This window comes from Myxocyprinus asiaticus, chromosome 19, assembly GCF_019703515.2.
Source record: "Myxocyprinus asiaticus isolate MX2 ecotype Aquarium Trade chromosome 19, UBuf_Myxa_2, whole genome shotgun sequence".
NCBI classification, from domain to species: Eukaryota; Metazoa; Chordata; class Actinopteri; order Cypriniformes; family Catostomidae; genus Myxocyprinus; species Myxocyprinus asiaticus.
In genome coordinates, this window is record NC_059362.1 from 4,001,598 (window position 1) to 4,289,955 (window position 288,358).

Sequence of the window (288,358 nt, forward strand, 5' to 3'; positions counted from 1 at the left end):
GTAGGATCTTTCAATACAAGTGAATGGTGGCCAGACATTTGAAGCTCCAAAAACCACATAAGGCAGCATAAAAGTAACCCATAAGACTCCAGTGGTTTAATATATGTCTTCTGAAGAGATGAAATCACTTTGGGTGAGAAACAGATCAATACTTAAATCCTTTTTTACTATAAATCTCCACTTTCACTTTCAAAATGTGAAAAAAAAGGACTTAAATATTTGTCGGTTTTCACCCACGCCTATCATGTCGCTTCTGAAGACAGTGTTACATCGCTCCCCATCTAGGGTTATGGACGAGAAACAAAGAAAACAAAAATGAAGAGAGAAGGGATGTTCCCCAGCACAAAACAATCAAAATTGTTAGAAAAAATAGTATATTTTTATTAACGAAAAAGTAGTTAATTAAGTTACCTGTTAATTAAATAACCTGAGTGAAAAGAAACAAATTAACAACATAAAACTTCCCTAGCTCCCTCTGTAGGCATAAACAGGAGAGAACCAAGATTACAACAAAACAGGCACCCGAGGTCACGTGACACCATGCAATCTTCGGACATGTAAACGGCAAGCTCTGCGCACTTTGCTATTTTTTTATACTTTTAATTATATAAACCAGTGAGATTTTATACACCCTGATCCATAACAGTTCTAGGAAGACAACATGTCAAAGAATTCAAAATCCTCAGGCTCTGGAGACATAAAAAGACACTTATGTGCTCAAGCTGATGCCCCTCCGGAGGCCTTGGACCAGGGAGTCAATTTGGCCGGAGAGGTGAAAGAGATTCGGCGTGAATTGCTGAACGTGTTGGCAATGCTGACGAAGGTCGTTGCTGACTTGGAGGATCTTGCTGCAATATGTCGATCGATCACTGCCATGGAGACAAGAGTGGCGGATGTCGAGAAACGGATCGATTATCTGGATTCATCGGAGAGGGAATTAGCTGCTAATCTGCCAGCGATCAAAGCAGACTTGGAGTGTGCCTGGGAAAAGATGGAGGATATGGAAAATCGTAGTCAGTGGAACAGCACCCTAATTGTTGGAATTCCTGAGTGAGCAGAGGGTCAGAATAAGAGCGGGCCTGACTCAATGAACATTCACCTGACTGTCTGAGGAAACTGGGCACCTTTTTTGTTTCTTTTTGTGCTGTGCCTAGCGGCTAGAGTTTGTTTTGTGAAGTAACTCCTTCGGGACAGTGTTGTGGATGAATCTGCACATTCTTTGTACTTATGCCTCCTATTGGTTGGAGTTTGTTTTGTGGAGTATTTCTTGCAGGACATTGGAGTGATTGGGTCATCTGTTGCACTCACATAACAGTTGAATGGGCCAGCTCACTGAACATTCGTTTGACTGCCCGAGGAAACAGAACGGTTTTTTTTTGTTTGGTTTTTTTGTGCTGGTTCTGCTAGCGGCTGAAGCATGTTTTGTGGAGGAACACACCTTTGGGACAGTTATGTGGATGAATCTACACGTTCTTTGTGTTTATCCCGCCTATTGGCTGGAGTTTGTTTAATAGATTTCCTTCTGTTATGTAATTCTGTCTCACAAAATTTGTATAGAAACACTGGACCGGTGAGATTTGATATACCCTGCATATCTGTTCTTTGAAGTCAACATGGCAAAGAATTCAAAATCCTCGGGCTCTGGAGATATTAAAAGACACTTACGTGCTCAAGCTGAAACCTCAGACAGGCCCGCAGACCAGGGACTCGGTTTGGATGGTGCGGAGGGAGAAATTCAGTGGCAACTGGCGAGCATATCGGTGATGCTGACGAAAGTTGTGGCCGACTTGGAGGATCTTGCTGTAATACATTGATCGATTACGGCGATGGAGGCGAAATTCTCTGAGTTGGTTACAAGATTGTCGGAGGTCGAGAAACGGATTGATTAGCTGCTAATCCGATTGATTTGGAACGTATTTTGGAAAAACTGGAAGACCTTGAGAATCAGAGCCGGCGAAACAACGTCCGAATTGTTGGAATTCCTGAGCATGAAGAAGGCTGAGATATGATGAAATTCCTAGATATGTTCTTTCCAAGTCTGCTTGACATAACAGGCCATAAGCTGGAAATTGAGCGAGCTCACAGAGTTCCGGCTCGCAGATCCGCTGAGGGAGACAGGCCCCGATCAATTCTGGCCAAATTCCTGAGATCATCTGATAAAGATCTCGTGTTGCGCGAGGCGAGAGGCAAAGGAAAGCTTTCTTGGAAGAATCACAGCATTTTCTTGTTCCCAGACTTTGCAAATTTGACAAGAGAGAAACGTGATCGATTCAAGGAATGCAAGAAACTCTTACATCAACGTAAGATCGCTTTTGCATTGATGTTTCCGGCCAAACTGAGAATAGATACTAAGGATGACCTCAAAATATTTATGTGCCCAAAGCAAACACTGTCTATCATAGAGACAATGGGGTGAGTAAGCCATTTGGTGATTTTCATGTGGCCCCCGAGTGGATTGACTTGCTAAATATACACTCGACTGTCTGAGGAGACTGGGTGCCATTTTGTTTCTGTTTGTGTTGGTTCCGCCTAGCGACTGGAGGTTGTTTCGTATAGTAACACTCCTTAAAGAATCTCTTGCATCGAAAGAGGATTGCTTTTGCACTGTTGTTTTCAGCCAAATTGAGAATGGATACTAAGGATGGCCACAAAATATTTTTATTATTTTTTTTTTTTAGCTTGTTGTCATTGCAGGCAATCTCAACACTTTGCATTGCAGGGAAGACATCCTCCTCCCTCATGTGGTGCCCTTCCTGCAGGCTCATCCTGACATGACCCTCCAGCATGACAATGCCACCAGCCATACTGCTCGTTCTGTGTGTGATTTCCTGCAAGACAGGAATGTCAGTGTTCTGCCATGGCCAGTGAAGAGCCCAGATTTCAGTCCCATTGAGCACATCTAGAACCTGTTGGATCGGAGGGTTAGGGCTAGGGCCATTCCCCCCAGAAATGTCTGGGAAATTGCAAGTGCCTTGGTGGAAGAGTGGGGTAACATCTCCACCATTTAGGAAGCCAAGGTGGAGCCTACGGATGGTTTGGAGGCCAAGGCGGAGCTGATGGACAATTCAGAGGCCAAGGCGGAGCTGATGGATGATTCCAAGGCTAAGGCAGAGCTGTAAGATGGTCCGAAGCCCAGGGCAGAGCTGGATGGTCCATAGGCCAGGTCGGAGCTGATAGATGGTCCAGAGGCCTGGGCGGAGTTGGTGGAATATCCATGGTCCAGGACAGAGCTAGAGGACTGTCCAGAGGCCTGGACGGAACAGGCTGAGGATCAGGTGACCAGGACGAAACTGGCGGAGGATCAGGAGGTCAGGACGGAACTGGCGGACATCCAGGATACCTTGATGATGTCAGCTGATCCTCAAAAGGCCATAGTGTCAAGGGTGAAGCCGTTTGAGGCTGAGACTCAGGTAGGGACTCCATAGGCTGAGACTCATGCAGAGCATAGAAAATGAACACTCAGGTGAAGGTTCAGAAGGCGAGGATTCAGGCAAGGGCTCAGAAGGCTCAGGCAAAGGGTCAGGGGGTGGAGCCGCAGGATGTGGAGGCCCAGGGGGCGGAGCCACTGAAGATAGAGACTCCGAGGACAGAGCTGCCAGGGATGGAGTCTCAGGAGATGGAGCTGCAGGAGGCATGGACTCAGGGGGCAGAGCCGCAGGAGGCGGAAGCCCAAGAGGCTGAGCCACAGGAAGTTCAGGGGCAGTGCCATAGGAGGCTCAAGAGTCAGAATAGCTGGAAGTTCAGGGGGCGGTGTCACAGGAGGCGGAGCTACAGGGGGCTCAGGAGGCGTAGCAGGCAGAGCTGCTGGATGAGGAGTGGAAGGAGCCACTGGAGGAGGAGCGGAAGGGGACGCTGAAGTCTCAGGAGGAGGAGCGGACAAAGCCACTGGAGGAGGAGCGGGCAGAGCCACAGGAGGAAGAGCAGGCAGAGCCGCAGGAGGAGGAGCGAGCAGAGCCACAGGAGGAGGAGCCGGCAGAGCCGCAGGAGGAGGAGTGGGAAGCAGAAGGACCTCCATCGAGGGGGTCTCCAGAACCACCAGCATTAGGAGCAGAAGGTCAGCCCTTATGATTTCAGCGATAAAATCCTGAAGAGGCAGATGATCACAGTCTAAAGGGACCAGCTTCCTCACAGGGTCATTAAATCCAAACCAGAACGTGGTTCTGAGGGATCTCTCATGCCAGTTCAATTGAGCGGCCAGTTTCCAAAAAATGAAGCAGTACTCCGCTGCAGGAGTGGACCCTTGGAAAATGTTCTCAATCTGTTCTGCTGGATCCATAATGTAAGGTCGGTTCTTCTGTCAGGGTTTTGTGAAGGGAAGAGGCAAGAGAATGAGGATCCAAATGCAGAACTTTGCTGGCTAATCACACACTACATACAAACAAGAACCGACACAGGAACAAAGAACAAGAGGGTATATACACATATGGGCCAACAAGGAGATGAGGAACACCTGGGATACAATTAGGACAATGAACAGGAAGACAAACACCACAGAAGATATACATTTCAAACTAAGTGGGAGTGAGTTCAATGTGTGACAACAGCAGGTCTATATAATCTAGGAACAGAAATTATTTCAACCCTGCTTTTACATACCCACTTGTAATTTAAGTAATGCCTCATAAACTGGTTCAGGTGTGTTTGGTTAGGGTTTGAGCTGAACTCTGCATTACAGCTGTGCAACAGCATTTAAAACAAAACAAAAAGTCAGGTCAAAGTCATCCCAAGTCAATCAAGTATTGTTTATTGCAAATATCAAATTGATCTGTCTTAATATTATCATTTTTACATTTTCTTCTAAGACTATGTGGATACTTACCCAAAGTTGCTGGAAAATGTGGCTGTTAATCCAGGTCCTTACCAGGAGGAAAGAGACAGGATTGAAGTGCCAGAGGACATCTATTCTGTGATTGAGGGACCTGGGGGGATTCCAGAAAGCAGGTTATGCCTCCTACTGTTGGATTGTGGTACCATTCATATTACACAACTGTCTGTCTTGTCAAGGAAGTCATAGGGTTTTCAAATTACACGAGGAATTGGCGACAGGGGTGAACACATTACAAAACTTTTCACTATTGATGAATCCCCGACGACTCTGCCTGGACTCCAAATTACGTTTCACAACAAAGTACATGCGAGAAGTGATACGAGATACGAAAACAAATGCATGATCATTTGTTATGCATTTCAGTATATGATGTGTATGTTTACACAATGTGTAAAGGCATCATATATTATATTGTTTACAATATGAAAAAGTACCTCCTACTGAAAAATCTACCTATTTGCTTACCTGACTGTCCAAGGGAATTGGCAATTTCTCTCCAACTCTTCTCATACTCCACCCGGTTGCGGTACAGTTCAGAAGAAACATCAAATAGGCACTGGTGCTCCTGCCGATGTTCCACTAATTTTTCCTCCATTTCTTCGGTCCAATGAGACTTTCTTGATATCGCAGCCATGCAAGTTGATGTTCTGTTGCAGGTACATCAGGACTCCTCCCACTGAAACTTCCCGTGCACCGTTTCTTGCTCTCTCATTGGCTGTAGGTCAACGCTGCAGTTGAATTCAGTCAAAACACATTTCACATTGTGCGATTTGGAATCGCAGACAGGTCCAGATATTTAACATGCTAGATATCTCGCTGACATCGGCGACGTGTCGGCGCTTCTCTCAGATCGCGTCTTTGATAATTCATACATTGCATTCGTCGCTCACGGTAGCGAGCTCTGATTTGCCTATGATTTCGGGCTTTTGTCGGCGATCTCCACAAAACTGTTGGCGAGTGAAAATCGGGCCTAAAATCGTGTAGTGTAAACTCTGCATTAAGCGACTTACCCAGGTAAGTTTACTCAACTTTCGGTTACAAAAACTGAGGTAACTTTCAGGGTATGTTAGTAGCCATAGCAACCTACTTTCTGAACATAACCTGCTCCGGAGTAGATTATGTTCCAGAGGTAGTTTATTTCAGGTAGATGTCAGCAAGTTTCAGAGGTTGTCCGCACATGATAGTGACACAGTGGGTGTGGAAACTCAGATTACGATTATACTTTTAAAGCATTATTATGGTAAAATGCAATCTTTACTTTTTCTCACAAATCTTCTTCTCTCCGGCATTTCCAGTCTCACACACTGCAGATTTGCTTTCAAAAGTGAACAAATTGTGGACATTGTGCTTTTTCTTTTAATAAAAAGTTTTTAATACTGTAATATTTTTAACTTAGAACACTTTGGAAAGGCCTCCACACACTTCACTGTAAAGAGAGAACTTTATGTATTTATATTTAGCCTTTCTAATAAATAATTTTATTTCATGATATTAATTTAATGAACATATCTATAAATATATATATATATATATATATATATTAAAAAAAAATATTATAGCATCCACATTCTTTTTACAGTTCCTTCAGTCAGTGAATATTAATGTTATTTATAACATTACATTCCATAGTATCAATATGCAGGTAATGTCTGCCAATTCAAAGCTTAAGCATTTAATCACTCATTCTTCTTCTACACTAACTAGAGAATATGTGATCATGTCATAGACCACAGATATAGCATAGAGGTTAGAGATTCGATGTCTTATCACTTTAATTCATGTACTGTACATATAAATGCACACATTTCCAGACTCGTTCATTGTACTCTATTATCTGATAATATAAATGAGACATGCTGTCATTTAGAGTAACCCACATTGCCCTCCTTTAACTGGTGGTCAAGTGATTCAATGAAAAGATGTCTTACTTATGTTCAGCCACGTTTAATTATTTTATTTATACTTTTACAAAATTACACTAGTGAGCTCTTTGAGGGGTTATCTTAAAGCCAACAACCCTTATAAAATTGAGAGTTCATGGCAAATTTGCCACTGATGATTTTCTCATGCAAATGAGTTTGCGGCAAACTTGCGGAAAATTGTCCATAGTTGCCAAAGGTTCGCCGGAGGTTAACCACTACCGGCAAAGAGCTGCAAACTTCTGGCAAACATTTGTGGAATTACCACCCTCACTTTTGTGTGTCGATTTTGCCTGTAAAGTAATTTGTTTTTTTGTTTTTTTATGTATAGACACAAAACATGAGCAAATGACTATCATTCATGTACTCATGCTTCTTTGGATTTTTCTGGAGGATTGGTGCTGTGGTACTGAAGCAGTACTGCATCCTCTAATTGCAGCACCCAGGGATTTAGGCACACCGCTTCAAACCCTAGGAGTTGCGTCATGTAATTAGGCATAGGGTTTTCACATTTGTTCATTACCTTTGCAAATGCAGAAAAAACAGATCCTATATATGCAACAACAAGGTATACTCCTATTTAGAGCTAACAATTTCTAACCTTAAATCAGTGTTAATCTTATGAGTGATTTTGCCTGAAAGCTTTACATTTTCTCTGACGTACAGGGTTCGTACAGAGTCTTGAACATTTGGAAAATGCTTGATTTTCACAGTTAGGTTTTCAATGTTTTACATATGGTTGAATTTTGATTATATTCCTTGAAAATGCTTATATTTTCCTTATACTGAACCATCATCATCGGATTGTGACATATTGAATTGTTCAAATTATCTCAGTTTGACTCTCAGAAATTAGCAGAAATCAGGTGTTCGTCACCTCAAGCCGACGTCTGTTCACTGGACAACTGCACCAAGACAGCCTCCACTCTGTGGGTGTTTCTCAATGTGTGTTCTTATGTGTTCTTACATTCTCATGGACTTGTTCGACATCATCATCCACTGCCAAAGTTAAATTCCAATCCTCAAGAACACAAGTACCATGAATGTATAAAATTACCCGGATGTGTTCTTGATCAGGCCGAATATCGAGGATGCATCGGATGGTGACTTTTGGGCAAGAATCCAGCACTATGGTGGCAGACAAGGACATTTATCATTGTGTTTTACCTCATGAGTTTCCCACTGTAAGCTTGCAAAAGTCTGACGGCTCGTGAGAGTCGTTATACTCCATCAACGTTTGTTGTTTTGTTGGACATCTTTATAATATAGTAATAAACACATGGAGGAAACAAGTGTTTACAGACTTTATTATTTTAACATGTCATCAGTCCTGGAAAATCTCACTGGTGTGATTAAAATAATGCTGTCACTGCTGTGATGTACTTCTCTTACTGGGTTCAAATGTATTTTGACGGTTAATTGCGCAACAGCAAGATCGCAGCACATCTCAAAGCTTGCAGTAGATGTGTTCTATGTCCTCCTGTCCTTCCACATGCTTTCTTATAAGGTAACTTGGCAAGACTGATCTTCATAAGAATGCAAGTCCATTCTCTGCATTCTTAGAATTGAAAAACACCCTGACTGAAAGCCGTGAAGAGGGAATTAGCTGCTGGTCACACCTACCAATGATGTGGCCAATGGCAGTAAGAAGGTGTTTAGAAGCCGGTAAGAAAGTTCAGGCGAGCTGTTACAAACCAACCACTGTAGCAAACTCAAAAACACTTCCTTTTCGACCAGATTTGGTTCTAAATGAAGTCACACCGTTCTTTCCAGTGTATATCGGGCCTTAAAAAGAATATTTAAAAGACATGGTACAATTACAAAATGTTCTTGGTGAGTAAATTATCCTTTATTAACACATTAAATTTTCAAGCATAGCACAGAGCACAGTGTGATTAAAACTCACACATTAAGCATACAATATAAAGGTGATGTAAAGGAGGCAACCTAAATAGCATATAACCCCCCATCTGGCCCTGCGATTTCTAATTTCTTTCTGCATCTGGCCCCCCAAAAGAAAACGTTTGGACACCCTCTCCTAAATTCACAACTGCATGAAAATGTCATTACTCACTGTCTGACAACAACCATTAGACTCAAATAGCTCTGAATTTTAATGGAATTTTACAGTTTATTTATTTTTCAAATATTATGTGATGTTTACAATTATGAATATTTTATCATTTTAAAACATTAAAATATTTCAGCACAATTACACTGAGTAACAGAATATTATATAGATACATATAGTGTTTATTATCACAGAAAACCATAAAAACATAAAAAATTTTGTCAGTCCCCTGACCTGATATTCTCACTCATATAAGGCCATATTTTTGGAAACCTGGAGAGTTCTTATCAGAATTTTTTTTTTTTTTTTTTTTTTTTAATTTGCCATTTAGAACTCCTTAAGATACTTCTGTGAATTAAACCTGTATTCCCTACAATGTTATACATAATGAACACACTGAACTGAGCTGTTGTCAAGACAACGTTTTTCGAATAAGGCTGAGAAAAGTTGTCAAAAGTGTACCCCAATTCACTAAACAGATGTTTTGTTATACAGTAAGTCTCTGGTTAAGGTCATACAGATGGAAAATATTTCATCAAGCAAGCTTGTGGTAACATGCAGCTTACAGTGCATCCGGAAAGTATTCACAGCGCTTCACTTTTTCCACATTTTGTTATGTTACAGCCTTATTCCAAAATTGATTAAATTCATTATTTTCCTCAAAATTCAACAAACAATTCCCCATAATGACAACGTGAAAGAAGTTTGTTTGAAATCTTTGCTAATTTATTAAAAATAAAAAAGGAAAAAAAAAAAAAAAAAAAAAAAAAAGAATTTACATGTACATAAGTATTCACAGCCTTTGCTCAATACTTTGTTGAAGCACCTTTGGCACCAATTACAGCCTCAAGTCTTTTTGAGTATGATGCTACAAGCTTGGCACACCTATTTTTGGGCAGTTTCTCCCATTCTTCTTTGCAGGACCTCTCAAGCTCCATCAGGTTGGATGGGGAGCGTCAGTGCACAGCCATTTTCAGATCTCTCCAGAGATGTTCAATCGGGTTCAAGTCTGGGCTCTGGCTGGGCCACTCAAGGACATTCACAGAGTTGTCCCGGAGCCACTCCTTTGTTATCTTGGCTGTGTGCTTAGGGTTGTTGTCCTGTTGGAAGATGAATCTTCACCCCAGTCTGAGGTCCAGAGCGCTCTGGAGCAGGTTTTCATCAAGGATGTCTCTGTACATTGCTGCATTCATCTTTCCCTCGATCCTGACTAGTCTCCCAGTTCCTGCTGCTGAAAAACATCCCCACAGCATGGTGCTGCCACCACCATGCTTCACTGTAGGGATGGTATTGGCCAGGTGATGAGCGGTGCCTGGTTTCCTCCAGGCATGACGCTGGCTATTCAGGCCAAAGTGTTCAATCTTTGTTTCTCATGGTCTGAGAGTCCTTCAGGTGCCTTTTGGCAAACTGCATGCGGGCTGTCATGTGCCTTTTACTGAGGAGTGGCTTCCATCTGGACACTCTACCATACAGGCCTGATTGGTGGAGTGCTGCAGAGATGGTTGTTCTTCTGGAAGGTTCTCCTCTCTCCACAGAGAAACGCTGGAGCTCTGTCAGAGTGACCATCGGGTTCTTGGTCACCTCCCTGACTAAGGCCCTTCTCCCCCGATCGCTCAGTTTGGCCGGGCAGCCAGCTCTAGGAAGAGTCCTGGTGGTTCCAAACTTCTTCCATTTACGGATGATGGAGGCCACTGTGCTCATTGGGACCTTCAATTCTGCAGAAATTTTTCTGTACCCTTCCCCAGATCTGTGCCTCGATACAATCCTGTCTCGGAGGTCTACAGACAATTCCTTGGACTTCATGACTTGGTTTGTGCTCTGACATGCACTGTTAACTGTGGGACCTTATATAGACAGGTGTGTGCCTTTCCAAATCATGTCCAATCAACTGAATTTACCACAGGTGGACTCCAATCAAGTTGTAGAAACATCTCAAGGATGATCAGTGGAAACAGGATGCACCTGAGCTTAATTTTGAGTGTCATGGCAAAGGCTGTGAATACTTATGTACATGTGATTTTTTTTTTTTTTTTCGTTTTTTTATTAGCAAAGATTTCAAACAAACTTCTTTCACATTGTCATTATGGGGTATTGTTTGTAGAATGTTTGAGGAAAATAATGAATTTAATCCATTTTGGAATAAGGCTGTAACATAACAAAATGTGGAAAAAGTGAAGCGCTGTGAATACTTTCCGGATGCACTGTATATCTGGCTGAATCCAAATTTTAATATACTAGTCAGTAAAAAAGTACATAATTGTAAGTATATCGTAAGCCAGTACGCCAATTGGGTGTGGGTATTATTAGCACAAAAACCCTACAGGTGCAAATCCCCCGAAAATGATACACCATTCAGGAACCTTTCTCAGTATTTTCAATACACTCTGATTTGGGAGGCACATACATATACGGACAGAGCATGAATTGGAATTAAGCCCAAGACATTTGTCTCATTCTGTATTCAAGGGGAAATGTAGTTATCAATGGTAAGAAGATTTACCATCAGTCAAAAGAATAGAAACACTCATGTTTCCACTACATACACCACATGTTGAAGCACACTGATCATGGCCTAAAAAAGGGTTGGATGTCTGTTCTGACAGGGTCACAGAGAGCAGGGGAAAAAAAGCTAAATGTAAATAATAAAATGCAACTAATCGTATAATGCTGCGTAGTTACGAAGATAGCAAAATAAATAGGCTTAAAGGAATGTTCTAGGTTCAATAAAAGTTAAGCTCAATCGACAGCATTTGTGGCATGTTTTTGTTGACTTGCACCTTGTTTATTTAAAGAAAAAAAAGGGGTTGGGGGGGGGGGGTATAGGGGATATCATTTCAAAAGTATAGCAACAAGATGTAAACATTATATGTGTTAACATAATTTTAATGTGATAAAATCCTTTACTGACCCTGTCAGTGAGAAGTTAAATTAGAAATTTGCTGCTATAATGACGTACCCTTAAGCAATTTTATCACACGAAAATAATTTAGAACAGAGATTTTATCACACTTAAATTATGCTAGTATGCATAATGTTTACATCTTGTGGCTAATAAATATGATCTGTGCTGACAACAATTTGTTTGTGTGTGGTGGAGTAGTTATTGGTTATTAGCTATTGCTTATTTTTGGGACTGTGCAGTTGGTGGTATAAATAAATTGCGATAAACTATTTTAGTACTGTGTTAGGTCGCCACTTGATGTCCATTGTAAATACAGTTTCCAGTTGAGAACCACCGATGTAGCTGCTTGGAGGGTTGACTGGCAGGTGGATGTCGTGCTACAGATACATGCCATTAATGAGATAATCAGACTCTTCTGTGGTGAGAGGCAGTGCTTTTTTCAGTCTGCGACGTACAAGCCAAAGCCTGCACACCACCATTAGCAAGAGCAGAGTGCTGATGATCAGACCCAGAGTTAGAGGTAAGATTGCACCTACACACACAAACACATTGAATATAATTGAGTATATATATATATACACACATGTACACTTCCATTTAAATATCTGAACATACCTACCGGTACTAATTTTTTACAATTACTATTTTCCACATTTTAGAATAATAGTGAAGCCCATACAGAAATCTGATATATGGCCATATCTGAACATATACTGTATATAAAATTATAGTTCATATATTTGAGCATATATATATATATATATATATATATATATATATATATATATATATATATATATATATATATATATATATTTAAGCAAGAGTGTGATATGGCCCTACATCAGCACTGCTGTGATTCGGCTGCAGGCACAAGGCCGCAGGCCGAGTGCCGTAGGTAATCATAGCAGTGCTGATTTAAAGCCATATAGCACGATTGCGAGTGTGATATTGCTTATATACAACAGTTCAATGAACAAGTAAATTAAAAAGGAAAAACTGAGTATGGTCATAAAAACGCATTTGTGCATGGAACTACTTTCTTATGCGATGGATCAGAATCTGCCAATGCTGGTTCAAAACAAATGATGTGTCCAAGCCTTCGTTAGTAATTAAAAAAAATGTCACTTCAGAAATAGTATCACGGCTTGTGCCGTTTCTAACAAGATATTGTGTGTGTGTGTGTGTGTGTGTGTGTGTGTGTGAGAGAGAGAGAGCATGTGCGATCACCTGTTGCCACTCCCAAGCAGAGATCCTGTCAGCTTTCTGAAGATCAGCTTTCACAGTGGAAAAATAGCCATCCAGGTGGGGGTATTTCTCCCTATTTCGCGGTAGCCGGTGCGCATTCACTATAGAAACCGCAGTCTCCTCCGCCATTTTAAACAGCACGTCTTCTCCAATGTGGAAAGTCCGGTAAGAGGTAAGTGCCTCGAGTTTGTGTAATTAATCAGTCTGTTGTGTCTGTCAGCTGTGATGAGCCGTAATGCTGTAGTTGTTCGTTTAAAGCCGTTTAAAACTATTTCCTAGCTTTAGTAGTGTAGTAGTGATATGACCGATCACGTAGAGCTGTTGTATTTAAACACTGACTGACGCGGATTCACTTCACTTCATCAACTGGCTCATATTACACACAAAAATGATAATTTGCCACCACCTGCTGGCTAACATATGCAATGTAAAAAAAAAAATTACATGTAAAGAGACACATATACAGTAGCTCTTAACACATCTGCACTGCTCTTACACTTAAGTTTAGAACGGCATGAACACAAGCGGAGTGATACAAACAGTCCGAGTGCTGATGGTGTGAGACCATCAGTACTCGTGGAACGTCTCATCCAATCAGATTCGAGGACCGGAACTAACTTTTGCATATCTATATACATATATACATACAAATATATATATTCAAATTCCACTAGTTTCTATTTCTTTTATATCTGTAAAAACATATTTCATATATGTGTTTTACAGATTGCCATCAGTGTTAATCTCAACTAAATTACTGACAAAAATGATATGCATCATGACGATAATTAAATTATTTTAATTAAATTAAAACATGCTTAATAATTCTGCTAGATATTAACAGTGCACAAACAGAAGAAGAAACATCTAGAAAAAACCGATTCATAGAATTAAATAATCCAGCATTTCCCCGCTTGAGCTGGGTTAACTGAAAGAGTTGAACTCCGGCAAAAAAATGACCACACTCAAACACATCTTATTACAGGAACTCAGTTTTTTTCAGCAAGGACAGTTGTGCTTTGTTGTATTTTTTGTGTGTGATAAATGTTTAAATTAAAAATCATTTATACATTTTATATAAATGTTTCAATATTTGGTTATATTTTGGTCTGTTACAGTTTTGAATGCTTTTGACATTTTGCATATTATCATCAAAAATGTTACTTTCAATTACTGAAATTATATGCTATTTTAGTCACAGTAAAACTGACTAAAATGAATGAATATGACATGAAAAAATATTAACTAAGTTTAAAAGACATTTTTGTCAAAAGATTAATACTATGACCAAAAATATATATATATATATATAAAAAAAAATCTTTATGTAAATCTTTATGTAAGATGTCTTAAGCATTTGATACAATGTACTTATAATGTACATACACTACTGGTCAAAAGTTTTGAAACACTTACTCATTCTTTATTATAATTTTTGAATAATAGTAAAGTCATTAAAACTATGGAATAACATAAATGGAACTATGGGAATAATGTTGTGACTAAACAAAATCCAAAATAAATCAAAACTGTGTTATATTTTAGCATCTTCAAAGTAGTCACCCTTTGCCTAGAATTTGCAGACATGTACTCTTGACATTTTCTCAACCAACTTCTTGAGGTATCACCCTGGGATGCTTTTTAAACAGTATTTAAGGAGTTCCCATCTATGTTGGGCACTTATTGGCTGCTTTTCTTTATTATTTGGTCCAAATCATCAATTTCAAAAAATATATTTTTTATTTTTTTATTTTAGTTTTATAATGAAATAAATTAATATGGTGGCACAATATATTATATTTTTGTCTATAAAACTAATTTCAAACATTTAAGCATACACCTTCAGATCAAAAGATTTTTAAGATCATGAGAAACATTTCAGTCAAGTGTTTCAAAACTTTTGACCGGTAGTGTACATGTTGTTGCATTGTACTTTAAAAGTAGCTGCATTTAATTACATCTGTAGTGACACTGTTAACCTTATCCCTAAACCTAACCCTACCCCAACCCTTACCCTAAACCCTAGGCCTACTCCTAACCCTAACCGTACCTCAACCTCAGTAGCAGCAAATGTGAATCTTATAAGAATGTTGCAGAACAATAACACATCTACACAATAAGTACATTGTATTGTATGTATTTTAATGTTAGTACATAGTAGTTAAAGACACCTAATATAAAGTGGGACCAAAATTTTTTTTACAATAGTTGCCATGTATCAGATTTCTGTATGGGTCCTCAAAAACTTTTTTTAAATTTTTTTTTTAAATAACACTTAGACAAAATTAATTTTAGCATAGCTTGTAGATCAAAAGTCAAGTGTGTCCAAACCTTAGGTAGTGTATGTGATGTTTGTTAGTGATCTGTACGGACCTGACTCGGGGGGCGGGTGTCCTTCCAGCAAGTGATGTGCTTTAGATGGCAGTGAATTCTGTGAGTCTATGAGAGGATACTGCATTTTTTCCTTGTAGACAGCATCAAAGGGAGCTGCACATAGAAAAATTGTTTAATAGTTTAAATGTTTTACATTGCTACAGTCATTGAATTTCTTCAACAGTAGCATTTGCTCAAACACATTAAAGAGACTGACTAAAACACATTCAGAAGGGTCATAATACAAGTTTTGAGACATTAACAGATTTGTAGGTGTATGTAAGTCTATGTACATGAAAATTCAGATCAATCTTGGAATTTGGTCATATTTTGGCATCATGTAATGTTCACCCAATTGAGCCAATATTCTGGTTTCTAGAAATAAGACAGCTGGCATTTGCCTGTATTAATTAGAAATCTGTATCATGTAAACACTTTTTGGAAACATTCATTACTCATTTATATCTGCGCATGTCCAAACAGAATTATAAGTGCTACAAAAGGCATTTGTGAAAAGTCAAGCAACTGAAGAACCATGTTTGGAGTGAGGAGGAGACAGATTCTTTTTTTTACAAAGATTGAAAGAAATTAACATAAACAAATATATAGGCATCACTGTAAAGGTAATTTTACATGGTACACAATAAGTGGCAAGCTTTACTTGCAATCTACAAACTATAGTGTACAGACATTTTCCATACACAAGAGAGGCGGTGAGAAAAGTGCCAGCAGTAGCACAACGATGCCCGCAACCGCTTCAGCTCAACGGTAAAGTGTGAAAACGTATCTCTGAATGAGACGATTATTGTTCCATTAATGTGTTTTTTTTCTCCATAAAATAGTTTAACCACAAAAAGAACTCTTAAAATAAATGTGATTAGTGGGCAGACATTTGCTTTGTCTAAAATTGCTCAATATGTACTGTTTTGTGAATGCCACATACAGTGCAAGTAGTACACTATGGATGGAAGAAGGTGCAATTTCAGACTGATTTCAAACCAAATGCCAGTTGAATAAAGTCATAACATCATCAGTTAATGATAAGATAAAATATTTTTATCTTGCATGGTGCGTGCGGCAAGCAGTTGTGCATGTCAAAGTGCCAGAATTCTCATGAATGAGCTTGATATGCTGTAGCGGTCTCAGTGCTGACAAGATTGTCAATATGAATGAGAATGAATGATTTTACAGAATTACTAAAAAATGAATTGAAATCTTAGATCTAGTTGTCGAACGATATGGGTTTTTTAATGGCCGATATCCAGAGAGCAGGGTGGCCGATAGGCCAATACAGTGCCGATATATCAAACAATACACACAGTAGTCCCACAACCATGGATGGCATGTGCGCATTTGTAATTGCATTCTCTCACAAAAGACAGAATCAAACCAACTGTGCATACAGTGCATCCGGAAAGTATTCACAGCGCTTCACTTTTTCCACATTTTGTTATGTTACAGCCTTATTCCAAAATGGATTAAAATTCATTATTTTCCTCAAATTCTACAAACAGTACCCCATAATGACAACGTGAAAGAAGTTTTTTTGAAATCTTTGCTAATTTATTAAAAATAAAAAACTAAAAAAATCACATGTACATAAGTATTATCCAGCCAATAGGCAGAATAAACACAAAGAACATGTAGATTCATTCACAAAACTGTCTCGAAGGTATGTTCCTCCACAAAACAAATTCCAGCCACTAGCGGGACCAGCACACACAAAAAATAAAAAAATAAAGCCATTCGGTTTCCTCGGACAGTCAAACAAATGTTCAGTGAGCCGGCTGTTTCATGAGTGCGGGAGATGACCTAATCATTCCAATGTCCTGCAAAAAATTCTCCACGAAACAAACTCCATCCAATAGGAGGCATAAGCACAAAGAACAAGCAGATTCATCCACAATTGTCCCGAAGGAGTGTTATTCCACAAAACAAACTTCAGCCGCTAGGCGGAACCAGCACAAAAAGAAAAACAAAAGGCGCCCAGCTTCCTCGGACGGTCAAGTGTATGTTCAGCGAGACAAGCCACTTGGAGGCACGTGAGAAACACACCATGACTTCCTCAGTCCATTGATTTTATGAAGGACATCGCTTGTAAACAAAAAAGGTGCCGATTCCTCAGACAGTCAAGTGTATGTTCAACGAGACAAGCTCACTTGGGGGCCATATGAAAATCACCAAATGGTTTACTCACCCCATTGTCTCTATTTAAGACAATGCTTGATGTGGGCATGTAAATATTTTTTTTATTCTCAATTTGGCCTGAAACATCAGAGCAAAAGCGATCTTCCATTGATGTAAGAGTTTCTTGCATTCCTTGAATCGATCATGTTTCTCTCGTCAAATTTGCAAAATCTGGGAACAAGAAAACGCTGTGATTCTTCCAAGTAAGCTTTCCTTTGCTCCTCGCCTCGTACAACATGAGATCTTTATCAGATGATCTCAGAAATTTGGCCAGAATTGATCGTGGCCTATCTCCCTCAGCCGATCTCCGAGCCGGGACTCTGTGAGCTCGTTCGATTTCCAGCATATGGCCTGTTATGTCGAGCAGACTCAAAAGAGCTCGTCTAGGAATTTCACCATATCTCTGCCTTTTTCATGCTCAGGAACTCCAACAATTCGGATGTTGTTTCGCCAATTACAATTCTCCAAATCCTCCAACTTTCCCAAACGCGTTCCAAGTCTATCTTCACTTCAAAGAACAGATATGTAGCAGGGTGTATCGAATCTCACCAGTTTATGACATAAAAATAATTAAAAACTAGCAAAGTGAGGTCACGTGACACAATGCGAGGAGCAGACATGTAAACGGCGAGCTCTGCGCACTTTGCTATTTTTTAAAATTATTTTCATGTTATAATCCAATGAGATTCGATACACCCAGCTACATATTTGTTCTTTGAAGTAAACATGGCAAAGAAGTCAAAATCCTCAGGCTCTGGAGATATTAAAAGACGTGCTCAAGCTGAAACCTCTGACGGGCGTGCAGACCAGGAACTCAGTTTGAACGGTGCGGCGGGAGAAATCCAGCATCAACTGTCCAACATGTCTGTGATGCTGACAAAGGTTGTTGCTGACTTGGAGGATCTTGCTATAATGTGTCGATCGATTACGGCAATGGAAACAAAAATTCTCGGAGTTGGTTACAAGAGTGGCAAATGTTGAGAAACGGATCAATTATCTGGAGTCATCAGAAAGGGAGTTATCCGCTAATCCGCTAGTGACCAAAATAGACATGGAAAGCATTTTGGAAAAACTGGAAGATTTGGAAAATAGGAGCCGACGAAATAACATATGGATTATTGGAATTCCTGAGCATGGAGAAGGCAGAGATATGGTGAAATTCCTAGACGAGCTCTTCCCGAGTCTGCTTGACATAACAGGCCAAAAGATGGAAATTGAGCGAGCTCACAGGGTCCTGGCTTGCAGATCTGCTGAGGGAGACAGGCCCCGATCAATTCTGGCCAAATTTCTGAGATCATCCGATACAGATCTTGTGTTACGCCAGGCGAGGAGCAAAGGAAAGCTTTCGTGGAAGAATCACAATATTTTCTTGTTCCCGGACTTTGCATATACGACAAGAGAGAAATGAAATCGATTCAAGGAATGTAAGAAACTCTTACATCAACGGTAGATCACTTTTGCACTGATGTTTCCGGCCAAACTGAGAATAGATACTAAGGATTGCCACAAAGTATTTATATGTCCCAAGCAAGCACTGTCCTTCATAGAAACAATGGGTGAGTAAGCCATTTGGTGTTTCTCATGTAGCTCCAGAGTGGATTAACTCGCTGTACTTGCTCTTGGCTGTCTGAGGAAGCTGGACGCCATTTTTGTTTCTGTTTGTGTTGGTTCCACCTAGCAGATTGAGTTTGTTTTGTGGAATAACACTCCTTCAAGAAACTTTTGCATGGACAGAAGATCGTTTTACACTGAAGTTCTCGGCCAGATTGAGATGGATACTAAGGATGGCCGCAAAATATCTACATGCCCACACAAAGGATGTCTTTATAAAGTTGACTAAGTCATGGTGTATTTTTTATGCGGCCTCCGAATGAATTTGACTCGCTCAATACACTCTTGACCATCCGAGGAACCGGGATGCCTGTTTTGTTTCTTTTTGTGTTGTTCTGCCTAGTGGCTGGAGTTCCTTTTGTGGAATAACACTGCTTCAGGACAGTTGTGGATGAATCTGTTCGTTCTTTGTGCTTATGCCTCCTGTTGGCTGAAGTTTGTTTTTGTGGAGTATTTTTGCAGGACACTGGAATGATTACGTCATCTGCTGCAATCATAAACAGACGGCCCACTGAACACTTGTTTGTCTGTCCGAGGAAACTGAACGGCTTTATATCGGATGGAATTTGTTTTGTGGAGGAACACACCTTCGAGACATTTCTGTGAATGTATCGACACATTCTTTGTGTTTATTCTGTCAATTGGCTAGGGTTTGTTTTACTAATTATTTTCTGTTATGTACTTTTGCCTCACAAAATTTGTGCAGAAGCTTGAGCAATCCGATGGCAAAGTTGTCATAGGGGCTCTCGTAGGCATACATGGACCTTTTGAGTTTAGAGGGTTTGACGCCAGTTGGCACTGTCGTGCGCGGGGTTAATGCGCACATTTTTATTTTTTCTGTTTGTTTGGTTCTGGGGGAAGTTCGGGGTTTGATTGTTGCACTAATGTTAGAATGTGGTCTGTATAATCTTGTTTTTGACACACATTTTATTTTTTCTATTATATCAAAATGTCAAATGTTAATATGAGAGGCTTATCTTTCTCCACGTGAAATGTGAATGGGTTGGGGCACCCCATAAAAAGAAGGAAGGTTATTTCTTAAGCATAAGAAATGTGATATAGTGTTTCTTCAAGAAACACATCTTTCCCCGCAGGAAGCTGAAAAATTTGGGACGATATGGGGTGGGCATGTTTTCTTTAGTGCTGGCTCAAGTAAGAGCAGGGGAGTCATTACATTGATAAGTAAACATCTACAATTAAAATCTCTCAAACAGATTAAAGATAAATTATGGAGAATCATTATTGTTTTAGCAAAAATTCAGGGGCAAAGGTTGGTTTTGGCTAATATTTACACGTCTACACATTGATGATCAGGGCTTTTTTATAGATCTTGAAGGGATGTTGCAAGCCGCTGGCATCCCTCATGATATAATATTGAGAGGAGACTTTAATCTTTTGATGGACTCAGTCCTTGATCATAGTGAAGCAAAAGTGTGTAAGCCCCCTAGAGCAACATTGACGCTTCACAGGATGTGTACAAATCTTGGTCTTGCAGATATTTGGCGACTTTTGAACCCATCTGGTAGGGGCTACAAATTGTTTTCATCAGTCCATAAGATTTATTCTAGAATAGATTTTTTTTTTTTATATATCCAAGTCCCTCATTTCATCTGTTGTGAATTGCTCAATTGGAAACATCTTAGTCTCAGATCACACCCTGGTGAGTTAGAGATGTTGCCACATACGGAAAGAAAGAAATCATATATAATACTATTTTGTCACAGAAAGTGGAGTTTTGGTTATTCAGGCCAAGACAGTCATATCTGTCGTGGGACAAAGCAGGTAAGCGTTTGGCAGAGAGAGTATTTTTCTACCATTCCCTCAGTGAAATCTGCTGGTGGTGAAATTTTTACCTTGGCCAATGATTTTAATAATGCCTTTAAAGAATACTATCTTGATCTTTATAGTTCCACATCTTCGTCTACTGATGAGGATATTAGAAACTTTGTGGAACCATTAGAACTCCCTAAATTGACGACTGAGCAAAAAAATTCTCTCAATTTTGAGATAACCTTGGAGGAGCTTGACGGGGTAATTAAGGCCTTGCCTACAGGCAAGGCTCCAGGGCCAGATGGTTTTGCCGCTGAATTTTTTAGATCTTATGCTACAGAATTGGCTCCACTTTTGTTAGAAGTTTATACAGAAACATTAAAGAATGGAAAGCTTCCCCCAACCATGACACAAGCCTGGATCAATCTGATTCTTAAAAAAGGAAAAAGATCCAAGCGAGTGTAAAAGTTACCATCCAATTTCCCTGATCAAGACAGATTGTAAAAATTTTGGCAAAAATTTTGGCTAACCGATTAAGTAAAGTTATGACACCTCTTATTCATATAGATCAGGTGGGGTTTATTCAGGGCTGTAGCTCTTCTGATAACATTAGGTGTTTCATCAATATCATGTGGTCAGTAGCGAATGATCAGTCTCCGGTCGCTGCCATCTCACTTGACACTGAAAAAGCATTTGATATGGTAGAATGGGATTATCTTTTTAAGATTTTGGAAATGTATGGGTTCGGGAGTACATTTATTGGTTGGATTAAGTTACTTTACAGACACCCTGTTGCAGCAAATGGAACAAACAAATGGATTAATTTCAGATGATTTTACTCTGGATGGGGCACTCGGCAGGGTTGCCCTGTTTCCCCATTATTGTTCTGTCTTGCCCTGGTATCATTAGCAGCCGCGATAAGAAAGGAGGATGATTTTCCTGGGGTGATGGCGGGAGGTGTGGCGCATAAGCTTCTGCTTTACGCAGATGATATTTTATTATTTGTCTCTGACACTACTAAATCTATGCCTTGCCTCCATAGAATTATTAATTCCTTTTCCAAGTTCTCAGGATACAGTCAGTTGGTCTAAATTCGAAGCTTTGGCTCTGACAGCGTACTGTCCAGTAACGGCCTTCCAGCTGGGCGCCTTCCAGTGGCCAAAACAGGGCATTAAGTATTTGGGTATTTTATTCCCAACAAATTTGTCTTATTTAGTTAGAGTTAATGTTGACCCTTTAATAAAAAGGTTTGAGCGATGTGGGCAGGTGGGCTTATAATTACATTTATCGCTGATTGGGAAGGTTAATGTTTTTAAAATTAATTGTTTTCTAAAATTCATCTACCTGCTACAGTCACTCCTTATAGATGTCCCCCTCTCTTATTTCAAGCAATTTGATAGCATAGCGAAGTCCTTCATTTGGAATGGTAAACGTCCCAGGCTACATTTCAACAAATTACATAGGCCGATTGACAAAGGTGGGCTAGGCCTACACAAGATTTAGTTTTATTATTATGCATTCAGTCTCAGGCATTTGGCTCACTGGTCACTTCCACCTGAAAGAGCCGCTCCCTGGTTTTCTGTTAAACACAAAGTCCTTGCCCCTATTTTGCCATTGCAAAGCCTTTCTATCAAACTAACCAGAGAAGTTAAGTCACACCCCGTTATCTCACATTTGCACGTGATTTGGACAAGAATGGCCAGAGTATTTAATTCGGACATTTATTTAAATGTTGCCTCAAGCATATGGCTGAACCCCAAATTATGTATCAACAGGTCCCCTTTCTGTTGGTCAGAGTGGATTGTGAGGGGGGTTACTACACTCGGCGACCTGTATGAGTGGAGATTTGAGATCTTTTGAGAATTTGGGTCATCATTTTGGGATTCCCAGATCTCAGTTTTATAGGTATTTACAGCTGCGCCACATGCTCTGTACTGTTTTTAGGAGTAGCACACACCCCCCTAAAGCAGCAGATACTTTGGGAGAGGTGATTACTGCTTTTGGAAAAGGTATCAGGGTATTACTCCCTGCTAATTCAGAGTCTGGGGGATGGAGCTTTAACTTCTATCAAGAGATTATGGGAGAAAGATTTGAACTTGGTATTGGAGGAAGGAGTGTGGACTAGGATTCTAAAAAATGTCAAGTCTGCATCTAGAGATGCAAGGGTTCGCCTTATGCAATTTAAGATTGTACATAGATTTTATTGGACCCCCTCTAGATTATATAGGCTTGGTCTTAAAGACACACCCACCTGCTGGCGATGCCAATCAGAAGTTGGAGACACAACCCATGTCTTTTGGGGATGTGTTAAGATCCAAGATTTTTGGTTAAAGGTTCAGAATTATTTGTGTGACGTTTTGGGCACTCAAATTTGACTTTGCCCCAGACTTTGTATTTTGGGTGATGGGGCAGTTATAAATTTGGGGGACAAATATACTAAAAATTGGGTTCTGACTAACATGATGTTTGGCAGACAAATTATTTTAAGGGGATGGAAGTTGGACAGAGTGCCACCATTTCCGGAGTGGCGTGCGGAGATGGGGAGGGTGGTGGCTTTTGAGGAGATGACTGGTAGAAGGCTGGGGTTGGGGAACTTGTTTTTCAGGAAGTGGGGTAGGTATTTGGCGGTTTTGCGAGACTCTCGGGGAAGGGATGAGGAGAGTGAAGTTTAGTTTAATTATGCATGTTTATATTTTATTTTTAATTTTTTTGTGTGTGTATTACCACAGGGGTGTTCTTTGGGGTTGGGTGGGGCTGGTGTTTGGGGAGGGATATTAGTGAGGGTTAAAAGTTAAATGTTGATTCGGTGTGTATGTGTTGTGTTTTTCCTCTGTTGTGTTATTTTCTTTGAATCAACAAAAAATGTTAATTACAAAAACAAACAAAACGTTGCTTCCGTGCCAAAAAAAAACAAAAAAAAAACTAGCAAAGTGCGCAGAGCTCGCCGTTTACACGTCCGCACCTCGCATGGCATCACGTGGCTCAAAAATAACATGTTTTAAAACCTGTGTGGTTTTTGTGTTATTCTTCTTTCAAAAGGGAAATTTTACTTAATTCACAGTAAGATAAGATTGATATCGAAGATCAGTCATAAAGTCAGCATAATTAGACAAAGTAGTATAATGAACAAAAATTGATTTTATCCTATTATCCTACCTCTTCAAGTCATACAATGTTGAATGTAATATGCTGCTTTAAAAACGTATAAAACACAGGGCATATTGTGTTTGTGTAATGATGTTCACCCAAAAATGATTGAGTTAATGATGAGAGAATTGTAATTTTTTGGTTAACTATACCTTTAAGTTCTCTTTCCTCCTCTCTGCAGCCTAAAACTTGTCTGTGCTTTATATAGGTGGAATATCATTTCTGCGCCACTAGTATCTCTAAATGCAATGGTAAAAATAATTACTGACCGAGATTAGAATCTCATACTACCCATTCTACTCTTACTGCTTCTGTCATATCTATTTATGGCTGAAATAGTCAGATTAGCATGGTAGTATGCCATTCTGAACACATGTAATGCTTTCAAACAGTATCCTGAACACTTCCCCTGTCTTCCATTGGTTGGTTAGTAGTCCAGCCCCAACTCATTGACTCATAACTCGCCCCATTGGTCGAGTTAATGTTGCTGTGTCGGGCTTGTTGTTTTGAAAGCACCATGGTCACAGTATTACACTTTTAGGTGAAATCAACCTACAAATGGCTTACTTGTAGATTTTGAATATTAAGATGAAATTTATTTTAGCATCTATGAGTCAATCTATCATCCTGGCTAACAAAATGTTTTTGAAAATGTTAACAACATTATTCTCTATTAACAATATTTAATAACAATAAAATAGTTTTTAATAGAGTTTATGAAACTGAAAATGTCTGAATTTCCCTCCTGAGATCAATAAAGTTCAATCCTATTATAAACCAATACGTTGGAAACGTTAAGAGATATTATTGTACATACATGTGTATGTTTTCATGCTGGGTGATGGAGTTGCAGAGATCTGCTGTTTTGTTACTGCTGAAAGATAGAAACAGAATCACCTTTAGTGTCACAGAATTCTCAATTGTATAAATTACATTAACAAATAGTATTTTTATTTTAATAATAAAATGCAAATATTATAAAATGTATTAACCAGGGCTATCAATCGCATAAAATTTTCATTCAATTAATTAAATGACATGCCGATTAATTAATCGCATATCAATATTTGCTGAGAAAGGAACATTTTTGTGGCCCACATGATACTGTCTTAATAAGAATGAATTTTAAGGTGTCAATTTTCTAGAGCATTTACAATAATTCTCAGTATCGCTCAATTGCTGTATAGTTATAAAGTATGTAAAGCATTAATTCTGATTATAAGCTACTTTACGTTACATGAGTGCTGCATCAGTCTGCAGGGGTTAGTGTTTGAGTCGGAGTCAGTTTACATTGAATAACGGCGTTGTGACCTCTTTTCCCAAATGCTCCATTAGACTTGCATTACTAACCTAAACAAAACCTTTAAAGAGGGTAATCAAGATAGTAATTATTTCTAATTAAAGTACTTTAGGAGAAAATATACTGTTTTGAGGGTATCTCTGGTGTGTGTGGGTGGGTTTGGGTGGTTTACGAGGACATTTTTTTAGGTTACAAATGGGTAATTAAAAAGGTATTATGCTATAAATGTGGTTTATGAGGACATTTCTAGTGTCCCCATAATTCAAATCACTTAAAAAAAACATACTAAACAATGTTTTATTGAAAATGTAAAAATGCATAAAGTTTTTTGTGAGGGTTAGGTTTAGGGGTAGGGTTAGGGGATAGAATTTATAGTTTGTACAGTATAAAAATCATTGTGTCTATGGAGGGTCCTCATAAGGACAGCCGCACCAACATGTGTGTGTGTGTGTTTAATGATCTTTGACAATGACAACAGAACCATATCTGACAACAGATCATATCTGCTTTCTATTTATGGTAATGTTGACATTTCACAAAATCTACATTTTTGTAATTTAAAGTGTGGGACATTTTGCTGCAGTATATGGCCTGTTTGTTTGCATGGAGTGCAACAAAATATGGATCTTTGAACAACAACAACAAAAACATTTATGATCAATCTGTATATATAACATTTTGTTTTCTACTTTTCAAAGAACCACACTTTTACAAGAATTAAGTTATATACTGTTTCTATATATAATGTGTTTTATTTTATTCTTGTTTATTGCATGTTTCCATAATGTATAAAAATAGCAGGTTTAGCTAATTCACCTCTTTACTATTAAAAAGTACCTAAAATTGTTTTAAAAAAAAAAAAACAGTGCGGCCCTCAAAGCTAAAGGGATCTTCATTTTTGGCATCCAGGCTTTCCAAAGTTAAGTAACCGTGGATAGGACAATACAAAAACTGGCTTTAGAAGTCAACACATTGTTTGTTTTATCCCCGTATTATTGAACAAGCCTTCAGTCGACAGCAATCCATTTTGTAATTGAGTTTGCCAATCTGTTCTGTTCTCGTAAAATGCATTCTTGCGTTCCGTCTGCACTTTATTTAATTGATGGTTTAAGTACATGTGTGTCAGATCGATGATTCTGGACTATTTTGCACTTGTTTTCAGCATTTTAAGGATGATGTGTCACGTTATAAGTAGTTGAAACTCTAAAAATGGCGTCTGGAGATCACTGCATTCTGTTGTGCTTCATTCAGCTGTCAAGAACGCATCCTGTATGAGCGGCTCTCATTCTGTAGCTGCACTGCTTGTAAGGTTTGTTGAGGCGTGCTGATTGACTTCTTATATTATTAATCCCACTTAAATGATCATGTTAAATAGACATCCCTATGATTAATATATTTTATATGTATATTATATTATATTTATAATTTTATATTTAACATTTATCATTTATGTTTTTTGTAACATTTGTTTAATATTTAATATTTATAGCATTTATTTATTGATACATTGATAGATTTGTAATAATTATTATATCAATGCTATAATCATTTCTAAATATAATTATTAAAAGTGCATTTAGTAATTTTTTTATGTCGTCTTGGACTTGACACTGACACCTAACTTAATTAACATAATCCAGGGGTGTCAAACATACTGCCCGTGGGCCGAACCCGGCCCACCATGGAGTCATCTCCGGCCCGCGATCTGATTTGCGGAAAAAATAAATAAGTAATGTTTGAAAACATTCAAGTTGAATTAGCCTGTAACATGGGTAAGATGTATTCATACTATTATTTTATTAGCAACAGCAGAACAGATAAACATTTAAATTTGTGGTGTTGCATGTAGCTATGATATAGCTTGCATGATCAGTGGAATTTCATTCAATTACGCGGGACATTCAGCGCTCGCAGTCACGCGTATCAGCGAACGCCACACATGTCTGAGGCTGACACCAGTTCCATGGCCACACATTCCCACAGTGAAGTTTATCTCATGGAAATAATAACAACATTGACAGGTCCAAGGATAAATATTAGATGTAATAACTGTTGCATTGTTTCCGTCCCATTTAACTTTTAATTGTAAGCAGGTTTCAGTTTCTTGGCATTTATGTTCAGTTTCAGATGGTTTATTGAGGCTAAAGCTCCAGCCAAAGAGCGAGCAGTTCTCTCTTTTTCTTGTAAATATTATTGCTTGATTCCCTTCAACTAATTGCGTGTGTATTTGTGATGTAACCTCTGGTTAATGAAATTAGTCAATTCTGTGATTTTCCTTTTGTTCAGAGTAAAATAAGCACCCAAAAACCTGTCAAATGTGGATATTTTATCTGCAGTGGTGGGATATTTCTGTGGCGAGTGATTTATAAAAGCCTTGGAGTGACATGTGACAAGAAATGCTGTCAGACACAAAGACGCGTGTTTGAAGAAACACACTTGATTATATTTTGAAGAACAGATGAAAGAAAAGCCGTTGATTCACTGTGTATTCAGAGGCGCTCTGCCGCCCATAAGCGCAGCGCTTCTCATGGAACACGCTCATGCTGAATGCTCACTGTTTCTGCAATCTGAAAATAGTTTGAAACTGTAAGAACAGTTTCGTCCATGAGAACGCTGCAAATGATCTTTGAAGTTTAGTTTGCTTGATTTCCACGGAGCAGTTCACGTTTACACACGTTGTGAATACAACATTGCTTAATTCCAAATATTTGTGGCTGAATACATTATCATACAAAGCAAATGACATGCAGCGACATTAATGAATTGTCATGTGTGTCATCATAATTCACTACAGCCTCAGAAGTGGTGTTTTATATACCTTTATGAATAACCAAAGTGGCTGGTGAATAAAATCAAAGTGGCTGGTGAAATTGGTCATTCACAGCCACTGTGGCTGGTGGGCAAATTTTTTTTTAACTTTTTACCCCAGTGTTAGCTATGAAAACAGCATCTTTCTCTTTTCCTGCTCCAATTTTCCTTTGCTCCACCACGGCACTACTAGCGTCACTAGAGAAATGATATTTTACCCAAGTTATGAGATTGCAGTCTGAATAACATAAAAAAGTGTGCACCGTTAAATAACACCAAAACAGTGCACCTTTCTGTTGTATTCGCTGGCTGTACCCAACACGAAATGACTCTTATGAGCCGGTACTTTTAAAACAGTGATTCACCAGCTCACGAGTTCTCATTTTGAATCAGTTTGATGAATCCTTCAGTGAATGAACTTGCTGAATTACTCGGAGGGACTGAATGAATATGTGATTTTCTCAGTCATGTTGAAATGTTTTGTATACGAAGTTGATAAAATAGGATTATATACGATACAATTTTGTTAAAGATAATTAATCATTTTAATACATAATTTTAAAAGTTATTTAAACAAAGTTAAAGAATATATATATATATATATACATACATACATACATACATACACATACACACACAAGAGTATATATATAATTTATAAATATAAACTTCGGCCCCCAAGCAATGTCGCTTGGTCCAATCAGGCCCGTGACCCAAAATTAGTTTGACACCCCTGACTTTATCCATGAATGAAAGTGTATGATACAGGTACATGAGATTATAGGGTGGTTTCTGACATTATACTCAGTAATATTTGTCTGGACATGTGATTCTAACATGGCAGCGCCCATTAGGAGACCTTCTCCATGTAGAATAAAACAGCTTTTATAAGGATACTGATATGATTTCAGTTTTCATATCACGTGAGTGGTCACGATTTTATACATAAGTTACAAAATTACAGTTTTTTTTTTTTTTAAAGGAAATTCTGGGTACACTTTTAATAATAATTAAATAAAATAAATGGTGAAAACAAATTTAATGGTAATGAGTCTCACCTGGAGTCTGGATGCATTCATTCACACAATCAGATTTCTGCAGGAAGTTGTTGTGGTTTCCCTTGCAGCCGCCATACAGGAAGTGTAGGCACTCTCCTGCTGCAGAATCATAATACCAGCGTGGGAAAACACCTTTACAAGGGCCGACCATTGGAGGAGCTGCACAGAGATCTTAGAGAGAGAGAGTTTCTAAATAGTATCAAGTATCTAGACAAAGAGAGGCTTTGTTAATAACAGCTATAAGAAGAGAATAGAGGGACACAGTAGAGGAATTCATGCTGAGGTGAACTCATGATGAAACAAAGCATTATCTGTATGTTTTTGAGCAGCTCGTATGCTGCCTGTGTCTTCAAATGTTGCCCTGGTTAACTGTTTTAGGCATTTGTGAATGTTCTGTGTAGTAATGTACATTTAAATTTTAAAGGAATTCTTTGATTCACCCAAAAATGAAATAATAGTATTAATAAAACAATTATTCAACATTTACCCTCATGTCATTACAAACCTGGGACCCACTTTATAATAGGTGGCCTTAACTTCTATATACTTAACCATTTGATTCAATGTACTTATGATGTTGCATTGTAATTACATTTTAAAGTGCTTGCATTTAATTACATTTGTAGTTACACTGTTAACATTACCCCTAACCCAACCCTTACCCAAAACCTAACCCCTAATCCTAACCGTACCCTTACTCATAAACCTACCTGTACCTCAACCTCAGTAGCAGCAAATGTGGACATTTTGCAGAACAACATGTAGTTACACAGTAAATACATAGTCTTGTATATATTTAATGTTAGTACAAGGTAGTTAAGGCCACCTAATTTAAAGTGTGACCCAAACCTGTATTGCTTTCTTCTGTTGAACACAGAAGTTTAGCAGAATGTTCACGCTGTTTTTTTTCATACAATAAAAGAAAATGGGGACTTAGGCTGTCGAAATCCAGAAATGACAAAAGAACACATGAAATGTATAATAAAAGTAGCCTATATGACTCATGTGCTATATTTCAAGTCTTCTGAAGCAAGCTTTAAGGAAGACTGAAATTTAGGTTTTTATTCACCAAAAATGCATATTCAAAGTGATGCCTCTTGTGACAGGTAATGACAACACGCAAGTATTCAGTTTCTTTGACGTCAAACCTGATACAACGCATCTGCACACAGCATCTTGGAAAAACCCGAATGAGATAAAAAAAATAATTAGAATATAATCAAATGAAACTTCACCCACATCTCCCTACCCACTGTCTTTTTATTTTCAGCTGTTTTTATTTTTTATTTTTTCCTTTGCAAATTAGCGCAAATATGCGTAAAACGGGAGCGAGCCGTTTCTGTTGAAAGAGAAGAGCAAGGTAATGGGTAGAAGGAGACAAAAATAATAAGAAAATAAAATAAAACCTCACTCACATCTCCCTACCTGCTGTTTTTTATTATTATCAGATGTTTGCAGCTGGTGCCAATAAAGAAAAAAAACGGGCAACAGCTGTTCTTTCATGTTTTTTTTACATGTATCAAGAATAAACTGCGCGGGTTTGTGAATGAATTTCGTTATCTTAATTTTAAGATGCAGTTTTGCCGATCTGTATGAAATGAGACAATACTATGGGCAGTTGTAACGGACATTTTTTAACGTGCGGATTTAAAGGGAAATAAGCGTACTCTCAGAAAATTGAAAAAGCAAATGCATGAACATGAACAGCAGGGACACCGAAATGAGTAGCAGGCACACTAGAAGCTCAGTTACAGGTACTGCACTAAAATAACTTTAAAGCGGTTTTCTTTCTCGTCTTTTACTATTTTGCACTTTATTATCATTCAGTAAAACAGACGTAATGATTGATGTATGTCCTCATGAAATCAGAGACTCTCTCCTCGAAATCCGAACACCAAAAGAGATGACCAGGTGTAACAGTGATGTCTCGCCTGTACATTTGTAATCAGATCACCCAAAACTCATCTTAATACCAGGTGTACACATGGTCTCAGTCGGGGACTAATGGTCTTGTAGTTGATACACTACAGACCTTTAGTATTCGCACCAGCACGACGAAAAACCAGACTGTGTGTCGCAGGATGCTGACTGCAAGTCGTGTAGTGTACACTTGGCTTTATACACAGATGCGACTTATTTGTGTTTTATTTTTCCCCCAATAACACTGTTTTGACCAGGGGCAGCTTATGTTCAGCTGCGACTTCATTTCCAGAATTAAACAATATGTATTTCATGTCTTACCTTGGTTGCCTATTCCATAATGTTGGTGTTGTTCAGGTTTATGAGGGATATCAGATATTTGTATTTCTGTGGGCTTCTGGGCTGCTGCTTCAGTTTGTATATCTGGTCTATGTTTAGAGGGGGGGCTGGACATATGACCAGTATCAGCTACAAAAGAGACAACACAGAACACATTTCTATTATCCATTTAGGTAAAACATTTCCAGTAAGGGTTGGGCAGTTTTATCAAAATCTTATATCACAACAGCTTCTGGGGATGTACCCTCAAAGACACACCCACTGTACCCTTTACATGTCAGTTGGAATGTATTTGCACCTTATCTGTCCCTAAAGGGTACATATTATTACCTTAAAGGGGTCATGTCATGCATTTTCTTTTACTTTATTATTTTCCTAAAGGTTCACTTAAAATGTAAGTAAAGGTTTCTTTTTAATCACAAAAAACATAGTATACTATGACCTTTTCCCGACCTATCTCTTGCCCTCTGTCTGAAACGCATTTTTTTTTTTTGTGCTACATCTGTCAGGATCCTGTCACCTTTATCAGTCAGGTTTATTGTGGTGACTGGATGCTGACATGTATGTTCTATGTCTCTGTGTGAGCGCACGGCTTTGGTTGTTTTCCTGGCCGTCTGCTCTTCTGTCTAGTCTGTGTGTCTAATGTTCAGAGCATGGTGTCTGGATCCTGACTCTTCGGTCTGGTTCGGTCTTGTTTCTGAGTCGAGATCCAGACACTCATGCTCCATGTCTTGTCTTTTTGTTTGAGCACATGGCTAATGATGGCTTCATTGCCATGTGTTCTTTCGGTCCAGTCTGTTGTGTTTGTTGTAAGCACATGGTTCTTGTTTAGTTGTTTGCCATGTGCTCTTCTATCTCTCATCCTGACCCCGCCCCCTTGTTACCTCATTTTTAGTTCATTTGCTTCACCTGCTTTCCTGATTTCCCTCCTTGTTTTCTTTCCTATTTAACCCCATTGTGTTTTTTGTCTTGTGCCAGTTTGTTGTGGTTTATCACCCTGTTAGGTTCTCCTGTGTCAGTTCCTGTCCTGTCCTGCCCTGTGTGTCTGTTCCAGCCCGGAGCATTGAACCCAGTCTGTCCTGTAGCATTCTACTCTGGACCTTGAAGTTTTTGGGGTTGTTTCTGTTTATTATTTTTGTTTTGTTTTTTATTAAATAAAGCCCATCATCTCACCTCTCTATGAGTCCTCGCCCTCTCTTCAATCAAACCTTGACAATAAAGACTTCAATATGCTGTTATGACTGGCTAACATATTTGTGGAGTAAACGCCCCCTGCCATAACACATGTGGAACAGTTTTTTTCCCAGAATGTAAGCATGAAAACATGCAAGCGAAAGCTTATCCAGGCAATCAATGATAGCTATACAGTATGTCCCAAATTATGTGAAGCACGCAAACTATTACAGTTGTTCCGACTGAAGTAACAATCGAAAACAGAACAAAGTCAACATACTGTTGCTCCCCAATACTTAGAATACTAGGCAAAGCTGGCAGCAGTGAAAATAGCCCCATCTCTGATTTAATTAAGGATTTGCATGTTTACAAAATACCAACAATTAAAAATAACTTGACATTGCATCTTTTAAAAGCAGTGCGAGATCCAGGATAACGGTCAAAACCATTTGTCCAGTGCACGTTTATGTAGAAAAACATTTAAATCCAGATAGGCAAATGAAGGTGTCCTGTGGAAGTCGACTTTGAATGAATCTCCCATGACAGGCCATCTCTTTCCTCTTCACCTGTGTGACTGACTGAGCACCAGTGGGCAGGGACAAGGGTGCAATAATGAAAAATTGGCGTTGATATCTTGCTGAAGAGGTGTTGCATATGCAGATGTATTTGGTATTTGTGATGTCACAAGTTCCACGAATTCCAAACGAGCTGTTTTTGCAGCTTGGTTTAAATAAATTCTAGTTTTATATTGAGGAAGTTTTCAGTTCTGAAATTTACAGTATGTTTTTATAGTACAATGAACACTTATATGTTAAAAGATCAAGGAAAATTTGATTCATCATGTCATGACCCCTTTAAAACAATAGTAATAGTTACTATTACTAACAATAGTTACTCACCTGCATTACTGTTGTTTCCAATAGTTGGCACTGCTCCATCTTTCAATACAAGTTTCTTTGCAAAGTCTGAATCATAGTAGTTCTCAAAAGAATACTTAGACGTGTTCAGGGACACCTAACGTTAGGATCCTTCGGAAGGCCATGCAAAGATGCAGTTTTTCCACAACCAGGAACACAACAACATCGGGGGACCTTACTTGACATCCTAATCTTTTTGTTGGTTAAAAGCAAACTACAGTAACAATACCACCACATTCAGTGTTTGTGTACCTCAGCCAGAGCGTGTTTTTACTGTATTTCCTGTATGTTGAGGAGGCAGGTCTATTCAAATGCACTGTGATGCCAATAAATGCTCTTTTTGGACTGGAAAATAAGTGACCTTCATTTACATTTACGGCGACCATGCGGAGGGAGACGATGTGCGAATAAGCGTCTGCCAGTGGGAGGTCGGTAATCACTTGACTGTCGGGACTCCCGCTCAGTTAATGGCTCCAGTAGCGGAAAAAAGGATCCAACATAACAGAAAAAAATAAAATAAATAAATAATAAAAAAAATAAAAATATCGCTCTGTTGCCGAGGCAGGCTCTTGTGTTTTCCTCAAGTGACCAGTGAGCTGCTTCTGTAACTGAATACTGATGAGATGTCAAGCTGATCTCAACATCTTCATCACACTCAGCTGCATATCATCACAAATGCTGATTGTAATCCATAGTGATTCTGTCACTTTTTTCACTGCGTTTTTCCCTACAAAATTGACTAATGATATCAGAAAGCGGATGCACAACAGTAATTTCTTTACTCATTGAAAGCTGCATGTGGACATACGCATTCTATGGCAAGCCTCGATAAATTCACAACCAAACACTTTCAAAAGGTAAGGTTTCTCCATGAATTGCTTCCTAAATCACTATTACAATTGTTTATGCTCACACAGTACTACTGTTGTTATTTTGGCGAGCTCTACTTGACGTGGAATCAGAGAGAGAGAGAGTTGCAGTGAGTTGGTATGTTTGTCACCCCTCTACCATTTTGTATCGGCAAGTGTGTCATACCTCCGACTGAAGAGAGCGAGATCTCAGCAAAACAGTCTAACTGTGTGACACCCTCGGCCAAAACGAGTTGTTTTGAGTCTGCTAGTGTGACGATGGCTTTATAAGTCAAAATGTAAAAGAAAATTAGATTTCTCATGACATGACCCTTTTAGGAGTAAAGAGGGTACAGGAGGAATACCATTGAGGGTAGTGTCCGAGTGACAAGCTGTTGTACCCAAAAGGTATAATTTTTGCTAATATTTTTTCTGACAGTGTAGTTTCAATTTTAAAATAGTTCAAATAGTGCAAAGGCTTTTGATAAGATGGTAGGAGAGTGGTTTGGCTCACAGTTTTGGCAGAAGTCTTCATCAGATCGGTCAGGGCAGTGTTGCTTTCCATCACAGGCATAACCAATATCAATACAACAGCCATCATCACACATGAACTGATACCGAGAACAGTGACCTGTACACACTGAGAATACACATGCCCACACACATGCACACAAACACACACACACACACACACACACACACACACACAGGTCTGTACATATACAAGTTTAAGTTTATAGCTGTATTACAGTAATCCCCATGGGGTCATTAAATGGGCAAAATTTGATCTGTAGTAAGTCAGTCTACCCACTGGGAGCCTTCTACAACCTTAACTCCAACTTGAGTGGCTTAGAATGGGACAAAATAATTTTGATGAATTTTAGTGATTTTTTTTCTCACTCACTAGGAGCCTACTACAACCTTTGGAATGTGAAATATAATTATGGTGAATCTTAGTGATTTTTTTTATTGTTTTTTATTTATTTATTTTTTATAATTGAATATTGTTTACATATATTTAGTCATATTGGGAAAATAAGACCTGTAGTAAGTCGTGCACCCCACTAGGAGCCTACTACAACCTTTGGTATGTGGAAATATGATTTTGGTGAATTTTAGTAATTTTTTTCTTAAATAATTGAATACTGTTTACATGTAATTAGACATACTGGGAAAATAAGACCTGTAGTAAGTCATGCTTCTCACGGGGAAACTATTACAACCTTTGCAATAAGAAAACAACTTAAAAGTTTAAGTGATGTTTTTCTAAAATAGTTGAATACTGTATCCGTATAATTTGACATATTGGGGAAATATGGCATATAGTAAATCAGTCTATCCCAGGGGCATGCCGTCCATATAAGCAGGGTAAGCAGTGCTTACCTAACAGAAGAGTGAAAAGTAAAATGACACTATGAAATATTTAAATATAATTGTTAATATAAATGACTGTTTTCATTCAAATTCATCATCTTTCATCTCAGTTGAGCAGCACAAACAGTTATTCATTTATTCGCTTTGGCACCACCCTCAGGTATAAGCACTTTATGTTATGCTTTCTCTGACTTCGATTCAAAGTATTGTTTACCGCCCTTTCATTCAACATTATACATTAAGTTTTTAAATCGAGAAAGAGAAGCTATCGAAACTTCAACAAGCGGGAGACTTTTACAATAAAGTGACGGAGATGTTCATTCGTAAGGATAGACGCATGGATTTTGTGTTCAAGTGAAGGTAAGTTAATGTATTTATTAAAAATCTGTGTTATTGATACTAGGTCATTGTTTCTGGTTAGTCTGAGGCTATGAAGTGGTGATCTGGCAATCATGTCCTTCTCGTGTTATGCTCTGTCTGTTTCATAGTTCTAATGTTAAGGCGCAGTGTCTGTTTAAAAATTATATTAAGGGATGACTGCAGTGTTTACATTACATTTGCCTTGTGCATTCAGGTTAAGATTGTTGTCTTTGGTGGTCAGATTGGTTAATTGCTGCTGTCCATTCCAGTGTTTCTGAACTGTGGGAAGAGTGACATAGTGAAACTAGTAACTTGCAATCTTTTCTTTTTCTTTTTGTTGTATGTCAAAACAAGCTCTTCTGGCATTGTATGATTTAATGGACATAAACATGCTCAGCTCAATATATGACAATCTTTTATTTGTGTGATATGAGCAATATTACTGTCCTGAATTAAAACAGTTTGGTCATGAAGTTTGCCACTGTGACATAATTGTTTCCATTGACTGGTGGGATCTAAGGCAACAATTTACATCTATAACATTTCCTCAACATTACAGTCACCCGTATAATGTGTTCTGGGCACAGCGTTTAATAATGTGTATTAAAAATATTTGATGCTTGCCCAGTCTCAAAGTCCATGGCACGTGCCTGGTCTATCCACTGGTAGCCTACTACAACCTTCAGAATCGTACAATTTATTTTCACAGTTTTTTAGCATGTTTTAGCACAGTGGGTGGAATTTTCAGACGGTCCCTTACATATGCCAGGCAATGACAGCTCATTCGAGCATTTGCAGGTTTTATTCTGTAGCTACAACAAACGTTGACAGTTTTAAGTAAAATGTTTTATACCATGTATGGTTATATACTCTCTAACTTAATTGTGCTAATGATATATTTGTTAGATTGTTGCACTGAAAGAATGTGACACGATGAGAAATGCCACTGCAAATGTAAAAATAAAGTCGCAATTACATTATATAAACCCGCTATTGTGTCATAAAAACTCACAATTGCAAGGTCTTATTTTGCAATTGAGAGAAATAAAGTCACAATTCCGAGTTTTTATCATGCAGTTGCGAGTTTATATCACATAAATGCGAGCAAAAAGAGTCACAATTGTGAGATAAAAAGTCAGAATTACCTCTTATTTTTTTATTATGTGGTGGGATCAGTCTTCCATAGTCTTGAGAGGTTTACAATTATTGTTAAAAAAAAATTCTATGGAGAAAATGAATAGGATTTTTACTTTTGGGACCCAACTGTTGAGCTCCCTTATACAGGGCTTCCATAAATTGTTCTGACAATTCACCCACTAGTCGATTTTGAAAATGTAGTCTCGCACATCCCTAACATGCAAATAATTGTTTACCTTCTGCATTTGGTGCGGGTGCGAGCACACTGACGGACACGTTATCAGAGCTTTTCTGTCCAGCTGTGTCAGTGACAGTCATCTGAAAGGTGTAAACTCCTTCTCTGAGACCACTGAGTTTCAGCAGGCCCTGGTGAGTCACCTGCAGAACACATCAGACCACATAATCAATACAAGCGAACGTCCACCTCACATTATACAGTTGTGCTCAAAAGTTTGCATACCCTGGCAGAAATTGTGAAATTTTGGCATTGATTTTGAAAATATGACTGATCATGCAAAAAATGTCTTAGGAGGATTCATTCAGCTGGTTTGTTTCTGTGTGTCTCCCTCGTGTTGTTGCTGGTGCGGAGTTAATCATGCGGCAGCTTTGCTCAACAACGCTCATTACCAGCCGCTGCTTGATTAGCTCGGCACCTGCACACTATCTTCTCTCTCCCTTATAAGCAGCCCTTTTGTGCGAGTTCAGTATCGGATCATTCTCTTGTTGTGTGCTTTGTTACTCGTGTTCTCACGCTGTTCTCTGTATTTTTTAGTCTGGATATTTTTGCCTATTTTCCTGTGCTCCAGCCATTACCATCAGCTCCATTCACCAGGATTTCTCACCTCTGTTTCTCTTTGCTCCAGTCATTGTCATCGCACACCCTGGAATATACATTACCTCTACTCTCTCCCCGCTGCAGCTGCCACCGTCAGAGTCCTCCACTTTCATCTTCTTCCACCTCGTCTCTGGACTGTTCCATTATTTGTGCTACTTCATATTTTTTCATCATATACCTGAACTTTTCACTCATTAAATATTGTTATATTTGTACTCCTTGTCCTATTTATATCACAACATAACGATCCGATCAAGATGGACACAGCAGGACTCGCTCAGATACAACAATATCTTACCAACCAGGAATCATGCATCACCCAACAGGAGGAACTGGCTAAAACCACCAGGACGGCCATCGAGGCTCTGGCGTCGTGATTCATCAAGCTCTCATCTATCATCCAACAGAGTCCAGCATCCAGTGAGTCCCCTGCACCAACACCGCCACCACCAACATCTATAGAACCAGCGATGCCGCCCACGCTTCGATCTGAACCTCGCATCAACCCACCAGCGAGCTATTTGGGTGAGCCGAACTACTGCAGAGCATTTCTGTCTCAGTGTTCTCTATCTTTTGCTTTACAGCAATCTGCTTTTCCTACTGAACTTTCCGAGGTGGCTTATGTCATCTCATTATTGTCGGGCCGAGCATGCCTTTGGGGTATGGCGGTGTGGGTTCAGAAACATCCTTGTTGTTCCTCGTTCCAGTCATTCCATCCAGTGAGCTACTGAAGGTCTTCGACCATTCAGCGCACGGCAGAGAGGCTGCCCGAGTATTAGTGGAACTACGACAAGGTACTTTGTCTGTCTCTGATTACTCAGAGTTTTGCACGTTGGTAGCCAGCTGTAACTGGAAGAGGAGGCGCAGTAGGACCTATTCCTGCATGGGTTGGCTGATCGCATCAAGGATGAGATTTATGCTCTGGACTTACCCAAGACCTTCGATGAGTTGGTCGACCTCGCCATTCGAGTGGACTCACGTCTTCAACGTCACTCACGCTTGGCACTAGCTTCTCGCCAGGAGCACACTCCCAGCGTCTCTCCGCCACCTAGGAGTTCCTGTCTTCAGGGTGCGATCAGCCAGTCATCAGAAGGAGAACCCATGCGGGTGGGCAGAGCTCGGTTGACCGGGGAGGAGAGGGATCGATGACGCACTCATGGTCTCTGCTTGTATTGTGGATCTGCTGGTCATATGTTACATTTCTGCCCGTTAAAAGACAGAGCCCACCAGTAGTCCAGAGGTTACTGGTGGGTGGATCTTCTCTACGTAAACCCTCTTCATCTACTCTCCTCCCGGTATGGCTGCAGTGGGAAACCCTTCATCATTCCTGTCACACCCTGGTAGACTCCAGAGCAGAATCTAATCTCATTGATGCATCCCTGGTCAAATCCCTCAAGATTCCTACCTCCACACTCGAGCACAAGATTCCGGTTAATACCCTCTGTAACGCAACTCACCAAAATCACCCAGGTCACCACCACCATCAGACTCATCATTCCGGTAACAACACTGAACTCACCTCTTTCTATGTCACTGACTCTCCCCTGGCTCCAGTCGTCTTAGGTCACTCCTGGTTATCCTCACACAATCCCCACATTGACTGGTCCAGAAACAAAATATTGGCTTGGAGCACTCATTTTGCTTGTCTTTTGTCTACTCCTTCCCCTGTGTCTTGTTCTGTGTTGCAGGATGAGCCGGTGGATGTTTCCCATGTTCCTGTGGAGTACCATGATCTGAGAGAGGTGTTCAGTAAGTCCCGTTCTGCTTCTCTTCCTCCACATTGTCCTTACGATTGCGCTATTGAGCTTAAGTCAGGTATGTGTCCCCCTAAGGGTGGTTTATACTCGCTCTCAGCTCCTGAGAGGGAGGCCATGGAGAAGTACATTTCCGATTCTCTGGCAGCTAAGATCATTAGGCCCTCTTCTTCCACTGCTGGCGCGGGGTTCTTTTTCATGGATAAGAAGGATGGTTCCCTTCGTCCCTGTATTGACTATCGTAAGCTGAACAACATCACGGTGAAGAACACTTACACTTTGCCGTTGATGTCTTCGGCGTTCAAGCGTCTGTAGGGAGCCAACTTTTTCACGAAATTGGATCTCCGTAACACCTATCATTTGGTCCACATATGGGAGGGTGATGAGTGGAAGACTGCTTTCAACACCCCTAGGGGGCATTTTGAATACTTGGTTATGCCTTTTGGTCTAGCCAATGCCCCCGCAGTCTTCCAGGCTCTCGTTAATGATGTGCTGAGAGATATGCTTGATCAGTTTATTTTTGTCTACCTGGCAGACATTTTGATTTTTTCCCATTCTTAAGGCTACCAACCACCTTTGTTTTCAACACTGGAACCCGAAGTCGTGGTCCCCTCCGCACATGCGTTCATCCAGAGGTGTCGTTGCACTTGGATCAGAGCCAGACGGACTCTCATCCAGGTGGGACGACGCACTAAGGCCCAAGCCAATCGCCACCAGTCTAAGCCTCCCGTGTACGTTGCAGGTCAAAAAGTGTGGCTTTCTTCTAAGGATATTCCTGAGTTCAGTTTCTAATAAACTCGGTCCCAAATTTATTGGACCTTTTTCTGTTACCAAAATCATTAGCAGTTCGTCTCAAATTACCCCCAATGTACAAAAGGATTCACCCCACTTTCCACGTTTCCAAAATTAAACCGGTCATTCATTCTCCCATTAATCCGCCTGCCCCAGTTCCCCCACTGACGCGCCTCATAGACGGGGAACCCGCTTATTCGATCAAGCGTATTCTGGATTCTAGACGGAGGGAGCGCGGTTTCCAGTACCTGATGGATTGGGAAGGTTACGGTCCAGAGGAGAGGAGGTCGGTCCTGGCCTGGGACATACTTGACCATTCTCTCATTGACAGCTTCCATAAGCAGCAGGTCACCCGTCCTGAGCACGCCGAGAGGCTGTATCACGCTGTTCTCTGTATTATTTTGTCTGGATATTTTTGCCTATTTTCCTGTGCTCCAGCCATTACCATCAGTTCCATTCACCAGGATTTCTCACCTCTGTTTCTCTCTGCTTCAGTCGTCACCATCTCACACCCTGGAATATACATTACCTCTACTCTCAGGTACCTCTACGCTGCAGCTGCCGCCGTCAGAGTGCTCCAACTTCATCTTCTTCCACCTTGTTTCTGGACTGTTCCGTTGTTTGTGCTACTTCATATTTTTTCATCATATACCAGAACTTTTCACTCATTAAATATTGTTATATATTTACTCCTGTGTCTGGGTCCTATTTTAATCATGACAAAAAAAAAACTGTCTTTTAAGGATAGTGATCATATGAAGCCATTTATTATCACATTGTTGTTTGGCTCCTTTTTAAAATCATAATGATAATAGAAATCACCCAAATGGCCCTGATCAAAAGTTTACATACCCTTGAATGTTTGGCCTTGTTACAGACACACAAGGTGACACACACAGGTTTAAATGGCAATTAAAGGTTAATTTCCCACACCTGTGGCTTTTTAAATTGCAATTAGTGTCTGTGTATAAATAGTCAATGAATTTGTTAACTCTCACGTGGATGCACTGAGTAGGCTAGATACTGAGCCATAGGGAGCAGAAAAGAACTGTCAAAAGACCTGTGTAACAAGGTAATGGAACTTTATAAAGATGGAAAAGGATATAAAAAGATATCCAAAGCCTTGAATATGCCAGTCAGTACTGTTCAATCACTTATTAAAAAGTGTAAAATTTGGGGATCTCTTGATACCAAGCTGTGGTATGGCGGAGGGCGGGATTTAGGCCCTATTTAGGCTGATTAAGCCTGAGAGAGATAAGGCCGACCGGAGATGGCAGTGCGAGAGAGAAAGAGTTACCGTCAGCTGTCTGACACCTACGTGTGTGTTTGTCTTTTTGGTTCAGTTTATCATTAAACCTTTATTTATATTGTAAAGCCGGTTCTCGCCTCCTCCTTTCCTTTGATGTGTTACACTGGTGCCGAAATCCGGGAAGGGGGTGGGATTCGCCGTAGTAGAGTCCTCCCCACTACCATCCATCCCAGGGGTGAAGGAGACCCCTGCCAGCTACTGAAATGTGGCGGGGCGTTCCGTCCATCAGGAGACGGAGGACTGCCTCTGATCCACCCGGGGAGGCACGGCTGTCGTCCACTAGAGGGTGGAGGAGTGGCCGAGAACCAGGTTATGGCGTATCGGAGAACTGGCGAGTATGTTTTTTATTTCTCTCTCTCTCTACTCTCCCACTGCCGCTCCACATTGGCCTTTCCCTCTCTTTTTAAATATTAGTGTTAATTTGTTACCATCGCCGTAATGGCGTACAAGTACCGCATTTTTTTGTTGTTGTTTCCCTGCCCTTGTCCCGTCCCAGATCTAGGAATGCGGAGATGACCTGCCGGCAGACGGGGCGGAAGGCACGTCCCCCCCAGGGAAAGTGGGTGGGATGTACGTCATGCCGGGGGCTCCCCGGCCTGAAACAACGAGGGATGAATGTGGCAGGGCGGAGGGCGGGGCCGGGTCGTGATTCCGCACACCCGGCCCCTAATTAGGCTGATTAAGCCTGAGAGGGATGAGGCCGACCGGAGACGGCAGTGTGACAGAGAGAGTGTTATGGACAGCTGTCCGATACCTACGTGTGTGTTTGTCTTTTTGGTTCAGTTTATCATTAAACCTTTATTTATACTGTAAAGCCAGTTCTCGCCTCCTCCTTTCCTTTGATGTGTTACACAAGCCCAGGTCAATTAGACCAAGAAAGATTTCAGCCACAACTGCCAGAAGAATTGTTCGGGATACAAAGAAAAACCAACAGGTAACCTCAGGAGAAATACAAGCTGCTCTGGAAAAAGATGGTGTGGTTGTTTCAAGAGGCACAATACGACGATACTTGAACAAAATTAGCTGCATGGGTGAGATGCCAGAAAGAAGCCTTTACTGTGCCAATGCCACAAAAAATCCCGGTTGCAATATGCCCGACAACACCTTGACACGCCTCACAGCTTCTGGCACACTGTAATTTGGAGTGACGAGACCAAAATAGAGCTTTATGGTCACAACCATAAGCGCTATGTTTGGAGAGGGGTCAACAAGGCCTACAGTGAAAAGAATACCATCCCCACTGTGAAGCATAGTGGTGGCTCACTGATGTTTTGTGGGTGTGTGAGCTCTAAAGGCACGGGGAATCTTGTGAAAATTGATGGCAAGATGAATGCAGCATGTTATCAGAAAATACTGGCAGACAATTTGCATTCTTCTGCATGAAAGCTGTGCATGGGACGCTCTTGGACTTTCCAGCACAACAGTGACCCTAAGCACAAGGCCAAGTTGACCCTCCAGTGGTTACAGCAGAAAAAGGTGAAGGTTCTGGAGTGGTCACAGTCTCCTGACCTTAATATCATCGAGTCACTCTGGGGAGATCTCAAACGTGCGGTTCATGCAAGACGACCAAAGACTTTGCATGACCTGGAGGCATTTTGCCAAGACGAATGGGCAGCTATACCACCTGCAAGAATTTGGGGCCTCATAGACAACTATTACAAAAGACTGCATGCTGTCATTGATGTTAAAGGGGGAAATACACAGTATTAAGAACTAAGGGTATGCAGACTTTTGAACAGGGGTCATTTCATTTTTTTTCTTTGTTGCCATGTTTTGTTTTATGATTGTGCCATTCTGTTATAACATACAGTTGAATATGAATCCCATAAGAAATAAAAGAAATGTGTTTAGCCTGCTCACTCATGTTTTCTTTAAAAATGGTACATATATTACCAATTCTCCAAGGGTATGCAAACTTGAGCACAACTGTATTTAAAAATCTATTCTGTACTTAGCATCTGAGGAGGAGTGAAAAGGTCCACATTAAATGGTTAAGTACATGTTTGTACCACTGTCCATCTCATGTGTAACAAGTAACAACACCTCAGAAATTAAATGTGTATGAATTGTAAAGTTTCCATTGTCAAGAGTAATTTCAGTCATTCAAATCAAATCAGATCAAATCACTTTATTGTCACACAGCCATATACACAAGTGCAATGGTGTGTGAAATTCTTGGGTGCAGTTCCGATCAACATAGCAGTCCTGACAGTGATGAGACATATACCAATTTACAATAACATCAAATTAACACAACACAATTTAAACATCTGTTATACACATAATTACACTCAACAATATACAAATAATAACATACACTGTACAGTATACAATACGCTGTTTTTTTTTTTGTTTTTTTTTTGTTTTTTTTACTATATAGATACACATTATTCAATAAAAATTAAAAATTAAAATATATAAAAATAGTATATATATATATATATATATATATATATATATATATATATATATATATATATATATATATATATATATAGAATGTACAGTATTGTACTGTATTGACATTCAGGCTGTCGGTTGATAGTCAGTTGTTAAGAGAGAACATAATATAATAATAATAATATAATTTATAACAGTCCGGTGTGAGATATAAGAGTAAGGGTAATAAAGTGCAGTGCTGATGTATTTTGATCGTGGGAGATCAAGAGTTCAGAAGTCTGATTGCTTGGGGGAAGAAGCTATCATGGAGTCAGCTGGTGCGGGTCCAGATGCTGCGATACCACCTACCTGATGGTAGCAGTGAGAACAGCCCATGGCTCGGGTGGCTGGAGTCTCTGATGATCCTCCGAGCTTTTTTCACACACCGCCTTGTATATATTTCCTGGAAGGAGGGAAGCTCACCTCCGATGATGTGTCTGGCAGTTCGCACCACCCTTTGCAGTGCTTTGCGGTTGTGGGCAGTGCTATTGCTGTACCAGGCAGAGATACAGCCAGTCAGGATGCTCTCCACAGTGCAGGTGTAGAACCGTGTGAGGATGTGGCGGTTCATTCCAAACTTCCTCAGCCGTCTCAGGAAGAAGAGGCGCTGATGAGCCTTCTTCACAACGACTTCAGTGTGGACGGACCATGTGAGTTCCTCAGTGATGTGGACACCCAGGAACTTGAAGCTGCTGACTCTCTCCACTGGTGCTCCATTGATGGTGATGGGACTGTGTTCTCTGTCTTTTCTTCTGAAGTCCACCACAAGCTCCTTTGTCTTACTGACGTTGAGGGAGAGGTTGTGCTCCTGACACCAGTGTGTCAGAGTGTGCACCTCCTCTCTGTAGGTTGTTTCATCATTGTCAGTGATCAGACCTACCACCGTCGTGTCATCAGCAAACTTAATGATGGCATTGGAGCTATGTGTTGCCACACAGTCATGTGTGTACAAGGAATACAGTAGTGGGCTGAGAACACAGCCCTGCGGAGCTCCAGTGTTGAGGGTTAGTGATAAGGAGATGTTGCTGCCTATTCTAACCACCTGGCGTCTGCTTGACAGGAAGTCCAGGATCCAGCTGCACAGCGAGCTGTTTAAGCCCAGAGCCCGGAGTTTCTCATCTAGCTTGGAGGGCACTATGGTGTTAAATGCTGAGCTGTAGTCTACAAACAGCATTCTCACATAAGTGTTCTTTTTTTCCAGGTGGGAGAGAGCAGTGTGTAGTGTAGATGCAATGGCATCATCAGTGGAGCGGTTGTATCGCGGTTGCATTCTCTGTATCGCTGAATCGCTGTACAGTTTGACAGATGTAACAATTAATTAAATGACAAACATAGATGCCAGAAATACACTGATGAGGCATGGACTCTACAAGACCCCTGAAGGTCCTGTGGTCTCTGGCACCAAGACATTAGCAGCAGATCCTTCAAGTCCTTTTCACACAGGAAAAAACGGGGCCCATCAGACCAGGCGACCTATTCCACTGCTATAAAGTTCAGTTCCGACGCTTGTGTGCCTACTGTAGGTGCTTTCGATAGTGGACAGGGGTCATCATGAGCACTCTGACCGGTCTGCAGCTATGCAGCCCCATACGCAGCAGGGTGCGATGCACTGTGTGTTGTGAGACGTTCCTCCTGTAACAATCATTACAATTTTCGGTGACTTGTGCCACAGTAGACCTTCTGTTGGTTCAAACCAGATGGGCCCTCACGCATAGATGATCCTCAGGTGCCCAATACCCTGTCGCCGGTTTGTGGTTTGTCTCTCCTCGGACTACTGTCGGTAGGTACTCACCACTGCTGACCGGGAGCACCCCACAAGCCTTGCCGTTTCAGAGATGCTCTGACCCAGTCGTCTGGCCATTACAATTTAGCCCTTGTCAAAGTCGCTCAGGTCTTTACTCCTGCCCATTTCTCCTGCATTCAACACGTTGACAACAAGAAATGATTGTTCACTTACCATCTAATCTACCCAGACCTTGATATGTGGCCTTATTAGGAGATGATCAACGTGTGAGTGGTCATAATGTTTTTGCTCATCAGTGTAGATTCAAACAACAAAAACAGACACAAATCTGATGCTTGGGAACTCAAGTTATCTTGATAAAACAAGTTATATTGACTTTTGCTTGAGTTATGTCAATAAGACAAGACAGAAAATAATAACAAGCCATGTCCTCTGTGGAATTTCAGATGTTTGGAAACAATAGGCCTAATTCATTAAAGACAAATCATGTTCGTGAAATTAGAGGTCAACCGACATATCGGTTTTACTGATTAATTGGTGCCATTGCCCTTAAATTAAATCTTAATTTTTCCCTGGTATTATTGGGATTTTGGTTGCACAATAAACGGCATCTAGGATTTTACTAATTTTAGACTCCTGTCTGAGCCCGTCACAGTAAGGAAAGACTAAAATTTGTTTAACATTTAACAATAAATTGATTTTTAAAAACTATCGGCCGGTTAATCAGTTATCACTTTTCCACCACCTTAGTTATCAGCATCAGCAAAATCCAATATCGATCAATCTCTGTGTGAAATTGTTTGTAAAACCATTGCTTACACAAATTCCTTATGTAGACAGTTTGTTGATTATAATGGAAGTGTTCTAATTTTACCATGTCTTTTTCCTACCTTTGAGATAAAAATGTAAGCTTACACTGTATTTCTAGAGCTGAAGTGTGAAACTTTAGTGCCACTAGTGGCAACAAACTCACGCCATTGGTCGAGCCAACATTTCAACAAACTTTTCAGAAGAAGATAGGAAAAAACGAAACTTAGATGAAGCATTTGTTCAATCAATCTCCAATCACCATCACTGTCTCCTGCCTCTGCCTCTCATAACAATGTTACCTTATAAGATATTTAGAACAGAGACTACTAAAGGTGTACCTTCATGTTAACTGAGGGGTCTCCTTTAACCAGAGTCCATTCATAATGTGTGATGTCATGATCATCAGTGCTATCTCTACCGTCTAGCACCGCCCAGTCCGTCGGCAGCTGAACCACCAAGTCCTGTCCCGCGTCACTGCGAGGTGGCTCATCCAAACCTGAAAAAACCCAAACACCCGAAGTGTCAAGATTAACAGTTACTGTGACAAACCAAATTGCCAACAATGTTTTGTTTTTTTCTCTCCAATTTGGAATGCCCAATTCCCAGTGCACTGTAAGTCCTTGTGGTGGCGTAGTGACTTGCCTCAATCCGGGTGGCGGGGGATGAATCTCAGTTGCCTCCGCGTCTGAGACTGTCAATCCGCACATCTTATCACATGGCTTGTTGAGCACATTACCGTGGAGACCTAGCACGTGTGGAGGCTCACGCTATTCTCCGCGGCATCCACGCACAACTCACCACCCACCCCACCGAGAGCAAGAACCACATTACAGCGACAACGAGGAGGTTAACCCAATGTGACTCTACCCACCCTAGCAACCAGGCCAATTGGTTGCTTAGGAAGCCTGACTGGAGTCACTCAACATGCCCTGGATTTGAACTTGCGACTCCAGGTGTGGTAGTCAGCGTCTTTACTTGCTGAGCTACCCAGGCCCCCAGTTGCCAACATTGTTAAAAACTGTGATTTTGTTCTATATACAACAGTCTTATTTACATTAGAGCTGGGCCTCAGTATATTCACAATAATTTTGCTGGCAATATAAAATTCAGCAACTTTGTGAATTATTGCGATGATGTTAATACACTTCTTACTTTGCATTTAGTTTTCCTTAAGATCTTGTCACTAGACTAGTTTCACAATCCTTCCTTGCCTCCACTCACAAGTATGAACCTTAGAAGGTGCTTTAAGTGATGTTCTGGAGCTTTCACAATATTTAGTCGTTACATGATCCCTATTATCAAAATCTCGCCCTCCAAAAACACACACACACACAGAGATACTTGGAGACTGTTGTAATAGAGAGCAACTCAATGACACAGGTGAGAAAAATAAAGTAAATAAGCTTTTTTTTAATGTCAGCAAACCCAAGCAGTTACACTGACCTTGTACAGGTACTAGGTCTAGGATGATGATTCTCAAAAGCAACAGTGGCAAAATAGCATTCTCACGCAACAAACTGACAACTATCAAACTGACACTCTTAGCTTCCTGCTGCCCATACGTGGGCTGCCCTGTGAATGTGCTGAATGATTGACAGGCAAAAAGTGCTTCAAAATCTTGATTGGCTAAACAAAGAATCTGGCTGCGGGTCGCCATTTTTCCCACAGCTGTTAAAAGACCCTTACGAAAAATCGAGAGTTCATGGAAAATTTGCCTCAAACTTGCCGCAAATTCGCCATTGGTCATTTTCACATGTAAATGAGCTTTGCGGCAAACTTGCAGAAAATTGTCCACTGTTGCCAAAGGTTTGCCAGAGGTTCACCACTGCTGGTGAAGAGCTGCAAATTTCTGGCAAATACTTGAGGCGAATCAAAAGCTCATTTGCAAGTGAAAAAAAACTAACGGCAAATTTGCGGCTAGTTTAGATTTTTTGTAAGGGGAGCCTTACGCTGTCACAGAGACAAATGTGATGTTTTTTGCCATCTATTTCAGTGATCAGACATGTGATTGGCAAAGGGAAAAAAAAGCGGGAAAATGTACAGAGCAAAGAATGTGGCAGAGCGAACAACTTGTCTAGACTTGTCCAACATTTTCTATTGTCTGGACTCTATCTGCCGGGAATAATGATTATGCATATAAAAGGTTTGATATATGGGGCACTGAGTGCTTCATATGAGAAGTTAAATTTCACATTTTCACTGCAAATATCACATGTGGAACATTTGAATTGCCCCTTAACTATAGCGATTTTTAACCTGTAAGGAACTGTGACAATGGTTTAAACCAATTTTATATCATATCATTTATAAGCTTTTATTTCTCTGGATTAATTAATAAACCTGACTTACTTGAATAAAGTGATGACGGCGAAATTCAGTAGCCCCCGTCTTGTGCATTCTCAACTCTAAAGTATGTGCATGACACAGCAGCAGTAGTGGCTCCACCCGAGGGAAGGTTGAATGACATTTGTTTGGGTGAAAAGTGCTTACAGAGAATGCACAAAATGCACAGCTGATCGAGAATTCACATGGGTCATATTTTTAGGTCGGAAAAAATTGAGTTCCAGGTTAATCCAGAAAAACATATCCCTGAGTGATATCTAACAGGTAATAAAGCACAACAGTCTGGTTCTGGGAGTAAAAATTGTATTAATTTCTTCAATAGACAAATTGTTTTATAATGATAACTTATAAACCCTTAAAGATAGACCTACTGTGAGCTTCGAGGTTTTTCATCAATTGTACATGCGCAAGTCGAAGGACAAGTGGGACCATGGTCTTTGTGGTATTGGCAGTGGTTGAGGCAACTCCGTGGGCAGTTCTCTGGGGGTCTTGGATTGGGCACACACCTGACAAGACTTTACATAGTTAGTTACATAATGAATCAGAGTTGGCCACCAGAAGGAATTACGCACCAGGGTAACAGTTCTTTGGATGCCGGATGTCCAGTGCTCAAGGAAGTGTGGACCCATTGGATAGTCCACTGACGTAGAGCTTGGGGTACGTAGTGCTTGGTCGGGGGGCAGTTAGGAGGTGACTGTTCATTCTGTTGTGCTCGTTGTATCTCCTCCGTGATGTCCCAACTAATCGGTGCTATGATGACAGATGGTGGCAGAATAGACCCAGGGTGAGGTTGGAGGTAGGGTGGATCATGTCTGCGTGAAAGTGCATCTGCCTTGCTGTTCTTGCTGCCAGGGCGTTAAGTGACAGTAAAATTGAATCTGGTGAAAAACAATGACCATCGGGCTTGACTTGGGTTCAATCTCTTGGCTGCCTTGATATATTCAAGATTTTTGTGATTGGTGATAACCTGGAAAGGGTGGACTACCCCCTCTAACTAGTGACGCCATTCTTCGAGGGCTGCTTTCATGGAAAGTAATTCCTTATTTTCAACATCATAGTTGTGTTCTGCAGAGAAAAAGGCACATGGGTAAAGCTTGCCTGGTGTTCCGTGACGTTGTGACAGGACCGCTCCAATCCCGCAATCTGAAGCGTCTACCTCAACGACGAAGGGAAGATTGAGGTCAGGATGATTCAGTATTGGAGCGGTCGTGAAGCTTGACTTGAGGGAGATGAAGGCCTGGTATGCGGCATCGTTCCAAGGCAATTTGTTGGGCTTTCCCTTGAGCAACAACGTGAGTGGGGCTGCAATGATGCTGTAATTCCTGATGAAACGGCGATAGACGTTGGAGAAGCCCAGAAACCGCTGTAGTTCCTTGATTTTTGAAGGTTGAGGCCATTCGGTGACTGCTGTTATCTTAGAGACATCCATTTCTACACCTTGATGGCTGATATTGTAGCCTAGGAAAGTGGTATAGGAGGTATGGAACTCACATTTTTCTGCCTTGACAAATAGTTGGTGTTCCTGGAGACATGATAGAACTGTCTTGATCTGCTGGATATGTTGTTCCATGTCTTGTGAGTAGATGAGGATGTCATCAATGTTAGCCACCACACAATGATTCAGTAAGTCTCTGAATATCTTGTTGAGAAAGACTGGAAAACTGAGGGGGGTGTTAGCAAGTCCATACGGCATGACCAAATATTCATAGTGCCCCCTGGTGGTGAAGAAAGCAGTTTTCCACTCATCCCCTTCTCGGATCCTGACAAGGTTATAAGCACTTCTCAGATCAAGTTTGGTATTCATCTTTGCCTCACGGAGTTGTTCAAGGGCTGAGGGGATAAGTGGTAATGGGTAACGGTACTTTATCAGAATGAATATATATTTATCAGAATTATATGCTTACACATACAAGGAATTTGTCTTGGTGACAGGAGCTTCCAGTACACAACAATATAAAAACAGCAACAAGATTTTTAAAAAATAATTAAAATTTAATAAAAAATAAATAAATATTGAAAAGAAAAAAGTATATATAGAATACACGATAGACAATGTATATACACACACACACACACACACACACACACACACACACATACATACATACATACATACACACACATATACAAATATATGAATATATATACACATACATATACATACATACATAAACACACATACACATACGTAGTGCAAATCTAAATACAAATCGGTTATGTACAGTGCAAGGGAATGTAATGGCAGAAGAGGTAGGATGTGTTGGATAATATAAAAAGACTAAGCTGTGTATTGCACATTAATTATTGCTCAAAGGGGCAGTTTTAACTGTTCATGAGATGGATAGCCTGGGGGAAAAAACTGTTCCTGTGCCTGACGGTTCTGGTGCTCAGAGCTCTGAAGCATCGGCCAAAAGGCAACAGTTCAAAAAGGAAGTGGGCAGGATGAGTGGGGTCCAGAGTGATTTTTCCAGCCTTTTTCCTCACTCTGGAAGTTTATAGTTCTTGAAGGGGTGGCAGGGGGCAACCAATAATCCTCTCAGCAGTCCGAACCTCCTTTATAGTCTTCTGATGTCCGATTTCGTAGCTGAACCAAACCAGACAGTTATTGAAGTGCAGAGGACAGACTCAATGACCGCTGAGTAGAACTGTATCAGCAGTGCCTGTGGCAGGTTGAACTTCCTCAACAGGTGAAGGAAGTACAACCTCTGCTGGGCCTTTTTTGCAATGGAGTCAATGTTCTAAGACATGCAGGTGAAACGCCATCTGGGCCCTGTGCTTTCCTTATCCTTTGTTTCCAAAAGACGCGGCTCACATCATCTTCACAGATCTTAAGTACAGGTTGAGTAGCAGGAGGGGGGAGGAGGGGGGTTGCAGGAGGTGTTGGTGTTTGTGTGAAGTGAAGGTCAGAGTGGGTGTGGGGTGTGAGATTGGGCCTTTCAAATCTACAGTAGAACACATTCAGGTCGTCAGCCAGTTGTTGGTCCACCACAGGGTTGGGGGTAGGAGTCTTGTAATTCGTAAGTTGTTTCATGCCACTCCACACTGATGCAGGGTCATTAGCTGAAAAATTGTTTTTCAGCTTCTCAGAGTATCTTCTTTTAGCCACTCTGATTCCCTTATTCAGTGTGTTCCTGGCCTGATTGTACCAGACTTTATCCCCAACTCTGTAAGCATCCTCTTTGGTCTGACGAAGCTGCCTGAGTTCTACTGTAAACCATGGTTTGTTGTTGTTAAATGTTAAATAAGTCCTAGTAGGAATGCACATACCCTCACAGAAACGGATATATGATGTAACAGTATCTGTGAGCTCGTCCAGGTCTGTGGCTGCAGCTTCAAAAACACTCCAATCAGTGCAGTCAAAGCAGGCTTGTAGTTCCAGCTCTGCTTCGTTGGTCCATCACTTTACAGTCCTTACTACAGGCTTAGCAGATTTTAATTTCTGTCTGTAGGTTGGAAGAAGATGAACCAGACAGTGACAGAGTTCAGGCTTCGATAGTCGATACAGGGACGTAGACCTCCATCCTTCTTCTCTACGAAAAAGAACCCTGCAGCAGCTGGGGAGGTAGAGGGACGGATGTAACCAGAGGCAAGGGCTTCCTCAATGTAATTCTCCATGGCGAGGGTCTCAGGGCGTGACAATGCATATTCCTTGCTTCTCGGTGGGGCTGTATTGGACAAAAGTTCAATGGTGCAGTCCCATGGACGATGAGGAGGAAGTTGTGTAGCTTTGATTTTGCTAAACACCTCACTGAACTCTGCATACTCCTTGGGGATCGTGGGCTCCTTCTGTGATTCTGGGCTCTCAATACTGGTGATAAGACAAGGCATGAAAACAGAAACATGGAGACAATGTTTGTGACAAAAACTTGACCATTGCGTGAGCTCACCTTGGTTCCAAGATACCAATGGGTCATGGATGGCCAGCCAGGGATGACCCAGGATAAGAGCATGCTTGGGTGAGTTGATGACATATAGTGAGATTTTTTCTACATGAAAAAGTCCAACCTTGATGGTTATCGGAACAGTCTGTTGGGTTATGCCAGTACCAATAGAAGTGTTGTAAACAGTGGTGATGTTAATCGTTGGGGAGCATTGAATGGTGGGTATGTTGAGTTCTTGTACAATCTCCTGATTAATGAAATTTACAGCAGCACCAGAATCCACTAAAGCTGTAAAACATGATCACCAATGGAGACCTCTACAGGTAACAGAAAATTATGTGAAACGTGTAATACAGTGTTCATTGTACTCACATTTTGCCTTGACTTAGAAGAACTTGATTTCTTGTATGGGCATGCAGCATTGAGATGACCTGGTGAGCCACAATAAAAGCAAAGGTTTTTGTTGTGTCGATGTCGATGTCGACGTTCCTCCATGGAAACGTGAGCATAAGCAACTTGCATGGGTTCAGGTGATACAGTGGATGCCTGGGCCTGTACTGAGACTGTAGAATTTGAGGCGAAGTGAAACTGAGGCTGTGAAGCATTTTGAAGCAGGTTATCCATCTTGATGGCCATGGTTATATATTCAGAAAGGGTAGTACCTTCACCCTTACAGGCCAGCTCCATCCTGAGTTTTAGGTTAAGCCCCTCACGGAAAACAGAATTCAGAGTGACATCATTCCATCCACTCTGAGCCACTAGTGTCCTGAAAAGAACTGCATAATCCGCTGCTGATCGATGACCCTGGCGTAGATGAAGCAGCTGAACAGAGATACCTTGGCTGCCCGCTGGATATTCGAAGACTTCGTGGATTTGTTGAACGAAGTAATAAAATGAAACCTGGATTTTAGGATCTTTATCCCAAACAGCGGCGGCCCAATCGAGAGCTTTGCCGGTAAGCAGTGACATCATAAAAGCAAATTTTCTGGCGTCTTGATCAAATGATTCAGGTTGATTTGAGAAATATACTTTGCACTGTCATAAAAAAACCCCGGCATTTTTCAGCAGAACCATCAAACTTATCAGGTAGAGCAAAGCTTAACGGTTTAGCATGGGGAGCTGGTAGTGAATGAATGTATTGTCTCAAACATTCATTGGCAGCTCGTAGGTTGTTCAGCTGGTCTTGGTAACCCCTTAATACCTCGCACTGGTGCGCGAATGCGGCCTGGAGCTGTGAAACTTCCGCTGGATCCATGTTAGGTGAAGTATTCTGTAACGAACTGGCCATTGAGACGGTGTTAGGATCTATGTGCAGGAAGTTTATTAAAGTACACAAGCAAACAATCCAAATCGGCAGGCAAATAGAGGTAGTTGTTAAGCATGCGGTATAATCCAATAAACCAAAAAGACAGTCCAACAAGGCAAACAAAACAAAGGGGTATCCAAAAGGCAGTAAATCCAGGAGAACAGGCAATGGTCATAACAAGACAACAATCAGCAATGGCAATGGAAAAACGCTTGGTGAGGCAGGGTAAACTGGCAATACTTCGCAAAGTCAAAATGGAACAGCATGGTATTTATATAGTTTAAACAAGAAGTCACCAAAGAAGAAACGGTACAGAGTTAGTATTCGGGAGAGGGCTCCCTATGGTGGTTGGTAGGAGGGGTAACAACCTCGGATGTTACAAGTAGTGCTGATCTCAATTAATCGCATATTTTGAAAGTGCTGAAATTTGACTATATATTCTTTTCCTGTCAAAATGCATTTATTTCCTTCTTAGAAAACAAAACAATATGTAACAATATAATGCTTTATTGGCATTTTCCAAACAAAGCCTTCCACAGTATAAAGATAGAAATGAACTAATATAGCACCAAATCAAGTAACATTAAACACTTCCCAAAGTCTAAGTGGGAGTTTGACTAATTGAAATAATTTGCATTACAAAAACTGCATTTTCATTGCAATGGGCATTAAATCTCTTAAACTTTAATCCTCCACATCCACAATATTAATCAACTCTATTAACTTTGCAACAGCAGTCGTGGAGCCGCATTCATGATTCGCGTCAAGGTGTCAACGCTGCTTTGAACGCCATATGAAAACCGCATGCAAAAGTCTTAGTCCGTTTTTTTGCCGATAGTTCAGACTTCACGTGCTTCTGTGGTAATTAAATTGCACCTTACAAAGACTGAAAAGTACTTGATTTGTGGGTCAGTGACAAATCAGGGTTGGCAAGATGAGCAATTCAAAAATCTTTTAAAAATTTTTTTAAAAGCATGCATACAGTGCATCCGGAAAGTATTCACAGCGCTTTACTTTTTCCACATTTTGTTATGTTACAGCCTTATTCCAAAATGGATTAAATTCATTATTTTCCTCAAAATTGAACAAACTTCTTTCACGTTGTCATTATGGGGTATTGTTTGTAGAATTCTAAGGAAAATAATGAATTTAATCCATTTTGGAATAAGGCTGTAACATAACAAAATGTGGAAAAAGTGAAGCGCTGCGAATACTTTCCGGATGCACTGTAAGGTTTGTTCAAATGTACATTTTGTATTTGTGTTGGTTTCATGTAATTTGAAATGACATTTGCACCATTTTTTACAAAAGGTAACACTGAATGCACCTGAAAATGTCAAGTGGTGTAACCACAAAAGAATGAGAAATATTACACATTTTATCCACCTAGAGTGTAAGTGTACTCATCAAAATAATTGCATCATTTTAAAATATCATATGAAAATAGATTTTATTAGGATTATCTCTAAATTTTAACTGTATGCGTTTTTGCAATATCGAGCGAGGCTGAAAGCACCTGTTTTCTAAATAATCTTTGACAAATTATGTAAAAATACAAAATAAACATATTATTACACTGCAATAGAAGAGTACATTTTATTCCACATTCATTTTCCTGTATATTATCATATTACACCACCTGACCATATTGCTTCTACAGTCAGAGGCCATTGTTTGTTGAAGAAATTGACACTGAAAATCAAGCATGACAGTCAACAAGGTGAAGTAAACTTGGAGTTTTATTTTATTTCAATGAATGAAAAATTTCTGACAACAAATCAGAGTAAAAAAGTGTTTTCAAAAATTGTGTGTGTGTGTGAGAGAGAGAGGGGGAATCATGTGTGATTAGGGCTGTGCGTATGCTTTGAAGTTTCCAGTCCTCCATCGTTAGTTTTGAATGACGTGAGTTTAAAGATTCTGGCTCAAAGATAATGTGCAGCACATCGGACTCATAATAGAATAGAAGGTCAGGTTGATGAGGCCAGGTGAAGACATTCTTCCCACCCAGCTGTTGCATGCAATTCTATTTGTGTGCACAAAACTTATTTTTTCCATGGTAAGGGTGACCTTTGCATGGAAGTGCCCTCTATTATATTGTATTAATTGTGAAATTGCAGAAATTCAGTGAATTGTATTTTATAGATGTACATTTTTATCTTTGAGTAACATTTCTCCTATCACTGAATTGTTGGAGTTTGAGGTATTTTAAAGCTGCTGTTCATGTTCAACAGGAGGTGTCAAATGAGTATTTACTTAATGTAATATTTATGTAAATGTTGTGTAATATTTACTTTAACTTTAATCAGCATCATAAACTACTGATATTTGTCAAAATTGGCCTCTAACAGACAGGCTTGTAATAGGAGTCACATGGTGTAACTGGTTACACCATTTGACATTTCAATTTAAAATCTAATTTGACAGGCATTATCATGGACACAAGCACATGGCCTTGGTGTGAATATTTCAAACATAATTTTTAAAGTAAATAGCCTACTCATTTTTTAAATTATAATGAATGATCAATGTTTTACTGGGGTCATACCATTTGACACAAGCATACCTGACCATACCCTAAACATATCAAACTATCTCGAATATTTTAAAGAGAGTTACAAATCTTTTTATGCAGCAGTTAGGGTCATCAGGGGTCTTTCTCTGTGATATCATTTCCTGTCAAAGGGTCTTCTTGCACATAACAAAATGGCTCCTTGAATGGTGGTTACCAACTTGACGCTTCAGGAAATTGACTTGACTGACAGGATCCCCCAAATTAATTGTAATTTTCAGAACAATGGTGTTCCATTACTTTTATTTACTATTAAATAGTTCTAATGTAAGATTATGCCAAACTAGTTGATAGGGTGTTTTATAGAGAATTTCAAGTTTAATTATTTGGTACAAGGTTTTTACATTTACACCACATTGACATTTTTGCCATCATCCCCCAAATACTGTATTCTCTCAAAATTGATCCAAACCAGAACTTTTAGACTAGGTCCACAATAAAAGAATGTATGCTAGCAATCTGTACATTTATTTTCAAATTTTAACCCTTTTAAATTTAACTAAACCATATGGACACAAAAAGACTTCCGTCACGTCATTGACCCTTCTGTCACAAGTCCCATCTGGGCTTGTTTTGTACAAATAGCATTAAGAGGTCCTTTCTCCATCATTTCATCACTGACACGGCTGTTGTGTGTTTTTGGTGTGTGTGTCAGTGTAATGAATCCAGGCGGACACATCACAAAGGTTCCGCCCAGCTCCGACCAGTGTATATGCTGGTCTATGCTGTATTAATCGTAAATGCGTTAATCGTGACTAAGAAAAATGAACGCGCTAATCTTTTTTAGTAATCGCATACGTTAACACATATGAAAGCTCTAATATATATATATATTTTTTTGCAGTAAACTTAAAATATAATGTTTCTATACTAATAATCAACAACCTAAAATCTGTTTTATATACTTCCATAGTTTTTTATTCAATAATGTCATTTGCAATGCTTCATGGAAATGTAATTTGTATCCTCATGAAAGACGGTAAGTACACAGTCTTGTACCTTTGTCTTTTTTCCAATTTTCAAATACTTTTTTGAGGATCATACAATGGGTAATAGTAACAAAAAGGATGCTTAGAATTGCGATGCTACCAATACCTCACAATGAGTAAAATGACTGATTAATCCTTCTATACAGGTGTAAAGGTATGTATCTTACTTTCTGCCAATTTTGTGAAAATGAAAACCCCATTAACCATTTCATTTTCACAAAGTGTCTGCAAAGTATATGCCAAAATGTTTTATAAAATTAATGATTACATTTTCAATTTAATAGTGACAATGCATTATCTCTGTCAAAACTAAAATGCAATTGATGATTTGACATTCCATTTTCACAGCAATCTTGAGGCAAAACTGCCAATATTAAAATTAAAAGGCAAATGTGAAAAATAAATTGTAAGTTAATTTTTTCCAAAGCATTTTCCTAATGTAAATGGCAGGGGTGGGTTACAATTTTCGAGGCCCCAAGCAACGTCCAGCTGGGGGCCCTCATTTCGGTGTACAACCGGGGTAAATTACAGTGTTTAAATAATAATTTTAAAATAATTTCTAACAGCAATTATAGCCATTATATTGATGTAGCCAATTACATTCAAAATGTTTAATTTAATAAAAATCTAGATAAAAATAATGAATGCATGTTTTCCAGTTTTTCCAGTAAATGAACACAAGGAAAAATTGTATTTAATTTAGAATATAATAAATATCATTTATAGGGCTGGGTATTGATACAGATTTTCCGATTCGATTCAATTCTGATTCACAAGCTCTCGATTTGATTCAATTCTATTCTGATTTCGATTCGATATCGATTCATATGGGTATATTTCAATTACAATAATAACTGCCATTTTGTTGACATGTGAAAGAAATTTTTCTCTGCTAATGGTGTTAATTACAGTATACAGGGACCTTCTAACTTGGTGCATTATGAAGTTATTCATTTTAGAAATGTTATTTCATCACTAGTTTTTAATAATTTTGGTCACATTAAAAAAAATACACAAATTCCATGTATTCCATAAATAAATATGATTTCTTAATCTAATATATGATAAATTGCACATATTATATTGTAGATATAATTTGTTACATGTTTATTGTTTACTTGCATAATTTGTTCAATTTGCATAATCTAAGCATCTGAAACCTCTTGAATTCAACACTGAATTTTACTTAAAGATACGTGAATTCAATTTACATTTAATTAACACCTTATTTCTATAAGACTAATTTATATTCTTATAAAATAGACTGTTCCCATGAGTAGAGCACTTTACTGCGTTTGGACTGTGCTAGTGAAAATATCTGATTCCCACTCCATACCAGATATAATTTTTCTTTCATCAGGCTCCTAATGATTTTAGGTTAAGTAATCTTTAGGAATATCTGAAGGCAAACAATACCAGGGGATAGTGTGTAATTTAAAAAAAACATAATTTTTTTATTTAACGTGTTGTCTCTTTTCCTCGTCAGTGCTGAATAGAATATCAGGGCTGTGCAGCTGTTTGAGATGTGTAACTTCCTCAATAGCGCTATTAATTTTCTAATGGTCTTTGAAGTCTGCACCATGATATCAAGGTAAGCCTTATGATCATCAAGGGAAGTCGCTGCGATATCAAGTGATCAGTTCTGCACTATCCCATCTCCAGAATTACACTAGTCTAGAATAGAGCAAAGCGCATCACTTACATAAGCTTCTGTAATTTCTCGCGCCACACTCACCTGAAAACCAGGCTTCAATTGCACCACGCGAATGCATTTAAAGCGTATCAAGTGGTGGATGCCAGCTTCGAAATTTGGTCGCATATGCATGTCCTTTACTCGAATCGATCTTAGAATATAAGAATTCATACCGGGATCATTGAAATAAAGATCCCGATGCATCGGGAAATCTATATTTTTACTCACCCCTAATAATGTAAATGCTCCAAAAGCAATGGTTATCTAAACTGGCGGCCAAAAGTTTGGAATAATGTACAGATTTTGCTGTTTCGGAAGGAAATTTTTACTTTAATTCACCAAAGTCGCATTCAACTGATTACAAATTATGGTCTGGACATTACTAATGTAAAAACAGCACCATCACTATTTGAAAAAAGTAGTTTTTGATCAAATCTAGACAGGCATCATTTCCAGCAGCCATCACTCCAACACCTTATCCTTGAGCAAACATGAACCCATTGAGCTTTTGTGGGATCAGCTAGACTGTAAGGTGCGTGAGAAGTGCCCGACAAGACAGCCACATCTATGGCAAGTGCTACAGGAAGCGTGGGGTAAAATGTTACCTGAGTATCTGGACAAACTGACAGCTAGAATGCCAAGGATCTGCAAAGCTGTCATTGCTGCACATGGAGGATTTTTTGATGAGAACTCTTTGAAGTAGTTTAAGAATTTTTTTTTCAAATTGTAATAGTCATTTTTCACGTTATTAATGTCCTGACTATGCATTGTGATCAGTTGAATGCCACTTTGGTGAATAAAAGTATCAATTTCTTTCCATAAGAGCAAAATCTGTATATTCTTCCAACTTTTGGCCGCCAGTATACATATATTTTTACTAAACATTTCTGCAAACATTCATTCAACTTCACTCACTTATATTTTGGAACCCAGATGAATATTAAGCTTATTATTATAATATGATACTGAATTATTATTATTTTGAGGATTTGTTTTATACAATAGTAATATATTTCCATCATATTTACTTCACCTTCACCTGGAGCTTTTATTGTGACAGAACAATATAGTGCACTGCAGTGTCCAACTCTATTTGACAGTTTACAATCTTCCTCATTACAAATCTGTAGGGATGTCATAAAATATTGATATATACAGTGCATTCAGAAAGTATTCAGACCCTTTCATTTTTTTCACATTTTATTATGTTGCAGCCTTATGCTAAAATGCTTTTAAAAAATTCACATCAATCTACACTCCATACCCCACAATGACAAAGCAAAAACCAGATTTTTGATAACTTTGCAAATTTATTAAAAAGAAAAAACTGAAATATCAAATATTAGTATTCAGACCTTTTGCTATGACACTTGAAATTTAGCTCAGGTGCATCCCATTTCTCTGGATCATCTTTGAGATGTTTCTACACTTTGATTGGAGTCCACCTGTGGCAAATGTAATTTATTGGACATGATTTGGAAAGGCATACACCTGTCTATATAAGGTCTCACAGCTGTAAATGCATATCAGAGCAAAAGCCATGAGGTCAAATGAACTGCCAGCAAAGCTCAGAGACAGGATTGTGTCGAGGCACAGATCTGGGGAAGGCTACAAAAAAATTCGGCTACACTGAAGTTTCCCAAGAGCACAGTGGCCATAATTCTTAAATGGAAGAAGTTTAGAACAACCAGGACTCTTCCTAAAGCTGGCCGCCCGGCCAAACTGAGCAATCGGGGGAGAAGGGCCTTGGTAATCGGGGGAGAAGGGCCTTGGTAAGAGAGGTGACCAAGAACCCGATAGTCACTCTGGTTACGCTCCAGAGATCATGTGTGGAGATGGGAGAAACTTGAAGAAGGACAACCATCACTGGAACACTCCACCGATCTGGGCTTTATGGCAGAGTGGCCAGATGTGAGCCTCTTCTTAGTGCAAGACACATAAAAAAGCACCTAAAGGAGTCTCAGACTGTGAGAAACAAGATTCTCTGGTCTGATGAAACGAAGATTGAACTGTTTGGCCTCAATTTCAAGCATCACGTCTGGAGGAAACCAGGCACCGCTCATCACTTGCGCAATACCATCCCAATGGTGAAGCATGGTAGTGGTAGCATCATGCTGTGTTTTCAGCGCCAGGGACTGGGGGACTGGTCAGGACTGAAGGAAAGCTGAACACAGAAAAAAACAGAGATATCCTTAATGAAAACCTGGTCCAGAGCAGAACAGGACCTCAGACTGGACCGAAGGTTCACCTCCAAACAGGACAATGACCCTAAGCACACAGCCAAAACAACGCAAGAGTGGCTTAGGGACAACTCTGTGAATGTCCTTGAGTGGCCCAGTCAGAGTCCGGACTTGAACCCAATCGAACATCTTTGGAGAGACCTGAAAATGGTTGTCCACCGATGTTCCCCATCAAACGTGACAGAGCTTGAGGGGATCTGCAGAGAAGAATGGCAGAAAATCCCCAAATCCAGGTGCGCAAAGCATGTCGCATCATACTCAAAAAGACCTGAGGCTGTAATCACTGCCAAAGGTGTTTCAAATAAGTACTGAGTTAAGGGTCTGAATACTTATGTCAATGTGATATTTAAGTTTTTGATTTTCAATAAATTTACAAAGTTATCAAAAATCTGGTTTTTGCTTTGTGGGGTGTGGTGTGTAGATTGATGTGAAAAAATAAATAATTTAAAGCATTTTAGCATAAGGCAGCAACATAACAAAATGTGTAAAAAAATTAAGGGGTCTGAATACTTACTGAATGCACTGTAGATTATTCATCGGCATGATATTTTATCAATATATTTTTGAGGCTTCGATATATTAAAATTAGCCGACAATGCAATTAGAAATCCCAATTATCGTGCTTTCAAATTCACTCAGTTGGCCTCTGTTTAACAGTCTGGTGTAATAGCATTGAGAGAACACAAGAGAACGATATACCATTTACCGAAGCCGGCCGCGGTCACGATCACACACACACAAACATACACACACAGGCCGAGCTGAAGCGGCGCAGATGGCAGTCCAAATTTACAAAGATTTTTGTCCTTCTTCAAGAATGAACAAAGTGACTTGATGAGTTTGCAGGTTAGTGAAACTTGTGTAACTGCGCAAACTGAACGATTAGAAATGGCGATGTTTATTATGCAATTTCTGTGTATGTAGCCATAAATAGGTCTTTCATTCAAGCTGTCAAACCACAAAATGACATACCTGTAACTGAAAATACATTGTGTAGGCTCTATGAAAGATACTTATACACAATATATCATCCAGTGATGGCTAGAGTAAATAATCTTTGTGCTTTGAAAATGATTTGGGTCTAATTTAATGGAAAATTAAGAGAGTTGCACTCCGTGGCACTTCAGGATGTTGACGCTGAGTGTTGGCGGTGTGTTCGTACATTTTGTAGAAAATAAATAATTGTTTCTAAATTTAGAAGGCACTATGTTGTCCGCCAGACGCGTCCGGTGTACGACCCCCTCACACTTTACCAAAGTTGTACTGAGAAATATGTTTAAAAAGACAAAGACTATTATGCAACGAGCAGCCCTATCTATATCTGGAAAACAAAATCCTGATATATATCGATAATCATCGGGGAAATATTCAGATTATTAATCCGTGAAAAAGGCATCAATCCCAAGCCTACAAATCTGGTGAAAACACCGCCTACATTTCTATAATACTGAGTCACTTTTTTAGATTTGTATAATAACTTTAAGCGACTTCAAATGGAATTTTGCAACTGTTTGCACCTGCAGCACTTTGGCTTCACAATGCACATGAACTGTTCTGAGACGACTGAAAGCAGTCTATCCACGCATGAACATATAGCAACACATCACCCATCACCCCTAGAGCATTTTGCTTAGCTTTCCGACAACACACAACCTACGGCCCCTTTGCACTTATCACCTGCTCCTCACTCTTTTTCGGCTGGACTCTGGAACTGCCAGTCAGCTGTGAACAAAGCTGACTTAATTCCAGCTTCACCACGCAGTCAGACCTCAGCAGCCTTGCTCTGACAGAGACATGGATACACCCATAGGATACAACAACACCCTCTGCCCTCTCCAACAACTTCTCCTTCTCTCACACCACCTCGCTGGCAGCAGTTGTCTACGCCTCTTTTTTTACTGATAAGTTTACAGTTATCAGCAGTACGTTCTCAGCAAAACCCCTCTCAAACACCCGTCCCCTCTATGCAGCTATTCTCTCTCTATGTTCTCTCCTCTAACCAACACTGAACCAACCACCCCACCACCTGCCCCCTTGACCCTATTCCTTCCCACCTTCTCCAAGCCATCTCTACATCCATCCTAGCTGCACTCACACACATAATTAACATATCTCTACTTACAGGCACTTTTCCCACCACATTTAAGCAAGCTCGATTAACTCCACTGCTTAAAAAACCTGGGCTTAACCCCACACAAGTAGAAAATTACAGAACGGTTTCTCTCCACACATTCATGGCGAAAACACTTGATAGGGTAGTTTTCAATCAGATCTCTGCCTTTCTCTCACGAAACAAGCTGCTAAACGACAATCAGTCAGGCTTCAAAAGCGGATATTCCATCGAGACTGCCCTGCTGTCTGTCACCGAATCACTGAGACAGGCGAGAGCTGTTTCCAGAGCATCTGTCCTTATTCTGCTCTACCTATCTGCAGCCTTAGACACAACCATCAGATCTTCCTGTCCACCCTCTCTACTCTGGGCATCACAGGAACTGTGCTTAGCTGGTTCAAGTCCTATCTCTCAGGTACAGTAGATCTTTCAAGGTAGAGATGGAGTGTCCGAGTCACATCAGCTACTTACTGGGTAGGGGTGTAACGATTCATCGATCCAATAACCAACCAATGTTATCGATACAACGCGTACATATCAATATAGACATTTTTTTAAGATGTACCTTTATTTTAAAACACTCATGTCAGGGGGCCTGGGTAGCTCAGTGGTAAAATACGCTGGCTACCACCCGTAGAGTTCGCTAGCTCGAATCCCAGGGCATGCTGAGTGACTCCAGCCAGGTCTCCTAAGCAACCAAATTGGCCCGGTTGCTAGGGAGGGTAGAGTCACATGGGGTAAACTCCTCGTGGTCGCTGTAATGTGGTTCGTTCTCCGTAGGGCGCGTGGTGAGTTGAGTGTGGTTGCCGCGGTGGATGGCGTGAAGCCTCCACACGCACTATGTCTCTGTGGCAACGCGCTCAACAAGCCACGTGATAAGATGCGTGGGTTGATGGTCTCAGACGTGGAGGCAACTGGGATTCGTCCTCTGCCACCTGGACTGAGGGGACTTAAAAGCACATTGGGAATTGGGCATTCCAAACTGGGAGAAAATGTCATGTCAGCCACGTCCGTATGCATTTCTGTCAGGGGATGAAGTAAACTTATAACATTCATTTCACTTTATTAGCACTAAATACGCTTTTCATGTGGAACAAGGATGTGCGCAGGGTCTGTGAAGCCAAATTGCTCTCTGCTGCCCGTGCACGCACTTCAAACGGGCTTCCCGCGAAATGCCTGCTCCATTGACAGGATCCTTGCGAGCGCATCAACTGGGCGCTCCTTAAAATGCGAGCTCTCCTGACAAACGCAGAGCGGCTCACATGCGCGATTAATTCGGGCTTCCATCGATATCTTTGTGCATGCCACCCATTTGAATTTTACATGATAATTTGCTATTTTAAAGTACCATAGAGCAGTTCAACCATCATGTGAAACATCTTGAAAACGCCAACATTCTGAACAGCACTAATGAGGGAAAGAGAAATCACCTGCTCAGCACCAGCATCGGTTATAAGACTTTACAAATCTACAGATCAACACCCTTACTAACATTTATCCCAATTAACTGTAACAGAATTTTTCATTACAACTGTAGAAGTTGTAGCCAAGAAAACCGTGGATAGAACGAATAGTTGGAAACAAGTCATGGGTATGTAAGTACTTTGAATTGGATTAAACTGAAAAATAAAACTGTAATCAAATGATTGATGATCACTTGTGTGTTACGTTATTTTTTATATTATTATCTGTATAATTTTTTTAAGTATCTTATTTTGTTGTGGATGTCCCAGTGTGGATACTAAATTTGCACTTTTCAGAAAGCTCAATCAAATATTCAAATTATATTTTGGTTGCATTTGTGGGCAAAAAAATTTTTTTAATTTATTTATTGTGTAAAATAGGCACATAATACTGGAATATCGATCGCAGGGCCCTGAATCAAATCAAATCATAATCGTATCACGGCAGACTTTAAGGTATCGGCAAATATCGGATCGCAGGCCAAGAGAATCTATACAAGATCGTATCCTGATGAAACATCCGATTTACACCCCTATTACTGGGGGTACCTCAGGGCTCAGTGCTTGACCCACTTCTCTTCTCTACATTTACAACATCACTGGGGCCCTTTATTCAAGCATACAGGTTTTCTTACCACTGCTACGCCAATGACACGCAGCTCTACTTGTTTTTCTAGACTGACGACCCCACAGTGACTGCTCAGATCTCTACCTGCTTGGCAGACATCTTGGCCTGGATGAAGGAACACTACCTTCAACTCAACCTAGAGAAGACAGAGATCCTCGTCTTTCCAGCCAACCTTGCTGTTGAGCACAATATCACCATTTAGCTGGGTTCTTCTTCAACAACACCATCCAAAACGGTCAGAAATCTAAGGGTAACCAAACACAACCAACTCAATTTCACAGACCACATCTCAAAGACCATGTAGATTTGCACTCTACAACATCAGGATATTACCCTGGATTTTATGTAGGTTGCATTGTAGTGATAGCATGGAATTCAAAAGAGTTTGCAGGTAAAACCTTCCTCTCTGATTATGCCACACAACTCCTTGTTCAGTCTCTTGTTATATCTAGACTGGATTACCGTAATGCTGTTTTAGTCGGCCTTCCTGTATGAATAATTATGCCTCTGCAAATGATCCAGAATGCAGCAGCACAGCTGGTCTTCAACAAACCCAAGAAAGTGCATGTTTCACCCCTCCTTGTCTCTCTACACTGACTGCCAGTTGCTGCACGTATCAAGTTCAAGGCTCTGATGCTGGCATACAGAACAGTCACAGGGTCTGTTCCAGCTTACCTATAAGCCTGTGTTCTGCAAATGAGTGGTGCCTTGTTGTACCAACACAAAGAGGCGCCAAATCACTCTCCTGGACTTTCAGCTTCACTGTACCTCAATGGTGGAATGACCTTCCCAACTCCATCCATGAAGCAGACTCCATCTCTGTCTCAAAAAATGGCTAGACACAACTTTTTCATGAGCACTTGACCATGCACTCAGGAAAAAAAAAGAAAAAAAAAATCTTCGCAGGCATCCTCGCACCTATGGGACGCGTCATAAACTAGGCAAGCCTGGATCGAGCGGATTACACTAAACTGCGCAGCACAGACCACGAAGATTGAATTAAACGGAAAATTGGAAGCACAATGAAGAATGTCAAGCATCTCATAAGGCCAGAGAGCCATGATATTCTAAACAGCACTGATGAAGAAAAGACTAAAACATAATGTGTGCCATTACTGTAGCAAAATTAACTGTATTAACTGATTTGACAGAAATGTTTTAGATTAATTAAAACTATAAAACAGGAAGGAGAATTATTATAACAAAGGCATAACAAAAGGCTTCAGTTTGTTTTATATAGACAATACTGACACTGATCTACTCAATGACAATCTATCCACGGTCTTACCTAACCTAACCTAATTCTTAGAAAGGAAAATCTAAAATCAAGTGCATTAAATGAATAATTAACTAAGCTATCACTTTTCCTCCAGTATAAAAAACCTGTTCTATTCTAATACCCTCTGACTATAGGGGGGAAATCTTTTTTCTTTGCCTTAAGATATTCCAAGAAATAACTTAAATCAACATTTAAATCATAAAAAAACAACATTTCCATTAGAAGCACAGTCCCAACTCATTAAAATGACATGATCAAACATTCTAATATGTTAATTAAATGCTTTAAGCTATTTTAATAAACTAATTAAACTTAAAATGTGTTTTTAACTGTCTATTATTAAATGTGCAATCTTGCTTATGTTTACATTTATTAATAATTATATTATGATAACTTTTGGGGGGGGGGGGTTGCAAAGTTGTCAGGGAGCTCAAAATCCTAACCATACCCATACCTTACAGCACCTTTAAGACTTAAAGATTTAAAATTCAGTAGCAATAATGGCATTAGAATTCATTCATCTATTATTATTTCTGTGATTCAGTTCAAACTGTCCATTTCAATGAATCAATTCAAGATTCAATGGTTTGTTTGTCATCATGGAATTCCCTGCATGGCATTTTTTATTAATTTAAATGTTTATTCGGTATTTTAGATAAATATTGCTGTTTATTAGGCCTACTAAATATTGACATATTGATGTATATAAATTTTGATCAACATTGTGTATTGCTACTGTCATTCTGAATCGGGGAAACCCACCCTGCATTAAGGAGTCCTCCTGATCCATCCCATATGAAGGTCCTCTGGCTGATGTGTTGGGCTGGTCAGTTGACGCAGGGCTCCGGGTGGGCTCATGCGGTCTAGAGCTGTCGTTCGCCCAACTGTAGGAGCTGAATCCCGGCTGGAAGGAGAACGAGCACACATTTCTGCCCCGGTACGTGCAGTTAAATAAATAGCAGCGTAAACTCTCGTCCGGCTGCTTGAGGTCTTCCTGGATGATGGCGGTCGTGCAGTGCGGATGAGAGCAGCAGACGTGTACGCAGTCCCTCCAGCTAAACACCCGCTGCGGGGCGGACAGGAAGGCGGCGCCCTGCTCGATGGACGCGCTCGCCCGGATGATGCGCTCCTCCACCGACCTGAACCCGCTCACACAGCTATCTCCATACTCCTCATCCTCTCTCGAGTCCGACTCATCCTGCTGTAACTGCTTGCGGAATTCCTCCAGAAGTTCCTCCACGCCGGATATTTTGGATTTGAGATCAGCTGTTTGAGAGGATCGCGTCATCACCGTGCTCATCATCCAGAGAAGAAGAGAACAGATGAGCGCTCGCTGGACATGATGATGCGCCGAAAGAAACATAACGGCGCTTTGAACGTCCCTATTCAACGATGGAAACAATGCCTCGCGCTTTCTCACATCGTATTTGAAACTCTAAGGATTATTTTTTTATATAAGAATGCCAGTGTTTGAATATTTTAGAAGAGGACAAAGCACCTGCACGCACCTGCCGTTTTCACGGGTATCTGAACGGAAATCAATGGAGCGGCTGATGCAGCTTTTGACTGCAATGAAACGTTATCCCTGCAGGGGTCACAATGAAATGTTATCCCTGCAGGGGGCGCTCTGTGGCTCAGCAATCCCAATTGCATTTGAGCCATCTCAGGACGCTATATCAGACGAAAAAAGTCTCGTCTGTGCATTAATGTTGCACTCAGAATTATTATTATTTTGTTTTTTGTTTTGTTTATGTCCTCTTGGACTTACACCGAAACCTAGGGGCACGCAGTATCATTCAAACGCAGTGGTTTTTAGTTACTGATGCCCGGTGCTGGGCAGATTACTTGTGAATTGTAATCAGGTACTGATTACAAATTTCATGGCAAAAATGCAATCAGTAAAGTAATCTCATAGATTAAAATTTTGGGGTAATCTAGTTTGATTACTTTTGAATTATTTCCAACCTAATTCTATTTATTTAATGTCACATGCACTTAGTAGGATTACCTTGTATCATTTTAACATTAAAGTACAAAGAGAAAGAAAATGTATTCCATTTTTTATTACAAACAAAAAGAGCTCCATATGACATTTTTAAAAAGTGCATTAAACATTACATGAATGAACATGTATGCTGATTTAGACTGAAAAATGCAAAAGATTGAAAAAAAAAGAATGATGAGGGTGATCAATAAATTATTGTTATTAAAAGTTTTGATTCCATATATATATATATATATATATATAACAGAATATTTGGAATCACATTATATTATTTACAACCCTTCATTCCCGAACATTAACCACCCCACCCCACCACCCAACACAAACAGATACCCCAGTGGTCAAATACAATTGACAAAGACACACAAACAAACAATAAAACAGAAGAAAATATTTAGAAATACATTTAAAAAAAAAGTATATGTTCAAAAACAAAAAGGCTACAACATACACATTTAAAACAACACGTCTCCCTCCACTGCCCCTCCCCGAGAGCCCTCAAAAAAGACCAAATAGCTGCCCCACCTCCTGATGAACATATCCATGTTGCCTAGCCTTCTATATGACAACTCTTCCCAAACTGCCACCCTGCCCATTTCCTCGCACCACTCACGAAACGAGGGGGCTCCAGCTGACTTCCGTCCTCTAAGGATAACCCGTCTGCCCACTATAACACCGGCCAGGATCCAATTCTTCATGTACTTATCTCCTACATCAATGACCACCCCGTCACCCAAAATACAGAGCCTGGGGCAAAAGGAGATCCGAGTACCCAATACGTCGGCCATACAATTCTGGACCCTCAACCAGAACTCCTGTATCTTACGACACCCCCAAAAAACATGGGTGGTGTCTCCATCTTCTAAATAGCATCGCCAGCAGGTGGGTGTGTCCTTAAGACCAAGCCTATACAATTTAGAAGGGGTCCAATAAAATCTATGTCGAATCTTAAATTGCATAAGGCGCACCCTTGCATCTCTAGATGCAGACTTGACGTTCTTAAGAATCCTAGCCCACACTCCCTCCTCCAAAAACAAATTTAAATCTTCCTCCCATAATCTTTTAAAGCTCCGTCCCCCAGACTCTGAATTAGCAGGGAGTAATACACTGACCTTTTCCAAAAGCAGTAATCACCACTCCCAGAGTATTTGCCGCACTAGGGGGGTACGTGCCACTCCCAAAGAAGTGCAGAGTAGGTGGCGCAGCTGTAAATATTTATAAAATTGAGATCTGGGAATCCCAAAATTTTGAACCAAATTTTCAAAAAGTCTCAATACTCCACTCTCATACAGGTCACCGAGTGTAGTAACCCCCCCTCACAATCCAATCTGACCAACAGAAAGGGGACTTATTAATGCATAGTTTAGTGTTCTGCCATATGCTCGAGGCGACGTTTAAATAAATATCCGAACACTCTGGACACTTTTGTCCATATTGAGTGTAAATGCAAAATAACGGGGTGTGACTTAACTTCTCCAATTAATTTGATCGAAAGGCTATGCAGAGGCGAGATAGGGGCAAGCTTCCTTTTCAATACAAAACCAGAGAGGGGGTCATCTATAGGGAGAGATTGTAACAGGTAGTTGAGTTTTGGTATACAATTCATTTTAATTACATTAACCTTCCCAATCATCGATAAGTGTAATGAAGCCCACCTGTCCACATCATTCGAAAAACCTTTTTATTAAGGGATCAAAATTAACCTTACAAAATTCCTTACAAAAGCATTCTAAAGTGCTAATTTGGTACTCAAAAATGTTTTCTTATTATTAGAACAATTGAAAATGGTTGCGCTACCATGCAGAAATCACAATACAGAGGGGGTTTTCCCCATTTGCTGAGGTATTGAGTTCTTAGTTGCTTTACACTTGCAAGTCAGATTTTGGTTTTAAAAATAGGCAAAAAGAAACACATATCTCCTGAAATTCTATTTTCTCCTAAAGTCTATTGTTTTAGATAGATGAAGGCTATTCCATGCATTACCGTTTTGAAAAGATAATCTCTAACCAGGATAGAGAGGAAGTGGATGGTCAGATGCACAACAAAAAGACAAGTAAATCACAGTCTCTAGACTGAGAAACAGACTCCTCACAGGTCCTAAAATAACAGCTTCTGTATGCCAAAGACCTGCATTGCTGCAAGAGGATTCTTGGACAAACAGAAAATTTTAAGAATACAACATTTATTTAAATAGAAATAGCCATTTGTAACATTCTAAATGTCTCTAAATCGTCTCTAAATTACATAATGTCCATTGTGACTGAAACACTTTCCTATTTCAGGTTTATTCTCATTCACATATGTTCTAGTATTTTGGCTATTAAGTTAACATATTGTACAACATTAATATAATGTAATATCATAGAGGAGGGAATTTATCCTCTATGATATTGCAGCAATTATCCAGATATATAATGAGATTATTAAGCAAACTGTTATCAACTCCTACATGCCAACTGAATAAAATAAGGCAAAAATAAACATTTCACACAGTTTAATGAGAGATATGATTGATTAAAACACTAAAAGTGGTCATTCTGTATATGTATTATTGTATTACAGTTGTAACTAGAGAAGTAAAGTTCGTCAGGACAAACTTTAGGTTGGCTTGAAAAAGCCTAGTCCGAAAGTTTATTGATATATAGAATGCTAGACAGCTAGCATGTTTTAACACTTTGCTAGACATTGCTAGCATATTTTAGCATGCTGCTAGCATGTTGCTTTGCTAGGCTAGGCTTTTGCATTTGGTTACTAGGCAGTTACCAGGGTGATACTAGCAAGGCTCCTTGCTAGCCTGAGTCATATGACACATCCCGGAAGTCTCTACAGTGTTCTGGTGCAGAGATATGTTTTTGCTACATGGTTGCTAGGTTAACCCCACCTGGTTGCTAGGCAGTTAACAGGGAGATACTCAAAAGGTTCCTTGCTACCCTGAGTCAAATGACCCATCCTGAAAGTTTCTATGATGTTCTGGTGCTGAGATATGTGTTTTGCTACTTGGTTGCAAGGGTGACCCCATTTGGTTGCTAGGCACTTACCAGGGTGATACTTAAAATGCTCCTTGCTAGATTTGTGCCAAACGAGCCAAACAGCAAATTTCTATGATGTTCTGGTGCAGAGATATGTGTTTTGCTAATTGGTTGCTATGGTAACCCCATCTGGTTGCTAGGCAGTTAAAAAGGTGATACTCAAAAGGCTCCTTGCCGGGTGAGTCACGAAACGCCATGCGAGGAGCAGACATGTAAATGGTGAGCTCTGCGCACTTTGCTAGTTTTTAATTATTTTTATGTCATGTGAGATTCGATTCATCCTGGTACATAGCTGCTCTTTGAAGTCAACATGACAAAGAATTAAAAATCCTCAGGCTCTGGAGATATTAAAAGACACTTATGTGCTCAAGCTGAAACCTCCGACAGGCCCGCAGACCAGAAATTCAGAGCATGTCTGTGATGCTGACAAAGGTTGTTGATGACTTAAGAGGAGCTTGCTGTAATACGTCGATCAATTACTGCGATGGAAACGAAATTCTCTTTGTTGGTTACAAGAATCGGGGACGTCGAGAGACAGATCGATTATCTGGAGTCATCAGAGAGGGAATTAGCTGCTAATCTGCTAGTCACCAAAGTAGATTTGGAACGCGTTTTGGAAAAACTAGAGGATTTGGAGAATCGTAGTCAGCGAAACAACATCCGAATTGTTGGAATTCCTGAGCATGAAGAAGGCAGCGATATGGTGAAATTCCTAGATGAGCTCTTTCCGAGTCTGCTCGACATAACAGGCCATAAGCTGGAAATCGAGCGAGCTCACAGGGTCCTGGCTCGGAGATCCATGGAGGGAGACAGGCCCTGAACAATTCTGACTAAATTTCTGAGATCATCTGATAAAGATCTTGTGTTATGCGAGGTGAGGAGTAAAGGAAGGCTTTCTTGGAAGAACCACAGCATTTTCTTGTTCCCAGACTTTGCGAATTCGAAAAGAGAGAAACGTGATCGATTCAAGGAATGCAAGAAACTCTTACATTAATGGAAGGTTGCTTTTGCACTGATGTTTCCGGCCAAGCTGAGAATAGATACTAAGGATGGACGTAGAGAATTTACATGCCCACAGCAAGCATTGACCTTCATAAAGTCAATGGAGTGATTAAGCCATTTGGTGATTTTCATGTTGCCGCCTAGTGGACCTGTCTCACTGAACATTCACTTGACTGTCTGAGGAAACTGAGCGCCTTTTTCATTTCATTTTGTGTTGGTTCTGCCTAGTGGCTGGAGTTTGTTTAGTGTAAAATCATTTCTTCGGGACAGTTGTGGATAAATCTGCTCATTCTTGGTGCTTATGCCTCCTATCGTCTGGAATTTATTTTGTGGAATATTTCTTGCAGGACATTGAATTGATTAGGGCATGTGTTGCACTCGTGTAACGACCGAATGGACCAGCTCACTGAACATTCGTTTGACTACCCGAGGAACTGAATGGCCCCCCTTTGTTTTTCTTTTTTTTTTTTTTTTTTTGTGCCGGTTCCGCTAGCAGCTGGAGTTTGTTTTGTGGAGGAACACAGCTTCAGGGCAATCTGCACGTTATTTGTGTTTTTTCCGCTTATTGGCTGGAGTTTGTTTGATAGAATATATTCTGTTTGTAATTTTGTCTCACAAAATTTGTACAGAAGCACCAGACTCCGATGACAAAGTTGTCGCAGGGACTCTTGTATGCGTAAATGAACTGTTTGGAGGGATGGACGCCAGTTGGTGCTGCTGTGCATGGGGTTAATGCGCATATTTTTCTTTTTTCTGTTTGTTTGGTTCTGGGGGAAGTTTGGGGTTTGATTGTTGCTCTAATGTTGGAATGTGGTCATTATAATTTAATTTTTGTTATACAATCTATTTTTTCTAATATGTCAAAATGTTAAATGTTAATATGAGTGGATTGTCTCTCTCCACATGGAATGTTAATGGATTGGGGCACCCCATAAAAAGAAGGAATGTTATTTCTTTTGTTAAACATAGGAAATATGATATAGTGTTTCTACAAGAAACAAATCTTTCCCCGTAGGAAGCTGAAAAATTTGAGAAGATATGGCGTGGAAAAAAATAGATTTGCCATGAAGCCGATACAAGAGCCAATACATGAGCAAAAGTTCTCATGTCCATTTTAAATGAATTAATGAATTAATAAAAAACTCTTCAACCATTTGTTTGTGTCATCATGGAAGTCCCATTTATTTTATTTATTAAATGTTTTTTTTACATGTTTTAGATAAATATTGCTGTTTATTAGGCCTACTATATATTGTTATATTGATGTATATAAATACAAATTATATTATTGTGTTCATTTAGTGAAAAAGAGTGTGGGAAAACATTCCTGAAGGCAACCATACTATGGCCAGGCATGTCTAATGAATATTAATTAAAAAGTGATTCTTGCATTGCTTGGAAACTTCTGGAGCCTTCACTAATGTAATATTCATGAGCCAGGTTTTACTCCACCTACTGTACATCTGCATACAGTGGCCCATAGATATACATACATAGATGCTTTATTCAGCTGGTTCAGACAGTCAACCATGCTGCCCATCTTGGAATGGTCAACAATGTAAGTCAATGGAGGATGCCTCAGGACACTGTATAAACTGCTTTTGTGTGGAAATAGTTAATCATATAATAAACTGACTGCCTGTGTGCTAATATTCAATATGTTTGGCATGATATATTCATTTGTTGAGAAATTTAATTGGAATTTGCTAAAAATAAAACAAATAAAAAAATAATTGGTTTTAGAGATCACAGGAATTTTGCATTAAGTAAGTTTTATTTACCATACTAACAATTTTAAAACTCTGAAAGCATTTTCTGTGGTTCTGTGTTTCTACAGTAATTCTCAGAAATCAAAAGACTGGCTAACTTAATGTAAATTATGAATACTGTACTATCATTAATATGTGTAATACTTAAGCTCATTTTATGGTAGGCCTAATATAGGTTAACATGTAAATTATAAACTATAAATTGCAATGTAATTATTTATCTCGTTTTAATGAATAACTTAATTTAATAGTTTAATATCCCAGGTTATGTTTATAATATACTGTATATAGATAGACTTTATGAATTTACTACTGATGTTTTATGATTTAATAGCAGTTAATTCTGGTCCTTGAATATGATCGGACGAGAGATGTTCCAAGAGTGCTGATAAAGGAGTCATAACAGCATTAGGATGTTTTACTGTTTGTATCACTCCGCTTGAGTTCATGACATTCTAAACCAGAGTAATGAAAGATATTTAGATTAATCCCTGTGAAATGACAAATTTATGTCAAAAGTTGGCAACAACTGGCCATCTTTTGTGTTATGAGTGAGTGTCCAGAGGGAGAGAGAGAGTTTGCATTGTCTGTCAACAGTAGATTCTGAATCCTTGGCATAAGAAAGTAGTTCCACACACAAGAGGGTTTTAGTTTTTCCTTATTGATTTAGTTGTCTGTTGAACTGTTGCATAAAAACAATATCACACTCCCAATTGTGCTGTTTTGTTTGTATATCACCACGGCTGTGATTATCTCTGGCCTCGTGCTGATATACGGCCACAACAGCACTCTTGCTTGTCTAGTATTGCTTTAATATATGATTTGATTAACAAATAAATAATGGGTGTTTTGAAGATTAATTTTTGGTTAACCTATCCATCCCGTCAAGTTTATGATCACTAGACCCACCTCTTGTATTAAAGCTTCAAGATTAATTTTACCAATACTCTCTTTAATTTTGACTTTTTATATAATCTTCAATATTGTCCTATGTTTATACATCTAAATCTTGTGAAAATTGGCTGGAAAAGACTCTAGACTGTTGTAGCCTGCATCTGTCAATTCACACTTATTGTTTATGGACTTCTCACTTGACCGTTCCAACATGGTGGACTCGCTGATGTGTCCATAGTAACAGCTGCTAATGGAGTGCAACAGAGCACGCCCACTTTTTCAGTCATCTGGGTTCCGGAAATATTTTTCCCATTCCTTTTTCCATAGGCTTTTCATAAAATCCTCCATAAAAGAGTTGTAAGCCATGAACCAAACCAACAAGCTCTGAGGTGTATCACATCATCACAAACTTTGTTTTAAGGCAAAAAAGTACAAAAAGAAAAAAGTACAAGACAGTGTACTTACGTCTTTCACGAGTGCACGAACTACAATTAAGCATTGCGAATCATGTAACTGAATAAAAACGATGGGAATATATAAAACTATTGATTTTAGTTTGTTGAATATAAGTATAGAAACAATTTATTTTAAGTTGACTGCAAAATATTTCAACATGTACAAATAAATAAGTAATTTAAAGGTGAAGAGTCCGACGTGGTTGCGTCAGGGGTAGTCACTCCTTGGCTCATTTCGTGGGCTATGTTGGCTTTTTCTGCTGGACCATGGGTAATGTAGTTGTTTACCAGTAATTTAGCTATCAACTTGATAGCTAAATTAAACAATGAAGTTGAAATAACGCAGACTGATGGCTTCAACAGAAGCACCATCGGTGAACAACCTTGTAGCTCATGGTACAGTAGGTCTGTCTTTAAAGGTTTGTAAGTTATCGTTGAAAATCAATTTGTCTATGGAAAAAAATTTATGGGATTGTTATTTACAGATCCAGACTGCTGCACTCTATCCACAGTTTTCCTGAGCAACCACTGGACGGCGCCATGATAATTCTAATTGCCTGGTTTCTGTTTCTGGTCTCAAGAAGCAATGTAAAATTAACTGAAAGAGTGATCCAGATGGAGAACAACAACCATTTAAGTGTTATTTGGAGTAAAAATTAATTTCACGCTCAACTTGTGCAGTTGTTGGCTGTCATAACAACTCAAAGTATACTGAACAAAGATATAAATGCAACATGCAACAATTTCAAAGATTTTACTGAGTTACAGGTCATTTATGGAAATCAGTCAATTGAAATAAATTAATTAGGCCCTAATCTAATCTAATCAATGCGTATGGAAAATCTTTTATTTCAGCTCATGAAACATGGGACCAACACTTTACATTTTGCGTTTATATTTTTGTTCAGTGTTAATGATATGTAACAATTTTTTTATTTTTTTTGTCAATTTATACTAATGTAATACTTTATCCATTAAGAATATACACAGATGCTGGTGAAAACACATGACACCGGGTATTTAAAGGGGTCATGAAATGAAGAATCAAATTTTCCTTAATATTTAGACATATAAGAGGTAACTGTACTTTAAAACATACTGTAAATTTCACCTGAAATGTCTCGGTTTGAAATCTGTCTGTTTGTGACGTCACAAACATTGCTCGCTTACATTTACACATCCCACAACATGCATCATTGCATCCTTGGCCCCGCCCACTGGCGCGCAGTTGGAGAGAGTAGGCCTTGAGTGGCTAGCTATTCCTGAACATCAAAGGGGACCCATCTGGACTATTTTGAATTATTTTGTATATTAACATGAACTGCACAGACTCTTCGACCACTGCTATGTATCTTGCCGCTTTTAAAAGACACGGTGTCAAGTTACAACTCTGAAAAGGAGATGCAATTCTCTTTCATTCAGCTGCTCTGCCTCTTGCCGTTTTGAGCATAGATGTGTGCTCAACATCTGTGCTATTTTAAATTGTTAGTGTATGTAAACATAAACTAGATGTATGTCTTTGACCGTTTCGATGTGTGCATGGTGCGCCTACAGTATGTGTGTGCGTCATTTCACAGTGCTTTGGACTATGTGTGTGCATTTTTTTTTTTCGGTTTGTGTCAGCATTGATTGTTATAATTTGATTCAAGCTTTGCAAAGGAACTGTTATTGAAGAATGGGGCAGTTAAAAACACTTGGACCTGATCAAAAATGTAAGTAAACTGTTTCATTCATGAATATTTCAAATGTCATGACTGTTTGATTTTTTTATGGTGCTGAGTGATAACAGTTGTGCTTGAGATTAACAGTTTATATATATATATATATATATATATATATATATATATATATATATATATATATATATATGCAATGTGTGTGTTATGTGTAAACCCTGAAATTTTGTTTTATAATGTTGAGGGGCTTGTTCATTCTCTTCCGATTGAGTTTAAAAACTGGCTGAATTTGAGGGGCTGCATGATGTTAGCCAATCAGAACAGTGGGCGTTTACACTGAAGTTTTAAGGAGGCGCTTAGGCCAAAACCGAGCGTGTGCAAAATTATCTTATATTACTAAATTATGACTGATTTGGTGCAACAACAACAAAAACTTTTATAACACTGTCAGTGGACCTCAGGGAATATTATAAAATTAGCATTTCATGACCCCTTTAAAACTTCCAGATTCAGGAAAAAGGTGGATTAATTATTTTTTTTTTAAATAAATGGAACTGCTGCTAATGAGTTATCTACATATGTTTGCCTATGCAGCGGCCAACTGGGCGAACGTCACGTCAGTTATTAATATTCATAAGCAAAGCCCTTACCATAGTAGGTAGTTGTAAATTCGCTTCCTGCAAGGCAGTGTGTTACAATGTCACCCCACCACGTGATCGTGAGTTGTGTGTGTTAAAGATAATAATAGAAATAGGGCAGGGTCTAGTAGAAGAACGCGTTGCAGCCGAGAGCGATTTCACAACTTAAGTATGACATAAACACGATGACATGAACAAGAACGCCAGGACTGAAATTAGGTGCTTGATGTGTCGCGGTGAAACGGCGTCGCAGATGCACATGGAGTTTCGCGATCAACTGAACTGCGCTGCGTTCACTTCGCAAACTAAAAGCGCTCCGATATATGCGCGCAAGTTCTAAGCAAACGCGTCAAAACAAAGATTAATTTATTTGAGTTCGCTTTCGTTTCTTCGAGTCGTGACCAGTATGGTTGTCAACAGGAGTTCGTAATCTCTGCAATTATATAATGTGTTTTTTTCTCTCGCCCGGACCCACATGCTGCTTGGCGGATTTTAAGAGTTTCACTTGAAATTGAAACAATAATCGGTTTTGTTGTAGGTTGTCGGCGCTGATGACATCACGCCACTTTGTATTTGTTTTTCGGATGCCACTAGTTTAGCAAGCGGGAATGTCAGCGATGAAGTGTGCGGATTGAGTAGCTGTCACTGAACTCAAACTTTTGTCAAATGAATTCAGATCTGGAGGGTATTTCTTTTTCCGTTCCGTCGCTCGGCCTGGACATGATGGGAAACAATAGTGGAGAATGCAGCGCCGGTATGACTTCTAGTTCCGGGACCTTTTGGCAGGACCAGTCCGTCTGTAAGAGTGCCAGTCACGGGTTGATCAGTAGCCCGGCCGACACCTTGCTGACCACGGGCAAATGTAAGAACAGGGCCGTAACAGTGGCCTATGTGAGGAATGCCGAGATGAGCCAGCCTCTGAGCCCGGAGAACATGGCATTACAGTGTTTGAAGGATGCTTGTGACATGTTGGCCTGTAAACTAGAGATAGTCCACTTTGGGAACCTGGACTTTGGTGAAATGTCAGTCCTTGATCACTTTTACAATGCAGGTAAGACTATGGAGGTGTGACATGTTGTGCTTATCAAACGTTAGTGGAACAAGTTCACCTGTTGTTACTCTGCAGTGACACCTGTGTGAACTTAGCTTTTTACATCCACTAAAAATCACATTGACACAAGTTGATTAAAGGTCACTGAGAAAAAGTGGGTTCTGCGAAAAGCTCTAGAAGCATTTGTTTGTAGATAAGAAACCCATGACATTTTAGCCAGTGTGTGGCTTAAGTGTCCAGATATTTCGGGGGTCACAGTATCAGATGTGTTTTGTACATTTGGGTTTTTCCCACTGTGGTATCTTTTTCCAGCTCTCACCTTTTCCAGGGAAATTCTTGGAATAAAGTGCTATGTGATGGTATCAAGGGCGTAGATTTGGCTTGAACATTGGGCATTTACATGTTTCCATTGATCATGGTATAAATACTGGGGGGTTGTACTTGCTTGTTTTGATTATTGGGGGGGTCATCGCACCCCCCCCCCCACCCCACCGGAATCTATGCCCCTGTCGCTCGCCACATACACACAAGCCAGGGTGGAGTGGAAGTTCTTTAACCTCTTTTCTACGATGATTGACTATCATCTTCAGATGCCTTATTATGAGTAAAATTTGACTCCAAAATCCTAAGAAAAACCTATGTGTCTTTTTTTCTTCTTCTTGGATACGTGATGAGGCTTTATTTTCTTTATGCAAAATAGCATTTCTTTTTGTTTTTATTTTGGGGTCAGATTGATGATTCTCATGAAACCTGTTGAGAAAATGTCCTATTTAACTCCAAAATCAAAAGGAACAGATAGGACATTTTATTTTGAATATAAAAATCATGTCATTGTGACACAATTTTCATAACATTTTACCTACCAATTCTCATTACCACAATGCAAAAAATAAAAGATGACGATATTCTCATTACTACAGTGTAAATATACAGTATACTGAATATTATTCGTGTTATTGTTCTATTGCGCAGGGTTAGTGGCTCATTCATACAAATTCTTCCTCATGATCATGATTTAAAGCTCGAGTACACTTCCTAGTGCTTGACTCATGCGCAGAGCGCTAGATGGCACTGGGAAGTGTAATCGAGCTTGAAATCATGATATGGATTACTTTTATGCTGTCTTTATGTGCTTTTTGGAGCTTCAAAGGTTTGTTCACCATTCACTTGCATTGTATGGACCTACAGAGCTGAAATATTCTTCTAAATATCTTCGTTCATGTTCAGCTGAATAAAGACAGTCATACACATCTGGGATGGCATGGGGCTGAGTAACTGGTGAGAGAATTTTCATTTTCATTTTCATTTTTGGGTGGACTATCCCTTTAAGTGCCCTGAAAGTAATGTCACATTACAAAAATCTTAATGGTCCTAAATATAGACTTCAGCCCCAATAACAAAAACAAGCAAGTACAACCTCATGCTTCACAAGCCAAATCTACGCCCTTGCAGTATGTACATGCTCAACGTTGTTTGGGTATAGAACAGACAAAGCTCCATTTTTACAATATGCAAACAATATTTTATGAATTCTGGATGTTCTCAAGCTAACATTTTGCATGTATACATTTGGCAGATGCTTTTATCCACACATGACAAGCAACTTGAAGATTGTTTTTTGGTCAGTGTAGTTTTAAACATAACCCAGACTGGATCGGTTTGGTTTGATGCATCAACAGGAACTTTATTTGTTAAAGGGAAATTTTCAAAAGGAAGGCAAATGGTGGTGACGTCACCTTTTTCCATTTTTTATTTTGCATCGGCAGAACTTTCACCTAGTTAATGGGACTTTAAAGGTACAAATAAAATTAAAATGATAAAATAATTTGAAATTAATGCACACATCCAAAGCAGATAACATCAAGTGGAAACCCAACAACATATCAAAATTGTTTATAGCATAAAATTGAAATGTAATGGTTTCATGGTCTCGACAGCAAGTAATTCACTTTAAAAAACACGTGGCACAAATCATGTTTATCCTCAATGCAAGTAAACCTGTATTTAATGGTTCTTGGCCATTTTTTCTTTTACCTTGTGTAGTTTTGTTCATGGTTTTCGAGGATGAGGACATGTAATGCAATCTCTGACAGATGAACAAGTTCAAATATTGTAGAGTTTGATTGGACAAATAGTCATTGACTTCAACAACACAACATATGAGAAGCATTTTCTGCCTCCTTATAAAAGTTGTTAAACTGATTTATTTTGGTATCCTAACTAAGCACAATTTGTTTAGGTCATTTTATTATTTTCATTTAATATTGTTTTTTTGGAACAGACTTGCGACCCAGCTAAGAACCACTGGTTTAGAATACTAAACATCTCTTCAATGGGAATATTGATGAAAATGTTAATTGACGAATGGGCATTTGAATTTGCCAACAATAATTAAGCAGAGATGAAAAAGACGCATCATAATGATAATTAAACGATTTTAATCAAAACATACTGTTGATGAAAATATGATGCGAAACAATACTGCAAGTTCCTTGGATAAGGAAATCCATAATAATATGAGTTAAAAGGAACACATTTTCCATTAATTAAGGGGTACTTGAGAGTTACTGATGGCTTGATTTGAAGAATCTAGATATATATATATATATATATATATATATATATATATATTCTTAAATCCCGAAATCTATATTTTACTCGCATATTCGACCAAATTTCATGCTGTGCATTAGCCACTGGCTGGTAAATGTTGAAATTTCACTCAGCAGTGATTGAGTAGTATATTGGTGAAGAAGTTCAGCAACTGAGCCTTTCACTGCGTGTTGGTAGTAAAAGTTTGGTTTGACTCGTTCCATGTAATGTGTGTCCAAAGATGAGATACACACAATCCATTTGTCATTAAATAATGTCTCATTTAAATTCCTCTCTGTTCTTTACAATCTGTTGTTGACTAAAAACAACAAAAAATAATGCAGTTAATAAGTCAATAGACTCTAAATGCACTTAATGGAAACACTTCTGTGAGACGCTGAACTGCCATTTATTTTTAAGAAACAGTAATGTTTTATCACATGTTATACAAATCTCTGAAAACTTGTAATTATGACAAATTAGGCATGTGAAGAATAAACATGTAACTGTATGTGTATATATTAGAGCTGTCAGAATTAACGCATGCAATGAATTAAAGTTTAACGTGTACATTTTTCTTAATTGCGATTAATATATTTACCGTTAATACAGCATAAACCAGCATAAACAATTGTTGGGAGGGTGGAACATTTGTAATGTGTCCACCTGGAGTCATTACACTGATGCACACAACACAAACGCATACATAACGTGTTAAAGCAAAAAAAATTTAGCGCCATTAACGCGTAATATGACCCTTTGAATAAACCGTAGCTCATGAGAAGCGAGTCAATTCACGCAAACGCGCTAAAGTCACATGCATTGACTGTTGGGAAAACGGATGGTGGGAGACATTATGCTGATACCTGCGGCAAGCATTTAATTAATGTAGCACAGCAATAGAACATGCCCGCAAAGCACAGTTTGAGCTCGGAGCTTTGTAACATGTTTGCAGCAGCAAGACAGCTGCCATTTGAGCACCTGCCTTAAACTGCAAGGTGCGGTACAAAAGTTGCGAGGCACGGTGTGAGCGCAAAGTGAAAGTGTGAGCGTGAGACGATCGTCTGTGTTCTGCGACTGCTACCAGGTCCTTGAATAATTTATAACTTGCCAGTTAAGGCAGCTGGTGGAGTTTCTGGTGCCACCCTAGGAAGTTGGTGCCCTACACAGACTGCGTAATATGCACATAGGGAGTGGCGGTACTGATTACCGGCTAACGAAAACCCTGCTGCTGTCTCCAAGGTTCTGTCACAGTGTCTCTGTTTGATATTGCACTAGCCAATGCAGAAGTTGAGAACATTGCTGGAACCCTGCAGGTAATCTACACGTCAGACCCATTTAATCCCACCGGTTACAATTGTAAAAAAAGAGTTTTTGATGTATTTTGCACAGAGTTGTCAATTGTAAATGACAGTGCAGTGCATGAGTGGTACAAATAGTCACATGACCAGAGCTATTTAATTCCACTGCGCTCCTGGAAAGATTATGTCTGTCAAAACCCCATAAAAAGAAGCAAATAAATCCTGTCATAATACACTTACAACTACCATATTTTGTACATAATTTGAATTGTGTTGTGTTAATCGCGATTAACTACAAAAAAAATTATGCGATTAATCACCATTAAATTTTTTAATACTTTGACAGCACTAGAATGGATCACTTAATGCTGTTGTATGTACAAAACAAGCCCAAGTATTTCTAGCCTATGTAAGGCACATTTTAATTACCACAGAAGCACGTCAAGTCTTAACTATCACCAAACGCAGAATGAGACGTTTTTGTCTGCAAGCGCTTTTCTTGTGGAGTTCAAAGCGACACTGGTGTTGATGCTCTGACGCGAATCATGAAAGCAGCTTCACGATTGCTGTAACAAAGCGAATAGCCACAGTCTCCTGGCAGATTAATTTTGTGGAAGATGAGAGTTTAAGAGATTTAATACCCATTGCAGTGAATACTCAACCCATGTGGGGACTAGTTCTCAAATCAAGTCAAATTCCCACTTAGACTTTGTATAACATTTAATGTTACTTGAATTGGTTATATTTTAGTGCATTTCTTTCTTTATACTGTGGAAGGCTTTGTTTGGAAAATGTTAATAAAGCATTATATTGTAACATATTGTTTAGCTTTCTGTCCGAAGATGGAAATAAATGCATTTTGACAGGAAAAGGAGTATACAGTATATAGTGTCAAATTTCAACATTTTTAAAATCTGCGATTAATCGCAAGTAACTACAAATAATTGTGCGATTTAATTATGATTAAAAAAATGTATCCACTGACAGCACTACTGTGTGTATGTGTGTGTGTGTGTGTGTGTGTGTGTGTGTGTGTGTGTGTGTGTGTATATATATATATATATATATATATATATATATATATATATATATATATATATATATATATTAGGGCTGTTTATTTAACAGGCTAATTTATTGTGATTAATTATATGATAAAAATGCAATTAAACATGCCCCCCATCCTTACGTAATTCCGTAATAAAAATGTTTCTACCATTGTAGTATCCAGTTGCAGCTCCACAGCACCTGCAGTTTCAGGGCAGAACTGTTAGGGCTGCAGTCTCTGGGCAGAAGTTGGGGCAGAGCTGAAGTATTACGTTAGGGTTAGGTAGACGGCATTCTTTTTATTATGTCTTTACTGCCAAACAAACATCTTTTTTTTTGTTGTTGTTGAAAAAATGACTTTGTTGTTATCACTGCATATTATAATATTTAAAGGTGCTGTAAGCGATTTTAGCCATTCTACTTCCACGAGACTGAGCTGTTGGATTAGCCATGCCCCCTCTTTCCAAAACCCCAAACTCCAAAGATAACAAATTAGCTTTACTGAGGCCGACATCATGCAGAAACGGTTTTTAAAAACAACAGCAGCAAAATAGCGCCCTCAACTGACAACTGTTAAGAACAACATGACATAAAAATGGCAGTAAGCCTCAATAATTCACTGAAACTACAAAACAATGAGAGTGTGCATAATGATTGACAGGTCGAAAGTGTCATACACCGTGGCCCGCGGACACATTTTGTTTGCTGTTTACAGAGTCTACAGCTGTCACAGAGACCGGTGAGATATCTTACGACACTTATTTCATGAATATCTTTCAGGGAGTAGGACATTTTTTTGCATACCTTTCCACTAAAAAAATCGCTTATAGCACATTTAATAGAGTATATTGCATTCCTGCCATTGTTATTGAATCCTCATTTTATTTAACAGTTTTATTGTAATCTGCTATTTTACCAACGTTTACTTGCATTGTCCAGTGAGGCTGAAAAATGTAATATAAAAATACTTAAGGGTCTTCCATTAAACTCATATCAGCCATATCACGTGCCTTACCTCTTAAATTTAGGCTATTTTTATGGGTACACCCTGCCCAGAGACTGCTTTTAAACATTAATATGTGGTGTATAAAACACTTGAATAATCATGTTACAAGATATACAAAAGGGTTCCAGTAAATCCAGGGTTTTTGTAAAATGTGTTTTATATTGCAATTGAATAAAATTCTAACATGAAAATAGCATGTCATAGCTCCGCCCACACTCCCGCCCTGAGACTGCTGTCCTGGAGCTTCTGCCCTGAAACTGCTGGTGCTGCGAGGCTGCAGCTGGGTATATCTCAGCTGTAAAGAAAACGCGGCTTGTGAAACCAACCTAAGAGCAGGCAGCACAGTCTTTGACAGATGAAGCATTTAATGACCACTGAAAGTGACTGATGACATTACAATGACATCAGGATGTAATTGAATGACTTATAATTATTTTTAGGCTAATATTGTTGTCTTTATGTAAAGTCATGCACAGCAGTTAACAAAATGATAGCTATGATTTGTTGTCATTTGTGGGAAAAATGCTTGAGATGCTTGAACACTGCCGGATTCTTAGTAAATATGTACACATGCAAATTTTAATAAAAGTATAATTAGATTTGGATCAGTTGTGAATGACTGGGTGCTTTATCGGTTGTTTAATGACTCACTCAAAACACAAAAAGATGTTCATTTGTTACCATCTACTGGTTAAGGTGTCTACAAAAATGGTCACTGAACGAATCAGTGAACAAATCTGAATGACAGACAGAGAAACCCCATCTAGAGTTAATTCACTCCAATAAATAAATGTGACATATATTATAATAGGTTTTTGTGGTGTTATAGTTTAATATAACTTTAAACTTTAGAAGTTGTGAAATGATTGATTCATGTTCTTTAATTTTGTTAATAAATGGAGAAAAAAAAGGAATGATTTGGACAGATGAAACTTACTGCCAATAAATAGACAGTTATAATAATATATGGTTTAATATATTCTTCAAGTGGTTGCTTTTATTTGTATAACTTTATAAATGTTTATTAAATAAAATGACTATTCTAAATTAATATTAGCTGGCTTGCTTAATTTAAAAACAGTTTAAAAAAACAAAGCACCATCTATAGAACAGAGTGAAATACATTAAATGTGCACATGCGATTTGGTCCACAGAAACTTGCCTTTATGATTATTTGTTAAGTTTACTTGTCCAAGCATGTTTTGCATGATTCAAGCATTTTAAAAAGGTTTAAACAGTATAAGTAGAGGGTGAGTAGGAGGGTTGGACTGTGGAATTTTATCTGTTTAGTCTTTTAAAGGAATGAGGGCAGAAAAAAATTGTCTGTTTGCAAGGTAGTGTTCAGTCCCCTCATGTGCAAGAAAGTGCATCATGGTTATCTTTAGCAGGGGTTGCTTATCAGATGAACATGTCCTTTTGTTATTTGTATGAGGAAAGTTGTGCAGTGACACACAGCGGGACCCATTTTGTGTTGTGCTGGTTGGTTGAGCAGTTTGTGTTGTCGCCATTTCACTAGCCAACTCGAAACAACTCTATTTTGGCTTGATTTTGATTTTGCGTCCAGTTAATGAAGCAAGACTGGAGGTGTGGGTTAGAGCTACTTTGACTTATAAAAAGCAATCATACATTTAGAGTTTGCTGTTCACAAGAAGAATCTTCTGATGTAGACCATGCCATGCAAAAAAAACCAAAAAAAGATATCACAGAAGACCTACAATCAAGAATTGCTGCTTTGCATAAAGCTGTAAAAGGTTACAAAGTTATCTCTAAGAGCTTAGATATTCATCTGTCCACAGTTAGACAAATTGTCTATAAATGGAGACGATTTAGTACTGTGGCTACTCTCCCTAGAAGTGACCATCCAGACAAGATGACTCAAAGCTGTAGTGAGAATCACACTGGCACCAATTGAAATGAACTGGGCATCACACAAGACGCCGAAGTATGTGGTAATTTTTATCACACTTCACTTAAGGTGTGTGTGTGATTATTAATATCAGATGGCCCCTCTCTCCATCCTCGGGGTTCCAGCTAAGGAGTTTCACCTTAACAGTAAAATAAATATGTAAATTGGAGGGAGTTGGTCATCTGATTAATCTGAAGGATTCGTAAAATTTGGCCTAACCCTTTAGAGACCTGTATCATCAATGCAAGGAACACACAGTTGTAATAAAATGAGTTTTATAAAAAAAAAAAAACTACAAAATGGTACTAATATGCTAAAATATAAAAGAAATGAATTGGTAAATAAAGTGCATATGATGGAAAGATGGAATTGGTTGAATTGAATGTAGCAATGGTAAAGTATGGCTATTAACTTATGGAAAGGTAAATTGCTGTTTCTCTGTTAATTAATAAGGTGAAAAACTAATTTCCGTTTAAACAAATAACAAAGATTATTTGCAAGACATTTGATATACAGGTTATGCAATCTAAAGAACATTAGAAAATCATAAACTGATGGTATACACTAATGCCGAAAAAAAAGAACCTCAGGAAAGAGGTTTAGTAGTGATATTTCTGCAGTGTTGGGGAAGCTACTTTGAAACTGTAGTTTTACAAGCTACTCATAATTTTAAGTAGTTAAGCTACAGTCAGGCTACTCTTTTGAAAAAGTAGTTAGCTACACAAGTTACTATCAAAAAGTAGCGAGCTACATTGATTTTTTTTTTAATGTTACTATCAAACCAATAATATTGATAACAAAATTTACACTAATGACATTTATTAATTAACGTATTAATTAAATACATTTAATGTGTTTAAAAATTTAATGAATAGTAACATTAATACAGTTAATAATGGCCATAAAATAAAATACAACAGTATAAAATAAAAACAAAAAAGATCAGACGCCATTCAAAAAATCATTTTTAAACTATACTTCACACTTTTCAGTCCTGCTGTTGCCTGGTGTAGATCCAATTTTTATGACAAACTCTCCTTGGGCTGGCAGTTTTATGTTCTTGTCACATAATATTTAGTGTGGACAATATGTGAATAAAAACTCAGGGCTTGTTTCTCCCCTCACCTGGGTTCATGCTCATTGTATTTTCTGACTTTTTTGCCATTGACATGCAAGTGCCAGCTTTACAGGTCACATACAGAGGTTGCTCTATAAATATTTGTTCACTTTTTTCAGGTCCAAAAAAAGTGGACGGATGGTCATCCTAGATCAGGGGTCGGGAAACTATGGGTCGCGAGCCACAAGTGGCTCTTTGTTAAAAAGCCGGGTGTCTCACCATTCATCAACATATGATCGTTTAAAACTTTCCAGCAGAAAGTGTGTGTGCGATTACAAAGCTTGAAGTCAGTGACACTTTTTTGATTTCCTTTCTCTCTAATTTGTCGTACAGCCTACTCCTGGCGAACAAGTTTTGAAATGAACACCCGCCAAATGTGGATTTTTCATGCAGAGTATTTTGCTGATGTACCAGCCACTGTGGAAGGCGACCTGTAAGACTTCTCGGAGTGATATATTACAAGAAATTAGACACAAAGACGTGCATTTGATGAAACATGATTATATTTTGAAGAACAGATGAAAGAAAAGCCGCCGATGAGCATCTGATTTTATATGTGCGCAGTGAGCTCCACTGTTCACGAGTGCATTGAAAGCGCTTCTCCAAGACACGCACATGCATAGAGTTCTGGGCCTCCTTTCCCAATAACTATTGATCTTAGCTGTTAAGAGCATTTTCTACGAGCGATTTTATGAACGCTCGTTATTTTTTTTGTGCAACCAGGTTGTGAAACTAGCACCTCCACCCGCAAATTGCGACGAGGCTCAATCCAGTTCGCAAACTCCTCGTCCAAATGTATTTCATGCGCGGGTAATTTTGCTCATCTACCCACAACAAGTGGATGACCTGTAAGACGTCTTGGAGTGACTCATGACAAGAAATACTGTTAGTCAAAAAGACGCACTTGAAGAAACTTTAGAAACACTTTATTATATTTTTAAGAACAGACAAAAGAAAAGTCGTCAGTGCTTGTGTCTGATTTGCTGTTTGTTCAGAGGCGTGCAACGGGACCCTGTCTCGTGGAGCAAGTGCATGTAAAGAGTTATCACTCCTTTTTCTCTGTTTCATTCGACTGAAAACTGTTTGCAAGAATACTGTAATCTATGAGAATGCTGCAAATGATCTCCGATCATCTCGTGAGTTTTGCTTTATTTCCACAGAGCAGTTTGCTCTTACGCATTGTGAACCCAACTCTGCAGGGCCAGTAATGTATACAGGTATCTTTGTATTAAAGAAATAAAGACGAAAGTGATTAAATCAAAGTAATACAAGACACGTTCACCTTGAACCTAAAATGTTGTTCTATTTTCTTTTCTTTAGGCAGCATAAACTGTATTACCAAAACGCAATACAAACACATTCGATAGGAACACACATTTGGCAGCATGTTTTGGGAACACAAGGGAATTTTTTAGGCTTATTTATTATGATGATGATTATAATTATCTTTACATTTATAATTGTCTTTAGTTCTTAATTTGCACGTGTTGCCACATACTGATACTTGCGTGATGGCAAATGGGGTCGTTGGAGAAGGTAAATGTTTGGATTTGGGGAGGTGGTTATAAGATTTTTTAATCACTTTGTTATTTTAATTGCTTTTTTCGTTTCGTTTAAAGTGCAGTTTGAATTTAGAAATGTCTTAAGTTTTTCGTGTTTCAATAAATTAATGAAATTTTCAAAGCAAAATCAATAAAGCAAAAATATTCACAGACTTTGGGGTTGACCATGTAATCGGATATCATGATATTTTAAATGCAGTTATTATTAAAATATTTTTTACATATCACTCAGCCCAAAAGCGAAGTAAAATTTTTCATGAACAATTGTAAAATGAAGTAATTTTATGCAGACCCGCACAAATGCGTGTACTCAATTCCATATTGCAACATGTTACCTATTCATTTTTGCATATTCGTTTATTTTTGAGTAGTCTATGGGCAATATAAACATTTTATTTTATTGAAAAACAAAAACATGTTTTTGAAAATAGTAAATTATTCGTTTGTGGTACGGCTCTTTCGAAAAAATGCATCAACCAAAAATTACAAAATTGGCTCCTTAGTGAAAAAAGTTTAAAAATTGTTGCATAATAATACATAACATAAATGATTTCTTTTACCAATCATTGTATTTATTTTACATGAAAATAATAGTTAATTAAATGCTAAGAAATTGAGAAATCAAATAGTTCTGCATGCTAGTAATTATTATTATAATATATGCTGTATATTTATAAATATTATAATAATAATTCACTCACTGCTCCCTATAACGCACAGATGATAAGCGAAATAAACATATTTAGAACAGAAACAAAATCCCTCAAAAGGTAATAACTTTTTGAATTATTTTATTTAAAATAGTAAAGGTTAATATGCTGTTGAGTGATCTATTAAAAACAAAGTGTCTGAAACATTCTTTGTTACATAGAAGAATAAAATGGTGTTCTTTTATCATTTTCAGTTTTACCTGCCCCTGTACGTCTTGTAAAGGTAAACAAACTGTGGTTGCTCGCTTTACATAACCATCAGACAATCTCTTCTTATCCAAGTGAGCTGTAATAAGCTCTCAGTAGATGATGGTAATTCACTATTTTTGTTCTGCCATTACAAAAGAAGATGACGACGCTGCCTGATTCTGATCAGCAGACAGAAATATGCTGCCAGATGTCAGACGTTTTGCCGGTAAAAGTTTGGCTTCTACGCAATAAGGAAGGCTATTAGTTATAATCTGACCAACATGATGTAGCTTGGACACGCTACACCGCTACTTGCTGGAAAAAGCAGTTCGCTACTGGAAAAGCTAGTCTGTTTTAAAAGCAACTGTCAAACTTCTGAAAAATGTAGTTAAATTAGTAGCGTTGCTACATGTAGTTAGCTACTCCCCAACACTGTATTTACGTTCTTCTTGATCGATCGATGAGTTCGGTGAAGGCGATGTCTTCCACTGGGGCTCGGGGCCACGTTACAGTGGGGAAGGAGCTGGATTCCATTTCAACAGCCTTGGACACGAAGGAGCTGAGGAATGTTGATCTGGTAGCACCGAGAGGATTCTTGCAATCAGGAACATGCAGATATACAGCCCTTATGTCGGTGCAAGATTCATCATCTGGAACACGCAGATGCACGAACCTTGCTCATCAGAGCTAAACCTTGTCGCAGTTGTTATCTCCCTGGTATAGGGATTCCGAACTTGGCGTTGCAACAGTCTCTTGTAGTGAGACTCAGTACATGGTCGATCTTCTTCTGTCTCTCAGATGGACACTAAGAACTTGGGTGATCTGTTAACCCCTCTCTCTCTGTGAAGCAGAGACTTAGCACATTGGATGGTTTGTATTCTGTTACATCTACCACTCAGGCCAGAGATTCAGAATGTTCATTATTCTGTTATTGCTCCTGAACTCAAACAGCTGGGAACTCAGAACGTTGATTATTGTTCTGTTATTGCCTCTCTCTCGTAGAGTGAGACAAGAACAAAGGTGTTTTAGAAGTGTATCCTGTTAATGACCCTCTGGGCAGGGACTCAGGACAAAGGTGTGGTCATCTGGAGGATGGTTTTATACCTTCCTGATGATAAGGAGATTTCAGTTTGGTGCTTCTTGTTTCAGGGTTATGATTGGCTGCTGACACCAGAGGGGGCCCACACAGTGTGGCTCACCCTCTCTTATCTATGTGGAACATTTGCATATTTTAATGTACGTAGTTAGAACATCTATGCATTGTTCCTTTACCAAACTTCTTTAAAAATACTCTTGGCATTTTTCTGAAGATATAGAGACCAAACATAATATTGAAAGATTACATATTACGCATGCATTAATTTATACCACCTTAGCTCAGTTTGAGTGAACTATTGTGCTAATTGAACAACTGCAATTTACATAAACAGTTTTGTGAACAAACATGGAGTGGATGTGTTTCAGTTGGTATTCATGTTAGGAGTGAAAATTTTGTTTCAACTTTTGCCACATGGTAAGTTAATGCTGCTTCGAGAGGTCTTGACGAATATTTATGGTCTTTATCTCAACTCTGGTCTTAGGGCAAATTTTAGGATGGGGGGTTTGAGAGGTTGCTAAGAAACCACTCATGGATCAATGAGAAGTATTTTCCAACGTGTTGGAAGGCCTTCCTGCCTTGTGAGGGGTGTCTGGCAGTTTTCCGAGCATCTTATTTGATGGCCGTGCTTGACATTTATTTGTGTTGGTCCTGCCATAATCCAATCAAAATGGAGCCACTCTTCTTTGCCTTGACAGTTAGGGAGGGACTCTGCCATAAACTGGCTCATGGAATGTCATCTGGTCCAATTGTTTGCCACAAAGGGCACACTGCAGAATGCTTAATGAGTAAAAAAAAAAAAAAAAAGAACCTTAGAGTGACAACTAAAGACTTGAAGGAATCATTGGAACTGGTTAACATCTCTTTTCATGAATCTAATTTATGGAAAACATTAAACAGCCATGGTGTCCATGGCAGGACACCACGAAGGAAGCCGCTGCTTTCCAACAAAAACATTGCTGCGTGCCTTAAGTTTGCCAAAGACCACCCTGCTACTGGGAAAATGTTTTGTGGACTGATGAAACTATGGTTTCATTGATTGTGAAGAAAACACAGCACTACGTATGGTGTAAAAAGGGCACTGTATACCAACATGAAAACATCTTTACAATGGTGAAGTAAAGTGGAGGGAGCATCATGATTTGGGACTGCTTTGCTGCTTCTGGGCCTGGACCGCTTGCTATCATTGAGGGGAAAGATGAATTTCCAAGTTTATCAAGATATCCTACAGGATAATGTCAGGGTGGCTGTGCGCCAGCTGATGCTCAGTATAAGTTGAGTGATGCAGCAGGACACTACAGAATGGCTTCAAAAAAAGAAAATCCACATTTGGAGTGGCCCAGACAAAGCCCAGGGCATCACCCAATAGAGATGCTGTGGAATGAATCAAGAGAGCCATTCACACCAGACATCCTAAGAATATGGCTGAGCTGAAGCAGTTCTGTAAGGAAGAATGGTCCAAAATTCCTTCTGAACGTTGTGCAGGTCTAATCCGCAGCTAACGGAAACGCTTGGTTGAGGTTATTGCTGTCAAAGGACGATCGACCAGATATTAAATCCAAGGGTTCACTTGCTTCTTCCACAGCACTGTGTATGTTTAATGGGATGTGTTCAATAAAGACATGAAAGATTATAATTGTTTGTGTGTTGTTAGCTTAAGCACATTGTGTTTGTCTATACTTGTGACTTTAATGAAGATGAGATCACATTTTATGACCAATTAATGCAGAAAAGCAGCTAATTCTAAAGGTTTCTCATACTTGCCATTCTTGATAATTTTTAAAGTCATTATTAATCATGCTTTCTGTAGAAAATACTATAAATGTTTATTTCAAATTTGTGAAACCAACAAGGACTCAAAGATTAAATTTCTACGAACTTGACAAATGTTTTAAACTAGATTTTTTTTTTTTAGATTTCTCATTTTATCGCCTTTTATGACCCTTAAGTTAATTGTGTTTTATACCAGCGGTTCTCAACTGGTGGGTCACAGGCAGCAGAAATGCATACAAAATGCTAAATGCAACTAACAAAACACAACTAACCATATAATTGTGGACAGCTAGAATAGCACAATAAAAGTGGCACATATTGCCAATGTGCATTTAAAAGCATTATGAGAGAGGCTAGTTCACTCATGAGCTTACCTCATGCATGTGCAATAAACATCAAGCTTTTCACTGAAAAATGACTTGTTTTTTTACTTAAACGCATTCCCTGGAATATGATGCACAAGTCGCATGGACTACTATTATTATACTTTTGGTTTCTTTTTTATCTACTGCCATTGTATTCAAAAGACAGATGGTGATATTCATTAAAACAGCTGTTCTACTTGAGATAAAAGGCATATGGCACAATATTTATTTTTTGGGCAATCTATTTTAAAAGCCTAAAAAAATATATAGCAAAATTACTTTGATCTCAGTAATTGAAAGCATGTTCATCATAGAAGAGGTGTATTCAAGTAATTGTGGGAATTGCATTTGTAATGTATTTTTAAATAATTTAATAGTTTTGAACAAAAAAGTGAGTGTCACGTAATTTTTCAACTGTTACTGTATTAGTTATTTAAATATTGATAATTTAGTTGTGGGTCTGTAATAGTTTTGACTATACAGTATATAGTATGACTAGGCAGGGCATAATATAAAACGTAAAAGATCTTAAACTGCAAGGAAGATTCTGTTTCAGGAAGCACATAATTTGCCCTTTTTATCTTGACCCATTCGCCCATCACCAGTGTTAGACAAGCAAGTGTTCACATACTGTTGGCCATTTAGCGTTAAAGCCCAGACACAAAAAGTGATGCAACAAGGCAATATAATTTTTTCATGGACGTCCTGACAGATTTTCACACCAAAAATATTCACACTGAGTGCGATTCATATTTTTGCGAGTATCTGTTTGCATACCGAACACATGTTAAACTCATTGTTCTTAGAAACCAGAAGCTGTCAGCCAGACACATGACCCAAAAGCTCATCATGTGTTATTGTGTCATTTCATCACAGTGCATATTTCAAATCTTGTTGCACCAAAAGTTCCATGTGAATACAAGGTCATGGGTTTCATTCCCAGGGAACACAGAAATATTATCGAATGCAGTTTTCTTTCCTGTGCAGAGGTATTTCTCAAAACAGCATGTTTGGTTGGGGAATATTTTTTAAATAGCTATTACAGGGATTTTCCTCGCTCAAAAAGAGGCATCAAAATGATACATCAAATGAGGCATCAAAATGATACCATCTTGATCAGGTGCACACATACACTTGTACCATGCCTTCCACTGACTGAAGCAAACACTTACAAGCAACATATTTTAGGTGTTCTAATAATTAGATGATTGAAGAAAATGACAATTATCAACTTATAGCATATTTAATTAAAAAAGCTAACCTGTTCAACATTAAATTAATTAAATACAACATAACAGCTAATGTGTTCATTTATAGTTAACAAACTGCAAACTTGATTAACTTCTTAAACTGATAATAAGATCATCTCTGATCTCAGGTATGTGGGTGGGTATGGTGGGAAGGGAAGACGTGTAAAGACCATTTGGACACTGTTTTACAGCTTGGATTGGACTGATCGCTTTGACAGGTCTTGATTTACCATGTGCACAACTGAAACAGTGCTGGATCTTATTACTTGTTACTTATTCTATGTAATTCTGTTTCTGGTTTATTGTGGCATTTACAAATGTAAGTAGTTCTTAGGTTCAGTAAAACCCTCAGATCACTTGTTTGTAGAGTTTTTTGGACTTTTGATAAAAAAGGATACTTTGGTTCCAAATGCCACAACTTGCTTTGAGATAACAATACAACATTTTTCCCAGATACAGTTGACATGATTGTAGTCATCATGTCAAGCATGAATAATTAACAAAACAAATAAATAAACTGCATCACTTTCTCAGCAGTGTTGTAACATAAGAGCCTCCAAACATGAGACGTACATGTTTGTATTTTGGAGAAAATCAAGATTATGCGTGGATAGTAATTTTTAAGTCACAGAAATAAGGCCATGAAACACATAATAGATTTTGTAGACTCCAGTTTTCGCTCACAAAATTAACTTTGAGACACCTTTTGTGTTAGGCTGTATAACACCGTATAAGAAATCATATAGTTGGTGCCTTAATGTGTCCCTTTTGCAAAATCCTGATTTCCAACAAATGTTAAAGACTGAAATCAGTGTTTATATGGAGACCAACTGGTCCTTAGTATCCTCTGTGGGCGTGGCTTGGGAGGCACTTAAGGCGGTTCTTAGGGGTTGGATCATACAGTATGCCTCATTCATCAAAAAATCCGAAGCACGGGAACTCGTAGAGTTGGAAGGGAATATTAAAAGTGCCAAGGCAGAGCTGAAGTGCTGAATGTCGTCCGATGGCCTCAGAGAATTAACCCGATTGAAATACAGATATAAAACTATTTTGTCGTGGAAGGTGGAGTTTTGGCTATTCAGGGCAAGACAGTCATACTTTGAGTCGTGGAACAAAGCAGGGAAGCTTTTTTTGGCTAGATATATAAAGCAGAGAGAGTCTTTTTCTACCATTCCCTCAGTGAAATCTGCTGGGGGTAAAATATTTACCTCGGCCATTGATATTAATAATGCTTTTAAAAAATTATATCTTGATCTCTGTAGTTCAACGTCTTCGTCCACTGATTTTTTGTGAAACCATTAGAACTTCCTAAACTGATGTCTGAGCAATTCAATTCTCTTGATTCTGAGATAACCTTGGAGGAGCTTGGCGAGGTAATTAAGGCTCCAGGGTCAGACGGCTTTGCCGCTGATGCTACAGAAATTACTTATGCTACAGAACTGGCTCCACTTTTGCTAGAAGTTTATACGGAATCATTAAAGTAACTTAATCCATCCAATAAAAGTATTCCCAAACCCGTACATTTCCATAATCTTAAAGTTAATCCCATTCTACCATATCAAATGCCTTTTCAGCATCAAGTGAGATGGCAGCAACCGGAGTTTGATCTGATTCTGATTCTGAATGGAAAGCTTCCGCCAACCATGACACAAGCCTGGATCAGTTTGATTCTTAAAAACGATAAAGATGCAAGCATTCTGAAAGATCCAAGAGTGTAAGATTTACCGTTCAATTTACCAGTTCCAGCTAGATGTTAAAATATTGTTCAAAATTTTGGCTAACCAATTAAGTAAAGTTATGACACCTCTTATAGATCAGGTAGGGTTTATTCGGGGCCGTAGCTCTTCTGATAACATTAGGCGTTTCATCAATATCATGTGGTCAGTGATGAATGATCAGACTCCGGTCGTTGCCATCTCACTTGACGCCCAAAAGGCATTTGATATGGTAGAATGGGATTATCTTTTTAAGATTTTGGAAATGTATGGGTTCGGGAATACTTTTATTGGATGGATTAAGTTACTTTATAGACACCCTGTAGCAGCAGTACAAACAAATGGATTAATTTCAGATTATTTTACTCTGGATAGGGGCACCTGGCAGGGTTGCCCTCTTTCCCTATTATTGTTCTGTCTGGCCTTGGAACCATTAGCAGCCATGATAAGAAAGGAGGATGATTTTCCAGGGGTGATGGCGGGGAGGTGTGGCGCATAAACTTTTGCTTTTTTATTATTTTATTATTAATATTTTATTATTCGTCTCCGACCACAGTAGGTCTATTCCTTGCCTCCACAGAATTATTATTTCCTTTTCTAAGTTCTCAGGATACAGAGTCAGTTGGTCTAAATCCAAAGCTTTGGCTCTGACAGCATACTGCCCAGTAATGTCTTTTCAGCCGGGTGCCTTCCAGTGGCCCAAACAGGGCATTAAGTATTTGGGTATTTTATTCCCAGCAAATTTATGTGATTTAGTTAGTTAATTTTGACCCTTTAATAAAATGGTTTTCGAGCGATGTGGGCAGGTGTGCTTCATTACATTTATCTATGATTGGGAAGGTTAATGTTATTAAAATTAATTGTATTCCAAAATTCAACTACCTGCTACAATCTCTCCCTATAGATGTCCGCCTCTCTTATTTCAAGCAATTTGATAGTATAGTTCCTTCATTTAGAATGGTAAACTTCCCAGATTACACTTCAGTAAATTGCATAGGCCAATTGACAAAGGTGGGATAGGCCTACCCAATATTGTGTTTTATTATTATGTATTCGGTCTCAGACATTTGGCTCATTGGTCGCTTCCACCTGAGAGAGCCCCTCCCTGGTTTTGTATTGAACAGGAAGTTCTTTCCCCTGCTTCGCCATTGCAAAGTCTTTCTATCCAACTAATCGGAGAAGTTAAGTTACACCCCGTTATCTCGCATTTGCACTCAGAATTTAATTCAGACATGTATTTAAATGAAGCCTCAAGGATATGGCAGAACCCAAAATTATGTATTAATAAGTCCCCTTTCTGCTGGACAGAGTGGATTGAGAGGGAGGTTCCTAATATATATATATATAATTATAATTATTTTTTTTGTGTGTGTATACTCGTGTGACCACAGGGATGTTTGTTGAGGGTCAGGGTGGGGTTGGGAATTGGGAGGTGGAGGGGTAATAATGGGGGTTAAATATTGATTATGTGAATATACACTACCGGTCAAAAGTTTTAAAACACTTACTCGTTCTTTATTATAATTTTTTTTCTTTCACATTTTGATATTCTTTCTTTCACAAGTCATCAAAACTATGGAATAACATAAATAGAAAAATGGGAATTATGTTATGACTAAACAAAATCCAAAATAAATCAAATATTTTAGCGTCTTCAAAGTAGTCACCCTTTGCCTAGAATTTGCAGACATGTACTGGCAATGGTGGCAAAATTATATTTTTGTCTGCAAAACTAATTTCAAACATTTTAAGCATACGCCTTAAGATCAAAAGATTTTTAAGATCATGAGAAACATTTCAGTCAAGTGTTTCAAAACTTCTGACCGGTAGTGTGTTTTGCTTTTCTTTGTCAATTTTGTGAATCAATAAAAAGTGTTAATCAAAAAAACAAAATGCTATTTTGAACAATCGTCTAATCTAAAGCATTGCCATCACAACTGCATTATGTCTTGCATATTTTTCCAGCAACTTTTAATGACGAACTGAACTTGATTGTCATCTAATTTTAGCGTCACAATGCAATTTACATTTTCTGAAGCTCAGCAAATGTGATCCGAGGTAAAGAGTGTTAGATTTGGGGGCCTGGGTAGCTCAGTGGTAAAGACGCTGGCTACCACCCCTGGAGTTCGCTAGTTCACTAGTTTGAATCCCAGAGCATGCTGAGTGACTCCAGGTCTCCTAAGCAACCAAATTGGCCCGGTTGCTAGGGAGCTTAGAGTCACATGGGGTAACCTCCTTGTGATCACTATAATGTGGTTCGTTCTCGGTGGGGCGCGTGGTGAGTTGAGTGTGGTTGTCACGGTGGATGGCGTGAAGCCTCCACACGCGCTATGTCTCCGTGGCAAAGCGCTCAACAAGCCACATGTTAAGATGCGCGGGTTGACGATCTCAGATGCGGAGGCAACTGGGATTCGTCCTCCACCACCCGGACTGAGGCGCATCACTACGCGACCACGAGGACTTAGAGCGCATTGGGAATTGGGCATTCCAAATTGAAAAAAAAAAAAAAAAAGAGTGTTAGATTTAAAATATTTAAAAGTTTTAAAATGTTCAAAAGCTAGTTTTCTGAAAGTGAACTCCGCATTGGACAGATAGTTGTGATAGTTTATAGTCTAAAGTGTAGAACATTCTGAGAATTCACTTTTTTCGTCTACAAAACAGGGTAAGGCTAATTTAAGTTTGTGTAAAGAAAAGGCAATTATATAGGCCTTAGGAATATATGATTATTTTCCACCCTGCCTCTGGCCCTTTGAATGAAATGCTCGGTTTTGGTCAAAGTGTCTACTTAAAACTTAAATATTAACACTATCTGTTATAATTGGTTAACATCGTGCAGCTCCTCAAAATCAGCCATATTTGAAACTCAATCGGAAGATAATGAACAAACTCCACAACATTAGAAAACTGCATTTTAGGGTTTACACATAAAGCACATACAACACATTGCATCTGAATATTTTAAACTGTTCATCTCAAGCACAACTGTTAAAACTCCATAGCACCATAAACTATCAAACAGTCATGATATTTGAAATATTCATGAATGAAACTGTTTTGCATTGGGTCCAATAGTGTTTTTAACCACCCCATCCTTCAATAACAGTTGCTTTGCAAAGCTTAAATTGTATTACGACTGGTTCACAAACAATCCACCCTGATATGAGCCAAAAAAACATGCAGTCCATGCTGAAATATGATGAAGACACATCCACATGACGCACACACATAGTCCAAAGCACAGTGTGAACTATATGCACACATGTAGCATCACATCGCTGGAAATATATCTAAATGGTCAAAGAGGTCCATCTAGCACATGTTTTCATACACCAACAATTAAAAATAGTGCAGATGGGCGAAAGATTGTCCATGACACGTTTGTGCTCAAAACAACAAGAGGAAGAGCAGCTGAATGACAGAGAGTGGATTCTCCTCTTTAGAGTTGGAACTTGACACTGCATCTTTTAAAAGCGGCCTGAGATATGTATCAAGCAGTCAAAGATGTCTGTCTAGAGCATGAAAATAGATGGGTCCCCTTTGGTGTTCAGGAATAGTTAGGCCACAGTAGGCCTTGCTTGTCATTCTCTCTCAGTTTATGAACTGAAGCACCAGTGGGCAGGGCCAAGGGTATGTTGATGTAAAAGTAGGTGTTGATGTTTTTGAGCTGTAGAGGCGGTCATGAATTAATGTACCCCTCGGGACATAGGGTAGTCGCAGAAGAAGAGAACGAGGTGTTTTTGCAGCTTGGTTTCAATAAATGCTTTTATTGCATTGGGGATTAAGTTTTGAGTTCTGAAATTTACAGTATGTTTTTTTATAGTAGAAAGACCTCTTATATGTCCAAATATCAATGAAAATTGGATTCCTCATGACATGACCCCTTTGACATTCTCTTCCCTTGTGTGCAAGACATTTATATAGTACCTGTTAACATCTCAAAAAATGTGTTGTAGTGTTTCATGACCCTTTAAATGCTTTACCATCACCCCGTGCTGTGTGAATATGTGCATTATTTGAGAGAAGTGTTGAACTGAGGTTGGCTAATGTGCTAAAGCTAGTGGCAACACATCGTGTAAGTTTAAAATGTCACTTATGTGAACTTGTTCATTTACGTGAACCGCCTGAAAGAACCCACTCGCTAAAATGAATCAGACTTAATATAAGGGAATTGTTTATTTTAACACGTTCATTTACCTGAATTTTCTGAAAGAACCAATTCACTAAACTCTCGCCATTGGTTAAGCCAGTGTTGTTGTGACGGACTGGTTGGGATGCACAAAAAAAAAAAAAAAAAAAAAAAAAAAAAAGAGTTAAATTGAATTTTTACTATTTACGTTGTCGTTTACGAATGATTATTTGGGTGATTGAATCAGTAGTTGGTTCTGCTTTTGTTTCATTAATAAGACACATTAAACTAACTGTATCAGCCTCATTTTTTCATTCTTGTCAAAATAAACATAGCATCTTCCCTGACTAAGATCCATTGAGATTCATTTGAACAACCATAAGCACAAATCTCCTGTTCAAACAAGATGTTCATACACCTGTGTCTGTTTCTTTTTTGTAAGCTCAAAGAACAGCTGTGAAGTGCTGTGATACATGCATGCAAACAGAGGAAGTGACTTCCTGGTGATATTTACTGTAAATGCAGCACTTGAGATGTAGAGCTCTGCTGTAGGGACTGACCCGATAGAAGCACACAAACACATGACACAATCTGTCATTACACTTCACGTGACAAAATCTGTCATTAATACACTTCTTAAAGTCTGTCTGTCTGTCTGTCTGTCTATCATCAAAAACATTAAGTTAAGTTCTGGATTTTCCCTCTCTATAGTTTAGTATCTCATCTGCTGTCTCTCTTTTTACAGATATTGCCGTGGTTGATATGACGGATGTGTTTCGGCAGCCTTCTCTCTTCTATCACCTGGGTGTGAGAGAGAGTTTCTGTATGGTCAACAACATTATCCTGTACTGTGATCTCAACTCAGACTCGCAGCAGTCTCTACAGGTCAGGATGGCTCAAGTCTGTTAGTGTCACCAAATTCAACAGTGAAATGTGCATCAAATTTCAAATAAATACATCATTTGTTACTTTTATTGCATGGTTACATTAATGGACACACCAAATCATTTCTAATTTGATAGTTTTTATATATATATATATATACAGTCTTCATATATATATATATATATATATATATATATATATATATATATATATATATATATATACACATACATACACACTGTCAGCCAAAAGTTTGGAATAATGTACAGATTTTGCTCTTATGGAAAGAAATTGTTACTTTTATTCACCAAAGTGGCATTCAATGATCACAATGTATAATCAGGACATTAATAATGTGAAAAATTACTATTACAATTTGAAAAAAAAACTACTTCAAAGAGTTCTCATCAAAAAATCTTCCATGTGAAGCAATGACAGCTTTGCAGATCCTTGGCATTCTAGCTGTCAGTTTGTCCAGATACTCAGGTGACATTTCACCCCACGCTTCCTGTAGCACTTGACATAGATGTGGCCGTCTTGTCGGGCACTTCTCACGCATCTTACAGTCTAAGTAATCCCACAAAAGCTCAGTGGGGTTAAGATCCATAACACTCAGGGGGCCTGGGTAGCTCAGTGGTAAAATGGTAGCTTGCTAGTTCGAATCCCAGGGCATGCTGAGTGACACCAGCCAGGTCTCCTAAGCAACCAAATTGGCCCGGTTGCTAGGGAGGGTAGAGTCACATAGGGGTAACCTCCTCGTGGTCGCTATAATGTGGTTCGTTCTCGGTGGGGCGCATGGTGAGTTGAGCGTGGTTGCCGCGGTGGATGGCGTGAAGCCTCCACACGCGCTATGTCTCTGTGGCAATGCGCTCAACAAGCCACGTGATAAGATGCGCGGGTTGATGGTCTCAGACGCGGAGGCAACTGGGATTCATCCTCCGCCACCCGGACTGAGGCGAATCACTACGCGACCACAAGGACTTAAAGGCACATTGGGAATTGGCCATTTCAAATAGGGAGAAAAAAAAGAAGAAGATCCATAACACTCTTTTCCAATTATCTGTTTGTCTAATGTCTGATTCTTTGCCCACTCTAACCTTTTCTTTTTGTTTTTCTGTTTCAAAAGTGGCTTTTTCTTTGCAATTCTTCCCATAAGGCCTGCACCACTGAGTCTTCTCTTTACTGATGTACATGAAACTGGTGTTGAGCAGGTAGAATTCAATGAAGCTGTCAGATGAGGAAATGTGAGGCGTCTATTTCTCAAACTAGAGACTCTGATGTACTTATCCTCTTTGTAGTTGTATCTAGGCCTTCCACATCTCTTTCTGTCCTTGTTAGAGCCAGTTGCCTTTTGTCTTTGAAGACTGTAGTGTACACCTTTGTATGAAATCTTTCATTTTTTTTTTCATTTTTTTTTTTGGCAATTTCAAGCATTGTATAGCCTTCATTCCTCAAAACAATGATTGACTGACGAGTTTCTAGAGAAAGCTGTTTCTTTTTTGCCATTTTTGACCTAATATTGACCTTAAGACATGCCATTCTTTTGCATACTGTGGCAACTCAAAAACAAACACAAAGACAATGTTAAGCTTAATTTAACAAACCAAATAGCTTTCAGCAGTGTTTTATGTAATGGCAAGTGATTTTCTAGTACCAAATTAGTAATTTAGCATGATTACTCAAGGATAAGGTGTTGGAGTGATGACTGCTGGAAATGGGGTCTGTCTAGATTTGATCAAAAATGACTTTTTTCAAATAGTGATGGTGCTGTTTTTTACATCAGTAATGTCCTGACTATACTTTGTGATCAGTTGAATGCCACTTTGGTGAATTAAAGTACCAATTTCCTTCTGAAACAGCAAAATCTGTACATTATTCCAAACTTATGTGTGTGTGTCTATATATGTATATATATATATATATATATATATGTATGTATGTATGTATGTATGTGTGTGTGTGTGTGTGTGTGTGTGTATATATATATATATATATATATATATATATATATATATATATATATATATATATATATATATTAGCGCTGTCAGTCGATTACGATTTTTAATTGCAATTAATCACAGATTTTGAAAGATATTTGGAATTTTGACACTATATATATTTCTTTTCCAGTCAAAATGCATTTATTTGCATCTTAGGAAAGAAAACAAAACCTTATGGAATATTAGAAAGTATAAAGATAGAAATGCAGTAAAATAGCACCAATTCAAGTAACATTAAATGTTTCCCAGAGTCTAATTGGGAGTTTGACTAATTGAAAGAGCTAGTCTCACCATACAGTAGGTTGCATTTTCATTGCAATGGACATTAAATCTCTTAAACTCCCATCCTCCACAATATTAATCTGCCGGTAGACTGTGGCTATCCGCTTTGTTACAGCAATCGTGAATCCATTGCAAACAGGTCTACCTCTGCCTCCCCGAACCAGTTCCATATCATCAGTACTGTCTGAGGATGAAGCCTCCTTTCCCCCTCTATAACACCCTAATGTGAAAGAAAATCTGCACTGTGGTTCAGGTGACCAGGGATGTGCGTTGCACGTATGTCGACAGGAGATGTTTCTCGCACCAGAGGAGGATCTGGTGCACTAAGTTCAACATTGGACGCGACCAAACTCCCCCCTGGTGGTTTATTTATGCATCAACCAACATGTTGTCAGATCAGATCAGGACATGAAATCCCTGGACGACCGGCCAGATGGCTTTCAAAGCTAGAAAGACTGCAAGGAGCTCTAGACAATTTATGTGCCAGGTGTTTTGTGCATCTGTCCAGATACCAAACGCCAGACGTCCGTCGCAGAGGGCTCCCAAGCCCCTGTTAGAGATGTCTGTCTTGACTACTTTGCATCTGGTTACTTCACCGAGAGCTACGCCAATCTGATTGAATGTTGGCAAGTGGTTAATGCGGCCAGACAGTGGCGTGATACCACAAGACGTATGCGACTGTGTCGCCATGCATGACAAGGCACCCTCAATATGAGCCAGCATTGAAGAGGTCACATATGTAGTAACTCCAGTGGGGTGAAGGCTGCTGCAACCGCCATGAAGCCCAGGGCCTGTTGAAAAAGCTTCAGCGGAAAAGCCTTCCCCAGCTCGAAGGTCTTTAAAAACCGGAGAATGGATTGGGTGCGATCCTCGGTCAGGAACGCTAACATAGTGAACAAGATGAGTCTCATTCCTAAGAATGACGACTGGCAACAGGGCATCAGTACGCTCTTCGACTAGCTGACTTAAGTCCCAAACACTCCAAATGTGCAAGCAACAGGTCCCTGTGTTTGCAAGCTTGTTCCTCTGACTGGGCTAAAAGCAACCAGTCATGGAGGTAGTTCAAGATGTGAATGCCATTTTGTTTTAATGGGGCAAGCACCGCATTGACACATTTCGTAAATGTGCAAGGAGCTAGGGATAAGCCGAAGGGTAGGATTTTGAACCGGTAAGCAGTCCCCTTGAATCTCAAGAATGGCCTGTGGCAATGGGCTATGAGAACATGAAAATATGCATCTTTCAGGTCGATCGACACAAACCATTCCAGAGGACGTACGTGAGACAAAATCTGTCTCTTGAGTAACCATCTTGAACAGATACTTCATGAGTGTCCGATTCAAGGGTCTCAAATCCAGAAAGGGGTGCAGCGCACCATCCTTTTTGGTGACTGGGAAGTAGTGGCTGTAAAATCTGCTCTGAGCATCATCCGCCGGTACCATCTCTAGCGTGTCTTTCGTGAGGAGCCTTAATACTGCTGTGACAGCTTTTGGAGTTTCTGGAACCTTTTTTTTTTTAAAGGCACTCATGGCATTACCAAACAGGCCCTGTGAGACATTTGTGCGTCCATAAACCCAGCTCTGTCTTTGTCACGTATCTCTGTCAAGTTAAGCCATAGATGATGCAAGAGTACGCGATCGCCATTTCTTGGTGAGCTGTTTATGCAGCTCAGGGAAGAACGGTGGCAGGAGGCGGAGTCCCATCGGCATGGTTAAAACCAAATTATCAAGTCAAGAATGCTCGGGCGCAATCGGGAGTGAGCCACTCTAATTAGAGCTTCTCGATTGCCTGAGAAAGAACCTGTAACAGCTCAGTTTCAGAGACTAACAGACAGGTTTTCATCTCCTCGGCGAGAAATACCGGTGAGCTTATCGACCGACTGAGTTCAGGCCTCACCTTCTGACACTGCAATGGACATATCGTAGCTGTCTTCGGTATAACCGAATTGAACCATATAAACTTTATTGTGTATAAAAATGCTAAAAACGAAAGTATTTTAGAATGATAGCACTTCCAGTTCATTCATCACACTTGAAATGGTAGATCAAACACATAGTGTTTTGTGCATACATAACATTTGCAAACTGTGTACAGTATACATACAGCATACAGAAACATGAAGAAGTATTACTATTTTGGTAGTGTGATGTTCCAAACATAGCCACACACACAATTAAGAAAGCACTCTTGGAATGAAATACTAACATATTACTTGAAGAATAATTTCTTTTTTTACGAATTTCAAGTGAAAAAGCAAGCAGTATTCCAAAATAAACGTGCATATTTTCTTGGAAATAAGTCTTTTTTTTTTTTTTCTTTACAACAATATGACTAGTATACAGTTAAGAAAAAGTGCCATACACAGGATCCCCTCAGATTTTTATATAGGTATTATAATAAACACATTGATTCAGTAATGGTAAAAACTCCAATCAACAGAATGAATGTACATTATGAATATTTTGTATGTTTTACAAAAAATATCACAAATATAAGTTCTTTGGTTTGTTTTTAGATGGAACTTTTTGCAGTTGACATTCTGATATTTCTCTCTTGCAGGAGGTGATATGTCAAAAGAATATGGTAAGTGGCCCATTTTTTTCTCTCTCGCTTTCCATATTAGCATCTGTCTAATGTGGCTAGCTTCTACCAAGTGACAGATGAATTTGTGCCAAAATACCAAGTTTGACTGAACGCACAGCCTTTGCATCGTAAGAGATGGAAGTCTTTTATGCTCCATTTAAAAGTTGATAAGTCTATTTATTTTGCTATCGTAACTATGCACAATTATATAGCTAGTTATATATTATTATTTGCATTTAGCATTGTTTTTCCCTGTGGTTTGCGACCCTATCAGAACAGACCTGCAACCCATATTTGGACCATTGATTTATTACTGTTCAAAAACTGTATAGGTTGTTAATAACTATACCTTTTACTTTATTTTATCCTGGTTTCCGCCATTTAAACAGCCATGAAAGCTGGCATGGCGTTAAATCACAAACGAGTAAATACTTCACTGTTTATGTTCACTGCGAATATTTGCTCCACAGCTAACGTTTTTCTCTCTTAAATGTCTCTTTTTCTAGACATGTGCAGCTAACTACACGTTTATCACGTACATGGTGACTCCTCAGAATAAGGTGTACTGTTGTGAGAGCAGTTTGATGAAGGGATTGAGTGAACTCATGCAGCCCAGCTTTGAAGCTCTGCTGGGGCCCATCTGTATGCCACTGCTGGACAGACTCACTCAACTGCTTACCGGCTGCAAGGCCAACACCTGGTAAGGCAACACCTGAGATAACCTGTGTCTCCTCACTTCTCTTTTTTTTTTGTCTCAAACTTAACCCTTGTGCACTGTTCGTAGACTTGACACTTGTAGTGTTCGAGGTCAAATTTTACCGAAAACAATAAATGTGTATTTTTTGTATTTGTTAAATTCGATAAAATAAAAATACTAAAGTTGTGCATTTTTGGGGTGGGGTGGGGGTATTTTATGCTATTTAGATCTTATCTACTTTTAAATTTCTCAATTACACCATTAATTTGTAAATGCAAATAATAAAATTTATGGTAATTTCACAAGAGTAAAAACCTACACTTCTAAACACAAAGAAAATATGAGAATGTGTCGTGTATTAGGGGCAGATTAATTCCATCTGGTGCATAAAGGAATTACATGACTTGAAATCATGTAATGACAAAAATAAGCAGTAAATGTGAGTGTGTACGTGTGTGCGAGTGCATGTGTTCTGCATTGTGGATGTGTTATAGTCTCACCCATTCATTCCTCTGTATGTGTTTGTGAGCAAGCAAGCGCATGTGTTCTGCATTGTGGATGAGTTATAGTCTCACCCCTTCATTTCTGTTTGTGTGTGTTCTGCATTGTGACAGAATTACTGATTTTATTTTACAAATTTACCCAAAAAATGGATATGTGTTAAAGTCTCTCCCATTAATCTCTCCATGGCAAGTAGAATTTGACGACAAACAACACAAGTGTTGCTTTTTATTGTCACGTGGCATAAACTCATTGAGTCCAGTTTTTTTGTGTTCAGATGGTAATGGTAGGAAAAGTAACCAAGCCTCGAGCCACTCAGATGAAGTATACAATTTTTATTAAAGCAAAATTGATTTCGGTCAAAAATGACCGAAGAGTGCACAAGGGTTAAAGGAGTAGTTCATCCAAAAGACGATAATTCTGCCATTTTTTTTAATCACCCTCATATTGTTCCAAACCTGTATGCAGCTTTTTTTCCTCACACCAACAGTTCATAGTGAGCTTGTCTGTCAAGTTCCAGAAAGAACAAAAAACAACACCATAAATGGGTCATTCCTACAATTTGGGGAAATGTTTTTGAAACTTTTATAAGTATCTTTACAATTTTCAACATTAAAGGAACATGTTTTTTTTGTTGTTGTTTTTTTTGTTGTTTTTTTGTGATTAACATTTTTATTGATTCATCTATTAAAAAGGAACAGCAAAACATATATATACACAGAATCAATATTTAACCCTAACTACCCCCCCCCCCCAATACCTCACCTGACCCCCATCAACACCCCGGTGGTCACATAATTACAGACACACAACAAATAAACAAAAAAGTATATAAATAAATAAATAAAAATAAAATAAATAATTAACTAATCACACATATCCCCTACACCTCTCTCCACTGTCCCTCCCCGAGAGCCCTCCAAAAAAGACAGATATTTGCCCCATTTCTCCCCAAACAGTTCTAGACTCCCCAGTCTTCTGGATATCCCCTCCTCAAGAGCTGCCACTCTGGCAACCTCTGAACACCACTCCTGAAATGGGGGCACTTCAGCCGACTTCCAACTCCTTAAAATAATCTGTCTGGCAATCATAATACTAGTTAGGACCCAGTTTTTCACATGTTTATTCTCCAAATTAATGACTGCCCCATCTCCTAAGATACACAGTCTGGGGCAGAATAAAATCTGAGAGGCCAAAACCTTGCACATAAAACTCTGAATCCTCAACCAGAACTCTTGAATCTTAACACATCCCCAAAAGACATGGGTTGTGTCTCCATCTTCTGATTGACATCACCAGCAGGTGGGTGTGTCTTTAAGACCAAGCCTATGCAATCTAGAAGGGGTCCAATAGATTCTGTGTAAAATCTTAAATTGCATAAGGCGAACCCTTGCATCTCTAGATGCAGATTTGACATTTTTTAGAATCCTTGCCCACACTCCCTCCTCCAATACCAAGTTTAGATCTTTCTCCAATAATCTCTTAAGAGAAGCTGAAGTTCCGTCCCCCAGACTCTGAATTAACAGGGAGTAAAACACTGATGCCTCATGACCTTTTCCAAAAGCAGTAATCACCACTCCCAGAGTATCTGCCACTTTGGGGGGGTGTAAACCACTCCCAAAAACAGTACAAAGCAGGTGGCGCAACTGTAAATACTTATAGAACTGATATCTGTGAATCCCAAAAAGTTGAACCAAATTTTGAAAGGATCTCAGCACTCCAGTCTCATATAGGTCACCGAGTGTAGTAACCCCCCTCACAATCCACTCTGACCAGCAAAAAGGGGACTTGTTAATGCATAATTTTGGGTTCAGCCATATGCTCGAGGCAACATTTAAATAAATGTCCGAATTAAACACTCTGGATACTTTTGTCGGTACCGAGTTCAAGTGCGAGATAACGGGATGCAACTTCTCTGATTAATTTAATAGAAAGGCTCCGCAATGGTGAAATAGGGGCAAGAATTTCCTGTTCTATACAGAACCAGGGAGGGGCTCTCTCAGGTGGAAGTGATCAATGAGCCAAATGTCTGAGACCAAATACATAATAATAAAATAAAATCTTGGGTAAGCCTAGCCCACCTTTGTCAATTGGCCTATGTAACTTATTGAAATGTAATTTGGGACGCTTACCATTCCAAATGAAGGACTTCGCTATGCTATCAAATTGCTTGAAATAAGAGAGGGGGACATCTATAGGGAGAGACTGCAGCAAGTAATTGAATTTTGGAATACAATTAATTTTAATAACATTAACTTTCCCGGTCATAGATAAATGCTATGAAGCCCACCTGCCCACATCGCTTGAAAACCATTTTATTAAGGGGTCGAAATTAACTCTAACTAAATCACACAATTTTGCTGGGAATAAAATGCCCTAATACTTAATGCCCTGTTTGGGCCACTGGAAAGCGCCCGGCTGGAAAGCCGTTTCTGGGCAGTACGCTGTCAAAGCCAAAGCTTCAGATTTAGACCAATTGACTTTGTATCCTGAAAACTTAGAAAAGGAATTAATAATTCTGTGGAGGCAAGGCATAGATCTAATAGGGTCAGAGAAGAAGAATAAAATATAATCTGCATAAAGCGAAAGCTTATGCACAACACCTTCCGACACCACCCCTGGAAAATCCTCCTCCTTTCTTATCGCAGCTGCTAATGGTTCCAGGGCAAGACAGAACAATAATGGGGAAGAGGGCAACCCTGCCGAGTGCCCCTATTCAAAGTAAAATAATCTGAAATTAATCCATTTGATTGTACCGTCGCCACTGGGTGTCTATAAAGTAACTTAACCAACCAATAAATGTACTCCCGAACCCATATATTTCCAAAATCTTAAAAAGATAATCCCATTCTACCATATCAAACGCCTTTTCGGCTTCAAGTGAGATGGCAGCGACCGGAGTCTGATCATTCGCCACTGACCACATAATGAGACGCCTAATCTTGTCAGAAGAGCTGCGGCCTCTAATAAACCCCACCTGATCTATATGTATAAGAGATGTCTTTACTTAATCGATTAGCCAACATTTTTGACAATATTTTTACATCTAGCTGGATCAGGGAAATTGGACGGTAACTCTTACACTCGCTTGGATCTTTGTCCTTTTTAAGAATCAGACTGATCCGAGCTTGCGTCATGGTTGGCGGAAGCTTTCCGTTCTTTAATGATTCAGTATAAACTTCGAACAAAACTGGAGCCAATTCTGTAGCATAAGATCTAAAAAATTCAGTGGCAGAACTATCTGGCCCTGGAGCTTTGCCTGAAGGCAAGGCCTTAATTACCTCGTCAAGCTCCTCCAAGGTTATCTCAGATTAAAGAGAAGTTCTTTGCTCAGTTGTCCATTTAGGGAGTTCTATTGGTTCCACAAATGTTCTAATGTATTCATCAGTAGACGAAGATGTGGAATTATAGAGATCAAGATAGAGCTCTTTAAAAGCATTATTAATATCAATGGAGGTAAAAATTTCACCACCAGCAGATTACACTGAGGGAATGGTAGAAAAAGACACTCTGCTTTAAATACAGTTGTGCTCAAAAGTTCGCATACCCTGGCAGAAATTGTGAAATTTTGGCATTGATTTTGAAAATATGACTGATCATGCCTTTTATAGTCTTTTATTTCTTTTATTTAAGGATGGATAGTGATCATATAAAGCCATTTATTATCACATAGTTGTTTGGCTCCTTTTTAAATCAAAATGATTACAGAAATCACCCAAATGGCCCTGATCAAAAGTTTACATTCCCTTGAATATTTGGCCTTGTTACAGATACACAAGGTGACACACACAGGTTTAAATGACAATTAAAGGTTAATTTCCCACACCTGTGGCTTTTTAAATTGGAATTAGTGTCTGTGTATAAATTGTCAATGAGTTTGTTAGCTCTCACGTGGATGCACTGAGCAGGCTAGATACTGAGCCATGGGGAGCAGAAAAGAACGGTCAAAAGACCTGCGTAACAAGGTAATGGAACTTTATAAAGATGGAAAAGGATATAAAAAGATATCCAAAGCCAGTCAGTACTGTTCAATCATTTATTAAGAAGTGGAAAATTCGGGGATCTCTTGATACCAAGCCAAGGTCAGGTAGACCAAGAAAGATTTCAGCCACAACTGCCAGAAGAATTGTACGGGATACAAAGAAAAACCCACAGGTAACCTCAGGAGAAATACAGGCTGCTCTGGAAAAAGATGGTGTGGTTGTTTCAAGGAGCACAATATGACGAATCTTGAACAGAAATGAGCTGCATGGTCGAGTTGCCAGAAAGAAGCCTTTACTGCGCCAATTCCACAAAAATTGGTTACAACATGCCTGACAACACCTTGACACGCCTCACAGCTTCTGGCACACTGTAATTTGGAGTGAAGAGACCAAAATAGAGCTTTATGGTCACAACCATAAGTGCTATGTTTGGAGAGGGGTCAACAAGGCCTATAGTGAAAAGAATACTATCCCCACTGTGAAGCATGGTGGTGGCTCACTGATGTTTTGGGGGTGTGTGAGCTCTAAAGGCACGGGGAATCTTGTGAAAATTTATGGCAAGATGAATGCAGCATGTTATCAGAAGATACTGGCAGACAATTTGCATTCTTCTGCACGAAAGCTGCGCATGGGACGCTCTTGGACTTTCCATCATGACAATGACCCTAAGCACAAGGCCAAGTTGACACTCCAGTGGTTACAGCAGAAAAAGGTGAAGGTTCTGGAGTGGCCATCACAGTCTCCTGATCTTAATATCATCGAGCCACTCTGGGGAGATCTCAAATGTGCGGTTCATGCAAGACGACCAAAGACTTTGCATAACCTGGAGGCATTTTGCCAAGACGAATGGGCAGCTATACCACCTGCAAGAATTTGGGGCCTCATAGACAACTATTACAAAAGACTGCACGCTGTCATTGATGCTAAATGGGGCAATACACAGTATTAAGAACTAAGGGTATGCAGACTTTTGAACAGGGGTCATTTCATTTTTTTCTTTGTTGCCATGTTTTGTTTTATGATTGTGCCATTCTGTTATAACCTACAGTTGAATATGAATCCCATAAGAAATAAAAGAAATGTGTTTTGCCTGCTCACTCATATTTTCTTTAAAAATGGTACATATATTACCAATTCTCCAAGGGTATGCAAACTTTTGAGCACAACTGTATGTGTATGTATGTATGGAGACATCATGATTAAATTCAACAAAATGATCTGTGACAGGATAATTTAGATCTTTTCTCCTGATCGAACTCTTACGTTCACTAATTCGTTGTTTTAACTGATGTGATGTTTTTCCCCACGTTTCCAAGACCACAAGGGCAACGAATCAAATACACAACATGGGTAGAGGAACAGTTGATAACAGAGTTTATTGAATACCTTTTACCAGCTCACGGATGACAAAAAAAGGATGATATAAAAATATTTAATAATAATCAAAATAAATAATCTGTATTGGAAAATGGTCTTTTCTCTTTGTCTTGTGTTTGTTTAGCCAGTACTTCCATGAGACTGTTCTGAATGAGATTCGTAAAGCAAGGGAGCTTTACACGGGAGCTGAGCTTGCGGCGGAACTCAGACGCATCCAACAGCGACTCGACAATGTTGAGTGTCTGTCAGCTGATGTCGTCATAAACCTCCTCCTGTCATACAGAGATATTCAGGTGAATGCATCGTACAGTCTTCAACTGTTATTCATAATGATGGCAGAAATAGTTGTAATAATATAGCCGCAAGTGGCAATCATCAGGATCAAAGCACGTATGGCCAGGACATGGACAGAATAACTAAACTGGACATAATGGATCCTGTGGATAAAATTTCTTTCAAAAGATTATCACAATTGCAAAATTAGAATTTAATTGGAATGACAACAGAATGACAATAAGAAGTAGAAGGACATGTGACCAAATTGAAGTCCACACAACCAAATGAATTGGGGACACTGATGGATTCAGAAGAAACAGAATTTTTTTTCTAGCCCTTGCAGTTTGGAAGTTATTAGCAAAAATGCAAACAAGCTAATTATAGTGCCACCTTGTGGCCGATTATCACCTAATTTGGTATACATCACCGTCAATTTCATAACGATCGGCCATTCGCAACGCAGGTTATTAGCTACTGAAAATTGATTGGCTGCTGGTGGCCATTTTTGTTGATTTGTTGAATCGTATTTGTAAGGATATGTTAGCACGTGACCCAAAGATGATGCATGCCAAATTTCAACTTTTTCACTCAAACGGTTGCAGAGTTCGGAATTTTTAGCTGTAGCGTGTCAAAAATCTGTGAAAAATCACTCTTGAAGTCTTGGGGTTTTGATCCCAGAAGATAGACTTTATTATCAGAGATAAAAAAGCTGAGTTGCTCCCAACACAACTCCAGAAAATGGGTTTGCCCCCGCTTAAATTCATATGATCTTCCAAGGAGTGGCTAATATATTCCATGTGTGTCACTGGACACCACTGTGGAGAGACTTGACCATATTTTTTTTTTAGTTAACACAGGAGAATCGGTTTACCATATGCGAGGGGACCCACATTCCACAGACACAGCAAGTCTCATGCTTGACCACCAGAAACAATTGTAAAATAAAATGGCTATATTAACATTGATTATACTTGATTAATTTAGACTCAACTTTATAAAAATATTCCACATTATCCCTCCTCTGGGACTTACATAAGTCCCACCTTCACTGTCTTTATCCAGAGTGCAGTTTCATAATTCAGTTGCCTCAGTCATGCTATCTAGTGACTAAGTAAAGTCACACAGCTTCATTACCAATGACCAGATTATGCAACCGCACTCCAGAGGAGATTGCAGAACCTATTCAAGTTTGATTAAGAACAGAGTAAAAAGATTCTGTCTCCTTATACCTTCATTCAATAAATAAAACATATAATCATGTTATAAGCTTGAGCGTGCAATTGGTTCAGCCTTGCCTGTGGTTGTCACAGTAATGTAGAGTATATCAAACATAAAACAAAATATTCATCATAATATTAAGAGTTCTTTTTTTGTAGTGTAGATATCTTCAACCCAGATACTTTGCGCATCATAGAGGGTCACCTCCGGGGAGAGGTTAGGCTAGCACTTTCATCCCGGGGCATGGCTCATCATGCATTTCATCATATATATTCTTTGGAGGAATCAATTTCCTCTCAATTTGGTCTTTCTGTCCATCCAGGGTAGTTGTCATTGCATTGGACCATTCACATTGATCAATGTCATCTGCTTCACTGTTGCTCGGATCAAGAATGATTTTACCAATGGACAGAATATTATTCCTCCCACAAGGATTGTTGTTTCAATCATTATACCAATTTTAGCCAAACATGCACCCCATTTTTTTAAACAATTCTATTTAAATTTATAAACAAACAAGACAAGCACTGTTAATCTTTATTCACCACCATGTTTTCTTTTTCCATTCTTCATTAAAATGTACATGAGTTCAATAAAAGCATAAGTAAACATTTTCCAATCTTAATTCTCATCATACCAATATTCCCAGGTTTGTTTAATACTTCTTTAAATAGTCAGGCACTCCTTTGTTTGCAACGATTCTCAAAACTTTACCCCCAAAATCTATAATTAATCTTCTACACAGGGTATGATCCCCTGATGGCACAGTGACAGAATGCTTGGTATTTAACACTGTGATAAGTTGTTTTTGTAAAGCGGTTATTGAAATACAGTCGGGTTGAGTGGAACTTTCAGGCAGGTTTCTTCTAGACCTCCCTTTTGATGCTTCTGACATAAAAGCATCCATCCACTTCCTTAAACCCATCTCACCCCTTTTTGGGCAGGCTTTCAGGGCAGTGATGCCCTGCCTTAGGTTGCTCCTCCTCCTTTCCATTGGAGAGTCTTACCCGTCATTGGGTCATCACCTCTTGCCACTGGTCTCGATACCGCTCAGTCCTATTAGCCAATCCTTAACAATTTGGTATCAGTAAACAGATATTTTCTTTTCTTTTAGTATCTCCTGAGAACCGCCACAGCCAATGGAACCATCTACAACTGCTTAAATATGGAGACAGTTCAAAACATGGTTAAATTCACAAAGCATTATTCAAAATTCAACAATCTATTAAAATTGTAAAATGCTGCAATTGAACTCATTTACAGAACATTAATTTCCATTCAGGTTGTATTTCTGCTCCTTTAGCAAACATCACAAAAGACCATGTATCATGGTTGGGACTAACATCAGAACAAAACAAAATAAAGTGTAGCCTCTGTCAAGCTTCTTGGAAGCTTAATTTAAAAACATCACCTTAATTCAATAATAGTCTTTGAACCTACATTTATTCTTTCAGATGAACGTTCAACTGAATTTCTTGTCTAAAGTATAAACACTTAACTTCAAATTGCCCTCTGAATATATAAAATCTTTAATCATGATGAGGAAAGCTGTTTGAACCTCTCCTTCATATCACTGTATCTAACATTATTGTCAAGTCACATCATTGTCCATATAAAAGAAAAGAAAATCAAAAGAAAATAAAACAATTTAGAGATGTGCCTTTAGCACACTTCAAAAACTTAAACTGAGAGTGAGAGAGAGGGCGGGGGAGGAATTAAGAGGAGGACATTCCACTCCTCCACACTGTTTCTAATCTTGTTACAGTTATTCCTTTTTTTTTTATTTTAGAATCTCACAATAATATATTTAAGTTACTCTTCAACAGTGAAAATAGTGATAATTATAATAATTCATTATATTAACTACTTTCAAACTTTCCCCTCTTAAACCATCTTCAAGAAAACCTCTTCCAGAACTTTCAATTTACTCGTCCCTACTTTCTTTTGTCCATTCAAACAACATACATCAAAAACTGTAGAAACTTTCGGTATTCAGAATCTAGGTATTACCTCTCTTGTTAGAAATTTGATTACTGTTCCTGACCGCTGATCAGCTGATAGTACTACTTCCAGCCATCTGTTAAATCTGCATATCACCACAAGCGTATAATGCTTTCCATGTACTTTATTTACCATGCCCACATAACATTGTTTTGAGCACAGACTTCACATGTGGACAAATACTCATCAACTTTCGCTTGCAAAAATGGAGACCAAAATCCCTAATATCCCTGTTGTTTAATTCTCCTTATCACTTTGCATCTGTAATAAGAACATTGAAAAACGTAGCTGATGCAACAATCTGTCTTTCATGAGAACGCCATATACCTTGTGATCCCTAAACCAAGAACCATCAAATCTTTAATAAAACACAAACTTGACCTTTCTTTTTCGACATTTTCTTTTCATTCAATACAACTTACTTTAGCCTTCTGTTCAAGCCTTCTGTTCAAGCAGAGCTTTAAATTTACAACACCTATCTTTTAGTCCTGTCATCTTATTACTAATATAATCCCCTTAAAATGTTTTTTTTTTTATGTCAATTAACTCTCTTATGATTACTTTCTCACTTTTTTTACTCTTTCTCAGGAGAAGGAACTTTCATTCTATCTAATGAAGCAACACAAATCACCTTTTTAAACAAACAGAAAAATACTTAAAAATTTTAAACAAAATATAGTAGTAAAGTGGCACAATGGAATTTCAGACAAATCTCGTTTTGAAATATTTGATCAATATCATACACTACGTCCTTTTAATTTTTCATGTCTCTTATTTTTTTTATATTCTACTGTTTTAGCATCATTTAACAATAAGTTTAAAAAAAAAAAAACAATTTCAGTATTTCTTGACAAATGATTCAGTTAAATAGCAAAACCAAAATTCACATGCCTCTAAAGTGATACTTTCATGGATTAATCTCAAAATAGAAATAGTTTACTAGAAAAAGACACTCAATCAACTCTTTGTAGCACCCAATAACCTTTTTCTTTAAAGTAAGGGTAGTCTCTGGAAAATTTGGGGGGTAACTAATCCAATAGGTAACTCTAACTTTGCCATCAAGTTTGTAATATTTAACCTTCACATAAATGAATCAGCGGTTAGATGCTGGATTTTAATTTAGACCCTCAGAACACTTTAGACGTGGGTATTGAACCCATGGATGGCAGTCAGCATTCATATAATACTGAAATCAACTTATCCAGAGAAATTTGAATCCACATTTGAAATGTCAAATCAGTAATGATTACCAGCAGTCATGAGAGCAGGACCAATCAGATAAAAGCCCACATCATTCTCAGTCTTTTTTCTCTGGACTACCTCCTGCAATATTAGCAGCCTCAATTAATCATCTGGCCCAGCCATCTGCAGTGGTGAGAGACTTGTTCCAGAATGAGTTAGTGAAACAACATACACATAGTGATGACAAAAGAAAGGGTAAAACATACTTAGTATCAAAGACACACACAGAATAGACGCATGAATATGAAGTTATTTATGATGTTCAATTTAATCTTAATGTTTCTCCATGGGTTTCACTTACTACCAATTACCAATTTTTCTTTAGCATTATCAATATTTTTACAGTCAAATACATCAGTTATTTCTTAAATCTTCAAATCAGAATTTCTAGCACAAATAACATTTTCCATTTTATGTACTTCCAAAAGAAGGAAACTTCTATTTTGTTAGATATCAGAGAATCTGAGCAAAACTGTTTACAACGTTTTCTTAGCTCTGCCTCCTTATTGGAGGTTGAGACTTTATTTTCTGTTTTATCTGGCATGATTGGTCACATAAAAACCCCAAGGAAAAAGCATCACAATGTTGGTAAGGTTGTCACACATAAAGATCATAAGAACAGATATTAAGAGCACAACTTTTCCAACAAATTGAAAAAACAGAGAACATGAAATGATCCAAATCTTTCTTAAATTTCTTTCCTTTAATTCTAGTCTCAAAGGCAGCTCTCAGTGTACCCATGATCAACCAATGCTACACTGTTTATATAAAACAAGAAAATAATTTAAAAAAATCTAATCTTAATTAAAACAATCTGCTATCTATCTTTTCTAAATTCGGGGCGCCCCTGTCTGAGTGGAGACACAGAGAGAAACGAGTTCTCCCAATAAAAGTCTGCAGGCGCCATCCCTACAGAGTAAGGGTCATAGGTCTCTGTTTATTCAGGGCACTAACAGCATCTCACTCAGTCTGTCCACCATACAGTCCCTAACAAAATAATAAACTACCTATCTTAGTTTTGTTGGTTGATCAAGCTTACACCGATAAAGTTGCAACTCACATGTAAATTTGTTCTCCAGACATATTTAAACACATAGAAAATCAAGAACAAAACAAATAATCATGGGTTCTTACATTTAGATATCAAGACTTTATATTGTTTAATTGAATATTGTTAAAAATGTTATTCTCTCATAAACTGGACCAGACAGAACATAAAACAGACACATGAATGTGAAGTTTTCACATTTATGGTTTACTTTTCATACTCAAGTTACAAAATATAATTTTCTTATTAGTCAGTTTCACCCTTCTTTTTAATTTCTCTTCCCCATTTTCTTGACATCTTATCATTTCCATTTGCTTAACCGTGGCTTTGATAACTAGTGATCTCAATGAAGGAAGTACACAAAACCATAGCCCTCCTAGCATTATTGCAATTCCCAAAAACATGCCCAATTTACATAATGCATCTCTCCCTAACAAATTAACAGGAGTCTGATTTGATACCAGGTAGGTATGGATGCACTTTTGTTTTTAGTTTGTAGCCTTTTTCTCTTCCCTGTGCCCACCTTCCTCCATCAAATGATGACTCCTTTTCACTTTTTCTTACCTTGCTGTCCAATAGTCTACTTCTGTTTCTTACCAATTTATCTGTCTCATATAAATTTTTCTGTTTCTCTAGTTTTTTTCTATCCTTTCCCTTCTTTGGTCCCAGCCTTGTTTGTCTTTCTTTTCTAACTCCACATGACCCACCATCTGCATTTCTCCTAAAACTTCTACAGTTCCCTTGAGAATTAGGAACTGACCTTCTGAGGGCACATATGGAGGTGATTTAGCAAGGACCTCTTTTTCTTACTTATCTCTTTTTCTGCATCCTTCAGTATTTTTCTTGCCTGTCTTATATTTTTCAGAGAATTTTCTCCTTTCAGTGCTAGCACTACTCTCTCTTTCTTCCCCTTTTTGTTTCTCTCTTTTTACTTTTTTACTCTTATCTTTAGTTTTATCATTTTTATCAAAGTTTCCATTTCCTTGCACAATGCTACATCAATTGTCCCTTCCTTTGGCCATTTTATCATCATATCTTTGTTCTCTTTTGCCATTTGCTTGAGAGCTTATCTGTAAGTTCTCTGCACAATGGATATTTTAATCCATAATTTGTCCACAGGAGTGGTTGCCATGATTTTTCCTATAATACTACAAACGCTATCTTTAGGAAAAATGTATAAATGTATTAATAATTGTAAAACAAAATGGATTTTTGATCAGTTTTTATTTGTTCAAATAATATGATCTTCCAAAGGAAATTCAATTATTTTCATTTATTTATAAACCAATTTACATGCACTTTAATAATTATTATGCCACATACATGTACAAATTTCCTATGTTGTCAATTTACTTTTAGGATCACTCTGCATCCAAATAGTGCCAAATCACAATAACAGCTGCTTTTTCTTAGATTAGCTGAATCTTTATTTCTTTCACCTTCACTTTTTTAATACATTCTCATTTCTTTGAGATTTTATCAATCGTTTATTTACACAGTGAATTTCTAGATTTTAGTATTTCCACTGGAGTGTTCGCCATAATTATACCTTATGTAATATAACAACACTTATCTTAAATACAGTATTTGTTTAAAATTCAATTACTTAGTTGACTTTAGGTTATTGCAATACACTGGACTCAAAGCTTTATTGTTTGTCCAGATAATGTGATTTCCCAAATGGAATTCAATCACTTTATAGTTCTTTATAATGTCAATATTCTTACCTGTCACTGTGATATGAACTTTAACTCTAAGCACAGTTATACCACTTGAATGTATAAATTATCTGTATGAAGTCAAATACATTTCTATGCTACAGCCTAGTTTAGGAGGTATGATCTGGCACACGTCCAACAACAGCTGCACTCTCTCAGTTTAGTTAATCTTACATCAGGCTTCCTTCATGGCATGAAAAGAACAGCCCAAGACTAAATTTTGTCCAGCCAGCTAAGAATTAACTTTTTGCTTTCATGCACATTTTTGTTTTTGTTTTTGTTTTTTTTGTTGTCTTACTGTTTTTATTATTTTTCCTATTGTCAGTTTATACTGTATTATATTTACCCTTCTATATATATATATATATATATATATATATATATATATATATATATATATATATATATATATATATATATATATTTTTCTTTTTTTTTCTTTTTTTTTTATCATTGGTTTTAACTCCACTATACAACCAGAATAATTTTTAAGTGCCCTCTTTGCCTCTAATCATCAGATCTCTTCTGCCTCATATATTAATGGAAGGTTGAAAATAGACCTAAATAGATTTTCATTGCTGTAAATTGCATAAATACTCCTCATTAGTTATGCAGCAAAGGCTGAGTCTCTCTATCTGGATCACAAATTCTACAATTTGAAGAATGGCCAAACAACCTACAAAGCCAATATCTTTTACATTTTTTAGTTTTCTCTGTTAACAAAGGAAATTCCTTTCCAAATTTTCACAAGAGACAGGCTTTCATTCCCAACATCCATTCAACATATAAAAGACAAACCTTCTTTTAATAAAACCTTTTTATTAGACAACATTTACTCAATTCATCATATCCCTTTCATTTTTATTTTTATTTTTAGGGCTCATATTTCATTCAAATTCACACTTGTCTTCTTATTTATAGGACTCATATAACATACAGTCTGTGTTCCTTTTATTTTAAGGACACATCATACATTCCAGTCCCTCTACTGGGCTCATATTTGTATTCAGTCATACACTTCCATGCGCAATCGCACTTCAGTCACACTTCACATACTTTCAAACACAGACACAAACACTCTCACAGACACAGAAACTTTCACACTTTTTACAAACACAAGGCCTTTATAAACAGTGAGCTCTCAAAAAATACTATAAAATTCTAAAACGCAACTATTCTACCACCTCTCAGGTGATCTACCAAACAGCCCTTCTCGCCGATTCACTTCCTCGACACGATGAAAAGCGTATTTAGTAGGATTTTTTCCTACCCTTTTGGCCTCTGTGATTCACTTCTTCAATACAACAGAGAGGTATCCACAGGACTTTTACACATACACTTTTCCTATTCTACACTCCCTGTCAGTCTGCTCTCACTGATACACTTCCTCAACACAGTGAAAAGCAATGCCCTGCAGCATTTTGCCTACCTGTCTTCTTTAAACTTTATCTGCTTTCATTTACTGTTATTCATCTAGGCTCTCTTCACAGTAAAAACAGATCATTACATGCAATTATTTCTTCTGGAATCAAAAAACCTTTTAGTCTTTTTATTCTTTAAATTTGGTGAAGCTTTTTGAGTGTCCTTACCACCACGGCAAACTCTGGCAAGCAACACAAACTAATTATAAGCAAAGAATGCTTACCTTTCAGGGGGCCACCTATTTTGTGTTGTTTGTCAAGCCAGCCCACTGTGGAAGACCCTCTTCTGCTCCTTTCCTGTCCCATCTGGGGTGCCAATTTGTCGTGGCTTCTGCCACCTCTGTGAAACATCACCCTTGAAGTCTTGGGGTTTTGATCCCAGAAGATAGACTTTATTTTCAGAGATAAAAAGCAGAGTTGCTCCAAGCACAACTCCAGAAAATGGGTTTGCCCCCGATTAAATTCATATGATCTACCAAGGAGTGGCTAATATATTCCATGTGTGTCACTGGACACCACTGTGGAGAGACTTCACCATATTTTCTTTAGCGTTAACACAGGAGAATCAGTTTACCATATGCGAGGGTACCCACATTCCACAGACACAGCAAGTCTCATGCTTGACCACCAGAAACAATTGTAGAATAAAATGGCTATATTAACATTGATTATACTTGATTAATTTATACTCAACTTTATAAAAATATTCTACAAGCGCCCCCAATTGGTGAAATTGGACAAAACTTTGCATGCATCCTCAATGTTCTGATATCAAAGTATTCCAAGTTTCGTAAAGTTTGGACTTTGCGTTCAGAAGATATAGGCAATTGAGTAAATTAGGGCCACACCCAAATAATTAATTAACTTCTATCTTCAAAACGATTTGACGGATAAAAAAAAACAAAAAAAATAAATAAATTGTCAGAACGGTCAGTAGATGATACATGCAAAATTTCGAGCAAATCGGACAAACAGCCTAAGAAGCATTTTATTGGTGCCAGTTTCCACAATTAAGGTACAAAATTGGGCATGTTATTTTTTTCTGCAAAGTATTAGTGAAAGGAAGTGGTTAATTTTTATAAAATCATGTTTATCCACTTCAGGAGGTCAAACAACACATTATATGAGCTGTTTTTAATTTATTTTATATTTATTTATGAGATGTGCCATTTTTCAACCATGTTGAATAAATTTGGGATATATTTGGGTCTAAATACATTTTACAACCCTGATTTGTGTGATTTCATTATTTTCTAGCAATAAACACTCAATAAACATAAAAATTGAATAAACTTATTGATAAAATCCTATGTTGAAGGTTTCTAATAACATAAAGGTATGTCATAGTGGGTAACAGGGTTGCGTGCAAAATGTGGGACACAATTAAAGGTGCTGTAAGTGATTTTTATTTATTTATTTATTATATCCCCAATTTGGAATGCCCAATTCCCACTACTTAGTAGGTCCTCGTGGTGGTGCGGTAACTCACCTCAATCCGGGTGGTGGAGGACAAGTCTCAGTTGCCTCCACTTCTGAGACATTCAATCCATGCATCTTATCACGTGGTTCATAGTGCATCATACCGCGGAGACTCACAGCATGTGGAGGCTCATGCTACTCTCCGTGATCCACGCACAACTTACCACCCGCCCCATTGAGAGCAAGAACCACTAATAGCGACTACGAGGAGGTTACCCAATGTGACTCTACCCTCCCTAGCAACCGGGCCAATTTGGTTGCTTAGGAGACCTGGCTGGAGTCACTCAGCACGCCCTGGATTCGAACTTGCGACTCCAGGGGTGGTAGTCAGTGTCAATACTCGCTGAATTAGCCATGCCCCCTCATTCCAAAACCCCGCCCTCCAAAGATCATTTTGAGACCAAAACTGAGCAAAAGAGCAGCATTGTTTGTTCTTGTGGCTGTCAAATTCAACAGTGGCACAATAGCACCCTCAGCTGACAAACATTATGAATCATAGCTTCAATGATCCGCTTCAAATACAACACTGAGAATGAGCAAAAGATTTGACAAGTGAAAAGCGTCAATGTCCGCGGTGTGCGGACACATTTTTGTTTGCTGTTTACAAAGTCTACAGCTGTCACAGAGACTGGTGAGATATCTCAGGACCATTATTTACACATTGTGTATAAGACCAGGCATTCGATCAAATACTAGGGCGTCAATCCATTAAAATTTGTGATTCAATGAAATACATGATGATTACTCAATCAAATTCATCTCATTTCAGTATTTGCTGAGAAAGCCCTCAAGTAAAGATTATTATGAATATATTATTTTAAATAATTATAAATATACAATATATAATAAATACATTAATTCAGATCATTATTGTGGCAGACGAGTAATGCATTGATTAGACAATACAAAAAATGGCTCACTGGTTTTCAGCTCTGTCCGGCTAACTTTGACACACCTGGGCAGTCACAATTTAGTTTTTCATTATCATTCTCCACTGTTTTTCTGAGCCAAACAGCTGTTTTTGCTACTGTATCTTTAAAGAAATAGTTCTCACCCTTATGTCGTTCCAAACCTGTATAACTTTCTCTTATGCTTAACACAAAAGGAGATGTTTTAAAGGAATAGTTCCCACACAAATGATTATTCTCTCATTGTTTACCGTTATGCCATCTTAAACTCGAAAGAATTTCTTCGGCGGATCACAAACGAAGATATTTTGATGGACGTGTGTTGTGTTTTTCATGACTGGTTCTGGGTGAGAAACATATCAAAATTAAAGTACTTATTCACTATAAATCTCTCCTTGGTGCATACATGTGAAGCTTGTTTACACGATTGACACATAAGCAGAGTGTGTGTGCAGCTTTATTTACATTTATAAAATTTTATTTATGAGCTCAACAGTCCACTTTAGGAAAAAATAAATGACAAAAGTCTGAAGAATTGTTTATGTTGCTGTTGTTACTGACATACTGTGCAGCTGTTTGTGATTCTTAAGAGTATGTCATGAATATTTTAGTGCTTTCATTTGAATGAGGCATTAAGCAGTTATACATTTTACATGCAGCAATCATTAAATTGCATGTGCAATTGTTTTGTTATTTACAAATTGTTTAGAGTAAAATGTACTACATGCACTCTTACTACAGAATTATTCATTCAAAGATTTTCTCTTGTATAATTTTGTCAGCATGTAATTATGAAGCGGATATAAAACAAGCCGATTGTCTGCACTCAGTTTACATTCTGAATTGTTTTACGTTCATCAAGAACCACAATAATAACATATTTAGCACTTTATGATATATTATAATGTCTATTAGAGTTATGTAAATTGTGTTTGTTTTTGCTTATTTGTGGGTCTGTAGGATTATGAATCGATTGTGAAGTTAGTTGAAACACTGGAAAAACTGCCGACCTTTGACCCTGTAGCACATCCTCATATAAAGTTCCACTACGCCTTTGCCCTCAACAGGTGAGACCGAACATCTTACACCGTGTCCTTACCAGGTTTGAAGTGAGTTTCAAGGCACAACGTGGCAAGTTTCAGTGCCACATAATTTGTCTGACCATATATATATATATATATAACTCTATATATAATGTTACATGTTTATTGTTTACATGCATAATTTGTACTATTTACAAGTATACCTTACACTGATGTGTAACACATGCTAAAACTGTACTGTCTCTTTAAGAAAAGCAGTAGTTCAGTGAGCGTCTCACAAAAGTGTTTTGGTTGAGTGCACATTAACAGGAGTGGAGTCGCATGGCTTCCTCTTTATTAGAATTAAATGTTTCTTTTTTGTTTTGTTTTTGATCCACAACTGACTGTAAAGAACAGAAAGCATATTATTATAAGAGACATTATTCACTGGCAGATGGATTGCGTGGATCTCATCTTTGGACACACATTACACAGAATGAGTCAAACTTTTACTCTAAACATGCAGTGAAAGGATTTCTGCCCTGGACTTCTGTGCCACTATACTACTCATTCGATATGACATTGTTCAAATGAAGATATTAACCCAGCCCTAGTTCTAGTTGCTTTGCATAAAGCTGGAAAGGGTTACAAAGTTATATTGAAGAGCTTAGATATTCATCTGTGCACAGTTAGACAAATTGTCTACAAATGGAGATGATTTAGTACTGTGGCTACTCACCCTAGAAGTGGCCGTCCAGCCAAGATGACACAAAGGGCACACCACAGAATGCTCAACGAGGTAAAAAAGGAAACTACAGTGACAGCTAAAGACTTGAAATAATCATTGGAACTGGTTAACATCTCTGTTCATGAGTCTACTATACAAAAAACATGAAACAGCCATGGTGTCCATGGCAGGACACCATGAAGTAAGTCGTTGCTTTCCAATAAAATCATTGTTGCACACCTGAAGTTTGCCAAAGACCACTATAACTATGTTTCCATCCAAGGATTTTTTGCGAAAAAAGTTTTAGCGCATCAAAATAAAGCTGGTGCTAAAATTTCACAAGTGTCGACATAATGTTTTTTCGTTTAACTCTTGCACATAAACTCTATGTCGATACTTAAATGTTTGGAAACACTTTTTGTTGAGAAAATTGGCATTAACGTAAAAATTTAGTGTCACATGACAGAGTTTACCCCAATCGTTAGCCTGTGTTAATCTTGACGACAGTATACATCCTTGAAAGCCAATTTATTGTACGTGATTATGAATTGATCTTAACAGCATATAGATCCGATGCTGCAAACATGACACTTCCAGGAGTGCCAACACAAATATCTCGTATCGTGCACATCGACAAGTGCACGGAGAACAAATGAATGGCCACTCTTTGCGATTAATTTAATCCATTTGTTTATTTATTAAAGTTGCTTTTCCACACCATTCAAAATAATAGACGGCAGTCACGGAATTAGCCCACAATACAAAAAACTTATAATTTCTGTGCACAAAGATGTTTTAAATAAAAAATAAATGCACAATACTAGGAGAAAAACATCAGTGTGCTTTTTTTGGAACACTAACATGGCCCAATTCTATAAAATTATTGTTTATTTTACTTTTGAAAAAATGCCAGCAAAATTCCCTGTATGAAATTAAATAAATTACCAAACGAAGAAAGCATTAAATTAAAAAAATAAATTACCAAATGAAAAAAGATATATTTTTAGACCTATATATGCCTTTTCTTTACACAAACTTAAATTAGCTTTACCCTGTTCTGTTGACAAAAAAAAATCGGCTGAATTACATTATCAGAATGTTCTAGACTTTTTTCAAGAACTATCAGAACTACTTGTCCAATGCTGAGTTCACTTTCAGAAAACTAGCTTTTGAACATTTTAAAACTTTTAAATATTTTAAATCTAACCCTCTTTACCTCGGATCACATTTGCTGAGCTTCTTCAGAAAATGTAAATTGCATTATGACACTAAAATTAATTTTAGATGACAATCAAGTTCAGTTGGTCATTAAAAGTTGCTGGACAAATATGCGGGACATAATGCAGTTGTGATGGCCATGCTTTAGATGATTGTTCAAAATAGCATATTGAATATCAGGAATGTATTATATGTAAGCCCTGATATTACACCGCATCAATTTTTCTTTAATAGTTGTGCACACAGCATATACACATGGATGGATGGTCCTTATACTAAGACCGAAAGTTTCCCCCACTACTTGGTGCAGGTTGCCAGCTTGAACAGGGCCATGACGATTCGCTTTCGGGTCGGAACCGGTGTCAACCTACGATAGGCGCAACAATAATATAGACTGTAATATAGCCGCAGGACCAATATTACAGTCCTATCAGAAGGGCAACAGCTCCCTTTTGATTGCAATTCCTCCTCTTCTGATTGCTTTTATTTGTGAAATTAAAATGACAGTTAGCTGGCTAATTTCAATGAATTGTCTCAATACTCTCCCCATTTTACTAAAACTTCGGAGGAAAAAAATTAGGGACATCTGGGAGGCGAATTAGCGATAAACACACTGTATGGAATTTTCCTGTATGGAAAAGGCTTACGGGCAGATTTCTTTTCCGATAAACCAAAACTTATGCGACAAAGTGTTCTAGGCATGACGTCATCACGCACACCAATTTTATTGATAAAAGGCCATTTAAATGGTAACGGGCAGAAGGCGGCAAATTTCGCAAATTTTTTTTACGCATTTTCACTTTGTCGATAACAATTGGATGGAAACTAGGCTAATGACACTCCTCAACGCTAATGGGAAAATGTTTTGTGGACTGATGAAACTAAGGTTGAATTGTTTGAACACGCAGCACTACGTATGGTGTAAAAATGGCACCACATGCCAACATGAAAACATCATCCCAACAGTGAAGTACGGTGAAGGGAGCATCATGATTTGGGGCTGCTTCGGGGCCTGGACCACTTGACATCATCGAGAGAAAAATGAATTCCCAAGTTTATCAAGATATCCTACCGGATAATATCAGGGTTGCTGTGTGCCAGCTGATGCTCAGTAGAAGTTGTGTGATGCAGCAGGACAATGACCCTAAATATCAAAGTAAATCCACTACAGAATGGCTTCAAAAAAAGAAAATCCACCTTTTGGAGTGACCCAGTCAGAACCCAGATCTTAACCCAATAGAGATGCTGTAGAATGACCTCAAGAGAGCCGTTCATACAAGACATCCTAAGAATGTTTAATGGGACATGTTCAATAAAGACATAGCTTAAAGGAATAGTTCACAATTCTCTCATCATTTACTCACCCTCATGCCATCCCAGATGTGTATGACTTTCTTTCTTCTGGAGAACACAAATTAAGATTTTTAGAAGAATATTTCAGCTCTGTAGGTCCATAAAATTCAAGTGAACAGGTGCCAAAATTTTGCTGCTCCAGAAATCACATAAAGTCAGCATAAAAGTAATCCATATGACTCCAGTGGTTAAATCCATATCTTCAGAAGTGATATGATAGGTGTGGGTGAGAAACATATCAATATTTAAGTCAATTTATCAATATTTAATTTATTTGCTTGAAATTATTCTCCCTGCCCAGTACGGGGCATATGCATGATGAATGTGAATCACCAAAAACAAGATGAAGAATGTGAAAATGAATGTTAAAGTGGAGATTGACTGAACGGGGGGAGAATTTATAGTAAAAATTGACAAAAATATTGATCTGTTTCTCACCCTCACCTATCAAATTGCTTCTTTGACATTGATTTAACCACTGGAGTCATATTGATTACCTTTATGCTGGCCTATGTGATTTTTGGAGTTTCAAAATTTTGGCACCCATTCACTTGCATTGTATAGAACAAAAGAGCTGAAAAAATCTTCATTTGTGTTCTGCTGAAGAAAGAAAGTCAAACACATTCGGGATGGCATAAGGGTGAGTAAATGATGAGAGAATTTTCATTTTGGGGTGGACTATACCTTTAAGCACATTGTGTTTGTCTATACTTGTGACTTTGGTGAAGATGAGGTCAAATTTTATAACCAAATAATGCAGAAAACCAGCTAATTCCAAAGGGTTTACATATGTTTTCTTGTCACTGTACTTTTCTGACCCAGATTAATGACATTGGTTGAGCCAATCTTGCTATGTCTGACTAGTCGGGATGCACAAACAAAAAGAGTAATGTTTTGATAGTGCCACAGAGTCACAGTGTTCACACTTTTTGGGGAAATCAACCAACGAATTGCTTGCTTATACTTGACACTGCATATTAAGCTGGGATAGGAGAATGTATTTTATCATTAAAAAAAATGACACACTTTACCTCTAACATGTACATTAACATTTGTCTCTGTTTTGGTCTGTCACTGCAGGAGAAATCTCCCAGGAGACAGGCAAAAAGCTCTGGACATCATGTTGCCATTGGTGAATTCAGATGAACAGGTGGCATCTGATATTTATTGTCTGGTGGGCCGAATCTATAAGGACATATTCCTGGACTCTCATTTCACCGACACAGACAGCAGAGATCAGGGCATACACTGGTGAGAGAACATGAGGGAAAATCTCACCAAACATGCCCAGCTCATAAAAAATATTTTGCATAAAGAAAAACCTAACAAATTTCTTTTGGTGAAATGTTTTGCTTGAAGAATGTGTTTGTGCATTCTGTCTGCAGGTTCAGGAAAGGTTTTGAATCGGAGCCCACGCTACACTCTGGAATAAACTATGCTGTGCTGTTATTGGCTGCAGGGCAACAGTTTGAATCCTCCTTTGAGCTGCGTAAAGTAGGTGCGTTTGATTTTTCATTTTTGGCCAAGCTATAATAATTTTTGGGTGACTAAAGACAACATGAAACGGCATTCTTAACCCATTTTACGTCCATAATGTGACATATTTCCAAGTAAAATTCAAAACTTTATTTTATCCATTGCTAATTGATTGGATTGTGAAAACTGGCCATACAAGAATGTAGCCAGACCAGTTATATGTGATATTACATTATTACGTGGCTGTCTGCGGCACTTGATTGGTAAATCGTGCTATCTAGCCGTCTGATACTTCAAAATCAGAATTGTCATACAGGGTTGACGAGTCATTTTTCATACTTCTTTCATACTTATAATCTCCTAAGTAAGATTATAAAATAATTCAAACTTAGATCAATGTTTCACATCAATTTTTTGATGTATTTGGCAAGTAGTCTTACAATAAGTCAGATAATGAGCAGTCAGTAGGTCATTTTTGCAATAAAAAACACCAACAGAATGCAAACAGAAGGTGGAATTCATCTGTTTCAAGAGACTTTTTCCACTTCTTACATAATAGCGTAATGTCAAAGCAAATCTATATTTCATGTCATTTTATGCATTTAATCGGTAGGTAGCCATTTAATAAGTGGGATAATGTACAGTCAGCCGGCCACTATCCGCTCCGCTTCGTGTTTGCAGTAACGACAGTCTGACTGTATATTAGACAGTATAACGGTTTTACAGATTAATCGGTACCGATAGTTGTTTTTTTGGAAGTATCGTTTATTTTGATTAATTTCTGTTTTGTTTTTGTGATTAACAATTTGGTGATTTGGTCGTGCTGACAATAAACGTCTGTCTCGTTCTATTATGTGCTGCACACGCTTGCGCTACTACTGCCATCAACACAAATAAATAATTTAGAGCATTCTTGACGATGAGTTCAGTGAGACAGCCTCAAGCCGTTGTGTCGCATCCACGGACGCGCCCAGCATAGGATTATCTGCCTTTTCTGCCACCTTTGTTGTTGTTATTGGCAAAATCCACTATCGATCATCCTCAAATATTATCCCTTACTTAACATTAAGTGGAGTTAAATTCCTGTGGTTACTATTTTGGATATATTTTAGAAATGCTGAATTACCTAGGACAGTAACCTAAAACAATGACTACATTTCCATTTGACTGTTGGTTAACATCCTTGCTGGCCTAGGTGATGTCAGCCAAAAATGAATTTATTATTTTGATGAAAGATTACGACACATTCTTTTTTCCTTACAATAATGTGCAATGATGAAACATTCACAATAAGATTACAAACATGTATTAACAAAGTAAGTAGGATCTGTTTTGATTTCATGTCTACTTTAAAGCCATTTCCTTTAAGTCTCTTTAAATGCCGTTCAAATATCTTCAATTGCATGTGTTGTGTAGGTGTAAAGTTAAGCAGTCTGTTGGGGAAGAAGGGCAGTCTGGATAAGCTCCAGAGTTATTGGGATGTGGGCTTCTTTCTTGGTGCAAGTATTCTCGCTTGTGACAACACACGCGTCATCCAGGCCTCTGAAAAACTCTTCAAAATTAAAGCTCCCATCTGGTATGTGCACACATTCATGTTTTACACACATCAATTATAAGAACATGCTACAAATGTACAGTTTATAAGTGTTGTGTTTGCTAACCCTAAGTATTAATTGAATAGTTCACCAAAAAGTCTCATTCGTCCTTGTGTACAATAATAAAAAACAAAAGGCTAAAGAATGGTTCTATGAACAATTTACACAGAAATTTGTTATGCCCGTGTTTTAAGACCATTGGTTCTCGATTGTCATGTGACGTATTAAAATGTGGCAAGTTTCAACAACACAACTGCAACTGAGATTGGATCGCTACAGCGTGGGGAAGATTATCAGTAAGCAATTGAAATTGGAAGGGGAAGAAATCGCATAGACTTGCAAAGAAAAGGGGCCACCCATATCTAGAGACCAAAATATAGCAGAATGTCATCACAGAATAACGTTGGAGTGCACTAAGTTCATTGAAGTGTTTATGTTGTATATTTCAGGTATCTGCGCTCACTGGTGGAAACCATCCTGATCTATAAGCACTTTAGGAAACCCAGCACAGATTCACAGGCCCCTAAACAAGAGCTGGTGGACTTCTGGATGGACTTCATGGTTGAAGCCACCAAAAAAGACGTGACATCAGTCCGATTCCCTGTATGAACACTTTTCACCACACACAAACACACACACTCACGCGCTTCGACTCAAAACCAAGTGAGCTGACTACCTAGACCTTAGATAATTTGTTCTCTGAAGAATTTAATGAGAAATGTTCATAAATCTGAGCATAGTTTGAGGCATTAGTGAGATCCAGGTCCTGATTGGCCATTGGGAGCATTAGGAGAAATCCTAGTGGCCTGGCTGTCTTGTGACTGATTTGGTCTGCCGTTTTCATTATTATTTTATTTAGAGCTGTGAATCCATTACATTTTTTAAAACTAATTAATCGCACAGTTTTCTGTGATTAATCGCGATTAATCAGGGTACATTGTACATTACAGCAAACATTTTAAAAATACAATCATAAATATATTTACTTTATACTTTGTCTCAAAGAACAAGCAAGAAACTGGATAGTCATAATATATTTTAATTATTTAACCCTTCCATGGTTTTATGGGTCAGTTTGACCCTTTTGCATTTTTAACACTGATTTACATCAACTTATCTTTAAGTTTTCGGCCAGAAACTTCATGACATCCTCCACAGAGGTGATCTGAACCTGGCAATGTCATTTATTTTTATTTCATGTATTTATAAACAAAGCTACAAAAAAATACAAAAAATAAAAAATACCCTACTTTGTATCACAGGATCAAATTGACCATTTTTTTATCTTCAGTTTCAAAAGCTTGTAATAAATGCTGTTCGCTCTCTCTTTCTTTACTTTTGGTCTTAAATCGTTCCTCTAGGTGGCAGAGACACTAGAGTTTTTTTTTTTCTCTTTTACCTTCTATCACAATATACAGATCTGAAAGGCAGGGGTAACACAACTTCAAAAATCTTGTTAAAAAAGCTTGTGAAAAGTCTCTGTTTGCTTGATCTCCCTTCTTTTAGTCTTAGATCATTCCACTAGATGGCAGCAAACACTAGAGAAAATATTTTTTTCTCTATCAACTTCTATCACACTATACAGATCTGAAAGGTTGGGGGTTCGAATGTGGTTTGTGACTCCACCCATAGACATCCAGCCTTTTTTAGAAGTCTCACCATAAAATGCTTGAAAAGTTCCAAATGTTATTATAAGTACACTCATACTCAGAATTTTACACACACACACCCCTCCACAATGCACAACACATAAGTACATGCACACAGACACCCACAAACACTCACTGACAACAGACACAAATGCAAACACAAGATTTTTTTTTTATATTAATTTGTTCAAAAGATATTTGACTGTTAATTCAGTGTTCATTATATGTTTATTAAATTTTCGACATGTTCAAATGAGATATAATAAACATATAAACACCTTTAAAAAAAACAGGATAAATATGCAAATTAAATTTCTTAGTTATTGGATTATTTTGTTCAAATAACCATCAAAAGAACTTCAAAGTGAAATTGTGAATAAAAAAAAAAGTGAATAAAATTTTTTTTCGTCTGCTCCGATCACTGCTTCTGCAAGCCCCAAATAGCCACAAACTCTATATCAACTCTTACCTTAGGTTGTTTTCTACAAAATTAGTCTATTTTTACTTGTCTCTAAGCTTGTCTGGGTACATAATCCACTATTATGTCTCAAATGTCCAGAAAAAAAAGCAGTTCAGCAAAAAAAGTATAATAAACAAATCATCGTTTGAATGTTGCTGACTATTGAAAGGTTATACATCTTTGCAAACCTGAGGTTCTTAGCATTCAAATGACACCAAGATCACGTGTAGTCCATTCAGAGGCCGTGATATTCCACATGGGGTAAGGACGGGGCTTCCCAAAAAAGACTGGATATCTATGGGTGGAGTCACAAACCATGTTGGGGCGCCCCCTGCTTTTCAGATCTGTATGTTGTAGTAGAAGGTGAAAGAGAAAAAAAATTCTAGTGTTTACTGTCACTTAGAGAAACGATTTAAGACAAAAAGTAGAGAGAGAGAGCAAACAGAGCCTTTATTACAAGCTTTTGAAATTGAAGATTAAAAATGGGTCAATTTGACCCTGTAGGTTCATAGTAGGGACTTTATTGTTAAGACCATGGAAGGGTTAAATATGTACATATTAAAATGTTTTTTTTTTGCAGATAGAGTTAATTAGACATATTTTTACAAGTATAAGGTATATGCAGAGGCAGTCTGGCCGTCGGGAGCACCGGGCATTTTCCCTGTGGGCCGCTGGGTAATTTGGGCCGGCCAGTAGCTGCGCAAGTACCAGCCCGTCATATGTGCGGTCGCCCTGGGCTCCAACATGCCCACGCGGACCCCATTACAGAGTGAATATTCAACAAACTCTGTAAGGAAAAGCCAATACAGTGGCTTTTATTTTGAAAAACTGAAATTACCTTTATTTTTAAATTATTTACACATCGCAGCGCATTTCCGTATGTGCGCATTCACTCCGTACCTCACGTGGACCTCATTATTTCACATACTAATCGCAATAATGGTGACAACCAAAGACAACATATTAATTATAAGATGAGCTCTGAATAATCACAAAATGACAAATAACTGCAAGTTACAACAAATACAATAACAGCAGCATATATAAAATCTGCAAACAGTAAAGCTATGAGCAGTACATAGTCATTTGCATAATTTATTCATACCACAGGGAGCTGAAGTGCGGTTGCTGAATAATGCTCACACCTGATAAAAATGCAGAAAATAAGTCATGAAAAATATTACTTTGTGGCTGTTTGAGTCTTTGAGGCTTACTTTGTTTAAAGGATAGCAGAAACAGCACTTGTCAAAGCATTGGGCTTTTCAATGTTTCTCAAGAATAATCTGGGGAAGGAATTAAAACACCGCAGATATAAAGATGCAACAAACTCACTTAGAGTGAAAATATGAGCAATTAATCTGCAAAATTCTACACTTTAAGAGGTATGTTTATTTTGTTACATATATTTTTATATATTTTGTAATATTTATATATGTACATATTCTGGCCAACTTTTTCATTTATTTTATTTTATTTTTGTAAGCATAGTTATGTGAATAATTGACATGAAGTTTTAAGCATTGTCATCAGTGTGCTGCTGTGTAGTCTTGCTTAGCGAGACCTTTAACCTTTAAGTCTATTGCAGCTAACACTGGCAAAGAACTGCCCACTTAGGCAGGAAAAGCCATCTAACTGACATGTAAAGCGACCAGTCACAGTCGGGTTTGTCATTATGTGATGTTTAGAGCGGGGTTATCGGAAACGGCTCATAACATAATAAAAGACCAGCGTGGGAAAATAATTTATATAATGGCGCGCAAGTCTCCGCAAGCGATTGCACAGAAAACACACAGGAAAATAGCAGAAAATGTGTAACAAGTGTAAGTACAGCACAGAACCTCATTACAGAGTATTTCACAGACATAACTAAGTAAACAAAGCGAAATATGCAGCTCTACTCATGGATATCCGCTTTACTTTCTGCTGTGTGCCTCAAGTTGATGTGACTAACCTGGCAAACTTGGGTAAATTCTGTGATTATTTAGTCCTCAAAATCGCTCATTGTACCAACATGAAACCTTGTGAACTCGACTCGTGCTTCCACCCAGACCAGCGCAAACTAGGCTCTCGGAAATCCTGTAGAAGTCAGCCAATCAGATTTGGTCTGACTGAACTGAGAAAGCGTTTCCAATTTTGTGTGCTATGAGCATCAGACGGTTAGTACACAGACTGTGGGCGTGCCGTCTATAGCTGAGACTACCTGCTGTGTGACATTTTCATCATCTAACTATTTTAAACAACATTTTATGATCTTGTGTAGCTAATATATATATATACAGGTGCATCTCAATAAATTAGAATGTCGTGGAAAAGTTCATTTATTTCAGTAATTCAACTCAAATTGTGAAACTCGTGTATTAAATAAATTCAATGCACACAGACTGAAGTAGTTTAAGTCTTTGGTTCTTTTAATTGTGATGATTTTGGCTCACATTTAACAAAAACCCACCAATTCACTATCTCAAAAAATTAGAATATTTTGACATGCCAATCAGCTAATCAATTCAAAACACCTGCAAAGGTTTCCTGAGCCTTCAAAATGGTCTCTCAGTTTGGTTCACTAGGCTACACAATCATGGGGAAGACTGCTGATCTGACAGTTGTCCAGAAGACAATCATTGACACCCTTCACAAGGAGGGTAAGCCACAAACATTCATTGCCAAAGAAGCTGGCTGTTCACAGAGTGCTGTATCCTAGCATGTTAACAGAAAGTTAAGTGGAAGGAAATAGTGTGGAAGAAAAAGATGCACAACCAACCGAGAGAACCGCAGCCTTACGATTGTCAAGCAAAATCGATTCAAGAATTTGGGTGAACTTCACAAGGAATGGACTGAGGCTGGGGTCAAGGCATCAAGAGCCACCACACACAGACATGTCAAGGAATTTGGCTACAGTTGTCGTATTCCTCTTGTTAAGCCACTCCTGAACCACAGACAACGTCAGAGGCGTCTTACCTGGGCTAAGGAGAAGAAGAACTGGACTGTTGCCCAGTGTTCCAAAGTCCTCTTTTCAGATGAGAGCAAGTTTTGTATTTCATTTGGAAACCAAGGTCCTAGAGTCTGGAGGAAGGGTGGAGAAGCTCATAGCCCAAGTTGCTTGAAGTCCAGTGTTAAGTTTCCACAGTCTGTGATGATTTGGGGTGCAATGTCATCTGCTGGTGTTAGTCCATTGTGTTTTTTGAAAACCAAAGTCACTGCACCCGTTTACCAAGAAATTTTGGAGCACTTCATGCTTCCTTCTGCTGACCAGCTTTTTAAAGATGCTGATTTCATTTTCCAGCAGGATTTGGCACCTGCCCACACTGCCAAAAGCACCAAAAGTTGGTTAAATGACCATGGTGTTGGTGTGCTTGACTGGCCAGCAAACTCACCAGACCTGAACCCCATAGAGAATCTATGGGGTATTGTCAAGAGGAAAATGAGAAACAAGAGACCAAAAAATGCAGATGAGCTGAAGGCCACTGTCAAAGAAACCTGGGCTTCCATACCACCTCAGCAGTGCCACAAACTGATCACCTCCATGCCACGCCGAATTGAGGCAGTAATTAAAGCAAAAGGAGCCCCTACCAAGTATTGAGTACATATACAGTAAATGAACATACTTTCCAGAAGGCCAACAATTCACTAAAAATGTTTTTTTTTATTGGTCTTATGATGTATTCTAATTTTTTGAGATAGTGAATTGGTGGGTTTTTGTTAAATGTGAGCCAAAATCATCACAATTAAAAGAGCCAAAGACTTAAACTACTTCAGTCTGTGTGCATTGAGTTTATTTAATACACGAGTTTCACAATTTGAGTTGAATTACTGAAATAAATAAACTTTTCCACGACATTCTAATTTATTGAGATGCACCTGTGTATACTTATACAGTATAACATATTATTAATCTACTTGTTGTTTCCACAACCTCATATTAACTAAGACAATAGTTTATTTGCACTTCTGCAAAATAATTGAAAGGTGATTAAGATCTTTAAAAACGGAAGAAATGCTGACTTGTCACAGCACCTTAAATACACACTTTCCCTTGTACTTTCATGTACATTTTAACCTAACATCTGGATGTTGGGAAAAAAGTTTTCGGACATGTTATTTGTCTGAGCTATAAAGTGCTTTCTCTAAAAAATCCACTCATCACATTTACAGTGATTTCATATGTTTTAAAGTTATGACAATTTTTGCACTGTAGGGCCGTTGTCATCCCTTACAAAAACCGAGAGATCAGTGCAAATTTGCTGCAAACTTTCGTCAAATTGTCCATTGTTGCCAAAGGTTTGCTGGAGGTTCACCACTACCGGTGAAGGGCTGCAAACCTCTGGCTAACATTTGCGGTGAATCACAAGCTCATTTGCAAAAATTTTATTGAGCCGGAAAATGAAATCATTGAGCATGTGTGTTATGGTGTGGTGTGTTGCAGGTTGGGTTTGGTGGGCCGCACTGGGCCAGAAAGTCCAGGGCCAATTTTTAGTCTCAGTCCGCTCCTGGGTATATGGATAACATGCTATCAAATCAGTGGACATGCTGTAAAAAAGTTGGGCAAAATCTTCTGCCGTTTTCCAGCAGACTTTTTTAAGATCAAATGGGCAGATTCAATTCATATCACGCTTTACTGGCAAGAAATCTTGCACGCATATCTAGTGCATTATTAGACATTATGGATACAGATGTAAAATAAATTTAATGCTGAAGTTTAATTTGCTGAAGTTTAAAATCTCAAAACTTTTATTTTCTCTGGCTGCTGTTCAGTCTCTGTCGGGCACACGCTGGGTCTCTCTTGTGGTTAAAATATGGTTCTTAAATATAATGTAAATTATGCTCTTTTTTTATTATTTTTTTTAGATACATTATAGGTTGTTGTTTCAAAATTGGTTATGGGTTATGGGGTGGCCTTGGTGAGTGTGAGACCAGCCTGAAATTTTGCCCCAATCTGGCCTGGTGAGATCTCTTCTAAATCTCTATAGAAGACACATGTAAGAATACTAGGGTGTGATTCTCAATAGAAACATCTGAAAAGCAGGAGAGTTCAGCCAAAGTTTCCATTTGCTCTCCATTTAATATTGTTGCTGTCTAGGAGAAACACTTCAGATTTTAAATAGATCTCATTTGCTGTGGTGTGCAGTCCATAAACCTTCTCTAGGATGCTGTTTGTAGACAGCTGCTCATGTAGACATGTCAACTATATAGGTTTATACACAGCCCGAGACCATTTATTTATTTTATATGCACTTACTGTTGTCATTAATGGATACTTTTGACATGTGTGCAGGTGTTGATACTGGAGCCCACTAAAGTGTACCAGCCATCTTACCTCTCAATAAACAATGATGTGGAGGAGAACACATTGTCTATCTGGCACGTGACCCCTGATGATAATGTAATCAATCATTTATTTTCTGTTTACTCATTCATTCATTCATTCATTCATTCATTCACTTTCTTCATTGGTTTGTTTACTTATTCATTTAAAATCAATATGGGTTTAAAAAATATATTTTACAAATGTGACTATAAACCTTAAACATTACGTTAATTATGTTAACCCCTTTACTGTGCAGAGTGGGGCCAGGAGTGTGTAGTATATGTATGCTTAAAATGTAAAAGTCCCCAGAAATATAAGTCATATGTGGTATCATTTAAAAAAGCCTTAAAATCTGAATGTTTCACAGAACGTCACTTTTGCATGTATATTAAATATAATGATGTATAAATAGTGTGTAGTGTTAATAAATAGACAAGTCAAATGAAAGCTCTTGTTCTCAGGAATGTGACTACTTTATTTTGTTGCCATAGTACCATAGTTCAAATGATTATTAAAAGAATCACTAACTGAAATAGGATTTCTTTAAGACAACAAAGACAAACATCTGATTTCACGGCTTCTGTAACCCTCAAGTAGCCACAAACTCTATATCAGCTCTTACCTTAGGCTGTTTTATTAAAAATAAGCCATTTTCTAGCTTGCTTGGGTAAATAATTCAGTGTTATATCTCAGATGTCCAGAAGAAAAATGCAGTCCAGCAGAAAAAGCATGATGAGTAAATCATCTGCAAAATATGTTGTCGACTGTTGATGATGAAATCTTTTAATACATCATCGCAAAACTGAGGATCTAAGCTTTCCAACGACACCTAGATTAAGTTTCTAGTCAATTCAGAGGCAGAGATACATGTTGTAAAATGAGAACAATATATTCTCTAATCATTTACTCATCTGTCTTCTGCTGAACACAAATAAAGATTTTTAGAAAAATATCTCAGCTCTGTAGGTCCAAACAATGCAAGTGAATAATGGCCAGAACTTTGAAGGTCGAAGCAATATGATAGGTGTGGATGAGAAAAAAGCCATTTTTTACTATAAATCTCCACTTTAGCATTCTTCTTTTGTTTTTGTCGATTCACAGTCTTTGTGCATTTCGCCACCTACTGGGCAGGGAGGAGAATTTATAGTAAAAAAGGACTTAAATATTGATCTGCTTCTCACCCACACCTATCATATCACTTCTGAAAATATGGATTTAACCACCGGAGTAATATGGATTATTTTATGCTGCCTTTATGTGCTTTTTTGACCTTCAAAGTTCTGGCCACCATTCATTTGCATTGTATGGGCCAACAGAGCTGAGATATTCTTATAAAAAATGATGTTTTTGTTCATCAGAAAAAAGAATGGATGGCATGAGAGTGAGTAAATGATTAGAGAATTTTCATTTTTGGGTGAACTATCCCTGTAACGGTTTTCTGAGCTACAAATGTTTAATGTATCAGTTTTACTGGAGGTTTTTAAAGGTAGCAAGGAAGTGTAAGTGCTGAATGATGTCACACTGTGTCTCTCTCTGTGTCTCAGAATAAGGGGATTCATGAGTGGAACTTCAGTGCAGCATCAGTGCGAGGTGTGAGGTAAATACCGTCTACTCTAAAAAAAAATAAAATAAATAAAAAAAAACAACCTTTAATTGAGTAATAAGGCACAAGAATCTGTGCTGCATTGTGAATATAGTCACAGCTAAAGGCCTTTTTTAGGCCTGACACACAGCAGAGCATATCCTCATGTGCCTTATTTCTAGGGGTGTGACGAGATCTTGTGATATTAAAACGTGATGATATTTCTTGTTGAGGTCAAAAGCTGTCTCACGATATCAGCATGACGGAGTGTGAGGGTGAAATTAGCATAGAAGTTGCCCCCGCCAACTTTAAATAGTTTGTGTGGCAGCATTTTAGATACCCGGTGGAAACAATAAACGGCGACAGAGTGACAGACAAGACGCGAACAAAGGCTGTGTCTCATTTGGAAGGCTGCGTCCTCCGGAGGTCTCATTTATTGGCCGCATACGTCATCGAGACTGTCTCGTTTCATTTTTTTCACGTATGAGGTATGAGGCCGACAAATGTGACCTCCGGAGGACGCAGCCTTCCAAAACGAGACACAGCCAGTATGTAAGCACTGTAAGAAAATAGTGCCGTACACCGCGGCTAACACAAGCACTATGCAAAGACACCAACAGAACGACTGCAGCTCTTAACTAAAATCAACCAGGTCTGAAGTTTAGTCACAACATAATTCCCATAGTTCCATTTATGTTATTCCATAGTTTTGATGACTTTACTGTTATTCTAAAATGTGAAAAAAAATTATAATAAAGAATGAGTAAGTGTTTCAAAACTTTTGACCGGTAGTGTAGTGTTAAAATATCGTCTCGTTCTCGTGAACCCAGTATCGTGTATCGTCTCGTCTCGTGAGCTAAGTGTATTGTCACACCCTTTCTTATTTCTTTAAAAAAAACTATTTAAAATAAATGAAATGGCATCCTTCCACTAGAAAATACAGTCCCTGACATGTAAACTGAGGTTCAGCAGATGTTTTGCCTCATAGCTGCTACTACATCATGGATTTTGCACAGCTGAAATGGCTTATTGACCAATCAACTATAGCCTAAGCCTTTATATCCTTCAACAGCCTCTGTCTTAGCCTTAAGTTTCAGAATATTTTTAATAATGTATGATCACTTGATCACAATGATGAAGCATTTAAGATGAAAGATTGAGTGTTTTTGACGGCTGTGTTTTTTTCAACACATGCAGCATCTCTAAGTTTGATGAGCGCAGCAGTTTTCTGTATGTGGTGAACAACTCTGAAGACTTCCAGATCTATTTCTGCACAGAGATGCACTGCAAGAGGTGTGTGTGTGTGTGTGTGTGTGTGTGTTTGTAAATAATACATTTTTTCCACATTTTGTTCATTCTTCCTTATAATGAAATAGGGCTTGGTAAAAATATAGTTTTTCAGATGAATTGTGATTTTCATTTGAACAATCCAATTACGAGTCTTAAAATCTCAAGATCAATCTTTTACTCTATGGGCAACCCTCACTAAATCACTCACATATGCAACCAAATGTCACGCCGTGCAACAAAAAATACTTGTGATTGGCCACTGGCTGATAAATGTTCAGATTTCAGCAGTGATTGAGTACTACTGTGGTAAAGAAGTTCCGAGATCCTTTCACTGCGTGTTGAGAGTAAAAGTTTGGTTTGAATCGTTCTGTGTAATGTGTGTCCAAAGATGAAATCCACACAATCTGTTTGTCTCTTTTAATATCCTTTCTTTTTATTTTACAGTCAGTTGTTGATGAAAAAAAAAAAAAAAACATTTTAGACTTTATTCTAATAACGCATAGCACTGACGTGGCAAAGAAGCCATTGGACTCCACTCTTGTTAATGTGCGCTCAACCAAAACACTTCTGTGAGACGCTCAATGAACTGCCACTATTCTTAAAGAGACAGTACCATTTTAGCATGTGTTCCAAATCAGTATAAATACTTGTAAATAGTGCAAAAAAATTCATGTAAATAATAAACATGTAACAATTAGGGCTGTCAATCGGTTAAAATTTTTAATCGAAATAATTACATGGTGTGCCGATTAATTAATCGAATTAATCGCATTTATATATATTTGTTGAGCAAGCCCCTCAAAAAACAATAATTCAGTAAATAATAATTAAATAATTATAAATAGTTATATTTAAATAATTACAAATAATATATATATATATATATATATATATTAGGCTTCAGTACAGTACCAGCCCTGGTACCTCGGTATTGATACTACCTCGATACTTAATTTTAAAAAAATCATATTTTTGATGAAATTACACAGAAAATGATTGACAAAAAGAACTGCATAAAGCCTTATAGATAAAAATTATGCCTTTTTCCATGTTAAATGTTTTAACAAAAAAATTTATGATCAACTTGTGTTTAATCAAATACATACTGTACAGCTTTGATAAAATGAAAATATAGTAATTTATAAATAATTAGTTTTGGAAAAAACTAAAAAGATGCACAACAGAGCTTTACAGTATTAATGAAAACATTAAATGAAAATAATCTGATTACTTGAGGCTGCCATGGCTGAATCACAACATGCTGATATTCAGTAATGGTATTCAGCTTTTGTGATACTGCTTACAGGTAATAATACTAATAATATAACCAGATAATATTATATTATTGTTATTATGAGTATTATTGCTACTACTTTGAATATTAAACTTTTATAGAGTAGTAATATTTTTCTGTCGTAATGTCTTCAATTTCATGCATCCAGTTAAATAAAGTTCTCATTTTAGCGGGATTTTTATTTTGAAAGTCCTTGGAAGTTCTTCCTGTTTTTGAAGGGTTCGTTATATCAAACTTCCCACGACTCGCGAGCTGAAATCTCAGGTGAAAAATGTAATTTGAGAGTTCACAGCCATTTAAACACTAAACACACTTCTCTGCGGCTCTGCAGATGGATACTATTGGACACATTGCATGACAATCAAGCATTAGTAGTGTGTGTTGCATGTGTGTGCACGCGCCTGCGTGCCTGTGTATGAAGGAGATGACAGAGCAGAGTGGAGCCTCTCATTCATTCTGTGGCGCACAGCACATGTGACTATATTATTTAATTAAATGACATCCTTCTGCTGTTTAATGATCGCACTTGGCCATATCGAGAATTTTTTTTAAAATTATTTTCAAATAGTCTTCGATTTCATCTCAAAACTCTGGTATGGTACCGAAATTAACAACAAGATGATATCGTACCGTTTTAAATGTTTTGGTATCGCGATATTTCATTAGTACCGGTGTATATATATATACATACACACTGTATATACTGTATATGCTATTTAAAATATGCCATTTCAAGACATCATATTTACTGATTTAATACATGGAATTTGTGCATTTTTAAAAAGCTAAAATGTAACCAAAATAATGTAAAACTACTGATAAAATAAACATTTTATATTTTTGTAACATAACAAGTTAGAAGGTCTACTGTATAATAAACAGCATTAGCTGAGAAAGAATTTATTTCCCATGTTTTGATGTCAAATCAAAATTGGAATTGAATCAAGAGGTTGTGAATCCGAATGGAATCGAATTTGGAAATCTGTATCAATACACAGCCCTATAATGAAACCAAAATACTAAGGACAGAATTTGCAAAAATTATTGTCAAATAGAATTATTCTACCATGTTATACCAAGGCATGTCTGTTAAAAGACCTAATATCGTTGTCACTTGCATCATATTTCTGTCGCAACACATTTGGAAGCACAACTTGGCGGAGGCTTCTGCTTCGTCTTCTAAGTTGTGGATGGCCATAATTTCTTTCTCTGCTCTGTGGCCAAGCAAAACAAGACTCTTATATTTCTGAGTGTCTGTAATGGTTGCTACAGGACGCACCTGTTAGCATCGCCCACAGTGAAATCTCATTGGTTTAAAACCCCACTCAACATAGCTGTAAATTAAACATCAAATATAAGCTAATTGGCTTTGATTGTGTCCCATCGCATAGCATTTTCAGTTTCATTGAGGACAGAAAAATGACTATGCTGGAAACTTGTCGCATCATGCTTGGTTAGGACGCGGTGTAAAATTAAACGTGTGCAGTGGTATTTAAACATATTAACTTGGTGATATTTTCCACTTATATTGTGATAATGATGTGTTTATGTTGTGTAGGTTTTGTGATCTGGTAAACGCTCTCACTGAAGAGGCTTGGAAAGGCTCGGATGAGACAGAGTGTGAATCAGAGGCTTTAGAGGTAAAATAATCATTTGAGATACAGTATTTATAATAATCATAACACAGATTTGCTAGAATATCTAGACCACTTTACATGTTAACATAAAATCTGGTAACCCTTTACCATAAGGTTGTATTTGTTAACAATAGTTAATGCATTAGGTATCATCAGCTAACGGTGAACCATATTTTATTACAGCAGTTATTAATTTTGGTTGATGTTAATTCATCAGAATACATTTAACATTAACAAAGATGAATAAATGCTGTAATAGTATTGTATGTATGGTAATACATTACAGATAATACAGCTTCTTTTCCTTTAAAGCATAATTGTCTGTAAAGCTGCTTAGAAATGATGTGTGTTGTGAAAAGCGCTATACAAATAAAAAAAATGACTTGACTATTGTTCATTAATAGTTCATGTTAACTTGTGTAGTTAACTAATGTTAGTGATACAGCCTTATTGCAAAGTGTTACCTGAAATGTTTTGTACTTGATTAGAGACTCCATGAAATGGTTTGATGAGTGCAGTTTTTTTTTCCTGTTTTGACATACTGTATTTCCTATTGAAACAGGAAGTTGGGGCGGGACATATCGTGAAGCCTGTCCCCTTTTTTATTTCAAAAATAGCCAGTAGACATTAGTTTACATCACAGCCATGAGCCATGATTTGCTACTTGCTAGTGGGTGGCATTAGAGGGATATTCTCAGTCTAGATTACATTGGATTTGACAAAAATCTATGGAGTGCAAATCTATGGTCCATTTTCCCTTGTAGAGAAAGACAGTTAATTAAATGTGTGTATCTGCTTGGAGTACACTATCGTATATATCAGGGGTTTTCAAACTTTTTGATGTCAAGGACCCTCAAATATGATGATCCCCATGCGAAGGACCCCCAGTTTGAGAAAAATAGTAAACATGATATGTTGTTTGCAAAATTAAATAATTGGCTTTTATTAGTGCCATTGTACTAAAGCAAAATTAATTGTTAAAAGTTTATACTTTTTATTAAGTTGACAGTTTGTCTATTATTAGAGATGGGACGATATATCGAATTTTGATATATCGCGAAAAAATAAATGATGAATCAGGACAAAACTCAATATTTTGACATTTTGCAACATTGCTTTTTGTCCATACGTACTCGATTTTATTGAATAATGTCTCTTCAATATCCTTTCTGTTCTTTACAGTCAGATAAAAAAGTAAAAAGAAATATTATTTTTAACCTCTCATAGCATAGATGCGATCAACATACCGAGAAACTTCTCTCTCCTCAGTAAACCAGGACACTGTCACTGTGTCTCATTTGGAAGGCTGCATGCTAGGTAGGACGCGTCCTTTGAACAAGCCTCGTTTAAATGAGAGAGCCTTCATAGGACAAACGGAAACTGAACGTAACATGGTTGCTATGACAGCACGCCACTCTTTAACAAGCGTGAGTGCTTTGAGTGAGAAGAGAACAAAGTCCCTTTAGAGAGGAATGTATGAGGTACATTTTAGGAGAGTTATAATGATGTAAAGAGAAAAGAAAATAGATTTTACAGGTATAGTTTTAGTCTAATATTTTATTTTAATTGTATATTAAAATAATTATACATATTATATACTCTGCACCCATCTACTGAGGTACTTCAACTTGGGAATTAACATTACGTGGGTTTGAACATCATATTTACGGGCAAATTGGCGTCATTTTTTTTTAGACATTTCCGTTGAAGCAAAGAATTGTGGGTTGTGAGTGCACATGAAGGATACACCTCATGCATCCTCCGAATTCCCGCGAAAGAAGGTCGCATTCGAAGGCTGCATTCAAAGTGTCCTACTCGCTTTTCTGAAACGAGACGTATGCGGCCGACAAATGTGACCTCGGCAGGACGCATCCTCCAAAAGAGACACAACCTGTGTGTGCGAGTCTGTGACATGCTTGTTGATCTCTTAAAGTGACAGTACCATTATAGCGATTGTTATACAAATGAATGTAAGTGTTTTTACTTATAAATTGTACACATTATTTTAAACAGTGACAGCTCATATCATTATTATATAAACAATTTAATGATATAATATTAATTGATTAAATATAGAATATTTACATTTTTAAAAGTTAAAATGTGATTATAATAACTATCACAAATTACTAAATAAATAAAATGTACACTTTCACATACTTTTTTCAGGACAGGTTTTGTTCAGTTCTATTGCTTGTTCTGCACCTGTTCAGCCTGAATATAGCCCACAATTTCTTTTTTCAAATCTTATTTGTTTGTAATCTTTTCTTATAGAGAAAGATATATGAGAAACTCTTATTATTTCAACTCTGAGCATGTGTATTGTGTATTAAAGAACTTTATTTTGTTGAGAAACTGTGCATTTGTGCAAACGTTTTTCATAAAAATAAATAATTTTCTGTCATACTTTGTCATTAAAGTGTTATAATATCGAATTGAGATTATATTGACTTGTGAACAAATTGTGAGATGACCATATCATCATACCCCTATCTATTATAGTAATGTAAGATGTTAAAACCTGAAGAGAAACATTTTTCAAATAAATTCAAATGTATTTATTTTCACAAAAGAAAAGAAATAAGTTCTTTTCACAATAAATATTGTTTTAAAGCAGCTTTAAAGAAAATAGTGAAGTACATTTTTCTTTTCATAATATTTGAAATTCTATGCAGATTTGTTTTTATTTCGTACTATGTAAAACAATGGCTGTCAATAAAATAAAATAATGCTGTAAATATCAGGCTTTTAGAATGTCAACATTTGTTTTCTCTGAAATTTTCCCCAGACCCCAGTTTGAAAACCCCTGGTATAGTGTAATGTAATACAGTTATATTAGAGAGAGACCAGTATGAACAATTTTCCTGAAAGTTTACCGAAGACAAAGTTCTCCACATTTCCAATGGAAGAATACAGGAACAGAAAATCAATTGAGGATCTAACCTAGAACTAACTCAGATTACCGAAACAACAGTAATTATAGAAATATGCAAATGAATTGACATTATTACAGTTTTGCTGGCTTTTGATAGGTGAACAGTAAAGATAATTCTAGAAACATCCAAACATGGTTGCTCTTTGCAAAAGATGTTATTTAGAGACATAACATTAATTATTCAGAACCACTAAGATAATCAGAGAAGGGTCAGAGGTGACTTAGTCACATGCCTCAAAACTCCAAACAATTCCTACAATGACACCATTAGACAGGAAAAAACATAGACTATCTTTCCCCCAAGGTTGAGTCAGGCCTCACTGGGACACAGGCCTTATTCAGCTGGAACAAACATGACGATAGAACAATGACCCGTTTACACCTGGTATTAAGATGCGTCTCAGGTGATCCGATCAAATGTGGTCAGGTGAGACACATCGCTGTTTACACCTGGTCACTTAAATGCATCTCCTGTGACCACTTTTGTTTGGATTTGGAGGGGAAGGTCTCTGTGTCATGACGACATATAGATCATTCAATATTGTCAGTGTGCTACTGCATGACAATAAATTGTAACAAAGTCAGAAATGACAAAGTAAATTTTTAATTTAACCTAATCACAAATGCAATGTCAAGCAGAATTATCCAATATTTTAGTGGATTACCTGTGTTAAAGGAGCTTCAGGTGTTTGTGGTTGTCATCTGTGTTGATCTCAGACACACTAAAGAAGATCCTTGAAGCTCTCGTGATTGTGTATGTATCCACTTTAAAAAAAATTCCGATCAGACGGTTATTTCCTTTTAAAGAAAACTCTTGTTTTAGCGCAGCGGTTGACTGACAGGTGAGGGGTGACACTTCATTGCTGCCGGGACGCATATAGGACGGATTAGCGTTTACACCTCAAATGTGATATGGACACATGCGTCATGTGGTTTTTGTGATCCGATCACAAAACATTTTAGACCCCATTTAGACCTGTATTTAGGGCTGACCACATGTGATCGGTTCACACGAAACGCATCTTAATATCAGGTGAAAATGGGGTTACAACAGTCAAACACACAGAGCAAAGGTAGGCAAAAATATAGTGTACTTTAGGTTATGAAAGCTAAGAAGGTATTTGTGTCTGTAAATACATGTGTATATTAATGATCTAAAACTTAAACACAATAAAACTCTTACTTTGATCAATGAATTAATTACAACTCGCATGTATATTTATTATATGGGAGCCGGGGTAAATGATTTAGCACTGTTACGACATTCCTGATATGGGTCAGGCCCTCAGTCACCCCTCAGATGTCAAATACACAAATGGCCTGTAACATTCATGATTTTAACATAACCTGAATAAATGCTTATGGTTAAGAAGACGATGATTACCTTTTGATTAAAACAATTGTTTGTGAATGTATTCAACTCATCAATAGGCCAAAGAGACGGGGATAAACCTGCCCGTTCCAAAGATAACCTTAAAAGCTAATAGACACAAACTAAAAGCCACAAACTCCAATTTTGATTTCATGGCTTCTTTAAAAAAATGTATTCCTGCTAGTGTTATACAGTTTCGATTAGCATGTCATTTGTGTGCTCTTGTCTGTCTACAGTATGATTATGAATATGATGAGCATGGAGACAGGTTGGTTCTGGGTAAAGGCACGTTTGGGGTCGTTTACGCAGGTCGGGACCTCAGCAACCAGGTGCGTTTAGCCATCAAAGAGATTCCTGAACGGGACAGCAGGTGAGCAACAGCAGTGTTTTCTTTATTTTTTTTATGTTTGTAAACAATTAAATGTAATATAAAGACTAAGGCCACGTCCACGTTAATACATTTTCATTTGGAAACTCATCTTTTTCTCTACATTTTGGCCTTCTGTCCACACCAAGACGGCGTTTTTCACAGCAAAAACGGAGCATTCCGAAAACGCTCTCCCAAGTGGATGAATTTGAAAATGCCATCTTGGCGTCGTAGTGTGGACTGCGAAAATGGATATATCTGAAAACGATGATGTATTTTTTGTCTTGTGATGCAGTCATTTAATCCATTTAACCCAAAACAATCAAGATGGCAGCTCATTTTGTAGCGGCATTATTGTGCCTGCTATTCACTTTGATGGCGTTGTTAAATGTTACTTTGTACATCCTTAACCTTGCCTTCCCGAAGGGAAGTTTACTTGGAATTGCTATCCGGCAACGGAACATGAGGACAATTGCGTTTCAGACCATACATGGAACAGCGTTTTTTGCATGTGCAGGAAGGGGATTTAAGCATTTTCATGCGTTTCAGAGTGGACGAGCAACTTTTGGAAAACACTTGAAAATGGCAGTGTGGATGGAGTGCGTTTCGAAAATGAAAATGCTGTTTTAAAATGTATTCAGATTAATGTGGACGTAGCCTCATTTCTGCATTTCTACAAAACATGACTCTGAAAAGTCTTTATCACAGCCGTGCGTGACTGTGAGCAGCAAATAATTTTAAATTAGCCTTTGTTTGAAATAACTATATGAATTCTACTAATATTATACAATTATAAAGTAATTTGCAGGGAGATATCATTCTTCATCAGCTGCTGCTTATATTAAAGACAATTAATTATGCCTCTTGACCCGTACTTATATTGCATAATAGAATTTTCCTAGCATCACAGCAATTGAAGCTTGTATCCCCACATCACCATCACTAAGGCTCAAGTACCCCTTCATCGACATAAAACCAAAGATGTGTGCCAAAGACTTAATATCATTTAACATAATCATTAATATTGTAAAACCCCTAATGTACAAAATGAAAAGTTATGACATTTATGAAACAAACAAAACTGGGCCATATGAGTTTGCATTCAGAACTGATTATTGCTGTTAATTATACAGGGGACCTTCGAACTTGGTACATTCCGAAATATTAATTTTACAAATTGTATTTTATAAGTACCAATAAGTTTTCATCATTTTGGTAGATAGTATTTATATATATATATATACAATACATATATATTTATATAGTTAGTCCTAACATGTAGGCCTGTTGTTTACACATGCATAATTTGTACTATTTACAAGTATTTCAATAAAACAAGCGCTAAAACGCTACTGTCTCTTTAAGACTACTGGCACATAAGTGCAGTGCAGTTGCATGGCTTCTTTATTAGAATTAAATATTTCTTTTTTGTTGTTTTTGATCAACAACTGACTGTAAAGAACAGAAAGGATAGTAAAAAAAGACATTATTCAATGACAAATGGATTGTATGGATCTCTTCTTTGAAGAAACATTACTCAGAACGAGTCAAAACTCTTCCTCTCAACATGCAGTGAAAGGATCTTCACATAATTAAATTCACCTATTAAAAGATAGGTATTGGGATATTAAGGATCAGATATATCGAGATCATTTAAATGAACATTGCAATTAATCAGAAAATCTTTATTGTTACCCAGCCTTAAGCAGTATTATTTTTATTTTAAATCATACATTTGTTTTTTAAGTAAAACAAAGCAAAATCCAATTTGGGTACCCTCTGAAACCTGCTTACGTACCCCCAATTGGGAATCACTGGTCTAATCTATGCTTTACCTGTCTGCCACAATAATGCAAAGTATATTTCAATCTGAATGTGTTTATACACCGATCAGCCACAAGATTAAAACCACCTGCCTAATATTGTGTAGATCCCCCTCGTGCCGCCAAAACAGCGCCAACCACCATCTCAGAATAGCATTCTGAGATACTATTCTCACCACAATTGTACAGAGTGGTTATCTGAGTTACTGTAGACTTTGTCAGTTCAAACCAGTCTGGCCATTCTCTGTTGACCTCTTTCATCAACAAGGCATTTCTGCCCAGAGAACTGACGCTCATTGGATGTTTTTTGTTTTTGGCACCATTCAAGAGTCAATTGTAGAGACTGTTGTGTGTGAAAATCCCAGGAGATCAGCAGTTACAGAAATACTCAAACCAATCCATCTGGCACCAACAATCATGCCACGGTCCAAATCACTGAGAACACATTTTTTCCCCATTCTGATGGTTGATGTGAACATTAACTGAAGCTCCTGACCCTTATCTGAATGATTTTATGCATTGCACTGCTGCCACACGATTGGCAGTTTAAATAATCACATGGATGATTGTTGGTCAGTGTATTTATAATTAACTAAATTATTATTTATATTGTATTATTGTATTATATTGCATGGGGCCTTTCTCAGCAATACTGAGATATGTAATTCATTGTGAAATTCTATGCCATGTAATTAATTTGATAAAAACCTTTTAATTGATTGACATTCCTAATAAAAGGCTTAATTTTGTTCATTTTCCCTGTGTGTGTTGGTAGATATTCACAGCCTCTGCATGAGGAGATCGCCCTGCATAAACACCTCAAGCATAAGAACATTGTGCAATATTTGGGCTCCATCAGCGAGAATGGCTTCATCAAGATCTTCATGGAGCAAGTGCCTGGAGGTCAGAAACACATGAACATTATACCTGCAGTGGGCTCCAAATATCTGAGACCTTTGAGACCAATGCTTCTATTTAGCATTTTTTTTACTTTAATATATATATATTAAAATTATATTATCAGCATAACAATTTGAGTGAAAAGTTTAATTGAAAAATAATATGAATTTAAGAATGTCTTGCACTCGAGCTTGCATGAGCAAAACCTGATTATCAAGTTAGCCAGCATGATTTAAGAGTGTTCCACAAAGCATCTTGATTCATTCAACAGAAGCAAGAAAATCTGCAAATGGAACCTTATTGTAAAGATTTACCATATTTTTTTATCCATGTACATCATGAAGTTTCTTTGTTTTCTTGGTTTAAATTAGATTTTCATTGTGGACCCCACTGTATATAGTGTGCTTTCACATCTTTGGGCCAATAATCATCTATTATATTCAAATGCTTGTATAAAAGTTGTTTGTTACTTTTTTGTGTGTGTGTTTATCTGTGCATCACAGGCAGTCTGTCAGCGCTGCTTAGGTCAAAGTGGGGTCCTCTGAAAAACAATGAGCCCACCATCGGCTTCTACACAAGACAGATTCTAGAGGGTCTCAGATACCTGCATGACAACCAGATAGTTCACAGAGACATCAAGGTAATGACTTTTTTGTCTAAAACTGGAGTTTAACACTATGCTCTAAATAGGCATGACGCTAACCAGTGTCAAGTCATCACTGAAGGTAAAATGCTGCATGAAACAGCCGATCAGAACATATTTGATGTTTAATGTACAGATATGTGGTGCTGTTTTTTACCAGTGAGATTTCTGATGCAACAGAAAATTAAACCAAGTGACCGACAAAATGCTTTGTTATAAAAAGAGGTTATGCAGATTAAAGTTAGGCTGGGTAAAAATACAGATTTTCCCATACATGGCAATCTTCATTTGAACGATATTGATTCTTAAATCCCAAGGTCGATCTTTTACTCTCTGTGCAACCAGATTTTGTGCTGTGTGACGAATCTGTATGATTCTCCACTGGCTGGTAAATGTTCAGATTTGTAGTGTAGTGGTGAAGAAGTTAAGCAGCGAGATCCTTTTACTGCGTTTTGAGAGTAAAAGTTTGGTTTGACTTGTTCTGTGTAATGTGTGTCCAAAGACGAGATCCACACAATCCATTTGTCATTGAATAATGTCTCATTTAATATCCTTTATGTTTTTTACAGTCAGTTGCTGATTAAAAAAATGATATATATATATATATATATATACACTATATTGCCAAAAGTATTCGCTCATCTGCCTTTAGACGCATATGAACTTAAGTGACATCCCATTCTTAATCCATAGAGTTTAATATGATGTCGGCCCACCCTTTGCAGCTATAACAGCTTCAACTCTTCTGGGAAGGCTTTCCACAAGGTTTAGGAGTGTGTTTATGGAAATTTTTGACCATTCTTCCAGAAGCGCATTTGTGAGGTCAGACACTGATGTTGGACGAGAAGGCCTGGCTCACAGTCTTCGCTCTAATTCATCCCAAAGGTGCTCTATCGGGTTGAGGTCAGGACTCTGTGCAGGCCAGTCAAGTTCTTCCACACCAAACGCGCTCATCCATGTCTTTATGGACCTTGCTTTGTGCACTGGTGCGCAGTCATGTTGGAACAGGAAGGGGCCATCCCCAAACTGTTACCACAAAGTTGGGAGCATGGAATTGTCCAAAATCTCTTGGTATGCTGAAGCATTCAGATTTCCTTTCATTGGAACTAAGGGGCCAAGCCCAGCTCCTGAAAAACAACCCCACACCATAATCCCCCTCCACCAAACTTCACAGTTGGCACAATGCAGTCAGACAAGTACCGTTCTCCTGGCAACCGCCAAACCAGACTCGTCCATCAGATTGCCAGATGGAGAAGTGTGATTCGTCACTCCAGAGAACGCGTCTCCACTGCTCTAGAGTCCAGTGGCGGCGTGCTTTACACCACTGCATCCGACGCTTTGCATTGCACTTGGTGATGTATGGCTTGGATGCAGCTGCTCGGCCATGGAAACCCATTCCATGAAGCTCTCTATGCACTGTTCTTGAGCTAATCTGAAGGCCACATGAACTTTGGAGGTCTGTAGCAATTTACTCTGCAGAAAGTTGGCGACCTCTGCGCACTATGCGCCTCAGCATCCGCTGACCCCGCTCTGTCATTTTAGTTGCTGTCATTCCCAATCGCTTCCACTTTGTTATAATACCACTGACAGTTGACTGTGGAATATTTAGTAGCGAGGAAATTTCACGACTGGACTTGTTGCACAGGTGGCATCCTATCACAGTACCATGCTGGAATTCACTGAGTTCCTGAGAGCGGCCCATTCTTTCACAAATGTTTGTAGAAGCAGTCTGCATGCCTAGGTGCTTCATTTTATACACCTGTGGCCATGGAAGTGATTGGAACACCTGAATTCATTTATTTGGATGGGTGAGCGAATACTTTTGGCAATATAGTGTATATATATATATATATATATATATATATATACACAGTTGTGCTCAAAAGTTTGCATATCCTGGCAGAAATTGTGAAATTTTGGCATTGATTTTGAAAATATGACTGATCATGCAAAAGGATAGTGATCATATGAAGCCATTTATTATCACATAGTTGTTTGGCTCCTTTTTAAATCATAATGATAACAGAAATCACCCAAATGGCCCTGATCAAAAGTTTATATACCCTTGAATGTTTGGCCTTGTTACAGACACACAAGGTGACACACACAGGTTTAAATGGCAATTAAAGGTTAATTTCCCAAACCTGTGGCTTTTTAAATTGCAATTATTGTCTGCGTATAAATAGTCAATGAGTTTGTTAGCTCTCACATAGATGCACTGAGCAGGCTAGATACTGAACCATGGGGAGCATAAAAGAACTGTCAAAAGACCTGCTTAACAAGGTAATGGAACTTTATAAAGATGGAAAAGGATATAAAAAGATATCCAAAGCCATGAAAATGCCAGTCAGTACTGTTCAATCACTTATTAAGAAGTGTAAAATTCGGGGATCTCTTGATACCAAGCCAAGGTCAGGTAGACCAAGAAAGATTTCAGCCACAACTGCCAGAAGAATTGTTCAGGATACAAAGAAAAACCCACAGGTAACCTCAGGAGAAATACAGTCTGCTCTGGAAAAAGATGGTGTGGTTGTTTCAAGGAGCAAAAACTAGGCAACGATACTTGAACAAAAATGAGCTGCATGGTCGAGTTGCCAGAAAGAAGCCTTTACTGCGCCAATGCCACAAAAAAGCCCGGTTACAATATGCCTGACAACACCTTGACACGCCTCACAGCTTCTGGCACACTGTAATTTGGAGTGACGAGACCAAAATAGAGCTTTATGGTCACAACCATAAGCGCTATGTTTGGAGAGGGGTCAACAAGGCCTATAGTGAAAAGAATACAATCCCCACTGTGAAGCATGGTTGTGGCTCACTGATGTTTTGGGGGTGTGTGCGCTCTAAAGGCACAGGGAATCTTGTGAAAATTGATGGCAAGATGAATGCAGCATGTTATCAGAAAATACTGGCAGACAATTTGCATTCTTCTGCACAAAAGCTGCGCATGGGACGCTCTTGGACTTTCCAGCATGACAATGACCCGAAGCACAAGGCCAAGTTGACACTCCAGTGGTTACAGCAGAAAAAGGTGAAGGTTCTGGGTGGCCATCACAGTGTCCTGACCTTTATATCATCGAGCCAGTCTGGGGAGATCTCAAACGTGCGGTTCATGCAAGATGACCAAAGACTTTGCATGACCTGGAGGCATTTTGCCAAGACAAATGGGCAGCTATACCACCTGCAAGAATTTGGGGTTTCATAGACAACTATTACAAAAGACTGCACGCTGTCATTGATGCTAAAGGGGGCAATGCAGTATTAAGAACTAAGGGTATGCAGACTTTTGAACAGGGGTCATTTCATTTTTTTCTTTGTTGCCATGTTTTGTTTTATGATTGTGCCATTCTGTTATAACCTACAGTTGAATATGAATCCCATAAGAAATAAAAGAAATGTGTTTTGCCTGCTCACTCATGTTTTCTTTAAAAATGGTACATATATTACCAATTCTCCAAGGGTATGCAAACTTTTGAGCACAACTGCATATATATATAATTTTGTAAATTTTTTTTTTTTTTTTTTTTTTTTTTTTTTTACTTTATTCCAATTATGCATTGCACGGATGTGGTAAAGAAGCCATTCGACTCCGCTCTTGTTAATATGCGCTCAACCAAAACTCTTTTGTGGTATACTTGCTGAACTGCTGCTTTTCTTAAAGAGACAGTACTGTTGTAGCATGTTACAAAGCGATGCACCGTAAGTACTTGTAAATAGTACAAATTATGCATGTAAACAATAAACATGGAACAATATATAATACGTGCAATTTCAAGACATCGTATTTATTGATGGAATACATGGATTTGCACATTTTTGAAAAGCTAAAATGAGACCAAAATGATGCTAATAATAAAATAAAATTAGTCAAATTAATATTTTCGTAATGTACCTACCAGAAGTTATACGGTCCTCTGTATAATTTCTTTCATATGTAAGCAAAATGGACATTATGAATTTAATCAAATTGAGAGTTTGTGAATCAGAATCAAACTGAATCAGAAAAATGTGTATCAGTATCCAGTCCTAGATTAACCAAGCTGAATTCACCAGTTGCACTAAAATTGCCTTACAGTTGCAGCAAATTGGACATATTCCCAATCCACTGGGGTACAAAATGATATTCTCATTTTGTGAGTGATCAAAAAATCATCAATGCTGAAAATCATCCATTCTGTAAATCTGTGCTCAGCAGATCTTTATCCAGCATTCACCATATTACATTGATGAAGTACAATAAAGGATTTAAAATTTAAAAAAAATCATGACTTCTAGTTCCAGCAGATATACCACCTACATACCATTACACTGGAAAAGAGCTAAGATCCCGGACAAGCCCCCAATTACGTTAATACACCCAGATGGATTTTAATGGTTTCTGGGATCATAACATGATAAGAGATGCATATCTTAGTACTCGGTAGGCCTTTATACAGCTGTGCACCCTGTTGTCTATGAGTATGTATGAGATCTGTGTATTATACATTATGCTAGAGGTTGTCATTCATAGATTTTGTAGATTTAGCCTATATTTTCCTTTTTGCATTTATGTGGTATTGACTGTAACACAATGTGTTATGATTATCAGAAATTCTTTTCTACTGTCACTACCTTCAGGGGGATAATGTGTTGATAAACACCTACAGCGGAGTTTTGAAAATCTCTGACTTTGGAACGTCTAAACGTCTGGCTGGAATAAACCCCTGCACTGAAACATTTACTGGTACTGTACTAAATACATTAACTATGATGTCTGCTACAGCTACACGGCAAAAACTAGCTGTTCAAAAATAAGATATAAAATAATATAGTGAGATTAATGCTTAAAACAAGTGAAGTATCGGCTGTAGCACTAGATTTAAGGTTAGAGTTTGAAATAAGACCACAAAAAGGTTTCCGTTTGTTTGAGAATTTGTAAACCTGCACATTTCATACATGTTAAATCATGGTAAATCTTGTGCACAGAGAGCATACAGTACATTTACTTGTTTTTATTCAATTGAATGTATTTTATCGATTTTTAAGTGTAAATTGCTCGATTCATGCGATCACTGCATATTGACCACTCAATTTGATCTTATATGTTTCTAATAAAATGGACCCATTTGTACCCAAATTTCCTGAATCATGCATTTCTTGTTCTTGAAACATGATTGATTATCTTAATGTTCACCCAACCATAATCATCTCACCTATTGAAAAATGACTGACATTTTTAATTGAAAGTGAATTTATACTGTTGTAAGAATCAAAACACCCTGTTTTAATGGAATGACAGAATTTGGAGTGTTGGAAGGAAGAACAAACTGCTGCAAAAGATTAATATAGTGTAAAAGCATAAAATACTTGCAGTATCATATAGTGCTCAAAATATCTTATTAGAGGGTAAATTAAACATTACCAATTAACATATTTCACATATTTCCCATGATGTGTCTATATTTCAGGTACATTACAATATATGGCTCCTGAAATCATAGATAAAGGGCCACGTGGATACGGTAAGCCAGCAGACATCTGGTCCCTAGGCTGCACCATCATAGAGATGGCCACTGGGAAACCACCCTTCTACGAGCTGGGAGAACCACAGGCAGCAATGTTCAAGGTTATTAGTGCTTGCTTTAAATGTGTAATAAATTTAAGGGTGAAGTGTGTTATTTCTGTGCCACTAGCGTCACCAAACGGGATTGAAAAAAGAATGTTTTCAATATGGCTGTCAATAGATTAAAATTTTTAATCAAATTAATGACATGATGTGTCAATTAATCGCAATTAATCAAATATCAGTATTTACTGAGAAAGGCCCCCAAATAAAGATCATTTAAATTATTATAATAATAAATCATAAATATTATAATCATTCAAATACATTACATCATATACATATGTTGTGGCAGCAGACAAGTAAAGCATTTAGACACTACAAATAGTGGCTTTAAAAGTTCAAATATTGTTTTTATTTTCATATCATTGAACAAAACCTAATATTGGCATACTTCTGTCTGCGGTCTATGAACTCATGCAACAGACGGATGCATTTGGAGATTTTTACTGTGGTTGCATCACGTATCACTAGTTTTCAGCATCTCTAATCATAAGTCGGGGGCATGATTAATTGCATTAATGTTCTTTGACACATTATTTTTCACGTATTTAATGGCACTAAATTAACACTTTAAATCAATAACCCTAGTTTTCAAACAAGTTTCCCCAACCACTCCCCTCTTCTGCTATTGGTCAAACAAACAGATAGTCTGGCACCAAACTCACACTATTGGTTTAGCCAGTGTTGCTTTGTTTGGCTGCTCAAACAAACAAAGCAATGTTTTTAGAGTGCCACAGAGTCACAATGGCTACGTTTACATGCACCCTCATAATGCGATTATAATGCGTTTAAGGCAATACTGCGATTAAACTGTTGCTCACATAAGCAGAATATTGAGATTATGCTTATAATCAGAGATAATCACAGTAAGACATGTGGAGTACTCCTATTTTAATCGCTTTATACTGGCATGTAAACGCTTTAATCGCATTTCTTTCACTCTGACCAAAGTGCACCTGCACCAGTGCTGCAGACGTATTAAGTTCCACTCAAGCACAGGTTCATAAACATCGCAAAAAAGAAAAAGTTGCTCTTACTTTTCTGCTTCATGTAAAACGGCAGTTCCATGCACTGTTTTCCAGCACTGGTGCTCCCCCATCTACAGCCCCACGGCAAAAGAAAACATATTTTCCCGAGCTGTGAATGTCCGTTTGCAGTCTGAATTGAATGCTGGGGAGATAAAAAGATCATATTCCACAAAATAATGGGAAGGAAACACATCTTTGAAATGAGTTTGTGCTCGCGGGCGAATCACAACAACATCCATCGTGTATATTCCTATTCACACACAAATGACTCTTACGAACCGATTCTTTTTAGTGAATCAAAACAGACAGAGCAACCAGTGTAGTCCAACAAACAAATGACTCTTATGAAACGATTCTTTTTAGTTAATCAAAATGACAAAATGAATGTTTACTGTTCAGCTGGTTCCCGCCTCCTCCTTGCTCATCCTTTACATGTTGCAGACTCTTATGAAGTGGTTCTTTTAATAAATAGTTCAAAGAGACTCACAAACTGACTGACTAATTTTCGTTTTGGCAAGCTGTATTTAAAGAGACAAATTTGCAACAAGTATTTTTTTTAAAATAAATGTTAATTTATAAAAAAAACATTAAATCCACATTTCTCAGCAAATAATCAGAGTAATGGCATGTAGCATGTATACGTGATTGAAGTGGTTGGCCCAAATCATGTAAACATCTTAATCTAATTATTCCTTATACTCTGATTATTGCAATAATTAGAGTATTGGTGTAAATGTAAACGTAGACAGTTTTTACCCTTACCCTGGAAAATAAACATTCAGATGGCTTACTTATGGTTGTCTTTACTTATTTGACTTGAATAGGAAAAAATATGGAAAAAACATGATACACTTCAGCTTTAACATAAGCATTATAAGTATTGGTACATTTGTAGAAGTAATTATTGCACAAAGACTAAAATATGTCCACCAATTTGAATTTTATTTATTTATTTACTTTGTACTGCACATGGGCATTGGTAACTTTAAATATCATTTGAATATAGTTTGTTATTTAACACAGTGGTTTTGCTTTAGATTTGACTTAGGTTTTACATTGGGCATCAAGTGGCGACCCAACGCAGTAAAATACATAACCTGGAGTCACATTTTCTTTTATCTTGCATAGTTGTTCATGGTATTCAAGTATAAGGGCATGCATCAAGTGATATTATTTTTGTTGTTTTGTTATCAACCACAAAAGATACAGGAAGTTTTCTTTCCATCCTTTTAAAAGTTTTAAACTAGAGAATTCTCACTAGAATTCAAATGAGTTGCATAAATTTTGTGGTCTGCTCCGCGATATTGTGGGAAGCCAGAGATACAGTAGGTTAGAGCAGAGAAGATCATTTGCGCGAGTGGTTCTGTGATGGCTCGTGCCACACTCATCTGACAACTAGGCCTCATTCGCACCGTGCAAATGCGTGGATGAAAAGAAGCATATTTAGCATGCAAAAAAGCATCGCTTGCAACATGAATATCATTACATTTGCCTCGGCAGCCCAAAATTTTGTTCAGTCGAAAACATTTTGTGAGAAAAATCAGTGAGAAACACTGATTTAACAGAGGCTCCCAAAAATCCTACAGCCCTCCAAGAATTCATGGAATAGATTAGCATCCCGCCAGTCTTTTTCATTAACATTTTATGATTAACTTTCATTAGTAATAAATTCAAAGAACATTTCTTAAAAATGTCAAAATAACATTTTTATTAATAAAAAAAACAAACATTTATAATATCTAATTCATAATATGGGCTCAGTACGAGTGAAATTAACAATTCATCTCCATATAAAACACGACAAAAGAAAAGAAATAATTTCAACGTTGACATTCTAATTGGGTATGTTTCATGCTTTACTTTTAGTGAACTTCTCAATGTAGGGTACAAATAACATGAAAAGCATAAAAACAATCCTCATAGAAAACACATTTAGTTTCCGTAAGGAAATGTCTTTCAAAATAATTCCTTTTATTTTTCAAGGACCTCACAACCCCCTGCAGTATTGGCCCAGACTTGTTGTTAAATAGTGTTGTGCTGGTGTGTTTGTCTAGGTCGGAATGTTTAAGATTCATCCGGAGATTCCTGACACCATGTCCACCGAAGCCAAAGCGTTTATCCTGCGCTGTTTTGAACCGGATCCAGACAGCCGAGCCACGGCCAACGATCTACTCACTCACGAATTCCTGACCGTCACGTCACGCAAGAAACGATCAAAGGGCAACAGTTTCGCTGGTGTGTCTGTGTGTTACATTCATATTAGAGTTCTGTTCCGATACTATTATACCATAGAAATAAAGTTTGTAAACTTCACATCAAAGTTCAGTGGTGGTACTGTGGTACAGTGATGGTAACACTATGCCAATTTGATATACACTGATGAGCCAAGACATTTAGACCACCTGCGTAATATGCTTTGGTCCTCTGCGTGCCGGCGAAACAGCGCTGACCTGCCAAGGCATGGACTCTACAAGACTGCTGATGGTGTCCTGTGGTATCTGGCACCAAGACATTAGCAACAGATCCTTCAAGTCTTGTAAGTTCGGATTGGTGTTGTTGGCCCAGCACATCCCAAAGATGCTCAATCGTCCACGTGCTTTAAAAGAAAACTGGACTCATCAGAAAAGGCAACCTTCTTCCACTGCTCCAATGTCAGTTCTGTGGCTCATGTCCTATTGTAGGTGCTTTCGACGGTGGACAGGAGTCATCTACGCAGCCCCATACGCAGCACGGTGCGATGCACTGCGTGTTGTGAAATATTCATCATGTAACCATCATTAACATTTTCTGTGACTTGTGCCACAGTAGACTAGACCTTCTGTCGGTTTGGACCAGACAGGATAGCCTTTGTTGCCCTCGCACATCGATGAGCCTTGAGCGCCAACAGATCCTTCAAGTCTTGTAATTTGCGAGGTGGAGCCGCCGAGAATCGGACTTGTTGGCCCAGCAAATCCCACAGATGCTCAATCGTCCACGTGATGTAAAAGAAAACGGGACTCGTCAGAAAAGGCAACCTTCTTCCACTGCTCCAATGTCAGTGCTGTGGCTCGTGTCCTATTGTAGGCGCTTTCGACGGTGCACAGGGGTAATTTACGCAGCCCCATATGCAGCAGGGTGCGATGCACTGTGTGTTGTGATATATTCATCCTGTAACCATCAGCTCGCCACTGCTGACCGGGAGCACCCCACAAGCCTTGCCATTTCAGAGATACTCTGACCCAGTCGTCTGGCCATAACAATTTGGCCCTTGTCAAAGTCGCTCAGGTCTTTACTCCTGCCCATTTCTCCTGCATTCAACACGTTGACTACGAGAACTGATTGTTCGCTTACCATCTAATCTACCCAGTCCTTGAAATGTGGCCTTGTTAGGAAATCAACATTATTCTCTTCACCTGTACATGGTCATAATGTTTTGGCTCATTGATGTATACCATCAATATGATCATATTCATTATACCATGGTATTTACGTGATACTGCAGGTAATTAAAGTAATTTAAAGTAATTTTAAAAAATACCATGGTACGTTTTTGTTGGTGAAACAAATGGAAGAAAGCATGAGCCCACTGAATGACATCTGTTTTTTGTTTGTTTTTGTTTTTGTTTTTTTACAGCTCTGACACCAGGACCTGGTGAGTCTTGTTTATAGTCTACATTATTTTGCATGCTTTTATGAAGAACTGTAGTCATTTTCAGATGAGATTAGTTTTATAAGGGAATGGCTTTTCTGTGATTTTATTTTAATCAGCCATGTCAGTCATATTTCAGGGCTTCTGAAGGGCTGCATGTTCCCATATCTGTAAAGATTATTTCACCTTTTCTTTAGCAAATGTTCTTATGCAGTCACTCTGAGCGCTTTTTATTTGAAAAAGATAGTGTTGTGTTACAACTTTTCAAATGCAGTTTATTTAAGAGTTATTAAACTTGATACAAGATTTCAAATAGCCTGAAATTTGAATAAATGTTTCCCAATAGAGTGAACCAGTCCGGTTCCAGATATAAAAATTCCATTCATTTTTTCCAGAACTAAACTACCCATGATCCTGAAGAGAAAGATCCACCAATAAGGCCTGGGCAATATGGCTTCAAAAATGATATTGTTATATTTTTCAGCCTGTTGACAATATTTGATAAAAGTCATTATTCAAAATTAAATATTTTCAAGGCATTAAATAAAAATCTTTTTAAAAATAAAGAAGGCATGTTTCCCTACAGTTTTGCACTAAATGAAGAATGAGATCTAGTCATTGTCATTGATATGAACTTTTATATTTATATTTTATGTACAATGATACATAGTAGCTTAATAAAAAAAAAAAAGCATTATTTACCTTCATATATTTTTACTAAAAACATTTTGTAAATGAACAAGGTGTGCAAAAACTACTCAACTTATTTTTAGAAAATCCGATTGAATATTGCATGATACTAAATTATTACTGTGGGACGCAGTCAAGTTTATTATTATAATACTGAATTATTATTATTATTTTGAGGATTAAATTTGTTTTATTTAAAAGTAATATATTTCTTTCCTATTTCCCCTCGCCTTGAGCTTTTATTTTGACGCTTCACATGGAGCTTTTATTTTGACACCGAAAGTGCAGTGTGTTGTTTACAATACTCTGCATCTGTTGAAGCACTGTTGTCCACTCCTTTTCTGGTATACTGTAACACCTTTGAAGATTTCTATACTAATTTGTAGCTGTTACTAATATTTGGAATTGTGCTTGAACATTCAGTACTTAATTTCTTTCACAATGCATGAGATCCTCTCTAAAATCGCTAAAAGCATGATCCGATGAGCCCTGCACGTCACCCATTCTTTCTGAAGCACGCAGACCATGTATATCTGGCTTTTATTGCAGCCTTTTGCAGTTTTAAATTCCATATCACCATATTGCCATTTTGGTGTTATTTCGATTAATTGTGCTGTCCTGAAGGATAGTGAAATTAGTCTACAGATGTGCTTTTTATTCAACTTAATGGCAAATGAAAAGCACATTAAAATCATCGGGATATTCACGATACTGCTTAATTTTATATCGTCAGCCAGATCATCGTGATTATATTGTGAATATTCGATATATCGCCCAGCCCTACCACCAATCAGAGAATAGCGCCCAACAAAGCGCATCAAAAGAGCTCTGTAGCGACAGCACTCTCGCATGATGCGCTGTGAATGCTTCAATCGAGTCGGTCTGCTTACACTCTCAAACTACATCTACATTTGTAAATATCGGAATATTTAGCAATAAAATAAAAATATATTGTTTTTATACTTAACAATTTCAAGCATGAAATCTAAATAGTTTTATCTTTTTTTTTATTGTTTTTAATTTATGTCATTCACAATGCTTTGTGGGTTTGTAGTTCATGACCTCACAAAAGACTGTAAGTACACAGTCTTGTATCTTTGTCTTTTTGTCAGATTTTCAAATAATGTTTTGCTTCAACTCAAAGTTTATAATGTTGTGATTCACTTCGGAGCTGATTGGTCTGGTTTATGTTTTAGAACTTTTTTATGAAGGATTTTATGACAAGCCTGTGGAAGAAATAAATTGGAAAAATACTTCCATAACCAAGGCGCCTGAAAAAGTGGATGGGCACTGTTGTGTTCTATAATCCCATGCATATGCTAATGCTTAATATTTCCAGCATAATTAATTAGCACAGCTAAATGCAGTTTCTGATTGGTCAGTTACGTGTGACGGCAGTGTGTAAAAGCAGTAGACACACTCATCTCAGTGAAAGAGATAGTTCAGTAGACATTGTCTATCCTGTGCAAATAACATTGCAGACGTTTGCAGTAACAAATATTTTACACACAAATGCTCTGAAAACAAACCCAGTTTAAATAGATTTTTAAGAGGATAGTTGATTATTACTGTACTCTATGGCAGGGGTCGGCAACCTTTTTGACATGGAGTGCCATTTTTTTATTTTCCTGGTCAATGGCTGTGCTGACACCCCCCCAAAAAAAGAAAAACATGCAAATGTATGCGGTTTTCCGAAGTATGAGTCCACTTGTAAATTTTTTTTCTATTTTGCATTTTTCTAATTTAATCGTTTATTTTTCATTACAAATGATTAGTATAACAGTTGCAAAACCCGATGATTATGATATAATTATGATCCTGCATGTGAATTTTCACAGAGCATCTTGTGAAAGTGCTTTAATGAAAGCAAACCTGTCCTTTTGTACAAAATGAGTTAACACAGTTAGTGTCACAAATTTGCTTATTTGATTACTGATCATGAAATTGTGTGGAATCTTAAATATTTCTTATATTATGTCATTGTAATCATGTAATCACAAGTACGCAAGCAGCAGCGAGAGAGGAGCAGGCTATTTTATTTATAAAAAGATTTTCGCACCTGCATTCCAATCTACATCTTGATATAATCCTTGCTCATGATCACACACTGTGTTTTCATCAGCTGAATGGGAGACTAAACACTATTAAAGTGTGACGAGACTCGAGCCATTCGCGCATCACAAGCCGATCAACTCTTTAGCCCTTTATGGCAAATCATACCTGCAAAATCCTAAAACTTTATTTCCAGTTTTAATTTATATTTTGAATAGACTCAGATTTTTATCAGATTATGTTTTCTCTTTTAATCTATTAATGTAATTTTGAGTGTGACCATGGTTTAATGAGGGTGTACCTGTATGCTGGGTTGGAAATCTCAAGGATTAATAGTGTTTTCCTTATTACATGTGTTGTTCTGAAAGCAAAAAGAAACAAATGAAACACAGAATGTAGGCTGTCATCCGCGCAGCCTGACCGAAGCAAAGCGGGCACGTTTAATCGCGCGATTAAACTAAAGTGAAGCACTGCCGGCTCGTGATGCATGAATGGCTTGCACTCGCTACACGAATCTGTTGGGTATACTGCAGTCTCGTCACATTTTAACTTTTTGTTTAGCCTCCCATTCAGCTGCGTGAACATGAAGGATTACATCAAGATGTAGATTGGAATGAAGGTGCGGAATTTATATAAATAAAATAGTCTACTTCTCTCTCGCCATTGCTGGCATGCCAGTGATTACCCCTATAGGTTGTGATCCCTGCTCTATGGTGTATAACCATGGCAACTGGTGTATCTCAAAAGTGGGGAAGCATTGTTTTTGGTGCCCAAATGGTGCTCAAACTACTACTCAAACAATGAAATAATTAAGCTCAAAATAGTTTTGCAACAAAATAGGCGAAATATCCCATTATGACAGCTGAAATAAATGTGTTACTTCAGATTACAAATAACTGCATGTGGATCTCCTAACTGCCAAACAGCTTCATTTTGCATTTCATACGTTATCAATCACGTATATCACTGTTTCAATTATTAACATGGATTAAAAACTCAGTGTTCAATCATATGCAAATGCAATGAAAATAGTGCTCATAATGATTCCGTAGACCCAGAGAAGCATGGCGTATGAATGTGTTTAGAGCCTCTCGTCTAATGAACATAAATCTTTTGAACCGTTGACTTGAATGGTACAGGGATCTGACTGACATAGACTCGCTCTGAGCCATACATCCACTGACTTCTATAGACGTATTCATTTAGAAAAAAGTGGACTGTGTAATTAAACAAACAGCACGATAGTGATGTGATGTATTTTGCATTTTTATCCGCTAAAATATTATACAGCACAAAGAGTAATATGCAATTTATATAGATTATTTGTACATATATTGAATTCTTTATTGACACATTTCTTTTCAAACAGAAATTTTAGGGGAAGCTGTGCTTCCCATGTAGTTTTAAAGCACTCACCACTGGTGTATAATTGACACTGTTGGCCACCTGTTGTAGAGTACTTGCGCAGTGTATCTCTGCCTGTTCCTGTGGTGGTTGAGGACACTAGCAGCAGCAGTGAGTATGGATCTGTGTCGCCTGACAATGAACTCTGCTCGAACCCCTTCAACTTCAAGCCCAGCACCAAGTGCTACAGCGAGAGAGTGGTCAAAGGTCACTGCTCGCTCTTCCTGAGGTCAGAGAATTATGATTCATTCTACCATAAGATGGTTTATTTTCTTAACGTTTGACTAGGGTTGGGTAAAAATATTGATTTTCCCATACATTGTGATCTTGATTTAAATTATCTCGATAATGATTCTTAAATCCCAAGATCGATCTTTTACTCTCTGCGCAGCCAGATTTCTTGCGATGTGACAAAAAATGTCTGTGATTCTCCACTAGCTGGTAAATGTTCAGATTTCGTTCATCAGCAGTGTTGAGTAGTATATTGGTGAAGAAGTTCAGAAGTAAGATCCTTTCACTGCATGTTAAGAGTAAACATTTGGTTTGACTCTTCCTTTGTAATGTGTGTCCAAAGATGAGATCCACACAATCCATTTTTGTCATTGTATAATGTATTTTTTCATATCCTTTCTGTTATTTACCGTCAGTTTTTGGTAAAGAAAATAAACATTTAATTCTAATCACACATAGCACGGATGCGGTAAAGAAGCCATTCAACTCCACTCTCTTTAATGTGTGCTAAACCAAAACACTTCTGTGTGACACTCGCTGTGAATCAGAACTGAATTGGGAAATCTATATCAATACCCAGCCCTACCGTTGATGCTATTTTCTTTATAGTAGCAGATACTTCTAGTGTATTTTTCAGAAGGTTTGAAGGAATAATCCAGGTTCAATACAAGTTAATCCTTTAAGTAAATGATTTTACTAAAGAGATTTTGGAGAATGAGTGTCATTCTGTGCCATTTGAGTCATCATTGAGTTTGTCATGTACATGTATGTAACATTGTGCTTTGTGTTGATTATCTAATGATCTATGCATCCGATTACCTTGTGTGTGGGCTCATTTGAAAGAGAATCACCACTTCTAAGTATGTTACGTTTATTTTTTGTGAAGTTATAAGCCAAAATGTGGCATATAAGCAACACCAACATAATTGTCAAAGACATACTATATACTTAGTTATTACTCACTATATTTGTTTCTTTGAGTACAACAAATAGTCTGGTTGTGTTCTACTCTTTGAGAGCTTTCCAACAATATATGACTCATGGGAAATTTGATGGGTTTGATGTTTCTGCTGATTGCAATAATATGTACAGTGCAATTTTTTTATATAAATTATCAAAATGGAACATTTCTGATTTGTCTGCAAATTTCAAAGCACTTGTTCAGTTTTGGTCATAATGCCTGCATACAGTTGTGCTCAAAAGTTTGCATACCCTGGCAGAAATTGTGAAATTTTGGCATTAATTTAGAAAATATGACTGATCATGCAAAAAAACTGTCTTTTATTTAAGGATAGTAATCATATGAAGCCATTTATTATCACATAGTTGTTTGGCTCCTTTTTAAATCATAATGAGAACAGAAATCACCCAAATGGCCCTGATCAAAAGTTGACATACCCTTGAATGTTTGGCCTTGTTACAGACACACAAGGTGACACACACAGGTTTAAATGGCAATTAAAGGTTAATTTCCCACACTTCTGGCTTTTTAAATTGCAGTTAGTGTCTGTGTATAAATAGTCAATGAGTTTGTTAGCTCTCACATGGATGCACTGAGCAGGCTAGATACTGAGCCATGAGGAGCAGAAAAGAACTGTCAAAAGACTTGCGTAACAAGGTAATGGAACTTTATAAAGATGGAAAAGGATATAAAAAGATATCCAAAGCCTTGAAAATGCCAGTCAGTACTGTTCAATCACTTATTAAGAAGTGTAAAATTCGGGGATCTCTTGATACCAAGCCAAGGTCAGGTAGACCAAGAAAGATTTCAGCCACAACTGCCAGAAGAATTGTTTGGGATACAAAGAAAAACCCATAGGTAACCTCAGGAGAAATACAGGCTGCTCTGGAAAAAGACGGTGTGGTTGTTTCGAGACAATACTTGAACAAAAATGAGCTGCATAGTCAAGTTGCCAGACAGAAGCCTTTACTACGCCAATGCCACAAAAAAGCCTGGTTACAATACGCCCGACAACACCTTGATACGCCTCACAGCTTCTGGCACACTGTAATTTGGAGTGACGAGACCAAAATAGAGGTTTATGGTCACAACCATAAGCGCTATGTTTGGAGAGGGGTCAACAAGGCCTATAGTGAAAAGAATACCATCCCCACTGTGAAGCATAGTGGTGGCTCACTGATGTTTTGGGGGTGTGTGCGCTCTAAAGGCACAGGGAATCTTGTGAAAATTGATGGCAAGATGAATGCAGCATGTTATCAGAAAATACTGATAGACAATTTGCATTCTTCTGCACGAAAGCTGCGCATGGGATGCTCTTGGACTTTCCAGCACGACAATGACCCTAAGCACAAGGCCAAGTTGACCCTCCAGTGGTTACAGCAGAAAAAGTTGAAGGTTCTGGAGTGGCTATCACAGTCTCCTGACCTTAATATCATCGAGCCACTCTGGGGAGATCTCAAACGTGCGGTTCATGCAAGACAACCAAAGACTTTGCATGACCTGGAGGCATTTTGCCAAGACGAATGGGCAGCTATACCATCTGCAAGAATTTGGGGCCTCATAGACAACTATTACAAAAGACTGCACGCTGTCATTGATGCTAAAGGGGGCAATACACAGTATTAAGAACTAAGGGTATGCAGACTTTTGAACAGGGGTCATTTCATTTTTTTTCTTTGTTGCCATGTTTTGTTTTATGATTGTGCCATTCTGTTATAACCTACAGTTGAATATGAATCCCATAAGAAATAAAAGATATGTGTTTTGCCTGCTCACTCATGTTTTCTTTAAAAATGGTACATATATTACCAATTCTCCAAGGGTATGCAAACTTTTGAGCACAACTGTACATTGTAAAGTAGAGCTTCTAAGCTTTCAAACGATACCTATTTTGTGTTGGTCAAGACTGTAGTTGTTAATATTAACCCTTAAAGGTTTAAGCTCAAATCGACAGCATTTGTGGAAAAATATTGATTGCCACAAAAAATATTTTAAAAACATACACGCCCCGTCCGTTTATTTGAAGAAGAAGAAATCAGTATTATGCCACAAATGCCATCAGTTGAGCTTAACTTGTATTGAAATTGAATGGAATATTCCTGAAGACGAGCAGATTTATGTGACAATCCATGTGTCTACACATGGACAAGCAGGTATAAAAACAAGTTGAGTGCTTATCATGTACTCCAATCAATGTTAATAACATCATAAATGTGCACATTTGAATGTTATCCCAGGGTTTACACATGAACAGTGTGGAATCACAAAACCTGAAAATCCAGGATTAATTACTAACCCAGGGTGTGAAGTTTAAACAGTATGAAACATGGAACCAGATAACCCAGAATTACATTAGCCCAGGGTTAAGGATCAGTCTGGGTTTACAATTTCACATGTGAAAATGTCTTTGAGTCGACTGTTAGTCAATGTCAGATATTTTCCTGATGTTGTAGTATTCCAGTGGAGAACTTTGAAGACCACAGCGCTCCACCTTCCCCTGAGGAGAAAGACTCAGGTTTCTTCATGTTGAGGAAGGACAGTGAGCGGAGAGCCACGTTACACCGAATTCTTACTGAAGACAAAGAGAAGATAGTGATGCACCTGCAGGAGGCACTCACACAGGTCACCTCACACTCAGACACACTGTTCTTGTGTTTCTTGTTTTGTTCTCTTTCAAACACTTGTATAAGTGCTGAATGACAAGTCTGGTCACAACGACAGTTCAGTAATTTCAACTATAAAACAGATAGTAACTCCCTTAAAAAAATCTTTCTGCAGCAATTATGCTGCTTGTTATTTCACATGCAAATTAGCTTTTGATTCGCTGCAAATGTTTGCCAGAAGTTTGCAGAAGTCTTTGCAACAACGGACAATTTTCCACAAGTTTGCCGCAAAGCTCATTTGCATGTGAAAATTATCAGTGGAGAATTTGCGGCAAGTTTGCACGAACTCTTGATTTTCATAAGGGCTGTCCTGGATACAACATTCTAGTCATTTTAAAATACTCAATATAGTAACAACAACATAACGTGAAACACTATGCTTACAGGTTGCGGGTTTGCTGTTGGATCTGATGTAGTTTGCGCTGCGCCGTATTTCAGTAACAACCTTGGCCTTCATTTGCTGTCTCTACAGGGCTCTGAGGAAAGGAAATTGAAGCATCAGCATATCTCCACACTGGTGGCAAGTTTGGCTGATTTTGTGAGGATGGCAGACAGAAAAATAATCGCCAGCACCCTCTCTCAACTCAAACTGGAGCTCGACTTCGATAGCGCTGCAATCAGCCAACTGCAGGTAGCGCTGTTTGGCTTCCAGGACGCGGTGAGCATCTTGTCAAAGTTTCGTTTAAAATACCTTCTCTGAAATTTCAGTTTCAGTGTCAAAATGACATCAAAATGGACCCTATTTACTTTCTTAAAAGTGCACTAAGTAATTTTCTGCATGTTTCAAGTATGTTTCAAATGGTGTACACTCACATGAGATGAAAACTAGTGTTGGGGAGTAGTTAACTATAAGTGCCGACGATACTAACGTTAGAACATTTTTCAGTAGCGTGACCGTAATTAAATTGTTTTTTACAATAATGTAGCTTTTCCAGTAGCGAACTACATTTTCCAGTGGCTATCACTGTAGCATCACAAAAAACTAAATTTGTCACATTGTATTTTGAACGCACCAATGAAGCCAAGGGATTAATAAAACACGCTCACCTAAACCGTCCTCTCTCTCTCATGTAGTGCTGGGAAAACCAAATAAGAAGCGGTTCTTTCAAACAGTTCATGTAAATGAACCTGGATTAATAAACAATACCCTTACATTTAGCGTTTAGAACTCCAATTCATTTTAGTGAGTGGGTTCTTTGGACAGTTCAAGTAAATGAACTAGTTCACATAAATGATTCACTGATTCACCTGAGCCATGCACAGCAATAAAGGGACTTTGCCTTGATTTTTGAAGCGAAGGATTTATTGGATTGTTTCTGTTTATCACTTTATCTTGATTCCATTATTTAAAATAGGGTGTTTTCTAGTTTTATTAGTGTATTGAAAGTATACATTTAAGTTGTGTGGTGATGGCGTAGTGAGCTAAAGCACATAACTGGTAATCAGAAGTTTGCTGGTTTGATCCCCACAGCCACCACCATTGTGTCCTGAGCAAGACACTTAACTCCAGGTTGCTCTGGGGGTATTGTCCCTGTAATAAGTACACTGTAAGTCGCTTTGGATAAAAGCGTCTACCAAATGCATAAATGTAAATGTTCATTTCACTCTCTTTGTTTAACCCTTACACAAATTAACCATTGTTCTACTAGTAAAACTATGGTTTTCTAATTTTGTAGGAACCATGACTATAATAACCATGTTTTGTTTTTGTTTTTGTTTTTTGCAGAAACCATGGTTTTACTGAAGTAATATTGTAATAAAAATGACTGTAGTAGCCATGGTTAATATTATGGTTTTACTGCAAGTACTATGGTCAAACTTTGGTTACTGTAGTAAAACCCTGATTAATTTTCACAAGGGAACATCACACTAATTAATATAACTAGCGATGTTCAGATACCATTTCTTAGAACAAATACAAGTACCGATACCTTCTTTTTTTTTAATTCCATATTAACAGTTTGTTTCAATTTTTAAAAAGAAAATGGTGTCTAAATAAATGAATGAATTAAAACTTTAATCAAATGAAAATAGAACAATACATTGTCAACACGATATTGTATTATTTTTATCAAATGAAGTGCTTTTATACAGAACCTCACAGAACATTCCAAAATACAACATTAAAGTTATTTTTGTCAAAACAGAGCATCACAGATATGAGATATTGCTGAAATTTAATACAGTTACTATAAAAGTATTATTATTAGTAGTAGTAGTATTACACTGAATATTACATAACTATACAGTAGTGATATATTTCTGTCGTACTTTTTTCCGTTTAATTTGAGCTTTTAGTTTGGCAGAAGCTTTTATTTTGGAGTGAAGCCCTTTTTGTTTCAGTGTTTTTGATGGTAGCTTCTCACCTCTGGAAAAGCAGGTCACTATGTGTTCCTCTGTGATTATTAAACCGCAAAATGCTGCTATTTAATGAATAAATACGTAGTCTGTATGTGCCTCATGCTACAAAGTGAATTGTCATATGCTACAAACAGTGCTCACGATGGTGTTTTCTGTGAATGAGACAAGGAGCTCTAAAAGGTATGAGCAGCCAGTATTGGCACAACACATTCACTTTGAAGCATGCAGCACATGCTGGCTATCTATTTATTACATTAAATCGCAGCCTTTGCTGTTTTATCACACTAGGACATAACTTGATTGTAATTTTTGCACTTAATGTTTACGGAACGACATTTGTACGTGGTATCGGTTTTTGGTATCTGAACATTTTTATGAGCACGAGTATAAGTACGTGAGCAAGGTATCGGACCTGGGACATCTGTAAATAGAACTATCAGGTAATATTATTTCTGATTACAGAATTAAATAATATACGATTGTTATATTTCCAAAATAATTTTGTTCTTTAAATAGCTTCAATGTAGTTTTTAACCGTTTGTTATTAGCTTGAATGAAGTTTAATTACTTTAAGTTATGAGCTTGTATCTTGGGATGCTACAGTTTTCAAAGTAGCTTCCCCAACACTACGCTTGTCAAAAAAGCTGCTGTATTACATGGTGCTGAGTGCACATTCATTTGCATTGCCATGTTGCCAATATTACTTGCTTTATCTCAATAATCCCCTGTAATTGAATGCTTTTACTCTGAATCAGTTTATCATGGCTGACTGCAAATAACACATTTCTACAGCGGCATTGGTAACAAAAACTTTTGAATGATGCTTCCACACCACTAGGTGTCAGTATAAGTCCAAGACAACAAGTGGGTGCACCTTTAATACACGTTCTTAGTCTGTACATGATTCATCAATTCATGTTATTCCATTTCCATAAAAATAAAAATGTCGTAATCTTTCCCCAAAATGTAATAACTTACTGAAATGCCTTTGCTTTCTGCTGAAGTCACCTACGCTGTGCAGGCTTTTGCTTACTATTAACCAATAGTCAAATAGCTATTTAGGCATTAGATACTGTAGGTAAAAGAGCTTTTCTAAAATCTTGCAAATAGTTAACACATTTTAATGCTGGTTAACATTAATGTAATGAAGGTTTGAAAAGAAGTATTACCATGGGGATGCATGAAGATGCTCTGAAGGGTAAACTTGATCTTCAGCCTCCACATCCTGGTCCAAAAGCCTCCTAAAAAGAGGGTGTCACTGCCGGATTTGATTCAGGAGGGAAGTCCTCCACAATCTACTGCAAACTCACATTTAGCTCTGACTCTAATTTTGAAACAGCCACTTTTTTTTTTTTACCATTAAACTCCTGATTGATAAATTTCCTCCTACATTTTTTTTTTTCTGGTTGAATATCCTGTTTGACTTGGAAATGCATCACATATGGAAGTATGGGTTACAAAAGCCATTTCATGTGGACTTTAAAAGTTCAATATCCACTTTTTTTCTGAATGACTTTAATGTGTTCTAAACTTCCTAAAGTAGATCTTATAAAAAGAATAGTTATGGACTAACTTTGTGTGTCTCCAGGTTAATAAAGTCTTGCGGAATCACAACATAAAGCCACACTGGATGTTTGCCCTGGATAACATCATTCGAAAGGCTGTACAGACCGCCATCGTCATATTGGTACCTGGTAAACAACAGCAGAGTTCTTTTTTTTTTTTTTTATCTCTTTTTTCCTTTATCTCTAGGGCTGGGTATTGATAAAAATTTTCCAATTCGATTAGATTCTAATTCACAAGCTCTCAATTCGATTTTATTCTGATTCATTGCCATATATTTCAGTTTTGCCAGTTTTGCTTACATATGGAAGAAATTCTCTCTCAGCTAATGCTGTTAATTATATAGGGGACTTTCTAATTTGGTACATTACAAAAATATTTATTTTGCAATTTATATGTATATAAACTGTATAATTACCTTTTTGTCATTTTTGTAACATTTTAGTTTCTTTAAAATATACAAATTCATGTGTTCCATCAATAAATATAATGTCAAAAAACTGCTTACAAATATATATATAGTTACATGTTTGTTTACATGCATAATTTGCACTTTAGTATACAAGTATTAACATTGATTTGTAGAACAAGTGCTAAAATGGTACTGTCTCTTTAAGAATAGCGGCAGTTCAGTGAGCATCTCACAGAAGTGTTTTGGTTGAGCGCACATTAACGAGAGTGGAGTTGAATGGCTTCTTTAACACATCTGTGCTATTTGTGATCAGAATTAAATGTTTATTTTTTGTTTTTGATCAACAACTGACTGTCAAGAACAGAAAGGATATTAAAAGAGACATTATTCAGTGACTAATGGATCGTGTTGATCTTGTCTTTGGACACACATTACACGGAACGAGTCAAACCAAACATTTACTCTCAACACGTAGTGAAAAGATCTCTCGATTTGAATTTTTCACAACTAAACTACTCAATCTTGATAGGTGAAATCTGAACATTTACCAGCCAGTGGAGAATCACAGACATTTTTAGTAGCATAGCGTGAAATTTGGTTGCATGTGCGAGTGATTTACTTGCATTGTAGAGGTTGCCGCATTGAGTAAAAGATTGATCTTGGGATTGTAAGAATCAATATCGAATCACGATTAATCTGAAAATGTATATTTTTACCCAGCACTATATATCTCACCTTATGTTCTTTAAAGGAATTGTTCAAGAAAAAAATAAATCATTCATCATTCATTTACTCACCCTCATGTCGTTCCAAACCCTTTGACTTTTTTTTCCTTCAGTGAAACACAATAGGAGTTGTGTAGCAGGATGTTCACACTGCCCTTTTCCATATAATGAAAGTAAATAGGGACAACCTCCAAAAATAATAAACAATAAAGCTCCATAAAAGTAGTCCATACAACTCATACGTGATATACAAGTCTTCTGAATGGGAAAATGGGATTTGAGAGCTATGGCAGAGGGAAAGTTTTCAGCATTTTCTGTTCCTCACACAAAGTTGTCATATTACTTCAGAAGATTGGAATATGTTGCACGAGTCATATCGATTACTTTTATGACACTCTACTACTTATGATGGTGCTTTGTTGCAGCATCGTGAACATTCTGCTAGATATTCTGCTCTAAACAAAGAGAGTCTTATGGGATTGGAACAAGATGATGGTTGATAAATCAAGACAGAATTAATTTGGGGCTGAATGTATGATTGCATTTGTTGTTCGCTTGTTCACACTCAGAATTGCGTCCACACTTCACATTGGCATCTGAAAGTGACCCAGCTGAACAAGAGGACATTGATGATGACACTGTTCCTCAGGGAAACGCTGCTCTCAAGAACATAGTCCCACCCATAGTTCATGATGACACGGTGGTAACATCTGGAGTGAGCACGCTCAGTTCAACTGTCTCCCGTGAGTCTCAGAGTGGTCAACAGTCCATCAGCGTGGAGCTGGGGCGCATGAAGCTCCAAACCAAGAGGTGAACGCTTGCGCAGCTTTCACACAAAAATGAAAATTCTATCATCATTCACTCACCCACATGTTGTTCCAAACCTGTACGACTTATGTGGAACACAAAAACATGTTATTATGTTGTTGTTGGTTTTTTTTTCATAAATTAATGTAAATGGGGACAGGGACTGTTAGGCTCCTAAAAGGACAAAAATAGTATCATGAAAGTAGTCCATACAACTTGTGTTTCATATTCTAAGTCTCTGAAGTCACACAATAGCTTTGTGTGAGGAACAGACTGAAATTTAATTCATTATTCACTGGTAATCTTCCTCTCTGCCATAGCTCTAAGATATTATTCATGCTTCTGTCAAAAGTACCAAAAGTGAATTTTGAAAGTTTTAAAAATTTAAAAGTTTGACTTAAATCTCATGCTTAAGTTTCAGTCTGTTCCTCACGCAAAACTATCAGATGACTTCAGAAGACGTGGAATATAGAGCATGATTCATATGGGCTACTTTTATGATACTTGTATGGAGTGTTAATCTCGTCAACTAAATTGCTGACAAAAATGTTAATTGTTATCATTGACAAAATCAAAACACCCTTTGCGAAAGACTTGGTGAAAGACACATCATGACTATAATCAAATGGTTTAAATTAAAACATACTGTTGACGAAAATATGACGAGAGAAAAACAGTACTGCAAGATATTTGTGACATACATGGGACTTTCTCTAGTGGTCAGTAGGGGTCGCTAGGTTATGTTTGACTCTTATTTTGTAGTATTGTTTCCCTTGTGTTCCTCTCGTATTTGTCTAGCATTGTTTGTTTGTTGATGATGTTACAGGGTGAGTTCTTGCTTTTGGTTTTCTTGGTTTTCATTTCTATGATAAAGCTCTGGACTTGGGCAACAAACTCTACAAACGAAATTCTACCAAAGTCTAAAAGCATCAGTTCTCTGATAGGCCTATTCAAACCCATCCAATGCAGAGTTCTCTGCTCCCTGCTCCGGTGGTCCCGGAGACTCTTACAATGAAGGCCCCTCCGCTCCCAGCTCCAGTGGTCCCTGCCTCTTTGGTCCCAGCCCCTGTAGTCCCAGCCTTGGTGGTCCCATCGGTCCCAGCTTCAGTGGTCCCAGAGGTTCCTGGTTTGGTGGTTTCAGTTACGGTGATCCAAGAGGTTCCTGGTTCAGTGGCTTGCCCTCACTTGAGTTCCTTAGTGCCTTGCCTGAGTCTGAGTCCCCTAGTGCCTTGCCTGAGTCTGAGTCCCCTAGTGCCTTGCCTGAGTCTGAGTCCCCTAGTGCCTTGCCTGAGTCTGAGTCCCCTAGTGCCTTGCCTGAGTCTGAGTCCCCTAGTGCCTTGCCTGAGTCTGAGTCCCCTAGTGCCTTGCCTGAGTCTGAGTCCCCTAGTGCCTTGCCTGAGTCTGAGTCCCCTAGTGCCTTGCCTGAGTCTGAGTCCCCTAGTGCCTTGCCTGAGTCTGAGTCCCCTAGTGCCTTGCCTGAGTCTGAGTCCCCTAGTGCCTTGCCTGAGTCTGAGTCCCCCGGTGCCTTGCCTGAGTCTGAGTCCCCCGGTGCCTTGCCTGAGTCTGAGTCCCCCGGTGCCTTGCCTGAGTCTGAGTCCCCCGGTGCCTTGCCTGAGTCTGAGTCCCCCGGTGCCTTGCCTGAGTCTGAGTCCCCCGGTGCCTTGCCTGAGTCTGAGTCCCCCGGTGCCTTGCCTGAGTCTGAGTCCCCCGGTGCCTTGCCTGAGTCTGAGTCCCCCGGTGCCTTGCCTGAGTCTGAGTCCCCCGGTGCCTTGCCTGAGTCTGAGTCCCCCGGTGCCTTGCCTGAGTCTGAGTCCCCCGGTGCCTTGCCTGAGTCTGAGTCCCCCGGTGCCTTGCCTGAGTCTGAGTCCCCCGGTGCCTTGCCTGAGTCTGAGTCCCCCGGTGCCTTGCCTGAGTCTGAGTCCCCCGGTGCCTTGCCTGAGTCTGAGTCCCCCGGTGCCTTGCCTGAGTCTGAGTCCCCCGGTGCCTTGCCTGAGTCTGAGTCCCCCGGTGCCTTGCCTGAGTCTGAGTCCCCCGGTGCCTTGCCTGAGTCTGAGTCCCCCGGTGCCTTGCCTGAGTCTGAGTCCCCCGGTGCCTTGCCTGAGTCTGAGTCCCCCGGTGCCTTGCCTGAGTCTGAGTCCCCCGGTGCCTTGCCTGAGTCTGAGTCCCCCAGTGCCTTGCCTGAGTCTGAGTCCCCCTGTGCCTTGCCTGAGTCTGAGTCCCATTGTGCCTTGCCTGAGTCTGAGTCCCCTAGTGCCTTGCCTGAGTCTGAGTCCCCTAGTGCCTTGCCTGAGTCTGAGTCCCCTAGTGCCTTGCCTGAGTCTGAGTCCCCTAGTGCCTTGCCTGAGTCTGAGTCCCCTAGTGCCTTGCCTGAGTCTGAGTCCCCCAGTGCCTTGCCTGAGTCTGAGTCCCCCAGTGCCTTGCCTGAGTCTGAGTCCCCCAGTGCCTTGCCTGAGTCTGAGTCCCCCAGTGCCTTGCCTGAGTCTGAGTCCCCCAGTGCCTTGCCTGAGTCTGAGTCCCCTAGTGCCTTGCCTGAGTCTGAGTCCCCCAGTGCCTTGCCTGAGTCTGAGTCCCCTAGTGCCTTGCCTGAGTCTGAGTCCCCTAGTGCCTTGCCTGAGTCTGAGTCCCCTAGTGCCTTGCCTGAGTCTGAGTCCCCTAGTGCCTTGCCTGAGTCTGAGTCCCCTAGTGCCTTGCCTGAGTCTGAGTCCCCTAGTGCCTTGCCTGAGTCTGAGTCCCCTAGTGCCTTGCCTGAGTCTGAGTCCCCTAGTGCCTTGCCTGAGTCTGAGTCCCCCAGTGCCTTGCCTGAGTCTGAGTCCCCCAGTGCCTTGCCTGAGTCTGAGTCCCCCAGTGCCTTGCCTGAGTCTGAGTCCCCCAGTGCCTTGCCTGAGTCTGAGTCCCCCAGTGCCTTGCCTGAGTCTGAGTCCCCCAGTGCCTTGCCTGAGTCTGAGTCCCCCAGTGCCTTGCCTGAGTCTGAGTCCCCTTGTGCCTTGCCTGAGTCTGAGTCCCCTTGTGCCTTGCCTGAGTCTGAGTCCCCTAGTGCCTTGCCCCTGCCCTCTGAGTCCCCGGCCGCCTTGCCCCTGCCCTCTGAGTCCCCGGCCGCCTTGCCCCTGCCCTCTGAGTCCCCGGCCGCCTTGCCCCTGCCCTCTGAGTCCCCGGCCGCCTTGCCCCTGCCCTCTGAGTCCCCGGCCGCCTTGACCTCTGCCCTCTGAGTCCCCGGCCGCTTTGACCTCACCATTTGAGTCCCCGGCCGCTTTGACCTCGCCCTCTGAGTCCCCGGCCGCCTTGACCCCTGCCCTCTGAGTCCTCGGCCGCCTTGACTTCACCCTCTGAGTCCTCGGCCGCTTTGACCTCACCTTCTGAGTCCCAGACGTTTTTGATCTTGCCCTCTGAGTCCCGAGCGTTTTTGATCTCGCCCTCTGAGTCCCGGCCGTTTTGATCCCGCCCTCTGAGTCCCTGGCCGACTTGACCCTGCCGTTTGAGTCCCCAGCCACCTTACCCTTACCCTCGCCCTCTGAGTCCCCGGCCGCTTTGACCTCGCCCTCTGAGTCCCCGGCCGCTTTGACCTCGCCCTCTGAGTCCCCGGCCGCTTTGACCTCGCCCTCTGAGTCGCCCTCGAGGCCTTCTCCAGGGTTCCTTATGCTAGTTGCTCCCCTGTCAGTTAGACTCACAACTGGCTACACTCTGAATTTGTCTCCTGTTGCATAGCCAGAGTCTCCTCCTGCCTCACCAACGCCGGAGTCCTCTGGTCCGTCGTTGACACCACCTGGGTTTCTTGGTGCCCACTGGATCCTCCGTAGCTGGGATCATTGGGAACAGCAAGGCTGGGACCACAGGGGCTGGGACCATTGGTACCACAAAGCTAGGATAAGGATGAGGGGAATTTTTCTCTCCTCCATTACCTGCGGCATAGGCCCCTCCACTCCCTGCTCTGGTGGTCCCAGAGACACCTACAATGAAGGTCCCCCGCTCCCTGTGCCGTTGGACCCGGAGGTAGTGCAGAGCTTTATTATAGAAATGAAAACCAAGAAATGGAACAGACACAGACAATAAATCCAATTAAAAGGTGACTTGAACTAAGTTAAGAGCGAGTCAGAATGTAAAACTTGAGCAGTGAATATACCATTTTTACAGAAAAATATGCTACATGTAATGCAATATCCTAAATGATCTAAACTTGTGGAATTCACAACAGAGTAACTTCTTAAAGTAGCTAATACTTCAGTATATTAATTGCTATTATTTCAGGAGCTAAAGGACAGTTTCCTTATGTTGTTTAATCTTACATATTAGACATATTCATTTTATTCTTTAATATGTTTAATACATGTTTAAATAATTGCAATTAGTTTATACATTTCTCAAAATATTTTAATGTTTGGTTAAAGTTTGGTCTGTTACAGTTTAATAGAATTTATTGTCATCATGCACATTATCATCAACTAAAATGTTATTTTGGTCGACTGAAAATCACAGTAAAATTGACAAAAATTATTAATTATGACATGATTAAATATTGATTCAATTTAAAGGTAAGTTTCATCAAAAGACAAAAATTATGACTGACTGTGTGAAACTGTTTGAAAATGAACTGCTTGCATGGTGCTTTCTTGGCCATTTTGGGGCTTTACAGCCCTAGTCGTCATTCTTTTTTTTTATTAAATGGAAAAGGCCAGCCTGCAGTTGCACCGGAATGAGTTTTTAAGTGGGGTGGGGTGGGTGGGGTGGGCAGCAAACTGGGCTGGTTTTGACATCATCACAACAACATTCCGCAGTCAATATGGCCAATTTATTAAAGAAAATATATATTTTTAAAATAATAATAATATGGCCAATTTATACCAGACATGACAAAATCACGGTGACTGACTCGTTTTTTTTTATCAACATACACATTTCGAATGTTGACGTAATCTAACTAAAGAGATTCAAATCTGTTTCCGCGCCACCGGCACAGAGAGACTGGCTATACACTTGTCATTGCACAGTTCACACATACCTTTGATGTGGCAGCATTCTTCAGTTTCGGATACTTCTGGAACACTGTATTGGTTCAACTGCGTGTTCTTGTGTATCGGTCCCTATTTTTATGTGTCTTAAATCGTATGACACTCATTTTATTGTTTTATGTCTGCATTCAACATCATTACACAAGCAATATGCCCTGTGTTTTATACCTTTTTAAAGCAGCATATTACATTCAACATTGTGTGACTTGAAGAGGTAAAGTTATTTCCTCATCCCCAATAATAGGATAAAAATCAATATTTGTTAATTATCCTACTTTGTCTAATTATGCTGACTTTATGAATGATCTTCGATATCAATCTTATCTTACTGTAAATTAAGTCAAATTTCACTCTTGAAAGAAGAATAACACAGGTTTTAAAACCTGTTATTTTACTTGATAAGCTTGATAACATTGTTCATTCTACAACTATCATACAAGTCATATAATGCAAGTTATATCTACTTAAACATCAGGACTTGTGTATAACGGAACATCTCCTTATGGTTCAACACACGTCTACAAACAGCATAGAATGGCAGTGACAGCTAGACAGCATGCCTTCATCCATTTTCATTCATTTCTGTCTTTTTTTATTCAGGTTCCGGGACTTCTGTATATCAGTGTTTAGATGGATCGATCAGACGTCTGCATTTTTTCACTTTTCTGGGGGTTTCGAGAAAATTAACCTACGAATGGCTTGCTTATAGTTTACTCTGCATATTAATCTGGGATAGGAGATGGTATTTTAACATAGGAAATATTACATAAGTTTTAAAAATCAGTCATGTGTACAGTTGAAGTCAGAAGTATACATACACTTAGGTTGAAGTCATTAAAACTAATTTTTTAACCACTGCACTGATTTAATATGAGCAAACTATAGTTTTGGCAAGTTGTTTAGGACGTCTACTTTGTGCATAACAGGAGCAATTTTCCCAACAATTGTTTACCGCCAGATTGTTTCACTTTTAATTGACTATATGACAATTCCAGTGGGTCAGAAGTTTACATACACTAAGTTAACTGTGCCTTTAAGCAACTTGGAAAATTCCAGAAAATGACATCAAGCCTTTAGACAATTAGTCAATTAGCTTCTGATAGGAGGTGTACCTGTGTATTTTAAAGCCTACCTTCAAACTCCAGTGCCTCTTTGCTTGACATCATGGGAAAATCAAAAGAAATCAGCCAAGACCTCAGAAAAAAAAAATTGTGGTCCTCTACAAGCCTGGTTCATCCTTGAGAGCAATTTTCAAATGCCTTAAGGTACCACGTTCATCTGTACAAACAATAGTATGCAAGTATAAACACCATGGGGCCACGCAGCCATCATACCACTCAGGAAGGAGACGCAGTCTGTCTCCTAGAGATGAACGTAGTTTGGTGCGAAAAGTGCAAATCAATCCCAGAACAGCAGCAAAGGACCTCGTGAAGATGCCGGAGGAAATAGGTAGACAAGTATCTATATCCACAGTAAAATGAGTCCTATATTGAAATAACCTGAAAGGCTGCTTAGCAAGGAAGAAGCCACTGCTCCAAAACCACAATAAAAAGGCCAGACTACAGTTTGCAAGTCCACATGGGGGCAAAGATTTTACTTTTTGGAGAAATGTCCTCTGGTCTAATGAAACAAAAATTGAACTGTTTGGCCATAATGACCATCATTATGTTTGGAGGAAAAAGGGTGAGGCTTGCAAGCTGAAGAACACCATCCCAAACATGAAGCATGGGGGTGGCAGAATCATATTGTGGGGGTGCTTTCCTGCTGGAGGGACTGGTACAATTCACAAAATAGATGGCATCATGAGGAAGGAAAATTATGTGATATATTAAAGCAACATCTCAAGACATCAGCCAGGAAATTAAAGCTCGGTCGCAAATGGGTCTTCCAAATGTACAGTGACCCCAAGCATACCTCCAAAGTTGTAGCAAAATTGCTTAAGGACAGTAAAGTCAAGGTATTGGAGTGGCCATCACAAAGCCCTGACCTCAATCCGATAGAAAATTTGTGGACAGAACTGAAAAAGTGTGTGCGAGCAAGGAGGCCTACAAACCTGACTCAGTAACACCAGTTATGTCTGGAAGGATGGGCCAAAATTCCAGCAACTTATTGTGAGAAGCTTGTGGAAGGCTACCCAAAATGTTTGACCCAAGTTAAACAATTTAAAGGCAATGCTACCAAATACTAACAAAGTATTTGTAAACTTCTGACCCACTGGGAATGTGATGAAAGAAATAAAAGCTGAAATAAATAATTCTCTCTACTATTATTCTGACATTTCACATTCTTAAAATAGTGATCCTAACTGACCGGGAATGGGAAGACAGGGAATGTTTTCTATGATTAAATGTCAGGAATTTTGAAAAACTGAGTTTAAATGTATTTGGCTATGGTGTATGTAAACTTCTGACTTTAACTGTATCTCGACTACTCTGAAAAACGAATTCACTTACGTCTCTCTCTCTCTCTCTGTGCGTGTGTGTGTGTTTGTGTGCTGTAGGTTGTTGGAGGAGTTAATAGAAAGAGAAAGAGAGTATCAATCCATCATACAGCAAGTCCTGGAGGAGAGAGAACAGGAGATTAAACTCTTGAAGAGTCGCTCCATGCCCATAGGTCAGTCTGAAATGTGCACTTATACACACTATTGAAGGAATAGTTCACCTAAAAAATTGTCTATTTCTCTCATCATTTACTCAACCTCATGCTTTCCCAAACTCTAATTATTTTGTATTTCCTTCTGCGGAACATAAACTAAGATATTTTAAAGGTTTTATAATGTGTTTTTGTCAAGTCAATGGGGTCCAAAACTTTCAAGCTCCAACAAGGACATAAAAGCAGTGGCGCCACTACACATTTGTTAAGGGGTATTTAACATCAATGTGAAGGTAGGAAAGCGCGGCTACATTAGATATGGTTTGTACGAGGAGCCCAAGTACAGGTTGGACATGGCAAAGGGTCAGGTAACAAGTTTCTTCAACAAGCTTTTCTCTCTTTGGAAGCGATTGGACGCCCATTCACAGCATTTTGCATAACCATGACATAGGGCTGGGCGAGGAGTAAAATTTTATGCTCAATTACGATTTTGGCTTCCAACGATTGTGAAAACAAGATAATCGAGATAAAACGATTATTGTGCCGCATTCCATTTCACAATGAAACACCCCAGCATTATATCTTTAAAGCATCCTTTATTAAAGTTAAAATTATAAGGAAGCTATTAAAATAAACTCAGAAACTGGCATTTATCTGTGCGGTTCAGTGCCGCGTCTATGAGTTGCTTGAAGTGAGTGGGGAAGAGATTGAATCTGAATCGGCTGATGCACACTCTGGCACGGGGATGCTCATCCATCGCGTGCATTTACTACAGCTAGATTATAATGTGATGGCTCGCGACGTAGTGAATCATAATATATGTTTCACGTTCACTGTATATTATCATGAAGAAAATCTGTGATATGCAGCTCTATTAAGAAGAGAAAGTTTTTTTGTGAGTTAAAGATGGATCGAAGTGAACATAAAGGTGAGAGAGTGTAGTCTTAGCCACAAAATGTATTTTTAATTGGTCTTTTTTTGGCCTGTTTTCCAAAATAAACTTTAGTAGCTTTAAGTATTAATGTATTATAATCATACAGTAAAGGCCAGTAGTAGTTTTTTGTTGCATTTCATTCTGAATGTTTACTTGAATACTTGATAGCCTACTGTTGTTAACTTTTAAAGCTGTTAAAAATCACTGAATTTTCTTAATTTGTATATTTTGTTCTATTATTTTTCATCTATTTCTATTCATTACTGTTTTTATTATTATTTTATTACTGACTGTTTACTAGTCTTGAATAATTACTTAAGAACTTGAAACCATTCTTCCATAATTAACATATTAGTTAGTGTTATTATTTGTTGTGTCAAATTTCACTGCCGACTACTGAAATGTTGGTATTGTGATAATGTATAGCCTTTATTGTACATGGTAGATCTTGCTGCAATAACATGATGAAAAAGTAGATCTCATTCCATAGAAGTGTGAGCATCTCTGCTGTAAATGATGGTGATGGAGGCTTATCTTTATTTGACTAACATAAAATAATTATCATATGACAATAGCCTCCTCCCCTACCCAGTGCAGTTTACATTTCAAGTTCAAGGAAGTCCACTGTTAAAAAGACAAGTGTTTTTAAAAGTTCAATAAATGCGTGATGTTTCCAAAGTCAATAAATGTTAAATAATCGTGATCTCAGTATTGTCCAAAATAATCATGATTATGATTTTTGCCATAATTGAGCAGCCCTACCGTGACAGAAAAGATACTCAAAAATGAACTAATATTTACATTAGCTGACCATCTGTACCTCTCGGCAACGTTAAATATCAGTTAACTTCAAGGCTATCTTCAAGATTTTCAGTGATAAAGTGATAAGTTAAGCCTACCAATCTCTCTATCCACTTGGGCATTGTTTTATTGTGACAGTCAGAGCAACGTTGGTAGACAGAGGGTGAGCGGTAGCTATGAAGTTATCTCTTGAAAAAAATGCATATTTGAACCCATTTAAAATGCTAAGAAAATTTTAAATTAAATCAAATTAAATCAAATAAAAGTTAAAATACATCCTTTCATTATTGTTTAAATTGTGCTTTTGGTGATTTGTAAGGTTTCATAGGAGATTTAAAAAGTATGATTTTGGCACCCGTGTGGTGCCCCTATATGTTGCTTATGTTGCATAAAAGTAATCCATACAACTTGAGTGGTTTAATAATCAATGTCTTCTGAATCAATACTGGGGGTGAAAACCGCAAACCTGGCAACACCGTGTCTGGTTTAAGTGCGAGGAAGTGTAATCGAGCTTCAAATCAAATCATCAACATGCCTAGGTGACTGCAAATCTCAATATTTGGGTGTTTCTCACCCAAAACCAACCGTATCTCTTCAGAAGACATGGATTAAACCACTCACAATATGTATGGAATTCCTTCATGCTGCTTTTATGTCCTTTTTGGAGTTGAACATTTCAGACCCATTGACTTGCATTGTATGGACAAAAACACCACATACATCCTTTTAAATATGTTTGTTTGTGTTACACAGAAGAAAAAAATGTCATACGAGTTTAAGATGGCATAAAGGTGAGTAAATAAAGAGAAAATTATCATTTTTGGGTGAACTTTACCTTTAAGCAACATAGTGAATATCGCAATCATTTTAATGCCAATTTTTTGCCATTAAGTCACACTATTGAGTGTGTCATTAGTTCTCACGAGTATGAGACATTTTTAAATGTGTATATTAAGTGTTTATTATATATTAGGTGTGTATGTATTCTAGAAACTTTATATATAAAAAAAACTTAAAGCTGTATTTAGACACACAGTTCCATAACAATTTTGTGTGGACCATTGAGTGTTGGTTTGGTATTAGTGTAGAAATGATATTATCTCTCTCTGAATATTATAATTTCGACATTTCTGATTTTGTAGTTTTTCATTTTTGTATTTCCCTTTTGTGATTTAATTAAATTGTCACACTAGGGCTGGACAATATGTGAAAAATATTTTATCGATAATCGCCTTTAAAATATCACGATATCGATTATGTCGTCAAACCCTCTGCCGAGAGTCATGAATATTTTTGCTTTATTGATTTGCTTTAAAAATTAAATTCATTTATTGAAACACAAACAACTTAAAAGATATTTCTAAAATCAAATTGCACTTTAAACTAAATTAAAAAATCAATTAAAATAAGATAAAATCTGGTAATGCTTTATAATAATGTTCCATAGTAAATACAATAGTGAACTACCCCAGTCATAAATTTTCCATTAACTGTGAACAAATTAATTACTCTTCCATATTAGTTAGTAGTAGTGACTGACGAGTTTATGCTGTACTTTTCATTTGTCCTGCATTAGTACCTACATAGTTATGTATTTACTATGGAACATTATTATAAACTGCTGCCAAAAATCTTGTATAACCATCTTCCCAAATCCAAACATTTACCGTCTCCAACGGCCCCATTTGCCATCACACAAGTATTCGTCCACAACATCTGGGAAATAGCCTAAAAATTAAGAACTAAAGACAATTATAAATGTACAGATAATAATTATAATGTCAAAAAATAAACAAACCATTATCTATAGGAAATTCAGCACAACCTACATAATTTCTACTTTCAAAACGGTTAAATCAGTTTGTAACTTCACTTAGTCAGTGCTTGAATGAATAGAAAACACCAGTTTTTATATAAAGTGTAAGCCTAATAAATTTTCTTGTATTCGTTAATACAAGATATATTTGAGTGACCCTGCAGAGTTGCATTCACGATGCATGTTAAGTGCAAACTGCTCCATGGAAATAAAGCGAACTAAACTTCGAGCACCTCCCGAGATGGTCTGAGGTCATTTGCAGCATTCTCATACTCAGCGGTTAAGGCTCTGGGTTACTGATCAGAAGGTCAGGGGTTCAAGCCCCAGCACCTCCAAGATGCCACTGTTGGGCCCTTGAGCAAGGCCCTTGACCCTATCTGCTCCAGGGGCGCTGTATCATGGCTGACCCTGCACTCTGACCCCAGCCTAGCTGGGATATGTGAAAAAGAAGAATTTCACTGTATATGTGCAAATGTATAATGTGTGATAAAGAAAATTATTATAATTATAATTATGTGTTTCATGAAGACACGCTCCCGCTGCACGCCTCTGAACAAACAGCACATCAGACACGGGCATTGATGGCTTTTCTTTTTTCTGTTCTTTTTTTGTAATTAACATTTTTATTGATTCATATGCACATGACAGTGGAAAAAACTCAACACATACACTATATTGCCAAAAGTATTCGCTCACCCATCCAAATAATTGAATTCAGGTGTTCCAATCACTTCCATGGCCACAGGTGTATAAAATGAAGCACCTAGGCATGCAGACTGCTTCTACAAACATTTGTGAAAGAATGGGCTGCTCTCAGGAGCTCAGTGAATTCCAGCGTGGTACTGTGATAGGATGCCACCTGTGCAACAAGTCCAGTCATGAAATTTCCTCGCTACTAAATATTCCACAGTCAACTGTCAGTGGTATTATAACAAAGTGGAAGCAATTGGGAATGACAGCAACTCAGCCACGAAGTGGTAGGCCACGTAAAATGACAGAGCGGGGTCAGCGGATGCTGAGGCGCATAGTGCGCAGAGGTCGCCAACTTTTTGCAGAGTCAATCGCTACAGACCTCCAAAGTTCATGTGGCCTTCAGATTAGCTCAAGAACAGTGCGTAGAGAGCTTCATGGAATGGGTTTCCATGGCCAAGCAGCTGCATCCAAGCCATACATCACCAAGTGCAATGCAAAGTGTCGGATGCAGTGGTGTAAAGCACGCTGCCACTGGACTCTAGAGCAGTGGAGACGCGTTCTCTGGAGTGACGAATCATGCTTCTCCATCTGGCAATCTGATGGACGAATCTGGGTTTGGCGGTTGCCAGGAGAACGGTACTTGTCTGACTGCATTGTGCCAACTGTGAAGTTTGGTGGAGGGGGGATTATGGTGTGGGGTTGTTTTTCAGGAGCTTGGCTTGGCCCCTTAGTTCCAGTGAAAGGAACTCTGAATGCCTCAGCATACCAAGAGATTTTGGACAATTCCATGCTCCCAGCATTGTGGGAACAGTTTGGGGATGGCCCCTTCCTGTTCCAACATGACTGCGCACCAGTGCACAAAGCAAGGTCCATAAAGACATGGATGAGCGAGTTTGATGTGGAAGAACTTGACTGGCCTGCACAGAGTCCTGGCCTCAACCCGATAGAGCACCTTTGGGATGAATTAGAGCGAAGACTGCGAGCCAGGCCTTCTCGTCCAACATCAGTGTCTCACCTCACAAATGCGCTTCTGGAAGAATGGTCAAAAATTCCCATAAACACACTCCTAAACCTTGTGGAAAGCCTTCCCAGAAGAGTTGAAGCTGTTATAGCTGCAAAGGGTGGGCCGACGTCATATTAAACCCTATGGATTAAGAATGGGATGTCACTTAAGTTCATATGCGTCTAAAGGCAGATGAGCGAATACTTTTGGCAATATAGTGTATATAAAGAATCAACATTTTACCTTTAAACCCTACTAATACAGTCCCACCCTGACCCCTAACGAACACCCCTGTGGTCCCACATAACACACACACACAATCCAAAAAAAAAATAAATAAATAAAATATATATATATATTATATATATATATACATATATATACACAAATAAATAAATAAAATAATAATAAACATACATGATTAAACTACACTCTCCACATCCCCTCCCCGAGAGTCCCCCAAAAAAACTAAATATTTGCCCCATTTTTTTAGCAAATAAGTCTCTTAAACCCCAGCCTTCTACTTACCACCTCTTCAAATGCAGCTACCCTCCCCATTTCCACACACCACTCCGAAAAACAGGGTGCTCCACTTGACTTCCAACCCCTTAAAATTACTTGCCTGCCGATCATGAGACTGGTCAGAACCCAGTTTTTTATGTGATTATCCCCTAAATGCATGACCGCCCCATCACCCAAAATACAGAGTCTGGGACAAAGCAAAACCTGAGTGTTTAAAACATCACACAAATACCTCTGAACCCTCAACCAAAACTCCTGGATCTTAACACACCCCCAAAAGACATGGGTAGTGTCTCCAACTTCTGATTGGCATCGCCAGCAAGTGGGTGTGTCTTTAAGACCAAGCCTATATAATCTAGAGGGGGTCCAATAAAATCTATGTAAAATCTTAAATTGCATAAGGCGAACCCTTGCATCTCTAGATACAGACTTGACATTTTTAAGAATCTTAGTCCACACTCCATCCTCCAATACCAAATTCAAATATTTTTCCCATACTCTCTTGAGAGAAGTCAAGGCTCCATCCCCCAGACTCTGAATTAGTAGGGAGTAATACACTGATGCTTCATGGCCTTTTCCAAAAGCAGCAATCACCTCTCCCAAAGCACCTGCCGCTTTAGGGGGGTACGTGCCACTCCCAAAAATAGTGCAGAGTAGGTGGCGAAGCTGTAAATACTTATAAAACTGAGATCTGGGAATACCAAAATGTTGAATCAAATTTTCAAAAGGTCTCAATACTCCACCCTCATATAGGTCACCAAGTGCATTAACCCCCCCTCACAATCCAATCTGACCAACAAAAAGGGGACTTATTAATACATAGTTTAGGGTTCAGCCATATGCTCGAGGCTGCATTTAAATAAATATCCAAATTAAACACTCTGGACACTTTTGTCCATATCGAGTGCAAATGCAAAATAACGGGGTGCGACTTAACCTCTATGGCTAGTTTGATCGAAAGGCTTTGCAGTGGCGAGATAGGGGCAAGAACTTCCTTTTCAATACAAAACCAGGGAGGGGCTCTCTCAGGTGGAAGCGACCAATGAGCCAAATGTCTAAGACTGAACGCATAATAATGAAACAAAATCTTGGGTAGGCCTAACCCACCATTGTCAATTGGCCTATGTAACTTACTGAAATTTAACCTGGGGCGCTTACCATTCCAAATAAAGGACTTCGCTATGCTATCAAATTGCTTGAAATAAGAGAGGGGGACATCTACAGGGAGAGACTGAAGCAGGTAGTTGAATTTTGGAATACAATTCATTTTAATAACATTAACCTTCCCAATCATCGATAAATTAAATGAAGCCCACCTGCCCACATCGCTTGAAAACCTTTTTATTAAAGGGTCAAAATTAACTAACTAAATCAGACAAATTTGCTGGGAATAAAATCCCCAAATACTTAATGCCCTGTTTGGGCCACTGGAAGGCGCCAGGCTGGAAAGCCGTTTCTGGGCAGTACGCTGTCAGCGCCAAAGCTTCGGATTTAGACCAATTGACTTTGTATCCTGAGAACTTGGAAAAGGAATTAATAATTATTTGGAGGCAAGGCATAGATCTAGTAGGTTCAGAGACAAATAATAAAATATCATCTGCGTAAAGCAGAAGCTTATGCGCCACACCACCCGCTGTCACCCCTGGAAAATCATCATCCTTTCTTATCGCGGCTGCTAATGGTTCCAGGGCAAGACGGAACAATAATGGGGAAAGAGGGCAACCCTGCCGAGTGCCCCTATTCAGAGTAAAATAATCTGAAATTAATCCATTTCTTTGTACTGCTGCTACAGGGTGTTTATAAAGTAACTTAATCCAACCAATAAATGTACTCCCGAACGCATACATTTCCAAAATCTTAAAAAGATAATCCCATTCTACCATATCAAACGCCTTTTCGGCGTCAAGTGAGATGGCAGCGACCGGAGATTGTTCATTCGCCACTGACCACATGATATTGATGAGACGCCTGATGTTATCAGAAGAGCTGCAGCCCCGAATAAACCCCACCTGATCTATATGTATGATCTATATGTATAACTTTACTTAATCGATTAGCCAAAATTTTTGACAATATTTTTGTCCTTTTTAAGAATCAGACTGATCCGGGCTTGTGTCATGGTTGACGGAAGCTTTCCATTCTTTAATGATTCAGTATAAACTTCTAACAAAAGTGAAGCCAGTTCTGTAGCATAAGATCTAAAAAATTCAGCAGCAAAACCATCTGGCCCCGGAGCCTTGCCAGTAGGAAGGGACTTAATTACCTCGTCAAGCTCCTCCAAGGTTATCTCAGAATCAAGTGAGCTTTTTTGCTCAATCGTCAGTTTAGGAAGATCTAATGGTTCCACAAAGTTTCTAATATCTTCATCAGTAGACGAAGGTGTGGAACTGTAAAGATCAATATAGAATTCTTTAAAGGCATTATTAATATCAATGGCTGAGGTAAATATTTCACCACCAGCAGATTTCACTGAGGGAATGATAGAAAAAGACTCTTTCTGCTTTATATATCTAGCCAAAAGCTTCCCTGCTTTGTCCCCCGACTCAAAGTATGACTGTCTTGCCCTGAATAACCAAAACTCCACTTTCCGTGACAAAATAGTATTATGTCTGTATTTCAATCGGGTCAATTCTCTGAGGCCATCAGCTAACATACGGCGCTTCAGCTCTGCCTCGGCACTTTTAATATTTCCTTCCAACTCCACAAGTTCTCGTGCTTTGGATTTTTTGATGAATGAGGCATACTGTATGATCCGGCCCCTAAGAACCGCTTTAAGTGCCTCCCAAGCCACGCCCACAGAGGATACTGAGGACCAGTTGGTCTCCATATAAACATTGATTTCAGTCTTTAACATTTATTGGAAATCAGGATTTTGCAGAAGGGATACATTAAGGCGTCAACTATATGATTTATTTTTCTCTATATGTGGCATCACCTCTAAACTCACCAGGGCATGAGACTAAAATGTTTCCAATTGAGCAATTAACAACAGATGAAATTAGGGATTTGGATATCAAAAAAAAAAAAATCTATTCTAGAATAAATCTTTTGGACTGATGAAAAAAATGTATAGTCCCTACCAGATGGGTTCAAAAGTCTCCAAATATCCGAAAGACCAAGATTTTTACACATCCTGTGAAGCGTCAGTGTTGCTCTAGGGGGCTTACACACTTTTGCTTCACTATGATGAATGGGGCCCCACATTCCACAGACACAGCAAGTCACATGCTTGACCACCAGAAACAATTGTAGAATAAAATGGCTATATTAACATTGATTATACTTGATTAATTTATACTCAACTTTATAAAAATATTCTACATTATCCCTCCTCTGGGACTTACAAGTCCCACCTTCACTGTTTTTACCCAGAGTGCAGTTTCATAATTCAGTCGCCTAAGTGACTTCATTCTAGTGACAAAGTTAAGTCACACAGCTTCATTACCAATGACCAGATTATGCAACCGCACTCCAGTGGAGATTGCAGAACTCATTCAAGTTTAATTAAGAACAGAGTAAAAAGATTCTGTCTCCTTATACCTTCATTCAATAAATGAAACATATAAGCACATAAGCATGAGCGTGCAGTTGGTTCAGCCTTGCCTGTGGTTGTCACAGTAATGTAGAGTATATCAAACATAAAACAAAATATTCATCATAATATTAAGAGTTCTTTTTTTGTAGTGTAGATATCTTCAACCCAGATACTTTGAGCATCATAGAGGGTCACCTCCGGGGAGAGGTTAGGCTAGCACTTTCATTCTGGGGCATGGCTCATCATGCATTTCATCATATATAGTCATTGGAGGAATCAATTTCCTCCCAATTTGGTCTTTCTGTACATCCAGGGTAGTTATCATTGCATTGGACCATTCACATTGATCAATGTCATTCTTAACTGCTTAAATATGGAGACAGTTCATAACATGGTTAAATTCATAAAGCATTATTCAAAATTCAACAATCTATTAAAATTGTCCAAATTAAAATTAAAATGCTTCAATTGAACTCATTTTTAGATCATTAATTTCCATTCAGGTTGTATTTCTGCTTTTTTTTTTTTTTTTTTTTTTTTTTTTGGCAGATGTCACAAAACACCATGTATCATGGTTGGGACTAACATCAGAACAAAACAAAATAAAAGTAACCTCTGTCAAGCTTCTAGGAAGCTTAAATTAAAAACATCACCTTAATTCAATAATAGTCTCTAGATAGTTTTTGAATATACATTTATTCTTTCAGATGAACGTTCAACCAAATCTCTTATTTTTAGTATAAGCACTTAACTTCAAATTGCCCTCTGAATATATCAAATCTTTAATCATGATGAGGAAAGCTGTTTGAACCTCTCCTTCATATCACTGTATCTAACATTATTGTCAAGTCACATCATTGTCCATATAAAAGAAAAGAAAATCAAAAGAAAATAAAACAATTTAGAGATGTGCCTTTAGCACACTTCAAAAACTTAAACTGAGAGTGAGAGAGAGGGCGGGGGAGGAATTAAGAGGAGGACATTCCACTCCTCCACACTGTTTCTAATCTTGTTACAGTTATTCCTTTTTTTTTTATTTTAGAATCTCACAATAATATATTTAAGTTACTCTTCAACAGTGAAAATAGTGATAATTATAATAATTCATTATATTAACTGCTTTCAAACTTTCCCCTCTTAAACCATCTTCAAGAAAACCTCTTCCAGAACTTTCAATTTACTCGTCCCTACTTTCTTTTGTCCATTCAAACAACATATACATCAAAAACTGTAGAAATTTTCGGTATTCAGAATCTAGGTATTACCTCCCTTGTTAGAAATTTGATTACTGTTCCTGACCGCTGATCAGTTGATAGTACTACTTCCAGCCATCTGCTAAATCTGCATATCACCACAAGCATATAATGCTTTCCATGTACTTTATTTACCATGTCCTGACATTGTTTTGAGCACAGACTTCACATGTGGACAAATACTCATCAACTTTCACTTGCAAAAATGGAGACCAATATCCCTAATATCCCTGTTGTTTAATTCTCCTTATCACTTTGCATCTGTAATAAGAACATTGAAAAACATAGCTGATGCAACAATCTGTCTTTCATGAGAACGCCATATACCTTGTGATCTCTAAACCAAGAACCATCAAATCTTTAATAAAACACAAACTTGACCTTTCTTTTTCGACATTTTCTTTTCATTCAATACAACTTACTTTAGCCTTCTGTTCAAGCCTTCTGTTCAAGCAGAGCTTTAAATTTACAACACCTATCTTGTAGTTTTATTGCTGTCCTGTCATTTTATTACTAATATAATCCCCTCTCTTTTTTTAAGTCAATTAACTGTCTTATGATTACTTTCTCCCTTTTCTTACTCTTTCTCAGAAGAAGGAACTTTCATTCTGTCTAATGAAGCAACACAAATCATCTTTAAACAAACAGAAAAGTAATAACATTTTTTAAACAAAATAAAGTAGTAAAGTGACACAATGGAAATTCAGACAATCTCTTTTGTTTTGAAATATTTGATCAATATCATACACTACGTCCTTTTAATTTTTCATGTTTTTATATACAGTGGTGTGAAAAAGTGTTTGCCCCCTTCCTGATTTCTTATTTTTTTGCATGTTTGTCACACTTAAATGTTTCAGATCATCAAACAAGTTTAAATATTAGTCAAAGATAACACAAGTAAACACAAAATGCAGTTTTTAAATGAAGGTTGTTATTATTAAGGGAAAACAAAATTCAAACCTACATGGCCCTGTGTGAAAAAGTGTTTGCCCCACCTGTTAAAACATAACTTAACTGTGGTTTATCACACCTGAGTTCAATTTCTCTAGCCACACCCAGGCCTGATTACTGCCACAACTGTTCTCAATCAAGAAATCACTTAAATAGGACCTGCCTGACAAAGTGAAGCAGACCAAAAGATCTTCAAAAGCTAGACATCATGCCGAGATCCAAAGAAATTCAGGAACAAATGAGAAAGAAAGTAATTGAGATCTATCAGTCTGGAAAAGGTTATAAAGCCATTTCTAAAGCTCTGGGACTCCAGAGAACCACAGTGAGAGCCATTATCCACAAATGGCGAAAACATGGAACAGTGGTGAACCTTCCCAGGAGTGGCCAGCCGACCAAAATTACCCCAAGAGTGCAGCGACGACTCATCCAAGAGGTCACAAAAGACCCCACAACAACATCCAAAGAACTGCAGGCCTCACTTGCCTCAGTTAAGGTCAGTGTTCATGACTCCACCATAAGAAAGAGACTGGGCAAAAATGGCCTGCATGGCAGAGTTCCAAGACAAAAACCACTGCTGAGCAAAAAGAACATTAAGGCTCGTCTCATTTTTGCCAGAAAACATCTTGATGATCCCCAAGACTTTTGGGAAAATACTCTGTGGACTGACAAGACAAAAGTTGAACTTTTTAGAAGGTGTGTGTCCCATTACATCTGGCGTAAAAGTAACACCGCATTTCAGAAAAAGAACATCATACTAACAGTAAAATATGGTGGTGGTAGTGTGATGGTCTGGGGCTGTTTTGCTGCTTCAGGACCTGGAAGACTTGCTGTGATAAATGGAACCATGAAATCTGCTGTCTACCAAAAAATCCTGAAGGAGAATGTCCGGCCATCTGTTTGTGACCTCAAGCTGAAGCGAACTTGGGTTCTGCAGCAGGACAATGATCCAAAACACACCAGCAAGTCCACCTCTGTTATGGCTGAAGAAAAACAAAATGAAGACTTTGGAGTGGCCTAGTCAAAGTCCTGACCTGAATCCTATTGAGATGCTGTAGCATGACCTTAAAAAGGCAGTTCATGCTCGAAAATCCTCCAATGTGGCTGAATTACAACAATTCTGCAAAGATGAGTGGGCCAAAATTCCTCCACGGTGCTGTAAAACACTCATTGCAAGTTATCGCAAACGCTTGATTGCAGTTGTTGCTGCTAAGAGTGGCCCAACCAGTTATTAGGTTTAGGGGGCAATCACTTTTTCACACAGGGTCATGTAGGTTTGGATTTTGTTTTCCCTTAATAATAACAACCTTCATTTAAAAACTGCATTTTGTGTTTACTTGTGTTATCTTTGACTAATATTTAAACTTGTTTGATGATCTGAAACATTTAAGTGTGACAAACATGCAAAAAAATAAGAAATCAGGAAGGGGGCAAACACTTTTTCACACCACTGTATATATTCTACTGTTTCAGCATCATTTAACAATAATATTTGTCAGTTATTATTATTTTATACTTCTCAGCTTTTCTTGACAAATGATTCAGTTAAATAGCAAAATCAAAATTCACAGTGCAGAAACTGTATGCCTCTAAAGTGATACTTTCATGGATTAATCTCAAAATAGAAATAGTTTACTAGAAAAGACACTCAATCAACTCTTTGTAGCACCCACTAACCTTTTTCTTTAAAGTGAGGGTACTCTCTGGAAAATTTGGGGGAGTAACCAATCCAATAGGTAACTCTAACTTTGCCATAAAGTTTGTAATATTACTCTTTAAATCAATAAATCAGCGGTTAGATGCTGGATTTAAATTTAGACCCTCAGAACAATTTAGACATGGGCATTGAACCCATGGATGGCAGTCTGGAAACATAAATCTAATTAGTCATATAAGACTGAAATCAACTTATCCAGAGAAATTTTAATCCACATTTGAAATGTCAAATCAGTAATGATTACCAGCAGTCATGAGAGCAGGAGGATCAATCATATAAAAGCCCACATCATTCTCAGTCTTTTTTCTCTGGACTACGTCCTGCAATATTAGCAGCCTCAATTAATCATCTGGCCCAGCCATCTGCAATGGTGAGAGACTTGTTCCAGAATGAGTTAGTGAAACAACATAAAAAACAGAGAACACGAACATTTCTTTCCTTTAATTCTAGTCTCAAAGGCAGCTCTCAGTGTACCCATGATCAACCAATGCCTACACTGTTTAAATAAAACAAGAAAATAAAATAAAAATAACTAATCTTAATTAAAACAATCTGCTATCTATCTTTTTCTAAATTCGGGGCTCCTTTGTCTGAGTGGAGACACTGAGAGAGACGAGTTTTCTGCAGACTATATTTGCACGCCACCCTTACAGAGTAAGGGGTATAACCCCTCCCGCTCACTCTCCTTGCAGAGCGTGGGGTCATAGGTCTTTGTTTATTCAGGGCACTAACAGCATCTCACTCAATCTCTCCACCAGACAGTCCCTAACAAACATACTCAACTCTACCTATCTGCTTTTAATTCTGGGAACACAGAGGAGCACAAACAAGCCAGTTATGCCTGCCACAAAACCATTAGAGCAGCCAAACACCAGTACAGGGACAAGATTGAAGGAGAGTTCAACACCACAGACTCAAAAAGCATATGGCAGGGAATTAACATCATCATGGACTTCAAAGGGAATAAAAACTCCACCGTGAACACCGCTGCCCCTCTCCCGGATGAGCTTAATGAGTTTTCTGCTCGTTTCGAGGGAAATAACACCGCCCTCGTGGAGAGAACTCTCGCGGTCGAAACTACAAAGGTCAGTTCACTCTCCATCTCTGTAGCGGACATAACCCAATCCTTCCGACGGGTGAATATCCGTAAAGCTGCGGGACCAGATGGCATTCCGGGCCATGTCATCAGAGCGTGTGCGAACCAACTGGCTGGTGTTTTTACGGACATTTTCAATGTTTCCCTCTCCTTCTCTGTGGTCCCCACATGCTTTAAAACGTCCACCATTGTGCCTGTACCGAAGCAATCCAAAATCACTTGCTTAAATGACTGGCATCCTGTTGCTCTGTCCTCCATCATCAGCAAATGCTTTGAGAGACTAATCAAAGATTACATCTGCGGGGGGGCCTGGGTAGCTCAGAGAATAAAGATGCTGACTACCACCCCTGGAGTCACAAGTTCGAATCTAGGGCATGCTGAGTGACTCCAGCCAGGTCTCCTAAGCAACCAATTGGCCCAGTTGCTAGGGAGGGTAGAGTCACATGGGGTAACCTCCTCATGGTCGCTATAATGTGGTTCTCGCTCTCGGTAGGGCATGTGGTGAGTTGATGCCATGGAGAATAGCGTGAAGCCTCCACACGCGCTATGTCTCCGTGGTAACACGCTCAACAAGCCACGTGATAAGATGCGTGGATTGGCAGTCTCTGACGCGGAGGCAACTGAGATTCACTACGCCACCACAAGGACTTAGCGCATTGGGAATTGGGCATTCCATATTGGGGAGAAAAGAGGAGAAAAAAAAACAAGATTAAATCTGCTTTGTGCTGCCTGCCTCACTGGACCCACTACAGTTTGCTTACCGCAGCAACAACTCCACTGATGATGCCATTGCATTTACACTACATACTGCTCTCTCCCACCTGGAAAAAAGGAACAAATATGTGAGAATGCTGTTTGTAGACTACAGCTCAGCATTCAACACCATAGTGCCCTCCAAGCTTGATGTGAAACTTCGGGCTCTGGGCTTAAACAGCTCTCTGTGCAGCTGGATCCTGGACGTCCTGTCGGGCAGACGTCAGGTGGTCAGAATGGGCAGCAACATCTCACCACTGACCCTCAACACTGGAGCTCCGCAGTGCTGTGCTCTCAGCCCACTCCTGTACTTCCTCTACACACACAGAAGTACAGGAGTAGGAAGGTCTGATCACTGACAATGATGAAACAGCCTACAGAGAGGAGGTGCACACTCTGACATGCTGGTGCCAGGAGCACAACCTCTTGAGCTTGTGGTGAACTTCAGGAGAAAAGACAGAGAACACAGCCCCATCGCCATCAAAGGAGCAGTGGTGGAGAGGGTCAGCAGCTTCAAGTTCCTCCGGTGTCCACATCACTGAAGAACTCACATGGTCAGTCAACCGTTGAGAAGAAGGCTCACCAGTGCCGCCTCTTCCTGAGACGGCTGAGGAAGATTGAAATGAACCACCGCATCCTCACACAGTTCTACACCATCACTGTAGAGAGCATCCTGACTGGCTGCATCACTGGTACGGCAACAGCAACGCCCTCAACTGCAAAGCCCTGCAAAGTGTGGTACAAACAGCCAGACACATCATCGGAGGTGAGCTTCCCTCCCTCCAGGACATCTACACCAGGCGGTGTGTGAGAAAAGCTCGGAGAATCATCATGGACTTTAGCCACCTTAGCCATGGGCTGCTCTCGCTGCTACCATCAGGCAGGTGGTATCGCAGCATCAGGACCCACACCAGCTGACTTCATGACAGCTTCTTCCCCCAAGCAATCAGACTTTTGAACTCTTGATCGCTCACAATACATATATCAGCATTGCACTTTATTAGTCTCAGACTGGACTCTCACATTTTGTACTTTCTCTTAATAACACACTGGCAACTGACTATCAACCGACAGCCCGAATGTCAACACAACACTTGCATATTTATTCCCAACAATGTTCTGTGTATTTTTATTGTATACAGTGTATCTTATTTTGTGTATATTGTATATTATTAGGTGTATATTGTGTTGTGTAAACAAGATGTGTAAATTATGTTATGTGTAAATTAGATGTTTATTGTAGATTGTCATGACTGCTATGTTGCTTGGAACTACACCCAAGACTTTCACCACTGTTGCACTTGTGTATATGGTTGAGTGACAATAAAGGGATTTGTGTCAAATGCGTTCCTATTCGTTTGTGGTCAGAAAAGTATACTCACAAAGGCAACACGGTTGACCAGGTGCGAGGTGATCCGGAACGCGCAAAAACAAAGTATACCTGGGCCTTTACATGCTCAAGAAATGCAGATCTGCATTTGGACAAGGAGCTTGCGAATAAGGAGCTGGATTCAGCCTCTGTTTAATATATCTTGCGACTTTACAGATCCATGGTTTTGCTATTTAACAATATTGTCAATCATCATCTGTCAATGAGTCTCAAAATCGACATAGGGAGATTGTCAATATACGATAACATCGTCCTATCGCCTAGCCCTATGTCACACTGAAATACATTTTCATTTTTGGACACTTAAATAAGAACATCAGGATTGTAAACATCATAAATGTATCCCTGTGTTTCTAGGAGATATTCCTGCTCCCCTTGTGAACATGAAGAGTTCAGTAGAACGAGATGAAGACCAGGAACTTCTGGAATGGCTCAAACTTCACGGGGCAGATGCAAATTCCATAGAGAGGGTAACACAACAAATATGGAAATATTTTTTCAAGAAGTCATATCATGAGGAATCAGAATTTCCTTGATCTTTTGAGATTAAAGAGCTTGATTTAGTTTGTAAAGATACTATAACTTTCAGAACTGCCTCATAATTTATTGAAACTAAACTGCAAAAACAACATCCATATTTACACATAAGTGGCGCCTATTGGGTGTTAGAAACTTGGCTCCCCTGGTCACAGTGAGGTATAAGGGAGAAAGCAAGATAGAAACTATTATCCCTAAACGCCAGAAGAACTTACTTTAGGAGTAAAATATGGTCAAACCTTGTGCCGTTGTTCCTGGCTGTGTGTAGCACCTGCCGCTCTGCATATCCTTCTGAAGAATCCCAACAAACAAGAGACTTAAATTTCAGTCATTTCAGACCGATATCAACCGTTTGAGCGGCATATTTCAGTTCAGATTGTTTTGTGAATCTATTACAATGTATTGAAGGCTTTGCAATAATGTTGTTATTGAAGGATGGAGCCAATTATAAATATATTGGACTAAAAACAGCAAACCCGCAGCAGTATGTGAGCAGAGCTGGAGAAAGCTCTAAGTGCTGCTACATGTGAATAGGCATTTCTTAAAAGTGCACTCAGTATTTTTTTCCTCATTTAAATGTTTACTTAAGAAATTAATTGTAATTTTTTAACATATGTATAAAATCATGAGCACTCACATGAGATGAAGACGTCAGTCATATCAGTAACCATAATAAAGCTGTTTAAATCTACATGGAGAGGATCCCCTCATGGGGGTTGCCATGTTATGATCACATGACCAGCTGAATACTACTTGCTAAATCTCAGTAACACTTATACTTGTTGATTAAATTAATCATGACTGACTGTCAATAGTGAATTTCTACAATGACATCGGTAACTAAAAAAATATTGCATTTGAATGATGCTGCATCCACACCCCTAGGTATCAGTGTAGAAGCGGTTGCATACCAGACGAGAAGCACCATGGCGCATTGTGTCGTGGGTAGGACACGGCACAGGTATCAAACACAGGGCACAGTACACACACACACAAAAAAAACAAGGTTTTCCCTTCAAGAATTAACAAAGTGGCGTTGATGAGTTTGCAGGTTAGTGTATGAAACTGTTGTAACTGCGCAAACTGAACGATTAGAAATGGCAACGTTAATTATGCAATTTCTCTGTCTGTAGAATGAAATGGGCTTTATTCAAGCTGTACATACTTGTAACTGAAAATACATTGTGTAGACTATATGAAAGAAACATATACCCAGTATATCATCCATTGATGGCTAGCGTAAATAATCTGTCCTTTGATAATGATAATGAAAACTATGTGAGTTGCGTATATGATAACAGGCATGGCAGAAATTTGAACAGCCTTCAGAGTCGTAGTTGGGCAACAGCAACAGAAGCCGAGCAGTGGCGGTGGTGTGTGTACATTCATAGATTTTTTTTTTTAGAATTTTAGATTGCGCCATGTCGTCTGCCAGATGTGTCCGGTGTGTGACCCCCTTAAGGGTCAGAGAGAGGATCATTTTTGAAAAATGAAATTACGAAAAAATGTAACTAACACTTTTTAGGTGGAAATAATAAAAAACAATGTATGACACAACCCATTTAATAGTATAGTCCTTTACAAGATTACAATGTGTTATGAAATGATTTTTTCTCTCCATATCATAGATTTTAGCTGAAGATTACACCCTTGATGACATCCTTCATTATGTCACAAGAGACGACTTGAAGACTTTGAGATTACGGTACGTAGACAAATCTGTAATATTCTAGATTTTATCAAAAGCAAATCAGTAGTCCTGGCTTTCTGCTGCTACTTACTAAAAGGGTGAATCTTACAAAAGCTGCCAAGAACATGTCTGGGTCATATTTCTCCCCCAAATCAAATGAAAGCAATAAGAAATTATATTTTACATAAAGAGAATGAAGCCTATTTTTAGGATCATTAAGACTATTCTGCATTGTGACATTATTTTCACAAGAACTAAGCACATTCCAACACCACCCATACCAATTGTCTGAAGATTGCTGTAATGTGAAAAAAAATATATAAATTACTTACAATTATACACCGATGAGCCAAAACACTATGCATAATATACTGTTGGTCCTTCGCGTGTCGCCAAAACAGCGCCGACCCGCTGAGGCATGGACTCTACAAGACCCCTGAAGGTGTCCTGTGGTATCTGGCACCAAGACATTAGCAGCAGATCCTTCAAGTCTTGTAAGTTGCGAGGTGGAGCCACCGTGGATCGGACTTGTTGGTCCAGCACATCCCACAGATGCTCAATCGGATTTAGATCCGGGGAATTTGGAGGCCAGGGCAATATCTTGAACTCTTCATTATGTTCCTCAAACCATTTTCGAACAGTGTGTGCAGTGTGGAATGGCGCATTATCCTGCTGAAAGAGGCCACTGCCATCAGGGAATACCATTGCCATAAAGGGGTGTACCTGGTCTGCAATGATGTTTAGGTAGGTTGGCACATGTCAATTTGGCCGGATCCAGGGTTTGCCCAGAGCATCACACTCCCTCCACCGACTTGTCGTCTTCCCACAGTGCATCCTAATGCCATCACTTCCCCAGGTAAACAGCGCTCGTATACGGCTGTCCACATGATGTAAAAGAAAACTGGACTCATCAGACCAGGTGACCTTCTTTCAGTGCTCCAAGGTCCAGTTCTGTTGCTCGCATGCCCATTGTAGGCGCTTTCGACAGTGGACAGTGGTCATCATGGGCACTCTGACCGGTCTACAGCTACGCAGCTCCATATGCAGCAGTGTGCGATGCACTGTGTTGTAACACATTCTTCCCATAACCATCATTAAAATTTTCTGTGACTTGTGCCACAGTAGACCTTCTGTCGATTCGGATCAGACGGGATAGCCTTTGTTGCCCTCATGCATCGATGTGCCTTGGGCACCCAACACCATGTTGCCGGTTTGTGGTTTGCCCCTCTTCAGACCACTGTCGGTAGGTACTCGCCACTGCTGACCGGCAGCACCCCACAAGCCTTGCCATTTCAGAGATGGTTTGACCCAGTCGTCTGGCCATAACAATTTGGCCCTTGTGAAAGTCGCTCAGGTCTTTACACCTGCCCATTTCTCCTGCATTCTACATGTTGACTAGGAGAACTAGGTAAGATTATTTGCTTACCATCTGATCTACCCAGACCTTGACGTGGCCTTGTTATGAGATGATCATCGTTATTCGCTTCACCTATGAGTGGTCATAATGTTTTGGCTCATCAGTGTACTTTACAATTTAAGTATATATCATGGTAGTATTTGATCTATGTAATTTAATTTATGTAGCTTTTATGACTTTATTTTGAGATTTTATTTTATATCACAGTAATGATAAGGAGATTTTTTTCACATTGCATTAAAGAAAATTTGAGGAAATGTTTATTGTCATGAAAATAATGTCACAATGCAAAGTATCTCAATAGTCCTAAAAATTGGCAACATGTTCTTGTTTATTTCTTTTGATTTTTGGGCAGCATTTGACCCAGACATTTCTTGGTAAAATTCTCACAAATTCACTTTCACTTTGGGATTTTCAAGCTTCTACACTTTGTAAAATAAAAAGTGGCAATAAGTAATGTGTGATTGTGTTTCTTTGTGTTTCCAGAGGTGGAATTCTGTGTAAACTCTGGAACGCGATCACAGAGCACAGAAAAAAGCCTGGCTGAAGACGACAGCAGCATTATACTAGTATTTCGCTGTCCCGACCCTGAGATGGAATCAGGGATAACATATCCACTGGGATCAATTATTCTTAAGGAATCTTTTGTAAACATTCCGATCACATGTAAATACATGTGTCTTCAAATTTGTTTGTTTGTGAAAATGCAGTTTTATTTTTAATATTTGTTTACAGAAACTTGTCTTGACCTGCCTGAGAACCTTTTACAGCAAGATTCCTTTAAAGGGAAAGACACTGAAACCACACACACAAACACATATATAGGTTTTATATATTTTATACATTTATCATTTATACAGTATATTGTCAAGTTATTTACCTTAACTAGTTATATTCTGATGACTATGAAGATAGACCATAACCATTACTAACAAAATGTACTGTGTTTCCGAAATATTCATGGTGGCTATTAATATATAAACAGCTCTGAAAAGCTACATTCCTAAGGTTTTAAGTAAATTACACATTGTTTCTGAATCTGCAAGCAGCCTGAACAGAGACTATTACAGTTTGAAGTGTTTACCAATGGCTGTAACTTTTATTTATTTTTTATTTTGTGAACTTTTATTTAATTTTACATTTTAGACATAGGCCATTTAAGTTAAAATTAATTGCATATGTCTGGTCCGATCATAAACAGCAATTAATATAAATACTATAATGACCTGTTTGGTCATTGCATTTCAATGATTATTTAATGTCATGCTTTAGTCATGGGTAACAGTTTAGTGTTTTATTAATATAAAAAAAAAGATATATATATATATATATATAAATGTGTGTATACAGGGCTATATAATGTGACAATCATGTGACATAAATTAATGTTTGATATCTGTGATCAATATTTGCATAATCATTGTTTGCATATTCTAAAATTTTTAGTTCGTAAAAAGAGGGACGTTATACCAAAAGTGAAGGTATGCCCATCAGTAAAAAAAAAAAAAAAAATTTCTCTCTTTGTAATTCCTGGTAGTATAACATAGCGTTTTTACGTATCTTAAAGTCTTGGCTACAGAAAACCTATTAAATATTCCCAGTTATTGCCCAGGGAAAAAATACAGTTTAACACATGATGACCTTTTGTGACAACATGCCACAATTGTGGGGTATATTGTCACAATGGGAACCTGCCATTAAGTAGACTGATATCCTTTTCAGCTAAATTGATAGAGCAAAACAATTATGAAGCACAAAACATTTCATAAAACAGCTCAACTGAAAAAAGGTAACATGAAAATATGTCAAACCACTGTTTGGGCCTATAAATATTGTCCCATTCTCCACTATAATTAAAAAAATACAGGATAAAAATGAAAATACAAAGAGGCAGGACTGGTAGTCTATTAACTTTGAAATTGTGTCAGCAAGAAATAACTGTAATATACATTAACTGAGCACTTTATTAGGAACACTGTGGTCTTAATAAAGTGCCCAATGTGGTCTTATGCTGTTGTAGTCTATCTGCCTCAAGGTTTGACATGTTGTGCATTCTGGGATGCTATTCTGCTCACCACAATTGTACAGAGTGGTTATCTGAGTTACCGTAGCCTTTCTGCCAGCTCGAACCAGTCTGACCATTCTTCGTTGACCTCTCTCATCAAGACATTTCCGTCCACAGAACTGCCACTCACTGGATGTTTTTGTTTTTGGCACCATTCTGAGTAAATTCTAGAGACTGATATGTGTGAAAATCCCAGGAGATCAGCAGTTATAGAAATACTCAAACCAGCCTGTCTGGCACCAACAATCATGCCGAAGTCGAAATCACTGAGATCACATTTTTTTCCCCATTCTGATGGTTGATGTGAACATTAACTGAAGCTCCTGACCCATATCTGAATGATTTTATTCATTGCACTGCTGCCACATGATTGGCTGATTAGATAGTTGCATGAATAAGTAGGTGTACAGGTGTTCCTAATAAAGTGCCCAGCGAGTGTATAATACATAGATAAAATATAACTTAGTGCCAGTTATCTGTAATATTTATTACTGGTCTGTTGGCATATTCAAAACAATTACCCTAAAGGGCTCAAAATAATTTTATCCAGTTTGTTATTAGTACATTTCATTTTATGATTATTCTTAAGTTTTTACATACAATTGAAGTCAGACGTTTACATACACCTTAGCCAAATATATTTAAACTCAGTTTTTCACAATTCCTGACATTTAATCATAGAAAATTTTACCTGCCTTAGGTCAGTAAGATCACTATATTAAGAATGTGAAATGTCAGAAGAATAGTAGAGAGAATGATTTATTCCAGCTTTTATTTCTTTCATCACATTCCCAGTAGGTCAGAAGTTTACATACATTTTGTTAGTATTTGGTAGCATTGCCTTTAAATTGTTTAACTTGGGTCAAAACGTTTTGGGTAGCCTTCCACAAGCTTCTCACGATAAGTTGCTGGAATTTTGGCCCATTCCTCCAGACAGAACTGGTGTAACTGAGTCAGGTTTTAGGCCTTGCTCGCACACGCTTTTTCAGTTCTGCCCATAAATTTTCAATCAGATTGAGGTCAGGGCTTTATGATGACCACTCCAATACCTTGACTTTGTTGTCCTTAAGCCATTTTGCCACAACTCTGGAGGTATGCTTGGGGTCATTGTCCATTTGGAAGACCAATTTGTGACTGAGCTTTAACCTCCTGGCTGATGTCTTGAGATGTTGCTTCAATATATCCACATAATTTTCCTTCCTCATGATGCCATCTATTTTGTGAAGTGCACCAGTCCCTCCTACAGCAAAGCACCCCCCACAACATGATGCTGCCACCCCCATGCTTCACGGTTGGGATGGTGTTCTTTGGCTTGCAAGCCTCACCCTTTTTCCTCCAAACATAACAATGGTCATTATGGCCAAACAGTTCAATTTTTGTTTCATCAGACCAGGAGGACATTTCTCCAAGAAGTAAGATCTTTTGTCCCCTGTGCAATTGCATACTGTAGTCTGGTGTTTTTATGGCAGTTTTGGAGCAGTAATTCCTCCTTACTGAGCAGCCTTTCACGTTATGTCGATATAGGACTCATTTTACTGTGGATATAGATACTTGTCTACCTGTTTCCTCCAGCATCTTCACAAGGTCATTTGCTGTTGTTCTGGGATTGATTTGCACTTTTCGCACCAAACTACTCATCACTAGGAGACAGAATGCGTCTCCTGCCTGAGCAGTATGATGTCTGCGTGGACCCATGGTGTTTTTACTTGCATACTATTGTTTGTACAGATTAACAAGGTACCTTCAGGCATTTGGAAATTGCTCCCAAGGATGCACCAGACTTGTGGAGGTCTTGGCTGATTTCTTTTGATTTTTCCATGATGTCAAGCAGAGGCACTGAGGGTATGTTTACATGACAACGATATACTAAAAACAGAAACATTTTTCCTTTACTTTTTGAAAAGTTTTGCGTACAGACGACAACGTTTTCAAAACGATCCCCATTCACACGGATCCGCGAAAACGACTAAAAACGCTCTATTAATTCATGCTAGGCCAGTAGTTGGCGATGTCACTTTGTAAAGAAACACTATGCACCTGCGCATATAAGCATTCTTCCACAGAGTGGTGAATATAAACTATGAAGATGGCAAAAGCATCGAGCAATTTTGTCTGGACGGACGATGAGGTTGCTTTATTACTACAATTACTTTGCTGGAGAAATGTCAATAAACTCAAAATCTTGAGCAGCACATTGTGGTTTTGAATGTCTCGCGTGTTGTTTTGAAGTACTCACGGGCATGCCTATAGAGTGAACACGTAATACGCGTGCACGTGACGTCATCGTTTTCACAAATTCGCGTTTTTGTATGTTTACACGGAGACAATAACGGCATCGTTTTCAAAAACTTGCACTTTGAAAATGTTTTTGTTTACAAAAGATTTCTTAAGAATAATTGATCCCAGTGGATATCTGGTTCCGTCACAGGGTCGGGACAGTGAAATACTAGTATAATGCTGCTGTCGTCTTCAGCCAGGCTTTTTTCTGTGCTCTGTGATTGCGTTCCAGAGTTTACACAGAATTCCACCTCTGGAAACACAAAGAAACACAACCACACATTTCAAAAGTTTGTGTTTTCAGGCCCCAAAATGCTGTTGTCATGTAAATGAACAGCCAAAATGCATAAAAAGTTTTCTGTTTTTATTTGAAAACGTTGTCTTGTAAACGGCCCCTGAGTTTGAAGGTAGACCTTAAAATACATCCACAGGTACACCTCAAATTAGCCTATTAGCCTATCAGATGTTAATTGGCTAAGTGCCTAAAGACGACATAATTTTCTAGAATTTTCCAAGCTGCTTAAAGGCACAGTTAACGTAGTGTATCTGACCTACTGGAATTGTGATATAATCAATTAAAAGTGAAACAATCTGTCTGTAAACAATTGTTGGAAAAATTACTCCTGTCATGCACAAAGTAGATGTCCAAAATGACTTGCCAAACTATAGTTTGCTAATATGAAATATGAGTGGTTAAAAAATTAGTTTGAATGTCTTCAGCTTAAGTGTATGTAAACTTCTGACTTCAACTGTTCGCTGTTTTTCCATTACATACATTGTAAGAATATTGAACAATGTACCAGTGATCTCTTTAAAGAAAATCTCACACCAACACACACACACACACACACACACACACACAAAAAACACTTTCAGAGAAGTGGAGGAAAGTTTCATAGACCATACGCTTGTTTTCTGCTTTAACTTTTGTATTGTTCGTTTTAGAGACAGTGTTTAATCTGTTTGTTTTTCCCCCTCAAGGTTTTAATTTCCACTTTTTGCCCTGGGTAACTTCATTAACAGTAGCTGTTCACATTGAGCGGGTATTAAATGTTGAGTTTAATACACGTCAGACTACAGTCTGTCTGTCTCTGTGTGTATAGTGATTTTACCCAAAGTGTGTATTTAGGTGTGCATCGTTGTTATACTGAACTCCTGTGTTTTTGCTTTTCTGCTATCTTTGCGTTGAAAGCGATTGGTACTCAACGGCGTTGTCACGTGGTGGTAGCTGCTCTTAGCGCGCATGCGCACTGTCTGTCCGGCGCATGTCTGATGAAGTCGCGACATGGCGGTTCTGTTGGAAACAACGTTAGGCGATATTGTGATCGATTTGTACACTGAAGAGAGACCGAAAGGTAATAAGTAATAACATATATAGCGTCAGAAGAAGTGTTTAAACGTATTACACACACGCAGCCTTGATAAAAGACAAGATGAAGTTCTAATATCACGTGTTTTGTTCAACGTTTAAATTACTCAAGAAAATCATCCTGACAAGTGCAGAGTTTTTGGAAGTGTCGACAGAATTCGACAGCAGAATCCATTACAAAAATGTTCTGTGTCGGTATCCTGGTACAGTGAATGATGATAGTATATATGTGCCACGACATCTAACCTGATATTTTGGCATACGGGTGTAATCTATACACAAATATTTTAATAATTGCAGTAAATAAAAAAAAAAAAAAAAAATTCTGCTCAAGTGAACTTGATAATTGTATAACTGAGTGAAGAGAAAATATACAGTGGCCTTAAAAGTGTCTAATTTAAAAATGCCTGAAAGTCATTGCATTCAATATTTAAATATCAAAGCAAGTGCAATTTGTAAACAAATGATGCAAGAGCTTTTGATTACATGACCATGTATGACCTCATGAATATTGTCCTTCTCATTTGCAGCCTCACTGAACTTCCTGAAGCTGTGCAAAATCAAATATTACAACTATTGTCTTATTCACAATGTTCAGGTATATGTTCAGATATGTCTTTCAGTCTGTGTGCAATGTATATTATTAATACAGGAATATGAGTTAACTGCAAATTGTGGTGGAAGTACTATATTTTCATATTAAGATGTCACAATGGTTTACCCCCCTTTTAGAGAGATTTCATCATTCAGATGGGTGACCCCACCGGTACAGGCAGAGGAGGAGAATCTGTGTTCTGGTGAGAACTAATTTTGTGTGCTAACTTACCTTTCTGTTATTATATACTCCCCCTCACGTTGTTTCAAACATGAATGACATTTTTTTCTTCTGTGGAACACAAGAGGGGATGTTAGGCCGAATGTTCACGCTACTGTTTTCCATACAATGAAAGTAAATGGAGACCAAGGGCTGTCAAGCTCCAAAAGTGACTATAAGCATCATAAAAGTATGTGCAACAGTGTAAGCACAAGTGAATGAGATGTGATGCGAGTTGATTATGGCTAAATAACTTACATTTCTGTGTTTTTCTCACTCAAAGTTATCGTATGACTTCAGAAAACTTGGAATATAGCAAATGAATTGTATGGACGGTAAGGTTGTCAAATTAAAGTTCGAATATTCATTGAATTTAAGATAAAAATGTACATTTTTGGATGTGTGCCAAGGACTAATGATGACTTATGGGTAGGGTTGCAAAGGGGCAGACAATTTCCAGTAAATTTCCAGAAATTTTCCATGGGAAGTTAAGCTGGGGAAATTTGGATATATTGGAAAAAACTTTGGGCACTTGGCTGTATGCTGTTGCATCTCTGTGGCATTCTTAACATAGGTCTTTGAACAGTATTTGCAAATGTACACAGCCTTTCCTTCTATATTGGCTGAGGTGAAATGTATCCACACATCAGATGGCGCATGTGGCATTGTTCTGTAGAATACGATTAGAAAAAAAGCTTGTAAAAAACACTAATGCCATGCACAGATATATAAATAGCTAAACAATTGGAATATTCTGGAATAGTAAAAATATTTTACAATTGATGCTGGACAAATGAATATAAATAGGCTAGATAAATAGATGAACACTCCTCAATCAGCATGCTAAATCAAACTATAACCTATGCTCTTGTATGATAACAGAAAACTGGTTAGCAGAAGAAACAGCATCACAGTTGAGCTAGCTAGCACCATGATAGCTAGCCTCTTAAATTGTCAATGAAATGGTGTTAGCAAGCGTACATTTAGCATATCTGATTTACTGGCTAGCTAGCTACTGTATAAGCACATTTTGATTTAGTATTTGCTAGTTAAACTTTAATACCATAGATCAAATATATTTACCCTAGTAATATCATCAAAACTTACTTGACTGGATGTAGTCCTTGGGCTCAAATGCATTAGTGTGGCTTCAATAGTCCTGTTGTAGTAAGTAGCCTGCAGTAAGTAGTGTGCTCTGTGCATGCGATTAAGGAATGCGCAGGGTAGAAATTCAACTGAATTTTTATTAAATCTGGTTGTTTTAACCAAGATTATGCTGCAAGATGTTTTTTTTTTTTTTTTTTTTTTTTTCAACTACATTTAAGTTCCCTGTTATAGGCTAACTTGCAATTTTGCAAATTTCCAGTTTATTCCCATTAATTCCCATATATTCCCATTAATTCCCATGGAAAGTTTCCAACTTTGAAAATTCCTGGAATTTTGCAACCCTACTTATGTGCCATACAGACCGATCGCATTCTTGGGCTAAATTTGATGCAGTGCAACAAATAAAACAGTATAGGGTTGCCTTGAGATGCATTTTAAAGGTGGATTTTCTTTTAAATAGAAAAAGTGTCTAAAAAAATGCATCGCCCCTGCACAAGACGCTGAAAAGACGTCCGTCCAGCGCATGTGTTCGACAGCCAAAGAAGTCCATCTAGCGCATGCTTGCATAGAAAAAGGCAGACACACTCGGAGTGAATGACCCCTTACGTGAAGGTCTTTGGCTGTTTTGTCTTGAGTATGCCTTGCTCTCTCTTAATGAAAAACACTGTGGTATCATCGATTTTATGAAGCTTGAGGACGTGGTAGTACTATGGCACCGGTACATGCTACTGTGCAACGTTGTTTTTGTTTTTTCAGTTAAGGTAAACAGTTCAACACTTATAAGGTCCAAAAAGGAACTTAACAGTACAGTTGAATTAAACTAAAGAAGAATAATTAAACACAAAAAAAAACTTCACAGTGTGAAGTCACAGCGTTTGCTCAATATAAGCATTAAGAATACAGTATGTGAAAAAGTGCAAAGCAGTTATATTCCTAACTAGTCCAATACAGGCTTCCAAATTTTTTCAAATAAATGTATCTTGTTATTGAAAAATCTTAATTTTTCTATATGTATGATGTTCACAAGTTCTATTAACCAAATATCAAATGTTGGAACTGTATCCAATTTCCACATCTGAAGGATCAAGCTCTTTGTTAAAAACATAATGAGAGAGACTGGTGCTCACTATTATTAAATGAAAGCTCACAATTTGCCCCCAATATGGCCACAACTGGATCTAGTTTAACCTCCTCTTTATGGGTGTTTGAGAGGAAGTCAAAAATGTCAGTTTAATAATTGTGGAGTTTACTATATGACCATAACAAATTAATTGGTGTTCCTTCTGCAGCTTTGCATTTATTGCAATCAGGTGATGTCTCTGGGGAAAATGTATGCAGTTTAGTTTTACACATGTAAAGCCTATGCAAAGTTTTAAATTGAACTAAGTTATGTCTTACGTTTATTGAGCATATGTTCTGTAAACATTCTTCCTATTGTTCCTCCTGAATAACTAAACCTTAGTCTCCTTCCCACGCTTTCCTGATTGTAGTTGTATCACAGTCTAACCGATTAATCTACACTTGAACGTAGACTGGTATACCTGCGCAATCCAGTTAGCTCTTAACCTGTTTTCTACACACTATATGCATTTTTTGGATAAAACCTATATTAGTTTTTAGAGATTTCAGGTGTGAAAAAACGTTCCCTCGTTTCATGAGATTATTAAGTCCCCTAACATTCCAGTTTATGAGTCTAATATTACCCAATCTGCTGTCGTGTTTTTCTTTATCAGGGATATCTGTTGACATCTTATATGAAGAAAAATAAATTACATGTATTATATAACCGTACTGTTTAAAGAACACGAACATTTGGACCTTCCTCTGAACTTAAGCACAACCAACCAGTATCCCAAATCATACAACCCCTTCCCCCCCTCCCCTTTACCCCAAAGCTTCCCAAAGGGTCTCTATACATAGATCCCTCCACTTTCTTATTGTAAACTTAACAGCAGCTGTATACTAGTCACTTACCTTCTCTACTCTTGTGACTCTAATCATTGTCCATTCTTATCATACATATAGTTCTTAGCAATGAAGTCCTCATACATGCATGTAAATCACCTATTCTAGACGAAGCCCCATTAAGTCTGCTGCTTTTCATTCTGGCTCGTGGGATGTGTCTCCCTGGTCTCTACTGCAATTTTCTGCCGTAGACTTCCAGCGCAAAATTTTGGCTGCCAGGTACTTATTGGCTTCGGTAGACTTTTCAAATGTCTTAGTCTCTTCCCCAACTGTCACAATGAATTTTGCAGTAAACTTGAAGCCACACCCTATATTTATTGCCTTGCATTTACTTCTGATGGCATTCCGGATGTTATTATATATACAGTTATGTATATGTCATTGCTACTCTGAGTACTCGAGTAGACAAAATGACCAAAATGCCCATCCCTAATATACATACATTCATACAGACAGATAGATAGACTGTGCGGTCTGGCATATATAGTTTGATAAATGATTCTGCTGACGAATGACAGAAATTCCCAATTCATCCGCACTATACAGTTTCATTTTGCCTGTGGTCAGGGAGCATTTTTAAAACCTATATCTCCAGTGTAAATGGGTTGTTTCAGTTTTTGGGAGAGGGAGAAACAAACCGAAATCTAATGTATTATTTAGTGAAACTGTTCACTGACCGTTGATCTCCTGTGTGCATTCATGATGGGGCACGAGAGCAACAGTTCAGTTCAAGCAAAACTCATGTTTATCTAAAAACGGGTCCGCCACAGTGATAGCGACAACAGAACACAACACAGCTGCACACAAAATGGAGAACAAAACTTACTAAACATGTCTGAAGAGTTTGTAGCCAGGAAATTGATGCATTTCTGTGCCCAGCCTTTTTTCCCCCCAGAGTTCTTGGAAATTAAACAAACATAGAGGAGTCTATAGGCAGCCACAGTCACACAGTGTCCTAACCTGACGGCAAACGACACGTGATAAAAGGTGTATTTTCCAATGGTAATCCTAACCAGCAGTGACGAGCGATGGTACATTCTATCAATCACTTGTTTTCTATTTTCGGCATCGTGCAGGTAACTACGTCCGCTGTGAACTGGCTGGTCCAGAAACTTGGCTGGTCACACTTTTTTTTTTTTTTTGCATCAGTAAAAGTCATTAGAAAATCAAGTTTTCATGAGTGCATACAAAAAATATGCTTTTCACATCAGTTGCTTTTTATAAATCCCAATTTTGTTCCTCACTTTTAACGTAGGATAACATCCATGGAATTTAGGATCAAAACTGATCATACATGAATTTTATAAATGAGGCCCCTGGTCACCATTTTATTTCATTGAATGGAAAAGGGCAGCATCAACATTCTGCTAAGCATCTCCTCTTGTGTTCAACTGAAGAAAGAAATGACATCATTTTGGAGTGAATTACTCCTTTTAAAAAGAGAGATTGTTTAACATACATATGTATTGTGGGGTGGTGATGTTTGCGTGTGCAGTAAAGTGTACGGCGATCAGGCACGCTTCTTTGAATCTGAGAAGATGCCCAGGATCAAGCACAGAAAGAAAGGGACGGTCTCTATGGTCAACAACGGCAGCGATCAGCATGGCTCCCAGGTTTATAGTGCATATACACACCAGTGTTGTAACCAATATAAATATTTAGGGGGACGCTTCTCCCTATTATACAGATTAGTGATCCACTGAGTTTTTCAATAGTTAATTTTTAAATGATTACATTTGGTCCCCTGCAATTTTAAATATATGGTCACATTCTTGATATATACATCAACAGTTTAGACACCCTTGACTGAAACCCTTGTTGTTTTCATGATCTTGGTCAGCCTTGTAATCTAAAGGTTTGTGCTTTAGTTTCATATTAGATTTGCAGACAAAGATAAATGACCTGTGTGTGAACATCTGTACAAACTAATATTTTATACATATACAACTCCATTAATGTTTAAAAAGCATATCAGGATGCACCTCATGAAGTAGTTTGAGAATGAACAGAGTGTGCACAGCGACTTTGAAAAAGCTCTAATATAAAAGTTTATTTGTGTGACATTTCGATTGTCCATTCTTCCTTTTGTGGTATTTCATTTATTTTTTTATAACTTGACTATTATTCTAAAATGTGGAAAATAGAGCTAATAATAAAAAGTTAGTTGGTGTGTCCAAACTGTTGACTTGGTAGTGTATTTTGAATTACACAACAATACGCCTTTGTCAGTGTTGTTAATGTGATTTAAGTATGATTGTATGTTTTGTGGTGTATTTGCTTGTGGCTTCCAGTTTCTGATCACCACAGGAGAGAATCTGGATTATCTGGATGGTGTTCATACTGTATTTGGAGAGGTCACGGAGGGTATGGACGTGCTGACTAAAATCAATGAGGCATTTGTAGACAGTGACTTCATCCCGTATCAGGACATCAGGTATGATGGACTTCTACCACTGTCTGCAAATCCAAAATGTAAAATTTCATATTACAACAGTACAGACTTTAACAGTATTGACAAAAGGGCCAGTGACTGCAAATGTTTTTTTGCATCATTCTACACAGTTTTTTTCTTTTTCTATGTAAACATGTTAGACGGACATCTTTGACCATTTCGCCACATCTCCCTGTTTTTATTAAAAACAATTTCAGCATCTTGCACATGAAAACTAGCGGTCGACCGATAGTGGGTTTTGCCGATAACTGAGGTGGGACCTAAGGAGGCTGATAGTTTTCAAAATCCATAGTATGAATGAAAATTTTCCACTCAGTGTAAAATAGTGCTGAACTTTATAACAAAATTAACATGCCCACATGCTGACTATTTTTGTTACAGGTTTGACATTGTGCTTTCTCTGGCAATACTTGAAGTACTCCCACACTGGTACCTTCAATGCCTTTGTTATCTGAAATTAATGAAAACAATTATTACAATATTTCAGGTCAAATGTTGTTTAGCAATAACATAAAACACTGCCTTACAAAGCCAAATAGCAACTGTATGCTTCATCACTACTGACAATATTTATTCATTTATTTATTTTTATTGTCTTATGAAATCTATGATTGTTCAAGAAAGGGAGACAGAGAAAAGGGGATAGGAATAGGATAGGGGGTTCGGAAGGAATGCAGGAAGCTTGGACAGAAGTTTATTCTGTCAGAATGGAGAAAAGATTGGAAAACGATGTATTTTAAAAAAATATGAAATGGAAAACAGGCTTCTATGCGCGTGCGTTCAAGCAGTGTACTGTGCTTGCACTTGGTCTTTTGAAGCAAGTGATCGGCTGTGCAAAAGCCAAAACTTGGGCAGCATTTTTTTGGATAAGGTTGGCATTAACATGAAATTGATTTACTACTGATGATTAACTTATTTATCTACTAAGCAACAAAACCTTTGTCGGCAAACAAATGAATGATCAAACCACTTAGTATTAAATTTAGGTTTTCTTAAATGCTTTTTTTTATTATTATTATACCATGACTATCTGTAATAATAATGTGTACTGTGAGCCAAAACATTATGACCACTCACCGGTGAAGTGAATAACATTGTCATCTTCTAACAAAGCCACATGTCAAGGTCTGGGTAGATTAGATGGTAAGCGAACAATCAGTTCTTGTAGTCAAACTGTTGAATTCAGGAGAAATGGGCAGGAGTAAAGACCTGAGTGACTTTGACAAGGGCCAGATTGTTATGGCCAGACGACTGGGTCAGAGCATCTCTAAAACGGCAAGGCTTGCGGGGTGCTCCCTGTCATCAGTGGCGAGTACCTACCGACAGTGGTCCGAGGAGGGGCAAACCACAAACCGGCGACATGGTGTTGGGCTCCCAAGGCTCATCAGTGCGCGAGGGCAATGAAGGCTTTCCCGTCTGATCTAAACCAACAGAAGGTCTACTGTGGCAACAAGCTGGTAAAATCTGGGTCTGGTAATGCATGTGGATTTCAATTTGACATGTGCCACCAACCTAAACATCTTTGCAGACAAGGTACACTCTTTCGTGGCAATGGTATTCCCTGATGGCAGTGGTCTCTTTCAGCAGGATAATGCGCCCTGCTACACTGCACACATTGTTTGGAAATGGTTTGAGGAACATGATGAAGAGTTCTCCTGGCCTCCAAATTCCCCAGATCTCAATCCGACTGATCATCTGTGGCATGTGCTGGACCAACAAGTCCAATCCACAGCGGCTCCACCTCGCAACTTACAGGACCTGAAGGATCTGCTGCTAATGTCTTGGTGCCAGATACCACAGGACACCTTCAGGGGTCCAACAGCATATTAGGCAGGTGGTCATAATGTTTTGGCTCATTAGTGTATATACTGTACCAGGGTAATCAATTAAAGTTTCAAGGGGTCCGGTCTCAACATTTCCTTCTCAGCAAAGCTCCGGAAAATAATAACTTGCACGATGTCGGTCAGTATGGCTTTGTAATTGTTTTGTTTTTTTGTAATAGTTATTATAACTTTCTACATTGGCAGCAAAATAGTACTTTTGTAAAAAAAAAACAAAAGAAAAAAAAAATTTAAACAGTCAAAATAGTCTCCTCAAAGCAGAGATGAAGACACTGGCCCAGAGACAAAGCTGAAGCAGTGGGGTGTGAGGGATCTCTTCTACCAAAGGTTTAGGCTAATATATTTCATCGAGTTCATTAGTCGAGGGCACTTGGATATTAATATTACAAGATAATGTCGTGGAATATTGGAGTCTCTTTCCTTCTTAGCAAGAAAACTCTCAAAGTCCAGAGGTTCCAGATATCAAAAATTAGACTTTATTGAACAAAGAAACTAAGCCGAGATGCCAGTTGATCACACTGTGTAACAAATTATTTATTTTTTTCCTGGGTAGTAAGTGTTATTTCCTAATTGCTTATGCTTCAAAAGTATAGAAAATGGCTATTATTCCCCACAAACTTTTCTTTTGTGACCAGTACAGTGATATTTTGAAATTTACCTATTTTACAATGAGAAAACAGGCGAATTTGTGTCTTTTCGTTCACATAAAGTCAGTCATATAAAGTACAACATATGAATCCAAATTAACATGTATTTATACTAAAGTGATATTCAAAGCCGTGCTGGTCCATAATGGTAACAAGTACCCGTCTCTTCTCCTGGCTCACTCGGTGCACCTCAAAGAGGATTACAACAGCATCAAGACCTTGCTGGATGCCTTGAAGTATGATGAGTATGGCTGGGAGGCCATGAGAGACTTCAAAATAGTGGCATGCCTGATGGGTCTCCAAGGCGGTTTTAACAAGTTTCCGTGCTATCTTTGCCTTTGGGACAGCAGGAACACCAAGGCGCACTACCACAGGCGGGACTGGCCACAGCAGACCGAGTTCTCTGTGGGGAGGAACAGCGTCAAATGGGAGCCACTGGTGGACCCTCAGAAGGTGCTGATGCCACCACTGCACATCCAATTGGGCCTTATGAAACAGTTTGTCAGAGCTATAGATAAGGAGTCAGCAGCCTTCAAGACTTCTTTCCTAAGCTGTCTGAGGCAAATGTCAAAGCCGGTGTTTTCGTCGGACCACAGATAGATAAGGATTTTGGATTCATATGTTTTTTTTCTGATTTTATGTGAACGAAAAGAAATGGGTACATTTCAAAATATCACTGTCCTGGTCACAAAAGCAAAGTTTGTGGGGAATAATAGCCATTTTCTATACTTTTGAGGCATAAGCAATTAGGAAATAACACTTACTACCCAGGAACAAAAATTGTTACATAGTGCTAGCATCTGAAATTACACTTCAGAATCATGCATCCTTTATACAGCTGCTGACCACCCTCTCTCTTTGAGTGATGGCCTCTTCATCCAATAAAATTATCTTATGCCTCCCTAGTTTAGTCATCACCGTCTCCCTTCAAGCTGGTCACCCTGACCCAACTTGCCATTTCATCTCAATGCCTTTTTTGGCGACCTTGGCGTTATCAGCACCAGCTCTGCTCATTAAATTTTCCTTTCAATTTCCACATGCACACCTCCCTTTGGGTCATACAAAGTTTAATAGAAAGATGCTGTAATTCTTTCTAGAGAAGCCAATCTACTACAGATGGTATTCCTTATCCTTAAAACTCTCTACTCATTTGCTTGACACCTGCATCCCGTCTCCTCCTGTTTCCCAAGGTCTCTCACTGTCTGTATCACATCAACTCATTTTCCCTTGACAAAGAAAGGCTTTACACAGAGAGAGACTGCAAGCTAAGCTGTTTTCCATAGTTTCAAACTGCATCAGAGTAAATCAGAGTATTAAATCAATAAAAGAATATGTATATGTAACATTTAATAACATTGATAATGCAGTTATTCATAGTACATTGATTACACATTGTCATTTTTAGATCACTTCATATTGCATGCATATTCAGTTATTAACTGAATGATTAAGTACTTTTTTCTGTTTTATATTTAAAAATATACTATAATAAGTACAAGATTTTTCGGGGGAGTCGCGTGGCACCATTCGAGGGTCGGACGTGTGAATGGCGAGCTCTGCGCACTTTGCTAGTTTTTAATACATTTTTGTGTCATAAACCGGTGAGATTCGATACACCCTGTTCCATAACTGTTCTATGAAGACAATATGCCAAAGAATTCGTGTTACGTGAGGCGAGGAATAAAGGAAGGCTTTCTTGGAAGAACCACAGCATTTTCTTTTCCCCAGACTTTGCAAATTTGACGAGAGAAATGTGATCGATTCAAGGAATGCAAGAAACTCTTACATCAACTGAAGGTCGCTTTTGCACTGATGTTCCTGGCCAAATTGAGAATAGATACTAAGGATGGCCGCAAAATATTTACATTGCCCACAGCAAGCGATGTCCTTCATAAAGTGAATGGAATGAGTAAGTCATGGTGTGATTCTCACGTTGCAGCCAAGTGAGCCTGACTCGCTGAACATTCACTTAACCGTCTGAGGAAGCTGGGCGCCATTTTGTTTCTTTTTGTGCTGGTTCCGCCTAGCGGCTGGAGTTTGTTTTGTGGAATAACACTCCTTCAAGAAACTTTTGCATCAACGGAGGGTCGCTTTTGCACTGAAGTTCCTGGCCAGGTTGAGAATAGATGCTAAGGATGGCCACAAAGTATTTACTTGTCCCCAACAAGCATTGTCCTTTATAAATCAATGTAAGTCATTGTGTGGGCGCTTGCTTTGCAGCCCAGTGGACCTGACTCACTGAACATTCACTTGACCATCTGAGGAATTTAGGTGCCTCTTTTTGTTTGTTTTTGTGCTGGTTCCGCCTAGCGGCTGGAGTTTGTGTGGAATAACACTCCATCGGGACAGTGTTGTGGATGAATCTGCACGTTCTTTGTGATTACACCTCCTATTGGCTGGAGTTTGTTTAGTGGAGTATTTTTGCAGGACATTGGAATGATTAGGTTATCTGCTACACTCATGAAACACCCGGCAGGGTTGCCCTCTTTCCCCATTATTGTTCTGTCTTACCCTGGAATCATTAGCAGCTGCGATAAGAAGGGAAGATGATTTTTCCAGGGGTGGTGGTGTGAGGTGTGGGGCATAAGCTTTTGCTTTACGCAGATGATATTTTATTATTCATCTCTGACCCCATTAGATCTATGCCTTGCCTCCACAGAATTATTAATTCTTTTTCTAAGTTCTCAGGATACAGAGTCAATTAGTCTAAATCCAAAGCTTTGGCTCTGACAGCGTACTGCCCAGTAACAGCTTTCCAGCCGGGCACCTTCCAGTGGCCCAAACAGGGCATTAAGTATTTGGGCATTTTATTCCCAGCAAATTTGTCTGATTTAGTTAGTTAATTTTGGCTCCTTAATAAAAAAGGTTTTCGAGCAATGTGAGCAGGTGGGTTTCATTTACATTTATCTGTGTTTGGGAAGGTTAATGTTATTAAAATGAATTGTATTCCAAAATTTAACTACCTGTTACAATCTCTCCCTGTAGATGTCCCCCTCTCTTATTTCAAGCAATTTGATAGCATAGTGAAGTCCTTCATTTGGAATGGTAAACATCCCAGATTACATTTCAGTAAACCACATAGGCTGATTGACAAAGGTGGGATAGGCCTACCTAAGATTTTGTTTTATTATTATGTGTTAGGTCTCAGACATTTGGCTCATAGGTCGCTTCCACCTGAGAGAACCCCTCCCTGGTTTCATATTGAACAGGAAGTTCTTGCCCCTATTTTGCCATTGCAAAACTTTTCTATCAAACTACTCTGAGAAATTAAGTTTCACCCCGTTATCTCGCATTTGCACTAGGTATGGACAAATGTGTACAGAGTGTTTAATTCGGACATTTATTTAAATGTTGCCTCAAACATATGGCTGAACCCTAAATTATGTATTAATAGGTCCCCTTTCTGCTGGTCAGAGTGGATTGTGAGGGGGGTTACTACATTCGGTGACCTATATGAGAGTGGAGTGTTAAGATCTTTTGAAAATGTGGTTAAACTTTTTGGGATTCCTAGATTTCAGTTCTATAGGTATTTACAGCTTCGCCACTTGCTCTGTATTGTTTTTGGGAGTAGCACACCCCCCCTAAAGTGGCAGATTCTCTGGGAGAGGTGATTACTGCTTTTGGAAATGGTCATGAAGCATCAGTGTATTACTCCCTGCTAATTCAGAGTCTGGGGATTGGAGCTTTAACTTCTATCAAGAGATTATGGGAGATAGATTTAAACTTGGTATTGGAGGAGGGAGTGTGGGCTAGGATTCTATAAAACATCAAGTCTGCATCTAGAGATGCAAAGGTGTGCCTTATGCAGTTCAAGATTTTACATAAGTTCTACTGGACCCCCTCTAGATTGTATAGGCTTGGTCTTAAGGACACACCCACCTGCTGGCGATGCCAATCAGAAGATGGAGACACAACCCATGTTTTTTGAGGGTGTGGTAAGATCCAAGAATTTTGGTTGAAGGTACAGAGTTTTTTGTGTGATGTGTTGGGCACTCAAATTTTGTTTTGCCCCAGACTCTGTGTTTTGGGAGATGTTGCGGTCATAAATTTGGGGGATAAATACATCAAAAATTGGGTTTTGACCAGTGTTATGATTGGTAGGCAGGTTATTTTAAGGGTATGGCGGTCAGACGGAGGGCCCTCATTCCCAGAGTGGTGTGCGGAGATGGGGAGGGTGGCTGCTTTCGAGGAGGGGTTAAGAATTTGTGTGATAGGAAATGGGGCAACTATTTAGTGTTTTTGGGAGACTCTCGGAGAAGGACGTTGGAGAGTAGTTTAGTTTTAATTATACATGATTATTATATTTTCTTTGTGTGTGTGTGTGTTCCTGTTGGGATCACAGGGGTGTTCGTTAGGGGTCAGGGTGGGGTGGGTGATTGGGAGGGTTAATAGTGGAGGTTTAATGTTAAATGTGATTCATTATATATTAGGGCTGTAACGGTACACAGAAGTCACGGTACGGTACGTACCTCGGTTTTGGGGTCACAGTCCGATACGAGTTCCGTACAACAGGAAAAAACAACAAATCCCAAATGCTAGGTTACTTTTAATTTATTTTGAACAGACAGTAGTGCAAATTACAGTTTGTTCCACCTAGCGACATTTAGTCCCCCCTGAGGTAATTGGTACAGTACAGCCTCCTTTAGTGTATTAAGCACTAAGCAGTAAACAGAATGGACTCTTGCATAGGCCATAGTTTTTTGTAGGGTTGATAAAAAAACAAAAGGTATTTGGTCACAATCAGCTATAAAACTGAAAAGCATCTCTTGTTGTAAAAGTACAAAATAAATAGAATAATGAAAAATAACTTGTGCATTAGGAGAAGCCATTCTTGGTTTGGGTTGGTGCATAGATGGTCTCTTCTTCTGCTCTTTTTCCTGTTGTGGCGGTTAGCAAACAGTGTTGCATTACCGCACACGCCCCCTTCTGGATTGGAGTGGATTGCCTGTGACTGACTTGGATGTATTCTTCGTCTGACTGCATGCACCGAACCGTGACATCAGTACCGTGATGGTTCGGGACGAATACAAGTACACCCCTATTATATATATATATATATATATATGTATGTATATATATATATGTTGTGTTTTTTTTTTCTTTGTAATAAGTCTATGAATCAGTAAAAATGTTAATAAAAAAAAAAACATTGTTTTCAAGCTTGGTGACAGGAGTCCAGTTTTTGTGTTTCAAAAATTTTTACATTGTGAATATTTATTTTAAATATTTTTTACATTCAGATACCTATGTATGGGACATAGGAGTACTTTTGACTGAGAAAATATAGGTTACTATATGGGGGTTCAGGGGCAGCCCCTGAGAGAAAATTTAGAAAATGTAAAAGTCTGAATGGACCATTTTTATATTTTCCTAAAGTGAGAATCTGGAACTCTACGTAGCTTAATCAGGCTTTATGCGACGCCTCATGTTTATCGCGAGGGAGAGAGGCAAAATGCACAGAGCAGGAAATGAAACGTGTTCGGTGCTTGAGAAAAAGATGATATAGCACTGATCGCCCCTTAGTGCTTGTGGTGTGTATAGCTCCGTTGTTTTGACGCACTGCTCACTAAAACTGTAGAAACATTAAGATGGGACAACCGTTGTCATTATCTCGCGGTCCAGATGGAACCAAGCCGGGGTCCGCTAATTGGTCGGTGACCACTGTATTATACCTTGGCTTTTCTCTTGTCAGTGTTCTCTCTACACAGGCTAGTCACATGACACAAACTCCACGAGGAGTCAGTGGTTGTTTTTTATTTAACCTCTAGAGGGTGCCTTTATACTGTAGAACCAAGGAGTTCCAACTGTAGAATCCTCCAGCTCTGACCACAGAGGAATTCAACAAACAAGCAAAACAAAAAACTTTTGGAAATTATCAGCATTGATATTTTCAGATAGCCGATAGTTAAAATACACAACTGTTGTTGCCAATTAATCAGTTAAACCGATATATCGGTCAGCCTCTGAGTACTGCGTTTTTAAGTTTTTATTCAACTTTTTAAAATCGAGACACCTGCAATCTGTTCCATTCGTTGTGCTGTGTCTGGCTTTAATGCAAGAATGTGTTCTGTTTGAAAGGCCTCTTATGCTGCGTTTATACTGCAAATGAAATGTGCAGATGTAATATTTTGATGTATACCACCAAACACACAGTTCTCAAGATCATGGAAAACCTGCAAATATCAGGGCATTTTAACATTGTGATCTTCCAGGCCTAGAATAGTCACGGATATTAATATGTTCTTAAAGTCATAAAGACTTTGCTTCATGTTTGGTGTGAAAGGTCCTTAAATTTTGGTCTGTGTTGTCTTTACAGGATTAATCACACAGTCATTCTGGATGACCCGTTCGATGATCCCACAGGTCTCCCAGTTCCAGACCGGTCTCCTGAACCCACTAAAGAACAGCTCGATGTGAGTGTCATGGGAAAATACACTTTTAGGAACATTACATTATTATTTGAACACTGTTTACACCTGTATTTAGGGCTAACTGCTTGTGATCGTGTAACTTGAATACATGAATACATGCATACATGTTTCAGAGCGGTCGTATAGGAGCAGATGAAGCCATTAACGATGAGGATGGAAGAGATGCAGAGGAGCTGGATGAACTGATCAAGGAAAAAGAAGCAAAGACTCAAGCCATTTTATTGGAGATGGTAAATTGCATCACTTAAACGCAAACGTATGGGGTTGATTCTTCAATTAGGGGAACTTTTCTGTCTTGCAGAATTTAGCCGTGCAAAGTTAAATGTGGCCGCGCTTTTAGAATGATTTTAAGCCCCTATGTTCTACTGTATTTTTTTTGGCTGCTGTCTGCAATTTTTAATACCCAAATTTATAAGTTCACCTTATTCACATACAGCGAACCAATTATAAATATAAAATATTGGTCTCATTTTACAGAAAACCACCCAAATAACAAAAAGATATACAGATAAATATCTGAAATAAAAAATATTACATTTATTTATTTTTTACTGTTTTTGAAAGCATGTGATTCATGCTCTGTTTGATCTGTGTCCATGCAAAAAGTGTTACGGTTGAAACATACTCTACGCAAGTACGTGAACGCAGATGCGATCGCTTTAATTCGCGGTCCGGTTAAACATGCTTAATGTGCGTTTCGGCCTTGAGTCCATTCCACTAGATGCCAGCAAATGCAGGTGGCATTGTAACACAGCTGAGCACTTGCCATGTGCTCGTCCATTTAATCTGTTTTGTGATCCCACTCACTTTCCCTAATGTTTTGTCAAATATCTCAGCCTCAGAGTGGACTAGAAGCTTAAAGGGATAGTTCACCCAAAAATTACAATTCTAATTTTCTTACCCTCATGACATCTAAGATGCGTATGCCTTTTTAATTCTGCAGAACACAAAGCCTGGGCTATTAACTGGTCGGCCGTGGCCAGTAGCCTCGGACTTCGAGACGCGAGACCAAAATCGATCTGCATTCCCATTATTTGGCCAAAAGCCCTGCAGCATTGCCCTAAAACCCACCCTTAATACGCCACCCTGGTGCTAATGTCACACATCCCGCCCATTTCACAAGCAAGAAGGAAACTCAAGCTGAGGTATCAGACCCTGGAGACTAGCTAGCTCTCGAAATGAACATGGATTTGTACTATGCCCTCTTTTTTTTTTTTTTTTTTTTTTTTTTTTTTTAAATTGTTCCAGAACCTGTACTGTTGTGCACTGGAAACACAAATTGGCAAATTCTGCGACAATATACTTAATCCTGTCCTCGTTTCGAAAAATTGGGAAATGAGTATCTTGGTGCTGAAACCTGACCTGACTCAGCGAAACTCCTCCTTTTGACATTGAATCCGCCTTGATCCCCCTTTGGCCCAAGGATTATCAGCGGCCAGGGCGCTTGGCTGTTGGCCCCGTGTAAGCCTACGAGGAGGCACAGTGAAGCCCTGGAAGTGACATTGGGAACGAAACTGGCCTTGGCATACACTAGGACACCCTCATTTGGCCCGATAGGAAAAATGCAGCTAATGATACATAGTAGCCTAATAAAAAGTATTATTTACATACATTTATAAAAAAAAATTTTTTAAAAATTGTGAATGAACGGGGTGTAAAAAAAAAAACATGCAAGGTTCATTTAATTTCTGGAACCCATTTAAATATAATAAACTACTGAATTATTGTGGGACGTGTCACGTTTTTAGAGTTGCGCGAATGTTTGAACCTGCAGTACTTATAAATGTACTCGAACCGCTCTGAGAGCACTGAAAACAGTGTATCGTGCCCAACATAGAACAGCGCATCACCTACTCACTCTGCAGCGAACAGACCATGTATATTCATGTAATAAAATCGCAGCCTTTTGTAGTTTAATATTTACATTTAACCATATTGCAATTCTGATGTTGTTTTGAATAATTGTGCTGCACCGAAAGACTAATGAGTCAGACACACTCTTAAGGAAAGGCAGTGGCCAAATAATCCCGAAAATCCACTCTTATCACACATTATAGCAAAATCCACATGAAGTTTGATCAAGACCATGATCAGATATTTATTCCAGGACATTTGATGAAACAGTTTGTAGAAGTTTATTTTTTCATTAAGTAGTCAAGTGTCCCTAATTAAAGAAAACTCTTGCATATCTTCAATGACTCACCTACCCCAGTGAAGGTGCTGTTGGTTCAGTGTATGTTTGAATGTTTATTTGTCATTGTAAGGTAGGTGATCTGCCGGATGCTGACATTAAACCTCCCGAGAACGTGCTGTTTGTGTGTAAACTGAACCCTGTCACCACAGATGAAGACCTAGAGATCATCTTCTCACGCTTTGGTGCCATTAAATGGTGAGAGAATAGAGCTTTTTACACTTGCCAAATGCAAGTAACTAAAAATTTTTTTGAAACAAAATAATTAAAAAAAAAATATGTGGTGCAAATCGCAATGTAAGAATGAAAGTCTGACCTCATAGTTGTGGTTAAAGATCAGGGCTGTATACTGAAAGAAGTGGTTCATGAACTATGGTCATTGTGCCTTTGAGGTAGACACTTAACTGGGCTCTAATTATGCTCCCATGCAAATAACTTTTGTGATAAAGCATTTGGCATGTCAATAAGTACTGTAGAGTGTTGTCTACTGTCATTGGTCTGACATGTCTGTGTTTGTTTGCAGTTGTGAGATCATCAGGGACTGGAAGTCGGGAGATTCTCTGTGCTACGCTTTTATCGAATTTGAAAAGGTCTGTCTTTGTGAAATAAGATTTCAATTAGTTCAATTCTGTAGACAGTCTCAAACTTTGTGCAGTAGTTTTACTCGGTCAAGGTCACTACAAGAATCAGTTAATAGTCCATAACAGTTTTTTAACAGGGTGGGTGGGCAGGCAGGCAGGCAGGCAGGCATTCGGAGTAAATTTTAGAGATTGTTGTGTGTGAAAATCCCAGGAGATCAGCAGTTACAGAAATACTCAAACCAGCCCATCTGGCACCAACAATCATGCCACGGTCCAAATCACGATCACTCCCCCCCCCCCATTCTGGTGGTTGATATGAACATTAACTGAAGCTCCTGGCCCATATCTGCATGATTTTATGCACTGCTGCCACACGATTGGCTGATTAGATAATCGCATGGATGGTTGTTGGTGCCAGAGGGGCTTGAGTATTTCTGTAACTGCTGATCTCCTGGGATTTTCACATACAGTAGTCTCTAGAATTTACTCAGAATGGTGCCAAAAACAAAAAACATCCCGTGGGGGCAGTTCTGTGGATGGAAACACCTTGATGAGGGAGGTCAATAGAGAATTGTCAGTTCGAACTTACAAAGTCTACGGTAACTCAGATAACCGCTGTGTACAATCGTGGCGAAAAGGTGCTGTTTTGGTGGCATGAGGGCAACCTACACAATGTTAGGCAGGTGGTTTTAATGTTGTGGTTGATCTGTGTGTGTGTGTGTGTATGTATATATATAATATATATATATATATAATTAAAAATATACTGGTTATGACTGTAACCCTGGTTCCCTAAAAGGAGGGAACGAGATGCTGCGTCAGTAGCTGATACTGTGGGAAACTCCTCCCAGGAGTGACTTTCTCTGAAGCCCTTTAGAATCACACCAATCTATTGGCAGAAGGTGCTTGACGTTCCACCCCTGACGTGCGCATCACTGCAGGCATATAAACCAGAGCACAGTGCCATTTCATCAGGATTTTTTGACTAAAGGGAAGAAAGTGAATATCTCGGTCCCTCAACGGCGAGAAATCATTAGTGCGACAAACGTACACAGCGTCTCGTTCCCTCTTTTCAGGGAATCAGGTTTACAGTTGTAACCAATACATCCCCTTTCAAGTTGGTCACTGACGCTATGGGAAAATGTGTACCATCTTGCCGTGCTACTGATTTACACGCACAAGGCAACACCTACTTACCATTAGGGTATTTGAAAGATGCCGACATAGTCTCAACCTCATATTTAAAAATAAGAAGGAAAAGAGAAACTCAATAACCACGCATTGTTAAAAATATAGCAATGACACTTGCCATACTGGGTATGGCTGCACAGAAATTCCCATCCACACCGCAGTAGGGAAATGAAGTCCTTTACGGTCATAGACCAACAGACTTAAGTAATGTCACAAGCCAACAGGATATTTAGCTCTTCAGTCTGAGTAGAGTCAAGGAATGGTATGAATATATCAACAGCCAGAACACAATGTTTCTGTGAACACTGAGAAATCAACTCTCCTTTTCGGTAAGTATCCAGGAAGAGAGGAAACATCCAAGTTATAAAACCTGGCAAAGGTGTTAGGGAAAACCCAGCCCGCAGCCAGGCAGATGTCCTGTAATGATACACCACAAGCCCAGGAGGAGGTCGTGCTCCTGATAGAGTGTGCTTTAACACCCATGGGACACTGTACACCTTGCAAATCCTAAGCAAGCGTAATGGCTTGAACAACCCAGTGAGAAAGTCTTTGCTTGGAGAGCAACGAGGCATATAGCTGCCTCGTTGAGGGGGCTCTGGCCTGTATTATGGTGTTGAGCACTGGCTGCGATAATCCAACTGTGTCAGAAGAGCCCCATTCATGGGGGCAAACATGAAGCTTGAACAGCTGTTGCAGAGGATGCAAGATTGTGTCTCGAGCCTACGAAAGCAGATCTTTCAATGGAATTCTCCACGGAGGGCATCCAACTGCTCTACCAGCTCTAGGAACCAAGGGCAGTTGGAGCACTCCGGCACAACCAACAAGTACGGTTTCCCTGTTCTCCTGAATTTTGCACAACACTTGGTGTAGCAAACGAACTGGAGGGAATGCATACTTGCGTTTCGCTGGCCATTTGTGAGCTAGGGCATCCAAGCCCAGCGAAGTCTGAGTCATGAAGTACCAGAGGCAACAATGTTTGATATCCGGGGAGGTAAACAGCTCCTCCTCTGCTTCCCTGAATACCTCCCAAATCCTCAGAACAGCCTGAGGGTGAAGTCTCCATTCCTCTTGGCTGAACCCCTAATGCCACAGTCCAGCTCACACCAGAAGAGTTGGTGCGCCAGGTCCAATATTGGGTGCAAAACGGCACTGCAGAGTTGTCAGTCCGGATCAGAATATGAAAGCCCTGCACAGCTTGCCAAAAAGGTCTGAGAGCTAGGAAGACTGCAAGCAGCTCTAGGTGATTTATGTGCCAAGCCACTTGCACATCTGTTCAGGTGCCAAAGGGCCCTCGTACAGGGCTTCCCAACCTGTGTTGGACACCTGTGTTGTGATATCTATGCTCCTGTTCACAAAGAAAACGCAGGACTTTTCCAAATAGCTAGTGCTGCTAAGCAGCCAACACAAGAAGCGACCGTGACGAGGCACTCTCGAGTTGACCTAGCACTTGAGATCCCTAAAATGGAACAAACCCAGTGGGGTGATGGTGACTGTAGAGGCCATTAAACCTAAGGCATGCTAAAAGTACCTATCTTGAAGCTTGTCAAGCATCAGAGAATAGAATAGGGTCCTTTCGTCAGTCAGACATGCTGACATGGTCACAGAGTTGAATTTCATTCCCAAGAAGGAAACAAAATGGCTGGGCACCATCACACCCTTCGCCCAGTTGACTTTGAGACCTAAAGGCTCCAAATGCCTTGTGCCTCTGACTGCGCTAAATGCAATCAGTCATCAAGGTAATTCAGGACACAGATGCCACTTAGCCTCAGCGGCACAAGCGGCGCATCGTCACATTTCGTGAATGTGCGAGGAGCTAAGGACAAGCCGAAGGGCAGGACTTTGAACTGGTATGCAGTGCCCTCGAAGGTGAATCTCAAGAATGGCTTGTGATGAGGGGCTATTTGCACATGAAAGTATGTGTCTTTCAGTTCGATCAACACAAACCAGTCCAGAGGATGGATGTGAGACAAAATCTCTGAGTAACCATCTTGAATGGAGACTTCACAAGTGTCCGGTTCAAGTGTCTCAAGTTCAGAATGGGCCTCAGCCCTTTTTTTTTTTTTTTTTTTTTTTTTTGGCGACCACAAAAAAGTGGCTGTAGAACAATTTCTGTTCGTCACGATGGAGAACAGGACGGCATTAATGCAAGGCAACTTTCTCCACAAACTGAAGCATGTAGCAATGTTCGATTGTGCACAGTACCCAACTGGAGATGCCCGGAAGAACATGCCACGCATGTGCGGTATACCGGTACCAACAAAATATTGCAATACGAAATATTTTAACATTTTATAGATGAAATCAACAACAATTTGGCAATTAAATCCAAATCTTGATATGGCCAAATGTGATCATTGAACTGCAGAAGGATGTCATTTAATATATTGTCTGCATGCGCTGCACGCTTCATGAAGGAGAGGTGCAGCTCTGCTGTCTGTAATATGACATACACAGACTCAACGTAATGGTCAATGCAGTTTGTTTAGTGTTTGAACTGGTGTAAACACTTACATGGAAAGGCTTCAGAAAGCAGCACTCCTGAGGGGAGTTTCCCATAGCGTCAGCTACTGACTCAGCGTCGAAGTGACCGACTTCCAAGGGAACGTTGCATTATTAAATAACTGGGATAGAGCCTGAAATTCGGTACTAAAGATGTAAAAAGTCTTCAGATTAAGTGAAAGTGGTTTTCTCAGTTTCTCAAGAAAATGTGTACGTGCAGGGTTGATCTCTGACCATGTTAAATGTATTTTTATTTGATTTTGGTAAGGAGGAAGACTGTGAGAAAGCATACTTTAAAATGGATAATGTCCTAATAGATGATCGGCGAATCCATGTGGACTTCAGCCAATCTGTGTCCAAGATCAAATGGAAGGGCAAAGGTCAGTCTGTGTTGTCCTTGTTATCTGATTAATTACTAAAAAGGGAATAACATGGATGATCTTTTAGGTAATAAAACTTGATTAAATAATATATATCCTCTATACTCAATCTATGGTCAAATATTTTCACCAAAGAATTTAAATTCTGTCAATTCTGCTCGCCATCATTTCTTTCCAAACCAGTATGCTGTTATTTTTTTCTCTGGAACACAAAAGGAGAATTTTTGAAGTATCTTCACACAAATTTTTCAATTCAACAGCAGTTTATAATGATTGTAGCGGAGTTGCCATCAACGTATTTTAATGCAAATTTTGTGATTTAGCATAAAAATGCTGTATAGAAAAACCACTATGCGAATACATTTTCCAAAATGTGCATAAAAAAAAAAAAAACCTACACTCGCTTAAGGTGGATACATTTTTTATTTGGTAAGAGGACATGCACAAACTACAATGGAAACACATTTACAGAATATATTGTTATAGAATTTATGTTTGAATATCGATGCGTTAAAGTCATGCGACTTTGCCTCAACAAGCTATGTGAATACATAATTCACTCGGAGAATATCAGCGATATCACAGCATACCATCTTAAATGTTGCTCTGGTTATTGCGAAATGCTAAAGTCTGTCATCAAATTGATTGGCTACTGGTCTGACTCGCTGAACGCTAGCAAACATGAAGTAAAGTGCAAGGAATTTATTACATTTAATAAAAGAGCCACCGTGGCCTCAACTTCCAGTTTTATTTCTGTTTTGCACCAGTTTCCCAAGAAGTGACTAATTTTGTTCTCTCAAACATATGGGATGGAAACGCTTCTTTATTTGCATTTTTATATATATATATATTGCGATTTGGTTTATGCGAAACATCCTAATTTGGGTCTGCTCCTCGCACAAAATTATCATATGACTTCAGAAGACTTGGAAAATAGCACCCATACAGTATGAACTACTTTTATTATGCTTTAATGATACTTAAAGGAATGTTCCAGGTTCAGTACAAGTTAAGCTCAATCGACAGCAATTGTGGCGTAATGTTGATTACCACAAAAATATATTTTGATGTCCCTCCTTAAAAAAAAAAAAAAAAATTAAAAAAGCAAAACTCGATTACAGTGAGGCACTTACAATGGAAGTGAATGGGGGCAATTTTTGGAGGGTTTAAACAGAAATTTGACACTTATAATTTTATAAAAGCACTTACATGAATTCTTCTGTTAAATCTTTTGTTTTATTTCAGCTGTAAAGTTGTTAAATCATCATTTATGGTCATTTTAGGGCTTAAGGTTTTGTTGACCATGGTAACGAAGTTGTAAAAATTGGCAGTAACTTTACACAGAAATGGTTACTAAAATCATGTTTACACACATATCCTTTGTCTTTGATTATAATTTTGAAAAAGTGAGTATTTTAATGTTAAAAAATTGGCCCACATTAAGTGCCTCACTGGGTTCTCGATTTTTTTTTTTTTTTTTTTTTTTTTTTCTTTTATAAAGGAGGGACGAGTCTATTTATTTATTTGTGGTAATCAACATTATGCCACAAATGCTGTCGACTGAGATTAACTTGTATTGAACCCGGAATATTCCTTTTAATGCTATGTTTTTTTTACCTTTTTGGAGCTTGGCATGGTCACTTTAACTGTTGTATGGAAAGAGCTGCTTCAAGATTCTTCAAAACTGTCTCCTTTTGTGTTCTATGGAAAAATGACGGGTTGGTAATGAAATGAGGGTGAGCATATGTTGAAAGAATTTTAATAAAGTTAACTTTATATGAATAAATTAAAGAGTTAATATATTGGATGGAGTGGTTTTAATGTCCGTACGTGCTTCATTTCTAGGTGGGAAGTACACCAAGGAAGACTTTAAGGCCTATGAGAAAGACTTGGACAGCAAATCCAAACTGGCTTTAAAAGACAAAGTTAAAACCAAGCAAGAGTATCCTTCTAATCAACTTATTTAAAAAATACTTAAAGACAATTATATTTCACTTTTTATCTTTTGCTGCTTTGGAATGGAAGTTTTATATAGCAAATTCCAAAAATGGCAGAGATCATCCAAAGATTTGTTTTGAGTCCTAAAAATTTTATGGCATACTTGGTGTTCATCTTTAGTTTAGGAATTCTTTAACTTTTTTTCCTAAAGCTCCCGTTATGAGCTTCTCTTAGATGATGATGAGGATGAGAGGAGGGCGGATGTCAGAGAGAAACAAGACAAGAAACGACATTCAGACAATGAGAGAAAGGACAAGAAATCAAAGGTACACTTTTGTTGAAATAATTATAACTATATATCTGAATAATAACACATCTAGTTTAATGGCACAGAAATTTGAAGGCAACTGTATCACCCCCTTGAGGTTTATTTCCGGCACAGTAAAGCAATTTGCGCGTGCAATTGTCTGTCTGCGTAAATCTGTCAGTATTTTCTTCTCTGTCTCATTCGTTTGTGTATTTTGATTTCTAGGATCGTGATGAGAGTCGAAGAGACAAAGATAAAGGCAGACAGCGTTCACGCTCTAGAGAAAGAGAGAGATATAAGGAACGAGAGCGGGGCTGGGATAAGGACAAGCACAGGGACAGAGACCACAAACATCACAAAGAGAAGAGCCACAGACGAGATCGCAGTCGTAGTCCTAAGAGATCAAAGTATTACAGCTGACACTGTGTTGACTTACTGCTACAATAATAACAGATGTAACTTTTTACTCTTATTAAGATGAATTTCATACATAAACATACAGGTGGACAGATGTTATTAGCAAGTGCAGCTTTCAAACATTTTTGTTTTTTAAATGCAGTTGCATTTTGTTTCCCCTCCACACTAGCATGCAAAGTTTGTTTTGTCTGCTCAGGTATGATTCATGTCATCTCATTATTTCAGGATAATTATTTGAAAGCTGTTAAACCGAAAATCTGTTTGTCTATGTATGGAGTCAATGTATAATGAAAGTATTGTTGTTTTGTTTTTTGCTTCTGTTAGTTATGCCAATTTGCAGCATGGTAGGCAGTACTTTTAAAAAAGGTTTTGAAAAGTTTATGAATGATGCAAATTTAGGCAGAACATTTAAAAAGTTGTAGTTGATGCAGATTAATAGATTATAAAACATACATACCCTTTTTTTCGTTTAAGTTTCATGAGTTTGTGTGCATGAACAATACGCAGGGTTCCCACTCTTTTCAAGGCACAATTTTCTAGTACATTTTATGTGCCCAACAGGTATAATATTTAAGCAAAAACACTCAAGAGGTCATGAACATTGTGGTTATTTTTTCTGAATTCCATATTTGACAGTTTAATTAAAAAATTTTATCTCTTTAAATCAAATGAAAAAAAATGTGTGGCCAAAAAAAAAAAAAGTCCCCATTTGGATTTAAATAAGCAGATACTTAAGAGCCTATGATTGGATCATTATTGCAGTGATTAATATGTTTCAGCTGGCAACAATTCTTTTAACCCTAAATGATGCAGTGTGTAGCTTCCCATTTCTTAAACAACCATGTCGGAAGACGTATCCTGTGGTCATGGAAAGATTGTTACTGTTTCAGAAGAGGCAAATTATTGGCCTGCATCAAGCAAAGAAAACAACCAAGGAGACTGCTGAAATCACTGGAATTGAGTTAAGAACTGTTCAACGCATTATTAAAACCTGGAAGGATAGTGGTAACCTGTCAGTTTTGTGGAAGAAATGTGGTCTGAAAAAGATCTTGAATGATCGTGATCGGAGATCACTAAAACGCTTGAAGTCACGTCGTAAAAAATTGACAGTATTACTCAAGGCTATGTTCAATAATGAAAGAAAAAGCATTTCCACATGCACAATGTGACCAGAACTTACAGGATTGGGACTAAACAGCTGTGGCCAGAAGAAAGCCACTTGTCAGTGATGTTAATCGGAAAAACAACTTCCATTTGCTAGGGAGCATAAAGATTGAACTGTGGAGCAATGGAAAAAGGTCATGTGGTCTGATGAGTCCAGGTTTACCCTATGCCAAAGCGATGGTCGCGTCAGGGTAAGTAGGAAAACACATGAAGCGATGCACACGTCATGAAGAGTGCCCACTGTACAGGCCTCTGGTGTTATGATCTGGGGTTGCCTCAGTTGGTCAGGTCTAGGCTCAGCAAGGTTATGCAACAAAATTAAGTCAGCTGACTACCTGAAAGTACTCAATGACCTGGTTATCCCATCAATCTATCTTTTCTTCCTTGACAGCATGGGCATATTCCAGGATGACAATGCCAAGATTCATTGGACTTAGATTGTGAAAGGGTGGTTCAGAGAACACAAGGAATCATTTTCACATATGAATTGGCCACCACAGAGTCCTGACTTTAACCCCATTGAAAATCTTTGGGATGTGCTGGAGAAGACTTTACGGAGAGGTTTGACTCTCCCGTCATCAACACAAGATATTGGGCAAAAATGTTTGCATCTCTGGACGTAAATAAATAAAAAAATAAAAACATTGCATAAGGTTGTGGAAACAATGCCACGATGAATGCATGTCGTAATCAAAGCTAAAGGCGGTCCAACGAAATATTAGAATATGCAACTGTAATGGATGTTCAGGTTCGGCTATGGAAAAGGAGGATACGGGGAGCAGTGACGTGCTTCAGGTAGGCTTTTATTCTCTGCCTTCATTTGAGTGCAGCCTTCTCAGGGCTTTCGTATTTGTCAGTTCAATGCAACAAAACTCTTCTCGAACCCTTCAGCTTCACAATAATGATGATAATAAAATGCGCATTAAGGCACGCCAGTCATTGCACTCTTGTGTCCTCTCTCTGCTTTCAGTGGTTTTAAGGCATCTCTCCGCTGTCACTGTAATGAGTAACAGCTGTTAAAGATCATGTCAACCAGCTTGAGGAGCTACACCACTCCTTCTCTCCCGCAGACAGACACACAACCACGCCCCATCACCACATACCCCTACCGCCTGACTCGGGCCGGGGCATCATCCGGTCTCCACACGGGAACGGGGTGAACTGATTAGATTTGAGCGTCACCTCTGGCCCGAGCCAAGAACTACCATCGCCAAGGCCACCAGGACTGCTTCCCATGATTTTAGGAGGTTGAGATGATAAACATGACGCACTCCACCCCTATCCGTTCGCTTAACCTCATAATCGAGATCTCCAACTCGCCGTGTGACCTCAAAGGGCCTTTGCCACTTGCTGAGTAATTTAGAGCATCTGAAGAGTGCCTCCGCAACACTACCTGCTGAGATGGCGGACTCAAGATGGCGCCGAGTATGGCTGCTGCGTTGCGAGCTCCGACACAACATAGCAATGGTTTGTTTGTTTTGTTTACAATTCTTATGTTTTTTGTCTTGGATGTTGTCTGCCTTATTGTCTACGACAGACAAACACTTTTGGACATTGGTTATTATTTGTATATTGTTGAGTGTAATTATGTGTATAACAGATGTTTAAATTGTGTTGTGTTAATTTGATGTTTTAAGTTGAGTTTAATTATGTATAACAGATGTTTAAATTGCGTTTTGTTAATTTGATGTTATTGTAAATTGGTATATGTCTCATCACTGTCACGACTGCTATGTTGATCGGAACTGCACCCAAGAATTTCACACACCATTGCACTTGTGTATATGGCTGTGTGACAATAAAGTGATTTGATTTGATTTGATTTGAGATGTTGCACAGGGGCACTGCTTCCGGATATCGCATTGCATAGTCCACCAGAACTAATGCAAAACGATGTCCATGTGCGGTCCATTCTAATGGCCCGATGAGGTCTATACCAATTCTTTCAAACCAGTTCTTTCAAAGGGTACCTCGATTAACGTAGAGGGCGCAATAGCGCTTTTGGGGTGGCCGGTGGATTCGCCAACTGACATTCACGGCACGCCATACATCACCCCGAAAACTCCCCCATGAATGCCCAGCCAAAAAAAATGGGCCATTATTTGGTTGTGTTCTTTCCTGTCTTAAATGGCCAGCCATTGGGTTATGGTGAGCCCCCTGGAAAAGGTGCAACAGCTCTTCGGGACTAATAACTGGGTTGTATTTTCTTTTGTTTGAGTGTCCTGCGTCACTCAATACAACCTATCTTTGATAATTGAAAAATAAGGGTAAGTGAGCGCAATGTAAGGCTGGAGCTGTTGACCATCAATTACTCTCACTTGGTCAAATGTGTGTTTGAGGGACTCATCATGTGACTGCTATTGAGGGAATTCCCTGAGGGCGGGGACCTCCTCCCTTGCATCATCTTGATGCAGAGCCGACATAGACGGCCCTGGCACCGCCTCCCCAGGCATAGCATCGCACGTCACACACCGAGACATTATTCGTGGTTGAATGGATAACATACTGTATTTAACAGACGACCACGGATTTCAAGATTATACAAGACATGTACCATATTGAATGCAGTAAATGTAAACATTTATAAACAAAGTGACGGAGCGCCCACTGTCAGTACAGTGAGCAACACTTTAACAAGATTTCATGTATAATATGAATTTGAGTTCATTTGAAATTCATACATACTTTTGATTTGCTTTTGTTTGGTTCTTTGTGACTTTGAATCTCAAACCATTATGTTATTGTTATTATGCACAAGTATGCTGAGTCTAAGTAAACTGTTTAAATATTCAACTGGTAATTTGTAAGTTTGCCAAGCTTTAAATTCAAATGTCTTGCTTTGGTCTACACTGTGGAAGTGTTCGGTTAACTCTCAAAACTATAATTACTAAAACTGAAACTAAAATATATAAAAACGAAATCATTTTTTTTTACAAAAAACTAAACTAAAACTAACAGAATCATTAAAGAGGTGCTATTATGCTTTTTAGTGTGTAATATAGCTGTTTGTGAATGTAAAAGGTCTGCAAAGTTACAAAGCACAAAGTCCACGCAAAAGGGAGTTAAACTCTCCCACAAACAACACTGCTCAAGAACTACAAGAAACTGCTGGATTGTATTCAAGCCATTTCTTCCGTAAAGTATCTACGTCTCTATGTAACACATTTGCATAATGGGCTACTTTGGCCCACCCTCAAACAAACGTAGTTATACCAGAGGCCTGGATGAGTTAGTATTGTCGCCATGTCGAGAAGACGCTGTTTTCTTCACTGCGAATGCAAAACCTCTTTGGACTTCCAAAGGCAGACGAATTAAAGAATTAGTGGTTAATGTATTTTACGACTATTCCTCAGCAGTACAACCACAACCAATGCCAGATTTTCAGGACAATTACTCCTGAAAGATGGTGCAGTTCCCACTTTGTTGGGACAATCTGGCACTTCAGGATCACAACCTGTAAGTATGCTTGATTATTTGTGGATTTATCTGCTACCGAGAGTTCAAATGCAGAGTTTTGGGAGGGGACACGTGATGCCATGCAAGAAGCAGACGTGTGATTGCGAGCTCTGCGCACTTTGCTAGTTTTTTTATTTTCATGTTATAATCCGGTGAGATTAGATACACCCAGTTACATACATGCTCTTTGAGGTAAACATGGCAAAGAAGTCAAAATCCTCAGACTCTGGAGACATTAAAAGACACTTACGTGTTCAAGCTGAGGCCTCTGATGGGACTGCGAGTCGGGCTCAATTTGGACGGCACGTCGGGAGATGAAATCCAGCGTCAACTGTCCAAAATCTCGGTGATGCTGACAAAGGTCGTTGCTGATTTTGAGGATCTCGCTGTAATACGTCGATCGATTATGGCGATGGAAATAAAATTCTCTGAGTTGGTCACAAGAGTGACGGATGTTGAGAGACGAGTCGATTATCTGGAGTCTCCGGAAAGGGAATTATCCGCTAATCCGCCCACGTCCAAAACAGACTTGGAACATATTTTGGAAAAATTTGAATATTTCGAAAATATGAACAGAAGGAATAACATACGAGTTGTTGGAATTTCTGAGCATGAAGAGGGCAGAGATATGGTGAAATTCCTTGACGAGCTCTTCCCGAGTCTGCTCGACATAACAGGCCATAAGCTGGAAATCGAGCGAGCTCACAGAGTCCCGGCTCACAGATCTGATGAGGGAGTCGGGCCCCGATCAATCCTTGCCAAATTTCTGAGATCATCCGATAAAGATCTCGTGTTGCACCAGGTTAGGAGCAAAGGAAAACTTTCTTGGAAGAATCACAATATTTTCTTGTTCCCTGACTTTGCGAATTTCGACGAGAGAAATGCAATCAGTTCAAGGAATGTAAGAAATTCTTACATCAACGGAAGATCGCTTTTGCACTGATGTTACCGGCCAAACTGAGAATAGACACCAAGGATGGCAGCAAAGTATTTACATGTCCAAAACTGGCACTCTCCTTCACAAATACATTGGAGTGAGTAAGCCATTTGATGTTTCTTATATTAGTGGACTGACTCGCTGTTCAGTGACTCGATTTTCTGAGGAAGCTGGGTGCCATTTTTGTTTCTTTTTGCGTTGGCTCTGCCTAGCGGCTGGAGTTTGTTTTGTAGAATGACACTCCCTTCAAGAAACTTTTGCATTGACAGAAGATCACTTTTACACTGAAGTTCCCGGCCAGGTTGAGAATGGACACTTTGGATGACCGCAAAATATCTACATGCTCACATAAAGGACGTCTTTTATAAAGTTGACAGACTAAGTCATGGTGGGTTTTTTTTACGAGGCCTCCGAGTGTATTTGACTCAATACACACTTGATCATCCGAGGAACCGGGATGCCTGTTTTGTTTTTTTTCATGCTGGTTCCACCTAGTGGCTGGAGTTTGTTTTGTGGAATAACACTGCTTCAGGACAGTGTTGTGGATTAATCTGTTCGTTCTTTGTGCTTATGCCTCCTGTTGGCTGGAGTTTGTTTTTGTGGAGTATTTTTAAGGGACATTAGAATGATTACGTCATCTGCTGCACTCATAACAGCCGGCTCACTGAACAATTGTTTGTCTGTCCAAGGAAACTGAACGGCTTTATATCAGCTGGAAGTTGTTTTGTGGAGGAACACACCTTCAAGACAGTTCTGTGAATGAATCTACATGTTTTTTGTGTTTATTCTGCCTGTTGGCTGGGGTCTGTTTTACAAAGTATTTTCTGTTATGTAATTTTGCCTCAAATTTGTGCAGAAGCACCGGACTTGAGCAATCCAATGGCAAAGTTGTTGTGGGGGTCTCGTAGGCGTACATTGACCTTTTGAGTTGAGTTTAGCTGTTGTGCGCGGGGTTAATGCGCACATTTTTCTTCTGTTTTTGTTCGGGGGGAAGTTCGGGGTTTGATTGTTTTTGACACACAATTTTGTTTTATTTTGTTTTATTTTTATTATATCAATATGTCAAATGTTATTATGAGTAGGTTATCTCTCTCCACATGGAATGTGAATGGGTTGGGGCACCCCATAAAAAGAAGGAAGGTTATTTCTTAAACGTAAGAAATATGATATAGTGTTTCTTCAAGAAACACATCTTTACTCGCAGGAAGCTGAAAAAATTGGGAAGAAATGGGGTGGACATATTTTCTTTAGTGCAGGCTCAAGTAAGTGTAGGGGAGTCATTATATTGATAAATAAACATTTACAATTCAAATGTCTCAAACAGAGTAAAGATAAATTAGGAAGAGTCGTTATTGTTTTAGCTTAAATTCAGGGGCAAAGTCTGATTTTGGCTAATATTTACGCACCTAACATGATGATCAGGGCTTTTTTTATAGATCTTGAAGTGATGTTGCAAGCCGCTGGCACCCCTCATGATATAATATTGGGAGGAGACTTTAATCTTTTGATGGACTCAGTCCTTGATCATAGTGAAGCAAAAGTGTGTAAGCCCACTAGAGCAACACTGACACTTCACAGGATGTGTAAAAATCTTGGTCTTGCAGATATCTGGTGACTTTTGAACCCATCTGGTAGGGACTATAAATTTTTTTTCATCAGTCCATAAGATTTATTTTAGAATAGATTTTTTTTTTTTTAATATCCAAGTCCCTCATTTCATCTGTTTTGGATTGCTCAATTGGAAACATTTTAGTCTCAGATCACGCCCCTGGTGAGTTTAGAGATGTTGCCACATACGGAGAAAAAGAAATCATATAGCTGCCACTTTAATGTATCCCTTTTGCAAAATACTGATTTCCAACAAATGTTAAAGACTGCAATCAGTGTTTACTCAGTATCCTCTGTAGGCATGGCTTGGGAGGCGCTTAAGGCTGTTCTTAGGGGTCGGATCATACAGTATGCCTCATTCACCAAAAAATCCAAAGCACGTGAACTCATAGAGTTGGAAGAGAATATTAAAAGTGTCGAGGCAGAGCTGAAGCACCGAATGTCACCCGATGGCCTCAAAGAATTGACCCATTTGAAATACAGATATAATACTATTTTGTCGTGGAAAGTGGAGTTTTGGTTGCTCAGGTCAAGACAGTCATACTTTGAGTCAGGGGACAAAGCAGGGAAGCTTTTGGCTATATATATAAAGCAGAGAGAGAGTCTTTCTCTACCATTCCCTCAGTGAAATCTGCTGGTGGTGAAATTGATCTCAGCCATTGATATTAATAATGCTTTCAAAGAGTTCTATTTTTATCTCTATAGTTCCACGTCTTCGGCTACTGATGAAGATTTTAGAAAATTTGTAGAACCATTAGAACTCCCTAACTTGACAACTGAGTTGATGATAAAATATCTTGATTCTGAGATAACCTTGGAGGAGCTTGACGAGGTAATTAAGGCCTTGCCTACAGGCAAGGCTCCGGTGCCAGACGGTTTGCCGCTGAATTTTTTAGATCTTATGCTGCGGAACTGGCTCCACTTTTGTTAGTTTATACGGAATCATTAAGGAATGGAAAGCTTCCCCCAACCATGACACAAGCCTGGATCTGTCTGATTCTTAAAAAGGACAAAGATCCAAGCAAGTGTAAGAGTTATCGTCTAATTTCCCTGATCCAGCTAGATGTTAAAATATTGTCAAAAATTCTGGCTAACCGATTAAGTCAAGTTTATTGACATCTCTTATACATATTGATCGGGTGGGGTTTATTCAGGGCAGCAGTTCTTCTGATAACATTAGGCATCTCATCAATATTATGTAGTCAGTGGCGAATGATCAGACTCCGGTCGCTGCCATCTCACTTCACTCTGAAAAGGCCTTTGATATGATAGAATGGGATTATCTTTTTAAGATTTTGGAAATATATGGGTTTGAGAATACTTTTATTGGATGGATTAATTTACTTCATAGACACCCGGTAGCAGCAGTACAAACAAATGGATTAATTTCAGATGATTTTACTCTGGATAGGGGCACCCGGCAGGGTTGCCCTCTTTCCCCATTATTGTTCTGTCTTCCCCTGGAACCATTAGCAGCCACGATAAGGGAAGATGATTTACCAGGGGTGGTGGTGGGATCAATGGTAGAGGGCACAATGGCACTTTTGGGCTGGCCGGTGGATTCACCAACTGACATTCACGGCAAAGCGCACACTATTTGTATACGTTGCCATGAATGCCTGGCCAAAATTAAACGGCCATTATACGGTTCAAAGTCTTTGCGTGACCTAAGTGACCAGCCACTGGGTTATAGTGAACACTGGAAGAGTGTTCCCGACGGCTCTTTGGTACTAACAGCTGTCCTGTTCTGTGTCACTCGATACAACCGCTCTTTGGTAATAGAAAAGTACGGGTATGTGAGCGCAACTTCAAGCTGGAGCTGTTGACCATCAATTACTTTCATTTGGTCAAAGGCGTGCTTGAGGGACTCGTCACGCGACTGCTCCAGAGGGAAATCCCCCTCAGGGAAGCCCTCGAGTATGGGAATTCCCTTGTCTGCATCATCATGACGCGGAGCAGACACTGGCCCTGGCATCTCCTCTCCAGCCATAGCATCGCATCTCACACACCGTGACACTACTTTGCAGGACCCATCCACACACATTACCCTCAATAAATTGGGTGAGGCAGGAATTAACCGCAGCCTCGACTCTATGCCTTTTCCCCCTGAATCGTATCTCAGTGGTAACCACTGGATACTTGTGAATGTCACCATGCACACACCTCACCTGTTTATTCTTATCCAATGCCCTGCCTTGCACCAATCATTGGTGGATCGAGGTTTGAGAACAACCTGTATCCACCAAAGCTTGATGTGTATCCCTTTTTACTCTTACCAGTATCCGATACGCCCCTGCCAGATCGGGGGAGTCTGCCTGTGGAGTGTCGGGGATCCAGACCAGTGTCCCCACCTCCATCACCGGACACCGATCTTGACTGTGTCCGGCTTCCCCACAACTCCATCAGACTGGCCCAGGTATTCCTTCGCACTCGAGGGGGCGGTTTCGCCAACCTAGGGTGGAGAGCAGAGGGAGACGGGGGGAGTAGGAGGGACAGACAAGGGGAAGGGTTCTCTGTACCAGGGGTGGGTTCCGAGGAGCCGGAACTGGGCGATACTGAGGGGGGCGAGAGGGGAGGAAACATGAGACCCAGGGGGTGGAGAGAGAGAAGAAACACTGCTTCGCTGCCTCCTGGAAACGCCGCCATGTAGTCCTCTGCCAGCTGGACTGCCTCCTCCAGCGATGCCGGGCTGTGGCACTGGACCCACTCGGACATGCCTTGAGGAAGTTGGGAGATGAACTGCTCCAGTACCACCAGATCGACAACTTCCACGGTGCCGTGGGTACCCCCGCCAGCAACCATTTCCAGCAGGTGTCACAGAGCTGCTGCGCAAAAGCGAACAGGCGGCCGTGCTTCCCGAAGCTCAGGGACCTGAATAGCTGCCGACTCTACTCCGGGGTCCCACTGACCCGTTGCTGGATGGCCTTTTTCGGGTGGCTGTAATTAAGGAGGCTGGCGGCGGGAAGTTGCTGTGCCGTTAGCTGCGCCTCCCCAGAGAGTAAGGGCAACAGACGTTTTGTGTTATTCCCCAAAACAAACTCCAACCGCTAGGCGGAACCAGCACAAAATGAAACAAAACAGGTGTCCCGGTTCCTCGGACCGTCAAGAGTGTATTGAGCGAGTCATGTTCACTCGGAGGCCACACAAACACACTATGACTTCCTCAGTCCATCAACTTTATAAATGAGTTGTGGGCATGTAGATATTTTGTGGCCATTCTTAGCATCCGTTCTCAATCTGGTCGGGAACTTAAGTGTAAAAGCGATCCTCTGTCAATGCAAAAGTTTCTTGAAGGAGTGTTATTCCACAAAACAAACTCCAGCCGCTAGGCAGAACCAGCACAAAAAGAAACAAAAATGGCATCCAGATTCCTCAGACAGCCAAGAGTAAATACAGTGAGTTAATCCATTCGGGGGCCACATGAGAAACACCAAATGGCTTACTCTAATGTTTTTATGAAGGACAGTGCTTGCTTGGGACATGTAAATACTTTGCGGCCATCCATAATATCTATTCCCAGTTTGGCCGGAAACATCAGTGCAAGAGTTCTTCCGCTGATGTAAGAGCTTCTTGCATTCCTTGAATCGATCACGTTTCTCTCGTCGAATTCACAAAGTCCGGGAACAAGAAAATGTTGTGATTCTTCCAAGAAAGCCTTCCTTTACTCCTCACCTCGTGCAACACAAGATCTTTATCGGATGATCTCAGAAATTTGGCCAGAATTGATCGGGGCCTATCTCCCTCAGCCGATCTGCGAGCCGGGACTCTGTGAGCTCGCTCGATTTCCAGCTTACGGCCTGTTATGTTGAGCAGACTCGGGAAGAGCTCGTCTAGGAATTTCACCATATCTCGGCTTCTTCATGCTCAGGAATTCCAACAATTTGGACGTAATTTCGCTGGCTACGTTTCTCAAAGTCTTCCAGTTTTTCAAAAACGCATTCCAAATCTCCCTTGGTCGCTAGCGGATTAGTAGATAATTCCCTATCCGATGACTCCAGATAATCGATCTGTTTCTTGACATCTGACAATCTTGTAACCAACGAATAGTTTCCATCGCAGTAATCAATCGATCATATTACAGCGAGATCTTCTAAATCAGCAACAACTTTCTATCAAAAAATTATGTGAGAAAGATTTAAACTTAGTATTGGAGGAGGGAGTATGGGCTAGGATTCTAAAAAACATCAAGTCTGCATCTAGAGATGCAAGGGTTCGCCTTATGCAATTCAAGTTTTTACATAGATTCTGTTGGACCCCCTCTAGATTGTATAGGCTTGGTCTTAAAAACACACCGAGGGGGGGTAAATGTGCTTCAGTGTACATATGTTGTGGTTTTTTCTTTGTGATATGTCTATGAATCAATAAAAATGTTAATAAAAAAAAAAGGTACATGAAGCCAGTGTAGGGATGCTAAAACCGGGGAAATATGATCCGTCTTTCTTGACCCTGTTAAAAGCCTATGCGGCGCATTTTTAACCAGCTGTAGGTAGGATAACGCAGTTTGGGGCCAATGTACAATGAGTTACAATAGTCTAACCTTGATGTGATAAGTGAGTGGATCACCATTTCCAAGTCTTTATGGGAAAGAAAATGTTTTATTTTAGAAATTTATCTCAGGTGGAAAAAGCTACCCTTGACAACAGCACTGATCTGCTTATTGAAAAGTAACAAGGAGTCTAAAATCACTCCAAGACTCCTCACATGATCTTGTACATTCGATGACAGAGGACCTAACTGTGCAACCAGGCCAGGTAAGGAGGACATTGAGGAACCTAAAATCAGAACTTCGGTTTTGCTTTCATTTATTTGTAAGAAATTGTTTGCCAGCTTATGTTTAATATCTTTGAAGCAATTTAGAGCTTTTTCAGATAAACAATTATTGTCTACACTCACTGGGTAATAAAATTGGGAAGCGTCAGCATAACAGTGATAAGATATGCTGTACTTCTGAAAAATTACCTACATTTACAGAGAACGTCCTTTCTTTTAGATAGGAGGAAAACCACTGGAGGGTCATACCCTGGATGCCAACCATACATTCTAGACAATTGAGAAGAATATTATGGTCGATAGTGTCGAACGTGGCACTGAGATTTAATAAAACTAAGACAACAGGTGAACCAGAATCTATGGAGAGTAAAATATCATTAGTGACCTAGTGACTCATCAGTGCTGTGCAAGGGTCTGAAACCAGACTGAAATGTAATTAAAATGTTAAATGTATTTAGATAGGAGTAGAGCTGCGAATAAACAACTCTCTCCAAAATCTTGGAAATAAAAGGCAGTTTGGAGATTGGTCTGTAATTGTTGTGTATTGCTGGATCCAAAAAAGGATGTAGAATTGCATATTTAAAACTACTTGGAACAACTCCACTTGCTAATGAGCTGTTAATTATAGCTGTTACACTGGAACTGATAGTCATGAAAACTTCTTTAAGAAGGCATGGAGAAAGAATATCCAGCTTGTAACTGGAACACTTCATCTTGGAAACTACATCTGCTAACTGTACTGACGTAACTGGTTCAAAGTGAGTCAGGGAGCTGGACAGGGAAGGAATTAGTGGTTAATCAAATTGTGCAGGTACAATCGCACCTTTTAATCTTCTCAATTTTGTGAGTAAAGAAGTTTAAAAATGTTTCATATGTATCTTGGGTGGTGTCCAGAAAAGCATTTTTAGTTGGGTTTAAAACAGAATCAATTGTTTTGAACAATACTTTTGGTCGAGATTAATGTAAAGAAAAACGTAGCTTTCGCTTCCTTTACAGCTCTGATAGTAAGTTGAACACTCCTTTAAAATGACATAAGAGACCTGAAGCTAGTCTCTCTTCCACTTGTGCTCAGCTTTTCTGAACTCTTTTCTGAGAGCGCAGGTGACTTCATTTAGCCAAGGCTGTGAAACACCCTTAACTCTCCTTGGCTTGAGCAGAGCGACATTATCAAGTAAAGGTACAAGATTTATTAAAAGCTTCAACCAACGATTCAGTGTCGAGTCCAGCTAAGACATCATCTGTGAAATGAGTTAAACAAAATTCTGAAAACAGTTTGGCAGTAGATGAGTGAATGGACCGGGAGTGACGTAAGGACTGAGAAAAAGTAGGCAGAGGACAAGTAGATACAGACTCAAACATAACATTTTCTCCCCAATTTGGAATGCCCAATTCCCAATGCGCTCCAAGACCTTGTGGTGGCATAGTGACTTGCCTCAATCCGGGTGGTGGAGGATGAATCTCAGTTGCCTCCGTGTCTGAGACAGTCAACCCGGGCATCTTATTACATGGCTTGTTTTGCACATAGCAGTCCTGGCAAAGACCATCAGTGAGTGCAGCGGTGTTGTTTTCCTTTTAAGTAATCCAGTCAGACGTGAGGTGTAGCATAGATTTCATACAAATTAAAAAGCCAATAGTCCATAAGATTGTCCATAAAAGAAGCATAAAACTCGATTTCCTGAGGTCGCTCATACAAAAGGCCACTAAAACAAAAGCATCTTAAAAACATCAGTGGTATATCAGTGGTAAATTGTGGAGGTTTACTTATAATTACAAGCTGTAATGTTACAGCCGCTATCCATGGTAAACTTTCCACTGTGAAACGTCCTGCTCAAATCGTGCTTGCGAAGGTGGTTCAGGTCGATCAGCTTGTTCTTCCAAACCTTTATTATCGGACTCAGGCTCAAACTGGTACGGCAAAAACCGACGTCACTGGAGAATCCCTGCTTTCCTTAATGAGGGAATCTTTTTGGGGTGGTCTCTCTGAGGAAAGTGGTCACGACAGATGCGTCAATCACAGGTTGGGACGCGGTGGGCGAAGGCAGAATAGTGAATAGGGTTTTGCCCACGTCACTATGCAACGAGCACATAAACTTTCTGGAGTTACTGACAGTGTTTCTAGCATAGAAGCACTTTGCACTGTTCCTTCAAAGCCACCATAACCTAGTCAGATCGGACAACACGACAGCTAAGGCATACGTAAACATGAACAGGTGTGTGCACAGACACGTTCCATTTTTTTGTTTGGTGGCAGACGTTTTGTGTTTTCTTCAGGAACTTTTGGATAAAGGCAGGGCCTTTTCTACTGTCAAGGTTTATCTTGCTGCCATATCAGCCTGTCATGTGGGAATTGACTCAAGTACAATAGGTCAACATCAGCTTGTTTGCAGGTTTATGAGGGGCGCTCGGCGTTTGAACTGGGTTTGAAAACCGCTAGTTCCGTCATGGGATCTGTCCTTGGTTCTGAACGCGCTTTCTCAGCCGCCCTTTGAGCCAGTTGAAAGTATGGAATTGAAGCTCCTTTCGCTAAAGGCAGCTTTATTACTGGCTCTGATGACCGCAAAGCAAGTTAGTGAACTCCATGCTTTGTCGGTTCATCACTCTTGTATACACTTTGCGGTGGATTTGTCAGGGGTGTCTCTTAAAACGAATCCAGCCTTTGTGTCTAAGGTGAGCGACTTCGCACTCAGCTGTAAGCCGTTGGACTTGCTGGCTTTTCACCCACGGCCATTTTCCTCGTCGGAGGACGACCAGCTTAATTGTCTGTGTCCAGTTCGTACTCTACGTTTGCACGTGGAGAGATATAAGGCATTTAGGAAGAGTAATCAGGTTTTTGTTTCTTGGGCTGATACTCGTAAAGGCAGACTCATATCATGACAGCGCCTGTCTCATTGGGTAGTGGAAGCTATTATATTAAGTTATAATAGTCTGGGGTTGCAACCTCCAGAGGGCTTGAGAGCTCATTCTACCAGAGGCATGGCTACCTCGTGGGCACAGTTTAAAGGCATTTCAGTCTAGGACATTTTGCGGCTGCAAATTGGGCGTCGCCTCACACTTTTGTCAGATTTTACAGACTGGATGTTACAGAGCCGACATTGGCTCATTCAGTCTTTGGTGTGGGTAGTCAATCTGCCGATGTGTTAAAAAATTTTTTTTTTTTTAAATTAATAAAAAATAAATATACACACACAACACACAAATAAAAAATAACAGTGAAGCACAAGTGTGTTATTTTGTACCCCCCCACCCACCCCATCCATTCTTTGCAAATTGACTAGGTGGGTGTACATTGGACACTACAAGCTGGTTGATGGTCTGCTTCGGACAGCATATATGCAATATGGGAGTTGGCTATATCCCATAGTGAGATACCGAATGAACGTTAGAAAGAGAACTTTAGGTTACTCACGTAACCCTGGTTCTCTAATAACAGGAGTGAGGTATCTCACCACACTTCCCCCTTGCACAGAGAAGAGACGTGGAGAATGAAGAAGAGACGTGTGGCGGTGTTTTGTAGGGAGGTAGGGCTCCCTTATCACTGCTGTGATTGTTCTGTCAGCTGACAGACGTGGTGTCATTGCTTCCAGTGTCGGATATGCCTGAGGCGAATTCCCATTGTGAGATACTTCACTCCTGTTATCAGAGAACCAGGGTTACGTGAATAACCTAAAGATTTATTGATTTCATCTGTGTTTTCCACATCGCAGAAATCATAGTGCCTTACATGTGGTAGCCGTGGTATAAACGGACTCTGATCATTGAATTATTAAAAATGAAAGCTGCACTGTGAGATTTTTTTTATGTGAGTACATAAAAAATCCATGTTCAAAACCATGTCCTTGTCTTACCCCGATTCACTACAGTAAGCCTACAATAATTATTTTTATTTTGAGGGAATTTTAGTCATCGGGTCGGATTTGGTGCGAAAACGCAAGCATATGTCATTCGTCCATGATTACGTCATATCCTTAAGCTGAAAATCAAGGTCTGACTGTGTATCGGGAAGCAAGTGCGACAGCTGTTCAGTCAGTCCAGTCGCTGTTGCAGGAGTCAGGACAGCAGCGGAGTGAAATCACTCTCCTAATGGATTTATTGTAACTGTATGTTGTTTACCTGAATAATGCTTGGATATGTTTTCTGGTAGGGTTGTTGAAGCTTATATTGTTTGTCATGCTTTAATGAATCAAACATTACTCGTGTACTGATTGCAACATGTTCATAAGTTTAGTTTTTTCAGTGAACTTACTGTTACATGTTTACTTATTCATGACTTCTGAGTAGCTTGTAACATTGCTGCAGTTTCGAGATTCCCAAATTGTGTTTCTTTAAATGTGTGTGCCGCTGTTTTCTTAGGCTATTTTTTCTTTCTTTTTTTTTTTTTTACCTCAGTCACAGAAAATGCACATTGTCGTCACTTTACCCTGTCCTTGTAGCAGAAAAAAAATGAAAAATGCAAGCAAGTGTAAGCCAATAAAGTATTTTTGGAGCAAAAAATCCATGTATGGACACTTGCCCTTTTATCCATTTAGCAGATAGCCCATTTAAACAGATCTAAAAGCCACTATAGGTACAAGGTAATTCCCCATGAATTTATGCTTACCTCAAGTTGTCTATAATGTGCCGATTACATTGCACAGTAATGTTTATTAATTTTAGTGTGTAACCATCTCTCTGTTGTAATTTACTTACAAATAAACAATTAAAACTGTATTATTATAATTGTTATATTGCATATTTCTGTGTATTTTCATGTTCAATTAAGTATTTCATCATTATTAAATCTTAATTTTTGCGTCTTTTATTGTTTGCAGATCATAGACTTACTATTGTAGTATGACAGTTCACTTGCATTGTCTACTGAGGTTGTAGATTGTAGATTAAATTGAACTCATATCAGACATTTCAGGAGTTTCACCTCTTAAAATGATGTGTAATACAAACATTGTGTATTGTGTAGTGAATACAATGCTTTAATAATCAAATTAATATATTGTTTGTATATTTTGAAGCAAATTACATAATATCAACGTGAAAACAGCTCAAATAAAGTAAAAAAAACATATCAACTTGTTTCTTACATAAACCTATCGATTCACTTCAGAAGACATTCACTGATCGACTGGAGTTGTGTGGATTACTTTTACAGGTGCATCTCAATAAATTAGAATGTCGTAGAAAAGTTCATTTATTTCAGTAATTCAACTCAAATTGTGAAACTCGTGTATTAAATAAATTCAATGCACACAGACTGAAGTAGTTTAAGTCTTTGGTTCTTTTAATTGTGATGATTTTGGCTCACATTTAACAAAAACCCACCAATTCACTATCTCAACAAATTAGAATACATCATAAGACCAATAAAAAAAACATTTTTAGTGAATTGTTGGCCTTATGGAAAGTATGTTCATCTACTGTATATGTACTCAATACTTGGTAGGGGCTCCTTTTGCTTTAATTACTGCCTCAATTCGGCGTGGCATGGAGGTGATCAGTTTGTGGCACTGCTGAGGTGGGATGGAAGCCCAGGTTTCTTTGACAGTGGCCTTCAGCTCATCTGCATTTTTTGGTCTCTTGTTTCTCATTTTCCTCTTGACAATACCCCATAGATTCTCTATGGGGTTCAGGTCTGGTGAGTTTGCTGGCCAGTCAAGCACACCAACACCATGGTCATTTAACCAACTTTTGGTGCTTTTGGCAGTGTGGGCAGGTGCCAAATCCTGCTGGAAAATGAAATCAGCATCTTTAAAAAGCTGGTCAGCAGAAGGAAGCATGAAGTGCTCCAAAATTTCTTGGTAAATGGGTGCAGTGACTTTGGTTCTCAAAAAACACAATGGACCAACACCAGCAGATGACATTGCACCCCAAATCATCACAGACTGTGGAAACTTAACACTGGACTTCAAGCAACTTGGGCTATGAGCTTCTCCACCCTTCCTCCAGACTCTAGGACCTTGGTTTCCAAATGAAATACAAAACTTGCTCTCATCTGAAAAGAGGACTTTGGACCACTGGGCAACAGTCCAGTTCTTCTTCTTCTTAGCCCAGGTAAGATGCCTCTGACATTGTCTGTGGTTCAGGAGTGGCTTAACAAGAGGAATACGACAACTGTAGCCAAATTCCTTGACACGTCTGTGTGTGATGGCTCTTGATGCCTTGACCCCAGCCTCAGTCCATTCCTTGTGAAGTTCACCCAAATTCTTGAATCGATTTTGCCTGACAGTCCTCATAAGGCTGCGGTTCTCTCGGTTGGTTGTGCATCTTTTTCTTCCACACTTTTTCCTTCCACTCAACTTTCTGTTAACATGCTTGGATACAGCACTCTGTGAACAGCCAGCTTCTTTGGCAATGAATGTTTGTGGCTTACCCTCCTTGTGAAGGGTGTCAATGATTGTCTTCTGGACAACTGTCAGATCAGCAGTCTTCCCCATGATTGTGTAGCCTAGTGAACCAAACTGAGAGACCATTTTGAAGGCTCAGGAAACCTTTACAGGTGTTTTGAGTTGATTAGCTGATTGGCATTTCAAAATATTCTAATTTTTTGAGATAGTGAATTGGTGGGTTTTTGTTAAATGTGAGCCAAAATCATCACAATTAAAAGAACCAAAGACTTAAACTACTTCAGTCTGTGTGCATTGAATTTATTTAATACACGAGTTTAACAATTTGAGTTGAATTACTGAAATATATGAACTTTTCCACGACATTCTAATTTATTGAGATGCACCTGTATGCTGCCTATATATGATTTTGGATCGTTAAAGTGCTGGCACTCATGTGCTTCCATTACAAGGACCTGACAGAGCTCTATCTTCTAAAAATCTTCATTTGTGTTCTGCTGAAGAAAGACAGTTATACACATCTGGGATGGCATCAGGGTAAGTGAATGAGAGAATTTTCATTTTTGGGTGAACTATCCCTTTAATAGACTGACAACAGTCCGCTTAAAGAATCCAATTCACAGGGATTCACAAAGGTTCCACAAAAACTCCAATAAATATCCTATGCAGTTACTTTGTAAAAGTACACATCAACTGGTAAGGTCAATATAGCAATCCAGCACCCCGACGTAAATATTACTTAATAATTGCATATCATAAATACATATTAAATAAGATAATATTCCTTACCAAAAATATCTGTGATAGCACACTAGTGGCAATGATAAACAGGGATAATTATTCTGCCACAAATGGCTTCCTCAGGACTGAGCATCAGTGATTAAACTGAGCATGCTCAAAAGCCTGCAAGTACTACATTAACTGCAAAACTTGAAATTTCATGTTCTCACTGATTAAAATTAAGTTGCTCATACTTACTTGGCATAAAAGTTGACTGAACTGATTGTTTTAAGTAAGCTTTTTCTACATTAGGTAGTTCAATCAAAGTTTAGAATAGAGTTTATCTGACAAAATGGAAGTTGGATTTTTTTACGGTTTGTCCATTCTGATGCAGCCAACCTAACCCAATGGACATCTGAATCTGTTGGGTCAGTTAGCTTGACCTGTATGATTTATATAATCTTTAACATGTCCCTTTAATGATAAAAATAAAGATACCCATAATAGTATAAAATATGTTTAATTTTTCAAAAGTTACAAAGCCAAAACGTCCTGAAAAGAATTGTAAAAATGACCCATTTATATATCCTGTTTGGTTATCATGGAAATGAGAACTGACAGGGGAACACATCTCTGCATTCTGCTTATAAAAATTTGTCAGTAGTCAAAAGTGCCTCTAATTAAAGAATCAGTTATTTACAGAGTACGGTGACATCATGCAAAGGGCAGACATGTGAGAGACAGCTCTGCGCACTTTGCTAATTTTGTTTTATTATTTTCATGATATAATCCGGTGAAATTCGATACACCCAGTTACACATTTACTGTTCGAGGTAAACATGGCAAAGAAGTCAAAACTCTATTGGGGACTCTATTTGGATGGGGCGGCGGGAGAAGGAATCCAGCGTCAACTGTCCAACATGTCGGTGATGTTGACGGAGGTACTTGCGGACTTGGAGGATCTCGCTGTAATACGTCGATCGATTATGGTGATGGAAAAAAAATTATCTGAGTTAGTTACAAGAGTGACAGATATTGAAAAACGAATCGATTATTTGGAGGCATCAGAGAGGGAATTAGCCGCTAATCCGCCCGCGACCAAAGTTGATTTGGACCGTGTTCTTGAAAAGCTTGAAGATCTTGAGAATAGAAGCCGCAGGAATAACATTCGAGTTGTTGGAATACCTGAACATGAGGAGGGCAGAGATATGGTGAAATTCATAGACAAACTTTTCCCGAGTCTGCTCGACATAACAGGCCACAAGCTGGAAATCGAGTGAGCTCACAGAGTCCCAGCTCACAGATCTGCTGAGGGAGGAAGGCCCCTATCGATTCTGGCCAAATTTTTGAAATCATCCAATAAAGATCTCGTGTTGCACCAGGCGAGGAGCAAGGGAAAGCTTTCTTGGAAGAATTACAATATTTTCTTGTTCCCGGACTTTGCGAACTCGACGAGAGAAACGCAATCGGTTTAAGGAATGCAAGAAACTCTTACATCAGTGGAAGATCACTTTTGCTCTGATGTTTCCAGCCAGACTGAGAATAAACACCAAGGACGGCAGCAAAGTATTTACATGTCCCAATCAGGCAATGTCTTTTATTGAAACATTGGGTGAGTAACCATTGGGTGTTTTTCTTGTGAGTGGATTGACTCACTGTACATACTCTGGCTTTTGGAAGAAGCTGGGCGCCATTTTAGTTTTTTTTTTGCATTGGCTCCGCCAAGTGGTTGGAGTTTGTTTTGTTTTGTGGATTAACACTTTTCCTTAAAGAAACTTTTGCATTGATGGAAGATCACTTTTACAATGAAGTTCCCGGGCAGATTGAGAATAGACACTACAGATGACCGCAAAATATCTACATGCCCATACAAAGGATGTCTTTTATAAAGTTGGCAGACTGTGCAAATCATGGGATATACTTTATTCGGCCTCCGAGTGAATTGACTCTTGACCATCCGAGGAACCAGGATGCGTGTTTCGTTTCCTTTTGTGCTGGTTCCGCCTAGCGGTTGGAGCTTGTTTTGTTAAATAACATTACTTCGGGACAGTTATGGATGAATCTGTCAGTTTCTTGTGCTTATGCCTCCTGTTGGCTGGAGTATGATTTGTGGAGTATTTTCGTGGGACATTGGAATGATTATGTCATCAGCTGGCTCACTGAAGGATCGTTTGTCTCACCGAGGAAAATGAACGGCTTTATATCGGCTGGAATTTGTTTTGTGAAGGAACACACCTTCGAGACAGTTCTGTGAATGAGTCTACACGTTCTTTGTGTTTATTCTGCCTATTGGCTGGGGTTTGTTTTATGAAATATTTGATGTTATGTAATTTTGCCTTACAAATTTTTTAGGCAAAATTGAGCAATCCAATGGCAAAGTTGTCGCGGGGGCTCTCATAGGCGTACATGGACTCTGAGTTTTAAGGGATTGACGCCGGTTGGCACTTTCGTGCGTTGGGTTAATGCGCATGTTTTTCTATTTTTTCTTTGTTTTGTTCGGGGGGAAGTTCGGGGTTTTATTGTTGCATTGATGTTGAAATGTAGTCTTCATAATTTTGTTTTTGGCCCACAGTTTATTTTTTCTATTATATCAAAATGTCCAGAGTGTACTATCTCTCTCCACATGGAATGTGAATGGGTTGGGGCACACCATAAAAAGGAAGGTTATTTCTTTTCTTAAACGTAAGAAATATGATATTGTGTTTCTTGAAGATACCCCGCAGGAAGCTGAAAAATTTGGGAAGATATGGGGTGGACATGTTTTTTTTTTTAGTGTTGGCTCAAGAAAGAGCAAGGGAGTCATTATATTGGTAAATAAACATTTACAATTCAAATGTCTCAAACAGATTAAAGATAAATTAGGAAGAGTCATTATTGTTTTAGCAGAAATTCAGGGGCAAAGTCTTTTGTCAAAGTCAAAAAGGTTTTGGCTAATATTTACGCACCTAACGCTGATGATCAGGGATTTTTATAGATCTTGAAGGGAAGTTGCAAGCCGCTGGCACCCCTCATGATATAATTTTGGGTGGAGACTTTAATTTTTTGATGGACTCAGTCCTTGATCATAGTGAAGCAAAAGTGTGCAAGCCTCCTAGAGCAACACTGACGCTTCACAGGATGTGTAAAAATCTTGGTCTTACAGATATTTGGAGACTTTTGAACCCATCTGGTAGAGACTATACATTTTTTTTCATCAGTCCATAAGATTTATTCTAGAATAGATTTTATATATACACTGAACAAAATTATAAATGCAACACTTTTGTTTTTGCCCCCATTTTTCATGAGCTGAACTCAAAGATCTAAGACTTTTTCTATCTGCACAAAAGGCCTATTTCTCTCAAATATTGTTCACAAATCTGTCTAAATCTGTGTTAGTGAGCACTTCTCCTTTGCCGAGATACTCCATCCACCTCACAGGTGTGGCATATCAAGATGCTGATTAGACAGTATGGTTATTGCACAGGTGTGCCTTAGGCTGGCCACAATAAAAGGCCACTCTAAAATGTGCAGTTTTATCACACAGCACAATGCCACAGATGTCGCAAGTTTTGAGGGAGCGTGCAATTGGCATGCTGACTGCAGGAATGTCCACCAGAGCTGTTGCCCATGAATTGAATGTTCATTTCTCTACCATAAGCCGTCTTCAAAGGCGTTTCAGAGAATTTGGCAGTACATCCAACCGGCCTCACAACCGCAGACCACGTGTAACCACACCAGCCCAGGACTTCCACATCCAGCATCTTCACCTCCAAGATCGTCTGAGACCAGCCACCCGGACAGCTGCTGCAACAATCGGTTTGCATAACCAAAGAATTTCTGCACAAACTGTCAGAAACCGTCTCAGGGAAGCTCATCTGCATGCTCGTCGTCCTCATCGGGGTCTCGACCTGACTGCAGTTCGTCGTCGTAACCGACTTGAGTGGGGAAATGCTCACATTCGATGGTGTCTGGCACTTTGGAGAGGTGTTCTCTTCACGGATGAATCCCGGTTTTCACTGTACAGGGCAGATGGCAGACAGCGTGTATGGCGTCATGTGGGTGAGCGGTTTGCTGATGTCAACGTTGTAGATCAAGTGGCCCATGGTGGCGGTGGGGTTATGGTATGGGCAGGCGTATGTTATGGACAACAAACACAGGTGCATTTTATTGATGGCATTTTGAATGCACAGAGATACCGTGACGAGATCCTGAGGCCCATTGTTGTGCCATTCATCCACGACCATCACCTCATGTTGCAGCATGATAATGCACGGCCCCATGTTGCAAGGATCTGTACACAATTCCTGGAAGCTGAAAACATCCCAGTTCTTGCATGGCCAGCATACTCACCGGACATGTCACCCATTGAGCATGTGTGGGGTGCTCTGGATCGGCGTATACGACAGCGTGTTCCAGTTCCTGCCAATATCCAGCAACTTCGCACAGCCATTGAAGAGGAGTGGACCAACATTCCACAGGCCACAATCAACAACCTGTTCAACTCTATGCGAAGGAGATGTGTTGCACTGCGTGAGGCAAATGGTGGTCACACCAGATACTGACTGGTTTCGGACCCCCCCGGACCCCCCTAATACAGTAAAACTGCACATTTTAGAGTGGCCTTTTATTGTGGCCAGCTTAAGGCACACCTGTGCAATAATCATGCTGTCTAATCAGCATCTTGATATGCCACACCTGTGAGGTGGATGGAGTATCTCGGCAAAGGAGAAGTGCTCACTAACACAGATTTAGACAGATTTGTGAACAATATTTGAGAGAAATAGGCCTTTTGTGCAGATAGAAAAAGTCTTAGATCTTTGAGTTCAGCTCATGAAAAATGGGGGCAAAAACAAAAGTGTTGCGTTTATAATTTTGTTCAGTGTATATATATATCCAAATCCCTCATTTCATCTGTTGTTGATTGCTCAATTGGAAATATCTTAGTCTCGGATCACGCCCTGGTGAGTTTAATGGTGTTGCCACATATAGAGAAAAATAAATCATATAGTTGGCGCCTTATTGTGTCCCTTAATGTTAAAGACTGAAATCAGTGTTTATATGGAGACCAACTGGTCCTTGGTATCCTCTGTGGGCGTGGCTTGGGAGGCACTTAAGGCAGTTCTTAGGGGTCGGATCATACAGTATGCCTCATTCATCAAAAATCCAAAGCATGAGAACACGTGGAGTTGGAAGGAAATATTAAAAGTGCAGAGGCAGAGCTGAAGTGCCGTATGTCATCTGATGGCCTCAGAGAACTGACCCGATTGAAATACAGATATAATACTATTTTGTCACAGAAAGTGGAGTTTTGGTTATTCAGGGCAAGACAGTCATACTTTGAGTCGGGGGACAAAGCAGGGAAGCTTTTGGCTAGATATATAAAGCAGAGAGAGTCTTTTTCTACCATTCCCTCAGTGAAGTCTGCTGGTGGTGAAATTTTTACCTCAACCATTGATATTAATAATGCATTTAAAGAGTTCTATCTTGATCTTTATAGTTCCACGACTTCGTCTACTGATGAAGATATTAGAAACTTTGTGGAACCATTAGATCTTCCTAAACTGAAGACTGAGCAAAAAAACGCTCTTGATTCTGAGATAACCTTGGAGGAGCTTGACGAGGTAATTAAGTCCCTACCTATTGGCAAGGCTCCAGGGCCAGATGGTTTTGCTGCAGAATTCTTTAGATCCTATGCTACAGAACTGGCTCCACTTTTGTTAGAAGTTTATACTGAATCATTAAAGAATGGAAAGCTTCCTCCAACCATGACACAAGCCCGGATCAGTCTGATTCTTAAAAAGGACAAAGATCCAAGCGAGTGTAAAAGTTACCTTCCAATCTCCCTGATCCAACTAGATGTAAATATTTTGTCAAAAATTTTGGCTAACCAATTAAGTTATGACATCTCTTATACATATAGATCAGGTGGGGTTTATTCGGCACTGCAGCTTTTCTGATAACATCAGACGTCTCATCAATATCATGGTCAGTAGTGAATGATCAGTCTCCAGTCGCTGCCATCTCAGTTGACGCCAAAAAGGCATTTGATATGGTAGAATGGGATTATCTTTTTAAGATTTTGGAAATGCATGGGTTCGGGAGTACATTTATTGGTTGGATTAAGTTATTTTATAAACGCCCCGTAACAGCAGTACAAACAAATGGATTAATTTCAGATTATTTTACTCTGAATAGGGGCACTCGGCAGGGTTGCCCTCTTTCCCCATTATTGTTCTGTCTTGCCCTGGAACCATTAGCAGCCGTGATAATAAAGGAGGGTGATTTTCCAGGGGTGACGGCAGGAGGTGTGGCACATAAGCTTCTGCTTTGCGCAGATGATATTTTATTATTCATCTCTGACCCCACTAGATCTATGCCTTGCCTCCACAGAATTATTAATTCCTTTTCCAAGTTCTCAGGATACAAAGTAAATTGGTCTAAATCCGAAGCTTTGTCTTTGATAGCATACTGTCCAGTAACGGCCTTCCAGCCGGGCACCTTCCAGTGGCCCAAACAGGGCATTAAGTATTTGGGAATTTTATTCTCAGCAAATTTGTCTAAGCTAGTCAGAGTTAATTTTGATCCCTTAATAAAAAGGTTTTCAAATGATGTGGACAGGCTTCATTACACTTATCAATGATTGGGAAGGTTAATGTAATTAAAATTAGTTGTATTCCAAAATTCAACTACCTGCAGTTACCTGTCTCTTCCTAGAGATGTCCCCCTCTCTTATTTCAAGCAATTTGATAGCATAGCGAAGTCCTTCATTTGGAATGGTAAGCATGCCAGGTTAAATTTCAATAAGTTACATAGGCCGATTGACAAAGGTGGGTTAGGCCTACCCAAGATTTTGTTTTATTATTATGCTTTCGGTCTCAGACATTTGGCTCTTTGGTTGCTTCCACCTGAGAGAGCCCCTCCCTGGTTTTGTATCGAAAAGGAAGCTCTTGCCCCTATCTCACCTCTGCATAGCCTTTCGATCAAATTAATCGGAGAAGTTAAGTCACACCCCATTATTTTGCACAAAAGTGTCCAGAGTGTTCGGATATTTATTTAAACGTCGCCTCGAGCATATGGCAGAACACTAAACTATGCATTAATAAGTCCCCTTTCTGTTGGTCAGATTGGATTGTGGGGGGGTTAATACACTTGGTGACCTATATGAGAGTGGAGTATTGAGACCTTTTGAAAATTTGGTTCAAAATTTTGGGATTCCCAGATCTCAATTTTATAAGTATTTACAGCTGCGGCACCTACTCTGCACTGTCTTTGGGAGTGGCACGCACCCCCCTAGTACAGCAGATACTCTGGGAGTGGTGATTACCGCTTTTGGAAAAGGTCATGAAGCATCAGTGTATTACTCCCTGCTAATTCAGAGTCTGGGGGATGGAGCTTTAAATTCCCTCAAAAGATTATGGGAGGAAGATTTAAATTTGTTTTTGGAGGAGGGAGTGTGGGCTAGGATTCTTAAAAACATCAAGTCTGCATCGAGAGATGCAAGGGTGCACCTTATGCAATTTAAGATTCTACATAGATTTTATTGGACCCCTTCTAAATTGTATAGACTTGGTCTTAAGGACACACCCACCTGCTGGCGATGCCATTTAGAAGATGGAGACACCACCCATGTTTTTTGGGGGTGTCGTAAGATACAGGAGTTCTGGTTGAGGGTCCAGAATTTATGGCCGACATATTGGGTACTTGGATCTCCTTTTGCCCCAGGCTCTTTATTTTGGGTGATGGGGGCGGTCATTGATGTAGGAGATAAGTACATGAAGAATTGGATCCTGGCCGGTGTTATGGTGGGCAGACAGGTTATCCTTAGAGGATGGAAGTCAGCTGGAGCCCCCTCGTTTCGTGAGTGGTGCGAGGAGATGGGTAGGGTGCTTCTTGAAACAACCACACCATCTTTTTCCAGAGCAGCCTTTATTTCTCCTGAGGTTACCTGTGGGTTTTTCTTTGTATCCCAAACAATTCTTCTGGCAGTTGTGGCTGAAATATTTCTTGGTCTACCTGACCTTGTCTTAGTATCAAGAGATCCCCGAATTTTCCACTTCTTAATAAGTGGTTGAACAGTACTGACTGGCATTTTCAAGGCTTTGGATATCTTTTTACATCCTTTTCCATCTTTATAAAGTTTCATTACCTTGTTACGCAGGTCTTTTGACAGTTCTTTTCTGCTCCCCATGGCTCAGTATCTAGCCTGCTCAGTGCATCCATGTGAGAGCTAACAAACTCACTGACTATTTATACACAGACACTAATTGCAATTTAAAAAGCCACAGGTGTGGGAAATTAACCTTTAATTGTCATTTAAACCTGTGTGTGTCACCTTGTGTGTCTGTAACAAGGCCAAACATTCAAGGGTATGTAAATATTTGATCAGGGCCATTTGGGTGATTTCTGTTATCATTATGATTTAAAAAGGAGCCAAATAACTATGTGATAATAAATGGCTTCATATGATCACTATCTTTAAATAAAAGACAGTTTTTTTGCATGATCAGTCATATTTTCAAAATGAATGCCAAAATTTCACAATTTCTGCCAGGGTATGCAAACTTTTGAGCACAACTGTACATGTACATATATACATGTATGTGTGTGTGTGTGTGTGTGTGTGTGTGTGTGTGTGTGTGTGTGTGTATATATATATATATATATATATAAGAGAGAGAGAGAAATAGTTTTCCTAAAAATGTATGGCAACATGTGGACAACAGGACTATTTTGTGAAATTTTAAATAATACCAAGCTATAGAAAGTCAGATATTTTTTTTAAATTATTATTATTATTATTATTTTATGTTTCCAGGAGTGTTGGTTATTCATGTTTTTGAGAGGTTACAGACATTACAGCTAATTTTCTGTAAAGCTGTTTTGGAACAATGTGTATTGGGAAAAGGACAAATAAAAAACCATACAAATAAAAATTTGACTTATGTTACAATGTTTTTTCTACTTTGGCAACAAAATCTCAATGTGCTCTCTTTGCACTATCAAATAAACAAGTGAAGCATATTACCAAATAGAAATTAGCATAATTAATTATGGTTCAAAGTCATCCAATCAATGCCAGCCATGTAAAAATAAGATTATACATTATAAATTCTGAACCTATGTACTGATTATCATTGTCCCATGTCTGCCAAACATGTTGAGTGATCCAAACATCATCTGCAGCCTGAAACTGAACTGTAAATAGGAACTTTGGGTTGAATCCACTTGGCTTCATAGGAAAGATTTAGGATGCTCCCTTGCTCCCTGTTTAGTGAATGATTTAACTTCCAGTGTGCTGTCTGTCTGCACTGGTCTCAGAACAGTTCAAAATGCACCTTATTTTCATCCTACCTTTTGTATACAACCTCTGAAAGCAACATCTTAATTCTAAATGTAAAAATGCACAGTAAATGTCAGATTTCTAATGAAAACTTTGTGCTATTGTATACATTAATGTACATTGTGTTTATCAGCATGGCATTTCGTGATTAATCGCTCAAATTTTAAAAATGGCATATCGGATGAAACTAGAGACTACTCATTTGATTCAAACGGGTTTCAATGTAAAAACTTCATTCGATTTCTTACCAGATGTATTTTTGTTGGCGTTTTCCCAAAGACAAACTTAGCTGTGATTGGCGCCATGTTGTTTTCTCACGTGACTCGGTGCGTCGAAATTTTAACCCTTTACTGACAACCTAGAGTGTCCTGAACTGAGATCAGTTGGATTAAATGAATTTAAATTATGCATTGCGTATGGCAAAGCCAAAATGTGTACGTGGGGTCGCACAAGGTTAAAGTTAGGATAACCTCACAGTTGTTTTAAACTCCAAAAGGTAAGATGTTTAATGAATTTACTGGGTTGTTTCAAATGTGACATGTTCTATCATGAGTCAGAAGTCACAATGGGTTGTTTATGTAGAAATGTGATTTTAACCAAAACACATTTTTGACTGTTTTGTGTTTTATGTTATTTTAATTGTCTGTTTACAAACCATGTAAATGTGAATACATGTTGTTTTAGAGCTTTTTAATGTGGTGACCAATCATCCTAGTTCATTCAAATGGATGTGCTGCATTGCACTCTCTCTCTGCAATCTTCAACTCTAGAGTTCATCTCCAGTCTGAACATAATCAAAATGAAACCCAGAGTTCCAATAACAAAACCCTTATAGCACACATATCTATGTCACCCAGATGTCTATTTGATGTGCATGTTTTTATGTAGTAATCTGCAATTCATTGCCAAAAGGCTCTAAAGTTGGATGTTAGAACGACATTCAGCAGAAAATTGACGTTTAATAATAAGACATTTATGATTTAGAGTATACTGTGTGTGCATCTGCTGTTTTTAAGATGTTTGTACACATTAAAGTCGCAGTGAAGTGCCTCAATTTCTTTGGGGCGTTTTGATGTATTTTCTACTGAATCAGGAAGTGGGGCGGGACATGTCGAATGCCTCCTCCCTTTAAAAAAAAAAAAAAAAAAAACTAATAGGCTTTAGTTTACAGTGTCCTACCAATTTCTGACTCACCAGTATGGTTATGGTTAGGTGTAGGTGTGGCCTTTAAAGGATCAGGGAGTTAGAATCCGGCGGGGAGTCAGATTTCGGCACAACAACAGCAAAGCCACACACACATACCCCTTTCCACTGTGCTACCGGGAATTTGCTTTTCTACTGACTTGAGAACCCAATGGCAACATTAATCATTAATACATATAACTTGCGTTTCATTCAGAATTGATCATCTCTTTAAAACATTCAGGCATGAAATGCATCAAACACAACAGCGTATTTGCCGTTACTCCTCTTTCAAGCAGCGGGCCCATAAACAAGGTAGTTTTGGGGTTTGAAATGGTTTTGGGAGGGAAACGGACAAAAATACACCTCTTCAGCATCACTATTGGTTAAAGGGGTTAGAACTAGGCTTGGGATCGATGCCGTTTCATGTCGATAATTGAAAGATTTTCCCAATGATTATCAATATATCTGGATTTTTTTCAGATATAATTAGGACTGCTCATTGCACAATAGTCTTTGTTTTTTCAAACATAAGTATTTCTCAACACAACTTTGGTAAAGTGTGAGCTGCAGCATGGATCACGGAATGCATCAAAACAAAAGGGGGGGACGATAATTTTAACCCACCGGACCATTTGCTACATTCACATACAGAGATAGACATATCACACATTATGTAGACTAAGAAAACATAAAACCATAAGAAAACAAACTAAGACTCATGTGTGCTCCCTGAATGATAATAATGCATGTTATCGATACGTCAAATTTGGTCAAAAACTAGTTTGGAAACACTTTTTATCGAGATAAAAAGGCATTAAGGCAAACAATTTAGTGTCACATGACAGAGTTTACATCATATCTGTCCTCACAACAAACAGCATTGCGGAGAGGAACACTTGGACTGATGAGGAGACTCGGGTTTTCCTCAATTTCATTTAAGACAATGACATTACCTTTATTGATTGATTAGTGTAACGGAGTTCACGATGGGCAAGGAGGTCGTCACGCACCAGACGAGTCTGGCGGACAACATGCCGTGTTGTAAAATTCGAAACTGTATTTTCAGTTACAAGTATGTCTTTTTGTTGTTTGACAGCTTAAATGAAAGACATATTTGGGAAATTGCATAATAAACATCAACATTTCTTATAGTTCAGTTTGTGCAGTTACACCAGTATCATAAACTAACCTGCAAATTCAACAACGTAACTTTCTTGAAATACAAAAACCTTCGTAACTTTGGACTGCCATAAGCTCGTAATGTGTGTGTGTGATATTTGTGCCTTGTCCATGCTGTTGCAGGCTTCAGTAAATGTTATTTCGCCCCCTTGTGGTCTTCCAAAGCTATTACGTCAGACTACATTGAATGGAAGGCAACTGGCAGTGAATTGAAAGCACACAAATCAGGCTACTAATTTGAATGTTGTCTGATGCTAATATATCGATGCCTCAAAAATATATCGATAAAATAACATGCCAATCGATATTTTATGACATCCCTAGTTAAAACTGACTAAAAATAGTTTAATATTCTCACATCAACATAGAGTCAGTCATATCAGCGGAAGAGCAAGTTATCGCATTTTGATTAAAGATTACAAATTTAAAATTTTTATAAAACACCAAACAGCAACATGCATGAAGAAAACAAATAGGGTCAGTTTTGATATATGCAGACTTTATTTATTTAGAAGATTATATCATTTGATGTTGTATGCATCTCTTTTTTTGTGCTCTGTTCTGAGATGTTTTTTTTTTTTTTTTTTTTTGTGCTTTTCTGAGATGCAAGATGTTTTGTTGGGAGTGAGGGGAGACAACTGATTATCACGAGAGAGCAGGAATGAGCAGGACTTATTGCACATACGCAGCTCTCCTTTTTGCATTAAACGGTTCCATTGTCCTGTCTGCTTTGGCATTCAATTCCTCCATCCTTTTCTGATGTTTCTCCCATCTCCTTTAATATTTTCTCTTAATTTTTTCTTTCTGTCTGACCCTTCTTTGAAATCTTTGCAGTATCATCTCCAGGACACTCTTGGGCTCCTGGTCATCTCTGTTGTCTTCTTCAACTGTCTGTGAAGCTGAGAGAGATGCTGTAATGGACTGAAGAGTTGTTTCCTCAGGAGTCTCCTGACCCATCAGTGATGATTCCTGGACCATCAAAGATGTAGATAATGGGCATGTATCAAATATGAGCTCATTGTCTGCAGATCACTTGATCACTTTTGTCTCTCCATCACTTTCTCCACAGTCTTCTTCAGGAGGAAGCTCTTGTCTTTTTTCCTCCTCCTTTTCCTCTATCCGGACAGTCTGCTCTACCCTACAGCGGAATGCACCTCCACAGCACCCAAAGCGGCTTCTTACTTGTCCCATTGCGAAAGCTAAAAGAGAAATGCAAGAGAAGACATGATTATTTATTAAGTTAATTAAAATACGGCTCAGTATTACTGAGTTTACAGAATAGTTAAACAGGAGCTAAATATTCAATTGCAGAGGTAAAACCTGTTTTATGTTTTCATATTTTCAGAATAAAATGATATAGGGGCACTGGAGGGAGGGAGGGGATGCCATTCAAAGGGTCGTTCCAAACCAAAGTCAGAAAATTATTATTTTTATTATTATTATTTAACGGCCCATCCACAAGACTGCTAGCGAAGGGTACATTCATACAGTAATGTTATGCTCCCTTCAGAGTGCCCACTTCAAGGGATCTGCCCTTCAGTGTGAGTAGGGCACAGGGATGATCACTTCCCAGATAGCACACGCGCATGTCAGAGATGTCTGTTTTAGATCTTTTCATGTGGAAAGCATCACAATCTAATTAACATCTGCGAAACATCTTAAAAATATCAGATTTACAATCATTCTAAATCATAAACGTCTCAAAGAAATCTGTTGAATGTTTTATTGACATCCGAGACACACTGATTGACATACGTCTGATAGACGTATTGCAGATGAGCAAACAACCTAAAAAATGTCTTCCAGATGTAAACACGCACATCAAATAGACGTCTGGGTGATGTATGTGTGCTACCATGGTTGGAATTTGTCCAATATCTTGCTGATAAAGGTTTTTGAATATGATGGCACATGTTAATCTATCACAATTGCTCTTTATCTACACTACATGACTAGGCCATCAGTGGGCGCTAAATTTTTACACTATACATGATTTTTAATCACAACTTACTTTTTCATATTTCATTAAAATGAGGTAAAACCAAATGATCAACGCAGGTTTCTTAGCTTTGTTTCAGAATTCCATTAATGTAAGAGCACCTGCTTGCTGAATAACTGATTTTTAACAATACTTTTTTGCCCAAAAGCAGTCTTTCCGACACGGCTCCTGATCGGTTGCTCAATACTCTGCTTGAGTCTTTGTGTGCAGGTGTTTACAGTATTAAACTCACTGAAGCTCTTATACAAATTATTTGAATATAAATGTTGCTGCTATCATGGCTTGTGTGTCAGTGTCTTCATTTCTCACACATCTCTATGTAGAATATCAACATCCACTCATGTCTCATTACAGTATCTGTAATGGCATGTGGACATTTATTTAACTGTCTGAACTCAAACTTCTGATGTAGTTCAAACAATCCAGTAGATGTATTTTTGAAGGTTCAAAAGAGAAAGTCTGTTGTTTAGCATAACTCATTGGGGACTTTTTAGAATTAAAGAGAAAAACTTGTTTTAAAATCGGATGCAAGCTCAGTTTTAAATAAATTATAGTTTGTCCTATTTTTAAGATTTACACATTTCAATTTCATAAATTCTCATCAAATAAATCAAAGGGTTTACAGTGTATCAGGGTGACAAGTGTTTGCTTTAAGTTTCTTCAGTTAAAAAGTTGACTTCAGTTCTGTAAGTTTGTGTACCTACACCACCTTTTAAGTTGGACCAACTTATGTATAATAAACTTATGTAGAAATGGTCTACTTACTGTAATAAAGAATAACTTTTTTATATATTTTCAATAATATTGAAAATTATGGACAACTGTTCTAAAAAATGCAAGGTCACTGAACTTTACTGTAAAGCCTGACATTTTTTTTTTTTTTTTAAAGTTGGTCTAATGGTACTAAAAACAATTTAGCATGTTTTGTTTTTTAATTTATCATATTTGATACATCAGGCTTTAAAAGTAATTCTCCTCCTGAGGAGAGGACATTTGTTATTGAAGTTTTTCTTAGCCCAAACATGCTTCAGTGGTAAATCTTGAGGTATTATCAGAGGACTCCCAGGGCTTTTCAGAGATACAAAATGTTTGAGAGTTTGGCCATGACAACTTCCTCTCCTTGGTCTAGGGAAATTGTAAAAACTTTTTTTGCTGGGTCTCAGGAACATTTGGTAAAATGACATCATAATAGCTTTAATGTAATATGAGATCTTTATAATGACAAGCAGGCTGCATATATTGTTAATAAAATAATATTTAAAATTTTAACCAAGCACAAGTTGCTGATATCCAACAAATACTCATTTTAAAATATCAGTAACAACATAATCATTACTGTCACTTTATTAAAATAAGCCATCATTTTTCCCAACATAAGAGTCACTTTTCACACAAGTCCACTGCCATTTTAAATAGATCTATGTAAACATTGAAACCGCTTTTCACAAACAACTAGATGCAATAAACATGTGAAACTTACATACCATAGGTTGTTTGACTCGTCAGCTTGAACAGAGTGAAACAGAAGCCATCAAACGTTGTGTATAATATTTGATACACATGGCTTTATAGGGTTAATAATCAATGATATTTTTGAGCTAGCGGAACTTACTGTATTAAGTTCATGGAATTTACAATCCAACTAAGTTGCTTCATCTATTTGCCTGAATAAAAAAAAATTAAAAATGCTTTGCAGCTGGTTGCTTAAAGTTTTCTCCACTTATTTTTTTACAGTAATATTTAGTTTTTAAACTGGCTCAAATTATTAATCAACCCTTTTTTTGAGGGATGTCAAAATAATTTTTTGTGGTAATCAACATTATGCCATAAATGCTGTTGATTGAGCTTAACTTGTACCAAACCAATAATATTCCTTTAATTCCAAAGTGATCTGTCTCAGCTAAACTATCTAAGATTGATTTAGTGCTATTATAAATAATTATGAGATGATAAAGGCAATACAATTGGGAAATACATCATGTGACAAAACTCCCATCACAGAATACTCCAATGGAAAAACATAGTTTTGAGAACCATGTATGATAACTTGTGAAAATTGTATTTATACATGTTCTAACATAGATGTTAAATACATATTCCAATATAAAAAGTAAAATATGGTACATATTAAAAAAAAATTAAACCAGACAGTTGTATATTACTTTACTTTGAGTCCATATTGGTATAGCCAATAGGCCATAAACACAGCAGTGCACACTAGATTAAAGACTTAAAAAGAGCACTTCTTCTAAAAGACTATTAATAAATCACAAGTACACAGTTGATAGTTATTTACTTTTATTAAAGGAAGCATCAAGCTCTTAGTACAGATATATTTAGCACATCTTGACCATCCAAGGAAATCGCAAGAGAATTGGAACAGTAAAGTTTCCCTTTCCCAATTTCCAGTGAACAATCCTGCAGCAGAACCCTTACTACATGGTTTTCTTACCAACCCACACATTGCTACACAGGCCAGATAGAATTAGGAGGAGGGGGAGGTTCAAATAATATATGAAAAGGTCAGAACAGGGTCAGAAAAATGAAATGTGTATATATATATATATATATATGTGTGTGTACTTGGTCCGCAACATCCATGTCTACACTCTTCATACGCATGTGTATATATAAAATCCCATTTGTATAAAAGGTGATAAAACATCTGAATCCAACCTTCACCAAAAGAAAATAATAATAAAACAGTGCTAGATGTGATAGGATCATGCTGATGTTATTTCTCCTAGCAGTGGTCCACCTATCTGAAGTGAAATTTCACGTTAAACCGACCCGCCACTTTAAAGACATAACAAACATCATCATCCTTACAACTTAATCTGCATAATTCAGCCCCACAGCTTAAACCAGCCTACTGTGACTAGTTGGTCACCCAGCCTGGCTAGGCTGTTTTGTTTCGATGGTTTTAGAGGGATTTGGGGTATCTGTCAGCTTGTCAGGCTAGATCATCAGCTAGAACATCACCTTAGGCTTTTTGCAGGTTTGTTTTTAGTTGGGAGTTACCAAATACCACTCATGGGCCACCACATCCAGGACCAGTTAACTAAGTTTGTTATATTGTATGAACAGAAATGAACCACATTAAGCTTACACAGGGCCCTAGCAGAGACACTGCACAGTAAATGGCCTACTACACGCTATTCGCATGCAGTAGCAAATGGAAACAATATTTCCCTCAATATACAAAGAGGGCTTAAAAAAAATAAATGAAAAAAACAAAAACAAAAACAACAGCAGGACCTGGAGAGGAGGAATCATGTATTGGACAAATCTGCTGCAAAGTTTGCTGACGAACAAAAAAAAAAAATTTTTTTTATTTTTTATAAAACTGCACTTTATGCAGCGGTGGGATGTGGAATGATCCGGGTTAGCCCTGACATGCTCAGATCCCTGCGTACCTATTGTGTGCTTACCAGCTTCTGTAGAGAAAGAGGAGGACTCATTTTGTTTAGAAAAAGAAAAATGCTTTGCTGTGCGATCGGCACTCGAAAGCAAAGTGTCTGTCCAACTGTTTCAATTCACCAGGCTCTGTGCTGGACAGTCACAGGGTTCTTCACAATGAACACAACGTCAGATAGCAGAATTATCTTCTCTTTCTCACGTAATGGTTTCTTAAACACCTGCCACATTATTTAGTACAACCAGTCATAAACCATATAAACTGTCACCTTTAAACTACCCCATTTTTTTTTTTTTTTTTTTTACATTCAACTTACAAAATAAAGGCCATTTTAAGTAGCAACTTTCACCATGATGCTACAGTTAAGTAACTCAACTTTTGAAACATTTACTTCTCTAGTATTGGAAATAATGAATATTTTCTGTTTGTTGTCAGCAAAGAGTGATAATATCTTCAAAACTGTCATAGAAAAGTTAGTTAGCCGCACACAGTTGAGCTTATTATTAGCATTGCATTTTAATTAAACAACTTCAGATGTATTAAACCAAAATAATAACAGTCCTTAAAAGAAGATGCAAGCTTTCAACATTGATAGTGACAGTTGAGTTACTCAACTTCCGACACATTCACTTCTCTAGTTCTCAATAAAGGCAACCATCTGGAAGGTTGAAGGAGAAAATCAGATTAAGAATGAATACTTTTAGTTAGTTGCCAGCAAAGCATTATTAAAAAAATATCTAAGTCGTAAATTAAAAAAAGATAGCTAGCTATGCTTGACGCTTGGCATCTAATTAGCATTTTATAGACAAGAGTGTTGCATTTTAACTAAACAGCATCCAAAATCTAACAGCCACTAAAATAAGATGCATGCTTTTAAAGTCGAGTAACTCAGCTGTCACCTTCAGTTGTCTGGTACTCTTAATGATAGGACAATCTAAAAGGTTGCCAAAGAATAAGTGAAGTAGTAACAAATATTTGGTAAAAAAAAAAAACAACAACTTTAAAACGGTCAAGCTGTTAACGGTCAAGTACATTATCTACTTTGAGTTCTATTTGCATATTAACTAAGCAATGGCAGATGTATTAAAAACAAACAGTCCTATAAGAAGATGCAAGCTTTTGACGCATATTTCGAAAGTTGAGTAACTTAACCGTGAAAGCAAAGTTAGCTGTAAGCAATTGAGCGTTTTAACGGACCAAGCAGGGAAATGGAAAAATATAAGAAACCTGACTGGTTCACAGTTGTTTATGGATCGGTTTGCAAGCCACAAGGTAGACGATACAGATCTGAGCAAGTCAGGGTCCTTGTCTAGTGAGGTCTGAAACCCTGTCTGTGGGGGATACGAGGGGACACCTGCAGGAAGGGAAGGGAGCACTGCGTGTACCGCGATGGCGCGACATGCCTCACACACACCACCACATTCAAGAACTCTACATGCACTTCAAGATCACAGCAAGAGTGGGCTAGAATATCTACAGAGACATGACAAGAGCTTTCATGCACAATATCTACGTCAAAGTTACAAGAATGTATAAGGGTTAAACTCAGGGAAGATCTACAGACAGACAGAAACCATCTCTCCGCTACGAGACAGCGGCAGGATTTCTTTTTACGCTTCTTCATTTGGGAGGTTCAGCTCTGTAGTTTCTGCTGGCGGTTCTTGACATAACTGGTAAAGACGAAATTGTAATCATTGAAGTGTGCCAACTGGCGGTCGAGGCGGCGGTAACCCTCAAGCTTCTGAGGTGAAGAGAACACACTGCGACATTTGGAGCTCTGTTGAGAATCAAATGAGAACACACTGAGTTTTATTGTTCCTAATCACAAAGTGTCAACACTGTCCATGAACTCAATACAGTAAGTTAGTTGTACTATTTGCAAAACGAAAAGTTGTGTAACGATATACCTCATTGACAAAAAGTGTTGTCACAAATTTCCCAGGTTTAAAGACATCCACGACCTTGCGGATTAGCTCATCATAGGATGTCTGGGAGAGGTTGGTTTCAAAGCTGACATAGGAGAACTCTGGCTCGGGGGTGATGTGAATCGTCCAGTAAGTTCCCTACAAAGACAACTTGTCTTATTTTTGTTGCCGAAGTGCAGAGCAAAATCTTCAAACTTAAAAAGTAGAATGCAACAAGCTTTTAATACTTACATCTGATTTCATTCCATTCATAGAGTATCCACAAGGGTTGAACATTGTGGCATCAATCACTGAACCTGGAATCAGGTCACGAATTCCACTCATCTATGAAGACACAAAGAGAACACCACATTAAAGAACAAGCCTAACAAAAATGCACTGTGATGGTATCAGATGGTAATACAATGGTATTTCAAAATATACCATGGTACTTTATGATCTTGTCCTGGCTAAATTCCCACCATTGGCCCTTCTCAATCATGGTCTCCTAATAATCCTCATCCACTAATTGGCTCTATAACTCTACTCTCTCCTCTCCACCAATAGCTGGTGTGTGGCGAGCGTACTGGTGCACTATGGCCGCCATCACATCATCCAGGTGGATGCTGCTCACTGGTGGTGGTGGTTGAAGAGAGTCCCCAGTTCACTGTGTAAAGCGCTTTGAGTGTAGTGTCAGAAAAGCGCTATAGAAATGTAATGTTCATCCATAACGTTCATTAATTCACTATGGTACAGACATAACGTGTGTCAGGGTGATCAAGAGATAAAACACAGTTGGTAGGCGTCAGGCAGAGGAGTTTATTTGAAATAAACAACAGAAAAAAGTCCAAAAAGGGGAAAATAATGTGTCCTTGGGGAAAGTGTCTAAAACAAAAGGGGAATTTGGCACATATACACTGATGTGCCAACACATTATGACCACCTGCCTAATATGCTATTGATCCTCCGTGTGCTGCCAAAACAGCGCTGAGTCGCCGACGTATGGACTTTACAAGACCCCTGAAGGTGTCCTGTGGTATCTGGCACAAAGACATAAGCAGCAGATCCTTTAAGTCCTGTAAATTGTGCAGTGGAGCTGCCATGGATCGGACTTACTGGTCTAGCACTTCCCACAGACGCTCAATCGGATTGAGATCTGGGAAATTTGGAGGCCAGGGCAAAACCTGGAACACTTCAACATGTTCCTCAAACAATTCCCGATCAATGTGTGCAGTGTGCATTATCCTGCTAAAAGAGGCCACTGCCATCAGAGAAAACCATTGCCATGAAGTGGTGTACGTGGTCTGCAACAATCTTTAGGTAGGTGGCACATGTCAAATTGGCATCCACATGAATGGCCTGACCCAGGGTTGCCCAGAGCATCACACTCCCTCCACTGGCTTGTCATCTTCCCAAAGTGCATCCTGATCCCATCACTTCCCCAGGTAAACGGCACACACGTATATGGACGTCAACGTGATGTAGAAGAAAACGGGACTCATCGGACCAGGCGACCTTCTTCCACTGCTCCAAGGTCCAGCTCATACGCTCTCATGCCCATTGTTGCCGCTTGCCAAGGGTCATCATGGGCACTCTGACCGGTCTGTGGCTATGCAGCCCCATACGCAGCAGGGTGCGATACACTGTGTTTTATAACATTCCTCCCGTAACCATCATTAAAACATTTTGACTTGACATAGACATTCTGTTGTTTCGGACCAGACTGGATAGCCTTCACTGCCCTCGTGCATCGATGAGCCTTGGGCGCCCAACACCATGTTGCCGGTTTGTGGACTGTCCCTCCTCAGACCACTGTCGGTAGGTACTCACCACTACTGACTGGGAGCAATTTGGCCCTTGTCAAAGTCGCTCAGGTTTTTTTACTCCTGCCCATTTCTCCAGCATTCAACTTGTTGACTACGAGAACCAATTGTTTGCTTAATATCTAATCTACCCAGACCTTGACACGTGGCATTATTAGGAGATGATCAACATTATTCGCCTAACCTGTGAGTGGTCATAATGTTTAGGCTCATCGGCGTTTCATGGATATATATCATGGTATTGAATGATTATTATATTTATGTACCATGGTACTTTCAAGAAAATCATGGTACTGGAAGAGCAGTCCATATTAGGGACTAGGGATGCAACAGAATTTTGGCCACTACAAATTTTCAGCCAACAATACCACAAAGACTGTTAGAAGAGTTACTGATGTTCAATACTTTGGATTAGGGGCAACAGTAGCAAACAGTTAAAGTTCTTACACGAGTGACATCATTAGCAGAAACACCGTCTTTCATGTAGAACTGGTCCATCACAGCTGGGTCGAGATCACTCATCAGAACTTCTAGTGTCTGATCCGCCTGGTTATTCACCCAGTACTCCGGCAGCTCCAGAGTGAACAAGTACCTGCAGAGAAGACAAAAGAGCATGGCATATATTTGCCTTGATCAAGAGTAGGGCCATTAAGAAAAGCCCAAATACTTTGACGATGTCAGATTTGCAAACAAATCTTTTGACTGGTTCTTTTAATTATTACTTCCAAAGTGAGAAGTTCTGATGTTTTCACTGAAACTTAATTGGACACATCAACGAAACCGAAGGAATGCTTTCGAGTAAGGTTGATTAACCCGCTAGTAAAGCAGCGCTTCAGTTTACCGATGTTCGGCTCTTTCTGATCCCGCAGCTCAAGTGAGGAAATCCCCAAAATGCTATGACTATATAATTTAAATTATTATTGTTCAACAGAGTTCAACAGATTTTTCACGTTTCATTGTTAGTGCATTGGTAATATCTTGCTATGTTGTTTTCTCATAACATTTTTGGCAACAGTACGTTTTATTTAAATTGTTTAATTATAGTCATGATTTTTATTTAGCGTCTTGCTTTTGTTTTCATAAAAAACAAAAAACTTAAAGAACATTTAAAGAACAGTACTTGCCTTTACAAGATTACAGTAAGATTCAGTAATCTTCTAATTAATACATTTGCAACATTTAACCTTCAGGCCAGAAACAAACTCGACACAAAAACGAACACAGACCATTCTTGCGACGCAAACTTGTTTTCACACATCACTGCGATAGGGCCAAAACATACTCTACGCAAGTATGTGAATTATACCTAAATAATAACATCTGGCACAGAACTTAAACCCTTAAACAGGTTAGTTACCGCCACAGTAACACAAGAATGCATGTTAAGTATGTTCAACGTGACTGTGGCGGAGCCTTCATGTCTGCATACTTGGGTTTCTGGCCCTAGTAAAATGGAAAATATTGGGGTCAGATTAATGGTTGTTAGTGCAGATGTAAAACTCACCAGCAGTCTGAATTCAGACGTCCCATACAGTAGGATGCTCCATCTGAACATGAACAAAAACAACAATTAGAACTCTATTTATTTAGAGCGCATTCAACCAGACAAAATTAGCACATTTTATTTTATTAAACTGAAGTGTTTTTTTTTTTTTTAATGTTAAAATACTCTTAATATGCAGAGTCAACTACGAGTAAACCATATGATTTCCATGAAAAGTGTGTAACACAGGTGTTGTTGTGTTGGGCTGATTGGGATGCTCAAACACAGACTCAACCAATGGTGTGAGTTTGGGGCTGGACCACTGATATAAATATATATCAGTGGGTGGGACCAATGGATGACAGGGGAGTGTTTGGTAAAATAAAATACATATATATATTTTTTGCAATTTTGCTTAATGACACTGTAATTGGACATTTAAGGTTTAAATGCAACTCAAGAGGACGTGTGTATAATTTGCATTGTAATTTTGTGCATGTAGCATATCGCAAGCAGTTTCATCATTTAATCAAGTGCAGGACATGAATTATAGATAATCAACAATAACATTTTCAGTAGTTAAAATGCTAATTCTTGAGATCAGCAATGGAATTACTACTAGTCAAAGTGCAAATTTTTTCAAGTAAAAACCTTAATTATTTATATAAAAATTACAGCTACTCGCAGAAATACACATTTGATATAAAAAATGGATTTGTGATTGCATTTTCACTAGTAGAATTTTACAAATATCTGTCATTCACTCCAATTCAAGACACAATTCTAAATATGTAAAATAATTTCAACTCAGCAATGCACTTCTTACCAGTAAAAATGATCGCTTTTATAACAATGACTTTATTACATTACATTATTACTAGAGGTGTTTATTGCCAGTTTCATCATGATACAATCTTATATAGATTCTCCATAGCGCTTTAAATTAGAAAATTCTCATGTAGAATTCAAATATGTTGCATGCGTCACGATATCGAGGGAAGCCCGACTGAATTGCGCATGTGAGCTGCTCTGCGCTATCCTGTAACCGGAGCTCGTAGTCCTGTTGATGGGCATGCACGGATAGAGTACAACGCAACTTAAGGTTTCAATCACTCTGCGCACATTCGTGTCACACATGAGAAGCATATTTAGTGCTTATAAAGCGAGATGAATATCATAAGGTTGCTGCAACGTCGGACAGAAATGTGTACAGACAAGGCTGGGATTTCAAAATAAAGGTGCCTCTTAAAAAAAATATACATCAATGTCTACGCATTAAATCAATGACATCGCATCGTTGGTGATTTGATCGATGCATCGATCTACATTGCTGGATCGTTACATCCCTAATTGTGCAAATGCCCATTCCTGAAATAAACAACTTAAGTAAAAATGCTAATTTTTATATCTGTAATTTGATTTTCACTAGAAGAAATGTAAATGTACGATCTGTAATGTGATTATAACTAGCAATAAAACCATTTTAGATATCGTACATTACTTTCCAATTTATTGATATCTGACATTTATTTTCAGATATCTGAAATATCACATGTAACATGCTGAAATAAATGTACAGATATCATTTTCACTAGTTGTAATTCAGTTGTTGAATAAATTTGATCATTTTACTGGTAAGAAGTACAAAGCTGAAATTCCAAGTAGTACGAATTACATTTTAGATACCTGTAAATATGTTTTGAACAGGAGTAAATGACAGATCATTGTGAAACGCTACTAGTGAAAATGCAGTTACAGCCATTCCCTTTCTGCGAGTAATTTCCCTATAGCAAGAATGAGCATTTTAACGTTTGACAACTGAATAGTTGATATGTATTATTCATATCCTGCATATAATTTGAAGTTAATTCGGCTCGTCATAGTTGTGTGTGAAACCGTACTTGGAAAAATCTGGCTGAGGAAGTCAACTTCCTCCTGGAAGTTGCGGTGAGGGAACTCTTGATGGATGGGCTTCATAAAGTTTTTACGAGAGTAGAAGAAATTCTGAAAAAGAAAATAAACAAATAAATACAGCCACATAGCCCTGAATCAGAGATTTTGTGTGTACGAATTTAATTGGAGACTGAAACCACCGATTAATTATGAATCTTTATTATTTTAACATCAATACTTTGACATAACGTGTAAATTGGGTTATATGGAAACTCACTATCTTCAGTATGACTGTAAAAACTTGAACTCATAACATTTTTATAGTATGGATGGGGCTTCTTAAATATGTTATCATATCGCTCTTAACTTCACCATTTACCTTTAACTGCAGCATGAAATAACGTGCAATAAATTGTGTTGACATCCCTTTACATTAACCTGTATGTGCGTTGTACCTCAATGGCATCAAAGCCGCAGTACTCGCGGGCCAGTTCCAGCAGGGGCACCAGTGCCTGCAGTAAGAGGGTGGTTCCGCATGTCTTCAAAATGAAACGTCTCTTGGAGACAAACATGCTACTCTCACTGTGCAAACCCAAAAACAGATAAGTCGAACCATTTATCAGACATAGGCAACTGTTCCATTACATTAGGCCAGGGCAATACATTGAACATTTACAGTGTATTTAATGTTATGTTTTATATACTGTATTTAGGAATATTTAAAAGACACTTTCTCTCAGCTAATGCTGTTTATTATACTAGGGACCTTCTAACTTGGTACATTACGAAAATAGAAATTTTACAGAAGTTTTCAAATGTGACCAATGTTGAACTTTTTTAAAAGTTTTTGATTTTTTTTTTTTTTTAGAAATCCATGTATTCCATTAATAAATATGATGACTTGAAATTGCTCTTATATAGCAAATATATATACAGTTGAAGTCAGAATTTACATACACCTTAGCCAAATACATTTAAACTCAGTTTTTTTTTTTTTTACAAGTCCTCACATTTAATCACAGAATACATTCCCTGTCTTAGGTCAGTTAGGATCACTACTTTATTTTAACAAGTACGGTTTCACACACAACTATGACGAGCCAAATTAACTTCAAATTATATGCAGGATATGAATAATACATATCAACTATTCAGTTGTCAAACGTTAAAATGCTCATTCTTGCTATAGGGAAATTACTCGCAGAAAGGGAATGGCTGTAACTGCATTTTCACTAGTAGCATTTCACAATGATCTGTCATTTACTCCTGTTCAAAACATATTTACAGGTATCTAAAATGTAATTCGTACTACTTGGAATTTCAGCTTTGTACTTCTTACCAGTAAAATGATCAAATTTATTCAACAACAAAAGTGTGCAACAGCATACAACACTCTGATGATTGGTCAAGCTCTCAAACGGGCTGAACCATGAAACAAATGGCCAGTCATTGAAATGGTGACCTACATGAGTGACAGCATTTCGAATTAATACATAAACGCTGTCATTCAGTAGATATAAAAAATCACTTTTACCATTGGCAAATGGTATTTTCGTTCAGTAAGTTCACTAGTTAATATTTTTGAGAGATTTTTTTGAGCGTTGGCAACATAGCTGCTTCTGGAGGCAAAATGGCAGAAACTGCTAATGTTGTTGATTTAATTTTGGAGAAATCAATCAAATCAAAATGGACAATTTCGTGCAAAAAAATATGAGAACAGACTTCACATTTAAGTTGCCTGACTAGACCAACAAACAACAACGACGAGAATAATGAAATAAATAATAACATTAAAAATAAAAAATATACAAGTACACTTTTTTTTTTTTTTTAACCGACATCTGTGCTTCCCCTCTTTTGAAACCCACCAGCCGCAACTCATTAGTATATATATTTTTTAGCTATTGCCGAGCCCTACATTACAGGGAAATTATTAAAAAGCTTAAAATCATTCCAGGCTTTTTTCAGTCTGCATTAATTAGCTTTGACCTGAATTCTGCCTTTGAAACTCTGTATGTGTCTGACAGATTAATAAAAGGCTTAGCGTTGTCCTCTTGCAGACAGGACGCATGTACACACACACACACACAAACACACACACACACACTGCTGATTCACCATCAGGCACTGATTCTTGAGACACGGGACAAAATGTTCCAAAACATTAGCTGCCATTAGTTTTGCCCATAACATTTCCACTTGGAAATGAATCAGAGATGATCACTAGAATGTTCCTAACAGTAGTGTAGTGTTTCATTTGATTTTCTCTTTGGTTCTATCAAAATTATGACAATACATTATCACTCAATACCTGTCCTTGACAATAACTTTATATAAAGATTTAAATATAAATTAAATAAAGTATGGTTATTTTGTCCAGTCTAAATTGGTTACTGTATTCTTATCTGTAAACCAGTCCATTTCGATTTCATGTTGACTTTAAGGTGTTTATGGGTGCTCACTGGGAGAGCAACGGCAGGAGCAGCTTTGATGCGTGCTGCAAGATTAAGAGTGTAATTACAACCTGTCCTGTAACCTGACAGACACAATGACTCACCTGAGTATATATGCTTCCTGTCTGTCAGTCTTCGTCACACTTATAATCAAACAGTGCACATTCTCCAGGAGTTTGTCCCACTCAAATCTGAAAATGACAGAGAGAGAAACATTAAAACCTCATTTACTGTTATTAGAAAATATTTGCCACAAGCTCATATGGTCTGTTTGTTTTAAAGGATAAAACATATGTGAGAGTATACAATGACAATTTCTGATTGGTTGAATTATTCCTTTAAGAGAAAACTAAATTCAATGTGATTAATTATATAAAAAAATAACGCGTTAAAAAATCTGCGCAATTAATCATGGCCCCAAACCGTAATAATGAATATTCCTACCATCTAGGGCTGGGCAATATGTAAAAAAAATATTCTATTTGTAACTGCTTTAAGAAATATTGCGCTATCCGATTATATTGTCAACCCCCCTGCTGAAAGTCATTGAATATATTTGCTTTATCCATTTTGCTTTAAAAATCAAATTAATTTATTGACTCTTAAATAAAAATATATTTTTAAATTCAAATTGCATTTTAAACAAAACAAAAAAGCAATTAAAATAATCAAAAAATAAATTCGTATGTAACCACCTTCCCAAATCCAAACATTTACCATCTCCATCGGCCTCATTTGCCATCACACAAGTATTTGTCTTCAACATGTGGGAAATTACTAATAGCCTAAAAATTAAGAACTAAAAGACAAATATAAATGTACAGATAATAATAATTATTTAAAATAAAATATTACCTTTTCAACACAACCCACAAAATTTCTACCATTAAAACGGCTAAAACAGTATGTTACTTCACTCAGTCAGTGCTTAAACGAATAGAAAACACACATTTTTATATAAAGTGCAAGCCTAATAAATTTCCTTGTGTTCCCAAAATAATGCTGTCAAATGGGTGCTTATTGAATCTTAATGAGTTTATATTGCATTTCGTTAATACAGTTAATGCTCCCTAAAGAAAAGAAAACAGAACTCAATTTTAGGTTCAAGTTGAACGTGGTCTTGTATTATTTTATTTGTTTTTTTAATACAAAGATATATTTGAGTGAACCTGCAGAGTTGCATTCACAATGCATGTTAAGCGTGAACTGCTCCATGGAAATAAAGTGAACTAAACTTCGAGCACCTCCTGAGATGGTTTTAGGTCATTGCAACATTCTCATACATAACACTGTTCTTGCAAACAGTTTTCAGACGACTGAAACAGATAAGAAACTGATAAGTCTTTACATACACATGTTCCACGAGACACTCCCACTGCACGCCTCTGAACAAACAGCACATCAGACACGGGCATTGACGGCTTTTAATTTGTCAGTTCTTAAAAATACAATAAAAAGTGTGTTTCTTCATCCGCATGCCTTTGTGTTTAACAGTATTTCTTGTCATGCATTCCTCAAAGACGTCTTATAGGTCGCCTAACACTGTTGCGGGAAGATGAGCAAACTTACCCGATCATGAAATACCTGCATTTGGACAAGGAGCTTGCAAATAAGGAGCTGGATTCAGCCTCGTCGCATTTGGCAGGTGCAAATCTCACACCCTGGTCTACTGTTTAATATATCTGGCGACATCCCAGATCCATGGTTTTGCCATTTACTGATATTGTCGACATCGTCTGTCAATGAGAGTCGAAATCAACATAGGGAGATTTGCAAGACATCTTTGATATCTAATGTCATCGTCCTATTGCCCAGCCATACTACCATCAGAGCAATTTAAGATTTAAGTACCACCTGTTTTCAGCAGTGAAACTACAGCTGTACAGACAACAAACCTAAACTCAGGCTTGCTTGACACTAGCGACAGCACAAGATGAGCGTTCTTGCATTCAAACACAGCTGGACGGAGTGCAAATCCGAATGCAGGGATCTCGAGTAGTGTTTTTCCAAGTTTCAAACTACGTTTAAATTGAGACAGCGTCACAAAAATGCTGCATACATATCCCTATATATGATTAATTTAATTAATAGGTATGTCATGTTATTAATTCGATTAAACACTTTAATCTATTAACAGCCCTATTTGTAAGATATAATGTAGTCAGTTGTACTACATGTCAAAAGTAAAAGCTCCAAGATTAATAAATCATAATGACATTAAAAGGTACTTAACAAGTGATTAAGACAAGCCTTTCACATGTGAAATGACTGATTCAGTCAACATGCATGACATGATCAAATGCATTACTGAACATACAATAAGTCGTGAGCTATATTCCAAATCTTTGGAAATTATATTATAGCTCTGTGTGAGGAACAAACCCAACTTTGAGTAATTTACTGATATCATCAAAATAAAATAAAAAAAAATTGATATATCGATTACTGATCGGCACGTTATTTTATCAATATATTTTTGAGGCATCAATATATTAAAATTAGTCTACATTTAAATTAGAAGCCCAGTTTGCATGCTTTCCAATTCACTTAGTTGGCCTCGGTTTAACAGTCTGGCGTAATAACATTGAGACCACAAGAGGGCGATATTTACTGAAGCCAGTCGCGGTCACACACACACACACAGAAACACACACACAAGTAGAGCTGAAGCCAGTTATATTGTGTTCCGTTCAACTAGGAAAGTCAGAAAAAGTTGCTCTCCGTGGCACTTCAGAATGTTGACGCTGAGCGTTGGCTTCGTGTGCGTAACTTTGTAGAAAATAAATAATTGTTTTGAATTTTAGAACAGGCATGTCGTCCGTCAGATGCGTCCGGTGTGCAACCCCCTTTAATTTACCCTGCCGCTCACACTTTACCAAAGTTGTTGAAAAATATGTCTGAAGAGACAAAGACTACTGTGCAACGAGCAGCCCTACTTGTATAAAAAAAAAAAAAACTCTCGATAATCAGAGAAAATCTTCCGATTATTGATGCGTGTAAAAGGCATCAATCCCAACCTACTGATAATCTTCCCCTCCGCAAAGCTCTGAAATGGACAACCTGGTACATTTAAGCTACATGCACGACCTTACACTTATTACGCTTAAGCGTGGTCATGTAAACACATTAAACGGAGTTCCTTTTATTAAGGTAACATCAAACGGTTTAAGAAAAAAAAAAAAAAAAAAAGCACCACACGTCGATTTTTGCCCATGTTCTTACTGGCTTATCCAATGTGCGCAAGTGTTGTGCATTTTGACATCAAATTTCATTTAAACAGGGTTTTTTTTTTTTGCGTCAACAGATGTTTTAATAAGCTAATTCTTGGTCGTCATTAGCAGATTGGTATGCATTAAAAGATTTACCAATAGTTGCGTTTTTCATCTATCGGCTATCTGAAAAAAAAAAAAAAAAAAAAAATCAACTCCGATAGTTTCTGATAGCTATTTTTGGTTTCATTTGTCCGTGGCCAGCACTGGAGGGTTCTAAAGTCTAAACTCCTTGGTTCAACAGTATAATGGCACCTTCTAGAGGTTAGGCAAAAAACAATCACTGACTCCACGTGGAGTTTGTTGTGCAACGTGACTAGGCTATTTATAGAGACAGATGCTTCAAAAGCCTTTAAAACATAGACAGAAAAAAGCCAAGGTATGAATACATGTTAATATTATTGTCATGGTACAATAAATCAGTCATTTAAGACAACCAAAGGTGGTTTGATAATTAATTTGTTTATTTAGAACTAATCGCTGCACTGGAGAATTGCATTGCCGCAAAGGTGGAGAGGACACTAACATTAAAGCCAACATTAGCTGTTTGAATGGTTAGAATAATGCTACAAGTCAAGGATGGAAAATGCGTACCTTTCCTCTTAATACGCTGTTTTGAATAAAATAAAGTCACTTATGAATTCGTGCAGATTCGTTGAGTTTGTTTTGAGGGGGGTTTTTCTGGAGTTGAGGGGGCGTCCAATATGTTCCAGTCAGGTTATAAACATGAACGCTCCGAAGAGATTTATGTTGCGAATCAGATTTAGAAGTTAATTATCAGTAGTAAATAATTTATTAACGCCAACCTTATATGAATGTTTTTGCTTTTGCTCGGCCATTTGCTTGCTTCAGAAAACCAAGCGCTATCAAATTACACTGCGTGAATGAGACGTGCACAGGAACAGTTTTATAGTTTTTTGACTATAACGTTTCCCAAACTTTTCTCCAAGCATGTTAAAATATATACGTCTGAAATATAAATTTGATATTCATGAGAGGGCACATTAAGATATAATACAATGTCTTCATGTGAGGGCACATATATTATATACAACGCCATTCTAAAATTGCCTTTTATTTTTTTTAAAGAAAAAAAAAGACGATTTTATTTCTATCCCTTTTTTGTACATCATTCATGTATTTAATATGACAATAAATTTAAATATTGTCAGTAGGGATGAAGCATACAGTTGCTATTTGACTTTGTAAGGCAGTGTTTTATGTTACTGCTGAACAACAAACACATTTGGCCTGTAATATTTTAATTTTATTATTTTCAATAATTTCAGATGGCAAAAGCTTTAAAGAAGGTACCAGTGTGGGAGAAATGTTTAAAGTATTGCCACTGAAAGTGATACGTACTAAGGTTCAGCACTATTTTACACTGAGTGGAAAATTTTCATTCATATTATACATTTTAAAAACTATCAGCCGATTAATCAGCTATCGGCTTGTTTTCCCATCTTAGTTATCGATATTGGCAAAACAGTCGACCTCTAGTATGCATGTAAACCAATTTGGTTCCAAGGAAGAAAGTCAGTCACATAAGATTGGAATGTAATGGGGGTGAGCAATAGTGGGAGTTTTCAGGAAAAAGTTAATTATCTTTGCAATTCTGTTATTGCTAGTGGTGCAGAAATGACACACTTCAGCTTTAAATAAACAATAAAAGTGGTTTGGTGCAAGTGCTTAAAGTGCTTCCTTATGCTGTCAGGAGAGGAGGGGCAGACACATGTCCTCCTGGACTTATTTGGCTATTGGTTACGCTTAGACGCTTAATGATCCACTTTCTTGTGTCTCTGTGAGGTAACGCTTTCCTGGAAGTAAACTAATACCCCTCATCTTACATTCTGACAGCCCAACCCCGAGAAACCACATAGATCAGCTTACAGTACTGAAAAAAGACAGCAGACCAGGAAACTATAGAGATAGTAGAACAATAATGCCTTCACTCATTCATATTTTAGTGATTTATCAGCCCTCAAACCTGAACCATTTTTCCATAAACTGAGCCCGAGTACTGAACCTCAAGTAACCTTAAAAAACGTTGATAACTTGCTGATATTATATGAAGTTTCTTATTAAAATACTCTGTGTGACGAGGAGGAGGGCGTGGCTGGGCCGTAATGATAGACACCCGGTGCTGAATCAGCCTAATCAGCCGAGACGGATAAAGAGGAGCCAAAGCCGTAGTTCGAGAGAGAGAGACGCACAAAGCCGTCTGTGTGTGTATTGTTGAAATTTTATCTTTATTAATCCTCATTATGCTTAGTTTATTTTCTATTATTTCTTATTAACTGTAAATTGCTTTCTGTAAATGAACCAAACATGTTCAAATGCTTAGATAAATAGTTTCTCTTTGTGTAGCTAAGTCAACTGAAGTTTCTTTGTGTGGCCATCTCTGCCAGGGTCAGAGAGGAAAAGGGAGGTCTTATCAAAGGACACAGCCGAAGAGTGAAAAACATATTATGGAATGTGCAGAGGAAGACTAGTGTGGATGAAGAATAGAGCATTTCAGGACAGGAATCTGTCCTTGTAAGGTGAAGAAACGAGGTTCTATGGTAATTACTTTTTATATTTAGCCAATCATTTAATTGGTTCTTTGCCTTCTGAAAAATTAATATGCATGATTGTGTTGGAGAAATATTCTGTATTTTGGAACTAAGCTTCGTAGCTCTCTGTGGTATACTTTGGTAGTAGGAGGGCTTCCCGGACTTGCGAGTAAGAATAAAGATTTTCTTTGCTTAAGCTTTACCACTGGAGTGGCCCGATTCATTTTACAGGTGAATTTCCACCACAGTATCTTTGCTGAACGTGTTGGCTGAAAAGCAGTGCATGTATTGAATGTGATGCTGAAAAGCAAGCTTTTGTTACACACTGAGACGTGTTCATTAAATGTCTGACGTGGATTGTTCACCCGGTCCCCGCTTCCTCCTTTCCACATTAAGAAACTGATTTGTTACATTGATAACGACACCAGGGAAACTGGAGAAAGATGCGCCATCAAGGAGTCCTTGCCGCTGACTGAGGATCACGATGCCGAGGGAGTGCTCAATCCGGTGGCGCTGGAGCACTGCGTCAACCTGCAACTGAAAGGAATGGCTGAGGGATCCAATGCCATCGCCT

At 38.6% G+C, this 288,358-nt stretch overlaps 4 protein-coding genes across 8 annotated transcripts in view; 2 read left to right on the forward strand and 2 right to left on the reverse strand.

The window, feature by feature from the left end:
* Positions 1-10,966: 10,966 nt before the first annotated feature.
* On the reverse strand, positions 10,967-69,022 carry lrp11 (low density lipoprotein receptor-related protein 11). 3 transcript variants are annotated; one of them, XM_051644858.1, is made up of 9 exons: positions 68,237-69,022; positions 47,312-47,469; positions 37,527-37,668; positions 34,934-35,059; positions 31,464-31,610; positions 29,223-29,393; positions 24,874-24,927; positions 15,342-15,455; positions 10,967-12,252 (listed from the first exon to the last, which is right to left on the reverse strand). In XM_051644858.1, exons 1-9 carry the CDS (start codon positions 68,835-68,837, stop codon positions 12,098-12,100), a joined length of 1,668 nt encoding a protein of 555 aa, XP_051500818.1. In that variant the 5' UTR covers positions 68,838-69,022; the 3' UTR covers positions 10,967-12,097. The 3 variants fall into 3 exon arrangements, with proteins under 3 accessions (XP_051500818.1, XP_051500817.1, XP_051500819.1); XM_051644857.1 differs by having other exon boundaries at positions 24,874-24,930; positions 68,237-69,020; XM_051644859.1 differs by lacking the exon at positions 24,874-24,927.
* A 10,037-nt stretch (positions 69,023-79,059) lies between these two features.
* On the forward strand, positions 79,060-206,581 carry LOC127409880 (mitogen-activated protein kinase kinase kinase 5-like). 3 transcript variants are annotated; one of them, XM_051644809.1, is made up of 30 exons: positions 79,062-79,993; positions 102,494-102,633; positions 107,475-107,498; positions 108,005-108,198; positions 114,181-114,349; positions 126,328-126,434; positions 130,768-130,938; positions 131,073-131,185; positions 132,580-132,739; positions 133,208-133,361; positions 140,137-140,244; positions 141,714-141,766; positions 142,949-143,044; positions 145,894-145,975; positions 150,516-150,649; positions 153,245-153,372; positions 153,873-154,009; positions 158,630-158,735; positions 159,460-159,617; positions 162,700-162,880; positions 164,259-164,276; positions 168,471-168,648; positions 172,065-172,233; positions 172,747-172,932; positions 176,224-176,329; positions 177,905-178,145; positions 185,646-185,758; positions 202,556-202,668; positions 204,364-204,440; positions 206,329-206,581. In XM_051644809.1, exons 1-30 carry the CDS (start codon positions 79,609-79,611, stop codon positions 206,387-206,389), a joined length of 4,062 nt encoding a protein of 1,353 aa, XP_051500769.1. In that variant the 5' UTR covers positions 79,062-79,608; the 3' UTR covers positions 206,390-206,581. The 3 variants fall into 3 exon arrangements, 2 of the variants coding, with proteins under 2 accessions (XP_051500770.1, XP_051500769.1); XR_007892049.1 differs by lacking the exons at positions 177,905-178,145; positions 204,364-204,440; positions 206,329-206,581 and having other exon boundaries at positions 79,061-79,993; XM_051644810.1 differs by lacking the exons at positions 185,646-185,758; positions 202,556-202,668; positions 204,364-204,440; positions 206,329-206,581 and having other exon boundaries at positions 79,060-79,993; positions 176,224-176,322; positions 177,905-178,141.
* A 4,847-nt stretch (positions 206,582-211,428) lies between these two features.
* On the forward strand, positions 211,429-236,775 carry LOC127409906 (peptidyl-prolyl cis-trans isomerase-like 4). The gene is made up of 13 exons (XM_051644874.1): positions 211,429-211,539; positions 212,084-212,151; positions 212,286-212,350; positions 216,935-217,052; positions 217,731-217,873; positions 226,696-226,792; positions 226,924-227,040; positions 229,075-229,199; positions 229,525-229,591; positions 233,541-233,652; positions 235,498-235,594; positions 235,802-235,916; positions 236,123-236,775. The coding sequence occupies exons 1-13, from the start codon at positions 211,470-211,472 to the stop codon at positions 236,315-236,317; spliced, it is 1,389 nt and encodes a 462-aa protein (XP_051500834.1). The 5' UTR covers positions 211,429-211,469; the 3' UTR covers positions 236,318-236,775.
* Positions 236,776-271,270: 34,495 nt separating this feature from the next.
* The window catches only part of LOC127409914 (S-adenosylmethionine decarboxylase proenzyme-like), a 23,300-nt gene continuing 6,212 nt past the window's right edge, over positions 271,271-288,358 (reverse strand). The window contains exons 2-9 of the mRNA XM_051644887.1: positions 282,068-282,154; positions 279,966-280,092; positions 279,519-279,621; positions 277,639-277,681; positions 276,582-276,726; positions 274,564-274,656; positions 274,315-274,470; positions 271,271-274,184 (exon numbers count right to left, since the gene is read on the reverse strand). Coding sequence (XP_051500847.1) covers positions 274,041-274,184; positions 274,315-274,470; positions 274,564-274,656; positions 276,582-276,726; positions 277,639-277,681; positions 279,519-279,621; positions 279,966-280,092; positions 282,068-282,154 — 898 coding nt within the window. The 3' untranslated portion in view covers positions 271,271-274,040. The remainder of the gene's footprint in view (positions 274,185-274,314; positions 274,471-274,563; positions 274,657-276,581; positions 276,727-277,638; positions 277,682-279,518; positions 279,622-279,965; positions 280,093-282,067; positions 282,155-288,358) is intronic.

What these genes read in the sequence shown, in the direction of transcription:
- LOC127409880 (XM_051644809.1), top strand. Translation starts at nt 79,609, where the DNA reads ATGAATTCAGATCTGGAGGGTATTTCTTTTTCCGTTCCGTCGCTCGGC. An exon ending in TGTCATACAGAGATATTCAG is followed by an intron (nt 114,350 to 126,327) that starts GTGAATGCATCG and finishes GTGGGTCTGTAG; the next exon opens with GATTATGAATCGATTGTGAA. An exon ending in AGAGATCAGGGCATACACTG is followed by an intron (nt 130,939 to 131,072) that starts GTGAGAGAACAT and finishes TTCTGTCTGCAG; the next exon opens with GTTCAGGAAAGGTTTTGAAT.
- LOC127409906 (XM_051644874.1), top strand. Translation starts at nt 211,470, where the DNA reads ATGGCGGTTCTGTTGGAAACAACGTTAGGCGATATTGTGATCGATTTG. An exon ending in CTTTTATCGAATTTGAAAAG is followed by an intron (nt 229,592 to 233,540) that starts GTCTGTCTTTGT and finishes GATTTTGGTAAG; the next exon opens with GAGGAAGACTGTGAGAAAGC. An exon ending in AAAGTTAAAACCAAGCAAGA is followed by an intron (nt 235,595 to 235,801) that starts GTATCCTTCTAA and finishes TTTTTCCTAAAG; the next exon opens with CTCCCGTTATGAGCTTCTCT.
- lrp11 (XM_051644857.1), bottom strand. Translation starts at nt 68,837, where the DNA reads ATGTTTCTTTCGGCGCATCATCATGTCCAGCGAGCGCTCATCTGTTCT. An exon ending in ACCCCTCAGTTAACATGAAG is followed by an intron (nt 37,669 to 47,311) that starts GTACACCTTTAG and finishes TGTGTTCTGCAG; the next exon opens with GTGACTCACCAGGGCCTGCT. An exon ending in TGAAGACTTCTGCCAAAACT is followed by an intron (nt 31,611 to 34,933) that starts GTGAGCCAAACC and finishes TCTCTTTTGTAG; the next exon opens with CTGATACTGGTCATATGTCC.